Here is a 260467-nt window from a genome sequence, read left to right as displayed (position 1 = left end):
ACTGGGCTTGACTGGGACTGGAGGATCCATTTCTAAGTTATCTTGCAAAACATTGTGGAATTCTTGCTGGTTTGTTGTTAGGAGGTCTCAATACCTTGCCACATGGATCTCTCCACAGAACTTCTCAAGTATCCTCATAACAATACAGCTGGCTCCTTCCCAGAGCAAATGATCTTAGAGCAGGGATGAAGTCACACTCTCTTTTATGACCTAATCCCACCTCATCACTCCTGCCACATTCTATACTCTAGAAGTGAGTCACTAAATCCAATCCATCACTCAAGGGGAAGGGGTATATCTTCATCTTTAGAAGGGAGGGTTGTCAAACAATTTGTGTCGTATTTTAAAGTCACCACAATTAAACCATTATATAACAGTTAATGGATAGAAGATATTGTAAGCACCAAAAATTATTAGGAACATTTCCACACAATCATTAATAGAATGATATGGATTAAAATTTTTATCTTGTTCCTTAGTAAATAGATATGAAAGATTAGTTTTGGGGAAAAGAATCATATGATAGAAATATTTATAATCATGAAATAGTATAGATATTTTTGAGTCCAATCATTATTCACTTAGATTTGAGTCAAAATACAAGTGAAGATTAGCAGACTATTTTGACGGTTTTCAAGAGTTGGCACAGAATGATGTGACCTGCTAAACAAAAGTACAGAACAAGCAGGTCATTCATTTATATTAATATTTTACTTAGAAATTCTGACACTGAATAAATTCAGCTCACAGGATAAAATAAAAATCATCTACATTTCTATTCAAGAATTCACCCAGCACTACGTATTAAGTATGTACTATGTTTAAGTCACTGTATTAGGTACTGTGATGCAGCTACCATTTTCGAGGATGGAATCTGAAGGTATTTTAAATATTTTATTTCTAGAGCATATATGTGGGCCAATAAACAGTTTTCACAGTAAGTTTTAATATGTAGTAAGCCAAGCTAAGCCCTCCTGTGCTTGCTTCTTTTTCGTAATTTGTTTCGGCTAACCTGCCATTTATTTTTTTCAGATGAACTTTAAAATCATTTCATTTTTCACTCTCACTCTCCTAAAACACACACACATACACACACTTTGAGATTTGAAGTGTACTTGCATAAAATTTATATGGTAACCCTAAGAGGTTTTTTTAATTCTGTGAAATATTTCCATCAAGGATTCATGGTTTTCTATTTGCTGAGGGCTATATTTATGCCACTAAGTGTTTTCTTCCAAAAACATGATATATATTTCTATTTATTGAAATCAATCATTTACTGTGAGTTGAGGATATAACTGAGTTCCCCCAGCCTACAGCAGTGGAACATCTTTATTTTACACTCCTTTGTGAAAATTGAGAAATACCTTACTGCTTCTCACACTTCATTATTTTAACTTGAATTATAAAAACTATAACCACATCATCTTGTTGGAAAATTTTTTTGTCATTTCATTTTGTGGCCAAGAAAAAATTACCTTGTTTAGGTACATCTTGTTTTAGGGCTCAATATAAATTCTTTCCAACTTTTACATTTTTTATTTCTTAATTTTGATTAATGTCTAAGTGATTTGTCCTTTGGTTTACTTTGAGTGGTTTAATCTTAAAGTATAAGAAAAATAGGGGACGAATTGGTGAATTCTTTCTTATATAATCAAGTTCTTTAGTTATCTTCCCCATAGAATTCATGGATAACTACTTTTTTCTCTAAATGCTTAGTAGAATCAACTGATTTTTATATTATGATGAAGAATTTTTTAACTAACCTGCTTTTTATCCCTTTGAGAGTAACCTGTTTAACAGTTTGCTTTTTTTATGCTTTTAACATTTTTCCTAAATCTCTTGGAAGAAAAAAAACAAAAAAAAATCCCACCAAGCTATTTTTAAGTGCAGCAGTCTTTACACATTCATTTTATTTGAAATATAGTAGGAACTCTTGATTTGCTACCTCAAGTCTTTTTTTTTTTTGGATTAAAGAAGTTCCCCCCCTACTAATTCTTTAATATTATTTATATTTTCTCTCTTTTTGAAACATGTTCTATGTGAGTTAGCACTCTAGGATCTGCTTTCTAAGAAATATCTTTATAGTCTCTCTCAATTTCACTTTTGTTCTTACCCTCAACTTACTGCTCAATTAGGAGGATGTGTTTCAGAGAAGCCTGGGATCAGCTACTGTAATTTATGTTTTTTTAAAAACTCTTATTTGAAAATAATTAATTTATTTTTGAAGTCTTTATTATTACTAGTTTTAGAGCATTTCTAGGTTCACAGCAAAATTAAGAGGGTAGAGTGATTTCCCATTTACACCCACCCCTTCCCCCAGTGGATTGCCTCCCCCATTGAACATCCCCAATCAGAGTGGTAATTTGTTACAACTGATGAACTTATATTGCCACATCATAATCACCCAAAGTCTATGGTTTATATTAGAATTCACTCTTGGTACATTCTGTGGATTTGGACCAATAATTTTTGTTTTAAATATCAAAATGTAGTTTAAAAAAACCAGAAGACTTATTTGGTGCCTATTATGAACAGAAATAATTCAGGACTGATGTATTTCATCAGGATTAGTTAAATTCTCTTTTGAAGTTCTTAATTTTTTTAAGGCAATTTATTTCACCAGGACAATCCCCACGCCTTAGCTTTGAATTGAATCACAATTGCTGTTAGTAAAACCCTTGTGAACATTAGTAGAATATTTGAAGTTGTTCGCCTGTTAATAGACATAGACGTTTTGTAAGAATTTAAATTGGATAATTTTTTGGTATACTACCTTTAAAATTAGGCATTCCTTTGTGTTTGAATTCGCCCCCCTGTGGTTAGTACATATAGAACACACTGGAAGCTTGGTTTATCCAGTTCCCTCATTGAGAAAGACACTGGCAGGTCTGGAGTTCTATGTAAAAGGGGCTCACGAACAGCAATTTGATTAAAAGACATGGCTACCTTTGTATAGCATGCATACTGTTTTTATTTTTATTTTTTAACTTAGATTTTTTTTCCCCCCCGTGGAGGAGAGGCGAGGCTTTGGAGGAGGCATTTAGACTTTGAGGAGACACTAAACCACCGCCAAGGCACTTCTTGCCGCAGCTCCTGGCCGGATAGCCAACGTATGCACAGTATTTAAAACGAATCATTACCATGTGCTTTATGATTGTATTTTAAAGCTAATAAAGGTCTTTCACACATCATTGCATCTAGTCGTTCGAAAGCGAATACAGCTGTGGTGAGGGCGGGGAGGGGAAGGTGGAATTGCACTAACAGGTCCTGATTGGCTAAGCCCTGGTCAGGAGACTCTAAAAAGGGCAACCTTCCGTGCTTCCCTGGTGGCGCAGTGGTTGAGAGTCCGCCTGCCGATGTAGGAGACGGGGGTTCGTGTCTCGGTCCGGGAGGATCCCACATGCCGCGGAGCGGCTGGGCCCGTGAGCCATGGCCGCTGAGCCTGCGCGTCCGGAGCCTGTGCTCCGCAACGGGAGAGGCCACAGCAGTGAGAAGCCCGCGTACCACAACAAAAAAAAAAAAAAAAAAAAAGAAAAGGCAACCTTCCAACTCTGAGAGCGACTCTCACAGCGTCCTTAGCAACCACTCTTAGTCCCCAGCGACCCCGAGCACCAATGTGAGTGACTACTACTACGTTCAGCTTCTGATGACTTGAGAGCTAAGGTTATTGCCGTATTCACCATCCCGGGGCAACAGGGTAGACCCACAGAGGCCCACAAATGGGAGCACCGAGCCTTGTTTCTTAGCGTCCTGTAGCGCTGGTTGTTGGAAGAAACCTTTGCTACTCACGCTCCTGGCCCAAGCCCGCCGTCCAGGCCCCTCCTACGAATCTAGGCGAGCTGGTGGAGACACCCCAGCGGGTGCTTGAGGGAGAAAGTGGGGGATCAGCCTCCAGTTTCGCTTATTTGATAGTCTCCGCAGCAGAAAGCTATTTCCCTAAAAGAGGTGGGTGAACTTTCTCATTGCTATCGGTTGGGAAATTCTTCTAATTTCCTCTGGACTCGGGCTTGCTTGTCCTCCGGGTACCCTTAACTCATAATCCCGCTTTCTGCGCTGGACGATTTTCAAGTCCTTATATTCTTGGTGAAATGGCAGCCCTCCCCGCAGACTCTTTTGGATTTCAAAAAATTTCAAAAGTTTGGAGAAGTGGGGGTGGGGCGGGGGAGGATCCTTGAGGATGTGAAATACAAGGATTTTTAAAAAGGCAATTCATCTTGAGAAAAGGGCACAAGTTATATATTAGGAAAAATTTCTGGGAGGGGGTAAGGTGATGGTAGGATTCCATTTTTTACCTTATCTCAATGATGTATCTGAATGGATTCCACCTTTTTGGTTGTCTTTGGTCAATTAACCTTTGTTCCTTCCTTCAGGTTATAGTCTACGTCTTGTATTTCCTAGTGCATGTTACCAATCCAAAGGCTTACTATAATTTTAATATTGTCTAGTTCTCAGAAATTATTTTTTTAAAGTGTACCTTTCCAACCTTGTTTCAACTGGAGCTTAAAAATATCCACTAGGGATTAATGTTAAAAACTTAAAAAAAAAAATTCTGGGTCTATGCCAGTTAGGTATAAAACATATCTTATCCATACTTAAATTTGACTATTCTCTAGATCCTGTCATATTTATAGAATGTCATTTTGATCACATAATTTTCTTGGGCATTTTTTGCCCTCTGAAATCACCTGGAGTCCTGTAATGGAATTCAGTATCTTCACCTGTGATAATGTTGATTTAAAGGCCAGTCCTTTTTCTCTAGATTATAATTTCTTAAAGTAAGGGACCGTATTTTAATTGTCTTTGTATCTCTCAAACACAGGGACCTCAAACATCATTAGAACTTTATTTTTGTGAAAACTGAACCAAATTGAATTTCCTAAATGACAACCGCTTAAAATGAACAATGTGGGTACTATTTGGTAGTGCTGAAAATGGTCAAAAACATTCTTTTATTTCTAGTTTATGTGTAAGTGCATGTGTGTCTGTGATACAGTTTTTTAAATTTCGTATTGTATGTTGAGTGTTGCAAATATAAAGCACTGGCATACAACGGAAATCCAAAAAAAGAATTCATGGACAGTTATATCCATTTTTGCAGTTCTTTCACAAACCATTCATCACATGAGTAGTTTGCATCAAAGCCAAATGGCTTCCTATGGTGGGTATCAACCTAAATAAAGAGGTAAATTGAGGCAAGCTGGAATTACCAGACATTGAGTTTATTCGGGAATAGCAGAGGAATTTTAATTCGGGAAATAAAAACCATAACAAGCTACAGATGAGTCCATTGAGGATTTTCGGTGGGCTGTATTTTTTGCGGAGGGAGTCCAAAGAGTGGGAAATCCCGCCAGAGTCTGATCAGTAAATCCATTGGCTTAAGGATGGGGAAAGATTCTTGGTGAATATTCTTTGGTCAGGAGATAAGTTCTGGTTTTCTGTAAGCTGGGCATTTATGGGAAATCAATAGCTTTATTTTTCTGAGGGCGCATGTGTGAGAGTCTCTGGTTCCATTTTAGATCGAAATCCTTTCAGTAAGTAAATGAGATTTAAGATATTTAACCAAGTCAGAACAAGACTATCATTTAAGTATCAGCTCATTGCAATTTTCCTGAATAAGTGAGTAAATAAGTGACTCATGAGAAATGAATGGAAACAGTTCATGTTTAAACTTTAATGGTACCTTTCAGTTCATTTTCATCATTGTCCAGGGCTTTCTTAGTCAAACCTGAATAATTTAACCACTTCAGTTTTCAGTGTTTTGAATATTGCTCTTTCACATTGATTATGGATTATATTTATATTTATTTCTGGAAAAGTGTCAATTTATTTAATAGTACAAAGATGAAAAGACATGAAGTACTTATGAATCATAGTTGGACTTATGTGTGCAAGAAATATTTCTGTACTTTCTTTAAATTGACTATGTACCCTCCAAGCCTCTGTTCTGCTTAGCTGGTTGGATATTCAGTCTTAGTTTTTACTAAGCCTGCCTCTGCCCTGGGGTTATACAAAAGTCCTGGGAGCTTATGTATCAACAAAGCACTGGAGGGGCACCAGGGGACATTGGGCCAAATGTCGCATCCATGTGGTCCCCTTTGTTTTGGCATTCCTCTTTGGGACCACAACTAGGCCAGGGGAAGATTTTATGCCTCTGCTATGCTATGGGGTCCAATCTCTCAATATTCAGTGCCCAGACATTTCTTCTGTGACACTGTCACCTCCTGGGGGTGCTGCTACAACAGAGGAGTTGGCTCTGAGTGACCTCTGTTATCTCCATTCAAATCTCAGGAAAATCTGTCTCTCTGTTATTGACCCTCTCAGATCAGATGGGCCCCAACTAGGACTTTTCCTTGCCTAGTGCCATTCATGCCAATTGAAGGAGACCAGGTTTGGCAAAGCAGAGCGGAAACTTTATTCATTGATCAAGGAATGGGGAAAGGAGAGACCATGCTCTGAAGACCTCTTCTCCTCCAAGGGAGGAAAGCAGGAAGCTTTTAAGAGGTCACAGGTGGGTGCGCCATCAGAACTCAGGGAAAGGGGCGGTGATTTTTAGAAACAGCCCGAGCATGCGCAGGCCTTTGGGTTCCTGTGCGCACGGCACTAGTCGTGCCTAGCAGTGCGAGTGCCCCTTTGGGCGGAGGTCTTAGCATGATAATAGGCAAAGGCGACTTTCCCACACTTCGGGTCTCATCTGTGCAGGCGCTGCCCTCGTGGTCAGGCTGGAACCCATTCAGGTCAGTTGACTGTCGCTATCTTGGGCTTTTCTAGCTCAGGCTAGTTCTGTGGTTTATGCAGACGTCTGCTTTAGTTTCTGTTAAGTAAGCACAGCTGTGAGCATTGATGAACCAATTGTGGTGTGGAAAAAGCAAGAAAGTAGGTTAGCCTCGGTACAAGTATGGGTCGTGGTGACATCTCCACAATTCTAGGAGCTTTTTCCCTCCCTACAGGACACCCAGTGTCATCTCTACAATAAAGTTAATTTTTTATTTTTGTGGGGTTTTTTTCCCACCGGTACGCAGCCTCTCACTGTTGTGGCCTCTCCCGTTTTGGAAAACAGGCTCCGGACGCACAGGCTCAGCGGCCATGGCTCACGGGCCCAGCCGCTCCGCGGCATGTGGGGTCTTCCCGGACCGGGGAATGAACCCACATCTCTTGCATCGGCAGGCGGATTCTCAACCATTGCACCACCAGGGAAGCCCTATTTTTGTGTTTTTAAGTCAGGAAAAAGCCAGTGACTTCAGGCAGTTTCACCTTTCTGCCTTGGAGAAATTCAGGCAAGAAAGAAAGGGAAAAAAATTATCTGTCTTCTCAGAATAGAGAAGTACAAATCAAATGGGAGAGGAGTTCTTTAAAAAAAAAAAAAAAAGTTTCATACTTAAGAGGTATCAGTGATACCCCATCACCCAAACTTCTCTTTTACAAGCTAAACATCTTTAGTTTTTTTTAACTATTTGCAAAAGGGACATGGTTTATATTTCCTTTTTTCCATCATGCTGAAACCAAGCAGGACCCTGTAGGACTTTCCTGGGTACAAAAGCCTTCCCATGTCCTGTTTCTTGTTTGTAGGAAAAAGGTTTTCAGCCTCCCAGACCTTCCCTGAGTTCTAAAGTGTAGATTCAAACAGTTACTAATTAGGGGAGTTTGGGCTTTTTGAGCATGAGCTGCTCGTTCTCCTTGCTTGGACCTGCAGTAAACCTTTCTGTGCTCCAAACTGAGCGTTTTGGTTTGTTTGGCCTCACTGTGCATAGGGCACACGAACTTGGGTTTGACAGCAGTGGGGATGGAAGAAGAGTGAAATGATCAGGAAATTTATGTTTGGAATAGTTACTCTAGCAGTCATGTAAAAGATGAGCCTAGAGGAAGAGAGATCAGAAGGAGACTGGAAGATAAGAAGTCACTGTATTTATCTAGAACAAAGATAATGGCATCCTGATTGAGGAGAATGGAAGGAGGGATGAAAAGGAGACTGAATTAACAGAGCTCCCTTGAAGAAAGGAATATAGTGACCAATAGTGCCTCCCCAATGATTTGATGCTACGTGAGCCGGGGAGCAACCTGAAGCCAGGTGAGGCTAGATAATAACCATGAAAGGACGATTTACATGGAGCCTTGGTTTCTTATGACAGTGAAGCTGGTGCATAGACCCTAAATTGTCTAGCTTTAGACTTAATTTTTTTTTTTAACATCAGGGAGAAATACACCTCTATCTTGTCTGAGGTATTGTCATTTTTACTTCTGTTATATGTCACTAAACCTAATTCTAATATATGTTCTCTTATAATCTTATTTTTATTGAGGTAAAATTTGCATATAGTGAAATGCACACATGTTCATTGTACGGTTCAGTGAGTATTCTGGGTACCTGTTGCTGGTAGCAATCACTAAAACTTAGTGGCTTAAATAATTTTTTATCAACTCTCATGGTTCTGGAGTTGATTGTTCACAGCTGGGGAATTCATACTTGGGCTCTGACTTGTGATTGCAATTAGATGTCAGCTGAGGCTCTAGTCTTCTAAAGCCTTGACTGTGTTGGGCATCCAAAATGGCTCACTTACATGCCCGGCCATTGCTGCTTGCTGTCACCAGGAAGCCTGGTGGGGTACTCAGGTAGAGGTATCAACCAGAGTGCTCACACATGGCTTTCCATGTGGTGTTGGTCTCTTAGCATGGTGGCTGGACTCTGAGAGAACATCTCAAGAGACCTAGGAGGAACCTGCAAGGCTTTTTTTTTTTTTATGGTCTAGCTTTCTATGTCCCAGGGAATTATTTCTGCCGTACTCTGTCAGTCAAACAAGTCACTAAGTTAAGCCCAGATTCATGGGGAGAGTGAGTTAGATTCCATCTCTTGTGGGATAGTGACAAGGCCGCATTGCAGAACAATGCACAGTATGGGAGGTATTGTTGTGCCATTCTGAAAAATGGAATCTGCTACTCTGAGTTTTGCTACATATATACACCCATGTTACCCCCAATATAAAACATTTCTATTCAGTCCCTACTCCAGTACTACTTCCCATCCTCTTGTGGATCATCACCATGTAATAGTTGTTGAACTTCATGTATATGGAATCATGCAGTATGTACACTTTTGTGTTTTGCTTCTTTCATTCAGTGTAATATTTTTCACTCAATGTTTTTTTGTTGCATGTAGCAGTAATTTTTTTTTTTTTTTTTTTTTTTAATACTGGGAAGAATCCTATCACATAAACATATCACAAATTTGTTTATACGTTCTCTTACTGATGGATGTTTGAGGTGTTTCTAGTTTGAGACTATTATGAATAATATTCCTATAAACATTCTTGTACATGTCTTTTTGTAACATTGTTTTCATTTCTTTTGGAATGAAATTTCTGGGTCAGAGGTTAGGTATGTGATTAACTTTCTAAGGTGGAAATAGATTTCCAAGGTGGTTATGGCTTATTTTCACTCCTATCAGCAACGTATGAGAGTTCCATTGTTCTACACCTCACAAAACCTGGTACTGTCAGTTTTCAAAAGAAATTTAGCCATTCTATTTGAAGTGAAGCAGAATTTAACTGTGGGTCTAATTTGAATTTTCTTGAAGATTACTGATTTTGAGCATACTGACTGTTGATTTTCTCTCTCAGATTTTGTTCTGATATCATTAATTTCTGATTTTAAGAATTCCACTTTTGGGGAGTATATCTTGCGGTTATTTTTCCTGTATCTTTTGTTAGCTAATGAATTTTTAACCTTTCTTTGTTGTTAGAGATAAGTGTTTAACATTTCCTCTGAAGTGCCAGTTTTGTTGCACTTCACAAGTATTTATATGTAACATTTTTATTATCGTTTAGTTTTAAGTGTTTTTGAAATTCTGTTTTTCTTGTTTTGATCCACAGGTGACTAAGAATTGTTTTTTATTTCCAATATATGACTTAGAATTGTTTTTTATTATATATTATTATATTTATTTATATATGGAGGGTTAATGTATCTTTTTATTACAATTTTCTAATTTAACTGTGTTTTGATATCAGGATTATAATCTACTCATGTAGATTACCTACTCTTTGTAATTTAAGACTTGCTTTAGACTAGAATTTTTAGATAATTGTACTTGTGTGCTTGGGAAAAATGATATTCTCTAATGACTGAATGCAGAATTCTGTGCCCATCATATTAATTATACTATTTAAATCTTCTATACCTTTGCTGATTTTTTTTTGTTGCCTACTGGACTTACAAATAGTTAGGAAAGCATAGCTCACACTACATTTTACTAATTTATTTTCTCAGAGCCACACTAGCTAACTATCAATACTTCTTTCTCTAGCCATATACAACCAATTCCTAATAGCCTTTCATTTCCCCCTGTACATTAGCTCAGGGTTTTTTCCCTTATAATTTCTTGGATTTTAAGATTCCTTCTTAGTCCTACGAAGTTGTTTTTAAAGACAGGATCCAAAGCCTATGTTAATCGGTCATCTTTTCTGGAACTGAAACCCATGTCACTAATTTTTCTATATTAATTGTTTATTCATACATCTTTTAATTGAATGTAATCTATATTTTGTATGTGCAGATTCTTCTGAGATTTTTATGCAAGTATTTTTCAAGTGAATATACTGTTCCTCTTTTCCCATGTTTATGCCTCTTTTTTCCTTATATTTTTGTTGGCTCGGACTACCTATAAAATGTTGAAGAGTGGCAATAATAATGGATATTCTTGTGTTCTTGGCTTTTTAGATAAAGCTTCTAAAGTTTTCTTGTTAATTAGCATGATTTTTTTAGTTTTTCCTAGATACCTTTAATTAAATTGAGTGAAACTCCTAATCCTAACTTGTAGAGTTTTTGTTTGTTTTTATAATCATGAGTGGAAACTGGATTTAATTGAATTATTCTTTGGCATATATAAAAATATTTTCTACTTTTTTGCCTTAAATTCATCAATGTTATAGTCTACAACAATAGATTTTATAGTATTAAGTTATCTTCACTCTTCTGAGACTAACCTTCCTCAGTTATAAAGAACTATTTTTTATTGGTATTGCTGGATTTGGTTTCCTTATGTTTCGTTAAGTATTTTTGCATCTATATTAATAGGTAAGATTTCCCTATGAATTTATTTTCCCATACTGACCCAGGTCCTGTAACCTTGGATGATCTAAAAATTTATTTCTTTTTGTATAAGATCTGATAATATTGTTGAAACTCTAAAAAGGCATGAAAATAGTAACATTATGAAAAACCTTAGAAAGTTATTCTGGAGAGAAAGAATGAGCATAAGAGGAAAAGAAAATGACAAACTAAATAATTGTATTAGCAGTTTTAAAGTAGTTTTTGTTCAAGTGTTCTGGTTATTCTTTTGGTGTTAATGTTAGATATTATGTCTTTTTTTTGGTTTATTTAGAGTAAATTTGATATATATCATATACTGTATCTATATATAAATATGGTAGCCTTGTGATTTTTAGTTAAATGCTGAGAAAAATTGATTAAATCTATGTAATTGTGAACCAGTACTTTAAAATATTTTATTATAGGGAATTCCCTGGCGGTCCAGTGGTTAGGACTTGGTGCTTTCACCGCCAAGGGCCAGGGTTCAGTCCCTGGTCGGGGAATTAAGATCCTGCAAGCCTCATGGTGTGACCAAAAAAAAAAAAAAAAAATATATATATATATATATATGTGTGTGTGTGTGTGTGTGTGTGTGTATATATATATATACATACATACACACACATATATATATGATTATAAAAGCTTAAAATCATGCAGAAAAGAAAAGTTGGGAGACTAGTAGATGAATCCCCATTTACTTTTAACCCAGATTTAAAAATTATCAATTCTATCCATACTTTGTATTAATTATGTAATAATTTTGTCTAAAGTGTTTATTACTTAACACATTTATATGATTAGTTAGAAGAGTATTACACAAAGAACAAATAGTAATGAGTTGTACTCTCCAGTTGGATAATAAGGACAGAAGACACTTTTATATTCATATTTATGTTTTTTTTTGTTTTTTTTTTTTGCGTTATGCGGGCCTCTCACCGCTGTGGCCTCTCCCGCTGCGGAGCAGAGACTCCGGACGCGCAGGCTCAGTGGCCATGGCTCATGGGCCCAGCCGCTCCGCAGCATGTGGGATCCTCCTGGACCAGGGCACGAACCCATGTCCCCTGCATCAGCAGGCAGACTCCCAACCACTGCGCCACCAGGGAAGCCCCAATATTTATGTTTATATTTATATTACAGATGAGGAAACTGAGGCATCTGAAAGTTAAGTAATTTGCACAGTAACAGACATAATCTGTGCTGGAAACAGAATTTAAAGTAAGCTGTTGATCCCTGCACTTGCACACTTATCTATTACTGATAAGGACACTTCACAGAGGCAGGGAGACAAGCCAAGGGAGGAATGTCATAATAAATGATAATGACATTTATTTCTAGAAGGGATGGTAGACAGAGTAACTATAGAAGGATCAATGAGATCAGTACTGAAAACTCATAATTGAATTGTCCACCTGGAGATCATTGTCAGCCTTGGAAAGATTATCTCAGCATTGGGATAACAGAAACTAGATTCCAGACGTGTGCACTGGAATAAATATAAGGGTAAATATCATTTAATATAAAAATAGCGTCTGATGTAAGTAAAAGGTAAAACAAGCTGTTTATTTGCCCACTTCAGATAAATATGCAAGGTAAATATTCACAATCTATTTAAATTATTGAAAATCATCTCTGGAAGGTGGTAGAGAAAACATGAGTCACTGCAAGATCATACTCTTTAGTGGAACGCTGTATATGCTAAGAAATTAGAGCAAGAGAAGAGGCAGGTCTTAGAATAGTTGATGTCAAAAATGATGATTTTTTTAAAATTAATTTATTTATATTTGGCTGCGTTGGGTCTCCGTTGCTGCCCGCGGGCTTTCTCTAGTTGCGGTGTGCGGGCTTCTTATTGCTGTGGCTTCTCTCGTTGCGCAGCACAGGCTCTAGGCACGCGGGCTTCAGTAGTTGTGGCTCGCGGGCTCGAGAGCTCTAGAGTGCAGGCTCAGTAATTGTGGAATATGGGCTTAGTGGCTCCACAGCACGTGGGATCTTCCTGGACCAGGGCTCGAACCCGTGTCCCCTGCATTGGCAGGCGGATTCTTAACCACTGTGGCACCGGGAAAGTCCCTGATTTTTTTTTTTTTTTAACCTTTCTTTTCAGAGTTTGAGGGAAGACTTTATCTAAAAAGATCAATTTTAAGATCTTTTGATCCAGTCTTTAAGATTTTGTTTCCATTTCAATCCACAAACTCGGTCAGTACCCTGCATTTTTGGGTACCATAGAGAATAAAAGGATATTTAAATTGTAAAGATCTATTTAACTTATAAAAAAGCTCATTTTTACATTTACATCACATTTTGCTGATTCAGGAAACATGGTTATTTCTTGACAGTGATCTACATGTGAAATAATCCAATTTAACAAGTCTGTTTTAATCTCTTTACATTTAATTGTGATTTCCCAGCAGTATAAATGAAATGAGTTTTTGTATTGATAGCATAAACTAAAAATAATTTGGCCTCACTTTAATTTTCTATTCCTGTTTTAAGGTGATCTGGGTGTTACTGGCTCTGGTCCTTGGACTCTTAAATCAATAGAAATTGATGAGGCCAGATGAAGAATTCAGGCAGCACAAGGGAGTGAAAACAAAAACAGGCGCCTTTGCTCACTCTCCCAGAAGAGGGCGGGCAGGTTCCTTAAGTGGGGTGAGGGCTAAGGGTGGGTCCGTGGGTGGGGCTGCAGGGGTGGCTTAGGTGGTCTGCCCACCCCCTTGGTGGTGCTGTGTGCAGGGATCATGCACGGTACCCTGCTTTTCCTCTTGGCACCTCAGAGATGACAGTTGATTTGTGGCCTTTTTGTATGTAATTGTTCATAATTTGCCCCAAGTGTGTGCGCATGCAGTTATTTTTAGTCCCTTATAGTTTCTTTGTATTCTTTCGCTGGAGATGTTTGTCCAGGTGCAAGCCCTGCAGTGAAGGGTACCAGGTCCCACACTGTCTCATAAGATTACTAAAGAGCATGAGATAGGCAACTGTGTTTGTCTCTTTCTATACAATTCGGAAGTCAACATCACTACATATAACTGTCCTGGGGAGGCATAAAAATGGTACAGATGATCTCCCCTGTAGGCTTTAATAAATGGTTCAAAAAACCATTTTATCAAATAGTGTATTAGAAGTTGAATGTTTTAGCTTGACTAATGATTAATATGTGTGACTCTGGTTTTATTAATACAGTGCAAAAAAGCCCAGCTGCACATACAATAATAGTAACAATAACAATTCCTTGTTGATGACTTAAGGTTTTGGAAGGTACTGAGAATTTGAAGAATATTCTTATGGAAAAACTAAAACTTTTGTGAAAGTTGATAACATTTTTATGTTCTATTTTTTGAGGGTTTTTTTTGGCGGGCGGAGAAGGGAAGTCATTTTAAATCTTATTTTCTTTGTTTAGTTACCTGACTGAGCATTTAATTCCAACATCTGTGTGGGAGACATTTCTGAAGACTTGGATCTTTTCGGAAATTTGAGATTATTTGGTTACTGTTTCTTTTACTCTTAGCCAAAAGCAATCATAACTAATAAAATATATTAGGGAGTCTTATTATCTCTCTCATATATCACAGTACTATTCAAATAGTGGTTCATAAACTAGTGTTCGTTAAGCACTTTTACTCCCAAGGTAGGTACTCCTAAGATACGCCAGAAATCGAAAGTAAGCATGTCTTTTACAGCAATTTGACACTTTCTACCCATCCAGTCTGGGGAAGTCTCATCAACAGGATGTCGTGGAATTGCATGTTGAGTAGATGGTGCGAATACCCATCACTTTTACCCACAGATGTGAGGACTCTTTGGATAGTAGGTTCAGTGATCAAGGGAGAATTTCTAAAATAATTAGTCCCTAACTTTCGCAATTTCGAAAAGTATGACTAATCTTAGTCAGTCCTCTGAAATGTATCAGGAGACAGCTAAAAGCTCTAGGTCAATATGCCTAACACAAGCACATAAAGACCCATTTGCCTTCAATTCACTTTCTCATCAATTATTTTTCTCTGGGTGGCCTGGCCTGTACTTTTTATTTTCTATTCATTTGGCATTAAATGTTTTAAATTTATCTAAGAGTATGTCTGACTGACGTTTGTATTTCTAAGCTCTATTTCTGAAATATGTAATGTTTTATGAGTGCTGGGGTTCCTTTGTCGTCTTTTGCAGACTTTGTCTACCTAGTCTGCTTAAACATCTATCTTCATAATTTTATATGATTCATAATGAATACTTATGTACTTATGTAATTTGTAACATTTATTACTAGATTTATCAAGTCGTTTCTACAGCTTTATTCTGTGCTTACATGTATTTTATCATGAATTCATTAATAATTGTTTGCAGTTATTTTCCTAAGTGCCTTTTAAGATGGAAATACTCCATGTGATGTTAACTGTTAAAAGAAGAAACTCCTGAATATATCAATCCTACTTGAAAATAACTTGTATTTTATATTAAAGTTAGGCCAACTCTGAATGACATTCCTGTAATAGCTCAGTGCAGCTGCTGACTTAAAAATGCATTTGCTCTATTCTAATGGATATAGATTATAAGAAGCAGACCTTGCTGTAAGCAATAGCAATAGATAATGATGTTTTATGTTTATAATCTGCTTTGCTGGATATTTTCCCATTGCCCCTCCAGATCTACCTTCCATCCTTCTCCACTTTGCCTTGAACTTTCTGGCTTCTAGTTTGGTTTAGCAAATGGGAAGCACAGGTAGATGACTGGAGTGGAGTGCAGGAAGGCTCCTTCTTAGCAGGCAGCCTCAGATCGGTTGCATCTCTCCACCAAAGGCCAAAGATTTTTATTAAGCACCACTCTCCTACAGCTATTCTTTCTGGGTCTCTGTTCCCCTTAGTCCCGAGAGTAGTGACAGTTCACCCTCTTCTTGCCTACGCCTGAGGATGGCACCATCTTGGGTTTTTTTTAACTATATTTTTTTTCTTGAATAACTGCCCACATCTTTGGAAAGTCTCTTTATGCAGTTACCCCATTTGAGGGTGCTGTTTCCTGCCAGAACCTTGACTCATCAGTTTTAAAAATTAGCTATCTTAAAAAATGAAATGAAAAATAATTCAATGTAAGTCTGACTATCCAGTTACTTCATTACGTGTTTGACTACTCTGCTAAACACAGGTAGTATGTCCTAGTTTTGGTCATACACTCATAAATGTGCTCAGATATACTTCAAGAGGGAAAGAAATCTGGATGTGAGAGCAAGCAGAGGAAGCGTAATCTAAATGACAAAAAACAGACATAAAAAGAACTTTACCATGCTTTCTGTTTTTTTTTTAAAGTTACTTGTAATCTAATGATTATCACAAGCACTTAGGTAAAGCTTCCCATATGCCAGGTTCTTTTCTAACCGATCTACATACATTGAGCTATTTATTTCTTCCCACAACTCTCTAAGGAGGTACTATTCCCATTGTACAAGTGAGGAGACAGTCACAGTTAAGTAAATCAGTTAGTCTGGTTGTATTCTCTTAACTACTATGCTGTGCTGTTCTTTCAGTGGTTTTGATGATAAAACTGTTAAGTATAATAAAGACTGAATATTATATGAAAGGATAAGTTTATAATAGTAATATCATAGAAATAACATGGACTTTCAGTTCAAAGTTGGGTTTGACTCCTAGGTCTGACAGTTTAAATTCTTCCTTAATATAATTTTGCCTTTAAGCCTGATTTTTTTTGTTGCCACCCTTTTCCCCATAAATCATGAATTTGCGTGATGTGCATTATTTGGTACTGTGAGTGCATTTGTCTTCCAATATAAAATTTAATATTTCTCTTTAGGTTTACGATCCGTGAACATGCCTGCTAACAAATCATCTGTGATTAATAAATATGGAGTAGTATGTTCCTCTTATGAAAAATCAAAGTAAGTTTGAAAAAAATTTCATATTGTTAAAGTAGTAGACCCATATATATTGTAGAATTTAGAAGGTTACAGAAAATTGAACCGTAAAAAATAATCACTCATAGTTCAATATCTAAGAATAAAAATGTTAAGGTTTACTATTTTATAAATAAATAGCTTTGGAATGATTTTTTGTAATGATTATTTGTAAAGATCATATATTTATAAAATTTTGAATTCTATACTTTTTAAACTAAGCATTTTTTCTATAATCAGTCTTAATTCATTTTTAATTAATTTTTGGCTGCATTGGGTCTTCGTTGCTGTGCGCGGGCTTTCCCTAGTTGCGGCAAGCGGGGGCTACTCTTTGTTGCAGTGCGTGAGCATCTCTTGCAGTGGCTTCTCTTGTTGTGGAGCATGGGCTCTAGGTGTGCGGACTTCAGTAGTTGTGGTGCGTGGGCTTAGTTGTTCCAAGGCATGTGGGATCTTCCCAGATCAGGGCTCAAACCCGTGTCCCCTGCATTGGCAGGTGGATTCTTAACCACTGCGCCACCAGGGAGGTCCCTATAATCATAGTCTTTATTTAAAATCAATTAATTTATTTTTAACATTTTTATTGGAGTATAATTGCTTTACCATGGTGTGTTAGTTTCTGCTTTATAACAAAGTGAATCAGTTATACATATACATATGTTCCCATATCTCTTCCCTCTTGCATCTCCCTCCCTCCCACCCTCCCTATCCCACCCCTCTAGGTGGTCACAAAGCACCGAGCTGATCTCCCTGTGCTATGCGGCTGCTTCCCACTAGCTATCTATTTTACGTTTGGTAGTGTATATATGTCCATGCCACTCTCTCACTTTGTCACAGCTTACCCTTCCCCCTCCCCATATCCTCAAGTCCATTCTCTAGTAGGCCTGTGTCTTTATTCCTGTCTTACCCCTAGGTTCTTCATGACATTTTTTGTTTTTCTTAGATTCCATATATATGTGTTAGCATATAGTATTTGTCTTTCTCTTTCTGACTTACTTCACTCTGTATGACAGACTCTAGGTCCATCCACCTCACTACAAATAACTCAATTTCGTTTCTTTTTATGGCTGAGTAATATTCCATTGTATATATGTGCCACATCTTCTTTATCCATTCATCCGATGATGGACACTTAGGTTGCTTCCATCTCCTGGCTATTGTAAATAGAGCTGCAATGAACATTGTGGTACATGAGTCTTTTTGAATTATGGTTTTCTCAGGGCATATGCCCAGTACTGGGATTGCTGGGTCATATGGTAGCTCTATTTGTAGTTTTTTAAGGAACCTCCATACTGTTCTCCATAGTGGCTGTACCAATTCACATTCACACCAGCAGTGCAAGAGTGTTCCCTTTTCTCCACACCCTCTCCAGCATTTATTGTTTGTAGATTTTAAATCATAGTCTTTTAATTTGCCATAATAATCCATGAAATGCATAAGAGAAAGTATTCAATAACTACTGAATTGTGAAGCATCTTAGTTATTTCTAAGTGCTTGTCTATTTCAAATTAAACCACGATAGAATATTTTTCTGCATTTCAAATTATTTCCTTGGGATAAAGTTTCTGAAATTAAGTTACTAGATCAAAGTTTGTTGATAATTTAAAAATTGTTTGTGATTTTAAGAAATTTTTACAAACTTAAAGAACATGATAGAGTACATAATAAAACTTATGTGTTGACATATTGTTATGTTTGATTCAAATATTTTTCTTTAATAAAGAATAGATCAACAGATAAACTTGAAGCTCTTTGACCACATGTCCTTCCAATTATAATAATTGTGGCATATATTATTTCCATTCATTTTTGTACTTTAACATACAAGAATGTAAAATTGCATTTTCCTGGGCTTCCCTGGTGGTGCAGTGGTTAAGAATCCGCCTACCAGTGCAGGTGACATGGGTTTGAGACCTGGTCCGGGAAGATCCCACATGGCGCAGAGCAGCTAAGCCCATGCGCCACAACTACTGAGCCTGCGCTCTAGAGCCGGCAAGCCACAACTACTGAAGCCCACGTGCCTAGAGACCGTGCTCCGCAACAAGAGAAGCCACCGCAATGAGAAGCCTGCGCACCGCAACAAAGAGTAGCCCCTGCTCGCCGCAACTAGAGAAAGCCTGTGCACAGCAACGAAGACCCAACGCAGCCAAAAAATAATAATAATAACAACAAAAAATTGTATTTTCCAGTCTATTTCCTAAAGTACATAACTAGGAATGGAATTGTTGGATATACCATTTAGTAAACAGAACTTATTAATTCTGTCTAATGATTAGTCATTTTTGTATTTTGGTTATAAAATCTGTCTCTACCACAAGATCATGTAGATATTGTTATACATTATTTTTTAAAAAATCTTACTGTTTTATCTTTAATACATATGGAAATGATTTTTGTTAGTGGTGTTAAGCGCAGGTCCAGTTTCCCTTTTTTTAATGTACATACCAGCTTGATCAACACCATGTATCGAAAAGAACATCCTTCTTCACTATTTCTCTAGTACAATGATTATGTAAATCAAGTGTCCACATATAGTGGGTATATTTCTGGGCTCTCTTTTCTGTTTCACTGGCCTCTTTGTCCCTTTTTAATATTACCACACTGCTTTAATGACTGTCACTTAGTGATAACATTTAATAGTCAACATGATAGATTTTTCCAAGTTTCTTCTTCTTCAGTGATATCCTGCATATTCTATTTAAAAATTTAAAAAAATTTTATTCAGGTGTAGTTTGCTACAATATTAGTTTCAGGTGTAGAACATAGTGATTCAAAATTTTTAGAGATTATACTGCTTTAAAAGTTATAATATTTATATTCCCTGTGGTGTACAATATATCCTGGTAGCTTATTTATTTTATACATAGTAGTTTGTATGTCTTAATCCCCTACCTCTATCTTGCCCATACCTCCTTTCTTCTCCCCACTAGTAATCTATAGTTTGTTCTCTATATCTGTGAGTCTGTTTCTGTTTTGTTATGTTTATGTTTGTTTTATTTTTTATTCTCCAAATATAAGTGATAACATACAGTATTTGTCTTTCTCTGACTTATTTCACTAAGCATAATAACCTCCAGGTTCATCCATGTTGCAAACAGCAATGTTCCATTAATTTTTATGAATGAGTAGTAGTCCATTATATGTATATACCACATATTCTTTATCCATTCATCTATTGATGAACACTTAGGTCGCTTTCATATCTTGGTTGTTGTAAATGCTGCCAGTGAATATTGAGGTGAATGTATGTTTTCAAATTAGTGTTTTTGGAGAATTCCCTGGTGGTCCAGTGGTTAGGACTCTGCGCTTTCATTGCCAAGGGTGCTGTTCTGTCCCTAGTTGGGGAACTAAGATCCCACAAGCCGCGTGGGGTGGCTAAAAAAAAAAAACAAAAACAAAAGAAAAACCAAACAATGCCAGAACAAGTCAGTGTTTTCATTTTCTTTAGATGTATACCTGGAAGTGGAATTGCTGGATCATGTGGTAGTTCTTCTTTTAGTTTTTTGAGGAACTTCCATATAGTTTTTTACAGTGGCTGCACCAATTTACATTCCTACCAACATTGTACAAGTGTTCCCTTTTCTCCACATCCTCACCAACATTTGTTATTTGTGGTCTTTTTGATGACAGACATTCTGACAAGTGTGAGGTGATACCTCATTGTAGTTTTGATATGCATTTCTCTGATTAGGGATATTAAGCATCTTTTCATGTGCCTGTTGACCATCTGTATGTCTTCTTTGGAAAAACGTCTATTCAGGTCTTCTGCATATTTTTTAATCAAGGTGTTTGGTTTTTTTGATATTGAGTTATATGAGCTGTTTATGTATTTTGGATATTAACCCTTTATCAGTCATATCATTTGCAAATATTTTCTCCTATTCGGTAGGTTGTTGTTTCTTTTTGTTAATGGTTTCCTTTGTTGGGCAAAAGCTTTTAAGTTTAATTAGGTTCCATTTGTTTATTTTTGCTTTTTCCTTTGCCTTAGGAGAAATATCCAAAAATATATTGCAACAATTTATGTTAAAGAGTTTTCTGCTTATGTTTTCTTCTAGGAGTTTCACAGTTTCCACTCTTACATTTAGGTCTTTAATCCATTTTGAATTAATTTTGTTTATGGTGTGAGAAAATGTTTAATTTCATTCTTTTATATGTGGCTGTCCAATTTTCCCAGCACCACTTATTAAAGAGACTGTCTTTTCCCCATTGTGTATTCTTGTCTCCTTTGTCATAGATTAGTTGGCCATAAGTGCATGGGATTATTTCTGGGTTCTCTATTCTTTTCCATTGATCTATGTGTCTGTTTTTGTGCCAATACCATGCTATTTTGATTACTGTAGCTTTGTAGTTTTGTCTGTGAAGTCAGGCAGTGTGACACCTCCAGCTCTATTCTTTCTCAAGATTGTTTTGGCTATTCAGGGTCTCTTGTGTTTCCATACAAATTTTAAAATTATTTGTTCTAATATTGTGAAAAGTGCCATTGGTATTTTGATATGGATTGCATGGAATCTGTAGATTGCCTTGGGTATTTTGGTCATTTTCACAATATTAATTCTTCTAATCCATAAACACAGTATATCTTTCTATCTGTGTCATCTTTAATTTCTTTCATCAGTGTCTTAGTTTTCCCAGTACAGGTCTTTTACCTTCTTAGTTAGATGTAAATTTTTATAGAGGTACTGTCTATCTTTTCTTAGATTTCTTCCTATGTATTTGGTATTTGTGATCCTGCTGTAAGTTTTATGCACATATTGAAAAAAATATGTCTTCTGTAGCTGCTGCCAGAAGAAAGACAATTGATTTTTGTGTATTGATTTTACATATGGAAATACTGCTAAATTCTCTCATTAATTCTAAACATGTTTATCTCAGTCTCAATTTAAAAAGAATACTCTAAACATTTCATGATTAAGCATGATCTTTTTTGAAACTTTATCTGACACTTAAATTGTATTTTGTGGTGTTTTTTTTAAATTTAAATCTCATTAGACTTCATTACTATTTTAAGCAGTTAATTTTCCTTTATATTTTATTTATTGTTCATCACTTTCCTTGCTTTTCATTCTTTGTTACTTCCTAGATCTGGTTTTTCTTTTGCCTGATGTACAATTTTTTTTTGGCCACGCTGCACAGCATGTGGGGATCCTAGTTCCCCAACCAGGGATCGAACCTGTGCCCCCTGCAGTGGAAGCATGGAGTCTTAACCACTGGACTGCCAGGGAAGCCCCAGATGTACAACTTTTTGAACTTTGCTTAGTGAGATTTCGTTGTTGAGAAAAATCTTAGTTTTTGTTAGTCTGAATATACCTTTATTTTATTCTTATTTTTGGAAGAAATTTAAAACTGAACATGGAATTGTCTTTGGTCTGTTATAACTTTTACTGTTTTTCCCCCCAGAACATTGATGATATCGTTCCACTAACAGCTTCCATTAGTGCTGTTGGGAAGTTAGCTGAAATTTTGATGCTATTTCTTTAAAGTTTAATCTGTTTTCCCCAACTTTGGGTGCTTTAAAAAATTTCTTATTCTCTTGTATCCTGCAATTTTACTATGATGTGTTAGAATGTAATTTTAAAAATATTCTACTTAGATTTCTTGTGCCTTTTGTATCTGTGGACTGTGTCTCTCTTTTGTCATTCCTGAAAAAATATCAGATATTGTTCCTTTAGATATTACCTTGACAACCCATTCTCTCTTTTTCTGAGACTGTTGATTGAATGTATATTAGACCATCTCATTTTATATTTCATATCTTTTATTTTGTCTCCATTTTCTATATTTTCATCTCTTTCTACTGTATTTTGAATAATTCTGATATGTGCTCTGTTTTCCCATGACTAACTCTCTCTTGTTACCAATTTATACATTGAATTTTAAAAACTCTATCTTACATTTCTAGCAATTCATTTATTTTTCTTCAAATCTTCTATGTAGACTTATAGTTTCTGGTTGCCTGTACATACTTTTGAGCATATTGTGGAAATAAGTATGATGGTTTTATAATTTGTGTTGATCCAATGAATAGGGTATAAATCTATGTTGAGACTAATCTTCTCAGATATATGTGTATTATTTTTTCTTTCTCTTTTCTTCTCTGTTGAGCAGCAAGGCGGCCTTTTCTACAGCTCCCTGAGGTTGGGAGAAGGGATAGTGATTAGTTCTGATTGCTCTTACCTCGGATATTTAGTCAATGTGGAGGGAGTCTTCTATAACTTTTCCCCACCTTGAAAATCCTGGATTTTTTTTTCTTACTGTGCAGTCATTTAGAAAACACACTTTGTTTTGTATCAGTGGCCTCTTGTATCAAGGTAAACCAGATTCTGCGCCTGGCATCAGCTGTTTGAGATGAAGCAGAGATCTTGGTACCTTGCATGAAAAGACATTACGTTTGGTTTTTTTATGTATTGCCTGAATTGTCATAGACCTCGTACTGTATTTGCTTCACTTATTCTTCTTAGAAACAAGAGCTTTGCGTGCTTAGTGTGGGTTCTGTTGGAGATGCATGTAGGGCTCCATGTAAATCCTTCAAGTGAGGTACTGAAGTCCACCCATTTCTGGACCAAAGGTTATTTTATATCTTTCTCACAGAAGCTGCTCTTGAGGGTTTCTTAATTTTTTTAATATCTGGAGACTGTAGTCTTCAAAGCTTCCTGAGATATCAAAGCCTGAAATTTTTCCTTTTTATTAATGTTTTTGACTTTTATATTTAGTAAAATGTGCTCTACAAATGTGCTCTAAATAGTTAAAATATTACGTATTTATAGTATATATGTATATAATAGTATTGATTTTGATATGTATACATTTATAATACCATATAGCTCTATAGTGTGGGCTCTAAATTTGTGCTGTCAGAAGCAGGAAGAAACTTTTCTACACTCATATTTATATTCTTGTCATTTGTTTATTTGATCTGTGATCTGTAGTCTTTGTTTTTCATTTATCTGAATTACTATAATCTTTTAAGTGATTCTAATGGTTGAGACCTTGTAATTAAGTCTGTTAATTTTAACCTAGGACATCTGTACTTGTAGCATTTGGGTTGGCTACAAATGATTTAGCCCAATATATGGTAATTTAGGAGCTGGGAGGCCGTAAAGAGCATGAACACATTCAGTATATATATTGCAGTGTAATTTCCTTAGGATGAATTGCCCCAAATGCGATATCAGCAGCTACTTATGAGATTATCTGTATAAAGTAAGTAGGATCTTGCAAGATCTTAGAAACCACAGTCCTCTTATACTTGGGCGTACACCACTGTCTTGGCTCAGATCTCTAGATGGCAGGATATGAGAAGAGGATTAATATTTTAATACTAGATTTGCGGTATACAAATTCAATTCAGTGAAGCTGAAAAAAAAATAGGAAAGTGAGGCAAAAAGGCTCGATGTATTACCACCCTGATCACTAAATCACAACTTGCCTTAAAGAGACACAGCAGAGCCTTGTCTATACTTGACATTTGGAATTTATCAAGACAGATTTCAAGAAAAAAAATCTCAAAATGGACCATAAAATGGAGACTCAAGGAGGGGTATTGATCTCTGCTCCCTCCTGTTCACCCCAGAGGTGCTCACTCATCCATACTTCCAAGTTGTGTCACCCAGCCCTTGCTACTCCAAATGTGGAAGGGGAGGGGCAGCTCAGTGTTTGGGGGCATGAAGGTTATGCAGGCATCAAGTCAGTCTGAGACTCTGCACAATGTGTATGTCCAGTACAGCCACTAATCATGAAGGCCTTCATTTGGGGGAATGTTTTCAGACATCAGATTTTTCTTACCTCTAAACTCAACTCAGTGTCAGTTATTCATAGCTTAATCTAGAGGAAAAAGTAGAGTCATTGCCCAAGTGTCCTATAATAGTTATTCAGTCTTTAGTCTTCCATTGTCCTGGGAACCATGTTTTCCTACAATTATCCTTTTATGTTTTAAAAACTCTTTAGATCTGGGATGTTTTCAAGTCTGTTTCTCACCGTGCTGCACCCCCAACACATTCACCAAAGCACTAAACTTTTCATTAGCCATGGAAGGAGGCACATCGTATCCCAAATGTTGTCCATTACCCCCTTTATCCTCATAGAAAGCTGATGTCAGGATCACAAAAAAGTGATGCGCTAATGAAATGAGTCTTTCCTCCATGGCCTGCCATTTGCTTCAAAAAGGATATCATTGAAAGTTAGTCCCATAGAGCGCCAGTGACGATGATCTGAGGAACTATCAGTCAGTACTTCATGAGTGGCAGTTTGTGCCAGTATTTCAGTCTATTTATGATAAACTATGATCACCAATGCAAAGACTGCTAATTGTCCCTCCTCCCATACCAATTTTCTCCTTCTTTTGTATTAATAGAAGTTGTATTTGGACACATGAGCAACCATTAAAGAATACAATTCTCAGCTTCCGTTGTTTCTAGATGTGGTCATGGGTATAATCCTGGCCAATGATGGATTAGCAGAAGGGATATGTACCACTGGCATTTTGTGCCCTTTTAAAAGGAGTAGTATGTTTTCCTGTTCCTCTCCGTGTCTCTTCCTTTTAGTTGGAATGAGGATGTGATTGCAACAGCTGGAGCAGACATCTTAGACCATGAAATGAAAGTTGTATGTTGAGAATAGCAGAGTAACCAGGTATAAAATGACAGATACCAATGTCCTGGAGCTGCCATATCAAGCCTGGATTGCTTATCTTGGTCTGCCGCATGAAAGAGAAATGAAGGTCTATCTTGATTAATTTATCATAATCTTGTCCTTTTAATAGCAGTTAAACTGGTTTCCTCACCCTTGAAATAAATGTTTCTGGGTGTTTTTTGAGGTGAATTTTCTAGAACGAAGCCTCCAAGCAGTGCTCCATAGCTTTGGTTATCACATCAGCTTTATTCTATCGCCAGATGACTCATTTACTATGCAACTGAATAGGAATTAATTTGTTTTTAAGCCTTGATCCAGTTGGCTGAGTAGGGAAGGGTTGGCTATAATGGCCTACATCCTAGGGGATTGTTCCAAAACATAGTGAAAGGATGATCATTCCCTTGCTCATGTACAGTACTGAAATTATTGTTGTTATTAATATTCCTCCACTGACCCTGCTGTGTTCACTCAGACTTGCTGACCCCACTTCCTAACATCTCTATCTCCACCTGAGCCAGCTGATTCTTAGGGTTCTCTGGCAGACACCCAAGTTACAGAAGGAGAACAAGTGTTGCCAGGTTCTACTCCATTTCCTTCTTGGAGATGCTGCTACCCTTACAATTTTGGTGAGATCTTCCCCAAGAAGGAGTGTCCTTGATTTCATCAAACCATTCTTTGGGACATTAGAGGAAGATGAACCCATTTTCAACTCCTCTTTGAAGAGACAAAGTTCGAAATTCTTCTCTAAGCAAAAGAATGCAGGCAGAGGTTGTCTATCTTTAGTAGTTAAATATGTCACCTTGGGTACTGTTACCCATGCCAGCCAATCAGTCCTTTCTGGTATTAATAATTACATTTAAAAAGAGATGACATTGAACTTTAGAAGTCTAGATGTTTCTTACAGACAACCTTGAAAGGACCGTTGACTGTTAAATGCAGAATAGAATGATTCCAAATAGAAGAGAATTCATTTAGAAAAGGGACTAGGTTTTTATTCTTGTAAATATTTTTTTTAGCCTTCAGTTTCTTCCAAATGGTTTTCTGTTCAAAATTCAGTCTGTATTAACAGCCCCCTTGCCCCTTATCTGTTTAGAGTTCTCTTTATTCGTAACTACCAAGAAGGAGGGTTTGCGTTTTCAGGGCTTAAGACAGTATTCCATTTGCTAAGACTGAATCAAAATTTAAGATCTAAAGAAAAACAAGGACCTAATAAAAGAATATATCAAACCATAGATATGATGTTTTCAGAAATGAATCTGAATGGCAATTTCTGGCCTCATACCATAAAACCTGTTGGATATCCACAATATGAAAATGCTGTAATCAATTACACAGGTATCAGGAACAACGAAATATATTTTCAGTGTCTGACTTCAAAAGCCCATACCCAAGATCAGTGTATCACGGCTGCTAAATTTAGGGGAGGCATTTATAGAGTAAATTTATATATATGGCCATTATCACCGACTCTTTTTGTTTTCTTTTTGGCCGCACCGAGCGGCATGTGTGATCTTAATTCCCCCACCAGCGATTGAACCCATGTCCGCTGCAGTGGAAATGCAGAGCCCTAACCACTGGACTGTCAGGAAATTCCCACCAACTCTTTATTTATGCCTTTCAGATTAATAAATCTGTTCCTGAATTCCTTACACATTCAGCTGTATCATATACATACCTGAAAGGGCTAGACCATTCTTTAATTGTGCTGGTACTTCTGGTTTTTAGGAAGTACCAGCCAAGTTTGTTGTTAGTCAAAATTTCTATCTGTTTCAGTTCCATTTTTTCACCTTCCCATAATACCAAACTTACCAAAGGTATAGCCAGATTAATTTTTTAATTCATCTATTTATTAGCACTATCAAATCTGGATTCTGTTTTTATTTATCTAGTAAAAGTACTCTCTTAATGATCTCTACTGACTTCCTAAACATTAACTCTAATGGTATTTTCATTGTCCTTAGTCTTTATCTCTGCAAGATGTACGTTTTTGATCATGGTCTGCATCTTCAATCTATTCTTGCTTAGTATCTCAGTCTAGGATTGTTTGTTTGCATGGAACAGGCACACATTCAGCTTAACTGAAGCAAAAGAAAAATGTAATGGAAGGATGTAGGGCTGTCTTGTGGAACCTGAGAGTGGAAGGTATAGCCAGGTCTCATTTATTCATTCAGTGTCTCTAAGAGACAATGGAGATAAAATGATCAACAGGTATAGTCTGTATCTATACTAGACTACAAACTCTGGCTGTACATCAGTAAATCATCCAACAAACATGGGTCAGGGCTACGATGGTGATCATATCGCTATAAAACTACATACCCATAAAGAAGAGGCATATAACATTAACTAGTAGTACGTGACAGTTGCATTGCATAATACATGCTGAAAGACCATCATCTGTAAATCACGCTTATAAATTAATACGTAAAATATTCTCCATTTTTCCGACAGCCTACAAATAGCAACCCCTACCTATGCAGTAGTACCCTTATTATCTAGTTAAATGGTGCCAAAATATATGGAATTAACAGTGAGCACGTTCTATGTTCATTAAGTGGGATCAGAGAAAAAATTGCAAAGGAAAAGCAAACAAGATATAATGCAGACAAAGGCATATCGTGAAAAACATGACAGAATACTAACATATCTTTTTCTAAAGCTCTGTGCTTTGGGGTATTTTGTTGTCTTGAACAACATTTCAACAAAAGCCATCTCTTGACTCTACATAAACTATCAGCTCTGACATCAACTAATTAAAAATATTAGCTAATTATTTAAAATCCCTGAAAGAGAGGATTGGATTGGCCTGGAGTGAGCCAGATGTCTACTGTGACCCTATCAGCTATGGCCAGGGTAGGGGAGGATGGAGCCAAATGGTGCTAATGTAGAAGTTAGACCCACTGGCCCAGCAGGGACTATGAGTGATGAACAATTCTCAGAGAAAGTTTACACCCCAAATTGTACAAATATTTGAATTCCATTGTAGTATTTCCCTGAATCGCCTATCATATTTACCATTCTTTTCCTCTTGCCTCCTACCTGTAGGATTTGTCCAAAGATCTCCCTTGATTCTTTTTTCTCAATACTCTTCCTCTTGAGATTTCATAGCTTTGAGTATGTAGGTGAATCTTAAGTCTTTATTTCCAGATCTTATCCACTTAATGTCTGCCTCACAAGTTCACTTGGATTATAGGCCTCTCCACTTGGTTGTCTCACAGGTAAATCACAGTCAGTACATCCAGAATGGCACAGATCATCTGCCCAGAGTTTTCCGTCTAATTGTCTTGATGCCAACTCTCTACTACTAATCATGTTGGCCCAAAACCATAAGATTATCTCTATGTCCACCCTCACAGTTTCTTTTCTCACATCCTGGTAGTCATCGAGCCCTATTGATTTAACTTCCAACTAATCTCTCACATTCATTTACTTTTCGTCATTATTATTGCCCAAACTGTAGTTCAGACCTTTATTACTTCTTACCTAAATTGTACAAATAATTGTCCAACAGTTTACCAGTAGTCACTCCTCACTCCAAACCATTCAACATCGGACTTTTAAGTTTAGTCATCCTGAAGCACAGCTGTGATCTCATCACTCTTCTGCTGAATAATTCTCTTATTTATCAAATAAAACTCAAAAGTCTATGTGTAATATAGAATTGGTGCCCACTGTAACTAAGAGAATCTAAAATAGCAATGATACTTAAAAATAGTTTATTTCTCTGAATATAGTCAGTCCAGAGCTGGTATGGTGATCCAGGACTTAGATTCCTTATAACTAGCTGGTCTGCTGCACATGACTTACTCTTAAGGGCATTTCATGTTCTATTATGGCTGCTGAAAATCCAGACATCACAGTTGTGCTTCATGCAGCAGAATAGAGGAAGGACAGAAGAAGGGTTTATACACTTTTTCAGGAGACTTCCCAGAACTCTCTGAATTTTACTTATGTTTTACTGGCTGAAACCTTAGACATCTGTGCATACCTAACTGCAAGCAAGAATCTTTTAGTAAGAAAGGGAGGAGAATAGATACTGATGTAGGTAGCTTTAAGTCTACCACAGACTACCATTCAGTGCCATTTGTATGTGTCTCAACCTAACATTTCCATCTTCATTTCCTGTCTTGATTTTAAGCATTCTGTCTCTCTATGCTACATTAAGACTGTTCTTTATTTTTTCTTTCTTTGTTTCTACTTGTGTTAGGGTAAATATGAAGCAACTATAAAAAGAGGTCTCTAATTTCAGAGGCTTAAGTAAGATAGAAGTATATTTATCTGACATATGAATCCAGTGGGTCTAGGCTGACAGGATAGCTCTGCTTTTGGGGTCAGTGAGAAACTCACAACCCTCATTATCTCATAGTTGTACTGATCTGCCTAATCAAAGCCAATTCAGCATCATTTTTGTGTTCCAGTCAACTGGAAGGAAAAAAAGGTTTTATTCTAGGGAAAGTGGCCTGTCTTTAAGTTAAAGGTGACCTGAAATTTGCATATATTGTATCTCCTCACAACCTGCCAGAAAGACTGGGAAATATAGGCACTAGCTGTGTGATCATGTGACCAGGAAGAAACAGAGAAAAGATTTTGAAAGGATAATTGCCAATCTGTCACATTCTAGTTCCTGTCTTCATATCAAGGTACAGCTCAAGTGCCACTTCTGCAAAGAAGCTTTTTTGAATCTTTAACCAAAAACAGTAATTCTTATAACTAACAGTTATCCAGTGCTGAATCTATGTAAGGAACTAGACAGCGTGTTCCAGTTCATTGTTTTTCAAAATTCTGCAAATTTTGTCCTCATTTCCACAGATGGACAATTATAGCTCACACAGACTAAATGATTAAGCAAAGATTATAGCATCAGGAAGTGTTGGAATCATGACCTTCTAAACTCGACACAGGATTTTATTTCCTTTCTTTTTTTTCTTCAGTGTGTCTCCTTTATGTTACATCATTTGTGATTTGTCTCACTTCCCTCCTAGAATGTGAATTTACTGAGGCCAGGCCTGATTCCTCTCTTAGCCCACATTATATCTAGTGAAATATCTTGTATGTGGGAGGCTTTCACTAAATGTTTATTGAACAAATGAATTGTCAGCTAAAAAAAAGTTCTGAATTCACAGATAACATAAAGTCATTTGGATTGATATCCGTGCAGTCAGAAGACTTTAGTATATTTCCCTTATATGAAATTGGCATGATGACCTTAATTCATTACCTTTCCACAGGACTGTACTTATATACTTACAGTAGATTACATTTATCTTTGTGAAATCTTTTGATAGTTTGAAGAAATTAGAATGTGTGAAGTTAAGATATTTTCCTTTCAAATGCCTATATTTACTTTTTCAAGTTTCCTTTTGCTTCTTATCATGGGTTATGTTTATCATTAAATAAGTATTAATTTGTATAACCCCTATTTGTGATGGGCATGAAATAGTTAAAAAAGCTATATTTATTTCCTGTTAAATATTTATTGACATGAGCTGAGGGAGTCCAGTTAAGGTACTCAATCTCTGTACAGGAAGCTGGAAAGCATTAGCTTTCCATAATTTTAATGATTCACTACAGGCCTCAACTGTACTGAAAGATAGTTGACAAAACTAAAATTATTTATAAAATATATTCTAAGCGTAGAAATTGTATTAGATATTATTTTTACCCTGAGGCTTTACTCTACTTTAAAAATAAAGTGATACAAATGCATTTTTCTCTATATCCATTTTCCCTTGGATATAGTGTGTGTATTTGTGTGTTTGGAGTGTGTATAGGTGTGTGTATTTGTGTGTGTGTGTGTGTGGCTGTGTCTTTGTGTGTTTGGAGGGGTTTCTGTGGTCGGTGGTAGGGAAATCTGCTTAAACGAGATGGTTTTAATTTGATTTTCCCTATTTATGATGTTAATCATTGTTTCACATAGTTATTGGCCACATGGATTTCTTCTTTTGTCAATTACCTGTTTAAGCCTCTTCTCTATGTTTCTATTGTTTGGGAGTTCTTCATATATTCTGGTTATATTATGGATATGAGCCCTTTGTCAGTTACATGTGTTGAAAATATGTTCTTCCATTTGAAGTTTTGCCTTTTAATTCTCTTAGGATGTCTTTATATAGATATATTTACAAACAGAGGTGGTAATCAAAATGTTTAACTATTGATATAGTGTGGAGATTGATAAATCAGAATAGTGCGCACCTACTAAATATCAGGCCTATGTACAAGGATTTTAAAAAATTACAGAATCAGTTAGCATGGCCAAAATTATACTGGAAGTGATGGGAAGTGTCAGTCAATAAAGACATTGTTGCGTTTGTTGGGTACATCCATACTACTGCATGTTAGGATCAGTTGAACTTTAATGTCTGGTAAATTTAATGAAGAAAGCATGCTACAGTGTTGCATACATGGTTCTATTTACTAAAAACAGTACACATAGGTTGGTTTATATTTGTGAGCATTGAGGATACACACTGACCCATTAATCTTGGCTATTTCTAATGGGTAGAATTGGAGACGGTAGGGTTGGGATGCATCCCTGAATGTTTGGTTTGTTATAAACAGCACTGTTATGTTAATACTTTTGAAGAATCTAATTTCTAATGAAAATTAGAAAAATTTAAATGGATAAAGGGACTATCTTATTCCCATAATACTCTGTACAAATGGGAAGACTGAAGCTATTTTGGACTCTTCGCGAGGAGTAGGTCCATGTCGATCAAAGATATGTCATCCCAGATGACTGTTGAGAAAGAGTTTTCAGCCAACCTTTACCATATACATCTAACCTCATATCTCCAAGAGCAAGATAACAGGTAGTCAAGAATGAAGTTATTCATTTCAAATGCCCAGTTCTAGCAGACTTTGTGAGTTCTAACACCTCAACTCTTCTGCTATTTTACTATACACTGCTTGAGGGCAAGGTTGTTGGTTTCACCGTTGTATCCCAGTTCCAAGGTTGGTAGCACCTGATACATAGAGATAGTCAATAAATGCTTACTGATTGAATGATTGAATAAATGCCTACTTTAGGGTGACAGTTAAAGAGCTGGTCATTTCATTAATTGTTCTTCACTGGGATATATATTTGGCTCTAGTTTACAGAGCATCATGGTTTTATCTCTGCTTATCCTGTGATCTTGTGGCACTGTGATTAATTTTACATACATCTGTCTTCCCAGTTGGACTATGAGTCACTCAGAGGCAAAATTTGATTTTTATTCGTGTTTTTTTCCTATATGCCACAGAGCAACTAATTCAGTAAGTTGTTGAAAGATGTTTTATTTTCTCAGATAACTCCTTTAAATCGTATGACTCCAACAGTTATTTTATCACATAAACAACTCATTGACTCTACTACCCATTTTCTATTCCACTGATATCACTTTTGATTCCATGCCATTTTAAACGCTGTGGTACATCATTATAATCACTTTACTCATTCTCTTGCATACAGCCTCAACTTTTCTCACTTCTCTTTGAAATACTTGTCTACCTTCTCTACACTTTGCCCATGGGATCCTTTCCATTCACAAGGCTTTAAATGCCATATGTGTGCTAATGACTCAAAAATTGATATATTTAGCCTGAACCTTTCCCCCAAATTCAGACTCATATCTAACTGATTACTCTGCGTCTCCATTTGGATGGCCATGGTCATCTCAAACATAACATGTCCAATACTGAACTTATTCTCTACCCTCACCTCAAATCTGCTCCTCTAGCAACCTTTCCCATCTTGGTAAACAGCAATTCTATCCTTTCCGTTACTCAGTTAATCATGACTCCTTTTTTTTTTTTTTTTTTTTTCTCTCATGCCTATTTCTAATTCATTGGGCAGTCTGGTTGGAGCTAATGTCAAAATATATCCATTATCCAAACTCTTTGCTTTAATTACTTTGCTATAATTCTGATCCAAGCCAAATTACCTCTCAGCTAAGTGTATATGTGCTCTCTCCCTTGCTACCTCCCCACCCTCCAGCTCTCAACACAGCATCGGAATGATCCTGTTAAAATATAAGTTGAATTATGCCACTCATCTTATCAAAACCCGGCAATAGATTCCCATCTCATCCAAAGTTAGTATGGCTTCTTGTCACCTCTCTGACCTTACTACATACATCTTTTCTGTCTTGCCTACTTTACTTCAGCCACAGTTCGACTGATTCCACTTGCACGGAGGGAATAATGCTTTAGCTTAAATTGAACCAACACTGAAATATGTGAGGAGATAAATCAGTCTTCAACGTAATGAAGCTATGCTGGATTTTTTTCAAAGGCTACAGAGTTCTTCAATATCATGAAAATTATATTTCTCAATCCAAGAGTATGATAAGATCAATCTAGGAGACCTGTGTATGTATGTATGTGTGTGTGTGTGTGTGTGTATATATATATATATATATATATATATACACACACACACACATACACACACATATATATACATAAATATTTTACTGATTTTTGTGTGTGTGAAACTTTCTCATTAAGGTAAAGTGCTTTTTCAGAAAATAGATACACTTAACCACTGGATGTTTGATTAATTATTTGGAAGTGATAGCTATAATTATTGATTTTTTTTTTTCTTTTTTGGTTTAGGCCACCATTTTCAATCACAAAAGAATTCATCTTGAGACCCAACCAAACAAAAAATCCAAAAGAGGAGGAAGAACTGTTGGACATAGCTAGAAAAAACCTTATCAAATGTAAGGTAATGGCACACTATTGATTACTTTAGTATGTGAACTTTCTCTTCCAGTTGGTGGATGATTACCTGTTCTAAAATATTGAAAGAAAAAGATAAGAATACACCTTTCTTTAATCATAAGTAGGCATAGTTAAAAATACTAATGCAAATTAAAGTTAAAACTTATGACCAAATTATTCAATGTCAAATGGCTTTTTGGATGAAGATTCTTCATAAATTATTGGAGAATATAGTTGTTGGCACTAATCCAAGAGCTCACAGCAAAATATCAACGGCTGGTAAATAAATTTTTGTTTATGAAAATTACACTTTTTACTAAAAAAATGTTAACTGATATATGATGTTTCCTAAAGAGGAAAGAAAGGTCTCCTAAACATTCACTATATATGCACAGAGTACTCTGTTCTTTCTCTGTAACAAATTATTCACCTAACTTGTAGAAAATACATTCTTTAAGAATATGTCATTAATTCACAAAATTTCAAACACATATAAAAACAGAACAGAAAGTAAAATAAGTCCTTCTTTTACCTTTTCTTCATTAAATCCAGTTTAAGTTTTGGCAGAGAAATAATATACATATGATTTTGCTTTAACACTAGATAACTGGTGAAATAAAAGCTGCACAAAACTGAAGCATAAATTAAGTCAACAATTTTTTTGTGGCTGTTGTTTCCCAGCATTTTGGCTCATGATTGACCATATTTAAAATTTTTTTAAAAATCCATGAAAAAAGTTGATTAGAAAAAAGAATATATTAGCTTTGCATGCAGATAGTTGCCAGCAGGTACATTCATCAGTGAGTTTCTCTTCAGTTGGCCAACTGGGGCAGCCCCAGGAATGGTCACATTAATATAAGAAGGGAAATCTTCATATCTCTTTTATGTTCACTAACCAGTCCATCCACAGTGAAGTAGCTGGAGTGCTCCAGAAAATTGGCATCAAGCTATTTTTTTCAATATGGTTACCCTTTTAAAATCAGAGATGCATTCTCTTGGTGAGGAAATGAGACAGAAATAATCCCTAGAAAGAAAGAGTGAAAATTATTTTCAGCAGACACTGATATTACTCAGAATATTAACATTCTATACATTTTAACACTAATACAGTTTACATAAAATGTCAAAAAATAAATATAATAAACGTAAAAATATACAGCTTTAAGAGCATCAGCCTCATAGAATGACTTTCAGAATAAAGAGATAATACAAATAAATAAGTGAATAAATAAAAAATGAAAATAAATGATAAAATAGTAATAAATAAAATACAAATGATAGAATTAATAATAAAATATAAATAATAATATATCCATCATATATATATAAATAAATATATAGATAGATCAATAAAACAAAGAGCTGGGCTCTTGAAAGGGTAAACAAAATCAACAAACCTTTAGCCAGACTCACCAAGAGGAAAGAGAGAGGACCCAAATAAACAAATTGAGAAATGAAAGAGGAGAAATAACAACTGATACCACAGAAATACAAGAAATTCACAAGAAAATACTATGAACAGTTATATGCCAACAAAATGGACTACCTAGAAGAAATGGACAAGTTTCTAGAAACATACAGCCTACTAAAACTGAGTCAAGAAGAAACATAATTTGAAGAGACTGATCACTAGATCTGAAATATGTAATAAAAAAACTCCCTGCAAACAAAAGTCCAGGACTGGAAGGCTTCACTGGGGAATTCTGCCAAACCTACAAAGAACTTATACCTATGCTTCTCAAACTCTTCCAAAAAACTGAAGAGGAAGGAACATTCCCAAAGTCATTCTCTGAAGCCACCATCACCCTGATGCCAAAACCAGACAAAGACACTACCAAAAAAAAAAAAAAAAAAAACAAGAAAATCACAGGCCAATATCTTTGAATATAGATACAAAAATCCTCAGCAAAATATTAGCAAACTGAATCCAACAACACATAAAAGGATTGTACACTATGATAAAGTTGGAGTCATCCCATAGTCACAAGGATGGTTCAGCATATGCAAATCAATCAATGTTTTAAACCACATCAACAAAAGAGAAGATAAAACAACAACATGGTCATTGCAGAAAAGCATTTGATAAAATTCAACATCCATTCCTGATAAAAAACTCTCACCGAAGTGGGTATAGAGGGAGCATATCTCAGCATAATAAAAAGCCACTTATGACAAACCCACAGTCAACATAATACTCATTGGTGAAAAGCTGAAAGCCTTCTTGCTAAATTCTGGAACAAGACAAGGATGCCCACTCTTACCAATTCTATTTAACATAGTGTTGGAAGTCCTAGGCACAACAATCAGACAAGAAAAAGTATCCAAATTGGAAAGGAAGAGATAAAATTGTCATTGTATGTAGATGATATGATACTCTATATAGAAAACCCTAAAGACTCCACACAAAAACGATTAGAACTGATAAATGAATTCAGCAAGGTAGCAGGATACAAGATTAACATACAGAAATCTGTTCCATTTCTTTACAGTAACAAGGAAATATCAGAAAGAGAAAGTAAAAAAAAAAAAATCCCATTTAACATCATGTCAAAAAAAATACCTAGGAATAAACCTGACCTAGGAGGTGAAAGGCTTACATGCTGAGAACTATAAAACATTGATAAAGGAAATTGAAGATGATTCAAAGAAATAGAAAGATATCCAATGCTTTGGATTGGAAGAATTAATATTGTTAAAATGGCCATACTGCCCAAAGCAATCTACAGAATTAATGCTATCCCTATCAAATTACCCATGAGATTCTTCACAGAGCTAGAACTAAGAATCCTAGAATTTACATGGAACCACAAAAGACCAGAATTGCCAAAGCAATCCTGAGGAAAAAGAATAAAGCTGGAGGCATAACCCTCCCAGACTTCAGATAACACTACAAAGCTACAGTAATCAAAACAGTGTGGTATTGGCACAACAGACATATGGATCAGTGGAACAGAATAGAGAGCCCAGAAGTAAATCCACACACCTAGAGTCAATTAATCTTCAATGAAGGAGGCAATAATATGCCATGGGCAGTCTGTTCAACAAGTGGTATTGGGAAAACTGTATAGCCACATGTAAATCAATGAAGTTACCCTCACACCATAAACAAATATAAACTCAAAATGACTTAAAGACTTAAATATAAGACATGACACCATAAAACTCCTAGAAGAGAACATTGGCAAAACATTCTCTGACATAAATTATACCAGTATTTTCTTAGGTTAGTCTCCCAAGACAATAGAAATAAAAGCAAAAATAAACAAATGGCACCTAATCAAACTTATAAGCTTTTGCACAGCAAAGCAAGCCATACACAAAATGAAAAGATAACTTGTGGACTGGGAGAAAGTATTTGCAAGTGATGCAACTGACAAGGTCTTAGTTTCCAAAATATACAAAACAGCTCATACAGCTCAATATCAAAGAAACCCCAAACAACCCAATCAAAAAATGGGCAAAAGACCTAACTAGATGTTTCTCCAAAGAAGACATACAGATGGCCAACAGGCACATGAAAAGATGCTCAACATCACTAATTGTTAGAGAAATGCAAATCCATACCATAGTGAGGTATCACCTCACACTGATCAGAATGGCCATTATCAAAAAGTCTACAAATAACAGATGCTGGAGAGGACATGGAGGAAAATGAGCCCTCCTACATTGTTGGTGGGAATGTAAATTGGTGCGGCCACTATGGAAAACAGTATGGAGGTTCCTTAAAAAACTTAAAATAGAGTTACCATATGATCCAGCAATTCTACTCCTGGGCATATATCTGGAAAAGATGAAAAGTCTAATTCAAAAAGATACATGTACCCCAATGTTCATAGCAGCACTATTTACAATAGCCCAAACACGGAAGCAACCTAAGTGTCCATTGACAGGTGAATGGATAAAGATGTGAGATATACATAGATATATATATATATATATAAAAGAATATTACTCATCTGTAAAAAAGAATGAAGTATTGCCATTTGCAGCAATATGGATGGATTTGGAGATTATCATACTAGGTGAAGTAAGTTAGAGAAAAATATCATATAATATCACTTACATGTGGAATCTAAAAGAATAATACAAATTAACTTATTTACAAAACAGAATCAGACACACAGACATAGAAAACAAACTTATGATTACCAAAGGGGAAAGTGTCAGGGAGGGATAAATTAGGAGTATGGGTTTAACAGATACACACTACTATATATAAAATAGATAAACAACAAGGACTTACTGTACAGCACAGGAAACTGTATTCACTGTCGTGTTATAACCTATAATGGTAAAGAATCTGAAAAAGAATATATATTTATTGATGTATATGTATAACTGAATCACTTTGCTGTATACCTGAAACTAAAACAATACTGTAAATCAACTATATTCAATAAAAACAAGTAAAATATTAATAAATTATAAATAATAAAATAAATAATAGAATAAATAAAATATAGATAATAAAAATAAATAAATATTAAATTTAAAAGCTGTTCATTTTTGTTTGCCTCTTTTATCTTCCCCATAACAGAGGAAATTGGGTCTCAAAACCTTAGGTACTGGGAGGCATGTACATCTTCCTATGACATGGACTGAAGTAGTATATCTGGCTCAGTGCAAAGGAGAAATCCAAGATGGTATGTCCTCTAACTGAGCTCTTCTTAGTTACCCTAAGTGTTTTCTAGATTAGAAGTGAAGGCATAATTTGAGAACTTTAATATTTAGAAATTGTGCAGGAGCCAAGGAAAATCTGCCTTTCTCTATTGAAATACCTGACAATGTTTTATTATGAAAGGTCCTTTTGTAATTTTGAATTTATGAATTTGGCTGCTCAACTTTTTAATTGCAAAATTGTTTTAAAAACTTTTGCTCAGCAGAGTCTTTATTGCTTTTTTCTAAAATTAGTAACTAATTAAAAAGTAATATAAAATGTCATTTAGTGATTTTCAATAACACTAGGCACTATACAGAAATTCGTTTCTGCATTTTATAATTCTTACTCATAAAACATTAACCAAATGGCCATTTGTTTTTCACTTGTTTTAAACAGCCATTTTACTCATTACCTTTTCATTTGTCACGTATTTATGTCTCCTTTTAAACCACTCTCCAACCAATCTAAAAAAGAAATTAAAAAACATTATTTTTAAGGAAATAAAGTTTCTTCTATATTATTCTAAATTTTATGTGTATGCCTTTTAAAATGAGTTTTAGAATGTTGACCATATGAGGTCAGAGAGTATTTTCCCTTATAAATTGGGTTTTGTAGTGCTATCTGGGAGCTTTCAAGCAACAGGAAGAATAAGAATGATTTTGTATTTAACTTGCCTTTATGGCACTTCATCACAGTGCTATCCACAGCCTGACCCTATTAAATGTTTAAATGATATTGAAGTAAACAATCTCGGCTTTCCAGCAACCAGCAGCCCCTTGCTCTTCTTTGTCAATTAAACCTCAGTTTTGTTCATGAAAGCGCTTCAAAATCTTTGTACAGGCACATTCTTGGAGATATTGTGAGTCTGGTTCCAGATCACCATAATAAAGTGAATATTGTAATAAAGCAAGTCACATTAATTTTTTTGTTTCACAGTGCATGTAAAAGTTATGTTTACACTATACTGTAGTCTGTCAAATGTGCAATAGCATTATGTCTGAAAATGTACATACATTAATTAAAAAATAATGCTGTTGGAAAAGTAGCACTGATAGACTTGCTAGATGCAGGGTTGCCACAAACCCTCAATCTGTAAAAAATACAATATCTGCAAAGCATAATAAATCAAAGTGAATAAGATGAGTTATGCCTGTAATGACATGAGGTGCAGTGTTCTGTAGGGCCTTAGCGCTATATTCTTCCTTGTTCAGCTCCATTGGGCCTTATTTCCTCTGCTTTGATTTTCTAGTCTTCTGCTTTTCTCTTTTATAGCACTTATCTTGAGCACTGTCTTTTGTCATCCAGTTCTGTCCTATTTCCCCACCATTATATATGTGGCCTAGTGATCTATTTTGTGTGAGGTGGAGCTCCTAGGGCATTTCTCTCTCTCCTTGCCTCTTCCCCCTCCCTGCCCTCCCCCACCTCTGTAGTCTCTCCGGCTTAGTGACTTCTGAGTAGTTGAATGTCCTACATGGCAGCTTAGAATTCCAAAGGTAGTATCTTGACAAAGAGGTAGAGGGGGCAACTGTATTGCCTTTTCTGATCTAGACTTGGAAGTCATACAGTGTCACTTCTGCCACATTCTATTAGTTAAAGCAGTCACAAGGCCTGCTCAGGTTCAAGGGGAAGGGGGCATAGACTTCACCTCTTGATGGGAGGGATGTCAAAGATATTAAAACCACAGTGTGGTCTTGGTGACTGAGCAAAATAGTTAATTAGAAGACTTAATTGTAGTATGTAGAAAAGCAGCATAATTTATAAATTATACTTTTTAATATTTCAGAAGCTTCAAATATGCTTTATGCTTCCCTGGACCATGCTACCTTTGATTACGATCTGCCTGCCTTAATTTTGTTGCGGAATCAGTTTTGTATAGACTCTGTTGTGATGCATTCCTAAAGACGTACTTATACTCAGTTGAATAAAGCTGGCAAAGGTAAGTTTTAAAATAATTTTAATGTGTTTTAATTGCTACATGTAGTACGTCTAACCACATGATATCTGTTTCAGGAGCTAAACAGGCCATTTGGTTTTATTACAGAATATTCTCGTTTGGTAGCTTATTTTAATCTCCTCTAAATGTGGACATTACATTATTGCTTGATATGCAGATGGAGGTAGTTGAGAAAATACAGCTTCACCAACTATGTAAGAAAATAGCATTTAATTAAAAATCAAGTTTGCACTTATTTCTGAGTATATATAGCTTTTCTCCTCTCTCTATTTTTTTTAACATCTTTATTGGAGTATAATTGCTTTACAATGGTGTTTTAGTTTCTGCTTTATAACAAAGTGAATCAGCTATACATATATCCCCATATCCCCTCCCTCTTGCATCTCCCTCCCACCCTCCCTATCCCACCCCTCTAGGTGGTCACAAAGCACCGAGCTGATCTCCCTGTGCTATGTGGCTGCTTTCCACTAGCTATCTATTTTACATTTGGCAGTGTATATATGTCAATGCCATGCTCTCACTTCATCCCAGCTTACCCTTCCCCCTCCCTGTGTTGTCAAGTCCATTCTCTACACCTGCGTCTTTATTCCTGTCCTGCCCCTAGGTTCTTCAGAACTTTTTTTTTTTTTTGATTCCATATATATGTGTTAGCATACGGTATTTGTTTTTCTCTTTCTGACTTACTTCACTCTGTATGACAGACTCTAGGTCCATCCACCTCACTACAAATTGTTTCTTTTTAAGGCTGAGTAATATTCCATTGTATATATGTGCTACATCTTCTTTATCCATTCATCTGTCGATGGACACTTAGGTTGCTTCCATGTCCTGACTATTGTAAATACAGCTGCAATGAACATTGTGGTACATGACTCTTTTTGAATTATGGTTTTCTCAGGGTATATGCCCAGTAGTGGGAATGCTGGGTCGTATGGTAGTTCTATTTTTAGTTTTTTTAAGGAACCTCCATACTGTTCTCCATAGTGGCTGTATCAATTTACATTCCCACTAACAGTGCAAGAGGGTTCCCTTTTCTCCACACCCTCTCCAGCATTTATTGTTTGTAGATTTTTTGATGATGGCCATTCTGACCGGTGTGAGGTGATACCTCATTGTAGTTTTGATTTGCATTTCTCTAATGATTAGTGATGTTGAGCATCCTTTCATGTGTTTGTTGGCAATTTGTATATCTTCTTTGGAGAAATGTTCTCCTCTCTATTTTAAGGATTGCTAAATGCCACTTTTCCATTTAAAAATGCTGACTGATAATTCTTACATTGTTGCCCGATTTGAGAAGATGAGTTGTTCTCTCAGTATTCTATGTCATTTTAGAGCCATAAGGTGGGAAACCATGTTTATGTAGCTCATGTTTCATAAGGTCCTAGAAGACATATGGTTCTACTTCCTGTGATGATCAAGGTTGCCTGCTGCAAAATTTATTATTAGTCAAAGAAATTTAGCTTAACTAATAGTTTTATTGCAAAGAAAAGCAAGAAGAATAATTTTAAGAATAAAGAAATATATACATATGTATATATCTCAGTTGACATACGTGTATATATATCATTTGAAATTAAGTATGGTATTATTTGCAAAAATATATTTTCTCCTTATTTAATTTTGTTTATGAACTGTTAGAAAATGAGCATGAAGATATTCATGAGTCAGCCACGGCATTTTTGGAAGATATGTATTTCAGACCTTATAAATTAGGTCTAGATCTTCTCTGATATGTTTGGGGGTAAAAGACTTATGGACACCAGGCAGGATACAGAGAACACATAACAGAAATTGAACATGCAAAGAACTGATGCTTTGCTAGAAGAACAGGAGGCAAAGAGACAAGTAAAATTATAATGTCTTTTTCTTCTTTCCTCTTTATTTCCCAAACTGTTCATTATGGCGATATTTAAGAGCTTGTATTTATATAATTATTTGGGGATTTCAAATTTATATATAATACAAAAAGATGGGTATATTAGTTTATGATGGAAAAAGAGTGGAGTGGAAAAACAGAGAGAAAGTGGCTTTTCTTTCCTTTCCTTCTCAGCCCCTTTACTGACCTTTTTCCATTTCTTGCCTTTTATATTTCTGCCAGCGAAAAAAATGGCTATAAAATAAAGTTTTTGCCATTGCACATATTGCTTATAATTTACGTATACCATGGATTCATTGAATTTTAAAAAGATGCCTGTATCCTCTCATCTGGATGTTTAGACTATTTGCATTGCACAGTGATCAGTGCTTTAGCTATATTAGACATAATAACTTATTTAATTTTTGCAAAAGTCCTAAAAGGTAGGTGCTATTATTATCCACCATTCCACAGACTAGTAGGCATTGAGAGTCTAAGTGAATTACCCAAGATCTCAGCAGAGAAGATTTTGAAACCCACAGTCCAGTGGACTCTCAGCTATGATTCTACTCACTTACCTTGGCTCTCAGATTTACTAATTTTAATGCTTACTTTTTATTGTTCTAGATAATATAAATTAGCTAGTAGAAATCAGCATGCTTTATAAGTGCCTTTGATTTCAGGCAAGAAGCCATTTCAATTATCCTGCTTGTCTTTGTAGGAATTTCATTATATATCTAACCGTCAGTTGGAAACTTCCCTTTTGATCTTTTCTTGTTGAGAGAATGGTGTATTTAATGGTATTGCCATAAAGGCATTACTCATCTTAATACACACCATTTTGTTTCTCTTTTCACAAAGAAGTATGTAGCTCAGGGTTGGGAAGAGCCAGAAATACCTGATTCCCTAATATTACTTACTTTCCAATTTTGTGTGCATTCTTTCCTCATTGTTTTCCTCTGAGTGTAGAATCTTAACTACTGATGTCTACTTATTAAAGTATAGGAATAATATATAAGCAACAGTAGTTTTAATATATTTTATTTTATTTTTTATTAATTAATTTATTTTTGGCTGCATTGGGTCTTCGTTGCTGTGCGCGGGCTTTCTCTAGTGGTGAGCGGGGGCTACTCTTCGTTGCAGCGTGTGTGGGTTTCTCATTGCAGTGGCTTCTCTTGTTGTGGAGCATGGGCTCTAGGCACGCGGGCTTCGGTAATTGTGGCACGCATCCTCTAGAGCACAGGCTCAGTTGTTGTGGCGCACGGGCTTAGTTGCTCCACAGCATGTGGGATTCTCCCGGACCAGTGCTCGAACCCGCGTCCCCTGCATTGGCAGGTGGACTCCTGACCACTGCGCCACCAGGGAAGCCCAGTTTAATATATTTTAGATAGGAATATAAACAGTGTTCTTCAATCTTCTATAAAGAACATAAAACACATCACTAACTATTACAATGTAATACATAATAAATATTATTCAGCATTTCTATTTCACGGTTAGATAACAGAGAAATGAAGATAAGAAAAGATGAAAAGAGAAGGAAAGAAGGGGGTGAAAGAATAAAGGAAGAAAAGACAGGGTAGCAGGGAAATAAACTGACAAGCAGAAATTTACTCTAGGAGGCAAAGCTTAAGTTGTCAACCTACAGAGAGAGTATGTACACAAATGAAACATGAGGACAGATGCATAGAAAGTTCCAGAATTCCTCAGAGATAAAGACTGGCAGACTTTTCAACAAAAATCTGGTTTTTCAGAATATTACAGATGAAAGCTTTTAAAACCATTTTTCCAAGCATAGTTGTATAGAGTTTCACTTCTGGATAAAGTGAAACTCATGACCAAATTGGTGTATAATACAGCAGTTTCGCAAACTGATATGTTGATTATGTATTTTTCTCTTCAGACCCACTTTAAAATTTTAAAGTATTGCTTTCAATATCCTTCTCTGATCCCTTGCAAAATCTTAAATTATTCTTCCTCTGATGAATTTATTATTTCCAACTTTAATATTCTCTCTTAGAGTATTGCAATATTCTTTTAAATGATCTGTTGATCTCCACTTCCTGCTCATCTAACTTCAGTCTCTTGGAGAAGCATAGTACTATATCAAAGTGCTTTATACAAAGAGATCCCTTGGCATGACATAAACATTTTATTTTTATTTATTTTTAAAAGTCGATAAATGGTACATGTTTATAATTTATGGATGTATTTACAAATATTCATGGTGCATTCTTAGAATTTATTTTAATGATAGAAGTTTTTGAGAAAAATATTTGGAAATCACTGCTGTAATAGAAAGTTCATGTCTTTTGATACAAAACACACAGTCCTGGGTTTGAATTCCAGTAATGCTACTTATTTGCTTAATAGTCTTGGGTGAAGCACTGAGACTTGGTAGAATCATCTTTTGAATTTAATTTTATTTTTTTACATGTAGCTCTAACAATACCCTGCACTATTGTTAAGATGTTAAGAGGATTTGCATATATGTATATCTTGATAGTGATATAATGGTAGTTATTATTATTATTTGGTCCTTTTCCGTAATCTTATGATTTAGCAATTTAGGCATTTACATTCCATTTATTTCTATAGTGTGTGGTTTTTTTCTCATTTTCTGTGAAATCTTATATATTTTTGCAGATATTTAATTTTCTGTTGTCTATGTAAAACAGTTTTAACTATACATGTATTTTAAACTTCACAGAAGTACGATATGAAAGTGTGTATTTAGTAATGACATTGTGTGTGTGTGTGTGTGTGTGTGTGTGTGTGTGTGTGTGTGTTTTCATGAGGGAATGGGGACTTCAGTACAACATACTATGCACAGGCAGAATATTTCTCAAAACTATTGCAATCCACATTCATCTATATACTGAGACAAGGCACTGTGCAATGTACTATGATACTCTTTTATTTTACTTAAAAATCCCCTTTCTATTGATTTCATGACTCACTTAAGGGGCATGATTTGCAATTTGAAAAATACTGTTCTAAAGGACATAGAACAAAATAGTATTCAGTATTGGTCATTATATGTAATGGAGAGAAGATTTATGAATTTTTTTTTTCTGAACCAGTATTTTAACCTTGATACAAATGTTTTAAAGTTATTTCAAAAGCATAAATCACAAATGAATTTGAAATTGTTTCATCAAAAGCAAATGTAATGATAAAATGGTTTATTTTCCTTATGGTTTTTAAACATTTATTGATGCAACACAAAAATGCTTTTTTCTTTCTTTTTTGACAGATTGGCTATTTGGTCTTCTTACGACTTTTTATATATTTCCTTCATGGTCACCTGAAAAGTTTTAAACAACATTTACTTAGGCTTCAACCATATTTATACGGTAGACTGTCTTTTATTTTCTACATTTATAAATATTTTATGTTATTTTGAGAAGCTCAGACTATCACTGTAAAGAGTATAGGCTGTATTTTATTTTTCGTGAAAGATAATGGGTGCAGTACTGAAGAGCACAGCTTCTGGGTGAGACTGCTTGGGTTTTACTTTTAAATTTCCTACTTAACTAAGCATATGAACTTGTCCGTGGCTCAGTTTTCTTATCTGTAATATCTAACTCACTGGATTTCAAGAGAGTTAAATTCATATTTTAGTAAGGTAACCCTAGTGGTGATGTAGTTGCTGGACTGGAGTAAGGAGAGAGTGGACTCAGGGGGTCCATTAGCTATGACGTTCGTACAGGCAAGAGATGTTAAAGGTATGAACTTCTAAAATGGGGATGGATAGAGTAAAATAGTTTTGAAAAGTGTTTAGGAGATAAGAAACACTGAACTTGGTGATCCCTTGGATCTAAGCTATATATAAGGGAAAGTGACAAATTCAGGATGAATCTTAAATTTTACATATTGACTAATAAGGTCAAGATAATGGTGCTCTAAACTGAGAAAATTTTGGAGAAACATTTGGACATACTGAATTTGAAGGTCACTCAGGTGTATATACCCAGTTGGAAACAGAGGTTTGGAACTAGGGAAATAAGTGAAGCCTGGGAATCACTTATTTCATGGGTATCAACATGGATCATTTGACAGTCATCACTGTTAATGTGGATGAGATAACCTGGGAATGAGAGGTGGTGGTGGGGAGAAATTTATTCTAGTAGTAGAGTCTTGGGGGACATAAGCATTTAACAGATTATTGGAGTAACAGACATCAACCAGTAGAGAAGAATTAGTAGAAAAAAGAGGGAGTGATGATATAGAAAGCCAAAGAGGGGAGAGGCAAGAAGATCAACATTATCAAGAGCTGTAAAATCATTAAACAATAGGAGGTCTGAGACGGGTGATGGGTTTCTGAAGTCAGAGAGTCATTGTTCTTGGGAGCATTAGCGAGTAGAAGCAAAGTTCAGATTGGAGGTAAACAAAGAGTGAAGGGAAAGTTTAAGCATAAGACAAAGGTGGTGAACTGTTTTAAAAAGCTTAGCTATGAAAGGAAGGGGAAATATGTCAATAGTTTGGATGAAAAAACGAGGTCAAAAGAGGAGAAGTTTAATACGTTGTAGGATAAGAAATCAAGAGACTCAAGATGCAAGAAAGGGAGTAATATTTGGTGGGAAAAGCCATAGAGGAGGGGAGTAGAAGGTAATAGTGCAAATGTTTTGGATACAAGTTTTGGTAGGGTCTGAAACCAAGGCATGGCTGTAGATTGACAGTATAGGAGTTTGTGTCTACCGTATCACTTGTTTTGCTTTCTTCATTACATTATAAATCTCTTTTAACTCCTCACAGTGTTCAACATAGTGATTCATCAAATATTCAGGTAGTGGTGGCAAATATGTTTTGAAAGATTATTTGTATAAAACTTCAAGTTCTTACACTGGCTTGTTATTGTTGATATATCACAAGAACACCAACATTTTGTTTCATGTAAGGATAAAATCCTAGATATTGCCCTCTTATCACATGCTGTTAAGTGGAGCCCTACTGAGGCTACATGTTCAGCAACAGGTGGATTCCTACCTGAGGCTATTAGTTACTGCTACTACCTACCCATACAGCCATCCAATAGATGAGTGTTTATTACTAATTTTTCCATTGTGTCGGTGGACTAAAACTCAAAGATTGTTTAAAAGTTTGTAAAAAGAACAGCACAGAGATGGTTCTGTTAAATACCACATAGTCTTATGTTAAATGACATAACTGTTGCTGTTGTTAAACTATATATTTTTAAAAATCAACAACAATGACATCTTGAAAAGAATTAAATTGGAGAATGTTGGTTTAAAAGCAATGACATTGATTACAATATCAGATTATCCATTATGAATAGTATCTATTCTGACTCGATTTATTTTCAGCTGGAAGTTTCCAGGGATTGTTGTGTAGTAACTATACTTAATTGGGCATTCAACCATTATGGAATTGCTGTTCTGAATTACATAAACTCTTATGCATGAATTATTTACCTTGTAGTTTTCTATTATACCACCAGGGGTCATACATAACATTATTAATCTTCAATAGATGGGGAAATATACAGCAGTTTCAGCCTCTTGAGTACTGAATTTAATTATATTTTAATAACTAAAAGACAAATGAAATGCAGTGTGAGATGTTAATGAAATATTTCTCACAAATTATTTTTCTTACAATAACACTTTCTTTCTCTGGAGAATTATATTGCAAGTATCCAAACATCTTTTCAAATGTGCAGTGTATTCTGAAAATCATGGAAATTGTATGTAAAAGAGAACTCCTTTCTCAATCAATTTTTAGCCCTGTGGAAGACAAGAATGTAGATTCTGAGATGGTGAGTATATCCTAGCGCATGACAAATCAGATCAGATTACTATGCTTAAATAATCATGCTTGCTAATTCGGTAACATGGCTGAAGATGAATTTAGCTGCAGGGGAGAAGTGAACAGCACAGACATTAAAGTCATGTGCACATTTCCTGGACAGTAGTTAGTAGGATCAGTAGTGGGGCATCAGTATCCACCACTACTACTTTAAATGGAGTAATGCCATAATACCTTCTTCCTTATCGATTCCATCTCAGCTGATTAATTAAAAATTGCAACATAATTTAGATTGACTTTTAAATGAACATTTTAACATATTACATTTTTATTAAAGGGAGAGTGTGTAAAGTACAGGCTGTTATTGAGAGCAAGTGTAATATTTTTATGCTTCCATGATTCATATGTAATAACATTTAATATACTATTAAAATCAACTGAAATTTTTTTAATGGTTCAAAATTGAGAAAGTAATACCTGGTATATGACAAATCTCCTTTTAATTTCTAACTTAGATATTAATGATCAACATTAGAGAAAACTATCTGTCCCAATTATATGTAATTCCTTGGTATGTAATAAGCTATTATTATACAAACAGAACTCCAGTGTTCATATACCTGATAGCCTGATGTACATCAAAAGTCAAACTTCAATCTTTGGGGCTTGTAATGCCTTTATTTCCTTTTCTCACATATATTCCAAAAGAAAGCAGTGAACACTTCAAAACCTTGATTCTTTTATTATTTTATTTTTTGTTATATATACTTATTATTTTATAATTTATAAATAGAAATGTTTTTATAATAATTTCTTAAAAAGGAGAAAAATGCATTTAATATGATGCTAGTTGGAACAACTAAGTAAATTTAAGGAAAATTCTTTTTTAAAATAATTTTGCCTGTGAGCTGCCTCACAGTTTCCCTGTGCTTCCCTTGGGCCCTTTCCACAACTATCTGAAATTTAAGTCTATAAGGAGGAACATTTAACCACATCTATTTGTGTTCTTTCTAGGAGTTAGTGTTTTCTTTTTGGCTCATAACTTGGTAAGCCATTTATATAAAGAGTGACGTATACTAAGCCATTTGAACCATTTGGTTACGCTTACTAATGAACACACATTGCTTCATGCATAAAAAGGATCTTGTTTTAAAGTTTCAAAAATGTTTTGACAATAAATATATAACCTAAGATACTGAGCAATAGAAAAAGCACTGACTTTCAAGAGGGAGGGCCTGTTCACCAATTGACTTTGTGATCCAGAGTAGGTCCATTAAGCTCTCCAAATCCCCATTTGCTTATCTTTAAAAAGATACCATTGGGTACTTCCCTGGTGGTCCAGTGGTTAAGAATCCACGCTTCCACTGCAGAGGGCACAGGTTTGATCCCTGGTTGGGGAACTAAGATTCTGCATGCTGCGTGGTGCAGCCTATATATATATATATATATATATATATGAAGTGAAGGAATAACTTCAAAAAATAAAAAGACACGACCATAATCATTATCATCATCCTCGTCATATTTGCCCTAACTAATCTACAGAGTTGTTGTGAAGATTGCAAAAAAGCATGTGCCTTATAAATTATTAAGAGCCATGCAAACATAAATAATTATTATTGAAAAATATACTTAGGAACTCACTTTAACTTAGGCAGTTAAATGTAATAATTTTTAAGGACATGCTTATGCTGACTAATTGTGCTTAACTGTGTGTAGTTAATTGTGTTTAACTTAATATAGTGATGATTTGAGTGTTTTTCCTTTAAACAAATAAGATCCTGTGAAATCTTGACAACATGAGTGTTTCACCTTTGAGGCCGGCAACTTTCAGTGTTAATTCTGCTTCTCCTTGAATCAATCTGTTTTTGTCACTCTTGGTGCACATATACAGCAAGGAAATGGAAGTTCACTGCTTCTATACAGTTAAGATCTACCTTGGTTTGAAGTGAAAGAGGCAAGAATGTCAACACATGAAAAGAATATATCTGCTTATAATGGGACAAGTCACTAAGTCTCTGTGCTTTTTTCCACTTTTTAGAACAAAGGGGCATAGTTTCAGTCTTTTTAAGTTCTATTTCACCTCCATACATGAGATTCTATGAAGTGATTATAACAGAATTTAGCCTCTCAGACTTATTGCCCTCCTTTGTCTACTCCCATTACCCCATAATATAAAGAATATAAAAGGTAGTGTAGCCACAGTGCTGCTGAAAATGGCTGGTTCAGCTGATTCAGTGGTGGATGGCATATTTTACTGTTGTCCTCCAGTTTCAGCCCATTTTCTCCAGTACAGTTTAATCTAAGCCAGGCTCCCTAGTTCAGCCGAGTATTTACCCATTCAGTACCCATCTGTCTCAACTTCTGGGAGAAGTAAGGGTGAAGAAGAGAGAAAACTGGGACTATAAAAGATATACCTGTATTCATCCTCTCTCCCTTTATTATTCATATGCTACAGTAGAGGATTTGTGGGTTTATTCCTACAGTTCGTATCCTTCAGTAATGCTAAAGGGTACATGACAGCATATTTTGGCCACTGTAAAATACTTTATTTTTAATATATTATAAGCATTGAAGTAGAAACATAATTTGTTTTCAAAGTGCTATTATAAAATTGCTTTTATAGAAGGAATTCTGTACGATATAGGCATTAGGATACACACAATATGGGTGTTGGTTCTGTATAAGAATAGGAAATCTCCTTTCCCTGCTGCTGGGACCCATTTCTCCTTTTAATGTTCTTTCAAGCTGATCCAGACACAGGGTTTCCATTGACTTTGACAAATGGTACACTTTAACTGGCTCTGTGAATTGCAGAGCCTGAACACTGGATTGGGTTTTCCACTCTGTCCTTTGCTCACTAGCAAAGCTGAATTTGTTAAGCACACTTGTCACATTATAATAATAACATGGTTCTTTGGAGTAGGTAGACTCAAATTCAACAAAAATGCAGTAGACCGTTTACTAAATAGTTGCATCCATCCTAAAGTATTGTACAAATAGTTTTCTGAAAACTAGGAAACATAAAGGATTTACATTCAAATGTATTAACAGTCTCATCCTTTAGTGCTTTAAGTACAGTACTCAGTAAGCTAAAGGCACTATCTAAATTTGGGACATTTTATGCTGTACTGTAATTATAGATGGTTACTAGGAATTGGGTTAGACTGAGACACAGGCTCTTTAAAATTAGGAGCATTATCCTATGATTCATGCCCTGTTATTCAGGTAATATATTTGTATTGAGGGGTGCTATCATGGCAATGTCAGCTATCCCCCAAATAACTGAAAACAAGGATGAAACTCAAAAAGCTGTCTTCGAGCAGCCACAATAGAGCCCATGCTTCAGTGTTCAGTTTTGTTATCAAAGAGAGCCTGGTCAGACACTCAGAGCTTCTCAGATTTGCACAGAATTCAAGCTGATAGGATTATCTGAGTTCTCAGCCAACAGCAGATTGGCAACACTTTGGTAGGTGGGCTTTCTGTCTTTAGAATGTACGCTCTGCCCACTGTTTCCACAGTGGGAGCTGGTTCCAAGGATGCAGCCTTGAGACCGTAATGTGTTGCTGAGACCATTTGGATGGTATAGGTGATTGAACCTAGTTAAAGCATCCACATAAACCTTAAGATTCTGGAGGGCAGGTGTGGAGATCTTCTCTCTTGCAGCTGCCGAAGAGAAACCTCCTGTGTAAGTTTCCTTGCTTGTTGAACTGCCACCTGCCAATCTGGAGTGGCCTGCCTCTTTCTCAGGTCTCCCCCAACCTTGTTCTCCATGTATGGGGGCCAGTTTGCAAACCAGCATAGCCCAAAGCTGGGCAGCAAGTGGGGGAGATGAAAGAACTATAGGAAGTGGTCATAAAGCACCCCCACACACACACCAAAAAGATGGAAGGGGAAAAATAAGTTCTAGTTCTCTGGGAGTCATTTAATGCAGTGCTCAGTGCTTTTCAAACTGTGTAGAGGGTAAAAATCCCTCTACAATTTTTTAAGGAATTTTCCAGACCGTCACAGACTGATACTTTTAAAACTACAATAATAGTAAATTATTAAAAAGAAATAAATATATAGGCATTAATTTTTTTACTAGACTGAAAAGAAAATTAACTGTCAAATTTTGTAAAAGTTTCTAAATATATGTTCTTTATTTCTGTACTCTAGTTAACAGTTTGCAGAGGGGATGTATCTGCCAACCACACCTTGGGTGGGACTGATTTAGTGTAAAGGCAAAGAACTCTACACCACCTAATAGTTCTCAGAGCATTGCTTCCTCTTGGTCTGCTACACTGATGATGTATGTGATGATTGTATTAAATCACGTCATCATCATTATTATATTAATTCATTCTAGTTAGGCAAATACATTTTTTCTTTTGAAAACAGTAAAAAGCAGGGAAGAAACTTCAGCAGAATTTCCATGCAAATACTTGAAATATACAAGGATATAATGCATAAGGATAAGAGAGAAGCCTCACTTATTTGGAAAATTCCCATGTGTGGCGGGTTCAAAGACCCTTCAGGAGCACACACGCAGTTGGGAAAACTGGTTTTATTATTTGTTGCAGAGAGAGAACACACACCCAGAGGACTATGTGATGTCTCAGTTAGAGGGTGCTAGCATAAATCTATTATAGGATTTGGACTTTGGTTGGGTGATTTGGGGGAGGCTCTAAAGAAGCAGGGATTCTCTTTAGATTTGATGCTGCCAGAAAGTAGGGGCAATTCTGATTCGGTATTTTGTGGGTGGCACCGTGACTTTTTGTCTGTGCTTAGAAACAAAAATATCAAGTGGCTTTGTGTATTTATCAGAGCAATATTGTCTGAGGTTGATATTCCGTGAGTTTATATCCAGCAGGAGAACAAAATGACCTGTGAGCGCCAGACCAGCTTGTAGTAATATTGATGTCAAATCAGTTCCGGAAGTCAGAGGCTTCTTTTTTCTTTTTCAGTGATAAGTAAAAATGGTATCATATAAAATTAAAAATCAAGCTTAAATATTCTTCATTATCTAAATCCTGATCATTTCTTTACCAAAGGCTTTTGGGAATTTTCTCTGGTGATGGTGTATAAGTTTGTTAACGAGAATTTTTGACCTCACTGAATGGTCTCTAGCCATGCAATGCACAACACATGATTTAAAAAAAAACCAAAGTATTGATTGTTTTAAATTAATTAGTCAAGCCATCCACAAGTTTCAAAACATATCTACCTATATATATATTCAGAATGTTTGCAACATGAGGGATGTCAGGCATCCAGGCTCAGCCTGCTAGAGCAATTTGAGAAAAGAATTTCATTTATATGGGTTCCACTTTTGGGGGAGACTCTACCACAAAGCAGAAAACTGAGTTATTTAGATGAAATATGTACATATACTGAAGTCTGCACGTCTCAGTCTGATGTCTTACATTATTTTAGAATAAAGTTTTTTTTTGGAAATTATAACATTCTAAACACTGACTGGTTTCCATTTGCTTTTGTGGATGATTTTTCCCCTGAGTCGGTAGCCTTGTGCAGAGACTTTATCTTACTCCTGCCTTTATTGCCAGCGTCTGTGTTCCTGACATAATGTAAATCAATACACATCTGTGAGACTTAAATAAGCAGTTGACTAGAAACTTAAAACTAAGTTTAAAATTTTAAACTTAGTTTAAAATTTATATATGAACTTCTGGCTTTCTCTCTTAAGAGTACTCAACATGAAAACTTTCTTTAAGTATAGTCTTGATGTTATTTTGTATAGTAAATGAGAATTGTAAAATCCTTTGGAATCTCTTAGTGTTTCTTTTGAGCATAAAAGAATAATATATCAGCTAAATTAGTAATTTGAGTACATATCACAGGATGTGTATTTGAATCTTTACTGTTGACAAAAATTCAATGGGAGTGCTGTGTCAAAAAATAAAATCAAGTTTCTTTGTACCAGTTACTTTAGCAGATCAGTTAAGTCTATGAAACTGTTAGGAAACACTCTAAGAAAAAAACAAATAGCCCATTTGTTTTCTGATTTTGTAGCCTTTTAAAATAGTTACTTTGCAGACATTGACCACATCCAGCTAGGCAATATTTTGGTCCTTAAAGTGAAAATCCACATTTTAAAACCCAATTTGCTGTTTGATCATTGTTCAAACTTTCCCCTCTTCCCTCCCCCAGGTATCAGGGAGAACTAAGTCATATAGGTTTTAAGAAGCACAATTGTGTCTAATAGTTGTCCCTTAGCAGATACAGGATTTTTGTCACATTGTGGAACTGATGTCATTGAACACAAGGGCTCCATGTGAGAATATATTAAGAATTAAGTTCAGATTAACTATATATACTTACAAAAATGTATTTAAGTAAATATACTTACAAAAAGTATTTATGTAAATGTATTTAAGTAAATATATACTGGGACTTCCCTGGTGGCCCAGTGGGTAAGACTCTGCACTCCCAATGCTGGGGGTCCGGGTTTGATCCCTGGTAAGGGAACTAGATCCCACATGCCTCAACTAAGTCTGCATGCTGCAACTAAAAATCCTGCAAAGACCAGCGCAGCCAAAATAAATAAATAGATAAAATATATATATATATATATATATATATACTTACAAAAATGTATTTAAGTATATTAACTATATATACTTACAAAAATGTATGTAAGTAATATATTTTGTAAGTAATACAAAAATGTATTTAAGTAAAAATGTATTTAAGTAAAATTTCATTGAACACAAGGGATCCATGTGAGAATATATTAAGAATTAAGTTCAGATTAACTATATATACTTACAAAAATGTATTTAAATTGCTCTACTTGGTGTAGCATGGTGTAGAAAAAATATGCATTTAAAATTTATTTTCATGTTTATTCAAGTCAAAGAACTCTTTCTCAGATATATTTTATTTACAGGAACATTTGCAACTTAATCAGGAAGGATATGAAATTAACCACCTGCTCTGGCACTGTGTTGCTGCCTGGACTTGTGTTCAGAAGAATAGTCCCCAGTTGAATAAGGTGCTTGAACATCTCATCTTTCATAAAACACAGCTTCAAGAGAAACAGTGGTAAGAGGGATCCTATAAATCCAAAGTAACTCATGGGGAAACCTTTGTGTTTAAATGTTAAATAACCTTTGTGCTTAAATGTTAATCACACCTTAGTTGACTATGAAAAAAATTTATAATCTCAGTTCCAAAGGCAAGGGCAATTTATATATTTTGCATTAGTTCATTTCATCAATAAATTTTTCTTATCGTTTTTTTTTTTTTGGCTAGATGAGCATGCTTGTATTGCGTTGTTTGTCTTTATTAAAGGAAATTTGCTATTGAAACTTCATTCCCACATTTAAAACATCTTTTATTTTCCAAGTTGTTAAACAACAATGAAGTACAGCTTATTATCCTTGGAGGAAATATACTAAGATTCTGTTTCTTTATGCCTTATTTGTAAAGTAGAAGAGAAATGACTGATAAGTGTTAATTTCCTCCTATACATATGTTAATTTGAAAAGGGAAAAAGAAGTCTTAAATTACTACAAAAGAGGGCATGGGTTAATGGAGGAAAGAAGAATTTTAAAGGAGTATTTCTGAGGAAATTGATCAGAGGATATCCCTTTGCAATATTTGAGGATGATCAGAGATTTGAATTCCTTTTCCACTACTAACAATAACAATAATATGTTGTGCCATAGCAAGTTGAAAATTCATATGTTTTTCTTAAAATTACTTCCAGTTTTTAAGCCTCTGGCAAGCCCACTCTGCACAACCAATTTGTATATGTAAATTCTAAGAATCTGGTATATTTCTTCTGGACAAAAGCTGTTTTCCAGTTTCATTTGGATATTTTGGGGATTCTAGATCAAGTAAAGATTTCTGGAGAATGGTTTAGAGCATGTCTAATTCCCTTGAAATAGCCTATTTTAGAGTCTTGGAAGACTCTAACTTGATTTAAAAATAGCAAATTATATTTCAACATATAAAAGTAAATATTGCATGACTTTGTCAGTTTATTTTCAAGGTATTCTAATAATTACCAAATAAACATGTTTAGATAACTGCTGAGATAGTAAAAGTGACTGATTAAGAATATCTAATTCTGAAAGTCAAGAAATTGTTTCTTTAACCAATTTTCATTTTTACTGTGTTGCATCAAACTTGATTTAATTTAATTTTTCAATTATTTCTCTTTGATAGGTTTTTTTTTTAAACTTAGTATTTAATAGATTTAGGGGTTTTAGGGATAATACAAGATTATTCTTACTTTACAAATGAAGAAACTGAGGCCAAGTTTATTAGGCTTACTGGTGACTGGAACCAGATTTCAAGGTCCAGCGTACCATTCTTTTTGGTTCATCATCCCGCTTTCATTCTGGCTTCATTATTAAGGAGGTAACTGCTTAAAGGCATCTTGTCACTGAATCCTGACTTCTTTTTCTGGGAGGACATTGTGGAAATCAAGCATGGGAGGGAAAGTCAGTGTTTAGACAATGCTGAATGAACAGAGGAGTAAATGGAAAAAAATGGTGAAACACAGTGACTGTTCATAATAGACTGGAAAAGGTAATTGTTTAAAAGAGCACTGCCAAATAGTTTTGATTGTATTTCTTATATTTACTATTTTTTTCTCTTTTTTAAAGTTTTATTTACTGTTTTTTAAGAAAAGAATTTGACTTTTTTTTAAAAGATGACTCTAGTAAACAAAAATAACCTGTTGACATTAAAAATTTATCTTTTTAAGTTAGCAATTTGACTAACTTCTCTATTAGTCAAATTTTCTGTTAGTTATAATGACATATCAAATATTAAAAAATTAATTTTTCTTTTTAAAAGTATTTAATTTATGTGACAGCCTATACAGTTTTCAAGAAGTCATTATTCCAGGCAAAACCAAACAAACTGTGATGTAATTATCAAAATCAAACCAGAAATACTTTTACATTTATGGGAAAACTTTAATATTGGTCTTGTGTGCTCCTAAGATTAGGTACATGTGAGAAATTTTAAAAATGAACTGAACATATTTAGAATTAAATAGAAAAATTGAGGCTTCAGGCCCTGATAGTAAATTAAGACTTTGTTAGGATTTGCTAGACCAGATAGCCTTAAAATTGTGGTAGTTGGTGGAAGATATCTTTGGTTTAGGACCTGAAATTCAATGCCAAGTGACTATTAATAGGAGTAATGTAAGCAGTTTCATTTTCCATGCATATCAGTAAATTACCACATGATAGAAAAATGATCAGAGATTTAAAATGCAGAGGGAGACCATTCAACTAATTGAGCAAAAGAAATTTCATTAATAGTGGCAAAAAGTGCTTGGGCCAATACTAGTGAGTGGTTTTCATCTGCCCTTCTCCGATGCTATCCATCAGCAGATAATTCATCATGTGTGTACCTGCCTGACTCCTTATAACCCCCTTTATAAAGATCATACAGCACAAAAGGAAAGAAACAGAAGCCAGTGGTTTCAAAAGAATAGGCCCAGGATCCATGAAAAGACTCCAGGAAAGACTCACAGGATTAGAGCAACCTCTGCTCGATGAGAGACAGGGAATAAACTGAGGAAAGGAAATGTACTAATTACAATAAATTATAAAATAGGGTGAAGAAGTAGAGAAAATGAGAATACACGAGCCGCTCCCAGTGTCACGCACCAGCCTTTATCTTGGAAGTTTAGCTGCCTTGTGCCGCAGATAAGCAGCTTGTGTAAGGCAGATTTCCATTTAATATGGTTAAATTTTATATGATGCTTCATACTCTCAATGCTCCACCCTGTGGTTTGGCCTTTTACGAACTGCCCCATTTGCTCTGGGGAGATAGGTCAAGCCACCGCAAAAGGCTTTCTAATTGAACATGAAAATAATGAATTGTGTTAATAATTGAATTATTAGCCAATGCGACTGCTGAGAAATGCAGCATGGCACTTCAGGAGAGCAGTATAACATATAAAATTATATCTCCCAAAGCAAATAGCTGATTTAATCGCTCCATGAATGTATTCCAAAAAAGACTGACAGTTTAAAATTATACCGACATTGCAAGTGTTTTCCAGACATACAGTGTTTGTGTTTGCATCGAAATAAATTGAACAAAGAATCTGCTGCTTTGTATGGGCAGCAAGGCCTTTACTTCTGGACACATCACTGCCTTCTGCAATATCTATCTCCCTGAACCCCAGTAATTATAATGTTGTGTGATAGTCTAACCAAAACCCTTCAGACCAAAGTTTTCATCAATAATTCCTCTTCATGAGCTGAGATGTCAGTGAAGGTCCTCAGTCTTCTGATTCATTTCCGAGATTTCTTATTGACCCTTCAATCCTCTGAGCTAAATGTAAACATTTAGTCTGTATCAAGGGTAAATATATAATTTATGCTTTGCTACCTTACGGTGCAGTGAAAAAAGCATTCAACTTCAAATCAGAAGGCCTGAGTTTTAGTCTTATCTCTTGCTACCTGTCTAATTTTGATTGAGTCGCATGACCCCTATGAACAGGGTCTGCTCAGCAGTTAAACAGAGGTAATAGCCATCTCAAAGAGCTTTTGGGAGATTTAAATAAGGTAAGTAATATGAAAACACCTTTTAAACTCTGGATCTCCCCTAATACTTCATTTCCTGCTAGTTCAGATCTGAATGATTGTTTTTCGTAAACTCCTACCTACTGAATTTCTGTGTCAGTACCTGACACATGTCCTCTCCTTAAGTTAACCAACTTGGGCACCTTGACTACATTTCAGAGCAGTTCCCCTGCTCTCCACTCCCACTGTCCCCACCTTGGGTTGGGACCTTATTGTCTCATGACTTTTGTAGCTTATTAACTGGTCTCTTGGCCTTATGTTTTCTCTTCAGTAATCTGTCATACTCTGCTGCCAGGGTTACAACATAAACGTGATTATACCATTATCCATCTTAAAATTATTTAATAAGACCTGTTTTTACATGACACAGGGGTTGCAACTCCAATCAGGGTCTCTTAAATTGCCATGATTAAAAACAAACAAACAAACAAAAATCAAGAGCAAAAACAAAGACTGAAAGAAGGATCCTGTTACTGGGATTAATTACCACCAACTAGCCACACAGCCAGACCAAGTGCCTGGAAGAAGGCAATCAGTGAGCACCTAGGCCTTCTGAACAGCCATCATGGCCTGTCGACACTCCATCCTTTCATTCTCCCCCACTACCTTCCCTGGTGCGCCAGGAATGTTCTGTGTGTAGGAGAAAGAACCCTTTTAGCAGACAGGTTAAAGACTAGATTTTCACGTAGCCCATCTCTTCTGAATGTCAGAAATCAGGAAATGGCAAGAGGAACATATTCTTTAAACTAGTTTTCCTAAATGGTCAAAATCAGTAAAGAAATTCTGTCTGCTTTCTTCTCCATGTGCGGTGAAGATTGAGACTAATTTATTTGTACTAATTCTCCCCTCCCTAGCCTGTTAATGTAATCTTGAGTTTCTGATAACATTATAGTTAAATCATTACTTAAAATGTTCATTCTTCTCCTTAAAGAGTGGTTTATGTATTTATTTAATTTGGGGATCATATTTATAAAATAATTTTGACTTATTAAAATGTATCTATTTTTCCCGCTCACTGTCATCCATTTAACACTAGGATTTTCCATTCTTAAGCTGTTAAATACTATTCCTTTCTTGGCTGGCTTGAGTAAATTTCTAAGCATGGACATAGGTGACCTATTTCATTAGGCAGGCCCTTGATTACATATGACCCTTGGCTGAATATAACATTTGTCACCATTTTTCCCCCTAAAAAGTTTAAGTACACTTTGTCTGGAAATAGACTTCTATGCTCACAGATTTTTAATTCCCCTCTTTCAATCTCTAAATGTTGCTATGCTGTTTCCTACCTTTTAGTTATTATGAGATGTTCAAAGCCAGTCTGCCCCCTTTTTATCTGTTTTATTTTCAATCCAGAATTTTTTAGAAACACCTTTGTGATTTGGTAGCCAGGAGATAGATGCTTCCTCTTATGTCTCACTGACAGTCTTAGGAAGCTGCTGGGGCAAATCCTCTGCTTTACTTAGAGAGAAGCCCCCAGTGTGTGAAGCTGTGCACAGATGCTGTGGCTACTGGGCTACATTTCATGGAGGATTTCCATTGATTGTTCGTGGTTCACATGTGTTCCCAACTCCTGCCTCTCTGTGCTTAGGGTTTTTCTTACATGGTGGTGGAAAATCCATATATGCCTGCATTACATTTTAAATCAAACTTTGGGCTTCTTGGCATTGGAAAGGTTTGCCTTCATTTAGATTACATTTTCTTCATAGTTTTAAAACCCTTAAAATTTCTTTCTTTTTTTGGTGGTACTGTGGGTTTATTTTTCTTTATTTTATGTTTGGTTGTTTCAATAGGAATTAGATAGTAATGGATCTCAGTTTGCCAGTGGTTGTCTTCCTCTAAATTATTGAAGAATTGTTCAAGTTTGTTCCCTTCCAAGTGTCATTTTTTGTAGCCACTTCCTTCGTTATGAATTTGAATTATATTTCTGTAATTTTAATTTCCTGCACCCTCTTGTTTTCTTATTATACCACCTTTCATCTCAGTATCAAGGCTTTTCTTTGTTGTTTGTTCTTCCTGGGCTTTATTAAAGATGCTTAAGAGTCTTGTAAAAATGTCTTCTGGCTCCTGGAAGAAATTACTTTCAGAGTTATGATCTTCTCTTAGTATTCAGACTGATATTCTCTTCAGTCCTTGCTATAATATATATATATATATATATATATATATATATATAAATATATATATATATATAATACACAGGCCTTTCACTGCTGTGAGAGGTACACAGGCCTCTCACTGCTGTGGCCTCTCCCGTTGCGGAGCACAGGCTCCGGACGCACAGGCTCAGCAGCCATGGCTCACGGGCCCAGCCGCTCCGCAGCACGTGGGATCTTCCCAGACCGGGGCACGAACCCGTGTCCCCTGCATCGTCAGGCGGACTGTCAATCACTGCACCACCAGGGAGGCCCCTATAATATATTTTTAAATCATCTCATGTAGGGCCCTCTCCTCCATTTTCTATTTTACTTATCTCAGAACTAGGGAAAATTTATATAAACTTGTCATTTTTAAAATAAGAGGTTTGTGTTCATAGCATACATTACAGAGGTTAAAAGCTACAACACTCCACATGCAGTATCATAGAGAACTTCCTGCATTCTCCCTATTCTTTTCTATTTAACTTGTGAGGAGAAAATGCACTCCAGCATTCCCATTACAGCACTCCTCCTCCCCACCCCGTGGCCCCTTTTCCTACACACATATCCCCACAAGCACTGTTTTCCATCCTTTTGTCATCTGGAAGTTGCTATCTCTGAATAAGTATGGAGAGATGAGGATAAAAAGCATAGAGATAATACTCTGGCTCCTTAAAAATTCAGTACCTCAAAGTTAAGGATTGGCTTTACTTATTTCTATGAAAAACATGGTAGACAGTAGAGATAATTTTTTCTTTACTTTTTTTCTTTTAACCTTCTTTTGGGAAACAAGGCTGCTGTGTTTCTTGAAGTGGCATGTGGCTACTCCTTCTTGCTGTTCTTAATCCAGCTCTATCAATTCTATGCTTTATATCTTACAGGACATTCCCTGTAAGATAGTGACATCTGTTTCATTCTCAGTCTCCAGGATTGTGTGGATTTTTGACATTGTCAGTGTTTTCCGAAATATCTATTGAAAGTTTCAAGTAACCCTATGTAAGAGTTGCAACTTGGAGACATTTTAATTCTATCTTTTAAAATAATAATTTGGTCATAGAGGAAACATATATAGAGGAGTAAGGAGAACCTAGGAAAACTGTTCTGAATGCTGATGTTTCTAACCTTTTTATAAGGTGGTGTGCAGACAGATATCTTTTTATGAAGCCCCTGGTTATTATATGTTAGTTCATTTATATAAGTAGAGAAGGAACGCTGGACCACAGTCAGGATAGCTGAAGTCCAGTCCAGGTCTGGTACTGTTTAGCTGTGTGCAGTGATTCACATTAATTTTAAAAGCTAACCCAACATTGTTTCCTTTTCTCCACACCCTCTCCAGCATTTATTGTTTGTACATATTTTGATGATGGCCATTCTGACTGGTGTGAGGTGATGCCTCATTGTAGTTTTGATTTGCATTTCTCTAACAATTAGTGATGTTGAGCATCTTTTCATGTGTTTGTCAGCAATCTGTATGTCTTCTTTGGAGAAATGTCTATTTAGGTCTTCTGCCCATTTTTGGATTGGGTTGTTTAGTTTTTTTGATGTTGAGCTGTATTAGCTCCTAGTATATTTTGGAGGTTAATCCTTAGTTGCTTCATTTGCAATATTTTCTCCCATTCTGAGGGTTGTCTTTCATCTTGTTTATGGCTTCCTTTGCTGTGCAAAAGCTTTTAAGTTTCATTAGGTTCCATTTGTTTATTTTTGTTTTTATTTTCATTACTCTAGGAGGTGGCTCAAAAAAGATTGTGCTGTGCTTTATGTCAGAGTGTTCTGCCTATGTTTTCCTCTAAGAGTTTTATAGTGTCTGGTCTTACACTCAGGTCTTTAATCCATTTTGAGTTTATTTTTTGTGTGTGGTGTTAGGGAGTGTTCTAATTTCATTCTTTTACATGAAGCTGTACAGTTTTCCCAGACCACTTATTGAAGAGGCTGTCTTTTCTCCATTATATATTTTTGCCTCCTTTGTCATAGATTAGTTGACCATAGGAGCGTAGGTTTTATCTCTGGGCTTTCTATCCTGTTCCATTGATCTATATTTCTGTTTTTGTGCCAGTACCATACTGCCTTGATTACTGTAGCTTTGTAGTATAGTCTGAAGTCAGGGAGGCTGATTCCTCCAGCTCCGTTTTTCTTTCTCAAGATTGCTTTGGCTGTTGGGGATCTTTTCTGTCTCCATCCAAATTTTAAGATTTTTTGTTCTAGGTCTGTAAAAAATGCCATTGGTAATTTGATAGGGATGGCATTGAATCTGTAGATTGCTTTGGGTAGTATAGTCATTTTCACAATATTGATTCTTCCAATCCAAGAACATGGTATATCGCTCCATCCATTTTTTGTCATCTTTGATTTCTTTCATCAGTGTCTTATAGTTTTCTGAGTACAGGTCTTTTACCTCCTTATGTAGGTTTATTCCTAGGTATTTTATTCTTTTTGTTGCAATGGTAAGTGGGATTGTTTCCTTAATTTCTCTTTCTGCCCTTTTGTTGTTAGTGTATAAGAATACAATTGATATATTGTTCATAGGAATGTAAATTGATACAGCCACTATGGAAAACAGTGTGGAGGTTCTAAAAAAAGTACAAGTAGAACTACCATATGATCCAACAGTCCCACTCCTGGGCATATACCCAGAGAAGACCATAATTCAAAAAAACACATGCACCTCAATGTTCATAGCAGCACTATTTACAGTAGCCAGGACATGGAAGCAACCTAAATGTCCATTGACAGAGGAATAGATTAAGAAGTTGTGGTACATATATACAATGGAATATTACTCAGCCATAAAAGGAATGAAATTGGGTCATTTGTAGAGACATGGATGGACCTAGAGAGTGTCATACAGAGTGAAGTAAGTCAGAAAGAGAAAAGCGAATATCATATAATAATGCATATATGTGGAATCAAGAAAAATGGTATAGATTATCTTGTTTGCAAAGCAGAAATAGAGATACAGATGTGGAGAACAAACGTATGGATACCAAGGGGGAAAGGGGTGGGGTGGGAGGAATTAGGTGACTGGGGTTTGCACATTATACATTATTGATACTATGTATAAAATAGACAACTGATGGGAACATACTGTATAGCACAGGGAACTCTACCCAATGCACTGTGGTAACCTAAATGGGAGGGAAGTCTAGGGAGGGGATATCTGTATGTGGAGGGCTGATTCATTTTGTTGTGCAGTGGAGGCTAACACAACATTGTAAAGCAACCATACTCCAATAAAAATTAATAAAAATAAATAAAAGCTAACACAACATTGTACGTCAGCTATACTCCAATAAAAATTTTAAAGAGGAAAAGAATTAAAAAAGCAAAGCTACAAAGTAAAATAAATCAAGTAACTGTGTTATTTTAGACAAGCCAGTAAACCTCTGCCTCAGTTTATTTACATAATTAGGGGGACATCTATAATATATATAAATTACTCTATATGTACATGTTTAATTTCATGGCATTGTAAAAGTAAGTCAATGTACTGGTAATTGAGACTTGGTGTCCTGCAATGAGTTCACAAAGAAGCTAACACTGTATTTAAATTACTAACCTAATTCAATTTGAAAACTTCTTTTTACATGCATTGATTTTCAGTTTTTATTTTTAACAAACTTCAATTTATAAGTATTGGTGCTTTTAGTCTATTTTTGTCAAAGGCATTTTCCCTTATAGAAAATTTTGCAGTCAGCAGCATTGGTTGAAACAGTGTTTCTGGTGAAGAATTTTTCTACCATAGGTGGCTGACACTGATGGAAATTCTTCAATCTGTATTTTAGTGAAAGTGCCCTAGGTTAGCTACAGTTTTCCAGACTTAAAGGGGAACAGAAGAAACAAAACCTTATGACTATGAGGTATATTCATGGTAAAGAAGTTTTGTGAACTCTGAGACTGTCCTCTCCTTTACCTTATCATGAAACCTCTGCGATGAATATTCTGGGGAAGGACTCACCTTTGTTCGTCTTGGAAATCATCTAGACCTTTTCCTTCAGTCATCATAGATTAAAAAAAAAAAAAGTTACTGAACTCATATCCATTGACTTTGAAATAATAGTATTTTTGTAATTCAGTTCAGTTCAGCCTTTTGAACCCCGTCATTTTATATAGAGTATTTCATTTAAATCTCATAGTCTCTGAAAAGTAGGTTTTGCTATATTTACTTTATAGATGAGTAGATTAAGATTCAGCTAAGGTATGAACATTGCCCTTTGCCATATATCTAGTTAGTGGCAGAGCTAAGATTCCATCTCTGAGTTTTCAACTCTAAATTTCATGCTTGTAAATATGTTCAAATGTATCAGCTAGGCTTTAGTTCTTCTGAATGTAACAGTGACCTGACTGCAATTGCATACCAAATAGGGCTTTATTTATTGCACATAACAAGCAGTGCATTACTGATGCAGATGCTTAAGGGAATCCTCAAGATCCAGCCTTCTTCTAGCTTCCTTTTATTCCATTCTTTTTTTTTTTTTTTTTTGCGGTACGCGGGCCTCTCACTGTTGTGGCCTCTCCCGTTGCGGAGCACAGGCTCCGGTCGCGCAGGCTTTTAAGTGCCCATGGCTCACGGGCCCAGCTGCTCCGCCGCATGTGGGATCTTCCCGGACCAGGGCACGAACCCGTGTCCCCTGCATCGACAGGTGGACTCTCAACCACTGCGCCACCAGGGAAGCCCTGGGGAGTCATATTTCAAAATTAAGTTTCTTGTGTTATAATTTACATATAATAAAATTCAAACATTTTATGTATACAGATCTATGACCTTTGACAAATGTGTACACCTGTGTAATCACTATCCCAGTCCAGATGTAGAATGTTTCCATCTTGAGCAAGCAACATTAACTGAGCACTTTGCCATTTTGAACAAAATTGAGGTTTAGTTTCAAAGGAAGGAGACAAATGATATTAGGTGGAAACTAGGCAACATTGTAATACTAAGGTTAAATATTAATGTACTTAGATAATGGCTTAGAAAAGCAAAATTGAAAAACAGGAAATACCCATAGGTGGGAGAAGACTTCAGTTATTAGTTAACCTAGCTTAAAACATGAACTTGGACAAATCTCCCAGATCTATTTAAGTCTCAATTTTCTAATATTAAAAAAAAAAGATTTTAAAAAGTTCTTGAATGTGTCAAAAATTGTGGTTCAGATCAGAGGAAGTATTTGTGTAAAAGCACATTGAGATCTGTAAAGCTCCATTCAAGTATAAAGAATTGTCTTTATTTCCGTGGTTAGAGGTGTTTCCTTTTGAAATGATCATGAACTTGACTCACCTGAAATATCACAGTTGTGAAATTCAAATATAATTGTAGAATATATTACCTTTTTAACTGATTAATGGCTTATAAATCAAGGCAATATGTAGCTCTAGGCAGAGGCAATTTTATATTTGCATTATTATTAGCTCCCTTTCAAACTATGTCTCTTTCAATTGGGTAACAACAGCATTAAATGTATAATTTCCTGAAACTGTTAGAATATATGGCTAACATATATAGCTAACAAATTCTTTGTTATGGCTAACAAATTCTTATATGATTTCCCAGTTATATGATATTTTGAATCTTGACAGTTTTCCATTTAATATGCAATATAAATTCTGAGAAATTGCACTTTTTGTAAAAATCAAATAACACTGCACTTTTAGAGTATTTAGGAAGACCATTTTTTTATTCTCTCTTTTGCGAAGAAAACACTCTCTTGAAATTCACCCCTTGGAATCAGTTGTAAAAGGTTAAAAATCAAAACCTATTGTGAGATTTGGGGGACACTATAGAACCAGAGGCCTTGATTGCTTGTTATACAGGATCTGTGAAGAAATGTGATCATTTGTAATATTTATTACTCTCAGAGTTTTGTCAGAACACTGCTGTGAACTCAACATCTTGCCCGATGTGGCCCTTTTCTATAAGCTTTTATCATAACTAGTGGCAAACAATACTAGTCTTTGTTGAAAATAAATGTATCTAGAAATCCAGGATAGTCATTTCTTCTGGCCTATTACCTTTTTCATCAAAAAATTATTTATTATTATTTAAAACGAAAGTCTTTGTTGTTTTGTTCATAAAATTTCCAGGTTGGATTCAGCACTGGCTTTGTTGGTCCTTGGGGAGGCTGCCAAATTACACATAGCCTGTTTGAAAGCTTTCATGGACCTAATGAGAGATTTTCTTTTAAGCATTATGTCTGTTCAGAATCAGGTAATAGTATATTGTTAATTTAGGTGTGCAAAAAGACCTAAATTGAAACAAGTTTTACTTTTGTCACTATTTTAACTGTATATCATTTAGGATTTATAATGAACATGACTTTGTAATAATAATTTTAATTAAATGTAAAGGTAAATGCATATTTACCGTATATCCCAGTATAAATAGATATAGATGTAGACAGAGATCCAGAAATCGGTTATACTCACATGCAGACATGCACTCACACAAGAGGGATTTTTAATTTTATTAACAAACTTCAGATCATATAGTCATATATGGTTTAGTTTCCTATTTAAAAATTTTTTTGTTGTCATTACATATTATTAAGATTTACATTTTAGTGAGGATGAGATAACCATTTCTGTGTTGTTGAGCTTTGAGCTTATTTCTAATTCACAGTTAATTACATTATTCACACTTAATTACAAATAATGTTGAACTGGTATTCTCATCCAAAAATCTTTATCTGCATTTATGACTATTTCTTTAGAATAGATTTATAAAACTAAATTACTGAGTGATAGACTATGAACTTTCTTTTAATGTTCTCAGGATGGTTGTCCAGATTCCTCTCCAGAAGACATAACTTTCTTGCTTTCCTATGAAAAAATGTGTAAGAGTGCACACACAAGAATTGAGCTATATAAAAAAAAGATTCTTTTACAATATAAAATGGAAAATAGTATCTCATTGGGTTAATTTATGTTCCATTGACTACTAAGGACATTGAAAAGTTGATGTTCTGTATATACTTTTTAGCTATTTTTATTTTTTATTCCTTGAACTTGGTTTTATGCAATCTACCCATGGAAAGCTTGTTTTTAATGAGTACATTTTAGAAATATTAGTTGATTATGATCTTTTAACAACTCTATAAAATTTGGAGACATTTCTTATAAGTACGGTATATAGTTCTTCATTATGGCAGAGCGTACTTTGATTGTCTAATAGCTATTTTCTCATTTTAGGAAGAAAGCTGCAAGGTCGATGATTTTTCCTGGGCCTGGAATGTAGTCTACATATACATAACAATTCTTGCAGAAATCTGCTTGTATGCGGCCAATTCTGATCTGCGAAAAACTGCTTTAATTGGTTTCTGCGACTGTAATAGTTCACAAAAAGATATTTTACCCACGGACAAATCAGAAGAAATGCCAGAATTGAGGGAAACAAGTATTTTAGGTCTTTTGGAATATTTCTCTTCAAAAATGTCAGATAATTGTAAGTAAATTATTTTTCAACTTGATGAGAAATATTTTTAAGATGTCCCTGTCTGTATATAATAAGCATTTTATAAAAAGTTAACATTTTGAAGTGGGAGGTAATTTTAAATTCACTAGGACTTCCTACAAATTTGGGAAGTCTGTTTTATAACATGGAAATTTTTGATCAATAATTTAAAAACAACTGAAATGTAAACTAGAGTTGGTTGATATATGATTCAGATTATATTCTTTGGAAACAAGAGATAACCTTAGGAAAACTTATGGAATGTATATAAAGTTTGTTTTATCCTTTTCCCCATAAGGCCTTCTCATCCATCGTCTCCATTTTCATCTACTGTTTCTCTTGTTCTCCCCACAACCCAAGAGCATTTCTCTTTAATCACTCAGATATTATAGTATATTGTGTCTCAAGACTAAAGGTCATTTTCCTACTATTGTTTATGGGGGGACTATTAGAATAAAATACTTTTGTTCTGAAAAGGGCACTATAGGGACAATATTAATTCAAGCGTGTCCTTTAAGGTTAACTAGAACTCTTCTTTATGAATATCACGTAGTCTATTTTGTTATTATAGTCTCTTATGTATATGACTCTCACTTCCATTAAGTTATGAGATAATTGAGATTGGAGAATCATGTCTGAATTATATTTGTATTAACCCAGTATCTACCATATTATTTAGCACACAGTAGGTGGACGATAATGATAGTGGAGTTATTATGTAGTTAAACAATTCACTGAATTTCAAACATGATAGCAAGATTATTTGAAAGTGTGGAAGGAAGCAAGATATTGCCTTTCCTTAGAACTGTAATTCACTGATTTGGGATAAATTATGCTTGAATATAATTTTAAATAGTAAGACTTTAGTAGCAGATATTAATTTCATTCTCAAAAACTTGCTTGCTATTTTAAAATTACTTTCAATATAGTTTTGGTTTAAACAATAGATTGGAACTTATTTCGAAGTGAAATTTGCTTGACCTTTGCCCACTTTTCAAGAAGATTATGTTTATTTTTTATTAGTGCCAATTTTAAACAGATTTTTAGTCATTAGATAGATTGTATTTCTCCCATGTTTATAGTATTGATAAAGTGAAGAAGTATTTGCTTCTCTTTTCACACTTTTTAAAGTATGGTCAGAAGTCTTCCTGTATAGCAGCTCAACATATGATTTTTAACCTGCCACTAAACAGATTCATGTAAAAATTAGGGGCCTTCAGTTTTTTTGCCTAGCTATGTAGAATTAGTTCTTTCTGAAAGAAGACAGAAAGAAGACTGCTTTCTTCAGTGATGGGTCCAGAAGATTATCCTCCATGTGGAGGATCTTTCCTCCTAGAAGCCTCTTGGCCTCCCTCTGGCCATGACCCCTGAGCTCCGGTAAAACCTCACAATGATAGGGTTTCGTGTTTCTGTGGACACTCGAATATTTATTCCTTCTCAACAGTCTGATTTTTTTTTTCCAGCCAGTTGATTTCAGTGCATTTATTTGCTCATTGTTGATCTTTCTTTGAAGTTTCTTATCTTCTCCTGAAGACTTTATTTATTTTTTAATATCTTTACTGGAGTATAATTGCTTTACAATGTTGTGTTAGTTTCTGCTGTATAACAAAGTGAATCAGCTATATGTATACATATATCTCCATATCCCCTCCCTCTTGCGTCTCCCTCCCACCCTCCCTATCCCATGGATGCTTTCCCTGATGTTTTTCTTATACTTATACTTGAACTTAGCAATGAAATAGTTAAACAGTATTTTATGAATGTTTTCTCAACCCAAGTGGGAAAATTGATGTTTCTAGCTGTGGAATACCTTTAAAGATTTGATCTGCAGTAAAGAGGAGAGACGTATCAAAGTTGTTTCCCCTACAGTGAAAAGTCAATACATTTTCTTTGACATTAGCTTCTTGTACAAGCCATAAATAATGCTGGTGGCATTTGCCTCATTAATATTTCTGAGTATTTTGAAACTCTCAATACGTAAAGCATCATTGTGATTTCTTATGGGGAATGTTTAAAGTAAGTTGATTATCCGATGATTGTTTTGCTAAAGATGTCTCAAGAGTGTGAGAAAATTCTGCAATTTTCTTCATCTCTGTCAGAATCAGAGAAGGTACCTCTACTGGACATAAGCTTTTGGTCTCTTCTTCACATTCATACAGGATTTTTGGCCTTCCTGTATCAGTCACTACCATGAAAAGCCATTACTTTACATGACTATACACATGCATAGTCAAATATTTCACCAATTTTTACAATTTTTGTTGATGTGATTCATTATAACTTGATTCTTTTTTTGCGATACACAGGCCTCTCACTGTTGTGGCCTCTCCCATTGTGGAGCACAGGCTCCAGATGCGCAGGCTCAGTGGCCATGGATCACGGGCCCAGCCGCTCCGCGGCATGTGGGATCTTCCCAGACCGGGGCACGAACCCGTGTCCCCTGCATGTGGGATATTCCCAGACCGGGGCACGAACCTGTGTCCCCTGCATCGGCAGGCGGACTCTCAACCACTGCGCCACCAGGGAAGCCCTAACTTGATTCTTTGTAGCATCACTGGTTGATTTTCCCACACACAGAAAATGACTTTGTCTGGGTTGTCCTGTATGCCTGATCATTGATAATGATCACCACTTCTATCAGACCACTGAAAATAGATGGCTTCAAAAGTAGTGTCATCTGTGCAGGCCTTGTCAACGTGATTGCTGGAGAGGATAGGTCCGTCTTTTTGGGAAGTGACACAAAGAAACTGGAGTGCTTCTTTATTTAATTGAAAATAATTTTTTTTCCTCATAATTTTACCCTTCAAGTAAGTAAATTTTTCGTTTAGACTGAAAGAACCAGTTCTGGAGTCACACAGATTTGTATTTTGTATCTCAAAATCCTAGGTCAAATTATTTAACCTTGCTGACTTGATTTCTTTACCTGATAATTAAGATAAAAATACTATGCATATCATGGGACTTTTTGTGAGAAAAAACTATGGAAACATACACACTTGACATAGTGCCTCATGAATAGTAAAGGTCCAATAAATATTAATAGATGTTATGGTTGCTAATGTAATTAATATTGTTATAATGAGAGAGACCTCAGTGAGGAAGGGTTTTTATCTAGCACTTAGACCTATGTACACTTTGTATCCTGGGGAATCCTATTTTATTTACGTATAAAGATATAAATGAAAAACTGAAAAACACTTAAGAATGGTAACAATAGCCTTTACATGAATGAATCAAGCAGTGTTCTTATAGACCATTTTTATATAAAGCCCTTAATATAAAGAAACTCTTAAATCATAGTTTTGTGAAGGCAATGTTATAGGAAACTGAAGTAATAACTTCCATGAAGATAATTTCCTGGCGATCTTATTTGATGTAGGAGCAGAACCTGAAGCATTTAAATGAATAGATGGCTACTTAGCATGTACCTTTTTCATTTTAAGGTTTTTTGTCAGACACACTTTTCATAGAGTCAGATGTCTGTTAATTCTAGAGTGAGGGCTCTGGCCACTGATGGAAGTGTTGAGTTTTGGTGTTTTGGGTTGAATAGGAATTTCTGTATATGCTTATAAATACCAACTATGCATTTAAGATCTGGTTGAAACTCCAAGTGTCTGACCTGTAGCATTGCCTTCGTGGAGGACCATCCTATGCACCTTACTGCTATGGACTGAACTCTACCCCTCAAGCCTCAAAATTCATATGTTTAGGGCTTCCCTGGTGGCGCAGTGGTTGAGAGTCTGCCTGCCGATGCAGGGGACATGGGTTCGTGCCCTGGCCCGGGAGGATCCCACATGCCGCGGAGCGGCTGGGCTCATGAGCCATGGCCACTGAGCCTGCACGTCCGGAGGCTGTGCTCCGCAGCGGGAGAGGCCACAACAGTGAGAGGCCCGCGTACCGCAAAAAAAAAAAAAAAAAAAAAAATTCATATGTTTGAAACCATAACCCCCAAATGTAACTGTATTTGGAGGCAGAGCCTACAAGGAGGTAATTAAATAAGGTCATGACGGTGGGGCTCTGATATGATGGAATTAGTGTCCTTGTAAGAAAGACATCGGAGAGCTCACTCTCCACTGTGTAGGGCACAGTGAGAAGCAGCCATCCCAAAGCCAGGAAGAGAGCCCTCACCATATACACAATCAGACGGCACCTTAATCTTAGACATCCCAGCCTCCAAAACAGTGAGAAAATAAATTTCTGTTGTTTAAGACCTCCAGTCTATGGTACTTTGTTATGGCAGCCCGAGCTGACTAATACACCTCTCAGTGGTGCTGAGCTGTAGGCAGGTTTGAATGTACTCAGGTGCCTAAGTAAATTGTTATCGGAAAAAAGGCTTTGCAGCATATACCTAGAAAAGACAATTTTGAACTGGAAAACTATGAGGGAAGGTGATAAAAATGAATTAAACACACAGAATTTTTGCCTGATCCCTGTTGAAATTATGATTTTGAGACACATTTTATCCTGATGGGTAACAGGATAATAATAATTAATATTAACACTTACTATGTGTCAGGCACTATTCTAGGCATGTAACATGCATCACCTAACTTATTAATCGTTACAACAAGACTACATTGTGGATGTTCGTATTATCCCCATTTGACAGATGAGAAAACTAAGCATTTATTTGTCCAAGGAAATTGAGTTAGTAAATGGTACGTCAGACTTAACATAGGCAGTTTGGCTTCAGAGTCTGCACTAATAACTACCTCATTGTGCTAACTAGGTTATTTGACCTTTTGAGTGAAATTTAAAAAATGCTGTCCATTTGCATGTTGAAGAATATGAAAAAAGATGACTGAGAAATTCCCTCTGACAGTCTGTCCTACAGCGATTCTTATAAAAGCATTTTAGACTTTGTATTACGTGGGTCTTTATTTCCAACATAAATTCCTGGGACTTGTTCTAGAACTTTGGATCGAAAATCCTAAAAGTGGAGTCCAGGAATCTGTATTATTAAACCACTTCTGACACTATGTTTTGAGAAAACATAGCCTATAAATTTCGCTGTAAACAAGGTGGTAAAATGTTGTCCTCATCAGAGGAGAAGGCTTTTCCTACTTGTTACAGACCTTTATGCATCCAGCCAGTTAGTCCTTACAGCAGATGAGATATATATATATATATATATATATATATATATATCTCATTACAAAGAGGGAAACCCAGCTTTGTGTTGTACACTATATTTGAAGTGCTATCTTCTATGTTCCTACTTTGGTTTTCATAGTGATAAAACAATAGTTTTTAACAAGACTTAACTATCTGAAATCTGTGCTGTGAAAATAAAACTTGAAAATGGTCTATTTGGTGAGAAACCAGCAGACACTGATTTAGTGTGTCTTGTATAAGAAATAGACAATGAATGGCAGAACCCAAAATATCACAGAATAGTAAAAATCTTGTCAGTCACGTAGTTCTCATCCAGTGCACAAATCTCTTCTAGACTATTTGCAAATAGCGCACAGCCAGCAGAGATATGGAACTCCCTATTTCCCAAAGCAGGTCGTTCCACTTTTGAACACTGTGAAAGATTCTTCCTTATATTATAATGAAATCTGTCTTCCACATTTTGCAAACTTTTGCTTGAATTTTGCCTCCCAGAAGCAATCACAAAAAGTCTATTCCATTTCCCACATGCAAACCCTTCAGATATTTGAAGATAATTGCTTTGGTTCTTTTTCTTCACCTCTTCACTCTACCATCATCGCCCATCTCTTTGCTTACTGCCAAGTTCCTATGGTAACTTTTTGTGATGAATGAAAAACATATTTTCAATATGGTTTATAGTTAAGTTTGCTAGAAGGTTGTAGTGTTGTTAAATTTGTCTGAATTTGTAGTAATTTATCCCAGTGTTACAGTATGATGTGAAGACAGGTGGGAGCCAAGTATTTTTCCATTCACTGTTGTCTATGAATGGAAAAAGTAAATATGACATTTTTCCTATCATTTTGTTGAGAATTATTTTCTTAAGCGGGTTCTACAATGACGGTAGTGAATGAAATACATGTCATGGTTGTAAAATAACCTTGTATGTTTCATTTTGATTCATTTTAACTTAGGAAAAAACATTAGCACAGAGTAATATTTCCTTTTTAAAAAGTAAATGAAAGTTAATTGGAATCTTAGAACCAATTGAAACTTTTAATGATACTCTATTAAATCTTCAGTATACCTCTTACCTTGGTGAAGGTTATTCATAAAAATAATCAGTAATAAGGTTTTGTTTTTATACATGGGAAGTATTTAACTCCTTTAATAATCCATGTACACGTTAGCTGTAGAATTCAGGCAATCCTTATGATTCACAATTCTGTGTGCTGATAAATCTAAAAGTATAGTACTGATTATATTATATATACGTAAGGCCGTTAAACAAATGTATCTTATCTATTTGTCTTTTTCTTCTTTTTAAATTTATTTTATTGTGGGGAAAGCACTTAACATGAGACCTATCTTCTTAAAATTTTATGTGTACAATGTGTTATTGTTGACTATAGGTACAGTGCTGTACACCAGATCTCTGGAGCTTATTCACCTTGCTTGACTGAAACTTTATGCCTGTTGATTGGTAACTCCCCATTTCTCCTTTCCCTTGCCTCCTGGAAACCACAATTTCACTCTTTGATTTTATGAATATGACTGTTTTAGGTACCTCATGTAAGTGAAATCATGCAGTATTTGTCTTTCTGTGACTGACCTACTTTGCTTCGCATAATGTCCCCAAGCTTCATATGCATTGTTACATATGGCAAAACTTCCATCACTTTTAAGGCTGAATAGTATTCCATTGCAGGAATATACCACATTTTCTTTGTTCACTCACCTCTTGATGGACATTTAGGTTGTTTCTATCTCTTGGTTATTGTGAGCAGTGCTGCACTGAACATAAGAGCTAATATTGCTTTGAAATCCGTCCCTTTGGATATATAGTCACAAGTGGGATTGCTGGATCACATGGTACTTCTATCTTTATCTTTTTGAGGAACTTTCAAACTGTTTTACATAGTACCTGCACCATGTTGCATTTCCACCAGCAATGTGCAAGGGTTCCAGTTTCTCACCATCTTAGTGAATACTTGCTGTATTTATTTTTTTGGATAATGGCCATCCTGACAGGTGTGAGGTAATATCTCATTGTGGTTTTGATTTGCATTTCCTTGATGATTCCTGACATTGAACATTTTTTTTCATTTACCCGTTAACCGTTTGTACATCTATTCAAGTCCTTCGTTCATGCATTGTTTTCCTGACCTTGGTGAGGATCTTTATGAAAGTTATTCTCAGTTCTCTGTCAGGTAAATCATATAGTGCTGTCTCATTAGTGTTTGTTTCTGGAGATTTTACGTGATCTTTTGTTTGGAACATCTTTGCCTGATTGTTCAGTGAAGAGATATATTACCAAGAATTCCTGTTTTCCTTTGACTCTTAATGCAGTTTTGACTGTATGTGATCAACATAGTTATTAATTTCATTATCATGTAAAAATTATCAGAAATTCTGCAAGTCTTTCAAGTGAAATTATATTTTCCTAAAATGTAATGGTGTTCAGGCACTTAAGAAAGGTTGTTATGCAACTTAATGAGAATATCCAATAAATGTAGCTTTGATATCAATTCATTTGGTAAAGATTTGTATTTTTAGGAAGGTTTAGGCTGCAAGTCACAGAAGACCCAAATCAAGATGGCTTTTAAATATCTTTGTTTTATTCTTCTGGAGAGTTGTAAATGTTACATAACTTCCTCCAGGGTGCCATGCCTCATCAATCTATAGATTTCAGGTTTATTTATTTATTTATTTATTATTATTTGTTTTTGCGGTACATGGGCCTCTCACTGTTGTGGCCTCTTCCGTTGCGGAGCACAGGCTTCGGACGCGCAGGCTCAGCAGCCATGGGTCATGGGCCCAGCCGCTCCGTGGCATGTGGGATCTTCCCGGACCAGGGCACGAACCCGTGTCCCCTGCATTGGCAGGTGGACTCTCAACCACTGCGCCACCAGGGAAGCCCTCAGGTTTTTTTATAGTAATCCTTTAGCCAGGGCTGTCCTAAGAGCACTCTAGATAAAGTCTCTTCCTCCTAGTAAATGTAACTAGTCTATTTATCTGAAGATCCCATTGACAAAGAGATTAACCTGGGTCACATGCCTTATTTTTTCTCCCAAAGATGCCTTCCAGTAAAGGGGGTGAGTGGATCATAAGCTACCTGTTCAACTCATACTTCCTTACAAGGGATACAGGATTTAGGGTTGGTTAATTTAGTGGCTCAAAAACAACACTGAAGGCCCAGGTTCTTTCCAACTTTCTTTTTTACCTCTCTAATTTACCAAATTGTAGCTTGTATTTTTAATAATAGTTATATAGTTTTTTGTTAGGAGTAGATTTGGCTACATGTAATAAAAAATACATTAGATAAAACAAAATAAAATTTTACTTCTCTCCTACATAAAATAAATCCAGAAATAGGCAGTCTAAGGATGATTTGAGGGTTTAAGAAGTTCTCAGGCAGGCTCACTTTTTTCTGCTGAGTGTGTAGAAGAGAAGAATAATAATATCCATTTTCTACTAAGTCTTCTTAATACAAGATATCATGTAGCTTTCCTGCTGTAAACTTATTGGCTATAATCAAATGGCCACACAAGGGGGAGTTTTTGTTTGTTTTTAGCTAAGTGTCAGTGAGCCAAGCTCAAAATAGTGATTCATATTACTAAGGAAGAAGGAGAGAGTGGATAGTGTGAAGAAACTTGCAATCTGAGCAAAGCTTATTTTACCAAATTTCATTCTCTTTAGGTCACGGAATATACGTATTTTAGTCCTTAGTGTGTCATTCCATTACCTAAGACATTGCCCTGCTCAGAGTAAGCACTCAGTAAGCAAGTGCTGAATACATGAATGGATGAAGGAAAGGAAATGGACACTCTAATAAGATTTTATTCAGAGATGACATTTTCAATTCAAAATTGTTATTAAATACCATTGTTATACATTGTATATGTAAGTGCTTCATTTATTCTCATTATTTAAAAAGACGTATTTAACACCAGTTCTTTTCACTCCAGAAGAGAGATGTTGTCCATTTGTTTACTCATTATAATGGGAGTATGAACATTCTTTATGTGCATCATTCTATATTAATGACTCATGGAACACCACAGATATTTGAAAACAACTTTGGATAAACATGGGTACGATTTGGTTAGGGAAAGTAGGACTCAATCTATACTTTGAAGTATCTATTTTGCTTAAGTCAGAATTTGGAGAAAGGAAGAAGATGGAGGTGGGAAGTAAGGATAGTGGTGCTAAATAAACATCACAAGTTAATAGGCGATTATGGAACCCAGCCTATCTGATGGATCTTTGGTTCTGAAATCTAAAGTTTGATATATGCAATACGAAATACCTTGGATTTCAGGATGAATCTGTATTTCTTTTTAAACGTTGGAAGCTTTAATAACACTTCACAAAACTTTCATATGGGGAAAATTCACTTGGACATCAGACTAGCCTAGCTAAGTACACATATTCTACTCTTATTTTGGACTTTTGGAATTCTCTTAGTTAACTGGAGGCAGGGCTTGTGATGATTATAGATTCCTACCTCAAAAATGTCTTCTACATCTGTGACTCTATTTCTGTTTTGTAAATAAGTTCATTGGCACCATTTTTTAAGATTCCACGTATAAGCAATATCATAGGATATTTGTCTTTCTCTGTCTGACTTGCTTCACTCAGTATGACAATCTCTAGGTCCTTCCATGTTGCTGCAAATGACATTATTTCATTATTTTTTATGGCTGAGTAATAATCCATCATATATATGTACCACATCTTCTTTATTAATTCCTCTGTCGATGGACATTTAAGTTACTTCCATGTCCTGGCTATTGTAAATAGTGCTGCAGTGAACATTGGGGTACATGTATCTTTTTGAATTACGGTTTTCTCCAAATATATGCCCAGGAATGGGATTGCAGGATATATGGTAGCTCTATTTTTAGTTTTTTAGGGAACCTCCATACTGTTCTCCGTAATGGTTGTACCAATTTACATTTCCACCAACAGTGTAAGAGGGTTTATTTTTCTCCACACCCTCTCCAGCATTTATTTTTAGTAGATTTTTTTTGATGGTGGCCATTCTGACTGGTGTGAGGTGATATTTCATTGTAGTTTTATTCGCATTTCTCCAACAATTAGTGACCGTGAGCATCTTTTCATGGGCCTCTGGGCCATCTGTCTGTCTTCTTTGGAGAACTGTCTGTTTAGATCTTCTGCCCATTTTTTGATTGGGTTGTTTGTTTTTTTGATAATGAGCTGCATATGCTGTTTGTATATCTTGGAGATTAATCCCTTGTCAGTCACTTCATTTGCAAATATTTTCTCATATTCTGTAGGTTGTCTTTTCATTTTGTTTATGGTTTCCTTTGCTGTGCAAAAGCTTTCACATTCAATTAGATCCAATTTGTTTATTTTTGCTTTTATTTTCATTACTCAACATTTTAAATCAACTTTACTCCAATAAAAATTTTAAAAAAGAAAGAGATTTTTCAGGAGTTTGGCAGGTATGTTACTAATTAAAGGGATGAAATATGTATTTTTAAAGCATTGTTGGTTGTGGAAAAACAATATATACTCATTGTAAGAAAATTTTTAAACAAAGAAATGTATCCCCCCAAAAAAAGCTATAAAATAAAATTATGCAACAAAGAGCTATAAAAAAAAAAGTCATCAACTTATCTGTAGAAAAATATTCTTTAATTTCCCTATGAGCAGAGGTTTATTTAGAGAGAAACCAATGACATTTAATTTGCAGGGCCTTTCACCACATAAGACCCTTCTAAAATCTTAGGAAGGGCAGTAGAAATATCTTCTCATGGAAAAAATGTCTTTTTAACCTGAGAAAATAAGACTTTTTAATAGTTTTTGTAAAAGAAGGCTTCATAATTATATAAGCTTTAGCTCTTATAAAATCTAATTCTGCCCCACCCACAGGTTGAACTACCTTAGAAACTAGCAACTTATAACCCCGTACATATTAACATTGTTCTTTATATCCAGTAAGCATTCTAAGAAGTTTATGTTATTGAATTAAATTAAATATCTGACAGCCTTTCAGCTAACTGAGAAAAAACTTTCAATGTGCTGAGGATAATTATAGTTAGCCAGAACAGTTGTAACTAGAGTTGAGGAGTAATTTAATAAAGTTATTATTGAAATTATTTCTGAATCATAATGAATATATGTTTCCCTAGGAGGGTATTAATGTGGTTGCTGAACCCAAACCTTGTCATTAAAAATGATTTATTCTGGATACCCTCACAAGAGCTTTCAGGGGAAAGTAATAAAATATTAATGCAAAATATTAATTAAAATACTAATACAAGGAATATTTACTTTTTATACAACTTTTACTTACAGTGATAAATATGAAAGGACTCTTGTCCTGTTGCCACAGTTCAGTGTTCTCTTTACCCACCTGAATGCACATACACACTCAAAACATATCTAGCATTAGGTATATGATTAGAGTGTGCTGGACAAATTAAACTCACAATACTATATTTAGGAAAATTTTGGGGAGTAGTTTCTATAATTCAAAATGTTTTTACTCCCAATTCCCAGACTTGGTGATGAGAGTATTAAAAATAGGCCACTCTATCTTATGAATGAAGGTACATGTATGAATCCTAAATAAAATAGTAATAGATGAAATTCAGCAGTGTGTTAAAAGAATAATATACCATATTAGTAGTGTTTATTCTAGGAATCCAAGGATAGTACAATATTGGGAAATCTAAATCTCTCATAATTGACTAAGGAAAAAGGAGTTATTCTGAACAGATACCAAAATGGAACTGATTAAACTAAAAACTCATGCCTGATTTTTAAAAAAAATGATAAAGCAAAACAGAACTATAAGGGCACTTTCTTAAATTGGTAGGTATTTATTAAACCAAAATCATCCCTTTAGGTTTTCATTCTTAAGAAACTAAAGGTGATCCTATTTAAGGTAAGTAAAAGGCCACAATTTCTACATTATTTGCTGATAGTTTACCACATTCTGGATGTCCTATCCAATATGAAAAGACAAGAAAAAGGAAAAAAAAGCCAGGTATAATATTGGAATAGCATTTGTGGGTGATCTGAATGTCTATTTTGAATATCCAAGAGTATGAAAATCATATTAGCACTAATTAAAGTGGTTAGTTACAAGAAACATATTACTGTCAATAACTTTCCTACATAACAGCAGTAACTAAATAGAAAAAATAATGCACAAAGAACAACTCACTGGCAACAGCATTAAAACAGCAAAATTCCAAGGAATGTGTGCTATATAAAGAACAAAACTCATAAAACTTTATAAAGACATACTTGTAAAACTTTCAGGTCTTCAAAGAGGACTTGAAATAAGTGAGTATGAACCTTGGTATTGTAAAGATGTAGATTCTCCCTAAATTAATCTATAAATTAAATGTAATTCCAATAAAATTTCAAAAGAATAGAAGTGGCCAGTTAATTCTATAGACAATCTGGAAGAAAATAGTCAAGAAAACAGAAAAAATAATGGGCAGTTTCTTAACCATAAAATAACAATTCTATCTGTATTATACTAATAAAGTAATCTATTAGCCTATCAGGAGTAATAGGTTTTCATAACAGAGTATAAAATATCTATATATCTGTATTTGCATCTATGAATATGGTGATCACATTTTGCCATATTTTTTGATGTATAAAATGCAGTAGTGTACAAGATGTCTTAATTTTATGAGTTTTTGAAAATATTAAGTAGTTTTGTCATAGAAGCATATACTAAAAATGATTTTAAAGTGTCCCTTTATAATTAAGCCTATTATTTTATATATTTAATTAGATTGTATTATATGCTGGAATCAATAGGAAATCATAAAAACTGGAGATGTAGTCATATTCTGCTGGAAATTATGACGTACATTAAAAACAAATAATGGTTCTGCAATTTAGTGAACACTGAAAACTAACAAGCAAACCAAAAAATTCTTAAAAAGATGAATAAATTCTTGAATAACAAACCACAGGACAAAGTATACAGCAAAATGGTCCTTTCAAATGAATTTCAATATCATTCTTATTCTTTGGGAAAAGTATCGTGTTGAATGTTAGTACGCAGCCAAATTCAGGGGTAAAAGAGATTCTATTAGGAAGTTGCATTTCAAAAACTTCATATTGACAAAATGGTTTGCAGCCTATGGTACTTATAATGATTTTAGTTTTTATCCTCAAATCCCAGAGGATCATTATTTTCAGAGTTAGATAAATCATAATTCCAAAATTGGAAAACCCTTCATCCCTGCAACAATTCCAATTGTCATTGCTGACATTCACTGTTTCAGGACCTGGATCACCATAGTCACCACATTGTCCTGGTATTATTAAGGACATCTCTAATTCCATTTTAAAAATGATTCTATAACTCTTTTTTGTTTTACTCAACTCTGACATTTAACACACTCCAACTTTAGTAGTATTTTAGGTCTCATCCTTTATAACTCTCACTTTAAAATATGGAGGTAGAATTTATTTTTCTCACTCATCCTCCTTCAAATGCGTTATTGATTGACATATCTAAGTGTAGAAGTTTGCTCGTGAGTTTGGTGGGTAGTAATTCTCTTCTTAACAATTTCTATCATATGATGCCAGGTTTCTTTAATAGCCGGATGCTTGGACAACACTTGTGTCATCATAATTTCATTCCTTCCTCATTCATCCAATGTTTGCATTAGACTTGGGTAAACAGATATCACTTATCAGGATGTAAACTGTTTATGGTTTTATCATCTTGCTTAATGAGGAGCAGAGAGATGTTTATTGCTCAAAGATGTCATCAAGATCCTGTCTCTTTGCATCTTTATATTCTGACAGCTCAGGATGTTGGATTTTCATTCCTGTGCTTGTTGCCTCATTATTAAAAGATGACTTTTGGGCTCCAGACATCACAGACCCATATAGAATTGCAAAGCAAGAAGAAAGAGAAGGGGTGATACTGACTCTCTTCTAGAGCCTATCTGCCTTATAAACAATTTCCCAGAAGGACTTCAGAAGACTAGCCCGTGTGTGAAATTGTCAGGACTGGATACACTGGTCACCACTAGCTACAAGGAAGGCTGGAGAAGTAAATGTCTGGTGGAGAGGGAAGCATTTATGATAGCCCATGAGAATTCATTCCTAGGATCTGTGTACAAAATAGGATTGTATTTTCAAGGAAGGGGCAGGGTATGGCAGGTAGGTAGGCAACTATCTAATGTCTTTCTTTTAGGAAATAGAAAAGGTGGAGAGTTTGTGCCATCAGCACGGCATACTAACACAACTTAGTAATGCATTTTATCATCTGTAAGTTTTAATAGTCACAGTGTTAGCAATTCGAATAGTCATGGTATCTACTCACTTTAAGTTTACCATCTTGTTTGATAACATATCCAATGTCAGAAGGACTTTGTATTTGCTTGATATGTATGAAAGTTGAAGATTAGTTTGTTTCACATCATTGGTCAAAAACATGTAAAATATATTATTTTCATATTCACCTGGTATCTTTCATGCTAGTTTTGTTTTGACCTAAATATGTAGTACATATATTCTTAATAAATATGAAACCCCTTTCTTTATGTTGATTCTCTAAAATGACTGATAACTTCTGTCCTTGTTATCGTTTAAGACTGGAGAGTTGTCTCTTTTTTTTGTGGGGGGGGTACTGCATTACTTTAGTTACATGTCTCTAATACCATATTTTCAATTTCTCTTTTTATGTTAACTTGACAATTTTACCATTGAGCTTGTTTTGCTTTTTCATTTGCTCCAAATTCTTATTTTCTTGGCTGATTTTTGGAAAAAATATCACTCAGAAGCTCAATAACTGCATCCTTTGGGAGAATGGTATAACGTTAGACTTGATCCTAATGCTTCTGAGCCTTGGACAATAGTAGTGATAAATCTAAATCTAAAAACTTATGAGGAGTAAATAAATTCTACTTCTACGTATGTGGCTTATGACATTATTTTTGCTAACCAGGTCTACCAATAAGATGTGAAAGTCTTTCCTTGTTGGACAGTTTTGTGCTGCTGTGCTCTATCTTTAATGGAATCATTGCTAAGCATCTCTGGCTTTTGGCTATCTGTGTCCGATTCATATCAAGAATGTTTTGGATGTAAAAAAATCTTGGTATACATTTGGGTAAGTGTGTGTGTGTGTGTGTGTGTGTGTGTGTGTAAATATGATGTCTATGCTGACATTTTTTTACCATTTTCAATGCCATATTTTATTTTGCTGTTTTAATTGTTTTTAAAACTTATTTTATATTGAAGGATAGTTGGTTAACAATGTTGTGATAGTTTCAGGTGTATAGCAAAGTGATTCAGTTATATAAAACTTTTTAATGGCTGAGTAATATTCCATTGTATACATGTACCACATCTTTATCCATTCACCTGTTGATGGACATTTAGGTTGCTTCCATATCTTGGCTATTATAAACAAAGCTGCAGTGAATATTGGGGTGCATGTAACCTTTTGAACCATGTTTTTCCTCTGGATATATGCCCAGGAGTGGGATTGCTGGATCATATGATAGCTCTATTTTTAGTTTCTTAAGGAACCTCCATACTGTTCTCCATAGTGGCTGTACCATGCTGACATTTGCTAAGGTGGGAAAGAATGGATTATCAACAAATTATGTTTTGATAAATAATTTACAGTTGGCTTCTTAAAAATTAGTTAAGTACGACACACCATAACAACACATAAGTTCAAAAAATAATTTTCACATGAATTAAAACCTTTAAAATAACTAGGAGAAAATATAGCATAGTCCTTCTATAACTAAAGCAGGAAAACGTTACATAAACAACAGAAAAATCATAAAAGTCATGATTGGAAGATAACTACATAAAAATGTACAACATATGTGCAGAAAAATGCGGAAAAGTTAAAAATCCAAGTAAAAGTTTGGAAACATATATATACATATATGAAATAGAGATAATAAAAAGAGATATCACTTGTTATTATTGTTGCCATCCTCGGTTTTCAGTGGTTTCAGAACTTGTTAGATGGCCACATTTGGACCAACACTAAATCTGAACTTGACTGTATTTCTTTCTCTTCACTGACCACCTTCCCTTGTGATTAGCCTGTAAATCCATAGTCTGGACCATCAAACATAGTTTCCTAAAGCTAGAAAAATTCTCTGAGCAAATGTCTGTACCGTCCAGTCTGAAATCACTTGGCCAAATCTCTAGGATGCAGCAGGATACTTTCCTCTTTCTTTTTTTACATTAGTACTTCATGGTGGGAGTGAGTAGGGTTTAGAACTGGACATGCTGCCAGGAAATTGGCCCTGAGCCTGGGACCTCAGAGACTGAACAGAATGGGGTGAGGAACTGCTGTGGGCACTCTTTCCTCCTCTCCATTTACTACAGCCATTGGCCGAGCTGCTGCAGGAGAAGAAATAGTTTCTGCCCCAAATGTGTGAGAAGAACTGGAAGTTTGAAATATGAGGTACAGGACGAAGGGTCCCTGTGGTCAAATATTCCGAGGCTGCCCACTTGTACTTCCATTTTGCAAACCTCAGATAGGAGCTATAATTTTTGATTACACCCAATAAACATGGAGAAAGCTAACCATTTTCTTCCTCATCAACACTGCCTCCTACAATCAAAGCTTAATCTGTAGGGACCATAGAAAATAGTTATTAATTGTGGAGGTGAGACCTCAACCTCTAAATTTACATGAGAATCTTCATAAAACCCCAAATAAACAGGATAAAGCATTATCATAATTTTTGAAAGTTAAAAAGTATTGCTACTCTTCTCAGGAAGTTTTGCTTTCATTGCTACAAATGAATCTTCATTTAGTTCTGTATATGTTTAAACTAAAAGATTCCTACTATCACATTCTCTTTATTCCCTGGTATAGTTGCTGCTGTTCCTTTTGATTGTGACAGGTTAAAACACAAGATAGACTTTTCAGTCAAAAGCTTTTGACCATGTAGAAGTCTTTTCCTATCCAAATAAAGGTGCTAAGAAGCTCATGGAAACATCCTTCACATTTTTTAATCATAAATACAAAGATGTATCCATTTTGATCCAGTGGTCTAAAATCCATCTGTAGCTGAACATAGTGGCAAAAGACGCATGAGCTACAAATCCTGCAGTATTTCCAAAAGTGTTCATGGTGCTGAAGTATATTCTAAAGCGGCGTCTTAAAAATCAGTTTTTGAAATAATATATCTTAGCAGAGGAGAAAGAAATAAGATTTTGGCTCCCTTTCCAAATTAATTAAGAAGCAAATGTGCATACATTCACAAAAATAACTTACTAGGTACTCGTAACTTCCTTTGTTATACAAGTCAGAATTACATTAAGATCCTCTAGGCTGCTTCAGATTGTTTTTTTTTCTGTCATTTAATCTGGTCCAGAAATGAATACTAATTCTCTAGAGTCACTTTCTTCTTCACCTCTCACATCCATCAAGTGTAACCTGATAATATGTTCATGGGTACAGAAATCTCTGATTTAGTCTGACACATTATTTCTGTGTTTGGTCCAGGTGTTTCTTAAGGTTTTGGGTGAATAGTTATTTCATTAAAGATATCTGAAGTAGCTACTTACTGGAAGGAATAATAGAAGGTCCCCATATGGGGTGAAGGGTGAGAGATTTAGGTAAGAAGAGGAGGGAAAACAGCACCAAAATTGTTCAGTTGTAGATGAATAAATGTTCACTGGACTGGACTTGGTGTCAGAAATTTGGGGTGACTCAGCTTAGTTGTCAAGTTCTGGATGACGTTAGGCAACTTGATTTATGTCTCAGAATTTTAGTTTCCTCAAGATTATGGATTCTAAAAGAGTTTTTGCATGTAATATGCTTATAAACATTGTCTTTATTGCTTTCTTAATTTCCAAAAAGATCTTTGTTATTTTCTTTTTCTTGTTTTGTTTTCTTCAGATACAAAAATCTATGAGGATTAACTACTTCCATAGAGATAGTCTATATATCTCGGTGGTATTAATGTAGTTTAATGACATTTAAAATGATTCCAAGAATCAGAAATCTGATATTTCTTTATTTATATGAATAATTGATGTTCTTGGAAAGCAGATAAATTACTTTCTCCTTTGGTTCCCAGTTGTAACTCCAGCAGATAATTATTTTTAATTAAAAGATTTCCATAATTGACTATGGAAAAATATCATAAAATTTAAGCAAGACAGGTTCTAATAAGTTCCTTAAATATTTGTCGACATTATGGCATCCTACTTGCCATTACATTTCAATTAACTGTCATACGTTAATAAAAGAATCAGCTGACTTTTGCTTTTGCTTTATGTTTTCTGTCATACCTGCAACAGAAAAGGGCATATTAGTAATACTTCGGTTCTCTTTGCTTTATTCTGGTGGATACTGGTTTAAAATGTATAATGATCAAATATGATTATACAAAGTAACTCTCTGATCAATATTTATTATAAACTGGTTTTCCCATTTATTACTTGAGGGACTTGTGGTAGATGTGCTGCAGAACATGCACAATTAAATACATCCTGACTTTCTATTATTCCATGTTGTATTACAGCCTCCGTGCTTATAGGTCACTTATACATTTTTTTAAATTTTTATTTTATATTGGAGTATAGTTGATTAAAATTGTTGTATTACTTTCAGGTGTACAGCAAAGTGATTCAATTATACATATACATTTATCTATTCTTTTTAAAGTTCTTTTCCCATTTAGGTTATTACAGAATACTGAGCAGAGTTCCCTGTGCTATACAGTAGATCTTTGTTGATTATCTGTTTAAATATAGCAGTGTGTACATGTCAGTTCCAAACTCCCAATCTATCCCTCCACCCTGCTCTTCCCCCCAGTAACCATAAGTTCATTCTGTGAGTCTGTTTCTGTTTTGTAAATAAGTTCATTTGTATCATTTTTTTTAGATTCCACACATAAGTCATATCATATGATATTTGTCTTTCTCTGTCTTACTTCACTTAGTATGATAATCTCCAGGTCTATCCATGTTGCTGCAAATGGCATGATATCATTCTTTTTAATAGCTGAGTAATATTCCATTGTATATATGTACCACATCTTCTTTATCCATTCATCTGTTGATGGACATTTAGGGTGCTTCCATGTCTTGGCTATTGTAAACAGTTCTGTAATGAACATTGGGGTGCATGTATCCTTTCAAACCATGTTTTTCTCCAGCTATGTGCCCAGGAATGGGATTGCAGGATCATATGGTAGCTCTATTTTTATTTTTAGTTTTTTAGATTACATGAGCTGTTTATATATTTTGGAGATTAATCCCTTGTCAGTTGCATCATTTGAAAATATTTTCTCCCATTCTGTGGGTTGTCTTGTCATTTTGTTTATGGTTTCTTTTGCTGTGCAAATGCTTTTGAGTTTAATCAGGTCCCATTTGTTTATGTTTCTTTTTATTTCCATTAGTCTGGGAGACGGATTGAAAAAGATACTGCTGCAATTTATGTCAAAGAGTGTTCTGCCTATATTTTCCTCTAAGAGTTTTAAAGTATGTGATCTTACATTTAGGTCTTTAACCATTTTGAGCTTATTTTTGTATATGGTGTTAAAGGATGTTTTAATTTTACTTTTTTTAAATGTAGCTGTCCAGTTTTCCCAGCACCATTTATTGAAGAGACTCTCTTTACTACATTTTATATTTTTGCCTCCTTTATTGTAGATTAATTGACCATAGGTGCATGAGTTTATTTCTGGGCTTTCTGTCCTGTTCCATTGATCTATATTTCTGTTTTTGTTCCAGTACCATACTGTTTTGATGACTGTAGCTTTGTAGTATAGTCCAAAGTCAGGGAGCCTAATTCCTCCAGCTCCATTTTTCTTTCTCGAGATTGCTTTGGCTATTCAGCGTTTTTTTAATCTCCATACAAATTAAAAATTTTTTTGTTCTACTTCTGTGAAAAATGCCATTGGTAATTTGATAGGGATTGTATTGAATCTGTAGATTGCCTTTGGTAGTATAGTCATTTTGACAGCATTGATTCTTCTAATCCAAGAACATGATATACCTTTTCATCTGTATTATCTTCAGTTTCTTTTATCAGTGTCTTATAGTTTTCGGAGTACAGGTCTTTTGTCTCCTTAGGTAGGTTTATTCCTAGGTATTTTATTTTTTCTGATGTGACTGTTTCTCTAATTTCTAAATGGGATTGTTTAATTTTGCCTTCTGATTTCATTGTTAGTGTATAGAAATGTACTGTGTATTAATTTTGTGTATTAATATTGTATCCTGCAACTTTACTGAATTCATCAATAAGCTCTAGTATCAATAGATTACTGACAGCATCTTTAGGATTTTCTTTATATAGTATCATGTCATTTGAAGACAGTTTTACTTCTTCTTTTCCAATTTGGATCCCTCTTATTTTTCTTCTCTGATTGCTGTGGATAGGACTTCCAACTGTGTTACATAAAAATGTTGAGAGTGGGCATCCTTGTATTGTTCCTGATCTTAGAGAGAAAGCTTTCAGCTTTTCACCATTGAAGATGATATTAGCTGTGGGTTTGTCATATATGGCCTTTATTACATTGAGGTAAGTTCCTTTTATGCCTACTTTCTGGAGAGTTTTTATTGTAAATGGGTGTTGAATTTTATCAAAAGCATCTTCTGCATCTATTGAGATCATATGGTTTTTATTTAATTTGTTGATGTGGTGTATCACATTGATTGATTTGCACATATTGGAGAATCCTTGCATCCCTGGGATAAATCCCACTTGATCATGTTATATGATCCTTTTTATGTATTGTTGGAGTTGGATTGCTTGTATTTTGCTGAGGATTTTTGCATCTTACGTTCATTAGTGATACTGGCCTGTAATTTTCTTTTTTTGTGTGTGGTATCTTTGTCTGGTTTTGGTATCAGGGTGATGGTGGCCTCATAGAATGAGTTTGGGAGTATTCCTTCCTCTGGAATTTTTTAGAAGAGTTTCAGAAGGATAGATATTAATTCTTTTCTAAATGTTTGATACAATTCACCTGTGAACCCATCTGTTTGTAAACTTTTGTTTGTTGGGAGTTTTTAATCACTGTTTCATTTTCAGTACTTGTGATTTGTCTGTTCATTTCTTCCTGGCTCAGCCTTGGAAGGTTATACCTTTCTAGTAATTTCTTCGTGGCTCAGCCTTGGAAGGTTACACCTTTCTAGGAATTTGTCCATTTCTTCTAGGTTGTCCATTTTCTTGGCATATTGTTGCTTGTAGTAGGATCTCTCATGATCCTTTGTATTTTTGTGGTGTCTGTTGTAACTTCTCCTTTTTCATTTCTAATTTTATTAATTTGAGTCCTCTCCCTTTTTTTCTTGATGAGTCTGGTTAAAGGTTTATCCATTTTGTTTATCTTTTCCAAGAACCAGCTTTTAGTTTCATTGATCTATTGTTTTCTTTATCTCGATTTCATTTATTTTTCCTCTGATCTTTATGATTTCTTTCCTTCTACTAACTTTGGGTTTTGTTTGTTCTTCTTTCTCTAGTTGCTTTAGGTGTAAGGTTAGGTTGTTTATTTGAGATTTTTCCTGTTTCCTGAGGTAAGATTTTATTGTTATAAAATTCCCTCTTAGAACTGCTCTTGCTGCGTCCCATAGGTTTTGGATCATCGTGCTTTTGTTTTCCCTTGTCTCTAGGTATTTTCTGATTTCCTCTTTCATTTCATCAGTGATCAATTGGTTGTTTAGTAACATATTGTTTAACCTCCATATGTTTATGTTTTTTACAGTTTTTTTTTTTCTTGTAGTTGATTTCTAATCTCATAGCATTGTGGTTGGAAAAGGTGCTTGATATGATTTCAATTTTCTTAAATTTACCAAGGCTCGATTTGTGGCCCAGCATGTGATCACTCCTGGAGAATGTTCCATGTGCCCTTGAAAAGAATATGTATTCTGCTGCTTTGGGATGGAAGGCTTGGCTCCATAAATATCAATTAGGTCCATTTGGTCTAATGTGTCATTTAAGGCCTGTATTTCCTTACTGATTTTCTGTCTGTATGATCTGTCAATTGACAAAAGTGAGGTGTTAAAGTCCCCCACTATTATAGTGTTACTGTCAATTTCTCCTTTTATGGCTGTTAGTATTTGCCTTATATATTGAGGTGCTCTTATGTCGGGTGCGTATATATTTACAATTGTTATATCTTCTTGGATTGATCATTATGCAGTGTCCTTCTTTGTTCTTGTAACAGTCATATTCTTGAAGTCTATTTTTTCTGATACGAGTATTTCTACTCTAGCTTTCTTTTGATTTCCATTTGCATGGAATACCTTTCTCCATCCCCTGACTCTCAGTCTGTATGTGTCTCTAGATCTGAAGTCGGTCTCTTGTAAACAGCATATATATAGGTCTTGTTTTTGTATCCATTCAGCTAGTCTATGTCTTTTGGTTGGAGAATTTAATCCGTTTAAGTTTATTATCAATATATATGTTCTTATTGCCATTTTGTTAGTTGTTTTAGATTTGTTTTTGTAGGTCTTTTTTTCTTCCCTTCCTCCTTTGTTCTCTTGTCTTCTGATTTCATGACTAACTTTATTGGTGTGTGTATCTATTGTAGATTTTTGGTTCACTCTTACCATGAGGTTTTGATACAGCAATCTATATATAAACAAGATCATTCTAAGTTTCTGGTCTGTTAATTTCTAATGCATTTCCAGTATCCTACATTGGTACTCTCCTCACAATTCCTGGTTTTGATATTATATTTGTGTGTAGATGATTTCCTACCTTTACTGTATGTTTGCCTTTACCAGTGAGCTTTTTCATTCGTAATTTTCTTCTTTCTAGTTGTGGCTTTTTCTTTTCTGCCTAGAGAAGTTTCTTTAGCATTTGTTGCAAAGCTGGTTGGGTGGTACTGAATTCTTTTAGCTTTTGCTTGTCTGTAAAGTTTTGATTTCTCCATTGAATCTGAATGAGAGCCTTTCTGGGTAGAGTATTCTTGGTTGTAGGTTTTCCCCTTTCATCATTCCAAATACATCATGCTACTCCCTTCTGTCCTGCAGAGGTTCTGTTGAGAAATTAGCTGGTAACCTTATGGGAATTCCCTAGTATGTTATTTGTTTCTTTGCCCTTGCTGCTTTTAATATTTTTTCTTTGTCTTTAATTTTTGCCAGTTTGATTATAATGTGTCTCATAATGTTCCTCCTTGGGTTTATCCTGCCTGGGACTCTCTGCACTTCCTGGACTTGGGTGATTGTTTCCTTTCCCATGATAGGGAAATTTTCAGCTATTATCTCTTCAAATATTTTCTCAGGGTTTTTTTTCTCTCTCTTCTTCTGAGACCCCTGTAATGCAAATGTTGGTGCATTTAATGTTGTCCCAGAGGTCTCTTATGCTGTCCTCATTTCTTTTCATTCTTTTTTCTTTGTTCTGTGGCAGTGATTTCCACCATTCTGTCTTCCAGCACACATATCTGTTCTTCTGCCTCAGTTATTCTGCTATTGATTCTTTCTAGTGTATTTTTCATTTCATTTAGTGTATTGTTTATCTCTGTTTGCTTGTTCTTTAGCGCTTCTAGGTTTTTGTTAAACATTTCTTGCATCCTCTCAATCTTTGCCTCCATTCTTTTTCCGAGGTCCTGGATCATCTTCACTATTACTACTCTGAATTCTTTCTTCAGTAGATTGCCTATCTCCCCTTCACTTAGTTGTTCTTGTGGCATTTTATCTTATTCCTTCATCTGGGACATATTCCTCTGCCATCTCATTTTGTCTGACTTTGTGATCGCAGTTTCCATTCAGCAGGCTAAAGGGTTTTAGTTCTTCTTGCTTCTGCTGTCTGCCTCTTGGTGGATGAGTCTGTCTAAGAGGCTTGTGCAGCCTTCCTGGTGGGAGAGGCTGGTCCCTGCCCACTGGTGGGTGGAGCTGGGTCCCTCTGGTGGGCATGGCTGTGTTAAGGGTTGTGTTTACTGGACAGCTGTGTTCTCAGGAAGACTGTAAGTAGCCTGTCTCCTGATGAGTGGGCTGTGTTCCTGCCATGTTGGCTGTTTGTCCTGAGGTGTCCCAGCACTGGAGCCTACAGCTGTTGGGTGAGCCCAGGTCTTGATGATAAAATGATGACCTCCAGGAGGGCTCACACCAATGTGTACTCCCCAGAACTACTGCCACCAGTGTCTTTTTCCCCACAATGAGCCACAGCTGCCCCCCACCTCTGCAGGAGACCCTCCAATACTAGTAGGTAGGTCTGTCCCAGACTCTTATGAGGTCACTGCTTCTTTCCCTGGCTCCTGGTGCACATGAGACCTTGTGTGTGCCCTCCAAGAGTAGATTTTCTGTTTCCCACAGTCCTGTGGAATTCCTGAGATCAAACCCTTCTGGCCTTCAAAGTCAGATTCTCTGAAGGCTCCTTTTCCTCCCATACCAGACCCCCAGGCTGGGGAGCGTGATGTGAGGCTAAGAACTTTCACTCCTGTGGGAGAACTTCTGTGGTATAATTATTTTCCAGTTAGTGGGTTGCCCACCTAATGGTATGGGGTTTAATTTTATTGTTATTGCACTCCTCCTATCAAGTTGTTGTGGCTTCTTCTTTGTCTTTGGATGTAGGATATCTGTTTTTTGGTAGGTTCCAGCATTTTTTCTTTTTTTTTTTTTTTTGTCGATGTTTGTTCAGCAGTTAGTTGTGGTTTTGATGTTTTTGTAAGATGAGCTCATGTCCTTCTACTTTGCCTTCTTGTCTCTGTCCTTACTTATGATCGGTATTTAAATATTATGTGTGTATTTGTGTGTATAGTGATAGATATATCATTATAATTATTATAGTAAAACGTTCTGAAAACAAAGAGTACCCTCGAATTCCTATTTATTCTACTATACATCCAAAATATATCCCCAAATTTTCTACATATCTCTATCTCTATTTTTGACTCCTGTGAAGTTCAGGAGTCCCCAAGACCACCCTCACTTCTGAAACTACTTGCGAGTTTCGGGACCCCCAGGACAACCCTCATGTTTCATAATTTGTGGAAGAATTCACAGAACTCAGCAAAGCCATTTTACTCGTGAGTATGGTTTCTTACAGTGAAAGGATTAAAATCAGCCAAGAAGAGGTGCACAGGGCAGAGTTCAGGAGAGTTCCAAACAGAGAGCTATCCACTGTCCTCTCCCAGTGGAGTTGTGTGGAAAGCATTTACTTCTCCAAGAAACAATGTATGACAATTTGCATAGAGTATTGTCACCTATGGAAAGTCACTAAGCTTTGGTATCCAGAATTTTTATTGGGCTTCAGTCACATACATATGCCTGACCCCAGTCTCTGGCCCTTTCAAAGGCAAATTGGTAATCACAACCCATGGCTCCCAGGTTAATAAGAACATTCTTATCTGACAGGACATTCCAAGGCATTAGAGGTGACCTCCCAGAAGCCAGGGGTATAGACCATTGTACAAGTTTACTGTACAAATCTGAAGTCTATGCAATCATCACTCTTCTTATAGATTAACTGCAAAAAACTAAAAATCTTCCTGTCTTCCTTATAGTCCCCCTCTCCATGAAGAAGCCAAAAAGATTTTTTTAAAACATAAAACGGGTCAGTTCCCTTCTGTATTTAAATGCTCTGTTAGCTTTTTATTACACTAAGAATAAAATCCAAACTCCTTTCCATGGCTTACAAATTGGCCATGATCATTGAGAGTTTGCCTCTGCAAAGGGCATGCCTACCTGATCTCATCTTGTCCCAAGGACACCCTGGTGTCTTGTACTCCATCCATTCTATCCTTTCTTCTGTTTCTGTAAACTTTCAAGCTATTCTAGGTTCATAGCCTTTGCATTTTCCATCTCTTCTGCTGAGAACACTTCTCCCCAGCTCCTTACATGTTTAGCTTTTTTTTTTTTTTAATCCATCAGATTTTAGCTTGAATACAATGTCCTCATGGAGGTCTTTCTTTCACTCTGTCTGTAGTGGTTTTCTTTTCCTAGTCATTGTTGGTCACATTATCATTTTCTATTATTTTTGTAATGATATTTTCAAGTTCACTTTCTTAATATCTGTCTTTCTCCCCTAGAATTAAGTGTCCATAGAGCAGTAACATTGTCTTTTTCTTTGGTACATAGAACAGTGGTTGGCACATAGCATTGACTCAGTAAATATTTATTAAACAAATGGCTGGCTTACTGAATAGTTCTCTTGATTTCTTGACATTGAGCTAGTTCCTCCACACTACATGGCATTTCATAAAGATAATGTTTTAAACTACACCTTGCATTCAGGTTACCTTTCAGTGATACATTCGATTCTGTGGTGCCAAGTTATATTTGTCAAAATTGTAAAAGCTGTGTTCATTTATAATCATCCATATAAGTAGAAATATTCATATTTTTTGTTCATTGAATATGTGAAATATAAGTATCTAGGCTGTCAATTAACGGCTTCCAAATAGTTCAAACGCTAAAATAAAACATTTCTACAGAGAAAGGATCATAAAGTATTTGTTTTCAAATGGTATAATTTAATAAATTTTTAAGGTTTATTAGGAATTCTGTTTTGCTTCAGTTTTGTTATTTCTTAGCTGCAGACGGAGACACATTTTTTCTCAGTACATTTAAAGTAACATCTTTGATAGCTGCCACAGGGTCACTCAAAGCAGAACAGAAAAGTGCCTTATGTTACAGTCTGGTCCTTGGATGAGAAGTTTCAGAGCGGACATGCTTCTCAGCAAGTGTGTTGACATGCATATGAGAGCACATTCTACTTTTTATGACAGTTGTAACACATCCAATCTGTCTTTATAAGAATTTTTTTCTTCATTAACTGTCAGTCAATTGGATGTAATAGATTCTCCCTACAAATATCTATAAGCAACACTTCACTGTAGTTTAAATCAACAGGTGAACAGCTTTCTTTTAAAGTCATCAATGGCATTTAAAAATTGAGTTTTGAGAGCACAGTTATCGGAATATATTTTATGGTTTCATGACTGGTCTACTGGTCTTGTGTATTCTAAAAACAAACCATATTCAGTTCGGTGATTGTAGGGTTCTAAAATATTGTTCCTCAAAAAACAATAATTTAAAATACATGAAGGAAGGTAATTTGTATGTACTTTTGTCAATCATTCTTTTTAATGTAAAGAGTTGGGAGTTTAGAAATAAGAAATAAATTTATAAATGGGTTAAAATCCACAGTATGTTTTATTTATCATACTGTTCAAAAACTGCTTTTGTATTTCTGAGGTTTGCAATTCCAGAATTATTCATTAAAAACTCATAGTTGTTTCTCTACTCATATTGAGTTCAGGCCTTATTTTTCTGCTAATGACTCACAAATCCATAATTTCAATTCTGCTATTTTACTTGAATTATAGCTCTGTTTTTACAAAAAGCTGAATATCAGATTCCCCTTACCCATCATCATACCATATTTATTTATCTCCTTTCTCCCCAAACTGGCTTTTCTATATAATCTCATTTCTGCAAGTGATTTCATTATTGTTTCAGTTTCCTGAGCTTGAACGTGCACTTGTCCTTATCACTTCACTCCATCTTCCTCCTCCATAGCAAAGAAGTCTTGTGAGATCTGCTCAGCAATGTCTTAGCTTTGTCCTTTACTCTCCAATCTCCTGCTGCTCATCACAGTAAAGCCCTGGCTTACCTCATAAAACTTCCATATTGGTTTCCCAGTTTTTTACTTGAATAGACATAACATTTCATTGAGCAGATATAGCATTACTCTTTTGCTCAAATATCTACCAGTTAATCTGACCTAATTTATCTTTAGTTATTTTACCTTATACCTTTCTAATATGAACTCTCCACCTTAGCTCCATTTGAGATCCTCCCTATCCTCCTGTCTTCTTATAGCTCCCTCTCTGCTGGGGGTAAGTGGGCCTGTTACCGGGGAGCCTGAGTGGGGATGGTTCCTGTGGGTCCCTGAGCAGATGGGAGCACCTCTGGGACAGTGGTGGAGCAGGGCTGGAGCCTGGTCACAGGACCACTGCTGTGTCTGCAGGTCTCAGGGCTTACCAGGGGTACAAATGCATTTGGCTCCCCCCAGCGTCCTGAGCATTCTCCTGCTAGGTCCATGGGTGGGTTCCTCGGTGTGCAGAACTGCCTCTGGACCATGGTAGAGTGAGGCTGGAACCAGGTCACAGTGCTTCAGGGTCCACAGTCAGGTCCTCAGTCAGTGGATCTGTTACTCAGGGCACAACTGGCATGGGTCCTCCTGAGTCCTTTGGTGGATGAGACTGGTGGCAGGACCATGGACAAGCAGAGAAGAAGCTAAGTTCATGGGGGGACAGGGGTGCTACTAGGTCCACAGCTGGACCACTGTTGAAAGGCCAGCCACCTGAGTCCAGCCTGCCTTCTTGAAGTGGCCCTCCTGAGTCTTGGGTTCCATCGGTGTTTTACAACCTATTAACCTGGGTTCCAAGGTCTCCCAAAAGGCAGTTTTGTTCATGGATGTCTGCCAAGTTGTTGTTACTGTGAGAGGATGAAGCCTGGGGACTTCCTAGTCCACCGTCTTGCTGACATCACTTCCTATATATAATTTCAACTATTGCAATACACCGAATTTTACTGGTAAAATTTTTATGAGGGGAAAATTATATTTTCAAAAGAATTTGCTGTTTAACTGTAGCCTCATATTTGCAGCTTTTACTTTATCAACTTTAGATAGAAAGAGTGGAAGCTGGACACACGCGTTCCTCCTCCCATTTCTAAGCTGTGTACATTCTCTCCTGCATCCTCCTTCCACCTTCTAGTCTATCTTCCTTTCCTATGAATGGAATAGAGGGCAGGATTGGAAGGAAAAGTACTTGTCTGAATTGGAGAGGCTGTGCTTCATGGGATAAGATTATCCCAACCTTCACCTGCCTCTCTCACTCATCAGCGGTGTGTTGCTAGGGAAATTTCTAACCAAGTTGAAGCTCTTATGTTCCCTTCTATTATTCTAAGTATGATATAGTCTTCATAGCAGGATTGCAGTGAGGAGTAACTAGAATATGGCACATCGTAGGTACTCCCAACTATTCTAGTTATCGTAACAATGATAATTATTATTAGCCTGGATTACTAAATCCAGATTGAATTAGGAAAAGTTGAAGACTGTGACTTTTCAGATTGTGCTTATAACTTTATTCAAGAGGGGCATTGATGAATTCAGTGTCACACTAGCTCTCACCAGGATACCCTCCATCTTCCTTTCTGAAACTTCTCTTCCTCTTGCTCCTCTTACTTGCTTCACATATACTCAGTACCCTCATGTTGCTCTTTAGCTAACTTAAGCTCATATACCCTTTGAGACCTGCATTAATTTATTTATCCCATCACTAACTAAATGAGAATTCTTGTTTCTTGAATAGTATTGCATAGCAATATGTCATCTAGTGAGAAATAATTAAGATAAAGAGTAAAGAGAAACTTCTTCTCTTTTCTGTAGGGGAAATGAATATTTTGAAAGTGGAACTTGATAACTTATTTAAATTGCTAATTGGTATATAATTTTTAGAAGGACAAGTATATTAAACTTAAAGAAATACTCCGAATTCATTACTCCCTTTCCCCTATTTCATTCGACTTATTTCTCTATTATTTAAAAAAACTTCCAGCTTATAATTATATCAGTAATTTCTGTCTGCTTTTTACATTATTTTCAAAGCTTTCTTCTTGGTTCAAATGCCATATTTCATAGAGCTTGATCATTTTTATAACAGCCAGTGATTTTTCTCCTGTTTCTCTGATTTATTGTAAAAATTCACCATGGTGGTCTAACTGTTCATACTTCCTTGAATAAATTCCTCTTTACTTGAATTCCAAAAATGTGTTTATAGGGCTTCCCTGGTGGCACAGTGGTTAAGAGTCCACCTGCCGATGCAGGGGACATGGGTTCGTGCCCTGGTCCGGGAAGATCCCACATGCCGTGGAGCGGCTGGACCCATGAGCCATGGCCACTGAGCCTGCGCGTCTGGAGCCTGTGCTCCACAACGGGAGAGGCCACAACAGTGAGAGGCCCGCGTACTGCCAAAAAAAAAAAAATGTGTTTATAGTACATAGTTCACAGTTTACCTTTTTAACTTTTAAATTTATTAGGTATAATATTAGGTGCAGTTCATCTTTTCATAGCATTAGAAGTTTTTTTTTGTTTTTTTTAAAAAAATATTTATTCAGCGTCATGATCAGACTATTACATTTAGCAATCAACAGCATGGGTGCAAAGAAAAAAAAACTACATTAAAACCCTTTGTTGGAATGCTTTACACTTTCCACAGAACAGAAACTAAAATAACTTGTTATACAATTAGTCACAAATACAGTCCTTGAGTTTTTTTGCCCATACACATGAGTATTGTCTAAAACATGTCTTCTTTGTAGCAGCTAGGCCCTGCCACCACTGTGCTTGGTTGAGTTCACAAATCTGTTGTAACCTGTAGCTTCCCTGTCACTTCTCTGGCTCTCCTCTCCTGCTAAGCTTTGTTTCCTGGCAGTAATCAAAACCTTCTGCAACTGCCATAGCTACTGCTGCTGCTGGAACCACCATAGCCACCTTGGTTTCGGGGTTTGGCAAAGTATTGGCCTCCACCACCATAGGGGCCAGAACTTCTGCCTCCAAAGATGCCTCCTTTCATGGGTCCAAAATTTGAAGAAGAGGTGATTATTGTAACTGCCAAAATCATTGTAGCTTCCACCACCTCCAAAATTGCTTCCATCATTACCAAATCCATTATAGCCATCCCCACTGCCACTATATCCACCACCACCGTGGCTGCCACCAAAGCCACCTCGACCACTGAAGTTTGCTCCACGACCAAAGTTGTCATTCCCACCAAAACCACCTCCATGACCACCACCAAAGTTTCCAGAACCACTTTGACCTCTTTGGCTGGATGAGGCACTAGCCATCTCTTGCTTAGATAGGGCTTTCCTTACTTCACAGTTGTGGCCATTCACAGTGTGGTATTTCTGAATGACAATCTTGTCTACAGAGTCATGGTCATCAAAGGTTACAAAAGCAAAGCTTCTCTTTTGCCACTGCCTCGATCAGTAATGATTTCAATCACTTCAATTTTCCCATACTGTTCAAAATAATCTCTTAGATGATGTTTTTCAGTGTCTTCTTTAATGCCACCAACAAAAATCTTTTTCACAGTTAAGTGGGCACCAGGTCTTTGAGAATCTTCTCTTGAGATGGCCCTCTTTGGTTCTACAACTCTTCCATTCACTTTGTGTGGCCTTGCCTTCATGGCTGCATCCACCTCCTCCACAGTGGCATATGTGACAAACCCGAAGCCTCTGGAGCATTTGGTGTTTGGATCCCTCATTACCACACAATCTGTGAGCGTTCCCCACTGCTCAAAATGGCTCCTCAGACTCTCATTGTTTGTTTCAAAGCTCAAACCTCCGATGAAGAGCTTCCGCAGCTGTTTGGGCTCTTCAGGTGACTCTGACTTATACATGACGGCAGTGGAGGCGGGAGGTGGGGGGTGGGGGGAGACGTCAACGATGCTTACTCGATGGCATCCACGAGCAGAAAGGAGAAATCTACCGAACGTATCTCTGTTAGAAGTTTTTAAACGATCTGTGAGATCTTTTAAAATTAAAGGAGTAAAAGTAGTGAATGGTAAAAAGAAAATTCCAGAGGTCAGAATTTCAAACTTTAAAACATTAATAAAATCAAATTTCTTCTTTTTCACACAACCATACATTAATAAGATGAATAAAATATCTTCCTAAAGAACCTTTCTTTCTAAACAGGTGATCAAGTTAAATGGACTGCATACTATGGCTTAGTGTATAACCTGCTGAAAATGTCTTGGGAACTTCGAGGAGATAAGGAGCAGGATGGACTTAGAAACACAATATGGCAAATGTTACAGAAAACAAAGGATCATGAGAAAGATGGGCGAATCTGTAATGCAGTAAATATTGCCCAGGTAAGATAAAACACTGGCCATCAACTGGTACATCTGTCACCAGGAAATATTTGTCCTTTGTCTCTAAGGAAAAAGGAATATTCATATTCAGTGAATATCAGTGATTCACTGTTGAGAACGTGATTTTTAAAAGTTAATACCGACCTATTTTTTAGTTAAAGATAAGAGGGGATAATAAATTATTTAGTGAACTTATTTAGAAGTTTTTCTTTCCAGCATTAGACAATATAAATTGCAAATCTGGACTCAGTAAATCTAATGTCTTTTTCTTTAAAGTTAAAAATGTATTTTACAAATTCTTGGTTTTTCTAGCTCTGTTTGAATATATATATATATTCACATTCAAAGGAAATCATTATGAAATTAGCTATCCATTCTTCATAAAATGCAAATATTATTTTCCAGTGATTATCCATGTGGTATCCTATGATATTTCAAAACTCCATCAAATATATTTTTTTTCTCTGTGTCTTATTTTGAGCCCGGTTAATTTGTTATTCTAAAGTACACTTTTTTCTGTCCCTGAAAGTTTCTGGTTCTTTCTAGCTTGCACAGATGCAGTTATCCTAACGTTCTTTTTTTTTTTAATGTTTATTTCTTTTATTTATTTATTTTATTTTATCTTTTGGGCTGCATCCAGATCTTAGTTGCAGCACATGGGCTCTTTGGTTGCAGCACACAGGCTCTTCAGGTGGTGCGCAGGCTTCTCTCTAGTTGTGGCACGTGGGCTCCAGAGCATGTGGGCTCTGTAGTTTGCAGCATGTGGGCTCTCTAGTTGCGGTGCGTGGGCTCAGTAGTTGTGGCGTGTGTGCTTAGTTGCCCCGCAGCATGTGGGATCTTAGTTTCCCGACCAGAGGTCAAACGCTCATCCTCTGCTTTGGAAGGCAGATTCTTAACGACTGGACCACCAGGGAAGTCCCCTAACACTCTTAATATACTGTTTTCCAATAATAATTACAGATATGAATTAATGTTAACAAGAAAAGCAAAAATGATTCACTCTGCTTAATTGATTGTCCAAGCTTATGGGTGGGCCATTATTGCAACACAGAATATCTACACTCTAGATCCTTAGTAGAAAACAAAATCTTAAGCTCTTTGTTTTTGAACCTAAGTCTGATTTGGAGTAACGATCTTTATGGAGGACTATCTGAAAATATGCAGTCCATCCTTTTCTCTAGATTTCTAATATTTTTTTCATGGAAAAAGACAATCAGATTGCTGCCCACTTCAGTGTTTTGGATTTCATGGACTTGCTTTCATGCAACTTGCTTCATCTTTGTCCTTGGTTTTGGTGAGAAGCACAGGAAAAAAAAAAAGAAAAACAAAGAAAATTATTGTACGTATTATAGTGGTGACCACTATATCACCCAGTATCCTCTTTACTGGGTTTTAGGAAATAAATCCTTCTTAGTTTCATGTGCTCTCTGAACATTATTATTGATTTTGTGTAAATGGCTTGCTGGAGCTTAAAAAATGAGAGTCAAATTTTTGACCAGTTTCTGAGAGAAATAGAGGATGATTACTTCATCTCACCCAGTCTTACTTTTTTTTCTGTTTCCATGATTCTTTCCATTATTTGTTATTATTTATGTTATTATCTGCTTTTGTATCTATTTTTATATTCCATTTCGTATCTCAAACGGATTAGACTGCAACTAAATAAATAAGCTAACTCAAATTTGTCATTTCTATAATTAGAATTCTATTTATATGCCTGTTTTCAAGGCCAGTCATTAGGTATAAGATAGCTTCTTTCTTCAAAATTTTAGTAAATATCTGTAGATAATTACATTTGAAATTCATAAGTCAGTTAATCAGACATAGTAAATATTTTTTAGATGCTAGATCCAAGTGAAGACCTTATTACTCAAGCAGTCAGCACTGAGAATAAAGGAATAAACAAAAGCTTAACCACTAGATGTGCTAATTAGTTTTCAGTGCTTAGTGAGGCTTCTGAGAGATGCTTTCATTCATTTTAAATAGTAAATGTGTGGGGAGGACAAGTTATCCTCAGAGAAAAATCTAAATTAGAAATTTCTAAAAGCAGTTATATTAATTTATGCATAGTACATAGTTAACATAAAAATAAGTTTAATTTGCATTAGGTAGATTAAAAGATATAACTTATTATAAATGTGGTTTATATAAAGTTTAGCTAGAGAGAGACATATTTGGATTATTAAACAATATAAATAATATAATATAAATGTAAATAAATGATAAATTATAAAGTATCTAGTTGGTAAAATATCACTTAATTTAGTTTGATTCTCTTATTTAATATTAAGATACTATGAGTATGTAAAGTGAGAAATTATATAAAATTTTCACGAAAAACAGTAAAAAATATGAAACAAATGTGAGTACTTACTAAATCTTTTTTGCCATAGTGAATTCTATGGAGGAAGCGAGGATGTCCAAAAAATAACCTTTACACAATAAATTTTACTGTTTCATCCAGAAGACCTATTTTTCAGAAAGATAGGGAACAACACAAATGGAATATTATATATGTAGCTGGCCCCATGAAAGTTCATAGCACAAAATGGGAGTTCAGATAAATGTTTGCTCTCTAACTTTTTTCTAATATTAATGAGGAATAAATTACTATTATCTTTAAGTAGTATTTGAGCTGGAAACTTAAATGATGAGTTACATGAAATGATTCAAAGAGGGAGGGTCAAGGAAAGCATCTTTCAGATAAGGAAATGGCATGAGCCAAACATAAATAAGAATGCTTTAAGAGAAAGTGATTGGTTGACCTTGCCTTGTTGGGTAAAAAGGTTTGGATTGGGCAGTATTAGGCATCAAATTTGAAAGCTATGTTTTGGTTACCAAGCTAAGGTCTTAGAGACTTAGGGATGGTTTGATAAAACTGGAGATGCTAAGTAAAGGAAACAGTTTGGGGAAAAAATTGTTTGTTCTTATTGGATTTTAATGGTTTGGTAATTTATGTTGGATAAAAATCATGTATACAATTTCCTATATATTTTTTTAATGAATTACTGCTTTGGAACTTGTGGTACACTGTTAGAGTAATTTTCCCCAATTTATTCAAGGCTCCCTATATCCCATCCTTCCTTCCCCACTCAAATTCTAGGCTTGACCATGTGACTTAATTTAAACAATTCTAATGCTATACAAGTAGAGATTTGAAAAATGCTTACACATTGGTGCCTGCCCTCTCTTGTTCTCTTGGCACCCTGTAACTGATATGTAAATAAGTCCGAGTTAACCAGGTGGAAGATGAGAGACAACATGGTAGAGAGACAAGCCATCCTAGTTGTTCCATGGACACCTCCCAAAACTAGCCGGTCCCTACCTGACCTAAGAGTTGATCATAGACACATGAATGAGAGCAGAAGGCACATTCTCCTGTGCCCAGCTCAGATTGCTGACCTTGGCACTGTGGACTAAATAAATGGTTGTGTTAAGCCTCTTAAGTTCTGGGTTTTTTGTTTTGTTTTTTTTTTTTACATAGTAGGAGTTTTCTGATTGAGTGCTACCTAAATGAGATTTTAATCTGCTACATTGTTCAGTATAAATGTTACTTCTTTCATACTTATCATTTTTTAAAAGACACTAATAATAATAGCTAAGATTTGTTGGGCATTTACTGTGTGCCATGTGCTAAACACTTTACATGCATTAATTATTTAATCCCCAAAAAAACCCCGTATGATACATGAGTTGTTATAGTCTTGATTTTACTGATGAGGAAATTGAAATTTTAAATAAGGACAGTTAAACTTTTTGAAAGGTAAAGTAACTTGCCCATGGATACTGTGGTAGATTACATTGTTTGATTTTCTTATGTTTAATATTGCATTCCTAGAAGAGAAACACTTGTTGATGATGTAGTAATCTTTTTAATATGGCTGTATTTACTTTGATATTATTTTGTTTAAGATATTGCACCCATAATTTTTTTTTACTCTTCAGTAAGATTTATTTATGCTTTTAAAATCATCTTTGAAATATATAGGACTTAAGTAATAATTCTTCTTAAGGTGTTCCTTTATTTTCTTTTTTTGTATTTTATTTTTTTATACAGCAGGTTCTTATTAGTTATCTATTTTATATATATATTAGTGTATATATGTCAATCCCAATCTCCCAATTCATTCTACCACTACCACCCCGCCATAATGTTTTTCTTATAATGTTTTCTTATAAAGTAAGGGTTTATGTCAAAGTTATGCTGAACTACTAAAATGAATTTGGAAGTGATTATCTCGCTCTTTTTTTTTCTATTCTCTGGAAGAATTTTATAGTATTGTCATGATTTCTTCCTTAATAATTTTAATTCATTCCTTGAATTCCCAAGTGAAGCCATTTGGTCATGGATACTTACAGAAAGGTTTTTAATTTGTGGAAGAATTTTTCAGTTATATGCCTGCCTAGACTTTATTTTTCTTTGCATCAGTTTTGGTTGTTTTGTCTCCCTAAGAATGTATTTATTTCATTTGCATTTTTAAAGATATTTTATAAAGTTGCTCACAGTATCCTTCTGTGATATTTTAACATCTTTAGAATCTGTCATGATACTCTTTCTTTTGTTCTCCTTTTAGTGTGTCGTGCCAAGGGTTTATGAACTTTGTTTTTGAAAAACAAGTTTTGATTCTCTTGATACTGATACTTATTACTTCTATTTTGAACCATTGGTTATGGAAGTTTCTTAATGGCTACATATATGGAGATTTTGTTGTTATAGTTATGATTTTTGATTTCTAGTTTAATTCTACTGTGTTCAGGGACAATAGTCTCATCATTATGAAATGTTCTTCTTTATAAAAAGTGTATCTTTTCTATTATGAGTATACCACTGTACCTTTATTTTATTAGGGTTCTTTTGGTTAGTATTTGCATGGAGCATCTATTTCCTTTTATAAAATTCCAAGCTCTCTGAATTCTTACATGTATATATCTTTAGAGAAGCAATATATTTTAACCTGAAAATTATTGACTTTATATTTGAATGCTCATTCTATTTACACTTAATGCCATTAGAATATATTTGTGTTTATTACTACATCTTTCTATTTACTATTCTGTTTGTACTTCCTGTTCCTGGCTCTCCTTTTGTGTTTGTCTTTTTTTTTCTTTTTTCTTTTCAATTCCATTCTTTTTTATTGAAGTATGGTTGATTTACAGTGTTACATTAACTTCAGGTGCACAACATAGTGACTCGATATTTTTATAGATTGTATTCCTTAAAGTTATTACAAACTATTGGCCATATTCCTTGTGCTGTGCATTATATCCTTGTATCTTATTTGTTTTATACCTAGTAGTTTATACCTCTTAATCCCCTTCCCCTGTCTTGCCCCTCCCCACCCCTCCTCCTCACTGGTAACCACTAATTTATTCTCTGTGTCTGTGAGTCTGTTTCTGTTTTGCTTGTCATTCATTTGGTTTAATTTTTAGATTCCATATGTAAGTGAAAATATACAGTATTTGTCTTTGTCTGACTTACTTCCCTAAGCATAATACCCTCCAGGTCCATCCATGTTGTTGCAGATGGCAAATTTCATTCTTTTCTATGGCTGAGTAATATATATATATATATTATCACATCTTCTTTATCCATCCATCTATTGATGGACACCTAGGTTGCTTCCAGTTCTTGGCTATTGTAAATAATGTTGCCATGAACATTGGAATACATGTATCATTTTGAATCAGTTTTTTTGTTTTCTTGGGATATATACTTAAGAATGGAATTGCTGGATCACATGGTAGTTCTTCTTTAAATATTTTGAGGAACCTCCATACTGTTTTCCATAGTAGCTGTACCAATTTACATTCCCACCAACAGTGTGCTAGGTTTCCCTTTTCTCCACATCTTCAGCAACATTTATAATGTGTTGTCTTTTTGATCATGGCCATTCTGACCTGTGTGAGGTGATATCTCATTGTGGTTTCAGTTTGTATTTCCCTGATTAGTGATGTTGAATATCTTTTCATGTGCCTATTGGCCATCTGTATTTTTTTTTTTTGGAAAAATGTCTAATCAGGTCTTCTGCCCATTTTTTAATTGTTTGTTTTTTTGATATTGAGTTGTATGAGCTCTTTGTATGTTTTGGATATTAACTCCTTATCAGACATATTGTTTGCCAATATCTTCTCCCATTCAGTAGGTTGTCTTTTTGTTTTGTTGATGGTTTTCTTCACTGTGCAAAAGCACTTAAGTTTATTTCAGTCAATTTGTTTATTTTTTCTTTTGTTTCTCTTGTTTGAGGAGACAAATCCAAAAATATATTGCCAAGACTTACATCAAAGAATGTACTGCCTACGTTTTCTTCTAAGAGTTTTATGGTTTCCAGTCTTACATTTTAGGTCTTTAGTTCATTTTGAGTTTATTTTGTATATGGTATAAGAAAATGTTCTAATTTCATTCTTTTTTATGTACCTGTCCAGTTTTCCCAATACCACTTCTTTAACAGACTGTCTTTTCTCCATTGTATAGTTTTGCTTGCTTTGTTGTAAACTAATTGACCATATGTGCATAGATTTCTTTCTGAGCTCTATATTCTGTTCCATTGATCAACATGTCTGGTTTTTTTTGCCATTAGCACACTCTTTTGATTATTGTAGCTTTGTAGTATAGACTGAAGTCAGGGAGCATGATACCTCCAGCTTTGTTCTTTTTTCTTAATATTGCTTTGGCCATTTGGGCGTCTTTTGTGGTTTCATACAAATTTTAGAATTATTTGTTGTAGTTCTAAGAAAAATATCGTTGGTATTTTGATAGGTATTGCATTAAATCTGTAGATTGCTTTGGGTAATATGCACATTTTAACAGTATTAATTCTTCCAATCCATGAACACAGGCTATCTTTCCATTTATTCATATCATCTTCCAGTTCCTTCATCAGTGTCTTATAGTTTTCAGAGTATAGGTCTTTCACCTCCTGGATTAAGTTTATTCCTGGGTATTTTGTTCTTTTGAATGCAGTTTTAAATGGGGTTGTTTTTGACTCATGGACATAGAGAACAGACTTGTGGTTGCCAAGGGGGAGGCAGGGAGGGAGAGGGATGGACTGGGAGTTTGGGGTTAGTAGACGTAAACTATTATATATAGGATGGATAAACAACAAGGTCCTACTGTGTAGCAAAGGGAACTATATCCAGTCTCCTGGGATAAACCATAATGGAAAAGAATATAAAAAGAATGTATATATGTGTGTAACTGAGTCACTTTGCTGTACAGCAGAAATTAGCACAACATTGGAACTAAACTATACTTCAATAAAAAAAATTTTTTTAAATGCAGGATGTACCCCAAAAAAAGGGATTGTTTTCTTGCTTTCTCTTTCTCGTAGTTCATTATTAGTGTATAGAAAAGCAACAGATTTCTGTATATTATTCTTGTAGCCTGTAACTTTACTGAATTCATTTATTAGTTTTAACTTTTTTGGTGTAGACTTCAAGGTTTTCTACGTATTTTGTCATCTACAAATAGTGACAGTTTTACTTCTTCCCTTCCAACTTGGATGCTTTTTATTTTTCTTGTCTGATTGCTGTGGCTAGGACTTACAATACTGTGTTAAATAGAAATGGTGAGAGTGGGCATCCTTGTCCTGTTACTAATTTTAGAGAAAAAACTTTCATTTTTTTAACCATTGAGTATGATGTTAGCTATGGATTTTTCATAAATGGGTTCTATTATGTTGAGATATTTTCCCTCTGTGCCAAATTTGTTGAGAGCTTTTTTTTTTTTATCATGAATGGTATTGAATTGTGTCAAATGTTTTTCCCACATCTACTGAGTTGATCATGTGATTTTTATCCTTCATTTTGTGAATTTGGAATATCACATTGGTTGATTTGCATAAGTTGAACCATCCTTAAATCCCTGGAATACAACCTACTTGTTCATGGTATATGATCTTTTTTATATATTGTTGAATTCAGTTTGCTAATATTTTGTTGAGGATTTTTGCATCCATGTTCATCAAAGATACTGGCTTTTAATTTTCTTTTTTGTAGTGTCTGTCTGGTTTTGATATCAGGGTAATGGTAGCCTTGTTGAATGAATTTGGGAGTGTTCCCTCCTCTTTAGTGTTTTGGAATAGTTTGAGGATAGGTATTAACTCTCCTTTTTATGTTTGGTAGAATTCTTCTGTGAGGCCCTCTGATCCTGGACTTTTTGATACCAGATTCAATTTCATTTCTACTGATCAATCTGTTCAGACTGTGTATTTCTTCCTGATTTAATCTTGAAAGATTATATGTTTCTAGGAGTTCGTCCATTTGTTCTTGGTTATGCAATTTGTTGGCAGATAACTATATGAAGTATTCTCTCATTATTGTTTTTCTGTGATATCATTTGTAATTTCTCCTCTTTCATTTCTTATTTTGTTTGTGTCCTGTCTTTTTTTCTTGATGAGCCTAGCTAAAGGCTTATCAAATTTGTTTATTTTTCAAAAAAATCATCTCTTGGTTTCATTGATCTTTTCTATTGTCTTATTGGTCTCTATTTTATTTATTTCCTTATTACCTTTTTCATTCCTTCTGCTGCCTTTGGGCTTTGTTCTTCTTTTTGTAATTCCTTTAGATGGTTGTTTAGGTTGTTTATTTGAGATTTTTGTTGTTTCATGTGGTAGGCCTCTATTGCTATAAACGTCCCTCTTAGAACTGCTTTTGCTGTGTCCCATAGATTTTGGAAAGTTTTGTTTTTATTTTCACTTGTCTCAAGGTATTTTCTGATTTCGTCTTTGATTTCTTTGTTGAACCATCGTTTTTGTTAGTAGCACACTGCTTAGTCTTCATGCTTTTCCCATTTTTCTTCTTATAATGGATTTCCAGTTTCATACTGGAAAAGATACTTGATACAATTTTTATCTAAAATTTGTTGAGACTTGTTTTGTGGCCTAGTATGTGATCTATCCTGGAGAACTTGTCATATGTACTTGAATCCAATATGTATTCTGCTGTTTTTGGATGGAATGTCCTGAGATATCTATTAAGTTCAACTGATCTAATATGTCACTTAAGGCAAATGTTTTCTTATTGATTTTTTGCCTGATGATCTGTCCATTTGTGTAAGTGAGTTGTTAAAGTTTCTTACTACTACTGTATTGTTTTCAACGTCTCCCTTTATGTCTGTTGCTATTTGCTTTATATATTTATGTGCTCCTATATTAGGTGCATACATGTTTATGAATGTTATATCTTCTTGTATTGATCCGTTTATCATTATACAATGCGCTTTTTTGTCTTTTATTGTAGAATTTGACTTTAATATTTACTTTGTCTGATATGAGTATTGCTATCCCAGCTTTTTTTTCATTTCTATTTGCATGGAATATATTTTTCTATCCCCTCACTTTTAGTCTGCATGTGTCTTTAGCTCGAAAGTGAGTCTCTTATAGGCAACATGTAGATAGGTCTTGTTTTTTAATCCAATCAGCCACCTTATGTCCTGTGATTGGAGAATTTTGTCCATTGACATTTAAAGTGATTATTGATAGTTACGTACTTGTTGCCATTTTGTTACTTGTTTTCTGGTTGTTCTGTCTCCTTTTTTTAAAACTCATTTTGTGCCCTTTCAGGAAGATTTTTCATTATACTGTTTCATCCCACCCCCTTTGTTTTTTACTTGGTGGTCACACATTCCTTTAGTTGTTACCCTGATATTACAAAATGAATCCCTTATTATTGAATTCTAATGTAGGGAGATTTATATTTTCCTGGACCATAAAATCGTCTTATAATATTTTAACTCCTTTTCTTTCTCTTAAACAATTTTCCTGTTGAGCATTTAAACTGTGTGTGTTTCTCTGGGTGTGTTTCTGTGTGTGTGTGCATGGCTACGTGTGTGTGTTTACAGATACCAACATATTAATATTGTTTTATACACTCAGTATTCTTTAGATTTACTTATATATTTACATGTTTCTCTCCTTACTTTTCCTTCTTGAATTGCTGACCTTCCATATGGGATTATTTTTCTTTTGCTCAAAGAAAATCCTTTCATATTCTTTTCATGAGCATCTGCTGGTGGCTAATTCTGTCAGTTTTTACTGACAAAAGGCTTGTATTCAATCTGATTTTGAAGGATAGTTTTATTGGCCAAGAATTCTATATTGGTACAGGTATGACAAAGTTAAGTGTCTGACTGCAGTGTTTGTTCTTTTCCTAGCTAATGGTTTTCCTTGCATCATTTTTATGATTTTGGTCATAAAGCATTTTTTTCCAAATTATTTTTAGCTAATATATTTTTAATGTAAATTGCATAATAAAATGTCTATACTAGGTTTCAGGAATAATAATGTCTAAACTAATGCCTTTAAATTCTCCACAGCTAATTATTGAAAAGACCAAAGTGATTAGCATCTATGCAGTTTTCAGTTTTTCTCTTCTAAGGCTGAAACTCCCTTTTATGCTTAATTTCTTTGAGGAAAATGATACTTATATTTATTTCATGTTTTAAAAAGCTGCCTTCCTAAACGAGTTAATAATGGTACTGTAGAATAACTTGAACAACTAAATCACATATATGAATCAGACAAAGCAAGATGATTTCAAAAGAATGAGTACATTTGGTCTATAGGTGTAATGTGTTAGAGCAAATATTTTGAAATTATTAAAGTTGTACTATCTTGACTGGAATAGTCTGAACACTTTCTATATAATTTATCTTTATAGGTGTGTTTAATTTTACAGTACAACATGAACAAGATATAATCAAATTTCCTTTCTTTTTCTTTCTTTTCTTTCTTTTCTTTTCGGCACTATCATGGCAACACTTATTTACAGTAATAGAATACAAAGGTTAGTTACTTGTTTTTAAACATGCTTAGTTTTTAAAAATTACTTAATAATTCCCACATACTGTTAAACCACTTATATTATTGTCCTGTGATACCTCTTTGGGGAACAAATTCTATGGCATAAAATAGTTAGAAACTTTCTTTTACAAGTGGTAAAAACCTTGTTAGTCCTTAGAAGCTGCCTCACTGCTCAATGTGAATAGAGAACATCTTAAAAAAAAAAAAAAAAAGCCCTATACAGTGCATACAGTGAAGGCTTGTGCCTCAGATGCTTTGATCTGAAATAAAATATTTATTCCACTTTTATTTCAGTTAATGCAAATGACTATGCTTATAGCAAAACCTTTGTTTATTCTTTCCTTCCTAACACCTTGCTCCCAGAACCTTTCCTTGTGTAAGGTAATCATCATATTACCTACACAGAGTGAAACATAGCCTTAATTATAAACGACTCTACATTAGAATGGAAGGATTTATTTCACTAGGATTGATGATACTTGTATGTTTATGGAATTAAGAGAGATTTTCTCTCTTTATACTTTAAAAATAAATATGCAATTCATATGATAAACTACTGATTTTAATAAATTAAAATTTATACTTAATACCTCAATTTATCTACATCACTGGTAAATCCTTCACTAACTGTATTATGTACTTTAATGCCTTGTATGTTTTTTTATCCATAGTAGCATTCTATCATCTACAATTCTTTTTATATCTGTTCATAAAATTTGATACTTAATGGAGGTTAGATGAGAGGTGAGATATTTAATAGCAAATTTGAAATGAAAAACATTTCTAAATATCCCTAAACATGAACCTTCATCTGACAAATTCAATATAAACCCAACTGTTGCCTGAGTATTTGGGAAAGAAATAAAAAACTGTCATATAGTCACAATGGCATAATGAACAAATGTTAATTGATGTGCTTTGTTTGAAATACTTCCATGGAGACTTGCAATGAGCAAGGCTCTTCTGTATAGGCAATTCAGCAGCATATGTTGGCATATCTAGGAAAAGTCATCATGTATAAATGCTTTCCGCCATCTGGTATATGACCTAAAATATCAAAATGAAATATGTACAACTAAAATGAATATGTGACTTTATTCAGGGTACCTTTGACTCATTAGGTAAAGCCCTTGCTGGTTAACATTTCATGGTGATATCTTTAAAATAAAATTTGTTTTTATTCTTAATGATATTTCCATACTCCTAATGTATTTTTTCTATTTATTGGAGTATAATTGCTTTACAATGTTGTGTTAGTTTCTGCTGTACAATGAAGTGAATCAGCTGTATGTATACATATATCCCCTCCCTCTTGGACTTCCCCACCACCACCATCCCACCCATCTAGGTTGTCACAGAGCACCAAGCTGAGCTCCCTGTGCTATATAGCAGGCTCCCACTACCTATCTGTTTTACACATGGTAGTGTATTTATGCCAAACCTAATCTCCCAATTCGTTCCATCCTCCCTTTCCCCACCGTGTCCACATGTCGGTTCTCTACTCTACGTCTATGTCTCTATTCCTGCCTGCAGATAGGTGCATCTGTACCATTTTTCTAGATTCCACATATATGTGGTAATATATTTGTTTTTCTCTTTCTGACTTACTTCACTCTGTATGGCAGACTCTAGGTCCATCCACAACTCTAAACCTGACCCAATTTCTTTCCGTTTTATGGCTGAGTAATATTCTATTGTATATATGTACCACATCTTCTTTATCCATTTATCTGTCATCGGACATTTAGACTGTTTCCATGTCCTGGGTATTGTAAATAGAGCTGCAATGAACATTGGGGTGCATGTGTCTCTCTTTTGTTTTTTTTTTGCGTTACGCTGGCCTCTCACTGTCATGGCCTCTCCCGTTGCAGAGCACAGGCTCCAGACGTGCAGGCTCAGCGGCCATGGCTCATGGGCCCAGCCACTCCGTGGCATGTGGGATCTTCCCGGACTGGGGCACAAACCCGTGTCCCCTGCATTGGCAGGCGGACTCTCAACCACTGCGCCACCAGGGAAGCCCCATGTGTCTCTTTGAATTATGGTTTTCTCAGGATATATACCCAGTAGTGGGACTGCTGGGTCATATGGTAGTTCTATTTTTAGTTTTTTTAAGGAACTTACATGCTGTTCTCCATAGTGGCTGTATCAATTTACATTCCCAACAACAGTGCAATAGGGTTCCTTTTTCTCCACACCCTCTCCAGCATTTATTGTTTCTAGATTTTTTGATGATGGCCATTCTGACCAGTGTGAGGTGATATCTAATTGCAGTTTTGCCTTGCTCTAATAATTAGTGATGTTGAGCAGCCTTTCATATGCCTCTTGGCCATCTGTATGTCTTCTTTGGTGAAATGTCTGTTTAGGATTTCTGCCCATTTTTTGATTCGGTTGTTTGTTTTTTTGATACGGAGCTCCAAGACATGTTTGTATATTTTGGAGGTTAATCCTTTGTCAGTTGCTTCATTTGCAAATATTTTTTCCCATTCTAAGGGTTGTCTTTTTGCCTTGTTTATAGTTTCCTTTGCTGTGCAAAAGCTTTTAAGTTTCATTAGCTCCCATTTGTTTATTTTTGTTTTTATTTTCATTACTCTAGGAGGTGGGTCAAAAAGGATCTTGCTGTGATCTCTTATGTCAAAGAGAGTTTATCCTGTGTTTTCCTCTAAGAGTTTTATAGTTTTTTTACATTTAGATCTTTAATCCATTTTGAGTTTATTTTTGTGTATGGTGTTAGGGAGTATTCTAATTTCATTCTTTTACATATAGCAGTCCAGTTTTTCCAGCACCACTTATTGAAGAATCTGCATTTTCTCCATTGTATGTTCTTGAATCCTTTGTCATAAATTAGGTGACCATATGTGCATGGGTTTATCTCTGGGCTTTCTATCCTGTACCATTGATCTATATTTCTGTTTTGGTGCCAGTACCATACTGTGTTGATTACTGTAGCTTTGTAGTACAGTTTGAAGTCTGGGAGCCAGATTCCGCCAGCTCTGTTTTTCTTTCTCAAGATTGCTTTGGTTATTCAGCGTCTTTTGTGTTTCCATACAAATTGTAAAAATCTTTGTTCTAATTCTGTAAAGAATGCCATTGGTATTGTGATAGGGATTGCATTGGATCTGTAGATTGCTTTGGGTACTATAGTTATTTTCACAATGTTGATTCTTCCAATCCAAGAGCATGGTATATTTCTTCATCTGTTTATGTCATCTTTGATTTCTTTCACCAGTGTTCTATTGTTTTCTGAGTACACGTCTTTTGTCTCCTTAGGTAGGTTTATTCCTAGCTATTTTATTCTTTTTATTGCAGTGGTGAATGGGATTGTTGCCATAATTACTATTTCTGATCTTTCATTGTTAGTGTATAAGAATGCAAGTGATTTCTGTGCATTAATTTTGTATCCAGCAACCTTAACAAATTCATTGATTAGTTCTAGTAGTTTTATTGTGGCATCTTTAGGATTTTCCGTGTATAGTAACATGTCATCTGCAAACAGTGACAGTTTTACTACTTCTTTTCCAGTTTGTATTTCTTTTTTTAATTTTTACTTTTATATAATTTAATCTTTATTTTTAATATTTTGAATTTTATTTATTTTTTGTACAGAGGTTCTTATTAGTTATATATTTTATACATAATAGTGTATATATGTCAATCCCAATCTCCCAATTCATCCCACCACCACCACCCCCCTCCCCTGCTTTCCCCCCTTGGTGTCCATATGTGTGTTCTCTACATCTGTGTTTCTATTTCTGCCTTTCAAACAGTTCATCTGTACCATTTTTGTAGATTCCACATATATGTGTTAATATACGATACTTGTTTTTCTATTTCTGACTTACTTCACTCTGTATGACAGTCTCTAGGTCCATCCATGTCTCTACAAATGAACCAATTTTGTTATTTTTTATGCCTGAGTAATATTCCATTGTGTATGTGTACCACATCTTCTTTATCCTTTCATCTGTCAATGGGAATTTAGATTGCTTAAATGATCTGGCTATTGTAAGTAGTGCTGCAATGAACATTGGGGTGCATGTGGTTTTTCTTTTTTTTTACATCTGTATTGGAGTATAATTGCTTTAAAATGGTGTGTTAGTTTGTGCTTTATAAAAAGTGAATCAGTTATACATATACATATGTTCCCATATCTCTTCCCTCTTGTGTCGCCCTCCCTCCCACCTTGCCTATCCCACCCCTCCAGGTGGTCACAAAGCACCGAGCTGATCTCCCTGTGCTATGTGGCTGCTTCCCACTAGCTATCTACCTTACGTTTGGTAGTGTATATATGTCCATGCCTCTGTCTCGCTTTGTCACAGCTTACCCTTCCCCCTCCCCATATCCTCAAGTCCATTCTCTAGTAGGTCTGTGTCTTTATTCCTGTCTTACCCCTAGGTTCTTTATGACATTTCTTTTTCTTAAATTCCATATATATGTGTTAGCAATTCCATATATATGTGTTAGCATATTTGTCTTTCTCTTTCTGACTTACTTCACTCTGTATGACAGACTCTAGGTCTATCCACCTCATTACAAATAGCTCAATTTTGTTTCTTTTTATGGCTGAGTAATATTCCACTGTATATATGTGCCACATCTTCTTTATCCATTCATCCAATGATGGACACTTAGGTTGTTTCCATCTCCAGGCTATTGTAAATAGAGCTGCAATGAACATTTTGGTACATGACTCTTCTTGAATTATGGTTTTCTCAGGGTATATGCCCAGTAGTGGGATTGCTGGGTCATATGGTAGTTCTATTTTTTGTTTTTTAAGGAACCTCCATACTGTTCTCCACAGTGGCTGTATCAATTTACATTCCCACCAACAGTGCAAGAGGGATCCCTTTTCTCCACATCCTGTCCAGCATTTATTGTCTCTAGATTTTTTGATGATGGCCATTCTGACTGGTGTGAGATGATATCTCATTGTAGTTTTGATTTGCATTTCTCTAATGATTAATGAAGTTGAGCATTCTTTCATGTGTTTGTTGGCAGTCTGTATATCTTCTTTGGAGAAATGTCTATTTAGGTCTTCTGCCCATTTTTGGATTGGGTTGTTTTTTTTGTTGTTGTTATTGAGCTGCATGAGCTGCTTATTAATTTTGGAGATTAATCCTTTGTCAGTTGCTTCATTTGCTGGGTCATATGGTAATTCTATTTTTAGTTTTTTAAGGAACCTCCATATTGTTCTCCACAGTGGCTGTATCAATTTGTATTCCCACCAACAGTGCAAGACGGTTCCCTTCTCTCCACACCCTCTCCAGCATTTGTTGTTTGTAGATTTTCTGATGATGCCCATTCTAACTGGTGTGAGGTGATACCTCATTGTAGTTTTGATTTGAATTTCTCTAATAATTAGTGATGTTGAACAGCCTTTCCTGTGCCTCTTGGCCATCTGTATATCTTCTTTGGAGAAATGTCTATTTAGGTCTTCTGCCTCTTTTTTGATTCGGTTGTTTTTTTTAATATGGAGCTGCATGTGCTGTTTGGAGATTAATCCTTTGTTGATTTGTTTGCAGATATTTTCTCCCATTCTGAGGGTTGTCTTTTCATCTTGTTTATAGTTTCCTTTGCTGTGAAAAAGCTTTTAAGTTTCATTAGGTCCCATTTGTTTATTTATGTTTTTATTTCGATTACTCTGGGAGGTGGGTCATGAAGGATCTTGCTGTGACTTATGTCAAAGAGTGTTCTTCCTATGTTTTCTTCTAATACTTTTATAGTGTCCAGTCTTAGATTTAGGTCTCTAATCCATTTTGAGTTTATTTTAGTGTATGGTGTTAGGGAGTGTTCTAATTTCATTCTTTAACATGTAGCTGTCCAGTTTTCCCAGCACCAGTTATTGAAGACCCTGTCTTTTCTCCATTGTATATCCTTGCCTCCTTTGTCATAGATTAGTTAACCACAGGTGCATTAGTTTATCTCTGGCTTTCTATCTGGTTCCATTGATCTGTATTTCTGTTTTTATGCCAGTACCATATTGTCTTGATTACTGTAGCTTTGTAGTATAGTCTGAAGTCAGGGAGTCCAGTTCCTCCAGCTCCACTTTTTTCCCTCAAGATTGCTTTGTTTATTCAGGGTCTTTTGTATCTCCACACAAATTTTAAGATTTTTCATTCTAGCTCTGTAAAAAATTCCATTGGTAATTTGATAGGGATTGCATTGAATCTGTAGATTGCTTTGTGTAGTATAGTCATTTTCACAATATTGATTCTTCCAATCCATGAACATTGTATATCTCTCCATGTTTATGTCATCTTTGATTTGTTTCATCAGTGTCTTGTATTTTTCTGAGTACAGGTGTTTTGGCTCCGTAGGTACGTTTATTCCTAGGTATTTTATTCTTTTTCTTCCAATGGTGAATGTGATTGTTTCCTTAATTTCTCTTTCTGATCTTTCATTGTTAGTGTATAGGAATGCAAGAGATTTCTGTACATTTATTTTGTATACTAAAACTTTCCCAAATTCATTGATTAGCTCTAGTTGTTCTGGTGGCATCTTTAGGATTTTCTGTGTATAGTATCATGTCATCTGCAAATAGTAACAGTTTTACTTCTTTACCAATTTGTGTTTCTTTCTCTTCTCTGATTGCTGTGGCTAGGACTTCAACAACTATGTTGACTTCAGCAACTATGTTAATCAGGAAAAAGACAAGACATCCTTGTCTTTTTCCTGATCTTAGAGGAAATGCTTTCACTTTTTCACCATTGTGAATGCTGTTTGCTGTGGGTTTGGCATATATGGCCTTTATTATGTTCAGGTAGGTTCCCTCTGTGACCACTTTCTGAAGAGTTTTTATCATAAATTGTTGTTGAATTTTGTCAAAAGCTTTTTCTGCATCTGTTGAGATATCATATGGTTTTTATTCTTCAGTTTGTTAATAGGGTGTATCACATTGATTGATTTTCATATGCTGAAGAATCCTTGTATCCCTGGGATAAATCCCACTTGATCATGGTATATGATCCTTTTAATGTGCTGTTGGATTCTGTTTGCTAGTATTTTGTTGAGGATTTTTGCATCTATGATCATCAGTGATATTGGTCTGTAAATTTCTTTTTTTTTTTTGTGATATCTTTGTCTGTGGTATCCAGGTGTTGGTGGCCTTGTAGAATGAGTTTGGGAGTGTTCCTTCCTCTGCAGTTTTTTGGATGAGTTTCAGAACGATGGGTGTCAACTCTTCTCTAAATGTTTGATAGAATTCACCTGTGAAGCCATCTTGTCCTGGACTTTTGTTTGTTGGAAGATTTTTAATTAAAGTTTCAATTTCATTACTTGTGATAAGTCTGGTTATATTTTCTAATTCTTGCAGGTTCAGTCTTAGAAAATTGTCCCTTTCCAAGAATTTGTCCATTTTTTTGTGGTTGTCCATTTTATTGGCATATAGTTGTTTGTAGTATTCTCTTACAATACTTTGTATTTCTGTGGTGTCAGTTGTGATTTCTTCTTTTTCATTTTTAATTTTATTGATTTGCATCCTGTACCTTTTTTTCTTGATGAGTTTGGCTAAAGGTTTATCAATTTTTTTATCTCCTCAAAGAACGAAATTTTAGTTTTATTGATCTTTCCTATTTTTTCTTCATTTCTATTTCACTTATTTCTGCTTTGATTTTTATGATTTCTTTCCTTGTAATAATTTTGGATTTTCTTTGTTCTTCTTTCTCTAGTTGCTTTCGGTGTGGGTCTTTTGTGTTTCCTGCCTAGAAAAATTTCTTTAGCTTTTGTTGTAAAGCTGGCTTGGTGGTGCTGAATTCTTTAGCTTTTGCTTGCCTGAAAAGCTTTTGATTTCTCCATCGAATTTGAATGAAATCCTTGCTGGGTAGAGTAATCTTGGTTGTAGGTTTTTCTCTTTTATCACTTTAAGTATGTCCTGCCTCTGCCTTCTGGCCTGCAGAGTTTCTGCTGAAAAATTAGCTGTTAACCTTATGGGGATTCCTTTGTATGTTATTTTTTGCTTTTCCCTTGCTGCTTTTAATATTTTTTCTTGGAATTTAATGTTAGTTAGTTTGATTAATATGTGTCTTGGTGTGTTTCTCCTAGGGTTTAACCTGTGTGGGACACTGCACTTCCTGAACTTGCGTGACTATTTCCTTGCCCATGTTAGGGAAGTTTTCCACTATAATCTCTCTGAATATTTTCTCAGACCCTTTCCTTTTCTCTTCTTCTTCTGGGACCCCTATAATTCGAATGTTGGTGTGTTTAGTATTGTACAAGAGGTCTCTGAGATTGTCTTCAATTCTTTTCATTGTTTTATCTTCACTCTGCTCCTCATCAGTTATTTCCAACATTCTCTCTTCCAGCTCACTTATTTGTTCTTCTCCCTCAGTTGTTTTGTTATTGATTCCTTCTTGTGTATTTTTCATTTTAGTTATTGTGTTGTTTATCTCTGTTCTTTAGTTCTTCTAGGTCTTTGTTAAACATTTCTTGTATTTTCTCTATCTGTGCCTCCATTCTGTTTCTGAGATTCTGGTTTATTTTTACTATCATTACTCTGAATTCTTTTTCAGAAAGGTTGCCTATTTCCTCTTCATTTATTGGTCTTGTAATTTTTTACCTTGCTCCTTCATCAGTGACATATTTTCTTGTCATCTCAGTTTTTTTTTATTTTTATTTTTATTTTTATGGGTGGGATTGTGTTCCTGTCTTACTGGTTGTTTGGCCTGAGGCTTCCACCACTTGAGTTTGTGGGCTGCTGGGTACAGCTGGGTCTTGGTGTCAAGATGAGGACCTGTGGGAGACCTCACTGTGATGAATATTCCCTGGGGTCTGAGGTTTTCTGATAGTCCAGTTGTTTGGATTCAGAACCCCCATTCCAGGAGCTCAGGCCTGACCCCCAAGTCATGAACCAAGATTCCACAAGCCACGCAGGTCTGCAAAACAAAGAAAAGAAAAAAAAAGGAGCAGAACAATTACAGAGTAAAAAATAAAATAAAATTAGAAAACTAACAGATATGTTAGAAAAAATAAATTAATATATAGATGAAACAACAACCAGAAGGTAAAAGAGAACCAAAATAGAAAAAGACAGGAGGGAAAAAAAAGCCAGAAAATGCCTTGGCTGTGTGTCGCAGGACTTAGGTAGGGGTGGGGTTTAGGCGGGACCCCAGCAGGCTTCCCAGGGCCCGAATGGGTGGGGGGAACTCACTCCACACCTCTGCTGATTTTCCAGTCCTGGAGGGTCCCACTGTCCGCCTCTCCTCCTCTTTCCCTCCTCCCTCCCATGCCCCTAGGACCCACAAGGTCAGAGGGGGCTCTGGAGAATTGAGGACCAGGCCTGGTAGCCTAGCAGGCTTCCTAGGGCCCAAGTGAGTGGGGGAAATGCCCTCCACGCCTCCCCTGACCCTCCAGTCCCGGAGGGCCCCACCCCATCCGCCTCTCCTATTCTCCCCCCACCTCCCTCCTACGCTCCTAGGACCCACGTGGCCCAGAGGGGGCCCCGGAGAACAGAGGACCAGGTCTGGGAGCCCAGCAGGCCTCCCAGGACCCAATTGGGCAGGGGAAATGCTAGGTGCACTCCCCCCGATCCTCCAAGCTCCCAAGGGTCCCGCCAGGCGTGGGAACCCCTCCCCTCTCCCAGCCACCCCTCAGGGGCACTGGTCCTGTCTGGCCTCCACTTCTCCTCCCCCTCACTCCCCTCCACATTCTACCCGGTTGCTTGGGGTTCCTCCCATTTCCTTGGGTATTGAGGTCCCCCACCAGCATCCAGCAGGTGCCTTAGTTGTAGGGAGACTTGAAATCCGCATCCTCCCATGCTGCCATCTTCCTAATGTACTCTTTAAGCAGCAAAATAGAATAAACAGCACTATTAGTCTCTATTCTCTCAATAACGATCTCTCTCATCCCCCACATATGGCTCTTCTTTTGACATAAATGGAAACTCTTAAACATAGAAAGGGAGATGTTTTTTTGAAAGAGTGTGGTTTCTTTAAATACTTATGAATAGAATTCCAGTATAACAGATACGTTGTTTTAGGAAAACAAAAATATTTGTAGAGTTTTTACAATGCACCAGCCACTGTGCTAAGTATCTTACCTTTATTAACTCATCTAAGCCTTATAACTCTCCCACCACCATCATCACCCATATAGATAGAGGATCTGAGTCTAAACAAGATTAAAAGAAGTAGCTGGTGGTGAATGCACCTATGAGTGAGTTTAACCCAAAGGCTTTGTCATTTCCATGTCATCCTGCTTCCAAAATTAGATATAAACAAGGAACTAACATTTATTGAAGAACTTTTGTGTGCCAGACACTATGCTAGAAAATATATTCACATTTTGTGTTTAATTTTTACAGTAACCTAGAAAGGACAGTATTATTATTATTCTATTTTAGGAATGAAGAAACATGCTTAGAGAGGTTAAGTAACTTGTGCAAGATCACACAACTTGTAAAGTGGGAAAATGGATATTCCCATCTAGTCCTTTTCTTAATCTACTACATCAGTCCTTTTTAAACTTTAATATATTCAGGAGTAGGGCCTGGAATTCTCTATTTAGAACATGCTCCTAGGTAATGGCAATAATAATTGTCTAAGGACCACAATTTTAGTAACAAGGAGTTACTCATGCTGTCCTCCTTTGTGAGATTTTATAACTCCTGTAGGAAATAACCTTTTGAGACCACCAGTAAGTCACTTATATTTAAATTTTGAAGTTTGAAAAAAAAATTATAATTTTTTTCACAAATAAGTTAAATGTTCCCAGGTCTGAGACTACTTAAGGACAGGTGGAGACCAAAAACAGAGACATAGTAAGAGATGGAGACAAAGTTTAATGCAAACTATGCCACAGTGGCTTAATATCCTATTTCTTTCTCTTTTATTCCATCATGTCGAGGGTAGTGTGAGTTAGCTTAAATTTCGGTACTACATTTCCCTAATTATTGATGGAAAATTCAGAACTCTGGACAGGCTTTTATTTTCTTTTGTATTGCTACTACATCATAATTCCCTGCATAATTTCACCTGCTCTGACATCCATCTTCTCGCCAACCTAAATGAATCCTGGTTTTTACCATCATTATGCCCAATATAAAGACAGAAGTGTGGGTATCTGACCTTGCATGTTGCTACAATCTATGTGAGAGAGAAATATTCTTCAGGAATATCACTTTTTCAATTTTAATACCATATCAGTAAAATTATCATAGATAATAAAAATTGCCATTTGTTTCTCAATAAAAAATGTCGTTTCAACAATGGAATAAGAAAAATCCTGAATTTTAAAGCTTGCATGGCATTGCTAAGAAAATAGGCACACATGATAAAAATGTAAATGTATAAATAATGTATAAAGATTGGAGTTTGGGGTAGTATTCATTGGCAGTCAATAGTAGTAAATTCATGAGTTTGGAATCTAAATAATGGTCATTCATATTTTGGGTAAGTTTACTTCCAAAAAGTATAGATTTATACTTATGCACCATTAGCATAAATAAATTCATAGTCTCTGAATTTTAAAATGAGAATAATATCTTTAAGAGAAGGAAGACTCTTTAGAATAGAGATGACTATGGAAGTATAATTATAATCCTGTTTGATAGATTTGTTAATATAAAAGTTGCTATGTAACAAATTTGTTTTCAGCATGAAGAGGTTAGTTCAAGTGTTCTCAAGATTGGTGGTGGAAGGATCTTATAAAAGCCAGAGCATCAGTGTCTGTCTTAGGGTAGCCCTGAAACAACTGATGCCTATTGAGCTTCTCACTACTGGCTAGACAGATCATCCTTTGTCGTCTAAGTGAATCCTCACAAAACTCTGAGGTGGTAATTATTATCTCCACATCACAAATGAAAAACAAAATGGAACCAAACTAAACACAAAATATAGACCTGGAGAGGTTAACTAAATTCCCCAAGTTTGCATTTTAAATTAGTATGTGGGGGCTTCCCTGGTGGCGCAGTGGTTAAGAATCTGCCTGCCAATGCAGGGGACATGGGTTCGAGCCCTAGTCGGGGAAGATCCCACATGCTGCGGAGCAGCTAAGCCCGTGTACCACAGCTACCGAGCCTTTGCTCTAAGAGAGCCCACGAGCCACAACTACTGAGCCCACGTGCCTCATCACTGAAGCCCCCGTGCTCTAGAGCCCATGCTTTGCAGCAAGAGAAGCCACCAGAATGAGAAGCCTGCGCAACACAAAGAAGACCCAACACAACCAAAAATAATAAATTAATTGAAATAAATTAAAAAATAATAGTAAATAAATAAATAAATTTGTAAGTGGGATAGCCAGACCTGATTTCAGATCTTTCTAAGTGCAAAGCCCCATATTCTTTCCTGGCTTTTTCCTGCAGGAAAACAAACAAAACCTTTTATTGATAAGGCAAATATGCCTTTGACCGATATTTGAAGCTACATTTCCGTAAGTTGAATGCCTTGGACGTCATTGAGGGCAGAAAATTAACCTGGGCTTTCAACCAGGGAACCATCGTGAAAGATGTGGCAATGCCTTCATTTTGCTATTTGAGAGAGCTGGCATCTGGATCTATATAACCTATCCAGTCTGGGAGGGAAGAAAGCAAAGCGTAGCCAAATGAGACAAAACGAAAAGAGCATTAACATTCTATAATGCAGGGTAATGCTCTCCTGGAAACAATGTATTTTACCAGAAATCATGTGATGTTGGTCCATTCACTTACACATTTATTAATTCATCATTCTCTTAGCAATGGAAGAGCTCATAGTAGTATGTTTGTGCAACTATATGTTGTTATTGATTTTGAAGTACCTTTTCTTATGAAAAAATTAATCCAGAGAAACTAAGCAGAATAAACAGCCCAGGTATTGTGATTACCATTTTACAGATGAACATTCAGACTTTGAGACATTAAATAATGTCCTGAAAATCACAACAGCTACTGAGTGTTCTTGGCACAATTTAATTTCTTCTTTGAAATTGAATGCTCTTTCCATGATTTTGACCTAGTTAATAAGCAAGATACACAACTGGGAATAGTATAAACATAATTGTATACTGATTTCAACATCCAGAGATAATTGAAATCAAAAATATTTAAGAATAGATATATTTCAATGAGGGCTAGTGATAAAGTTCCTTTTCTGAAATAGTGAAAATACAGCTCTCTTTTTTAAATGTCAGTATTAATTTTCTAGCACTTTGAGCCTATTTTGAGCACTCATTTCATTTTTTTTGATGCTTACCTATTTGCATGATTTTCACTGTATTTTTTTACACATGTTTTTTGCATGTTATTCTTTCTCATCATTTCACAGTATTCCATATGTATTTACTTTGTCTTTTGCTATTTTCCTTATTGCTTTAATAAAATAAAGGTATTTTTTCAATCTTTATCATAAGATTGTTCTCATTTTTTCCACTGTAATTTTGTCTAGATAATGCAGTAGTCAGTCTTTAAATATTAATTTCATTGAGCTAATCCTGATCTTGGAATCCTAAAGAGGTTAGTTATTCATATGCAGAAAAACGTTTTTCATTCCTTTGTTTTCTACCATAGGATCTATAGACATTTAAAATGAATCCTGAGTGACTGGTAATGAGCTGCCCAAAGATGGATAATATTAAATAAAACTGAAAGAACTTAAATAATAGGAGGCAGCACCTAACTTAGTTATGAGAGAGTTTTTAATATTAACATATTCTAAACACTAAAAAAAAGTATAATACATGACATTTTGAAACTTACATCTTCATTTATTATTACTGATGCCAGCCAAGGAAAACATGCCTCTAGCTGTCTCAAAAGAAGATATAATTAAAAATCAGTCATGGACATTATTGAATATAAATAGGAAAATTCAGAAAATTGCTCTTTCCTGAATAAAAATTGCTTAAATATTGTGGAATTTTTGTGTTAGGTTTTTTCCTGTATTAGGACATATTCAATTTAATATAAATCTAAATTCTAGAACGTCTCCAATGAAACCTAAATATAAAGCCCTTTTTGTTTTTTTACTTTACTCAAGTTTTGTGCTATAGAAATTTTCTGTTGACTTCAAAGAAAGTTTAGATTATGCACAGAGAAATGAAATTCTGACTTAATAAAACATTTGTATTACTTCAACTGATTGCTTAATTTCTTATTAAATAAATATTACCAACGCTTATGAAATTCTTGTGTGGGAAGTACACAAATTTAAAATAGAAATTATATCATTACATTTTTGAAATTTCAAGACTGATCTCCTTCATGCTTAACTGTTTATTTCATTGAAAATTCTTGTTATGATTTTTAAAATCTTTTGGGGAACTGCATTTCTTTTTAAAGCTTATTTTAATAGGAAGAAAGCAACATTAGTCAAAGAAAATAAACATACATTTTAACTTTAATAATAATACATCATTTTTTCTCATTTAATTCTATGTCAACTGGTTCTTTTTTCTTTTCTTTCAACAGGCTGAGATAAATGACCCAACTGATCCTTTCACAAGTTATAGTACAAAAGTTTCATCAAATGTAGGGGATGAAAATTTCTCCAAATATATAGGATGGAGAATTGCCAACATACTTTCCAAACTATTCTTCCCTTCCACTGATACCTGTGTTCTTCCTTTGAAAAAAACCATTGACAAAATGGCACCAAATGAAATATTTGAACAAAAAGCAGGATTCCATGAAGAAGAGAGTTCTACAATTTACTGTAAGGTAAAGTGAAGCACTATTCAAAATAGTTCACTTATTCTAACATATTACATTTTGGAGTTATATAAATTATATATAATCATGTGCCACATTAGTTAACTCAGTTTCTCTTTTTTTTAATTCAAATCTTGGCTCCACCACCTCCTAGATATTTTATCATAAGCAAGTATTCCTTTCTCAGAAAGTATTTCCTCATGCTTAAAATAGGTATTACTATGTAATATAAATCAATGTTTTAATAAAGTGAAAGCCTCTCTTCCATAGTGACCTACATTTGCCTAGTTTACCCCCATCTCTCACTATCATTAAATTCTGTGTATCCTTCCAGCGTCTATAAAATGTCAATATAATAAATTATAAGTATATTTAAAATTTTCTCTCCATTTTCCACTATGGTTTATGGATTTTTAAAAGTCTTTTTAGGAAAGTTCTTTTCATTTTAAGATTAAAGTGTTATCACATTTCTCCTAGTACTTTTAAGGATTCATTTTGAACACTTTAATCATTGGTCCATTTGAAATTTTTTCTGGTATGTAGTGTGATGTATAGATCCATGTGGCTACTCAATTGTCCCAGCAATATTTATTGAGTGATCTACCTCCCTTCAATATTTTTCCCTGATTTTAAATATCTTTATCAAATACGAAATGCCCATTTATTTTCTTTTTCTATGTTCTAAAATTTCAATAATTTGGAATTGTCTACTCTTTTAAGCTTCGGTAGAATTTCCTCTTAAACCATTAGTACCTTATAGCTCTTCTAAGGGTAGCTCTTTGTCAAATTCTTCTGTTTTATGTGGCTCTTGGCAGGGCTTATATTCAGCCATAACGTGCAGGTACAGCTGGATTCCGTTCTTACCGTTTGAGGCCCCTGCCATAAAAGTATCTGGAGTATCAGTCCTGAATATCGGTCTCTTTAGATCTTTCTCCTTATTTTTAAGTCAATTTTAGCAAATTATGCTTTCTTTAAATATTACATGTTTTATTCCATTTCTCTGAATTTTTTGGCCATAATTGAACAAAATAGCGTCTTAAGATTCCTTCTATTTTCTCTGTTTCTGTGGTTATCCCCTTCCCCTTAACTAATTCTCATTTTGTGTATTTGCATTTTGTCCTTTTTACCCTTCTTAAGTAGTTTGTTTGGTATTTTATCTATTTTATATTATTTTTTCAATGAACCAGCTTTTGGATTCTAACTCATGTATTTTTGTTCTTATGTTTATGAGTCTCTTCCTACTTCTTTGATCTATTTTGTGGCTTACTTTCTGATTTCTTGAAGAAGATGCTAAATTATTTGGGAAGTTTTCTTCCTCAGCATTTGCCTAAATCATTATCTGAGTTCCAAAATCATGGGACTGTTGCTGCCCAAAGGTGGACTTTAGTGCAGGGGTAATAACTGGGCAAAACAAGGCGAGGAGGCAAGTTTTCCTTTTGTGCACACAAGCAGTCAAGAGAAAAATAGACACATGCTTGAGAAGAGTTTTGACATAGGTTTAAGCATTTTTTCAAGAATTCTAAAGCCAGTGAGGAATATATGTAGAGCTGAGATTAAGGATCACACAGCCTGCACTTTAGTAGTCTCATGTGTGGTGCAGGAATAAATAGTATAAAAATGTTCTTCAGCGTGTGTTATAAATATCTATAAAATTGCAGTATGTTCAAGGTGTAATGGAAAGGCCAGCTTTAAATGTTATGAGTATTGAGATTTACTTTTGAATCCCCAAATGTCTTCTGTACATTTTCAAGGACCGCAGATACGGAAGAAAAATCAGTCTGGGACCAGAGAGGACACTGTACTTTGGTATCTCATCATGGTCAGTTAAAGGAAAAGATAGAAAGAAAGAAACTAGAAAAATAAAAGAAACGGGGTATTGACCAAAGGAGATTAAAGAAACAGTGGGGGAAAGGGTGAATAGACAGTAAAAAGGCAGCTGGAGATGAATGATGCCTACTGGGACACAGAAAGGAAGGACCTAGAGAGACAGAGATAAGGCGACATATTGGGAATGCTTAAAATAGCAGAACAGAGAAATAAATGTTAGGAGCAGAAAGAAAGATGAAAGAGATCAAAAGGAAAGGGAGAAGATATAAGTAAGGGGAGAGACATACTGAGAATGGAAAGTACAATGGAGACATATGCACAGGGTTTGGGGACAAGGGTAGATAGAGAACATGCAGGGTCAGAGAAGGAGGCATGAGAGGCAAGGGGTGGGGTTAAGACCCAGAGTCCTGTAGGATTTGAAGGATTAGTATATGAGATTTCTCCTCAGCCTACAGTTCATTACATAAATGAGAATCATCCATCACTGATCTTTAAAAAGTGTTATCTTCTTATCCATTTTTTCACAGCTCATTACAGCCTCTAGCAATTAAACTTAGGGTCTCTGGCTTGAATGAGAGCCACAGCAACACAGCAGCCTGAGCTTCCCTCTAGCCAAAGTCTCTCGGGGCGGCACAGGGTGACTTTCACATTGCACCCTTCACACTGTAGAGCATGGGAACTGTGCCCCCTGGAGTTGTGCATATTGCCAGCTCCAGTCAGGGATGAACTGATCCCTGGCTACACCAGATGTGAGTGGAATAGGGCTAGAGCTCAGTGATATCAAGACAAAGACTAGGTCACTCCTGGTTGAACAGTCTCTACTGTCTGTTTAGGGTAAGGGATAGACCTGCTTTTTAAAAAGTTGTTGAAAAGCATGTTTAAGACTTAACTTTTTTTTTTTTTAGAAGATGTTGGGGGTAGGAGTTTTAGTAATTTATTTATTTATTTTTGCTGTGTTGGGTCTTCGTTTCTGTGCGAGGGCTTTCTCTAGTTGTGGCAAGCGGGGGCCACTCTTCATCGTGGTGCGCGGGCCTCTCACTATCGCGGCTTCTCTTGTTGCGGAGCACAGGCTCCAGACGCGCAGGGTCAGTAGTTGTGGCTCATGGGCCCAGTTGCTCCGCGCCATGTGGGATCCTCCCAGACCAGGGCTCGAACCCGTGTCCCCTGCATTAGCAGGCAGATTCTCAACCACTGCACCACCAGGGAAGCCCTAACTTTAACTTTTAATGCATTGAAAAAATGGCTCTGGCTCACTAAACGTTAACTGTGGGAAATGTTGTTTCTTCCATTTGCTTGATTCTCCATCTAGTGAACAGTTCCGTAGCTATAGCTCCTTTTGTCATTTCTCCACCTCCTCCCACGTCCAGGTCCACCGACTGGAATTAATGCAGTTAATGAACTTCTGAGCATGGTGGAATCCTATAGATAAAGCACAAAGACATAATTTAAAGCCCACTGTATGCTTAGCTCTTTTTCACCTTTTAAAGGTCTTCTTGCATAGGGTCATATCACCAATTCCTTATCACATATTCCTAGAAAGCTCTATTTTGTGTTTTCATCAAAAAGCAATGTGTAAGATAGCAAGAAGGCCAACATTTAAGGACTCCTACAGAAGATGGGGCACATTTAAGAGGTAGGAAGACAGGAAATTTAAGATAATATGTTTCTCTATTGCCATGGAGCACTAAAGTGTACCTATTTCAGTGCGAAAATGTGAACATTTACCAGTAAGGAGAAAATAGGATCTTCCTTATTGCTGAAGCATCCACTATATCTGATGACCTATCACTTTTTCCCCCAAATATTTTTCTTCACTTGTGTTTTTAGCCTATAAAATTCTCTCAAAATGGGAATTCTTTCTTTATATGTTTATAAATATATATATTTTGCTTTGAATGACTTGCAGATCTGACCTCTTTCCTTTACAAAATTTTTCAAAAGAAAATTCATTGTTTTGCTTCTGTACATTGCATTTTGGGGGTTTTGCTTTTTAGTGGGACATGCTGTTGGATGCATGCTCTTCTTGCCCCTCAGCATTTTTTAAAAAAATGAAAAAAATCATTATGTTTCTTTACTATATCATAAAAACTGCAGCCAAAAGCCGAGGCATAGTATACTTCTACTTCAAAGCATAGTTTTTTCCTTTTCTCTCTTTGTCAGTAAAACTATCTTAAATTTACCTTAAGGCTGAGAATTCAGAACTCTGAAGATCAAATTTTCAAAAACCAGTTTCTACATCTATACTTTTTGGCTTCTGAGGTTTCTTGTAAGTGTATTTTCTAAGCTTATGCCTTGAAACCCTAAAAACTCACAAACAACTAATTATTCGCACACAAGTAAAGACTAGGAGAATATTAACTTAAAACTTTATCTCTGATTAGGCTTAGTTTGCTCACAAATTTTATACCAGAAGACTTCATTCATAAGACCAGCACCTGGAAAAGAGCCCAGCTGAAACAAGCAAGAACTGACTGAGAACATCTGTAGTCATTCAGGCAGGACATTTTACATAGCTGGCTTCATAACAGGGTGGTCGTGCCAAAGGCTACTGTGTATCCTATGAATCCTCCTTTATAAAAGGAGCCAATTCCAAGGTAGTGGAGCTAGGAGTAGCTAACATTTGCTGAATGGAGATGAGGTGGGGAAAGGTGGATACCGCAGTGTCCCGGGAGATAGGTTTTACTGGAAAGACCAACAGTGAGCAGCAAAAAGAGGCACATGGTCCCCATTTCTCATTGTTTCAGTGGAAGGGATGCTGGAGTCTGGGCAAGCAACTGGACATTACACTAGATTTGCGTTTTGAGGGGAGAGACACTGCATGACTGCTATTCTACATTCTTCTAATGGAAGGGTGAAACTGCCTTCTCAAGGAAGAAATAAACATTTTGGGCCCAGTTGCCAAGTCACCTGAGGTAGGTGGGCATCAGCTGGATAGGGATGCTAGAAATGCCAGATGCTCAGGACTTGGAGCCCTTGGGAAGTGGTCTTAATGGTTGTAATAGGAAGCCACTGGGCTCCCTGGTGAGTTGGGTTTACAACATGGGAGATGCTTAGGACCCCTAATTCTAGCTTCCAAGTTGCCGGGCAATTCAAGATGAATCTCTGGTGTTATAGTCAAACAATTCTGTTTGCCACCCTACGTGAGTGCATTTTATAAACAAGGCACTATGCTAAGCACTACCCTTAGATGTAGATTGATTATTTTATCCATTTTATAGATTTTATGTATCTATAAAATCTCCATTTTGTAGATATGAATACTGAGAGGTTAAGTAATTTGCCCAAGAATTTATAATCATTAAGTGCTAGAGTTTGAATTTAAACAAGCGCATTCTGACTCCTGAGTCTACTATGCTGTCTTTCCCCTCATGTGGGACTTCATGGGATGGTAAAGCCTTGAGCAGTTGTTAAAAAAACTTATCTTCAAGTCATAAGAAAAGACTTTTGGGCTTCCCTGGTGGCGCAGTGGTTGAGAGTCCACCTGCCGATGCAGGAGACACGGGTTCGTGCCCCGGTCCGGGAAGACCCCACATGCCGCAGAGCGGCTGGGCCCGTGAGCCATGACCGCTGAGCTTGCGTATCCGGAGCCTGTGCTCCGCAGTGGGAGAGGCCACAGCAGTGAGAGGCCTGAGCACTGCAAAAAAAAAAAAGAAAGAAAAAGAAAAGACTTTTTATAAGTGTTTTTTTCAATTTCTGTATCTTGATTTTCAGAACTTGACTTTTTTCTGGGCTCTGCATCCCTCTAGCTAATATTAGGGAATCTGTATCAGAGGAGGCACTTTCCATTAAGTAGTATGATTTTTAGCTAAAGTCAATGGAGGAAAAAAATATATAAATATATCTATTTGGAGAGAGAGGTTTAAAAAAGGAGAGCCCCAAAAGATTCTTAAATAAAATGCTTTAAACATATCTGTCTAGTTCTATTTCATGCAGAAGAAAAAAGTCTATGCCTCCTTTACAGAATATCAAGAATGTTTATCTTATAGCTTTTTTTATGATTGATTTAGAGTAAGTTACTTAACTTCTTTGAGCCTTAGGCTTCTATAAAAATGTAAAAGTTGTACATTCCTCTTAGGTTTGTCCTGAGGATAGAAGGAAAGAATGTATGTAAAGAGTCTGGACATGTTAGTTTCTTATCCTTTTGTTCTATAATTGAGTAGATTTTCTAAAATATTTATTTTCTTCATAATATAATATTTATTAATACAATTGTGATAAATAATATGTGGAAAATTTACATAAGTTATGAATTACTGCTAGAAACCTTTAAAAAAGAACATACAGTTTCCCGATGATTTCATTTTTGGTTATGTTTTGCTTCCCTTCTTGTTTCTAGTTTTTGAATTAAAACACAATTCAGATCTGGTTCCAAGTCATACATGCATCTTGAGGGTACAGTATCAAGACCCATTATGGAAGAGTAAAGTTTGGAATCTTGATAGTTCACATGGCTGATTATAATTTTCAGCTGAAGAGAAATAGAGAACATGAATGGGTCTTCAGAGATGGGCCCCTATGTTTTGAACTTTTGTGAAATATTTTATTATTAAAATGCTGGTTAGATGATCAGCTCAGATCAGTCATTTAAAGTGTTAAAATTTCTAGAGTGAAGTAGTATTGGAAGTGAAGTCCAGTTGCCAGCGACAGGACTGTGCAAAATACATCCATTTCCAATACATGACTCTGTTTACCTCCGGTCTTCCCTAGGAGATAGGTCAGTCCCCATCTATCTTAGGTTGTCTCCTCTCCTTTCCTGCCTTTCCAGTGGAGCCTTGGTCTGAACAGGAATTCTAGGTATTATCAGTGGGGCCATAGCTTTAGCTGCCACTTTCACTGCAGTGGCTTTGTGCTTATAAGACAGCTGTCCAGCTTCAATACGATCATCAACCCCAGGAGTTCTCCATTCACAGTAACATGATGTAATGCAGAATCTTAAAAATGGCACAGGTATTAACATGAATTGGATGAGATGTAAAAACATTCTATTGATATGTTTCAAATACAGATCAATTAGATTCAAATGACAGCCCTATGAGAAGACAAAAGTTGTGCAACAGAAAACAAAAACAAAATCTGTTTTTTTGGGTTTTGTTTTTTATGTGCACTTTGCTCTTTCAAAGAAAAGGGCGGGCTTCCCTGGTGGCGCAGTGGTTGAGAGTCCACCTGCCGATGTAGGGGACACGGGTTCGTGCCCCGGTCTGGGAAGATCCCACATGCCGCGGAGCGGCTGGGCCCGTGAGCCATGGCCGCTGAGCTTGCGCGTCTGGAGCCTGTGCTCCGCAATGGGAGAGGCCACAACAGTGAGAGGCCCACGTACCGCAAAAAAAAAAAAAAAAAGAAAAGGGCAATGTTGTTTAGCTTGTGATGAAATGCTTTTGCAGTGGTTGACAAGTGTTTATTACCTGCTTTAATTAGAATTTAAACTTGGATATGACGTTAATCAAATTGGAGTAGTCTTCCCACTCTCTAGAATCTCAGAAAATATGAAGTCATATTTAATGAACCTTAATCTTCCCCAGTTTCTAAATGTCTCCTTGATAGGATTAAGTACTTGATCGGGCATATGAATCTTTGAAAACCTTAGTACCCAGGGCAGGTGCTTTCTGTCCACATGTCAGAGCAAATGTCACTCCCCAACTAACCCAGTCTTTCCTGGGCTCTCGGTACGGATTTAAATGGTAGGGAGAAAACAGAACTCCTGATACAGGTTGCATATTCCTTCAGTAAGCATTAACTATACATCTCTGTGTGCAGGCACTGTGTTAGGGACTAGGAAGACAAAGACAAACTATGCTTAGAGTGTAATTGATGGTTTCTTGTTCAGAATGACTGATTGTGTCTCTAGCATATTGGTTTTCCACCATAAAGACATTTGGGACTTTGCACCCACAATTTTCTATTTTTTTTTTTTTTTGTATTTTCAGTTATTCAATACAATTTAGTAGTACCTGACCTATATTAGACATTTAATAATTATTGAATAACAAATACTAAGCAGAAGGGCACAGGAAGTGCAAAGCCCCCCCCCCCCCCCCCCCGGTGAAATTGATCATGGAGCATTTAAGGAACTAAAAGAACAGTTCTGTAGCTGGGTCACTGAGACCACAGGAGGATGCAGCTGAAGAGTTGGTCATGGTTTTCAGCTTTATCTTAGAAGCCATAAGAAGGCACTGAATGTGTGTTATATGGTAGAGTAAGGAGTGAGGAGTGGGGTGTGTGTGTGCATGTGTTTGAGGTTGTGACATGACCGTAGGTGTGATGTACCTTGGGCAAGTCACTTAACTTCTCTAAATCTGAATGTTTTTGTCTATAAAATGGGGTAATGATAGCACCTTTCTTGTTGGTACTTATGAGAAATCAATGAGGTAGTCAACTAAAAGTGCTTACTATAGTATCTGGCACAGAGCAAGCACAAAAATGTTTATTATTATTGTATTAATAAATATATGGTGGCATAATTATAAATGTAATATAATAAATATACTGATATGTTATTGATCAGTATAATAAATATATTAGTTTTATTACTATGTATCATAGTCATTTTCATTGTTGGCTTTGTTACGTTGGGAAAGTGCATAGGATGCTATTGTAATACAGCGTGCACTAGGTTGGTGGCAATACAGATGGAAAGGAGGCTGATGGATTTGCATAAGATTTGGAAGAAAAAGCAATAGAATTTGATGATGATTAGATAGAATGACAGGAGGTGCGGAGAGGAAAATGTCTTTTCCAGATTGAGCAACTAGTCCAATAGTGGTGCGATTCACTGAGACAAGGGGTGATGGGGGAGAGTAGAGTGTGGTTGGGGTTAGGGAAAGATGCTGAATTTGAAGTAGTGCTTTTGAGAGTTTCAAGTGGAGAAGTCAAATAGAAAGTGAGTTTCACAGTACTGTTATTCAGGGACACAGTCTGGGCTGAGTCACTGAATGAAGGTGGTGACTAATGTCATGGGCACAAGCAACACTGCCTTGGTAAAGAACATCAAGTGAGATGAGAGGCAGACCTGGGGTGGAATTTTGAGGAACACCACTGTTTAATATCTGGAAGGAAGAGAATGATAGCAAAATAAACAACAAACCAAACCTTAGATATAGCCAGAGAGGTTGGAGAAAATCTACAATTTATAACAACTTGAGAAAAATTCATGGATGGTTCTGATAACTAATTAGTATATAGTAATGCTTTAAAAATTTTTTAAGTCTATGGAGATGTTGATTTCAAGGATGGACAAGGGAGAAGTTCCAAAATAATCTACCTAGACAGTGATAGAATATCCCTCTTTGAGTATCTCTGAGCAGCACTTTCTGCTCACTACACAAAAAATATAAATGCAGATGACAAAAGGATTGCAGTTTTTTATATATGATGCATACTTCCAAAGACCTTGCAGTATCTACCTAACAACAACAACAAAAAGTTAAGTGCCAAACCAATGCATGAAGCTTTGTAAGTTTGTAGACAAGATCCATTGGTCAGGAAGGGCAGTAATACTGTATACTGTATATAATATATGTATATCTATGTACACATGACAGAAATGAATTTCTAACCTCTAATGAAATATATGCATGTATCAAAATACCAAGAAATTATGAAGTTAGATTATCACTTAGAAACATATCTTAATGGTCTTTCTGGTTATTTCATAGGCTTATAGGCCTTTTTAAAATTTCACCACTCTTTCCATTCTTTTTAAAAGATAAGATTTGTTAATGCTGTATTTATATCATTAGCAATGGCACAGTGTGTCTCTTCTATGAGTTTATCCAACAAACAAAGGACAAAGATAAACATTTAGGAGATTAATTTCTTCCCATAACATCTTTAGGTCCAGTACTTCATGTCCTCCAATTTTATTTGAGAAAGTAAAACTCAGACCAAACAAGTTAACCTGACTATGTGAAAATGTTCATGCCAAGGACTGCGGTGAAATCAGAGGCCACAGAGCAGGTTCAAAATGTCCTCCAAACAAGCCCTGGATGTTCTATAGTATGGAACCTGGTGGAGGATAGCAGTGACCAGAGGAGGGCATGAGGAAAGACCCAGTCAGGAGAATGAGAGATGGTGCCATGAATGTATGAGAATTGTGTGATAAATCTGTTTCATGCATGTCTTCATTAACTCCAAACTACATTGCTGCTACATTTCTAGAATTTCTGCATTTGTTTATAAATTCGGTGTGTGCTGCCTATTTTTTTTCTTCCCCAAACTTTTCACATTATAAATTTCCTTTTCACTTGTTTTTTTTCTTTCCTTCATCTTCCATCTCCTTCTTAAAAGGGTGCATCTATATCCAACACTAATCACGCCTTATATCTTGAATAAATTGTCATATCCATTTATCATTCTGAACGGCTTCCACCTTCACCGCCAACTCTCACTGCAATATAAGATCAGTAATTGCTGAGCATCCATCATAGCTGAAGTGATGTGTCACTAAAGTCTTGGCTCTTCACAATAGTTCACTAACCTGAGTCTTGTCGAGTTAGAACTAATGTTGATTGGTCCTCTTTCTGTTTTATGTTTTCCTACATCAAGCTATTCAAAGGAAAAAGCCTATCTTTAACCTTGTAATTTTACTAAACCATTGATCCAAGCAAACCAGTATTGTCACACAGAAGTCTAAGCACAGCTGGCTGACAAATCTACCACCTATCAGCATACTGATATCTAGCGAGGAAAGCTTGTAATAAGTGAATTATAGCAAAAAAAAAAAAAAAAAAAAAAAGTCACATATAATACTTTCTCTAGCTTCTTTTCCTGCTGGGGTATAAAAAGCATGTGTTGCAGCCAGTGGTGATTTTTCAGAAGTCCCTCTCTAAAGGCCAAGCATTTAAACAAAAGTTGACATACTCATCCTCACGAATTCTCAGATGCCTATGGGTCTTATTCCTGTAATGTTCACCTTCTTCTGTCCATAGATAAAATATAGGAAGAAGGACAATAAACAGTGAATTCCATTTGGCACTCAGACAACTTACCTGACAGAACCGTATCTGGTTGTGAGAGAGGATTCTGGGAAGTGATACAGCCCATGGGCTTAGGCAGGGTCATTAACCCCTGCCGGGAACCTGGGCCAGCACCTCTCTGTTAATATCTGCATGTTGACCTCTGAGGCATTTTAGTCAAGTGTGAGTTGAGTACTTTCAGGTTTATTTTCAGCCTATCACTGTATCACAGCAGTGGTGATAGAGGCGGTAGGGAGCGGTGGAAGTGGCAGCAGGAGCAGCTGGCAAAAACCAAAACAACTGAGAAGGCCCAGCCTTCTTAAATCTACCGGCAAGAGCCTCTGCTTCATTTTAGAAAAGCTACCAACATTTCTATATTCATCTAGCTGTCCGCAGTCATCACAGAGCACTTTGCTGTCACACACAGTTCTAAACACAGCTGGCCAAAGAATCAACCACATGGTAAACATCCTGATATCCAGCAGGGAGAGGATGTGACAAGTGCATGCATATAAAAGAAAACCTCGAATAAAGTAATGCACAAGTTCCCTTCCCCCTCTCCTGTTCCATTCCATATACTACTCTATTAATAATCCCCATGTTACGAAAATCTCTAAATTCTTGATGCTAGAATACCCATCGATATTACACATGAGTCCAGACAGGACTGGTGAGTAGTACTATTACTGTCAATTCTTTCACTCCTGGCTCAAGAAGCAGTCACTTTAGCCTTGTATTTCAGAGCTGTATTGCCACTAGGTCAGATATGTTCAGGAGTATGATAAAGTGATAGGCCCCAAGTCATGGTAATTTGGCTGGAAGATATGAGAAAGAAGCATATAATTGTTTTGGGGGAGGATATGTAGACAGAACACTCTGTATGTAGGAAAGAATATACTTAAATAAACAGAAGCACTAAAAGAGTTCTCAAGAAGGCATTTTCTTTCTTTCTATAGTTAGGGATGCATCTAATCTAACTGAGTCAATAGGGTTTACAGTCATCAGAAACAGAAATTATTCAGTATTCGTACGCTCTGTTGCCAAGCAAACCTCACTGTCAGAAAGCCGTTCCCCTTTCATGTGGCTATATGGTACCGCATGAATGGGAATTGGACAAGAGGGCAGTAAATTTGATTGATGTAGACCGTCAATGTGGGCAATTCAGACGCCTGAAATTCCCTTTAGGACTTGAATGATCCTATTTGCCTGTTTTGGTGATTTACAACAGTGGGATAACAGGCATATTTTCCCTCCAGTGTGTGGATGGCCACCTTCAGTACTCTTTTCTCAGCCCACTTGCATTTAGATTCAATTGGAGACTAAAATGAGGAGAGGTAAGATTAATCATAAAATATATTATTATTTTCAAGTTCAAGTAGATTTTTAAAATAACTAGACAACAATCTGAGGGAGAACGGGCAGGCACCAAAAACGAAACAAAACAAAAAACCATTACTGCCACCACAGCAGTATCAGGTTGGTGGAAAAAAAATAGTTTAACACCCACTGGTGTCTGTAATGTGTGATAGAAAGTGCACTTCTAGTCTTTTTGTATAACTGGGACCACAAACGATTACTATGGCTGGCACTGTCTTGGTAGAAAACGGGTTACTATTAGGGAGTCACTGAGGATGAAACTAGCCCAGAGCAATAAACGTTTTCTATGTTTTAATGGTAAGGAAACTCAAGTCTGATTTGGTCAGGGAAGTAGGTAGCATTGTCGCACCAGCCAGATCCCTTCATCTCTCATTTTTCCTTTCCTCCTTATCGCTCCCCCCTCCCCCTGCTTAAATTCTGGTAGACATGTGAGTGGACTAACAAAAGGAGAATGGTTTAATTTTCTATAATTATGTGGATCTCAGCGTGCCTGTTTGAGAACATCTGGGGGTACTGCAGACCTATTGTTTCTTCCATATTTGAAAAACTCCTATAATTTCGTAGAGAGGTAGCAACATTCTAATAGTTGAAATAGACTCCCTTTTAAGGGTACATGGACAGGATGTGACTAAAATTTGTAACTTTCTAGAGCTAAATCTTTAGGAATTATTGAATGAAAATGAATGCCTAGTCATATTTATGTGGCAATTTTCTGATTATCTTCGATGATACAGCTAGGCTTTGCCCTACCCCAGCATCAGCATCTGTCTTTGAAAGTCCAGCATTTTAAGTTTACAAGGAACCACTTTCCCTGCGCAAGAAGCTATATTAAAATGTGTCCTCCATATTTATTTTTTCTGATTGGTCTTCTATAGCTCTGTATCTCAAAGGAGAATTTTAATAGAGGATAGTAGAATGTCCACATTATAAGATGAAAACTAGTGCAAAAAATCTACAATTATTTTAGATAAAAAAATTTTTTTTTAATTTAGATGATTAAAATAGCATTATCTAAAGTACCTATTCTATCTAAAGACAGACAAATAGCTATTTTCATTTATAGCTGAACACATGCACCCTGTTTCAGGCTTACAAATTGCCTGGTAGATTTAGGCTTGTAAACTGGCAAGATATTCCAAGGAATGCAGTGTATGACTTGGAAACAACAAATAGGGAGAAGAAAGGAACAATAGACACGTATAAAGGATCAATTATCCCATGTTCTTATACAATTTTAAGGGTTAATTCCTTGCATACTCAGGAGTTAAGTGTATCGTCTTCCTCTTTAAAAAGTTGTACAACTCCATTTAATAGTCAGTAGTTTGACAGTCACACAGATTAGTATTTTTAAAGCAGAAGATAAGGTGAAAGAGAAACATTTGCTGTGCATTCAGCAGCAAATTTTGGGGCCTGTGTGTATTTTTGAAATGCAGAGCTAGAAGAATGGGCTTACGGAGAAGAACAAATATCTTGGCCAAATTTATCCCATAGAATTTCAACCTAGTCAAACCTGAGTAAACTAGGCATATAGCTGAAGCATATGGATAAAAAGTGAAATAAATCATTCAATTAATTTAAGTTACTGAGGTTCATAATGATAAACATTTTTATGTTGGTCTCTTGGTCCCTTCGGAGCCTAATTTTTCCCTTGCATTCTGTACTCAGGTGTACAGCCATCTACACTGTGTTTTCATTTAGATGGGCTGATAAGCTCCTCAATTTTAACATATCCAAAATTGAACTGATCTCCCTCTGACCCCAAACTGCTCATTCCATTATTTTCTCAGTGAATAGAAAATTTATCCTTCTATTGAGTCAGACCTTGAAATCATCTCTATCTCTATTTCAGTCACATTCCATGCTTAATCTATCAGACAAGATAGTCTTTACCTTCAAAATATTTCCAAAATCTTTCACTAGTGTTCCCACCTGATTCAAAAAAGAAGAAAAAAAATTGACATTTGGGACAAGGACAGTCTAGCTGTGGAATCGGCTTTTGTAAAGCTTTGCAATAATGGTAAAAATAGTGGAAAGCGAAACGGCTGAAATCTGTCTGTAGGCCAAGCACTGTGCTAAGCCCTGGAGACATAGTGGAGAACCAGATAAATATGCTGCCCACCTTCATAGAGTGTATCATCCAAAACAGAGAACAGATAAATCAGTAAGCAAACGAGGTAATTACAGACTGTTTTAAATCCCGTGGGTGAAATTAACTGGGTGATAAAATTGAAAGGAATTGGAGGATTCCACTTTAGGTAGCCAGGAAGGATCCCTTTGAAGGAGTGATTTTGGGTGGAGACCTCTTGGGGAAGGAGTGTGTAGGGTGAAAGGGTGTGTAGACAGAGGGGACAGTGAGAGCAAAGCCCAGGGAAAGTAAAGGACTCACCAGGTGTGGTAACTAAAGGTGGTCAGTGTGGCTCACTGTTAGAGGACAGTGGGAAGAGGTGAAGTTGTCTCTGAGGCCAGATCTTACAGGGCTGTAAGTCCAGATAAGGAATTTTAGTTTTATTCTGGCAGAAAAAGAAGTCCCTGGAAAGTTTTAACCAGAGGAATAGTAAAGCCAATTTACTTTTTAAAGGGAACAGATTATGGTCTGAAGGTGACAACTGAATTAAACTGACATTTCTTCGACTCCTTTTATCTCCTTTTCAAGATTTAAAACTGGTCTTGAAAATGATGTAGGTTTATACCCAATGCCTGTTGAACATTTCATCGCTGGGACCTAGGCTTCCCAATCACTGACTGGAATTTCAGTTTGCGTCTACAGCTGTATTATTTGGCCATAGTTTCAGCCCCTGGCAAGTGCAGAAATTTGCTGGTAAACCATTTCTTGCCTGATGAGGGCAACATTTGATCAATTCATTCAGCAGGATTGGAATAACAATAAGGATAGTATTTATGAAACGATCTGATATTTTTGAATTCTTATAATTCTAAAAGGTGAGACTGTTGAAATTGGTCTTTAATTTTAGGTATTTTGCTTTAATGTAGATATTTGCATGTATTTAATTTGTTTAAAAATCATACATGTGCACACTCCATAGGGAGTTTATAGTAAAAACAAAATAAAACACACATACACACAGACACAGACAAAAATATTAGAAATAATTTACATCCTAGCACCTGTTTATGTGTTTATACTTATGATGTTTGCCATCCCAGCAGTAACGGTAACATTGTGCACTTCTGTGGTAGTCACCTCTTTTCAATTATCATACAATTTCAAGCTATAAGCAAGGTAAATTCCTATTTTGGTAGTGATTTCAATTCTAAAGTTCACTTTATATTGCATACACTCTTTATACTTTAGGCTCCCAGATTAATCTACTAGCTGTAGAATGATTCAGTACAGCTCTTTTAAAAACAAAACTGAATTAAACAACACTTTAGGGCTTCCCTGGTGGCGCAGTGGTTGAGAGTCCGCCTGCCGATGCAGGGGACACGGGTTCGTGCCCCGGTCTGGGAAGATCCCACATGCCGCGGAGCTGCTGGGCCCGTGAGCCATGGCCGCCGAGCCTGCGCTCCGCAACGGGAGGGGCCACAACAGTGAGAGGCCTGCGAACCGCAAAAAAAAAAAACAAAAAAAAAAAACAGAAACAAAAGAAAACCCAACACTTTACTTCCCTCCGACAGTCTCCATGCAGATTGAGCAAATTGGTTAAATGTGGTAGTGTTCTTTCCTACTTCTGATGGTGCTCATTTTTCACAACCACCTCTTGTATACTTTTGCTGGCTCCAACCAGCGAGTTTTGAGATGTTAGTTTACAATGTCTTACAGGGTTTTCTTCCAACAGTTACTGAAAATTTCATGGAGGTCTCTTGAAGGCCCCAAAGCTATTGACCCTACAGAATGAATTTTTAAAGGAGGAAATTCCAGGAACATAGCCAAGTCACGTGGGGCTATTTGGGATCTGGAAAGTCTTTCTTTCCTTAAATTGCGTCCACCATGAGAACTCTTATGCTGCATTCATCCTAAGGCTACACCTGCCTGAAATAAATTTCTCTCATGATAAGTTATCCTATAACTTTGTAATGTAGGCACTCAAAAGTTTTTATCCTTGATTATACTTCAAATGTCCTCATAATTCCCTCTTAAGGGTTATATAACATTATCACAAGGATAAAGAAGTACAATGATAATTATAACAAGACTAATTAGTATTTACATTCTACTTTTCTCTTGCAATACCTTTACAAACAGAAGCTAATTAATAGATTAGATGTCAATATTTTGCCTTGTCAAAGAGTTTAATGCTTTAGATAATGATTTATTTTTAGCTCAAGTGCTTCTTTAGCATTTTTATTTGAGGCAGCATAGTACAACAGAAGGCAGATATTTTTCTCTTCTGTTCCATTGTAAGCAAGTAAAGGGTGTTTGAATCACTTATTACGACTATTTGTGCATACGACACCCTAGAAACTATGGGAAGAATGTCACTTTGTCTGGAGGAAACTAAGTGGGATATAATAAGTAAATTTATTCCGGAAATAAAATGTATATCCCTGTGAAACAGGTGAAGGAAGATTTGTAAACAGATCACACCATTCCATATCTTGTGTTTTGACCAACTTATAAGGATTTAGAAAAGTGGTCAAAGTTCTCTGCACAGTGGAAGAACTATTTATATGTGTAGAAATCCTTGCATTTTCACAGCACCATTTATCTGGAGGTTTCAGCTCCCCAAGTGGCCTTTTCAGCGCCATGATGGGGCAGTGAGTCTGCTATCTCCAAGTTTAAATAGAGATTGTACCCTAGCCAACCCTTTATCTTTCAAAGTACTTATTGTGACTATTTGGTTTCATAATCCCTTAGTTGTTGGGTTTTTTGTTTGTTTTTCTTAGATTATTATCTATTTTCTCTTTTATTTTTCTTCCCTTTTATTTACTTTGTCTCCTTTTTTTTTTTAAGCTTTTTTAGGTGGAAACTCCAAACATTGATTTTACAACTCATTTTTTTCCAAGATATGTCTTGGAAAATATGTAGATATGTAGAAAATCTACATTGTTGGATATTAATATTTCCACATCATTTTTTACTGCTTGGCTTTTTCATGATATATATATTTCTGTATTTTTCCTACTCTTTTCCTGTCACCTTCCTGTTTTTCAATGTAAAACATATCTTTTGTATACAACATACGGTTAGGTCATTTAAAAAAATTCTAGTTCAACATTCTTTGTCTTTTAATTGGAATCTTTCATCCCTTTAAATTTAATGTAAAAATTGTTATAGTTGCATTTAGAGCTACTACTTTTCTATTTGTTTCTTACATGTTGCATCTTGCCCTCCCCCTCTGTACTTCCTTTCCTGTCTTATTTTGGGCTAATGAAATATGTTTTATTATTCCGTTTTATATCATCTATTGGCCTTTTTTGGCTCACGCTTTTATATGATTTGGTGGTTGTTTAAGGTATTATAATATGCCTTTTCAACATAGCAAAGTCTCCTTAGTATCATATCACTTCATGTAAAATGGAAGACCACTGAAGAGAGTCTGGATTCTGGAAACTTCCTGTGAAGAGTCTTTATTTTTGTTATTGCTAGCAATTTAGTTGTTGACTGATCACCTTGAGCTTGTGGAGGTTTTGTTTTCACTATTAGGAGGGACTGTTTCAGTTTAGCCTGTAGTCTTAAGGGAAAATTCTTTAGTCCTGGAACGTATTCTTCACTACTAATGTGCGTCTTTTGGAATTTAATGGCCAGCTAACAGTTTTGGCCAAGCTCCTCAGACTTAGCAGTATGTAAATTCTAAACTCTCTTTCCTGCAGTGGTCACCAGCTTATATTTCTGCTTAGCTCTTCAGCCTTGCAGCCCTCTGCTCATTAGAGTCTCTTCCACATGAATACAGTTCACAGACCATCCAAGGAGTGGAGGGAGGTTTATGCACAGATTTTCTGGCTTCCTTTATGGTACCCAGATTCCTGAGATTTTCTGTTATTTTCCAGTCACTCTGGAGCCTCAAACACCATCCTCTGACACCTAAAACACCTAAAGGCTTGTGCCTGAGTATTAGCCATTCTGAATCTGGGAAAACTGGAGTATGCCCTCAAGAGAAGTCACATAATGTTTCTGTCACCCTCTTGCATTCCTTTTCTTTCAAGAGTTGAGCTCTCTTCAGTTTGCCCACTGTTGGTTGCTCTCTAGTGCCTTTAAATAGTTGTCCAGAGTTTATGATTGTCACCTTTGGGAGGGGAGTTAACTAACTCCATTATTCCCAGAACTGGAATTGGAAAAATGATTTTTTTTTTTTTGCTGTACGCGGGCCTCTCACTGTTGTGGCCTCTCCCGCTGCGGAGCACAGGCTCCAGATGCGCAGGCTCAGCGGCCATGGCTCACAGGCCCAGCCGCTCTGCAGCATGTGGGATCCTCCCAGACCGGGGCATGAACCCGTGTCCTCTGCATCGGCAGGCGGACTCCCAACCACTGCGCCACCAGGGAAGCCTGATTTTTTTTTTTTTTAATATCAAGCCTCCCTTATGAAAACGGCTGAGGTAGATTCTGAGCCACACATGGCTTAGCAAGTCATATGATCTAGATATATCATGCACAAACTCTGTGCACTGAGATGATCAGCCTATTTTTTTAAAATCAGTTTCATTATTGGCTTCTTTATTCTCACGTTGAATCAAATGATGTGGCTACAGGGACATAGTTTATTGAGTAAAGCAGACATTATTTTCTTCTTGCTTTAATATGAAATTCATTTTATAAGATTAGGGAGTATAAAAGCTTCCAGATTTGGGGATACCTTATTTTGTATATACCCTACATAATTTCCCATGCTTATTTCAAGAGTCTTTAACTTAGGTTTCATAAAATAGTTAGTTACATTTAAATTGTTATTAAACACCGAAAGTACCCACTCTTCACTTATTTCCTAATTGTCCTTTGTTCTTATTCCCTTCACTGTGGCTTATATGACTCTATATCCAGGAGCTGCAAACTCAACAAATTAATGCCTACAGGCCTAGAAAAATAACATAAACCTGTAAAGCAGGCCAGCATGGGGAAACATTAGAGAATTCTAGAGAATGAGGTAGATTGGGGAAGGCATGCATTATCTAGAAGGTCAGACTTACCAGCTTTTGTGATGTAGGGAATCCTTAGAGCAGTGTTGACAGAACTTCTGCTTCTAAGAGAAACTGAAAATATGAATTTCTATGTGAAATTTCCTGATTATTAAAATACCCTTCAGGTCAAATCAAACATGTTTGATTAGAATATTAGTTTGGGCTGCTGTAACAATGCCATAAAGACTGAGTAGCTTAAACAACAAACATTTATTTCTCATAATTCTGGAAGCTAGGAAGTCCAAGATCAAGCTGCGGGCAGATTCAGTGTCTTGTGAGGGCCTGCTTCCTGGCTCATAGCCAACTGGGTTCTCACTGTGTTTTTACATGGCAGAAAGCACAAGGTTGCTCTGTGTAGTCTCTTTTATAAAAGAATACATCCCATTCAGGAGGGCTCTGCCCTTATGACCTAACTACCTCTCATAGGTCCCATCTCCAAATTCTATCCCATTGGGGATTTCAACATATGAAATTTGGGAGGGCACAAACTTTCAGTCCAAAGCAATTAGTGTGCGGAGTCTTTGTCTCTTTAATTGCTTACTAGTTTCCATTGTTGGCTCTTCTTCCATTTGTATATTTCCCCTCACTCCCTTGGAATGCTCCCCCAGGCAAATCTACCCAGATCCCATTTTTCCTATGTGCAATTCAAGTTTCATATCCCCATAAAGCTGCTGAGAGTCTTCCAGTCTTTGTTGTTCATCTTCCCCTTATGTGAAATCTATATATTTATAGTCTTAGAAAACATTCTATGACTTAATTTTACTGCCTTTTTACACCGGGAGTTGTGCTTCACCCCAGTGTCTTGTTTTTATTTCTCCCATAGGTTTTCAATTTTCTTTTATTAGTTTATGGTTGGTGTTGATACATAAGGTATTTTTTCTTGTTCTTTTATTTTTTATACAATTTTAAAATGTTACTTTCCATTTACAGTTATTACAAAATATTGGCTATGTTCCCTGTGTTGTACAATACATCCTTGAGCCTATCTTAACACCCAATAGTTTGTACCTCCTACTCTCCCACCCCTATATTGCCCCCTCCGCACTGGTAACCACTAGTTTGTTCTCTGTATCTGTGAGTCTGCTCCTTTTTTGTTATATTCACCAGTTTGTTGTATTTTTTAGATTTCACATACAAGTGATATCATACAGTACTTGTCTTTATCTGTCTGACTTATTTCACTTAGCATAATGCCTTCCAAGTCCATCCATGTTGTTGCAAATAGCAAAGTTTTGTTATTTTTTATGGCTGAATAGTATCCCATTGTATGTGTATATATACACTACATCTTCTTTATGCATTCATCTATTGATAAGACACATAGGTTACTTCCATATCTTGGCAACGATACATAAGCTTTTTAAAAGTGTGAGGGAAGGTGAAACTTAGGAGGATTATTGATTTGGAGATCATTGATATATCCAATCCAAATCCTTTATTTGACAGAGGAAACTAAGGCCCAGTTAGTTAAAAGTGATCAATGGGAAAGTTAATGGCCAGATCTCAGGAACCTAAACCCCTTGTATGTTTCTCTTTCCACCAAAGACACATCACTCAATAGATTTAGGAAAAGGTACTTTTCCATTCAATATCAAAAGGTGTATTTTTTTGTTTCTTTATGTTCTTTCTTCTTCTTAGACTTGGCTGAGTGACATAGAATCAGATTCTTTAGCTCCAAAGAGATAAAAATATCTTTCCCCTGAAATTGGGACTATCTGATAGCCTCATCCCATCACTTAAATTTGGAAATGGGGAATATTATTAGTCTGCTGAACTCTGTTGTTTATAGTACCCTTTTCCCCTTATGAGCCTGACAGACAAGGAGGTATCCTGGTGGTGAAAGAACAGAATTTGTCCTAAAATCTGAACATTCTATTCTCTCATAAATTCTTAAGCAGAATCAAATTTTATTAAGAAACCTGTAGCAATGCTATAATAGATATATAGTTTAGTATGCAGTTGCCTTTTGAACATAGTCATTATACCACAGGATGGCACCCTAAATCAATTTCTGTAACTCTAACACTGAAGTAAAAACATAAGGCTTTGCACATATGAAACGTATGCTTGTCTAATCCAAAAACCAAGAGGAATAACATTATTATGAGCTTCAATTCACTAAAATTATTTGCACCTTCTTTGTTCAGAGCCTGATATGAAAAAAGTAGCAATTGTTTTTATGAAATAAAACTGCATTCATTTTAAATAATTAAAGAGTTTAAATATTTACACAAGTAAATTTAATATATTCACCTAATTTTTAGCACATGAAGAATGAAAATCTTGGGGAATTTCCTGGTGGTTCAGTGGTTAGAACTCTGTGCTCTCACTGCTGCGGCCCTGGGTTCGATTCCTGGTTGGGGAACTAATATCCCACAACCATGTGGCTTGGCCAAAAAACAAACAAAAAAAAAGAATGAAAATCTTCTTATAATTAACTACAAAATAAAACGATCAAGATGATTAAAATTTTTTAAGAAAACCTCTAAGTTTCCAATAGCAATTTGTGGTTTCAATGCAGTATTACTAAGAAATCACAGGATTAAATTACAAATAACCATATCTAACTTGAAAAATAATGCCAAAAGGATAGCCCCCACTGTGCTTGAAATATTTAAGTTCCCTTATATCTTTGTTGACATTGTATTGATACTTATAATTCACTGTTTCTTTACTAGCAAAGAGAACATACATTTGTCCTTTTTAAAAAATTGAATAAATATTTACTTCCTTCAATTGTTACTTAATAATAGAGTCATCACTTTTTCAAAAAGACCAGACCACTTTTATTTTGGTGCTAGTAAATATAATGGTTACAAATGTGGCATTAAATTAATGATGTTCATTTTGTTTATTCCCATAGTAGCTCAGCAATGTCTGTATTGATTTCTTGGAGCTCAGTATTTTATTCAATTTTATATTGCGTTTATTACTATAATAGTTATAGTAATATATGTTTTGGCCTCATCTAAATTTTTGAATTAGAAATTGTAATTTTCATATCTGCAAAGTCATGTTTTTATTTCAACATTTCCTTCATACAAAGTAGGATATTTGGGCTTAATGTAATTTTTATTTAATCAATATGTGCATTTTCATATTGTTCTTTCAACCAAATGAGATAGTCTCTGTGGCATTATCATTTCATCTATCTCAGAATATATCAGCAGTTTTTATACTTTATTGCACATAGAATTAAATTTTTAAAATCCTATGTCAAGGCCATATTCCAGTCCAGGTAATCAAACTCTAGAGGTTGAATCCAGATGTCACCATTTTTAAAAACCCTTTGGTGATTCCAGTATGCATCCAAATTTGAGAACCAGTGGAATAGATGATAGAAGGTTTTTTACATTACATAGGATAAGCCTGATCTAGTTTAAACTATAGATCTCTTTTACTTTTGTTATAGTCTTTGAAATTGCTTAACTTTTCTAAGCTTCAATTTTTTATGTAAAATTTAATACATGAAAATATATGCAATGTAAATGTAGGTTATGAAGTTTAATGGGCCTAGTATATAGCTTCAGAAATAAAAATTATAATGTGTGCTTCTTATTCACAATCCTATGTAACTGCCCAACCTCACAAATAACGACTGTCCTGAATTTTGCATTGCATTGGCCAAAAAGTTCGTTCGCTTTTTCCCATAAGATCTATGGGAAAACCCGAATGAACTTTTTGGCCAACCCAATATTTATCTTTCACTTGTTTTTGTGAAAATATTTACAACATGCATATGTTTCCAATATCTATAATAGTTTAGCTTGATTTTATGCTTTACAAAAAAAATTCCTTACAATATATAATATGTTAAGACTGGTTATTCTTTTTTTTGGTTTTTGGCTGTGCCCTCAGCAGTGAAAGCATGGCCTCCTAACCACTGAGCGACCAGGGAATTAACTGGTTATTTTTCTTGTTCAATCAATATTAAGCAATCCTCTCATGTTTTTTTTGTAATTATAGTAAGTCATTTATTTTCACAGAAGTATAGTATTTCTTTGTGGGAATATGCCATCATGTATTTTTCAATGCCTCTGTCAATAAGCATTCAAGATTTCTTCTTTTTAATTTTTGTTATTGCAAACAAAGCCACTACAAACATTTTTGTACTGTCTCCTGGTGCACATGTGGTACTATTTTTCTAGGATATACCTAGGAGTGGGTCACAGGATAATGTGCATGTCTAATTTTAAAGATAATGCTGTTTCTCTCCCTGCTCCCCAAATGGTTGTATTGATTTGTCCTCTCACCAGCAGTTATTACACTTCTCACTGCTTCACATTCTCACCAACACTTACTACTCTCAGACTTCTTTATTTTGAGCAATCTAATGTATGAACAATAGTTCACTGTAGTAAATTTTAATGGGTTTAATTTTATTTTTGTGTATTTATCTATTGGATAACTTCTTCTGAAATGGCTGTTCTTATCATTTACTCATTTTTCTTTTGGTGTATACATTTTGTTGGCTGAATTGTAGTTTGCTTTTTCATACTTATGATGCTATTTAATGATTAATGTAAGTTCTTCATTTTAATGAGTTTGAATTTATTGCTTATAATAAAGCATCCTTCCCCACACCTGTGTCATAAAAAATATGCTGCTATATTTTCTCCCAAAAGTTTAAAAAGTTTGCCTCTCATACTTAAGTCATTAAAGAATTTGTGGTAATGGTGTGGGGTGGGAATCTAGAGGGTTTTTGCCCATATGGATAGCCAATATTCATACACCATTTATTGAAAACTCTGTTCACACTGATCAGCTATGCTATATGTTTTATATATATATAAATTTTCCATATAGATGATGCAATTTATGTGGGCCTTTTGACATATTCTGTCTGTGAATTTACCCCTTTGTTAATATGTCATGTTAGTTATTTACTACAAGTTCATAGTCAGTGTTTACATTTTGTGAGCCAGTTCCTTCTATTTTATTCTTCTTCAGCAATGTTTTTGCTTTTGCTGTAGTCTTCTGTATAAATTTTAGAATTAGACTGGTATGTTTCTTGAAAAAGTTTCTAAGGATTTTGCTTTAAATTGTACTGTTTATCAATCAGTTTGGGGAATTTTACTCCTTTATGATACTAAATTTACTCTCTATGACTATACTATAGCTTTTCATTTAATCAGGGATTTCAAAATAAGTTTCAAAAAGTTTTGAAATTTCCAGCATAAATATTACTTCATCTTTTGTTGGGTTTAATTCTAGAATTTTTACTATTATGAATGTTCTTTTTATAAACTTTTATTATGGAAAATTTTTTAAATACAGAAAAGTAGAGAGAATAACATAATTAATCCCCTTTTACACAACCTCTAACCTCAACGACTATCAATTATGGTAATCTTGTTTTATGTATCCTACCATCTATTCTCTCTCACCAACCCCATATTATTTTGAGGCAAAACCGTAATCATATTATTTCATTTATAACTAATAAATGGTGGCTTTAAACTTTTTTTAAGGAAAAGTATGTCTCCTAATAGTCATAAATGTAGAGGAATAAATATGTTTTGCTATAACTATCTTATACATAGCAAATTTTCTAAAACCTCTCAATAAAACTTTGCCTAGAGTGTTTTCTGTGCAATTTGTGACTGAGATTTTTTTAAATCTTCCTTTCAGATTTTTATAGCTTTAATTTGTTTCTCTTGACTCACTGCACTTTTTAGTGCTACATTAAATTTTGAATAGAAGCAGTATTAGTGTTTTGTTTCCAAATTTAATGGAAATATTTTGAAACTTTCACCATTAGAATGATATTTGCTGTAGGTTTTGGTAAACATGATTTATCAGAGTACAAAGAAATCTTTAATTCATAGTTAACTGTGACTTATCATGAATAATTAATTATTTAATTTTATCAAACTATTTTCTCCATTATTGATATATCATAATTTTTTCTTTTTTGATTTGTTATATATATATATATATATATATATAAAATGGTTCTAACATTCCTGGCATAATTCCAACCTGGTCATTATGTTTTATTTTTCTAAATGCATGCATATTCAGTTTATTTATGTTTTGCTGAATTTGGTCTGCTAGTATTTTGATTAGGAATTTTGTGTCTATATTAACTAGAGATATTGTTTTCTCATGTTCTTTTCTTGTAATTTCTTTGGTTTTGGCATCATGATAATATCGACCTCAGCGAATAGTGTCCCCTTCCATTTTTTGGAAGAGTTTATGAAATATTGATGCTAACTCTTCTTTAAACACTTCATAGAATTCACCAGTAAAGCCATCTGGTGCTGGGCTTTTGTTTATAAGATTTTGTTGTTTTTTTTTATTAATTCAGTCTCTACTTGTTATGTAGGTCTATTCAGGTTTTCTCTTCTTCTTGAGTCATTTTCAGAAGTTTGTAGTTTCTAGGTCCATTTCAACTAGGTTGTCTGTTTTGTCGGCATACGACTGTTCAAGGGAATATAAAGTATTCCCTTGTAAATTTTTTGATTTCTCTAAGGTCAGTAGTAATGTCTCCTCTTTCATCTTGATTTTGGAACTTTGCATCTTCTCTTTTTTACTCAGTCAATATGGCTAAAGTTTTGTCATTTTTGTTGAATCTTTCAAAGAACCAACTTTTGGTTCTGCTTATTTTCTCTGTTGTTTTTCTATTCAATATTTTATTTATTTCCATTCTAACTTTGTTTCCTTCCTTCTGCTGGCTTTATGTTTAGTTTGCTCTACTTTTTCAAGATTCATACAAGGTGGAGGTTGGGTTATTGAATTGAGATTTTTCGTCTTTAAAAAAATCTTTATGTTGTGTTTTATTTTTAATTCATTGCCAAATATTTTCCAGTTTCCTTGGTTATTTGTTCTTGTCCCAGTTGCTTATTTATGAATGTATTGTTTAATTCTACATACATGTGAATTTCCCAAATTTTCTCCTTACTGATTTCTAATTTCGTTCCATTGTGTGTAAGGAAGATATTTTATACAATTTCAGTCCTTTTTAATGTATTGAGACCTGTTTTATGGCCAACGATGATTTATCATGAAGAACATTCCATGTACACTTGAGAAAAATGTTCTCCTATTCTTGACATTATTATGTGTGTTTAGTTTATAGTACTTTCAAAGTCTTCTATTCCTGTCTAGTTACTTTATACATTATAGAAACTGGGGTATTGAAGTCTCCTCTATTATTGCTGAATTGCTCCCTTCAATTCTATCAGTTTTTGTTTCATGTATTTTAGGGTCTCTTATTTGGTGTAAACATATTCATAATTGTTATATCTTTTGGATGGGTTGACCTTTTTATGATTATTAAATGTCCTTTTCTCTTCTAGCTGCATTTTTGAAAATGTCTTAAAAATCTATTAGCTTCATATTAGTGTATTTTTTTTTTTTTTTGTGGTACACGGGCCTCTCACTGTTGTGGCCTCTCCTATTGTGGAGCACAGGCTCCAGACGCGCAGGCTCAGCGGCCATGGCTCACAGGCCCAGCCGCTCTGCGGCATGTGGGATCTTCCCGGACCGGGGCATGAACCCGTGTCCCCTGCATCGGCAGGTGGACTCTCAACCACTGCACCACCAGGGAAGCCCCATATTAGTGTATTTTGACTAGTATTTGCATGGTATATCTTTTTCATCTTTTTACTTTAAATTTACATGTCTTTGATTCTAAATTGTGTCTCTTATTGATAGCAGATCAATGTTTTAAAAAATATTCTCCCAACCTTCAGTTTTGGTTGCAATGTTTGACTCATTTATATTTAATACAATTACTTATCAGGTAGGACTTTTATCTGCCATTTTTCAATTTGTTCTATATGTCTTGTCTTTTTCTGTTCTTCTATTCCTCTATTACTGTCTTCTTTTGTGTTAAGTAGATATTTTTCCAATGCACTATTTTAATTCCCTTTGAATTTCTTTTACTATTTTGTTAATATTATTTTCTCTGTGGTTGCCCTGGGAGTTATAATTAATATCATAACTTATAAAAATTTAGTTCATGTTTAGTTCCCAACTTAATTTCAACAGAATACAAAAGTTTCTCTTCTATAGCTCCAGTCTTTCCTCCATTTTGTGCTATTATTGTCATGTACCTGGATATAGAAGACCAAGATCATTCAAATGATTTTTTCAAAGTCCACTCTTCATATACACTAGCACCAGGTGCTAGTTCCATCTTTTGAAAAAAGTACACTCCCATAATTTAGGGCTTTGGCTTTCTGCTTCAGTCTGTTAATGTCCACTTTTCACAGTTCACAGACTTATCAGAATGCACCCCCTTTTGTTTTCCAGATCTAATATTACATATTTATTTTGTGTATATGTGTGTTGGGTGGGGCATTATATATTTTCATGGATTTGGCAAGAAAGAGGGAGGAGAGAGACTGTTGCCAATCTTATCACCATAAGCCAGTGGTCAGTGTCTTCATTTTAATTATAAAATCTATAGCCCAAAGACAAGATTTTTTTTTTTTTTTTTTTTTTTTTTTTTTTGGTACGCGGGCCTCTCACTGTTGTGGCCTCTCCCGTTGAGGAGCACAGGCTCTGGACGCGCATTCTCAGCAGCCATGGCTCACGGGCCCAGCCGCTCCGCATCATGTGGGATCTTCCTGGACCGGGGCACGAACCCATGTCCCTGCATCAGCAGGTGGACTCTCAACAACTACGCCACCAGGGAAGCCCAAAGACAAGTTTTTTGTCTAAAAATATTCAGCTTTTTTGGTAAGAGGTCTAAGAAAGGAAATTTGATTTTTCTGATTTCTGTTGCTTTTCCCTATATCATATTGGTCTTTTCAATGAAACAATAATCTATAAAGTTGTTTTATCATCCATATATAAAGCAGTGAGATTTAACATTGGAAAGCTTATGTCATAAGCAAAATAGACAGTCCTAATGAATTTCTAGAAACAGATATCAGTATTATACTTTAAAGCCACAGTTGAAATCACATGAAGGGTATAATTTTGCATACAAACACAAGATCTGAGATTCACTATTAACATTACTTAAGTTGATTCCCATGTGCCAATTTAGAACGGATGTATTTATCAAATAACTATGAGTTATTTGTTAGTAATTAAAGATAACAGATATCAAATGCATATTAATTAGTTATACAAGACAAAATGATATATAGTAACCTTCTAATTTCAAGTATAAAACAAGTATAAATCAAAGAAGCAGGTATTTGAATTCAAAATAAACTGTTAATTAACTTGCCAATACTGACCAGTCTTCAATGTTAGAGAAAAGATACTTCTTAGTGTACATGCTACTGTGAAATAGGTTGATATTTATTTTCATTTTACAAATACAAGTAGGAAATGGGATATTTTAGTTCAAGAGGCACTCATTTTAGATGATGACCGGAAAAGTTGATCCTCTTTACTCTCACTGTCTACATCTCCTTCTTATGCTATAAAATAGGAACCTCTGTTAAGGCTGTCTGCCATTTTTTTTCATCTTGCAACGTACTCCAGAGAACCAGTTAAAGCAGAGCCCATAAGTACCAAAGAAAATGAATGAGAGACAACTCCCATTGCAATAAGAGTATTATAGTCCTCCTCCATATAGGAAAAAGTGGGAATCTGGAAAAATCTCTTCCCGTGCACTCTCTTAAAAAACAAGTGAACAAAACAAAACTCGAACCTTCTGCTTAGGTGTGGTCAGTAGCTTCATATGAATTCTCTAACTGTTCATCATTTTCATTATCTCGCTCTAACTTCTTTGGAGGAGAAATATCTTTAAGTTCTTCTTCACACTAGTAGGATGAGTTACTCAGAGCCTTGTATCTGGTTGTAAATAAAGGATGACAAAATATATTGGTAGAATATTCCAGTAAGAAATGAGTATAAAATAAAGGAACTAGTGATTCATTTCTTTATCTCTGGGATGATTTCTTTCATGGAGAATATAGAGGTTTTCCTTTCCTTCCATTGCTGTTTATTTAAGGAATGCTGAAGTAGACTGCTCTTTACTTTAACTTCCAGTTTTTGTTTTTATAGGATGTAAAACAAGCTATACATGTCTTGAGGATTAAAAGAAACAGAATACAAAAAAAAAATAGCCATTTCAAGGATGAATGTTTAAAGTAATATATGAAAAGGAACTAGTATTAATACAATTAATTGAACAGATTTAGGGAAGAAAAATTAGGATTATATATTTTTCCTCTCAGCTGAAAACAATTATATATTTAAAAAATTATTTTGAATTTAAGTATGTGTATAATACACACCTAATACATGTGGGTATAAATTTAAGTGAATCCTTTATTAAAAAAAAGTAATGGATTTTGGAATAGGGCACTTAACTATACTCAGAAAGTAAGTTGTATTCAGTTGTGCCTTAGCAGATACTGACAGAACAACTATATTTTGAAATTCATGTATTTAATGGACAACCACCACAAAACAGATACTATTAAGTAAAAACTAGTGAACAACTGGAAAAATCCAAAATACTCACTGAGAGTAGATAAGACAAATATGTTATGGTATAGTCAATAGTCACCAAATGTTATATAATGAAAAAAATGAAAGGAATATAATTACATGCAAAATAGTGTTGAGCTAAAGAACTGAGACATGAAAGCTTATGTACTTTAAAATGCCAGTTATATGAAGTTCAAAAAGAGTCACAACTTATCTATAGTGTTATAATGTAGGATAAATGTTATATTTGGGAAGGGATTACTGACTGGAAAGGGGGCATGAAAGGCCTTCTGTTATTTTGATAATGTTTTATTTCTTGATACAGGTATTATTTAATAGAATGCATTCACTTAGTGATAATTCATCAAGTTGTGTAATTATGGAATGCAGTAATTTCTGTATATTCATGTTATAATTTAATTGGTTCTACATGGTAAAAAATAGAGTATATGGCTAAAAGAAAATATTTTCCTACCTCTATTATAGGTTATATCTAAATGTATTTTGACAGGATCAGGTAGACATAAAGTTTTTTAATTAAAAAAATAAATCAGTTAAATGAATAACTTAGGCTTTAAAGAATTGCTGTGACTCATGAGTTTTGGATATTTTAGGGGAAAAGGGAAGTCACAAAGCCATGTAGATTGGCCATGGTATACTGGAGCCAGTCAACAATTTTTTTCAGAATTTCTAGTTCTAGCATGGTCTTACAGACCTAACCCATAGACTCATTAGCACTTAAAGTCTCAACCAAGGAATCAATCTATGGCTTTTTACTACATTTTTCGTAAACCACAAAGAGAAAAAAAATCGGTGTCTTCATCTGCTCTTAATCAAAACACTTCTATACCAGTGCATAGACAAAACAGTGTTTAGCATTTCATTAGCTAGCTGAAATGTAGTTACAGCAGTGGTCTAACACAAACAAGGCAACTTTGGTACCTTTAAATCTCAATAAATTCAAAACATTGCCTTATGATAGTAACATCTTGAAAACTGTGGTAACTAGCTTTGCTATGTTTACAGGCTTTTAGCATCGAGGCCCGCAAATGAATTTTCAATAGGTCTTATTCTGTCTTCTACTTCACATTTAACACTGAATCTTACTATCTGAATCTGCTTTTATATATACACATGCAAAACGTGGTAGAGAATCGAAGTCATTTTCTGGATAATCCAAACCAAAATAGTGGCCTCAGTTACTTAGATATTTCAGATGAAGTTGTGTTTCTCTTAGTTTGAGTTATAAGGATAATTATTGTAGTTCTGTATTTTATGTGCATAGGCAATCCTTAGAATTCAGAGTGTGGAAAAGTGCTGAGGGCAGAGATTTCAAAGTGAAAGGAAGGAATCTATTTTAAAGTGGAGTAAGTATTTGAATTTATGGTTATTATTTTGGCTTAAAGTTAGAAAACTTTTTCTTTTTAATATTTCATTAACATTTTAGTGATCAGATTGATTTCCATAGTATGTAAATTAAAGTAGACACCATATAGCAGCGAAGTTGGGTCGATGTTGATGATTAACACAGGAACAATTCATGGCATGGAATTCAGTCAGCTTTGCTTTGAACACATAAGAATAAAAGATGCGATGCTTGCCAAGAGATTCTTATGGCTGAGACTTGTCACATGGTAATGCTATTCAGAATATAATAATGAATGCCTTTCCACTATAATAATACCTATTCTAATCCTCTCATTTTAAACTGAACATAAATGTAAAGGATATTAAGAATATATTTGAGATGTCAGTGAAATAAAATGTTGTCACAGGATAATGGTCTCCTGCTGCTTCATAAAATACCAAGCCAAAGGCAAGACTTACATTTTCAGAGTAGAAGACATTAATCCCATGACAGTGTTTTATTGCAGTGATTGTATTTCTGTTATACAAAATGAGCGTGTAGATTTAATCAATTCATTTGATGTATGTTGAGGTAGTAAATTGACAGTGGTTTATCATCATTATGAAATTGTTCTTGAAGGCAGTTTATCAAAGAAAATACAGACGTTTTAGGAAATTTAACTTTCAGGTCGAGGGGAAATAGAGGTTTCTGACTAGCTGGAGGTTGGTTTTCCTTAAGACATTAATAGTTAATATAACAAGAGAAGGACAGTATGATAGACATACTCAAAAAGGTTTGTGTAATAGGCTTGTTAATATTATAGTTCCACACTTCAATATGCTGACAGGCAAAACATAATAATTAAATATAATTATTTGAGCAAAAAACCACAGTGACATAACAGAAGTTGAACTCCTCAGAATGCTTTACTTAAGTCATTTACAAAACTAGCTTTGTTACTTTGAATAATGATGACTGAAAAACAGTTGATGTCATTAGATGATAGCATCATCCCATATTTCTAAGCACTGCTATAATACAACAAAGACCCATTGTGCAAGATAGCATAAGGCTTCTTATGGAAGCTCAACCATCTAAGCCAAACCAAGCATTATTCCCAGTGGAAAATGAAAACTCATTGCTTGTTTTCTTCTTAGAAAATACATTAATGCCAAAATAGTTGGATGTATTCCATTGAATGTGTTTAGAATATTGTGTTTCATTTTGAAATACCTGTTCCTTAATATCTGAAATAGGCCTCAGGCTTGCTTTGAGAACCTTTTCCAATTTTTTAAATGAAGTCAAACTACTATAGTTAATTTATTCTCAAAGGTAGATCTGATTTCACTTACCTTTTTGTTCTGTTTGTCGACTATTTTAAAATAAGTGAATTTTGTATTTCTAAGGCCATCTATGTTATCATCCTCTGTCTCCTGGTGCTTATACAAGGCCCACAAATCTGAAAATTAAAAGCTTCCTCTTCAAAATATAACAAGTAAGGTAACTGAAAAAGCTATTATTTTTTATAAAAATGCAAATCATCAAGCACATATGTCCCTCAGGCCATTAAGGAAAAAAATCAGGATGGCCAAAAGTGCAGTAAGAGTGACATCTGGAAAATGCTCGTGGAGTTGAGATACTCTTTCATTACTCTTGTCATACTCTTATCATTAGGTTGTTCATTACATCATAGGCTATCCACTGTCAATTCCTTGTATGAGAAGTAGATCTGGAATCATTACAACAATATTTCTTCTATATTAATCACAAATCCATTTTATGGTAATTTTATTATGAACTCTAGTTTTTATGATCACATACTGCATAGGGCTGCCATCACAAAAGACCACAGACTGGGGGGCAGATCCAGAGGCTACAGGTTCGTGATTAAGATGTCAGCAAAGTAAGGTTTCTCCTAAAGAGTCTCTCCATGGCTTGCAGGTGGTTGTCTTCTTACTGTGACTTCATATGGACTTCTATGTCTGATGTCTCTTTGTGTGTTCGAATTTTCTCTTCTTATAAGGACACCAGTCAGATTGGATTAGGGCCCACTGTGTGACCTCTTTTAACCTTATTTACCTCTGCAAAGGCTCTATCTGTAAATTTAGTCACATTGTGAGGTACTTTGGGTTAGGGCTTCAATATATGAATTTTGGGAGACACAATTCAGTTCATAACACATACTAATAAGATTTCCTTTGAATTTTAGTATTATACAGAAAAAGAAAACTGAAGCATTGAGTGGTGAAATGGTTGCCCAACACTAGCCGTAATAATATATGATCTTTTAAAAAACATGAAAAAAATGATTTTGTGTTGAAAGAACTCTGTCATTTTATTCCTCTAAATCTTTGACCACAACCCCAAGTATATCATTCTGCTATAATCTTACATAGGTGATGTACTGCTAGGTGTATAGAATTCCTTCTCTCCTAGGTCTTATCTTTCCTACAAGGAATAAGTTCCTTGAGAAAAGATTATTATACAACAAACCTACCACAGGGCCTAGGCACTCTATAAATATTAGGGAAATAAATGATGGATGGATGGATGAAATAATTTGCAAGTCAGTTATAGATTTAGAGCTGTGATTTAGATATTTTATACCTGAGATTATTGCTAATGAGAAAAACTCTCGATTATGACAAAAGACACCTTAGTAATATCATTCTTTAGTGTACATAAAACTAGCTCTTAAAATATGACTGCCAAACAGATTTAAGAAAGATTTTATTACATGGCTACCAGCCAAAACCATTGAGCAGAAAATAGAAAGGAAATAAAATTATACTGTCTTGAAATCCAGGTGGGGTTTTTTACATTCTTTCTCATTAAACATCTATCTTGTTGCCTATCTGAGTTTCAGAGGCAAAGGAAGAGCTATGAACATTTGACATATACTTAGTTCCAAGTAGACTGTAGATACTCAGTAGTTTGGGTGCTCAAGCCAGGAGATGTGTTTATTTTATTCACTTTCTGCACCATAGTTCTCTGAGCATAAATTTGCCCTCAGTCTTTAGGACTGTTTTACCCATCACCAAGAAACACCTATATCCTAAGTTTAACATGAAAAATTTAAAATATCCAAGCAACAGTCACTATAATTCTACTTCCTAGTGATAACTGCTGATAACATTTGTTAATAAAACATCCCAACATTCAGGTATACTTAAATATGTGTGTGTATTAAATCCATATACATGTGAAGGTGAGTCTGTTTCAGATTCAGCAAGGCTCCAAAAGGATGTATATGCTAAAGTGAACTCTGTGCAGGACTTCTTGAGAAATAGCTAAAGGAAAGGTTTGATTACCATTAGCCAACAATCATTACTAAGCACACATTACTGAGCATTCCTTCTTGAAGAGTTTAAGGGAGAGATTTCCTTTGGAGAGGGCTGGGCTCCGTGCTCTGCGTCTGCCCTCTCAGGAGAGAGTTTACTTTACCTCTTGCCATGTAAGAAGCTACGCATAGAAATCTGGGTGGTGTGCTGTGGTGTCATAGTGAGGGGAAGTGGCTCATTTGAAATAGTCAGCAATTTTTGAAATGTGTCGGGCCGGAAGAACATCTGAGTGTTTTTCATGGTCAAGGTGTGGGCCGTCCAGGAGTGAGAGACATTGGTAGCAAACAGAATGGAGGACTTGAAGTCAATAGCTGAGGGGAGAAGTAAGTGGTCAGCTATAGGATACATGTTTCATATTAATGTTGCTGCCCTTTGGGAATCTCCAGGAAACATATTTAAGACATGCCAGGCTCAGAAGGCAGAAGTGTCACATCATGACAGTGCTAGGCAACAGAAGTCATTTCTGACCTTCACCTCTTCTCCCCACTTCAGCAACTTCCTTCCCTTCTACCCTGGGAAGATCAGAAGTCAGGGATAGCAGGCAGAAGAGCTTTAGGAGAAAAAAGAAGTCATTCATGTCCTCTGTCATTAGTACTGTTACCAAGCTAAAGGACGGTAGAAACATTAATCTAAAATGAAGTTTGTCCATTACACATGACTGGATATTTTAATAATTGAAACTAAATTATAACCAAAGTGACTGAAGAAATATTTTTCTGAAGTGATCATAAACTAGATCTGGTCTGACCTAGATTTCACCCAGGATATAGGAAAGAACTAGATCCAACCGAAAACTACCTGGAAAGGAGAGCCCAGAGGGGATTAAAGTGTTATCTTGCTTATACACTGTACAATTCTGTTCTTTCAACATTGTGTATACAAATACCCACAAACAAACAAAATATGACACACTGTTAAATATACACAATGAATTACACATACCATAAGTCTATACACATATAAAATGGGACTCTATTTGACACACTGCTTAAGAGTTTTACAGCTTGCCTTTTTCTCTTAATAATCAAATTTTATTTTCTGCAGCATCATTTGTAATTACTTCAAAATAACCCTTGAGTAGTTACTCATATTATTTAACTATTTCCCTGTTGTTGGCCATTTATATTATCTTAAGTTTATGCATGTTTAAATTAGTGCTTGCTGAAGTTAATATTCTTATAGTGAAGAAGTAGTGAACGTCTTTCCTTATTACTTAGAATAAGAATGTGTAAGCATAGATTTGTAATCAGAGGGATGCACAATTAAGAAAAATTTGGGGGGAACTTCCCTGGTGGCGCAGCGCTTAAGAATCTGCCTGCCAATGCAGGGGACACAGGTTCATGTCCTGGTTTGGGAAGATCCTACGTGCTCCCAGACAACTAAGTCCATGCACCACAACTACTGAGCCTGTGCTCTAGAACCCATGAGCCACAACTACTGAAGCCCGTGTGCCTAGAGCCCATGCTCTGCAACAAGAGAAGCCACCGCAATGAGAAGCCCACATGCTGCAATGAAGAGTAGCCCCTGCTGGCTACAACTAGAGAAAGCCTGCACAGCAGTGAAGACCCAAGGTGGCCAAAAATAAATAAATAAGTTAATTAATTAATTAAATAAAAAAATTTTTAATTGAAGTATAGTTGATTTACAGTTTTTCAGGTATATAGCAAAGTGATTCAGTTATATATATACTTTTTCAGATTCTTTTCCATTATAGGTTATTACAAGATATTGAATATAGTTTTCTGTGCTATACAGTAAATCCTTGTTGTTTATTTTATTTATATATAGTAGTGTGTATCTGTTAATTCCAAATTCCCAGTTTTCTCTCCCCCCCTTTCTCCTTTGGTAACCATAAGTTTGTTTTCTATGTCTGAGTCTGTTTCTGTTTTGTAAATCACTTCATTTGGATCATATTTTAGGTTCCACATATAAATTATATCATATGATACTTGTCTTTGACTTACTTCACTTAGTATGATAATTTCTAGGTCCATCCATGTTGCTGCAAATGGCATTATTTCATTCCTTTTTATGGCTGAGTAATATTCCATTATATATATGTACCACATCTTTTTTTATCCATTCATCTGTTGATGGCCATTTAGGTTGCTTCCATGTCTTGGCTATTGTGAATAGTGCTTCTATGACCACTGGGGTGCATGTGTCTTTTCAAATAAGAGTTTTTGTCTTTTGTGGACATATGCCCAGGAGTGGGATTGCTGGATCATATGGTAACTCTATTTTAATTTTTTTAAGAAACCTCCATAGTCGTTGCACCAGTTTACATTCCCACCAACAGTGTGGGAGGGTTCCGAGAGGGACATATATTTTAATAGTTGTTAAGTACTTCCAAACCACCATTCAGAAGCCTTTACCAATTTATCCTTCCCACCAGTAGTAAATCACAGCCACTTCCCACACTCTCTGCATTATTAACTTTTAATGCACAGCATTATTAACTTTTTTTACTAGATATTTCCAATATTAAAGTGAAAAATGCTGCATAATGATTGATATAATTTGCATATCTCTGGTTACTATTGAGTTGCAGGTGCCTTGATTTTGCTAATTGATTTGCCACAATGTTTTTATTTTCTAATTTTATTGGCCACAGCTTCCTGTCTTTTTTTGGCCATTTTTAAAAAAGATAGTCTATATCTTTTCCCAATTGATTCACAATTCTTTCGATATGTGAAGAATTTTAACACTTTGTCCCATATGTTGATATTATATTCCCCTGCTAATCATTTACATCTGACCCTTGAACAGTGTGGGGGTAGGGGCACTCACCCTCCTTGAAGTCAAAAATCCTGTATAACTTATAGTCAGCCCTCCCTATACGTGGTTCCTCTGTATCCTTGGTTCTGTAGCTGAGGACTCAACCAACTGCGGAAGCATGTAGTATTGTAGTGTTTACTACTGAAAAAAATCTGTGTATAAGTGGATCCATGCAGTTCAAACCTGTGTTGTTCAAGGGTCAACTGTATATTTAAATTTCTTTCTTCTTGTGTTAGCCATACAAACATTTAATTTTCAATTTTTCTATGGTCAAATGAGTCACCATTATCCTGTATTTTTTTCTCTCTTTGGTATCAAAATTAGAATGGCCTTCTTACTTTTATATGGTTATATTTAAGTCTTAAGTCTAAATATAATTAAAAATATAACAATAAGGCCCTACTGAATAGCACAGGGAACTATATTCAATATCCTGAGATAAACCATAATGGAAAGAATATAAAAATGTATATATATGTATAACTGAATCACTTTGCTTTACAGCAGAAATTAATACAACATTGTAAATCAACTATACTTCAATTAAAAAAAGTAAAATTGATTTAATAAAGTAGGCTATTAAAAGAGTAAAAAATATATATGTATAAAAAATTGCCAAATATGAACCAAATATCAAAAATAATAGAATATGCACCCCCATGTACTCAGATTGAAGAGATGTGAGCTCGTTCTGCATTTTATTCTCTTTGTTTATATTCTTATTTTCTCTTTGTCTCTTTTAACATTCTTACACCTCCATCCATTTACCTTCTCTCTTTAGAACTAATGACTATTCTAAATATTTCAGAGTATTAGTCATGTCCAAGTGTCTATACTTATTCTAGATATCAATAAGCAATCTGCTTCCTTTGTTTAGGGTTTTTTAATTTTTATTAAAAATTTTCTAATATATCTGTGTATTTGCAATATGCTATTTTACTCAACATTGTTTCTGAAATTCAGTAATGTGGGAATTTTTTCCCAACATTATATATTTTAGAACTACCTATGTTGTTGGTTATAGATCTAATTCATTCATTTTAACTGCTGTCTAGTATACAAATATATGACTAAACCTTAGATCATCTCTTCTGTTACAAATAAACAATTAGGTAATTACAACTTTTTTATTTTTCAATTCCAACCAATGTTAGAATGAATTTTCTAGCTCATGTTTCCTCAGGAACATGAGTAAGAGCTTCCCAGAGTAAGAGCTTACCTAGAAAAGGAATTGTTGAGTCATACAAGTGTGAATTTTTAAGCTTTACTAGCTATTGCCAAACTGTTATACAAAGTGATTGTATAATTTATAGAATGATGTGTAAGAATTCATGCTAATCCAAATTTTTGCCAAAACTTAGGGAAAAGAGATTTAATTTTCTTTACCAGTATATGAAATGGTGTCCCAGTGTTGCTATGATTTGCATTCTCCTACTGTTCCTTCAGTTGTGCAACTCTGAATAGGTTGATCGGCTACTTAGAGTCCTCTTCAGTGAAATACCTGACCATAGCCTGGGTCATTTTTTTCTACTGTTGTTTGAATTTTTTTCATTAATTCGATTTTTTAATTTAAATTCAAAAGTTGCTCAGATATTTCCCCAAAATATAAGTTCTGTCATAATTTTTTAGAATAGCTTTTGATGTATTAAAGTTTTTAAGTTCAGTGTATTCAATTTATACTTTTCTTTAACTATTCTGCATTTTTGTATCTTATTCAGAAAATCCTTCCCTATCTCGATATCCTAAGAATATTCTCCCATATCTTCTTGAGAAATTTTCACAGTTTTGTTTTTCACATTTTGGTCTTTAACCCATCTAGAATATTTTATTTTTGTGCTCAGTATAATGGATCTATTTTTATCATTTTTCCTTAGGGAATGCAAATCGTCTTGGCAGCATTTTATTGGATATTCTTTTGCAACAGGTTTGTAATGCTATGTCTGTCATATAGCATACACATATAGTCTGTTTATCTATTCAGTCCTTTGATTTCTGTTTCTTTCCCAGATACTCACTGCTTTAATGATATAGCTTTATAATGAGTCTTTGAGTGTGTAGGGCAAATCCCCTTCTCTAGTTTTTCATGTACAACGTTTTATCTGTTCTTGATTCTTCACTTCTTTTATGGATCTTAGGATCAATTTGTCCAATCCTACAAATAGTCTTGGTGGAAATTTTACTTGAATTGTAATGGGTTTATCAATCAATTGAGAATATTTGTGATCTCCATGATAAGTCTCCATTTTATTTAGATCTTTCATCCTGCAATGAAATTATATAAATTTCTTAAAACACTCCTTGTTGGATACTGCATAAACTATTGATCACTCTACATTAATATTGTTTGCTAGAAAACATTTAAAGTCTCTTAATAGTCTTGATAGACTGTGGAATCTCCTGTTATGTCTAGGTATACATCATATACCCTGTAAATGACAATATTATTTATATGCTTATTTCTTTACTTATATCTAGGCTAGGAAGTCTAGGTAATCTTGGAAAAAAGTGGTGATTATGAGATCTTTACCTTTTTCTTGAATCAAAAAGAGATTCTTCTAAAGTCTCACTGTTATGTGTATCTTTTGATGCAGTTTTGGACTGGTATAGTTTCCTAAGTTAAAGAAGTCCCCCTCAAAAAAAAAAAAAAAAAAAAAAAAAAAAGAAGTCCCCCTCAATTCACAGTTTGATTAGAGTTTTAAAATGCATTTATCTTGGGACTACATAACTTGACCTTTTTAATATATGGAGATGATCATTTTTTTCTCTAACCTATTAGTGTTATGTTATATTGATAATTTAAAATTTTTTTTATTGAATTATAGTTGATGAACAATATTATATAAGTTACAGGTGTACAACATAGTGCTTATAATTTTTCAAGGTTATATTCCATACATAGTTATTATAAAATATTGGCTATATTCCCTGTGTTGTCCAGTATATCCTGTAGCTTATGTATTTTATACATAATAATTTGTAACTCTTAAGTCCCTACCCCTATCTTGCCTCTCCCCCCTTCTCCCTCCCCACTGTTAACCACTAGTTTCTTTTCTGTATCTGTGAGTCTATTTCCTTTTTGTTATATTCATTAGTTTATTTTTTGATTCCACATATAAGTGAAATCATAAAGTATTTGTCTGTCTGACTTATTTCACTTAGCATAATACCTGCCAAGTCCAACCATGTTGTTGCAAATGGCAAAAATTTGTTCCTTTTTGTGGCTGAGTAGTATTCCATTTTGTATATATGTATATATGTATGTATGGGTGTATATGTATATACACACACACATACCACATTTTCTTTTCCATTCCTCTGTTGATGGACACCTAGGTTGCTTCTGTATCTTGGCAATTGTAAATAATGGTGCTTTGAACATTGACATCATTTCAAATTAGTGTTTTTGTTTTTTTTAGATATATACCTGGAGTGGCATTGCTGGGTGATATGGTAGTTCTATTTTTAGTTTTTTGAGAAAGCTCCATAATGTTTTCCACAATAGCTACACCAATGGACATTGTCACCAACAGTGTATGAGGGTTTCCTTTCCTCTACATCCTCACCAGCATTTGTTATTTGTGGTCTTTTTGATGATAGCCATTCTGATGGGTGTGGGGTGATATCTCATTGTGGTTTTAATTTGCATTTTTCTGATGATTAATGATATTGAGTTTCTCTTCAAGTGCCTGTTGGCCATATGAATGTTGTCATTGGATAAATGTCTATTCAGTTCTTCTGCCCATTTTTCAATTGGGTTATTTGTTTTTCTGATGTTGAGTTGTATGAGCTGTTTATATATTTTGGATATTGACTTGTTATGGGTCATATCATTTGCAAATATTTTCTCCCATTCAGTAAGTTGTCTTTTCATTTTGTTGGTCATTTCCTTTGCTATGCAAAAGCTTTTAAGTTTAATTAGGCCCCTTTGTTTATTTTTGCTTTTATTTCTTTTCCTTTAGGTGACAGAGCCAGAAAATTGCTACGATTTACATCGAAGAGTGTTCTGCCTATGTTTTGCTCTAAGGTATTTATGGTTTCCAGTCTTAAGTCTTTAATTCATTTTGATCTTTAATTCATTTTGAGTTTATTTTTGTGTATAGTGTTAGAGAATGTTCTAATTTAATTATTTTACATGTAGCTGTCCATTTATCCCAGCACCAATTATTGAAGACTCTCTTTTCTCCATTGTATATTCTTGTCTCTTTTGTTATGTAATAATTGAACATAAGTGTATGGGTTTATTTCTTGGCTCTCTATTCTGTTCCATTGATCTCTGTATCTGTTCTTGTGCTGGTAGCATACTGTTTTGATTACTGAAGCTTTGGAGTATAGTCTGAAGTCAGGGAGCATGATTCCTCTCTGTTCTTCTTTCTCAAGATGATTTTGACAATTCAGGGTCTTTTGTGTTTCCATAAAAATTTTTAAATTATTCTAGTTCTGGGAAAAATGCCCTTGGTATTTTGATCAGGATTACATTGAATCTGTAGAGTGCCTTGGGGAGTGTGGTCATTTTAACAATATTAATTCTTCCAGTCCACCTGTTTATGACATTTTCAATTTCTTTCACCAGTGTCTTATAGTTTTCCGAGTATATGGGTCTTTTACCTCCTTAGGTAGGTTTATTCCTAGGTATTTTATTCTTTTTATGTGATGGTAAATGGGATTGTTTCCTTAATTTCTTTTTCTGATAGTTTATAAAAATGCAGCAGATTTCTGTATGTTAATTTTGTGTCCTGCAACTTTACTGAATTCATTGATGAGCTCTAGCAGTTTTCTGGTGGCATCTTTAGGATTTTCTATGTATAGTATCATGTCATCTGCACAGTGACAGTTTTACTTCTTCCTTTCCACTTTGGATTCCTTTTATTTCTTTTTCTTCTTGCATTCCTGTGGCTAGGACTTCCAAAATTATGTTGAATAAAAGTGGCAAGAGTGGACATCCTTGTCTTATTCCTGATCTTAGAGGAAATACTTTCAGGTTTTCACCATTGAGAATGATGTTAGCTGTACGTTTGTCATATATGGGCTTTAATATGTTGAGGTATGTTCCCTCTGTGCCCACTTTTGGAAGAGTTTTTATCGAAATCAATGTCTAATTTTGTTGAAAGCTTTTTCTGCATCTACTGAGATGATCATATGGTTTTTATACTTCCTTTTCTTAATGTGGTGTATCACATTGATTGATTTGCAAATATTAAAAAATCCTCATATACCTGGGATAAATCCCACTTGATCATCCTATATAATCCTTTTAATGTGTTGTTGGATTCAGTTTGCTAATATTTTGTTGGGGATATTTGTTTCTGTGTTCATCAGTGATATTGGCCTATAATTTTCTTTTTTATGATAACTTTGATTTTGGTATCAGGGTGATTCTGGCCGCATAGAATGCGTTTGGAAGCATTCCTTCTTCTGCAGTTTTTTAAATAGTTTGAGAAAGATAGGTGTTAACTCTTCTCTAAGTGTTTGGTAGAATTCATCTGTGAAGCCATCTGGTCCTAACATTTGTTTGTTGGGAGTTTTTTATTACTGATTCAATTTCATTACTGGTAATTGATCTGTTCGTATTTTGTATTTCACCTGGTTCAGTCTTGGGAGAGTGTACATTTCTAAGAATTTGTCCAGTTCTTCTAGGTTGTCCATTTTATTGACATATATATATAGTTTTTCATAGTAGGCTCAGCATCTTTTGTATTTTTGCGGTGTTGGTTGTATATTTTCCTTTTTCATTTCTGATTTTATTGATTTGGGCCCTGTCCCTTCTTTTCTTGATGAGTCTGGCTAAAGGTTTATCAACTTTGCTTATCTTTTCACAGAATCAGCTTTTAGCTTCATTGAGCTTCTCTATTGTTTTTTTAATCTCTATTTCATTTATTTCTGCTCTGATCTTTATGATATCTTTCCTTCTACTACTTTGGGTTTTGTTTGTTCTTCTTCTCTAGTTCCTTTAGGTGGAAAGTAAAGCTGTTTATTTGAGATTTTTCTAGTTTCCTGATGCAAGATTGTGTCATAAACCTTCTTAGAATTGCTTTTGTTGCGTCCCATAGTTTTTGGATAGTCATGTTTTCGTTTTCATTTGTCTCTAGGTGTTTGCTGAGTTCCTCTTTGATTTCTTCTTTGATCCATTGGTTGTCTAGTAGCATATTGTTTAGCCTCCATGTGTTTGTCTTTTTTACAGTTTTTTTCTTGTAGTTAATTTCTAGTCTGATAGTGTTGTGGTCAGAAAAGATGCTTGATATGATTTTAATATTTTAAATTTACTGAGGCTTCATTTGTGGCCCAGCATATGATCTGTCCTGGAGAATGTTCCATGTGCACTTGAATAGAATGTGTATTCTGCTGCTTTCAGATGGAATGATCTATCTATCTATCTATCTATATCAATTAAGTCCATATGGTCTAATGTTTTCTTTATGGCCTGTGTTTCCTTATTGATTTCATGTCCAGATGATCTGTCCATTGATGTAAGTGGGGTGTCACAGTCCCCTACTGGTGTTACTGTTAATTTCTCCCTTTATGTCCGTAATATTTCTTTATGTATTTAGGTGCTTGTATGTTGGGGTGCATATTTACAATTGTTACATCTTCTTCTTGGATTGATCCCTTGATCATAATGTAGTGTCTTTCTTTGTCTCTTGTAATGACTGTACTTTAAAGTCTATTTTGTCTGCTATAAGTACTGCTTCCCCAGCTTTCTTCTGATTTCCATTTGGATGGAATACCTTTTTCCATCCCCTCACTTTTAGTCTGTGTGTGTCTTTAGATCTGAAGTGAGTCTCTTGTCTACAGCATATGTATGGGTCTTATTTTTGTATCTACTCAGCCACTCTGTGTCTTGATTGGAGCATTTAGTCTGTTTACATTTAAGGTGATTATTGATAGATATGTCCTTATTGCCATTTTTTAAATTGTTTTGGGGTTGTTTTCTTAAGTCTTTTTTGTTTCTTCTTTTGTTCTCTTCCCTTGTGATTTGGTGACTAGTGTTACACTTGGATTCCTTTTTCTTTTTTGTGCATATATCTAATATAGGTTTTTGGTTTGTGGTTACCATGATGTGTTTATATAGCAATCGATATACATGACTGATTGTTTTTAAGTTGCTGATCTCTTACTTTCAAATGCATTTTAAAACCCCTGCATTTTATTCTGCTTCCCTCACAAATACTGTTTTTGATATCATATTTTACATCTAATGGTTTTGTGTATCCCTTAACTGCTTATTGTGGTTATAGATGATTTTACTACTTTTGTCTTCTAACCTTCCTACTAGGTGTGTGCATGGGTGATTTCCTACATTTACTATATGTTTGCCATTGCCAATGAGCTTTCTTTTTTTTTGTAATTTTCTTGTTTCTAGTTGTGGTCTTTTCTTTTTCACCTAGAGAAGTTACTTTTACATTTGTTGTAAAGATGGTCTGGTGGTGCTGAACCCTTTTAGGTTTTACTTGTCTATAAAGCTTTTGATCTCTCCATCAAATCTGAATGAGAGCCTTGCTGGGTAAAGTATTCTTGGTTGTAGTTTTTTCCCCTTTCATCACTTTAAGTATATTGTCCCACTGCCTTTTGGCCTGCAGAGTTTCTGCTGAAAAATCATCTGATAGCTTTATGGGAGTTCCCTTTTATGTTATTTGTTGCCTTTTCCTTGCTGTTTCTAATATTCTCTCTTTATTTTTAATTTGTGTCATTTCAATTACTGTGTGTCTTGGTGTGTTCTTCTTTGGGTTAATCCTATATGGTCCTCTTTAGGCCTCCTGGACTTGGATTTCTCTTTCCTTTCCCAGGTTAGGGACATTTTCAGCTATTATGTCTTCCAAAATGTTCTCAGCCCCTTTCTCTGTCTCTCTTCTCCTACTGGGACCCCTCTAATGTGAATATTATTGTGCTTGATGTTGTCCCAGAGGTCTCTTAAACTATCCTCATTTCTTTTCCGTCTTTTTTCTGTTCAGCAGCAGTGATTTCCACTACATTGTCTTCTAGCTAACTGATCCGTTCCTCTGTAGCATTTACTCTACTATTGAGTCCTTCTAGTGCATTTTTCATTTCATTTATTGTATTCTTCATCTCTGTTTTGTTGTTCTTTATATTTTCTAACTCTTTGTTAAAAACTTCTAAGTTCTCACTCTGTGCATCCATTCTTCTCCCAAGTTCTTTGATCATCTTTACGATCACTACCCTGAACTCTATCTTGGGTAGATTGACTACCTCCAGTTTCCTTAGCTCTTCTGGGGTTTTATATTGTTTCTTCATTAGGAACACGTTCCCGTGTCACCTCATTTTGCCTAAGTTGCTGTTTTTATTTTTATGTATATGGTAGGTTGTTTACATTTCCTGACCTTGGAGGAGTGAACTTTTGTAGGAGATGTCCTGTGCATCCCAGTAGCACATTCCCCTTTCATCACCTGAACTATATGCCCTAGTGGTTCCCCCTTTGAGGGCTGCTCAGGTCTTTATTTTGTGGCAGACCAGCTGTGCGGAAGGTCTGGTAGGTTGGTTGGTCCCCAGTCCATTTAGTTGCTAGGTCCTGCTTCATGCAGAGGCTGCTGGATGCTGATTGGTGGGACTGGGTCACAAGGTGGCTGACTGCAGAACCCCAGGACACCCCAGGGCTAGTACTGGCTCACTGGTGGGCAGAGTCAGGGTCCACAAGAGTTCAGTGCTGTTGCCCACTCACTGGTGGTGCCTCCTAGTAAGCAGGGCTGGTGCCCAGGTGGTCCCAGGGCAGGCTCTGGCTTGCTGGTGGGCTTCCTGGGTCTGCAGGCTGCAGGTTTGTAGCTTTCTTGCCTCTGGTGTCTGACCCCTGGTACTTGAAGTTGGTCAGTAAGCTAGAGCAGGCTCCCTGGAGGGCAGAACCAAGGCCCAAGGGATTCTAGGACTGGTTTCTGCCTAGTGGTTGGTGGAGCTGGTTTCTGGGCCCTCTGGTGGGCATGGCTGTGTCCAGAGGTGGCTGTGGGCTCAGGGAGTCTTAATGCAGCCTGTCTGCTGATGGGTGAGGCAGGTCCCCACACAGTTAATTGCTTGGCCTGAGGTGGCCCAGCACTGGCACCTACAGGCTGTTGAGTGGAGCCAGTTATTGATGCTAATGAGCTAGAGGGAGGGTTCCACAATAGCGTCCACCAGCACCAGTGTCCATGTGGTAGAGAACACTCCCCAAAATGGCTGCCACCTGTGTCTATGTCCCCAGGGTGAGCTGCAGTTGCCTTCTGCCTCTCCAGGAGACTGTCCAGGTTCAGCAGGTAGGTCTCACCCAGGATCCTATCAAAATACTGCTTCTGTCCTGGGTTCTGTAGCATGGGTGATTTTGTTGCACCTGTAACAATGAAGTCTCTATTTTCCCAGCCCCATGGCTCTACCAAAATTAAGCCCCTTGGCCTCCAAAGCCAAATGTTCTGGGTGCTCATCTTCTCAGCGCAGGACTCCCAGGATGGGGGGTCTGATGTGGGGCTCAGAACTCTCACTCCTGTGGGAGAGCGTCTACAATGTAATTATTCTCCAGTTTGTGGGTCTCCCCCTCGGGGGTATGGGACTTGACTATATTACAGGTCTTCCCCTCCAACCTGTCTCATTGTGGTTCCTTCTTTGTGTCTTTAGTTGTAGAAGATCTTTTCTTGTAGGTTCCAGTTTTTTTCATTGGTGGTTATTCTGCAAATGGTTGTGACTTTAGTGTGCCCATTAGAGGAGGTGAGTGTTTTTGATTTCAGAGTGTTTTTGATTTCTGCTCTTTCTTAGGAAATAACCAGCTCAAAATAATATTTCAAAGAGACACGTTTTGGGGTGGCAGATTCTGCTCCCTTAAGTCCTACCTTTAAAATTTTCAGAGCCTAAGGATCTAATGTGATAGATTACTCCCTATCTCTTTGAATGAGTTACTTAGTTCAGTTAAATGTGTTTTATTTCAGGAGGTGGTAATGGGGCTGCACTCTCAAAGTTAGTTCTATATTGTGTGAGAAATCAGGTATTTAATAAGGCATTTCTAAGAAAACAAAAGAGAAACAAAAGTTAATGGCTGGAACAAATTATAAACCCAGTGTCTGAGTCCTGAGAGCTGCCATTTAAAAATATTTCTAAATTTCAGGGTCAGAGCATCTTGTAGAGTTTGAAATATCTCTGGTGATGTCATTGGGTGTGCAGGTAAGCTTTCTGAGTGGCTCATAGAGCAACAGGAATGAAGATTATCTAATGATGGGCTATTGTGATCTCTCTTAAGTTTATATCAAGTTGTTCAGCTTCAGTTTGCAGGATTCCATAGACAGGGCAGATTTATTCTCAATGATTCCACGTCAGAAGTGGGAGAAAAGCTGGAAATGTTAATTTCAAGAGCTATAGCCAAATATTTGAGGAGACTTGAAGAATTCAGGATCCAGTCCAGTTTGCAGAAAAACAGAACCTCAAAGACAATTAACAGAACTACAATCTGATATCCATAATTGTGTATTAAGTTTCTACTGAAACAGTTTCTTCTCTCTAAAATCACCCTCATTTCTAACAAAGGTAGCCAAATTGAGACTAATATGTTTGCAAAATAAGGTTAGTTTCATTAAACTTGGCCTGAAATTTTGCAGAAGTTCAGCAAGATAGCAAATGACCATTTAGGCCCTTTCGAATCTGCTTTGCTGCCACTTTTTATAAGGAATCTCCAGATTGAACTTTTAAATGCCTCTTGAGGCCAGGAAGCCACACCAAGAACTTGCTATCAGACTCCCCTGTAATACCTAGAGATTTGGGTGAATTCCTCTCTTCTTGAGGTCTCCAAAATATCCTGAGGTTTCTGCACCTGCCAGGAAGTGACTTCCCTTCCTCACCTGTAAGGCTGCTGGTAACCCCATGAGCAAGGTACCAGGCTGTATTTTCAAGGGGCTCTATGGCTCTTTCATAAAGTTAATCTTTGTTTCTTAAAGGTGTCTGGTCGTATCTGAGTCTATGCACATTCTCAAATACAACATTCCAGTCAAAGCTTTGGTAATATAACCTGTGTTTCTAGTTGTTTCCTCTAACAAGGAGATCAGATTTTTAGTGAAATTATGTAAATAACTACTGCCATGAAAATGAGAATATTCATGAAGAGCTTCCAAATTCTGGAGGGATCAGGTAGAGAGAAAAAGATAAATGTTTCCATTCTGCTTACAAATGTATAATTTACCAAATTTCTGTAAATCATAGTTAGCTTAAGAGGAAAGGTTTCCTTATATCTGGAACACAAAGATTAAAAGCCAGTAATATTACAGACAAAAATTCATAAAAATTATAATCATATTCATCAGCTCATTCAGTCCTATGTAACTAATTCTTGTTGATCTTGATCTTCTGTTAGCAGTTTTATGAAGCCATCATGTTCTCCACTGGGGTTCTGTAATTTCTTACCCAGTTCAGTGGTATGATCTAAAAATTATCAGAGGCCTGTATTTCAAAAAGTCCTATGAATCTTCTTGAAGAGGAAGCATTTTTGCAAAACCATTAGAGCAAAATAATAGCTCTCTGTAAATGACAAAAGACTTAAGATGACATGGTTAAAGATCTGAATACAAAGCAGTTGACAGGAAATTTGGTTATTTCTGTGGCACACATTTTAAGAAAATAACTAGAATTATGACTGAAAACATTATACCAGAACATATCTGAATTTTAGGAATTTCCTATAATTTCTAGAAGTTTATATTAGTAACATTTACCCATACAATATAACTAAAGAAATTTATCATTACCCATTTGACAATGCTTCCCATGTAATTTAACATACATATTAAACCTAATTAGTTAACATATCTTTAATAAGGAGAGAAAATAAATCTCTTGAAGTGTTTCGGGGACCTTCTAGAAAACACCAAAATTATTTCCACATCAGTAATACTTCATTTAGTATTTGTTTTGGGGGAAGTTTGTCAAATATATCAAGGTTTTAAAACACTTGGTCAAGGAGGATCATAGGTCACTGTGAATCAACACTTAGTTATCCACCCAACCAAAGTGACAAAAGATTTCAAAAGCAAATATAGAAAGTTACAACAGATTACTTAAAAGGTAAAGAAACTTATACACTCTGTTATCAAAGGCAAATCAGTAGTTCAAGAAAACTTGGTCCTCTCAACAGAGAAAACCAAATTCTGGCTTCTCACTGCCTTGCTTTTGCTATTAAAATTCATTCACTCAATTAAATTCATTCCAATCTTTGCCAGCTTGACCATGCATAACTCTTTTCTCAATGTTCCTTTTCCACAAACCTTTTATCGCTCCCTTTTTTAAAACTCATTTTAGGACAAAAGTATTTTCTTTTAACAAAATGCATTTCCATTCTTTATTTTTAATATTAATTTTGGTAATTTTAATTACATACATCAATTAGAATTCTTAATCCTTAGAAACATTAATTTCTAGTGAAAACTAAGGCATAAGCAATTGTAAACTATTACACCAGTATTTTTTGACTGACAAACTTTATGAATACATATCATAATTTCTAAAAACATACATTTCCTCATAGCACATTTTTTTTCAATGTGGTAAAAGACATATTTCTAATAAACCTAAATATCTTTAGTTTTTCTGTAACAGGAAGACAAAAGTAGGTAAACTTAGACTTGTTTAGCAATTAGTGTTTCAGTATTTTATCTTACTTGGAAATGATCTAGACATTCAATGAATTCCCATCATTTAACTTAACTTAGCAAAACTGTAAAGGTTTAAATTAACAAAATATTTTGGAAGGTATTTTTAAGTCTTAGCCCACTTACATCTATCTAAATCATTTGTTACCGAAAAGTATGTTTAGATTACCCATGAAAACTTCATGAGACATTAGACAAACTGAGCCATCATCCCAAGCTATTTTTCTTGCTGAAAAATTTTGTTACTGAGATAACATGAACTTATTTGACTCTCAGTAAACCTAGTGATGCCAAAAACTTGGCCTCTGTGCACTGGTGCCAAATCAAATCTCGGAGACAGAGTTTTGGGTGAAGTAGAAAAGAATAGCTTTATTGCTTTGCCAGGCAAAGAGGGACACAGCAGGCTCATGCCCTCAAAAACTGTGTGTCCCAACCCTGTGGGATTTGGTGAGGAGTTTTCTAGCAATGGTTCAAGTGTGGGGTTGCTGATAAGGATCAGGATGTGTGCAGGGCCTGCATTCCTCTAATCTGGCCTCGGACAGTCTCCTGATGAGCTTCTGTGGTTCTCAGGGTTATCAAACTGTGACCTTATCTCTGGAATGAAGAATGCTTCCTCAAGTGGTTAACATCTTCCATTTGTTGGGGGTTTTATTTCTGCAGAAAAGCTCAAAGATATTGTTATGGTATGCCTTGAGGCAGAACCAGGACCCTGCCCCAAGGCTGCACTATTGTTTCTTGACTGCTCCTCCTTTGTCTCTTCATCCCCTCCCTTCCCTGATCAGCACATGTTTGAATCTGCCCTTTGGAACTCAGGAAAGGTCATGGAGGCTACAAACAAGAAATGGGGGACACAGTCTGTGCCCAGGAGCCCCACAGGGTCCCGCTCAGTTTCACTAGGTACAATAAAGGAATTTTACTTAATGTTGATAACTCTAAAGACATATCTATATTAATTAAGCCAATAAACATAAACTAGCTTTAATACTGAATATTTTCCCAGATCAAGAATTTCAAGCTACAGATTGCCAACAAACACATGAAAGAATGCTCAACATCATTAATCATTAGAGAAATGCAAATCAAAACTACAATGAGATATCATCTCACACTGGTCAGAATGGCCATCATCAAAAAATCTAGAAACAATAAATGCTGGAGAGGGTGTGGAGAAAAGGGAACACTCTTGCACTGCTGGTGGGAATGTGAATTGGTACAGCCACTATGGAGAACAGTATGGAGGTTCCTTAAAAAACTACAAATTAAACTACCATATGACCCAGGAATCCCACCACTGGGCATATACCCTGAGAAAACCATAATTCAAGAAGAGTCATGTACCAAAATGTTCATTTCAGCTCTATTTACAATAGCCAGGACATGGAAGCAACCTAAGTGTCCATCATCGGATGAATGAATAAAGAAGATGTGGCACATATATACAATGGAATATTACTCAGCCATAAAAAGAAACAAAATTGAGTTATTTGTAGTGAGGTGGATGGACCTAGAGTCTGTCATACAGAATGAAGTAAGTCAGAAAGAGAAAGACAAATACCGGATGCTAACACATATATATGGAATCTAAGAAAAAAAAAGTCGTGAAGAACCTAGGGGTAAGACGGGAATAAAGACGCAGTCCTACTAGAGAATGGACTTGAGGATATGGGGAGGGGGAAGGGTAAGCTGTGACAAAGTGAGAGAGTGGCATGGACATATATACACTACCAAATGTAAAATAGATAGCTAGTGGGAAGCAGCTGCATAGCACAGGGAGATCAGCTCGGTGCTCTGTGACCACCTAGAGGTGTGGGATACGGAGGGTGGGAGGGAGGGAGACACAAGAGGGAAGAGATATGGGAACATATGTATGTGTATAACTGTATAACTGATTCACTTTGTTATAAAGCAGAAACTAACACACCATTGTAAAGCAATTATACTCCAATAAAGATGTAAAAAAAATAAAAATGAGAGAACACTGCACTCCTATCAGAATGGCTAAAAATAAAAAGACTGACGATATCAAAAAAAAAAAAAAAGGGCTTCCCTGGTGGCACAGTGGTTGAGAGTCCACCTGCCAATTCAGGGGACATGGGTTCATGCCCCGGTCCGGGAAGATCCCACATGCCGCAGAGCAGCTAGGCCCATGAGCCATGGCCACTAAGCCTGCACATCCGGAGCCTGCGCTCCACAACGGGAGGGGCCACAACAGTGAGAGGCCCGTGTACCGCAAAAAAAAAAAAGAAAAGAATTTCAAGCTGAAAATTATTTGGTTTAGTTTCTATTATATATTTCTGAGTATTTATATATGTGCTTAATTTTCTTTAAGCTAACTAAATAGAGCTCTTTTACAAATTAATTTTGGCAATACCACTTAAAGGTAGAAAATACCACATATCTATAACACATATATTTATAGACACATACAAATACAAACAGAAACCTCATAGCTCCCATTCTAAAATTTAAGCCATGGATCAGGTATGATCATTTAAAACCCACCAGTCACAAAAGAAGTTGGATTCAAACTGGGTTCCCAGCAGATAAAATAAATCAAGGTCAGCTGTTCAGATGGCCAAACCCTTTTTACTAATATTTGTGGAGAAGACACTTAAGATTTATATTTGTCCTTAACAAGTCGAGTTTCAATGACCTTTTCCCCTTTTGTTTTTTCTTTTAAATAAGAGGAAACTCCTGAAATGTGCATTTTAAAGTGATGGCCTAGATAAGAGTTCCTGGAGTAGACCCTGTAGAATATTTGCATCTCAAAGGCAAAGGGAGGGGAATACAAGTTCCTTCTAAAAGGATTTTTGTTCCCTTATAGCCAGATTTTTCTTCTTAATACAAGACTTTTAAGATAAATATGGGAGACTTGGGGAGTGGTTAAAAAAAAAAAAAAAAATTGGTGGGCTTTGAATTGTTTCTGGAGCCACCAATCTGGTCCTGTAAGACAATTTGTAAAGACAAAGAAAGCCTGTTTTTAATTCCCCAAAGATTAGGTTGCCACCTAAATGAAATCAAAGGATTGCCAAACTCATCTACCTATGCTCTGTGGTTTTCTTTCCCTCTTGATACATTTAGCTTGGGGAAAAAGGCCTTAAAAAATTCCTAGCAGACTCCTAATACCAGCTATGTTCATAAGTTCAGTCAGATCATATGGCATCTCAATTTATTTTCATATCTATCTACTGTCTCAGCAGGACATCCATTTACAAAAACATTTGAGGATCCTCCCTGAGTTTAAGAAATTATTTTTTTTAATTTAATTTAGACTAATTTAAAATTTTTAAATTTGTATTTTATATCAGAGCATAGTTGATTAACAATGTTGTGTTAGTTTCAGGTGTACAACAGGGTGATTCAGTTATACATGTATCTATTCTTTTTCACATTCTTTTCCCATTTAGGTACAGAATGTTGAGCAGCATTCCCTGTGCTATACAGTAGGTTCTTATCTAGCAGTATGTACTTGTCAGTCCCAAACTCCCAATGTAGCCCTACCCTGAACTCTTCCCCCCACTAACCATAAATTCATTCTCTAAGTCTGTGAGTTTGTTTTGTAAATAAGCTCATTTGTATCATTTTTTCTTTTTATTAGATTCCACATATAAGCAGTATCGCATAATATTTGTCTTTCTCTGACTCTTCTGTTAGTATGATAATCTCCAGGTCCATCCATGTTGCTACAAATGGCATTATTTCATTCCTTTTAATGGCTGAGTAATATTCCATTGTATATGTGTACCATATCTTCTTTATCCATTCATCTGTTGATGGGCATTTAGGTTGCTTCCATGTCTTGGCTATTGTAAACAGTGCTTCAGTGAACATTGGGGTGGGGGCCTGTATCCTTTCAAACCATGGTTTTCTCTGGTTATATGCCCAGGAGTGGGATTGTTGGATCATCTGGTAGCTCTAGTTTTAGTTTCCTAAGGAACCTTCATACAGTTCGCCATAGTGGCTGTACCAATTTACATTCCCACCAACAGTGTAGGATGGTTTCTTTTTCTCCACACCCTTTCCAGCATTTATTTTTAGTAGATTTTTTTGATGATGGCCATTCTGACTGGTGTAAGGTGATATCTAATTGTAGTTTTGATTGGCATTTCTCTAATAATTAGTGATGTTGAGCATCTTTTCATGTGCCTCTTGGCCATCTGTATGTCTGCTTTGAAGAAATGTCTATTTAGATCTTCTGCCCATTTTTTGATTAGGTGGTTTGTTTTTTTGATATTGAGCTGCATGTGTTATTTGTAAATTCTGGAGGCTAATCCCTTGGTCAGTCACATCGTTTGCAAATATTTTTTTCCCATTCTCTGGCTTGTCTTTTCATTTTGTTTATGATTTCCTTTGCTGTTCAAAAGCTTTTGAGTTCAATTAGGTCCCATTTGTTTATTTTTGTTTTTATTTTCATTACTCTAGGAGACAGCTTGGAAAAGATATTGCTGCGATTAATGTCAAAGAGTGTTCTGCCTATGTTTTCCTCTAAGAGTTTTATAGTATCTGGTCTTACATTTAGGTCTTTAATCCATTTTGTGTTTATTTTTATGTATGGTGTTAAGAAATGTTCTAATTTCATTTTTTTACATGTAGCTGTCCAGTTTTCTAAGGACCATTTATTGAACAGACCGTTTTTCCCCCATTGCATAGTCTTGCCTCCTTTGTCATAGATTAGGTGACCACAGGTGCATGGTTTTATCTCTGGGCTTTCTATCCTGTTCCATTGATCTATATTTCTGTTTTTGTGCCGGTACCATACTGTTTTGATGACTGTAGCTTTGTAGTATAGTCTGAAGCCCAGGGGCCCGATTCCTCCAGCTTTGTTTTTCTTTCTCAAGATTACTTTGGCTATTCTGGGTCTTTTGTGTTTCCATACAAATTATAATTTTTTTGTTCTAGTTCTGTGAAAAATGCCATTGGTAATTTGACAGGGATTGCATTGAATCTGTAGATTGCCTTGGAAAGCATAGTCTTTTGGAAAATACTGATTCTTTCAATCCAAGAACATGGTATATCCCTCCATCCATTTGTGTCATCTCCAATTTCTTCCATCAGCTTCTTATAGTTTTCAGAGTAGAGGTCTTTTGTCTCCCTAGGTAGGTTTATTCCTAGGTATTCTTTTGGGTAGTATAGTCATTTTCTCAATATTGATTTTTCTAATCCAAGAACATGGTATATCTCTCCATCTATTTTTGTCATCTTTTATTTCTTTCATCAATATCTTATAGTTTTCTGAGTGCACGTCTTTTGCCTCCTTAGGTAGGTTTATTTTTAGGCATTTTATTCTTTTTGATGCAGTGGTAAATGGGATTGTTTCCTTAATTTCTATTTCTGATCCTTCATTGTTAGTGTATAGGAATGCAAGGGATTTCTGTGTATTAATTTTGTGTCCATAAACTTTACCATATTCATTGATGAGCTCTAGTAGTTTTCTGGTAGCATCTTTAGGATTTTCTATGTACAGTATCGTCATATCTGCAAACATTGACAGTTTTACTCTTCTTTTCCAATTTGAATTTCATTTTCTTTTCTTTTTCTTCTCTGATTGCCAAGGCTAGGACTTCGAAAACTATGTTGAATAAAAGTGGTGAAAGTGGACATCCTTGTCTTATTCCTGATCTTAGAGGGAATGCTTTCAGCTTTACACCATTGAGTATGATTTTAGCTGTAGGTTTGTCATATATGGCCTTTATTATGTTGAGGTATGTTCCCTCTATTGCCACTTGCTGGAGAGTTCTTATCATAAATCAGTGTTGAATTTTGTCAAAAGCCTTTTCTGCTTCTATTGTGATAATCATATGGCTTTTATTCTTCAATTTGTTGATGTGGTGTATTGCACTGATTGATTTGTGTATATTGAAGAATACTTGCATCCCTGGGATAAATCCCACTTGATCATGGTATATGATCCTTTTAAGTATTGCTGGATTCAGATTGCTAGTATTTTGTTGAGGATTTTTGCATCTATGTTCCTCAGTGATATTGGCCTATAATTTTCTTTTTTTGTGGTATCTTTGTCTGTTTTTGGTATCAGGATGATGGTGGCCTCATAGAATGAGTTTGGGAGTATCCCTTTCTCTGCAATTTTTTGGAATAGGTTCAGCAGTATAGGTGTTAACTCTTCTCTAAGTGTTTGATAGAATTTGCCTGTGAAGCCATCTAGTCCTGCACATTTGTTTGTTGGTAGTTTTTTAATCACAGTTTCACTTTTAGTACTTTGATCTGTTCATTTTTCTATTTCTTTTTGGTTCCCTCTTGGGAGATTGTACCTTTCTAGAATTTGTCCAGTTCTTCCAGGTTTGTCCATTTTATTGCATATAGTTGCTTGTAATAGTCTCTTAGGATCTTCTATACTTCTGTGTTGTATATTGTAACTTCTCCTTTATTTCTAATTTTATCGATTTGATCCCTGTCCCTTTTATTCTTGATGAGTCTGGCTAAAGTTTTATCAATTTTGTTTATCTTTTCCATGAAACAGCTTTTAGTTTCATTGATTTTTTCTATCTTTTAATTTGTTTCTATTTCATTTATTTTTCCTCTGATCTTTATGATTTCTTTCCTTTTACTAACTTTGGGTTTTGTTTGTTCTTTTCCTCTAACTGCTTTAGGTGTAAGGTTAAGTTGTTTATTTGTGATTCTTGTTTCCTGTGATAAGATTGTATTGTTATAAACTTCCCTCTTAGAGCTGCTTTTGCTGCATCCCATAGGTTTTGGGTCATCATGCTTTCATTTTCATTTGTCTCTAGGTATTTATTGATCGCCTCTTTGATTTCTTAAGAAATCTGTTGGTTGTTAGTACCATATTGTTTAGCCTCCATGTGTTTGTGTTTTTTTGCAGTTTTTTTTCTTGTAGTTGATTTCTAATCTCATAGTGTTGTGGTTGGAAAAGATGCTTGATATGATTTCAATTTTCTTAAATTTACTGAGGGTTGCTATGTGGTCAGTCTTGGAGAATGTTCCATGTTCACTTGAGAAGAATGTGTATTCTGCTGCTTTTGGAAGGAATGCTCATAAATATCAATTAAGTCCATCTGGTCAAATGTGTTATTTAAGGCCTGTATTTCCTTATTGATCTTCTATCTGGATGATCTGTCCATTGATGAAAGTGGGGTGTTAAAGTTCCCCACTATTATTCAATTGCTGTTGATTTCTCCTTTTATGGCTGTTAGTATTTGCTTTATATATTAGGGTGCTCCAGTGTTCAGTGCATATATATTTACAATTGTTATATCTTTTTCTTGGATTGTTCCCTTGATCCTTATGTAGTGTCCCTCTTTGTTCTTGTAACATTCTTTATTTTAAAATCTATTTTCTCTGATGTGAGTATTGCTATTCCAGTTTTCTTTTGATTTCCATTTGCATGGAATACCTTTTTCCATCCCCTCACTTTCAGTCTGTATGTATCCCTACATCTGAAGTGGGTCTCTTCTAGACAGTATGTATAGGTGTCTTATTTTTGTATCCATTCAGCCAGTCACTGTGTTTTTTTGGAGCATTTAATCCATTTACATTTAAGGTAGTTATCAATATGTATGTTCCCATTGTCATTTTCTTAATTGCGTTTTATTTGCTTATGAAGGTCTTTTTTTCTTCCCTTCCTCTTTTGTTCTTTTCCCTTGCAAGTTGATGACTAATTTTAGTGTTGTGTTTGTATTCCATTTTCTTTTTTGTGTTTGTATGTATTGTAAATTTCCAGTTTGCAGTTACCATGAGGTTTTGATATATCATTCTATATATAAAAAGTTGTTTTAATTGCTGATCTTTTAATTTCAAGTGCATTTCCAATAACCTGCATTTGTACTCTCCTCTTCTCACAGTTGCTGGTTTTGATATCATATTTGTGTGCAGATGATTTCCTACCTTTATGTTTGCCTTTACAGGTGAGCTTTTCCATTTGTAATTTTCTTGTTTCTAGTAGTGGCCTTTTCTTTTCCTCCTAGAGAAGTTCCTTTAGCATTTGTTGTAAAACTGGTCTGGTGGTGCTGAATTCTCTTAGCTTTTGCTTGTCTGTAAAGCTTTTGACTTCTCTGTCGAATTTCAGTGAGAGCCTTGCTGCATAGAGTATTCTTGGTTGTAGTTTCTTCCCTTTCATCACTTTAAATATATTGTGCCACTCCCTTCTGGCCTGCAGAGTTTCTGCTGAAAAATCAGCTGATAACCTTATGGGAATTCCCTTGCATATCATTTGTTGCTTTCCCCTTGTTGCTTTTAACATTTTTTCTTTGTCTTTAATTTTTGTCAGTTTGATTACTATGTGTCTCAGCATGTTCCTCCTTGGGTTTATTCTTACTGGGACTCTGCACTTCCTGGAGTTGGGTGACTGTTTTCCTTTCCCACGTTAGGGAAGTTTTCAGCTATTAGCTTTTGAAATATTTTCTCAGGTCCTTTCTCTCACTCTCTTCTCCTTCTGGAAGTCCTATTATGCAAATGTTGGTGCATTTAATGTTGTTCCCAAAGTCTCTTAGACTGTCTTCATTATTTTTTCATTCTTTTTTTCATTATTCTGTTTCTCAGCAGTGATTTCCACCATTCTGTGTTCCAGCTCACTTATCCATTCCTCTGCCTCAGTTACTCTGCTATTGATTCCTTCTAGTGTATTTTTTATTTCAGTTATTTATTGTTCATCTCTGTTTGTTCTTTAAAGCTTCTACGTCTTTGTTTAACATTTCTTTCATCTTCTCGATCTGTGCCTTCATTCTTTATAAATTTATTATTTTATTTTTGGCTGTGTTGGGTCTTCATTGCTGTGTGCAGGCTTTCTCTAGTTGCAGCGAGCAGGGCCTACTCTTCATTGTGGTACACAGGCTTCTCATTGCAGTGGCTTCTCTTGTTGCAGAGCATGGGCTCTAGGCATGGCGGCTAGGCATTGTGGCATGCAGGCATGGGCTCTAGGCATGGCGGCTAGGCATTGTGGCATGCAGGCTCAGTAGTGGTGGCGCAGGGGCTTAGGTGCTCCGTGGCATGTGGGATCTTCCCGGACCAGAGCTTGAGCCTGTGTCCCCTGCACTGGCCGGCGGATTCTTAACCACTGCACCACAAGGGAAGCCCTGTGCCTTCATTCTTTTTCCAAGATCTTGGATCATCTTTACTATCATTACTCTGAATTCATTTTTTCAGTAGGTTGCCTATCTCCACCTCACTTAGTTGTTCTTCTGGGGTTTTATCTATTTCCTTCATCTCAGACATATTCCTCTGCTATCTCATTCTGTCTGACTTTCTGTGGGTGTGTTTTCCATTCTTCAGGCTGCAGAGTTGTAGTTGTTCTTGCTTCTGCTCTCTGCCCTCTCATGGATGAGGCTAAGAGGCTTGTGCAGGCTTACTGGTAGGAGGGTCTGGTTCCTGCCCAGTGGTGGGTGGAGCTGGGTCTTGTGCCTCTGGTTGGCAGGGCCATGCTTAGGAAGACTTTATACAGCCTGTCTGCTGATGGTAGGGGCTGTGTTCCTGTCCTGTTGGTTGTTTGGCCTGAGGTGTCTCAGCACTGGAACCCACAGGCTGTTGGGTGGAGCTGGGTCTTGGGGAGGAAATATCAGCCTTCAGGAAGGCTCACATCAATGAGTAATTACCAGAACTGCTGCTGCCAGTGTCTTTGTCCCTGCAGTGAGCCACAGGTGCACCCCACCTCCACAGGAGACCCTCCAGTACTAGCAGGTATGTCTGTCCCAGGCCCTTATGATGTCACTGCTTTTTTCCCTGGGTCCTGTTATACACAAGACCTTGTGTGCACCCTTCAAAAGTGGAGTTTCTGTTTCCCCCAGTCCTGTGGAGTTCCTGCAATCAAACCCTGCTGGTCTTCAAAGCCAGATTCTCTGGGGGCTCCTCCTCCATTTCCAGGCCCCCAGTCTGAGAAGCTTGACGTGGAGCTCAGGACTTTCACTCCTGTGGGAGTACTTCTGTGGTGTAATTATTTTCCAGTTTGTGTGTCGCCCACCTGGCAGGTATGGGATTTGGTTTTATCAGAATTGTGCCCCTCCTACCATCTCATTTTGGCTTCTTCTTTGTCTTTGGATGTAGGATATCTTTCTTGGTGGGTTCTAGCATTTTTTGTGTTGTTGTTGTTGATGGTTGTTCATCAGTTAGCTGTGTTTTTGTAAGGAGGGGTGAGCTCACATCCTTCTACTCTGCTATCTTGCTGGCAAAATCCAAGAAAAATTTTAATTATCATGGTTGATTTGGCCTTCAACCTGAATAGGATTGGTTATAGCCTCAGGTGATCCCATTTCCAAAGGCAATGGTTTAATAATCTCTTCAGAATGGAAAGGCAATTCAGACAGAGGATTACTAGAATGGGTACCCAAATGAAGGAGGATAGAGTAGAGCAGTAGGAGTTACATTAGTCTTACAGTGTTTTGTCTTAGGTACCTTTTATATTTTTAATTCTTCATAAGCTTTCCCAACAGATCCTTCAGTGAAGCTATTTTGGAAGTTAAAAGCTGTTTGGTGCTTCTGCCTACCAATTAAAATAGGTGCAATTGTTTAGGATGAGAGTTCTCTCAAAATTTGCCAATTTAGACATTTGTCCAATTCAAAGGATCCATCATCTGGGTATTGACAAATAGGATCTTATAGCACTCAAATGAGTAAGGTGCCAGAAGGCAAGAGAGTGGAAAGGATGCAGCCCTCACAAGATCCAGAAAGTTCACTCCTAGTGATAGTCTAAGAAAGTAAAGGCCTTCATTGAATGGGCAGAAGCAATGAAGGTTGAGATAAAAAAGTCCCTTAAGGACTGGGCCCCTTATGACAAACTGCCCTGAGTTTGGGTTTCTTGCAGCCAAACTAAGACCTAAGGGGGATGTGCTGTGAGGATGGGGCTTGTGTGTTGCTTTACAGAGTACCTTATTGCATGGAAATTTTCTTGAGGTTGGTGGGTGATCTAGTGTGATCTAACCTGTTCTGTGACCAAGTTATCCTTTCATGGGTGCCTTTTTGAGGTGGCAAGTGCCCTAATGGCCGTTAAATGCTATATCTATGCCCACCAATAGTGCTACTGTGGCTTCCAACATATCCCTTAGGAATAGCTTTTACCTCATGTTGTATTAACCCACAGCAAACTGGTCTGCTAAGGCCCACAAACTCACCAGTCTGTGGGGCTGGCTCAGACACAGCAGGCTTTTAAGACCTGTGCCTGAATCTTAACCTATGGAATTTCCTTCTATGACAAATGACGCAATAGACAGAGACAAGGAAAAATAATAACCATCTCTGGGAGGTAAAGGATCAACAAACCAAGAGCACTCTACTGAATTTCCCAAGAGTTGCTTAGTCCAGGAGCTAGCCCTACAAATATTTTCTCCTGCCAATCTAAATTTAGAAAAGGGAAAAAGGACTCTTACTCGTTTCCAACATACCTTGCAGGCACAGATCCCAGAGACAGACATGGTAAGAATTCTCACCTTCCGCTTTTGTCAGATGTCCCTGGATCTCTTAACTGCAGCAGCCTTGGGGCAAGTAGTGTCCAGCCAGTAAAGTTGCATCCCGTTTTCATCACCAGTTGTAGGGGAGGAAGCAATTTTCCTCTATCCTTCTATGTTCTCCTAGCTGGTCTAAGGATTAAATGACATGAGACAGGAGAAAATCAAATAAAATTTAATAACGTGTACATGAGAGAGACATAGAAAAACTAAGTAACCAACATCTTTTTTTTATTTTTTAGGAGAATCAAATATGTTACCTTTCTTATTATTTTGTTTACTTTTTAAACCAAATTGTTTAAGTGATTTTTTTCTTTAGTTTTTTTAGTATTTAAAATATTTTTCTTTAAATTTTTGAAGAACATATTTAAAACAGGTTATTACTTAAGAGGGTTAAGTGTTTAGAATAGTTCCTGCCAAATAATAAATGCTCAATAAATGATAGCTATTTTAACTACCTATTACCTATTCTATTTGCAACTTATACAATTAAAAAATTAAATTGTTTTAATTCTTTTCCTCTCCCAACACTCCCTCCATTTTTTTTTTTTTTTTTTTAGGAATAACCTGGCTGTTCAGATTCTGGTCACGTTATTAATTTTTTTTGAAATACACTTTTAGAGCAGTTTTAGATTCACAGCAAAATTGAGCAGAAATGGCATTAATTTTTACATAATTTTAATTTTTTCTAAATACTTATTTTAACATTTCTATATTGGTTTTTGCAAGTACATTAAAATTATTTAAAATTAACTTTAGGTTTTATGAATTTTATTTTTTCACATAGTTCAGTCTGAAGATGGATTGCTGATCCTGAGTCTTTTCTCCTTTTTTATTTTCCACTTTTCAAGTATAGTCCAAATCCTGACTTTTGTGTTCTATAGCTTTCTTAGCTGTAAGATATTTAAAACGTTGTCTCTGGTCTTAACTACTAATAGTAATTAACAGTCTTCTTTACTTGTAAATCAAATGGAAGGAGAAAAATGAAGAACAAACAAAGGAAGGTCTTTGCTATTTGAAGAAGGAAACTTGCATTTCTCAAATAATACAACTAAATAATATATGTTGGTTTTCCTCTCCACGTCTTCTCCTCAGCAGTATATTCAATTCAGTAGCACTTTTGTGAGCTCTGTGTAAAAGATATACTAGAATACATCCATATTTGTCCATCTCCACTGTTATTCCCAAGTCCAAGTCATCATCATCTTTCATTTTGATAATCAAACCAGACTGTGCTTTACTGTTAACCGAGTATTTTACCTCACTGAGTGAATAATTTACCTATGAGGACACCCTTTATTCTGAGTAGAGAAGTAGAGGGCATCTTGATGTATTATGGATCTCTACAATGATAATAAGCATGTTTCCATCCAAGGGAGATATTCTAATATACCTGTCACCTGTGTAATGTCCATCTGAATAGTAATTTTTAGAGTTCATGATGGTTCCTGGAACTCCTAGCCTGCATAATTTTCCCAACTCAGAAACCTTATAGCACTTAGATGATGTTCTATAGTTTAGATCTAGAATATGTTTTTTAAAAAAAATATGGTTTGTATACCAATAATTTTATTACTTTTATTTATTATTACTCCTCATTGTTCAAAGTTCATTTTTCTTCATTATCTCCTTACCCCCTTTTTTTTTTTTTGCGGTACGCGGGCCCCTCACTCTCATGGCCTCTCCCGTTGCGGAGCACAAGCTCCGGACGCGCAGGCTCAGCGGCCATGGCTCACGGACCCAGCCGCTCTGTGGCATGTGGGATCTTCCCGGACCGGGGCACGAACCCGTGTCCCCTGCATCGGTAGGCAGACTCTCAACCACTGCGCCACCAGGGAAGCCCTCTCCTTACCCTTTTAAGCCAATGTTTCCCCTTATGTTATATCCAACTCTAGATTGTCAACCTGTTGAGAACTAGGATAATAATATATTTTATTCCTATATTTTATGGGTTAACCTGAAAATAAATGTTCAACAAGCCTTCTAATTGACTTATTAATAGGGCTAAAATGGAACTCCTGGGAAAAATGGTTCCTTTAAGGATACAAGTAATTATAATTTGAAGTATTTTATATTATTTTGAAAAAGTAGGAGACATATCACACTGGAGCAAATATGTTTGAAAGAGTAAGCGATTAAATCATGATTTCAGTCTTTACAAGGATGAAAAATATTTTCCCAGTGCTTTTGATTAAACTTAATGGGTGGCAACTCATTTAGGTTAACTTGTCTGGAAAACTAAAATAGTCAATTTGATAGTTAAATATATAGACCCTTGTTCTGACATTAATCAATACTGAATAAGCCAGCATTTTCCTCATTACTCTCCTTCAAATTTAAAGAGATTATAATTTTTAAAATAATTTTCACTTTAAGGTCAATTGTTCAGGTTAAATTCATTAGCAATATATATCATGAGGTAGCTGTAATATAGCACTAATGATACTTTGTTATTGAAAAACTTTAGTTCCAGTTATAGTTCAGTCACTTACTAGGTATGTGCATTTAAGTAGTGGACCTATTTACTCAGAGCCTCAGTTTCTTAATATGAAATTGGAATAATTCTGTCTGCCTTATGGATTCCATACAATAATTAAATGCAATAGTGCCTATGATGAAAGCATTTATACACTCAACAACATTTCTAGAAAAAAATAATTCTCTATATCAAGAGCCAATTTCATTTTAATAATTCCAAATTCTTATTTAGGCTATAAAATAAAAGGTTATTTCCTGAAATGTATTTTCTAAATAAAAACACCTTTCTTCTAACTAAGAAACTTGCTTTCATGTATCCTTTGATGTGCTAGCTAGGTCTTCTGACAATCAACAAGATAAAGTAATTTACTTACAACAAAAGCTATAACAATAGCCTCTTTCTCTGTTCCAGGTAAGGTTGTTGAAAGAGAGCATGTTAGATTTTATAGACAGGTAATAACTTGGTAAAATGTTGGCATCCTATTATATTTGGATAATTGTTTTACATAGAGTGGATTGGGTGCAGCCAGACTAGATGTGGCCATGGAGACAATGACCTCTTGAACCTCTGTTCTGAGCCTCCTGCCCCATCAGTGGTGAATACTCTTTATAAACAATAGCCTAAATATAACATTTGTTATAACAAAAGATAAAAACACAATCACTGCTTGCTGCAGTTCTAGCCACAAAAAGTGGAGTAATGAAAAGGAGAGAAAGAATGTGGTTGATGGGCTCACATCTGTCACATCTTTCATCTCACACTGGCTTTTGTCTAGATGTTAGGATTACTTATGATCATTGTAACCAGGCCATAAGCAGCCTTTCCATGGTTTTTCCCACATATGGCCATTAATATAGCCACTCCTGCATTCTTTTGATTAATGTGGCTTATATAATTAGTGTTAACATGGTATATGGTTTTCTGTCCTACTTTTAACCTATTTGTGATTAGGAGTGAGTTTCTTGTAAACAGCTTGTACCTGAGTCTTTCTTTTTTAGCCAGTCTGTCAATCTTTACCATTGAATTGGGGTGTTCAGACCATGTACATTGAATATAGTTGCTGATATTATTTGGTTTAATTACACAATCTTTCTGTTTGTTTTCTATTTATCCTGTCTGTTCTTTGCTCTCTTTTTTTGTTCTTTTTGTGCTTACTTTTGAATTAATTAAACATTTCTATGATTGGTTTTATGTCCTTTGTTGGCTTATTAGCTATTGCTCTTTGTTGTGTTATTTATGTAGTTGCTACATGAATCATAGTATACATCTTTAGCTTAACAGTCAACTTTTCAGTGCTGTTATAACACTTCACATTAGTATGAGAACAATGTACTTCTATTTATCCTGGCTTCTGTGTTATTTTTGTCATGAATTTTACTTCTATATTGGCTGTAAATCACACACAACACATTATAATTTTTACTGTAAATACTGAATTTACAGTAAAAGAAACAATCACTGTTTGCTGCAGTTCCAGCCATACAGGTGGGATAATGAAAAGAAGCAGAGAATGTGCTAGTGATTTAAATAATATGACAACAAGATTTAACATTTACCCATGCAGCTACAATTTCTGGTACTCTGCATTCCCTTGTATAATCCAGAATTCTCTCTGGCATCCTTTACCTTTTACCTGAAAAACTTCCTTTTACATTTCTTGTGATGCAAAATATTCAAGCCTGCTGGTAATGAATTCTTTAAAGTGTTTAAAGTTTGAAAAAGTATTTATTTTGCCTTAAATTTTGAAAGATATTTTCTGTGGGTAAAGAAATCTTTATTGGTAGGGTTTTGTTTTGGTTTTGTTTTTTGTTTCAATACTTTAAAAATGTTGCTCCACTGTCTTCTGTCTTCTACTATTTTCTGTTTTGCTAATGCTATATAATTATAGGTAAAATTGCTGTCATCGTTATCTGTTTCTCTGTACATACTGCATATTTTTTCTTTGCTTTTAATATTTGTCTCTTTGTCACTGCTCTTCAGTAATTTTATTATTATATGCCTTGGTGAAATTTTATGTTTCTTTGCTTAGGATTTCTTGAGCTTATTGGATCTCTGGATTTGTAGTTTTCAGCAATTTTGGAAAAAATCTAGCCATTATTTCTTTATTTTTTTGTTTCTCCCCTAGTTCCCCTTTTCTCCAGAGACTCCAACAATATGCATATTCAGCCATCTGAAAATTTTCCACAGTGTACTGATGCTGTGTTCATTTTATTTTGTCTTTTTTTCCCTCTGGGTTTCAATTTTAAATTTCTATTGACATATCTTTAAGTTTACTAATCTTTTCTTTCGAAATGTGTATTCTCCCACTAATCCCAGAAAATGACTTTTTCAAATCATTTTACTTTTTACCTCTAGAAGCTTGATTTTGTTGCCAAAAAACCAGGCCTCTGTTCATTGGGGCCAAATAGAAACACAGAGACAGAGATCTGGAGGAGTAGAAAGGAGTAGCTTTATTACTTTGCCAGGCAAAGGGGCCACAGCAGGCTAACGCTCTCCAGACTGTGCCCCCGTTCCTGGGAAATAGGAAGGGGTCTTATAGTTTTAGAGTGGAAAAGGATCAGGGCTGACGTAGTCTTGCATTCTTCTTTCCTCCTGGAGACACTGAGATCATTAGGGCTGGATCAGGTAGTTCTGGAACAGGTTCTGGTGGTCCTAGATCTAGGTTATCACTCCGTGACCTTCTTTCTGGAATGAAGGATGCTCACAAAGGAAAGGAGTGTTAAGGACTGTTGTCTTGGAGAAGTAAACATCAGGTGCATAGTACAACTTTCGCTAGACGACAGTCATTTTCAGAGTGCAATTAAGCAAGAAAGAGAGGGGGAAAAAAACATCTGTAGGAGACCGATTGAATGGGCGGAAAGAATAAGGGTTGAATAAGTGCTAGCATAATGGAGGTGTCTCATCTAGGTCCTGCTACAGCAAATTGGGTCTTTTTTATACCTTTCAGGTTTCTCTGCAGCAGTTCAGTCTTTCCTGCAGCATCTTGAATGTATGGAATATAATTATAATAACTTTCAATGTGCTTGTCTACTAATTCTGTAATCTATGTCATTATTGGATCAGCTTTGATTGATTTTTCTCCTTATAATGGGATATATTTTCCTGCTTGTTTATATGCCTCATAATTTTTTTTTTTATTTGATGCCAGAAATTGTAAATTTTACCTTGTTGTTAAGTTTTGTTCTGGTACATTGTTAAGTTACTTGGAGTTTGATCCTTTTGGGTCTCAGGTTTCTTTTGTTTTTGGTTTCTGGTTTTTTTTTGCGGTACGTGGGCCTCTCACTGTTGTGGCCTCTCCCGTTGTGGAGCACAGGCTCCGGACGCACAGGCTCAGCAGCCATGGCTCATGGGCCCAGCCACTCTGCGGCATGTGGGATCTTTCCGGACCGGGGCACGAACCCGTGTCCCCTGCATCAGCAGGCAGACTCTCAACCACTGCACCACCAGGGAAGCCCCTGGGTCTCAGTTTTAAGCTTTATTAGGCAAGACAAGGGCTGCATTTAACCTGGGGTTAATTTTGTCCCACTACTGAGGCAAGATTCTTCTAAGTGCTCTATCTGATGCTCATGAAATATGAGAGTTTTCCATTTCTGTCCAGTATGAGCACCAAGGATTGTTTTCTCTAATTTTTTTCCAGTAGTTCTTTTTCCAGTCCCTGATGATACCCTCAAATGTGTGTGCTGCTCAGTACTTACCTAAATGGGGCCTCTGGAGATTTCCAGAGTTTTCTCTCTATTAAGCTCTCTCCTCTCTGGTATCTTGCCCTGCAGACCCTAACAGCTTTGGCCTTCATGGACATCTAGCTCCATCTCCTCAGTTCAGCAAACCACTAAGTCATGTCTGGATTCTCACTCCCTAACCACACGTTGATGATTTTCTCTGGGCAGCAAGTTATGACAGTTGGACCTCATCTGTTTCCTATCTTTGGAGGTGACTGTCCATCATAGTTTGATGTGCATGTTTTAAAAATATCTATCTATCTATCTATAGATATAGATATACTTTTTTTCCTGTTTTAAAAAACAATTTTTCAGACAGGAGCATAGTGAAGGCCCGTTACTTCACCTTGCCTAGAAGCTGTCGTTCTTATTAAAAACTACAGTCTATAAAGAGTGGAAGTTTGTGAATGATGCCATGAGTATCAAAATTTTTCTTCTCTATGGATATCAATGGATCCAACCCAGTTATTGAAAAAAGAAGAAAAAAGATAGCTTTTCTTCACTGCACTGTGTGGTCACCTTTGTCGTAAATCAAATAACTGATTATAGGTGGGTCTTCTTCTGGACTGTGTTTTGTTCCGTTGGTCTACTTCAATATCTTTAACTGATCCTCTTAATTTCTGTAACTGTATAATAAATCTTCATTAAAAGATTTATTCTTCTACTTCAGGATTGCCTTAAAGCTCTTCAGGTCCTTTTAATTTTCATACAAACCTTAGCATCAGTTTAGGAATGTTGAATATAGGAATTAATTTGAGAATGAGCATAGTATATTCCCGAATTTACTGAGATGTTCCTTAATTTCTGATAATATTCAGTATAGAAGCCTTAAATATTTTTTATTGGCATTACTGCTAGACATTTGATTTTTTTGATGTTTGTAAATGGTATTTTTTCAAAGTTTCATTTGCTATTTATTTGCTGTTATTATAAAGAAATGGCAGTGCTTTTGTACATTAACTGTGTATACAGTAGCCTAGTTAAATATAGATATTAAGTCTAAACATTAATCTGTGAATATCTTTATCTTCTATGTATAAAAGCCACTGAGGAGTTCCTTGGTGGCCCAGTGGTTAGGACTCGGCGCTTTCACTACTGTGGGCCCAGGTTCAGTTCCTGGTAGGGGAACTAAGATCCCTCAAGCTGTGAAGTGCAGCCAAAAAAATAAAAAGTCATTAAGGATAATACTGCTTTTTTCCTTTCCTCTGTCCCAGCACTTATGGTTTTTATGTACTTGTCTCTTCTCATTACACTGGCTAGGACCTCCAGTTTATAGTTGAATAGAAGTGATGATAGTGTGCATTTCCTGAATCATTCTCAGTTCCATGGATAAAAGGTTTCAATACATCACCATTAAGTGTAATACTGGCTGCAGGTTTAAAAAAATCATCTTTATCAAGTTAAGAAGTAACTCCTATTCCTAATTTACTAAGATTTTTTTTACTGTGATAGGATCTTGGGTTTTATCAAATATGTTAATGCATGTATCAAAAGAATCATATGGTTTTCTTTTTTCTGTTAAATTGGAAAATTATTCAATACATTGCTTGACTTCTGACCAATCAAACTTGTATATTCCTGATATTATACCCATATGACCATGATATATTATGGTTCTTATATATCACTCAAATAGGTTTGCTAATGTTTCACTGGCATTATTACATCCTTGTTCATAAGGAATATTTTAAATTTTTAGTCTTTATTTTTTACATTAATATTTAAAGCTACATATTTATTTAAGGCAATAATTTGTTACAGGTTCAGTTGTATCTCCCCAAAATTAATATGTTGAAGTCCTAACCCTTAGTACCTCAGAATGTGACCTTATTTAACAATAGGGATATTGCAGATGGAATTAGGATGAGTTCATACTGGAGTAGAGTGGGCCCCTAATCCAGTATAGCTAATGTTCTTAGAAAAAGGGAGAATTTGGACACAGGTATGCACACATGGAGAATGCCATGTGAAGATAAAGGCAACTATCAGGGTGATGTAGCCAAATCCAAGGAATGCCAAAGATTGCCAGAAAACCACTAGAAGCTTGGAAAGAAGCATGGAACGTATTTCTCCCCCGTACCCCTCAGAAGAAAGCAATCCCACTGACACCTTAATCTTGCCTTCTAACCTCCCAAACTGTGAGACAATAAACTTATATCATTGAAACCACTCAGATGGCTTTTTACAGCAACCCTAGCAAACGAATAGAGATCTTATTTGAAGATTTTTATCTTTTGTTTTCACCAGTTTTAATAAGATATGCCTGTGTATTGCTTTCTTTGCAGTTGTCTTATTTTTTGTTTGCAAGCTTTTTGAAATATTTCATGAGGTTTGGAACTGAGGCCTTTCATAGTTTTGAAACCAGGCTGCAAATGCTGCTTTGATTTTCTGGGCTGTTAGTGCATTAGCTTCCCAGGCTACATAGCTTTGGAATTTGGCAATACCTCTGGAGAAAAACTGGCTGGATTTTGAAGATTTCGGTTTTATCTCTCCAGCCTTAGAAGACCACCAAAAGTTCTCCTAGTTTTTCTGCCCTCCACCAGTAGGCTTCTACCCAGGCAAAACCTAGATTTTTAGTCTCTACATCTGTGCTCAGATGCCAAATTACCTGAAGAAATAGTATATAGGAAACATCAGGCTGCCTCCCTACTTTCCTCTTCTTTCTTATCCAGTCTTCATTGTTTTAGCAGCACTATGATACCTTTAGCTAGGTGAATGAATTAAGCTTGTTTTCTCCATTTTCATGGTGGGAATATTGTTCTGTCACCCACCTTCTTTAACTGTTTTTCTAGTTATAAACATAATACATATTTTTCATAAAAATTGGGAAAAAGAAATATGCCATCAATTATCCCTATTCCCATCAACTTTAGATAATCATTATTAGTGCTTTAGTATGTTCCCTTCCAGAGCTATTTTTTGGAGGTAGTTTATCTAGTACAGACAGACACACATACCATACTTTTGTCAACTAAGTTATCACTGTTGCCCTACAAACTTCAAAACCTAGAAATAAGTACATATTAATGGATAAGGAGAGAGATTATACATACCTAAATAACCCCATTCAATCAAGTTATTTAAGTCTACTGAGTGAATAAACTCATCTAAAGTAAGAATGTGTACCTCTTAATCCCCTATCCCTATATTGAGAGGTACAAACTATTAAGTATAAAATAAGCTACAAGGATATATTATACAACATGGGGATTATAGCCAATATTTTATAATAACTATAAATGGAGTATAATCTTTAAAAATTGTGAATCACTGTATTGTGCACCTATAACATATAATATTGTAAATCAACTATACTTCAATTAAAAAAAAAAGAATGTGTAAATTCAGGAGGCCAATCAGCAGTGGAAGCAGAGAAAAGTGAGCACTGAAGAAATCAACTGCCATCTAGTTTCCTTTGCTCTGATCTTTTGCTCATATACATACTTAAAAAAACTGATACTCTGTGGAATTGCCAAAAGGAGAGATTATGTTGCTAAATTAGTTCTATTTCTAAATCAATATCTTGGCATTCTGTTTTTGCCAAGATATTGGCAAAATTCAGTTTATATGAGTCTATCTGAGAGAGTGATCTGCTTTCCTGCGTTGTTGTAACTTGCTCTGTCTCAGAAGTACTGAGGTAATAAAATTGTGGGAATCCACCAGGGGAGCTATTGGCTTTTCTCAGGCAACACCCAATCTCTCCACAAATGGCTTTCTATTCAAATAGCAGTATTCACTTAGCAAATAAATATTTTTACTCTACATAATTGAGATTATTTTGTATATATAATTTTGTAATCTGCTTTTTTCAGTTATTTCTATAATGTGAAGTTTTTTCCAACTCATCAGATCCCTCTAGAATGAAAATGTCATGAGAGGAGGGATTTTTCTCTCTTGTTCTTTGCTGCATTGCATTACTAGAGCAGAAGCTGATGCATGGTAGATACTCAGTAAATATTGGGGAAATATGTCAATAAGTGAACTATTACTTTTGTAACCAGTAAGTAGTATTGTGTACCATATTGCGTATAGGAGTCATAGCTCATTTAATCAATTCTCTGTTATTGGTCATTTAGTTAATTTCCAAATGTTTTACTTTTATTAATAGTGCAGTAATGAGTGAATTTGTAGATACATAGTTGGGCACATTTTATTATTTATTTAGTTCAAGTTCCTAAATTAATGGTTGTGTATATGTGTTAAATCTTTGGAATTGTCAGATTGCTAAAGCAAAATTTTAAATGTTTGTTTATATACCAAAATACTGAGATGATAGCATTAATAGCAAATTAAAATTGAAGTCTTCATTAAATAAATGGTACACTAGGGAGGATAAGAAAATAATATTCTGGTACATTCAGACCCCTATACTGAAACGGAACCCATCTAAAATATTAGGCACCCTGATTTCAGTGCTGGTAAAGGGACTGGGCTCCAGACTACCCTTTCATGGATTCTGCCTTATCATATGATGTTAACCACCAATCTTAGACGACACTGATGGAATGGCTTAAAAAGTTGAATGCGACAGCTTTGTCAGGTGGAGGTCCCAGTGACAAATAGAAAGCTGGACATGACCACAGCTCTGAGGAACTTCCAGTTTGATGCCTCACTGATATATTTTATTAAGACAGCTTCCCAAGCAAGCTGATCTTCTTGACCTGGTTTTTCCTGTCTTTGTTTATTAGCATATTCATTTGACAGTGTGCTAAATGCAGTCGCAGAAAGAAAAGACAGCCTTTCACTCTGTATCTACATGAAAATCTTTGGCTTTTGGTAGTGCTTTTCTTGTGTGATTTGTTAGATAGCCTCTATTTTCTTCAGGAAAATTGTCTGTTTGTAAGGATGTACTGACTTAGGGAAGCCCGTCCCAGGCTTTCCAGCGCTTCCTGTGTGAGCATTACCAGGACAGGCGTTAGCATGCTCCGCTTTTGATTTATTGTCTCAAGGTCCTTGGCAAACATTTGGAATTTAGTTATCTTGGAAGCAAGGAATTTTACAGTAGGTTCATGATATATAAGATACAGTTAGTTCATGGCATATGTAAGTTTGACTCCCAGGTATTTCCAAATGCTATGGTGATTCGGGTGATCTGTTATTTCTTTTGTTCAGTTATTTTTTATATGCAGTGATTTCTCTTGTTATATAAAAATGATGGGTTTTTTTTTGATGTTTTTAAATATGAGAATTGTATATTCTCTGACTGATGCTTTGTGGTACACCTGAATACATTTGAGCTTAAAGGTCATCCCATATACTAATAGGGCTAGACTCCCAGGCATCCATTTACACTTGTGGCATCCTTCCATTTGCAACCACCTACCAATTAATGGCATTTTGAGCAAACTGGCAGCGGATGTCCTGATCTCAGACTTGTCTGGTCACTTGATGGCTCACCCAGCCTTGCAGTTTTTCGCTTGCTCTCCTCTGCCTGGCTCCTTTATTCTTCAGCCAGCATTGACATAGTCCCAAGTTGCTGACTCAAGCGATGAGTAGTGAGACAGCTTGTTTAGTAGAAACAACATTACAAGGCTATATTTCTTGTGTAGCTTTTGTTCATTTTTCACTTGTTTGATAAATACTTATTGAGCATCTACAATTCATCAGGCCCTGTACACTGCTGAGAGTGATTGAACAGACAAGTCCCTCCTCTATGGCTCTTTTAATGGGGGAATAAAAATATCCATATTATCATAAGTCAATGTGTGGTAAGTTCTAGGAAGGAAGTTCAAATAATGTCCTGAAAAATTAGGCATACTGTGGCTTCCTTCCTTATGTAGGGTGGTCAGGAAAGGCTTCTCAGAGGAGGTAACATTTGAGCTAAGGCCTGGATGATGAAAAGAGACAGCCATGTGAGTCCCTGGAGAATGACTGTTTCTGAAAGCAAGCACACAGGGCCTCAGATGAGGACTGATCAGCCTGGGCTGTGTAGGGGCAGAAGCAAGGCCAGAGTGACTGGAGAACACAGAGGCAGGGAGATCAGGTGGGAGGGAAGGACTGTAGAGCAGGTGAAATGCAGCAGTGGAGTAGGGAAGGAGTAGTGGAGTTAGAGAGTTTTGAAGGTAGGACTAACAGTACACACTAATGAACTGGGGATGCAGAAAAGGTGGGGAAGAAAGGTCATAGGAATAAGCTGCATGTGTTTGACCCCAGCAACAGGAAGAATTTTGTCATTTAACTAAAATAAGAATGGTTTGGAATGAGATCAAGGGAAAAGATAGGACTAAATGGGCAGAAAATAATATACTCGTGACATACAAGGTTTAAGATATCTAATAAACATTCAATTATGATATGCAGAGTAGTGTGTTTGTGTGTGTGTATGTGTGTGTGTGTGTGTGTGTGAAGTGGCAAAGTAACCTTAAAGATAAAATTTTAAAGTATTTAAAAAATGGTTTGAGCAAAAGTAATGATTTATTTGTAACATTTTTGGAATAAATATTTAGCATCCTAATGCAAGTATTTTGGGGGTTAACTTTTTGTTTTGATACAATTTCAAATATAAGAAAATCTGCAAGAGTAGTACAAAGGGCACCCATATACCCTTTTCCCAGAATCACAAATTATTAGCATTTTGCTGTGTTTACTTTATCATTCAGTCCCTATCTATTTATTTACCTATCCATCAATCTATTCACATACATGAGCACTCATATTATGTGTGTATGTTGCACATACATTTTTACTAAACTAAATGCATTTGAGAGTGCACTTCTGACATCATGCCCCTTTATCCCTAAATGCTTCAGTGTATTTCCTGAAACAAGAACATTCTCTTATATAAACATAGAACAATTATCAAAATCAGGAAATTAAAACTGATATAACCCTATTTCATAATTTGTAGTTCATATTCAAATTTTTCCAATTGTCCTGATAATTCTTTTATAGCTATTTTTCCTCTAGGTCCAGGATCCAGTCCAGGATCACATGCTGCATTTTGATTGTCATGTCTCTTTTGTCTCATTTAGTCTGGAACCATTCTTTGTTTCTTTATCTTAACTTTTTTACAGACTACAGGAAATTACATTGTGGAAAAACCAAACTCAACCTAAGTTTAATTTTTACTCATGATTAGCTTCAGGTTATTTATCTTCAGCAAGAATAGCACAGAAGTGATGTGTCCTTCTCACTGTATCACATCAAGGATGATATTAATTTATTCAATTATTGGTGATTTTAATTTTCATCTCCTGGTTAAGGGAGTGTCTAATAGATTTCTCTACCAGAGAGTTACTCTACATTCCATTAGTAATTATTTAATTTATGGGAAAACATTTTGATACTATGTAAATGTCTTGTTTCCTATGAAACCTTTACCCACTAGTTTTAGTATCCATTGATATTTCTTGCCTAACTACCATGGTTGCAAAATTGTGATTTTCTACCTCTATCATTTCTACTGCATTTATGAGTCAGCATTCCTCCAAAAATGTCTTCCCTCCAACCTTGTTTACTTATTTATTTATTTAATTTTTCATTTACTTATTTGTATTACTATGGTTTCATTTATTATATTTTTTCAAAAATTTTTTATTCAGTTTTAATCTGTTATTCTCATTACTTGGTCCCACGTATTGCCAATGGGAGCCCTTTCAGTTAGGCTCCTATATCATTTTGATACATCCCAATTTTTAAAAAATGGTTCCATACTTTCTGGAACAAAATGCTCTCATCTTAGATCTTTCCTGCCCCAATTCTGAATTCAGCTATTTATTCAAGGAAACTTGGTTTCTTTTAGTGGAAAATTGTCTTTAGAAACCATTAAGAAAACAAGGGCTCTTGGTATCTTACCAAGGCAAGTACTTTGGAAAATACTTGGGAGTCCAATTTCATAGCTACTTATTTTTAATATCAATGGCCAGTAGGTATGAGCTGGTAATATTTTTAATTCACTAACATTAGATAAAAAGCAGGACTTATTCCTAAGATTTTAAAATCCTTTGATTTTGTATTTTTAAGATCAAACTCAGTGCTATGTATTTCGAAGTTTTTTGCACCTTTTGACCTTAAGAGACGTCAACCTGCTAATGGATCAGAGAATAAAAAGCTTTAGTGCCAATAAGAGTTGGCTATGTAGTCTAAAGAGAGTTCTACTTTGCCTAGCATCAGGAGGCAAGAAATGCTACTGATACACTTGAGAGTAGGAGAAAGTTGATATTTCCAAGGCCATAGCGTAAAGCGTGGTCTTTAATATCTATGTTTGCTACAGGGAAGTATGTAAACAAAATAACAAGACTGGAAAAGAAACGTGCCTAGATCAATTTCTGCAAATGCCATCAAGTGGTTCTGTCTACTCAAAGATGCCTGAAGATCATCCCCCAAATTAATTCTTATTACTCTCACAGAGAGATTCATTTTGATTTGTTGCAAAACATAAGACTGAAAGTAAGGGGGAAAAATAACTCAGTAGAATATAACTGTACTGTTTCACATTACATGTAACTTTATGCAAGTCAGTTTAGCAAATGTTTATTTAGAATCTTTTATGTACAAGACTTCTAACCAAGCCAGTACAATAAGGTTATGTTTTAAGATCCAGAGCATGCCATCTCTCCTAACTGCTCCAAACATATAGGAGGGATATAAAAATAGTTTTCAAAATTTATAGTCATACAAAAAAATCAAGAAAAGCATATTCATAAATCAAAACCACAAAAGAAATGAACAGAAGTGAGTGAGGCTCAGCATGGTAGAGACTTCCATGGGTTCGGTGGCACTGGGGGTGTCAGGAAATAAAAGCATCCCACATAAGTTGGGGGGTCATATCCAGGCTCACTGCCACAACATTGTAATATGAATTGCGAAATGTTACTTTCATGAAGAGTTTCTATAGAACTGGCATTATTTCTTCCTTAAAGGTTTGGGAGAATTAATTATCAAATTCATTGGGCTTGGTATTTTCTTTCTTGGAAGAAATTTAGCTGTGAATTCAATTCCTTTATATTGATTAGAGTAGTCATATTATACTTATTTCTTTTTGAGTGAACTTTGATAGTTTTTACCTTCAGAGAATTTGCCTGTTGCATCTAACCTGTTGGATTTATGGTCATTACATTGTTTGTAATACTTTATTATTATCTATTTAATGTTGTAGGATCCATAATGATGTTTCCCTTTTCATTCTGATGTTACCAGTTTGTATCTTCCATTTTTTTGTTTTAGTTTTTGTTTGGTGAGTCTGATTAGAGGTTTATCATTTTTATTGATCTTTGCAAAGAACACGCATTTGGTTTCCATTTACTCATGTTATTTACAGTTTCAATTTCATTGATTATTGTGCCTATACTTATTATACTTTCTTTTACCTCTTAATTTGCTTTTAATTTGGGTTTAATTTGCTTTTCTTTTATCAGTTTCTTAAAGTGAAAGCTTAGCTCATCAATTTGAGACACTTTTTGCTTTCTGATGTATACATTTAATGTTATACATTTCCCTTTAAGCACTGCTTTAACTGCATTCTACACATTTTTTTGTTTTGTTTTGTTTTCAATTTAAAATATTTTCTATTTTCCCATGTGACTTCCTCTTTGACTCATGGGTTATTTAGAAGTGTATAGTTTAATTCCAAGTATTTGGAGATTTTCCAGGTATCTTTGTTACTGTTTTCTAATTTAAGGGTGTTTTTTGAATAGTCTTAGAATAAATTTTTTATGATTTTTATTATCTTAAATATGTTAATTATATAAAGTTGGTTGATAGTGCTGTTGCAGGCTTTGATATCCTTATTGATTTTCTGTCTACCTGTTATAACAATTGCTGAAAGAGAATTGTTGAAGTATCCAAGTATTATGGATACTTCAAGTCCAAATTATGGATTTGTCTATTTCTCTTTTCAGTTCCATTATTTTTTGCTACATGTATTTTCAAGTACAGTTTTTAGCTCCACACACATTCAGGATTGTTTTTTATTCTTAGTGAATCGATTTTTTTCATCATTTTGTAATGTTATTTTTAACCCTGGTAATATTCCTTGTTCTGAAGTCTATGTCACACTGCCTAAGGTGTTTATGTTTTATAACATTGGCCTTTATTTCTTGGCTTATGGAATTAAAACTGAGCCTTGGTTGTTATAAAGTGAAATGATAAAAGAATTGAGCAGGCTGACTATGCTGAATAGCTCAGATAAGGAAACCAAGGCTTAGTGAGTTCAGACAAGGAAATAGAGGCTCAGATGAGAGGCTCAGATGAGGAAACTGAAGCCCCAAGAGGCTGTATGACATTCAGCTAGTTAGTGGCAAAGCCAGGGCTAATATCCTTACTCTGGGTAATCTTTAGTCCCACCCAAACTGAAAGCATTCTGCCAATGAATTTGCCCTGAATGAACTCCTTACAATCTAATAGTTCTAAAGTTATACAGTAGAGATACAAAGTCAGGTACCTTATTCCTGAGGTCCTCAGAATGGGGAATCCACTTCTCTTTGGTAAGAAATTATAGGGAACACCTCACTGTGCTGCAGGAAACTGGATCAAAAGAAGTTGTAAAGTTATTTTCCACATTCTCTTTCTAAGATGAAATTGTTGATAAGGCATAGCATTTTCTCATGACGTCAATGAAGCAATCACTTTGTGATAGCAATGCGACCCTCAAACTCAGCTCCAGTTTTTGGCACAGTGGCTTCATGGATTAGCTATTACTTTTTGGTTTTCCAGGTGTTTCACTAAAAAACTGTCTATTAAGCACCTCACACATTGAAAAGAGTATATGAATGAATTCAGGTACAATACTTTCCATTCTGTTTGAAAATGATCACTGCCCTTTATCACTTTTGCAGGAGAGATTATGGTTGACAAGTGTAGTTGGCATAAAGTCATTAGTAGATTGCTTTTTAATTTGTTCTTCCACTGTTGTCTTTCCTCCAAAACTGATTAATACAGAAAATAAAAACACTACGCTATATATTAGGAAATTCCTTTGTTGAAATAGCATTTTATCTCCTGCCCTTTCTTCCATTTCCTCTTACTCAAAATACTACAGGAATCTTGAGATTTTTATAGCTGTCCCTTTTAAGATACAGTTTCAGAATCTTCTCAGAGAAGATTTGATGGAATCTATTTTCAGTCTCAGTAGGAGAATCCTAATTTACATCTCGTGGGCTGTCATGGCCTAAATTGATCTACACTGACCTGGTTTATTTTAAATCAATTCAAGGATTTTTTCTGTGTGCACACAGAACCAACGACTACCTGTGCTTCAGATACTGCAAAATCAATACTAAGGAAATTTAAGCAATCTGGATGGGTTCTTCAAATAAAAGTGTACTCTGTGTTGTACTGTTCAAAATTGAGAGGGGCACTGAGGTGAAACTGTGAAGCTGGAAGAGTTTAACCAACCAACTAGTCAAAAATTGCATCAGTTGTCTGTGATGCAAAATACATTTTGTCCCATCTAATGTCTAATAATTACTCTTTTTTTACCATCTGAAGTGATTGCCAAAAATCAATTCATTTTATTGTATTTGTACATACAATAAAATGTAACATTTCATTGTATTTCTTTTGATTATATGAAATATTTTTGTGGCAAGATGGACAATTGTTATTTTACTACAATTGTAAAGGTCGTAGCAGGTTATTTCTTAAAGCCAAGATTCTGTAGCCAGCTTTACTTTAGAAGTGAGATGTGAAAAAAAAGCAATCTAAACTGAAATAAGGGTCTGTGGTAGCTAGCTGGGCGGGAGTCCGGGAAAAAGTCTGGACCTAAGAGGCAAGAAAACCATTGTTTCAGGGTGCGTGAGGAGAGGAGATTCAGAGCACCGTCTAAATGAGCTCCAGAGATGGGCACGAGCCGCGGCTATCAGTGCGGACCCCAGAGACGGCATGAAACCTTAAGCCTGCTGCTGAAGCCACCAGGAAGCCTGTGTCAAGCACAGGTCACTATCCACACCTCCCCTCCTGGGAGCCTATGCAGCCCGCCGCTAGTCCAGGGTCCCGTGATCCAGGGACAACTTCCCTGGGAGAACACATGGCGCGCCTCAGGCTGCTGCAATGTCATGCCGGCCTCTGCCACCGCAGGCTCGCCCCACATCCGTACCCCTCCCTCCCCTGGCCTGAGTGAGCCAGAGCCCCCTAATCAGCCGCTCCTTTAACCCCATCCTGTCTGAGCGAAGAACAGATGCACTCAGGCGACCTACACGTAGAGGCGGGGTCAAATCCAAAGCTGAACCCCAGGAGCTGTGTGAACAAAGAAGAGAAAGGGAAATCTCTCCCAGCAGCCTCAGGAGCAGCGGATTAAATCTCCACAATCAACTTGATGTACCCTGCATCTGTGGAATACCTGAATAGACAATGAATCATCCCAAAATTGAGGTGGTGGACTTTGGAAGCAATGATATATATATATTTTTCCTTTTTCTCTTTTTGTGAGTGTGTATGTGTATGCTTCTTTGTGTGATTTTGTCTGTATAGCTTTGTTTTTAACATCTGTCCTAGGGTTCTGTCTGTCCGTCTTTTTTTTTGTTGTTGTTTTAGTATAGCTTTTAGCGCTTGTTATCATTGGTGGATTTGGTTTTGGTTGGTCTTTTCTTTCTTTTTTTTTCTTATTTTTATTACTTTAAAATTTTTTTATTTTTAATAATTATTTTTTATTTTAATAACTTTATTTTTTTCTTTCATCTTTTCTCCCTTTTCTTCTGAGCCATTTGGATGGCAGGGTCTTGGTGCTCCAGCTGGGTATCAGGCCTGTGCCTCTGAGGTGGGAGAGCTAAGTTCAGGACATTGGTCCACCAGAGACCTCCTGGCTCCACATAATATCAAGCGGCAAAGGATCTCGCCCAGAGATCTCCATCTCAATGCTAAGACCCAGCTCCACTCAACGACCAGCAAGCTACAGTGCTGGACACCCTATGCCAAACAACTAGCAAGACAGGAGCACAACCCCACCCATTAGCACAGAGGTGGCCTAAAAATCATAATAAGGTCACAGATACCCCAAAACACACCACCAGATGTGGTCCTGCCCACCAGAAAGACAAGATCCAGCCTCATCCACCAGAACACAGGCACCAGTCCCCTCCACCAGGAAGCCTACACAACCCACTGAACCAGCCTTAGCCACTGGGGGCAGACACCAAAAACAACAGGAACTACGAACCTGCAGCCTGAGAAAAGGAGACCCCAAACACAGTAAGTTAAGAAAAATGAGAAGACAGAGAAACACACAGTAATGAAGGAGCAAGATAAAAACCAACCAGACCAAACAAATGAAGAGGAAATAGGCAGTCTACCTGAAAAAGAACTCAGAGTAATGATAGTAAAGATGATCCAAAATCTTGTGAATAGCATGGAGAAAATACAAGAAACGTTTAACAAGGACCTAGAAGAACTAAAGAGCTAACAAACAATGATGAACGACACAATAAATGAAATTTAAAATTCTCTAGAAGGAATCAATAGCAGAATAACTGAAGCAGAACGGATAAGTGACCTGGAAGATAAAACAGTGGAAATAACTACTGCAGAGCAGAATAAAGAAGAAAGAATGAAAAGAATTGAGGACCATTGAAGAGTCCTCTGGGACAACATTAAACACACTAACATTCGAATTATAGGGGTCCCAGAAGAAGAAAAGGAAAAGAAAGGGACTGAGAAAATATTTGAAGAGATTAGAGTTGAAAACTTTCCTAATATGGGAAAGGAAATAGTCAATCAAGTCCAGGAAGTGCAGAGAGTCTCATACAGGATAAATCCAAGGAGAAACATGCCAAGACACATATTAATCAAACTATCAAAAATTAAATGCAAAGAAAAAATGTTAAAAGCAGCAAGGGAAAAACAACAAATAACATACAAGGGAATCCCCATAAGGTTAACAGCTGATCTTTCAGCAGAAACTCTGCAAGCCAGAAGGGAGTGGCAAGACATATTTAAAGTGATGAAAGAGAAAAACCTACAACCAATATTACTCTACCCAGTAAGGATCTCATTGAGATTCAAAAGAGAAATTAAAACCTTTACAGACAAGCAAAAGCTAAGAGAATTCAGCACCACCAAACCAGCTTTACAACAAATGCTAAACGTCTCTAGGCAGGAAACACAAGAGAAGGAAAAGGGTCTGTGGTACTTTAATTTGCTAGAACATGCTGTGCTATTTAGCCAGATTCAACAAAAATAGCAGTTGGAACTTCTCTCAGTATTTTAGCACTTACTTGTAAACAAATTTTCTCTTAAGTAGACTGCTGAACTATAGATAATGATTATATATCTCATTGTATTTCAAAAAAGATCTCATACTTGGAAATATATTACATTATTGGGCTTTTAAAATACCAAATGTGCAATAAATGCTGTTCATAAATACTTATTAAATATTAATAATAAACACTATAAGGAATGTAAAGGGATATAAGAGTTCCTAGAAGGGAAAGAAACTTCATGCTGGAAAAAATTAGGAGATGTTTAATTGATAGGAAGTCACTTAAGTTAGGCCTTAAGGAGGAAATAGATTTTGAACATGGGAAAAAAATTCTATGTGAAAAGAACAGTATAAACAAATCATAGAAGCAGAGAATTATGGGAATGTTTGAAAATAGTGATTAGAAGATTTAGGCACTGAATGAGGAAAAAGTGAAAGATGAGGTAAAATATGATTGCTATGGCCAGATAATGGTCACCCTTGCAACCCCCCGAGCTTTCCTTTTTAAACTATGAGGAACCATCAAAGTTTTAGGGCTATTGAAACACATCATAAAATAACAGGATTTATTAATAAAAGCAACATCTAAAAGGCATATTTTCAGGGTGTATTTAGCTTCAGGAAAATATGCTGTGTTCTGGAGATAAAATAAAGGGGAGTATTCCTTGCTCTCAAGGAATTTTGAGTTTAAAGGAAGAGGTAGATGCACAAACAAAAAACATGAATTATAGGTTGACAGATACAGGGTACTAAGGAAGCAGAGGAGAAAATGATATCATAGGGCAACTCTAGTTCCAAAAACAGATAAATCTAGAATTATCAGTGGCTTAACACAGCAAGTATTTATTTCTTGTTCCATCAGAGCCAGATATAGTGGTCCTTTTCCGATGGCCTACTGTGTGGTCATTCAGGACCTACCTAGGTTCTTTCATTTTGTAATTTTACCTTCCTCTAGGTCTTCCAAGTCATTTGTACTAGTGAGGATAATCAAGAGAGAGGCACAGTTACCTAACTAGGCTCCAAAGCTTCATATTTACTCCACTGATGAGAACTAATAGAACTGGAAATGTGGTCTAGCTGTGTGTCTGAGACAATACAGTGGGTTTTGGTGAATACAGTGGAGTCTCTGACTGAGAACAAAGCTGACTATGGGGTAGAAATGGGGAGGCCCAGGAATGATAGAAATCACTGGCATAGTTGTATTTGGTTGCTTACATCTGGCATTTGTTCTGATCAGTTAGAATGTATCAGTCACCTGCTCTGAGTGGCTAGTGCTCATGTCATTCAGCTGTTAAATATTTTGATTAATTTCCACAATTTACCTACACTTGTGAGGGTAAACAGTGAGGGTGAATCCACGAGATCTACTTTATCAAGGCTGAACAAGCAATAGGTTATAAGATGGACCAAAAGTTCAGAGATTTGGAGGTAATAATTTAGGAGGCTGTTTCAAAGGTACAGGTGCGTGTGTGAAACATGACCAGAGATTATACAGTAAAGATGAAGACCAGGCAGAAAACCGAACATAGCTTCAGGAAGCTATTTGGATGTGAAAAGCAAGAGAGGGAGAAGAGTAAACTAACTAACTAACTAAAGCAAGCCAGGGATGTTGAGTCTAGATAGTTGAGAGGTTGACAGTGCTTTTACCAAAATAGGGAACAAGGAAAAGGGATAAATTTTAGAAGGATTCATTAGATTATTTCCATTTTGAAGGCAAGAATCTGCTTTATAGTCCCAGAATCTGACACAGAGTTGAGCACATGGTAGGTGCTCTGGAGATATTCATTTAATTGATGATAAATGAAAAAAATTACTTCAGTTTTAGATATACTGCGCTTTTGGTGTCACTTAGATGTTCAGGTAGAGATGACCACCCAGTAGTTGCAAAGGTGTAAGCAGAGTAAGGAGGTGATGAAAATCTCCTGGGGAAAGGTAGTAATTAAATCTACATGATTACAGTGAATGGAGTGACAGCAAATAGAGAAAACTTTGGAACAACACCTATAGCTACAGGGGAAGAAAATTCAGGGAAGGCACAACCACAGGTGGAAGAGGAGAGATGGAAAGAAAAAATGTCTCAGAACAGAATTTTAAAACGGGGTAGTTAGGCATATTCTGTGACATGGACTTGTTAAGAACAAAGAACAATCATTTCACTTCACAATTCGAGGTTAAAAATCAGTTATATATTTTATTAATTTTGTAAATGGTTTTCTTTCTTTCATTACTTTTTTCTCTTTTTAAATTTTTTGGACCTGAAAACACAACAGTATGTATCATGAAATTACAAATTGTGTATGATCACATCTCCTTGAAATTATTGCTCTTAAACTTGGCATATTTTCTTCAGGTCACTTTAAATATATGGAACTAGTCAGTGGAAAATGCATCAGTTGTCAAATGCACCATTTGGCAATATAAAATTACCTTCGTTGAACTGTTTAATGATTTTTGCCTTAAATTCTACTTTGTCTGAAAATAGGATTGCAACTCCTGATATGTTAATGTTTGGATTTCCCTAACAGATCATTTTTATTCCTTTTCTCTTTTAATTTTAATATCATTTGGTTTCAACAGTCTCTTGTCAGCTACATTAGTTTAATTTTTCCTTTAGCTTCTATAGAACTAGTGGCATTTACTTTTATTGTTACAATTTGTGTCTTCTACCTTTTTGTTTTATATGCTATGTTTTGAATGACTGTTTTCATTTTCTATTTAGAATTTGGTGTTCCTATTTTGATTTACTGCAGTGATTAGGAAGGCATGTATTGTTTTTAATTTTTCTCATGATTACATTCACAGTTCTTAAAAAATGCTATATGTCAAAGACTATCAAAGGCAATAATAAAATATATATTTTGCATCATATCCTCCTTTTGATCATTTCCCCACTCCATATGAGAGAGGGAATGTAACACATTTTTACTTCTTTTTGCTCCATTTTCTCATATTTTAAAACTATAATGTGTATTTTAAGATCCATATAATACTATTTAAATTTAGTAAATATTTTCTCTTTAAGCAACATTCTAATTTTATCCAACTTTAAAAAAAAATTTATTGGAGTATAGTTGTTTTACAATGTCGTGTCAGTTTCTGAAGTCAGGGAGCCTGATTCCTTCAGGTCCTCTTTTTTCCCCCCAGGGTTGCCTTGGCTATTTGGCGTCTTTTGTGTTTCCATACATATTGTAAAATATTTTACTCTAGTTCTGTGAAAAATGCCGTTGGTAATTTGATAGGGATTGCATTGAATCTGTAGATTGCCTTGGGAAGTATAGGCATTTTGACAGTATTGATTCTTCCAATCCAAGAACACGGTATATCTCTCCATCTGTTCGTGTCATCTTTGATTCATCAGCATGTTATGGTTTTCAGAGTACAGGGCTTTTGCCTCCTTAGGTAGGTTTATTTTTAGGCATTTTATTCTTTTTGACGCAGTGGTAAATGGGATTGTTTCCTTAATTTCTGTTTCTGATCTTTTCATTGTTAGTGTATAGGAATGTAAGAGATTTCTGTGTATTAATTTTGTATCCTGTAACTTTACCAAATTCATGGATGAGCTCTAGTAGTTTTCTGGTAGCTTCTTTAATACTTTATATAATATCATGTCATCCAAAAACAGTGACAGTTTTACTTCTTTTCCAATTTGGATTCCTTTTATTTCTTTTTCTTCTCTGATTGCTGTAGCTAGGACATCCAAAACTATGTTGCATAGAAATGGTGAAAGTTGATATCCTTGTCTTGTTCCTGATCTTAGAGAAAAAGTTTTCAGCTTTTCACCATTGAGAATGATGTTAGCTGTGGGTTTGTCATATGTGACCTTTATTATGTTGAGGTAAGTTCCCTCTATGTCTACTTTCTGGAGAGTTTTTATTGTAACTGGGTGTTGAATTTTATCAAAAGCATTTTCTGCATCTATTGAGGTGATCATATGGTTTTTATTCTTCAGTTTGTTAATGTGGCATACCACACTGATTGATTTGTAGATACTGAAGAATCCTTGCATCCCTGAGATAAATTCCACTTGATCATGGTGTATGATTTTTTTTAATGTGCTGCTGGATTCAGTTTGCTAGTATCTTGTTGAGTATTTTTTGCGTCTATGTTCATCAGTGATATTGGACTGTAATTTTCTTTCTTTGTGTGGTATCTTTGTCTGTTTTTGGTGTGAGGGTGATGGTGGCCTCATAGAATGAGCTTGGGAGTGTTCCTTCCTCTGCAATCTTTCGGAAGAGTTTCAGAAGGACAGGTGTTAGCTCTTCTCTAAATGTTTCATAGAATTCATCTCTGAAGACATCTGGTCCTGGACTTTTGTTTGTTGGAAGTCTTAAGTCACTGTTTGAATTTCAGTACTTCTGATCGGTCTGTTCATATTTTTAAATTTCTTCCTGATTCAGACTTGGAAGGTTATACCTTTCTAAGAATTTGTCCATTTCTAGGTTGTCCATTCTTTTGGCATATAGTTGCTTGTAGTAGTCTCTTATGATCCCTTGTATTTCTGTGGTGTCCATTGTAATGTCTTCTTTTTCAGTTCTAATCATTTTATTGATTTGAGCCCTCTCCCTTTTTTTCTTGATGAGTCTGGCTAGAGGTTTATCAGTTTTGTTTATCTTTTTCAAGAACCAGCTTTTAGTTACATTGATCTATTCTATTGTTTTCTTCATCTATATTTCATTTATTTATGCTCTGAAATTTATGATTACTTTCTACTAACTTTGGGTTTTGTTTGTATTCTTTCTCTAGTTGCTTTAGGTGTAAGGATAGGTTGTTTATTTGAGATTTTTCTTGTTTCCTGAGGTAAGATTGTATTGCTATAAACTTCCCTCTTAGAACTGCTTTTGCTGCATCCCATAGGTTTTGGATCATTGTGTTTTTGTTGTCTTTTGTCTCTAGGTATTTTTTAATTTCATATTTTATTTCTTTAGTGATCCATTGGTTGTCTAGTAACATATTGTTTAGCTTCCATGTGTTTGTTTTTTACAGTTTTTTTCTTGTAGTTGATTTCTAATATCATAGCATTATGGTTGGAAAAGATGCTTGATATCATTTCAATTTTCTTAAATTTACTGAGGCTTGTTTTTTGGCCCAGGATGTTATCTATCCTGGAGAATGTTCCATGTACACCTGAGAAGTAAGTGTATTCTGCTGGTTTCAGATGGAATGTTTCAAAATATCAAATAAATCCATTTGGTATAATGTGTCATTTAAGGCTTATGTTTCCTTATTGATTTTCTGTCTGGATGATCTGCCATTGATATAAGCGGGTTGTTAAAGTCTCCCACTATTATTGTCTTACTGTTGATTTATTCTTTTATAACTGTTAGCATTTGCCTTATATATTGAGGTGCTCCTGTGTTGGGTGCATGTATATTTATAATTGTTATATTTTTTCTTAAATTGATCCCTTGATCATTATATAGTATCCTTCTTTGTCTCTTATAACATTCTTCATTTTAAAGTTGTTTTGACTGATATGAGTATTGCTACTCCAGCTTTCTTTTGATTTCCATTTCCATGGAATACCTTTTTCCATTCCCTCACTTTCAATCTGTATGTGTCCCTAGATCTGAAGTGGATCTCTTGAAGAAAGCATTATATGGGTCTTGTTTCTGTATCCTTTCAGCCAGTGTATTTCTTTTGGTTGGAGGATTTAATCCATTTACATTTAAGGTAATTATCGATATGTATGTTCTTGTTGCAATTTTGTTAATTGTTTTGGATTTGTTTTTGTAGGTCTTTTCTCTTCCTTTCCTCTTTTGTTCACTTGTGACTTGATGACTATATTTAGTACTGTGTTTGGATTGTTTTTTTCTTTTTTCTGTCTGTATCTGTTTTAGATTTTTGGTTTGCCGTTCCCATGAGGTTTTGATATAGCAGTCTATATAAATACAAGATTAAGTTGCTCTTCTCTTAATTCCCGATGCATTTCCAATATCCTGCATTTGTAAATCATAATTTCTGGTTTTGACATCATATTTGTGTGTGGATGATTTCCTACCTTTATGTTTGACTTTGCTGGTGAGCTTTCCCATTTGTAATTTTCTTGTTTCTAGTTGTGGCCTTTTTTTTTCTGCCTAGAGAAGTTCCTTTAGGATTTGTTGTAGAGCTGGTTGGATGGTGCTGAATTCTCTTAGCTTTTGTTGTCTGTAAAGCTTTTGATACCTCCACCAAATCTGAATGAGTGCCTTGCTGGGTAAGAGAATTCTTGGTTGTAGGTTTTTCCCTTTCATCACTTGAAATGTATTGTGCCACTCCCTTCTGGCCTGCAGAGTTTCTGCTAAAAAATCAGCTGATAACCTTATGGGGATTCCCTTGTATGTTATGTGTTGCTTTGCCCTTGTTGCTTTTTTTTTTTTTTTTTTTTTTTGTGGTACACAGGCCTCTCACTGTTGTGGCCTCTCCTGTTGTGGAGCACAGGCTCCGGACACGCAGGCTCAGCGACCATGGCTCACGGGCCCAGCCGCTCCGCGGCATGTGGGATCTTCCCAGACCAGGGCACAAACCCATGTCCCCTGCATCGGCAGGCGGACTCTCAACCACTGTGCCACCAGGGAAGCCCTGCCCTTGTTGCTTTTAATATTTTTTCTTTGTCTTTAATTTTTGTCAGTTTGATTAATATGTGTCTTGGAGTGTTCCTCCTTCCGTTTATCCTGTGTGGGACTCTCTGTGCTTCCTGGACTTGAATGAGTGTTTCCTTTTCCATGTTAGGGAAGTTTTCAGCATATATCTCTTCAAGTATTTTCTCAGGTCCTCTTCTTTTTCTGGGACCCCTATAATTTGAATGTTGGTGTGTTTAATGTTGTCCCAGAGGTCTCCAAGACTGTCCTCATTTCTTTTCATTGTTTTTTCTTTTTTCTGTTTCATAGCAGTGATTTCAGCACTCTGTCTTCCAGCTCACTTATTCATTCTTCTGCGTCATTTATTCTGCTTTTGATTCCTTCTAGTGTATTTTTCATTTCAGTTATTGTACTGTTTATCTCTGTTCTTTATAGCTTATAGGTCTTTGTTAAACAATTCTTGTATCTTCTCAGTCTGTGCCTCCATTTTTTTCTGAGATCTTGGATTATCTTTACTATCATTACTCTAAATTCTTTTCAGGTAGGTTGCCTATCTCCACTTCACTTAGTTGTTTTTCTGGGGTTTTATCTTTTTCCTTCATCTGGAACATATTTTTATGCTGTCATTTTGTCTACCTTTCTGTGTTTGTGGTCTCCCTTCCACAGTCTGCAGGATTGTAGCTCCTGTTGCTTCTGGTGTTTGCCCCCTTGTGGGTAAGGTTGGTCCTGGGGCTAGTGCTGGCTTCCTGGTGGGAGGGACTGGTGCCTGCCCACTGGTTGGTGGAGTTGCATCTTGTCCCTCTGTGTGGCAGGGCCATGTCAAGTGGTGTTTTTATAGGTGGCTGTGGGGTCAGAATGACTTTAGGCAGCCTGTCTGCTGATGGGTGGGGCTGTGTTTCCACCCTGTTGATTCTTTGCCCTGAGGCATCTCAGCATTGGAGCCTTCAGGCTGTTGGGTAGGGCCAGGTCTTGGTGCCAAATGGTGACCTCCAGGAGAGCTCATGCTGATCAATATTACCTGGGGCCTCTTACACCAGTGTCCTTGCTCCTCCAATGAGCCACAGCCAAGCCTTGCCTCCCAGCAGACCCTCCAAGACCCGCAGGTAGGTCCAGCCCCGGCTCCTATGGAGTTGCTGATTTGCCCTGGGTCCCAATATATGTGAAACCTTGTGTGCACTCTCCAAGAGTGGAGTCTCTGTTTTCCCCAGTCCTGTGGAGCTCCTGCACTCAAGACCTGCTGGTCTTCAAAGCCAAATGCTCTAATGGGGGCAGGGGTCCTCTTCCCAATGCTAGACCCTCAGGCTGGGGAGCCTGACATGGGGTTCAAAACTCTCACTCTTGTGGGAGAATCTCTGTGATAAAATTATTTTCCAGTTTGTGGATCAACCACCCAGTGGATATGGGATTTGATTATGTTGCAAAAGCAACCCTCCTAACGTCTCATTATGGTTTCTTCTTTGTCTTTAAATATACCATCTTTTTGTTAGGTCCAGTCTTTTTTTTCAATGGTTGTTCAGCAGTTAGTTGTGATTTTGGTGTTTTCATGTGAGATGGTGAGCTTAAGTCCCTCTGCCATCTTGTCCAGAATCCAGGGGCTGCTTTTAGTTTGAATGCTTTCTGCCTCTTTCCTCAGTTTGTGCTGGCCATTATCCCCTTGACATGGGGTGTGCAGGTGTGACGGCCCTTGTGTGCTCCTGGGATGGCAGGGGCAGCGCTTGGCACCTGCTTGCAGGTCTTGTAGCAGTGACTGCAGCCAGTGCACTCCTGGAATAGTGGGGGCAGAGCTTAGCACCTGCTCTCGGATCTCCTAGGGTGGCTGCAGCCTGCACCCCTCTGGGACAGTGGGGGTAGTGCTTGGTGCCTGCTCATGAGTTTTGTAGCATTGGCAGCAGCTGCAGAGACTTGTATTTGCCCCCGCAGCTCCTTTAGGCAGTGTCCTGTTGCATGAGAGCACTCACACAGAAATTAGCTCTTATGATGCTCCCACCCCTCTTTTCCTGTGCCCCCCAATAATAGCACCTTGCCTCTCTGGTGGGCCTAGACTTCTTCCGAGTACACCCTCAGTTGCCAGAATCCAACCTCTTCAGCCTGTCTCTATGCAGCCAACCCCGGTCTTCTCCCCAGGTCTGACCTCTGAAGCCTGAGCTTCAGCACCCAGCCTGAACTTGCACCAGTGGAGGAACGTCTCAGGCTGGTGAGCACAGGGGGGCAGTGCCAACCTTCTGTGAAGGTTACTCTCCATTTTGCCTTCTACAAACCAGTTGCTGCCCCCTCCTCCTAGGCTCCAAAGCTCCCCCTCCATCCAGGCTGATCTCCCCACTGGTGAGGGGGCTTCCTTGGATGTGGGAGCCTTTCCTCCTTTACCGTTCCCTCCCTGGGGCATGGGACCCATCCTGATTCCTTTCTTTTTCTTTTTCCTTTTGTCCTACCCAGTTACGTGGAGGTTTCCTTGCCCTTTCAGAAGTCTTCTGCCGGCATTCAGTAGAAGTTCTGTGTGAATTGTTCCACTTTTAAATGTATTTTTAATGTTTTTGTGAGAGAAGGTGAGCTCCATGTCCTACTCCTGCACTATATTGAACTGTTAACTCTCCAACTTTTAAATAAACTTTAAAACAATTATTTAGACTGAAATTTGTGTTTGATTTGATTCAATGTTCACTGCTAGTCCTTGACTAGATGTTAGTTTCTGGAACTACATAACAGATCATTTTCCTCAAAGAGTTTAGAGTCTAATGGCTTCTTCTCAATACTATTACTCATTATTTTTTTTAATTAATTTCTATTGGAGTATAGTTGTTTTACAATGTTGTGTTCGTTTCTACTGTACAGCAAAGTGAATCAGCTATATGTATACTTATATCCCCTCTTTTTTTGGATTTCCTTCCCATTTAGGTCACCACAGAGCATTGAGTAGAGTTTCTTGAGCTATACAGTAGGTTCTTATTAGCTATCTATTTTATACATAGTATCAAGAGTGTATATATGTCAATCCCAATATCCCAATTCATCCTACCCACCTCTTTCCCCCCTTGGTGTCCATACGTTTGTTCTATTTCTCCTTTCCAGATAAGATCATCTGTACCATTTTTCTAGATCCCACATATATACATTAATATACGATATTTGTTTTTCTCTTTCTGACTTCAGTCTGTATGACAGTCTCTAGGTTCATCATATCTCTACAAATGACCCAATTTCATTCCTTTTTATGGCTGAGTAATATTCCATTGTATATATGTACCACATCTTCTTTATCCATTCATCTGTTGATGAACAATTTATGTTGCTTCCATGTCCTAGCTATTGTAAATAGTGCTGTAATGAACATTGGGGTGCATGTGTCTTTTTTACTTATGGTTTTCTCTGGGTATATGCCCAGGCGTAGGATTTCTGGGTCATATGGTAGTTCTATTTTTAGTTTTTTAAAGAACCTCCATACTGTTCTCCATAGTGGCTGTATCAATTTACATTCCCACCCACAGTGCAAGAGGGTTCCCTTTTCTGCACACCCTCTCTAGCATTTATTGTTTGTAGATTTTTTAATGATGGCCATTCTGATTGGTGTGGGGTGATACCTCATTGTAGTTTTGATTTGCATTTCTCTAATAATTAGTGATGTTGAGCATCTTTTCATGTGCCTCTTGGCCACCTGTATGTCTTCTTTGGAGAAATGTCTGTTTAGGTCCTCTGCCCTTTTTTTTTTTCTTTTTTTGTGGTACACGGGCCTCTCACTGTTGTGGCCTCTCCCGTCGTGGAGCACAGGCTCCTGACGCGCAGGCTCAGCGACCATGGCTCATGGGCCCAGCCGCTCTGCAGCATGTGGGATCTTCCCGGACCAGGGTACGAACCCGTGTCCCCTGCATTGGCAGGTGGACTCTCAACCACTGCGCCACCAGTGAAGCCCTATTCCATTTTTTTAAACTGCTTTTACCATGTATTGATCTCTTACAATGGCACTTCATATTTTCATACCATTCTTCCTCATCTCACATTTTTTTCTGACTTTCCTTATGATTTTCAGCTCCTATTTTATAGATATTAGATCTTACATCCTATTGAGTGCCAAGTAGTTTTCTGTATCTTCTTTCAGATTCCTGCAGGAAATAATTTAAGTCTATTTTCTTCTGGATATATGGGATATTCTTCTGGATATATGGGATGATCATTCTTCTTGCCTTTCAGTAGTTTAGAGATTCTTTTGGAAGTTCTTTTCTACTTGCCATGTATTAAAGAGAGTTCTGTATAGGACTGGTGTTTCCCAACAGACAAGATTTACAGATTGTCCTTGTGTCCCTCTTTATACATTTGCATGCAAGTGGAAGCCCTTACTAAGATCTGTAGCTTGGTGGCACACTGATAACCAGAGTGCCTAGCATGGTTCCCAGTCTCCAATAGGCTTTGATCTAATGTGGCTATGCTGGAATGTGAGGAAATTATTTTCCTATCCATTCTACCTGGATCTCAGATCTCTAAATAGTGCTATTATCCTCAGTCTGTTTGGGAAACAGGGCCCTTCCTAAATCTGCAAGATTCTTCTCCCCCTGCCCCCAACAGAATTTTATTTGTGGTGAGTAACCTTTGTAGAATACAATATAATCCTGCCCATCAATTTTTAAATTACTTTTTAGGACCTACAGGAGCTAACTGTGTGTATGGAAGAGCTGATGAGGGTAGGGGGAAAGTGGCTCTCTAAGTGCTGCAAAAATCAGTACTTGTATTGATGGCTGGTAAAGACCTTGGGAGCAAATCATTATAGAATGACGACTGTCTACTTTCATGAGAGCATTTTCCCCATTTCTGTTTGAAGAGTACTGGTGGGTCCTCCATTCTATTTTGAAATCCAGTTCCAGTGACTTCTGTGTCACTAAAGATTGCCTCATAGTAAATATAGATTCTGGGTTATGCTCCACTTTTCAGCATGCTCCCCTGATCAAATCCCAATCAAGAACATATTATAATGGATAAGAGTGGGAGCGTTATTATATGGATACTGCAAACCTAGCATTAGTGTATTTTAAAAATATGACTAATTTCCAGAATTTGGTCCTTAGCTATTATTAATAACAAATTTCTTGTAATATACCTCACAGTTATGGAAACATGCCTGCATGTTAAGAAATCATATTTGAGAAGTACTGGAAAAACACTGGTGGAATCTTAGTATTTAGGCATTCTCAGTAGTTTAGCCTCAAGCCTAAAGTCCTATATTATTATGTTCTCTGACCAGAAACAGTTGAGTCATTCAGGAGCAGAAAAGACAGGAAAAAATATGACATCTTATATTTCTCCTTAGCCCACCCCAGATCTGTATAGTTGCTATGGCAATCAGTTGCTCCTCTGGTAAGACAACTCTTCCAATCGTTCATATTCTCTGCCACTGTTCTGTTTCAATACCTCTTGAAATGGTCCCACATCATTAAGTATTTCTTGTTCAATCTGCACAACTGTCAGAGTAATGCTTTTGAAACAGAATTTTGATCATACTATTTCACTGCTTAAAAGCCTTCAAAGACTGCAAGGATGTTATAATGAATGAAGGTAATGTCTTCATATAGAACAGTCAAATTCGGAGCCCCTATTTTCCATCTCTGTTGTTTCCACTTTCCCTGTTTCCTTCCTCTTCCTGAGAGCCAGAGTGACACACCTCAGGTACGAGATTGGACAATGTCCCTGTCTAGTATTAAAGAAAAAGCCTATAGATACTGATACTTGGGGGGTCCCCAAGAAAATGGCTTCATTTCTGTGCTAGGCAACCCCTAAAAAGGCCTCCAATTATCCCTGCTTCTTGATATTTACACCCTTGCATACTCCCTTTTTTGTTTTTAATTTAGTTTTTATTTTATTTTGTAGTTGACTTACAATGTTGTGTCAGTTTCAGGTGTACAGCAAAGTGATTCAGTTATACATATACACATATCCATTCTTTTTCAGATTCTTTTCCCATCTAGGTTACTACAGAGTATTGAGTAGAATTCCCTGAACTATACAGTAGCTATACAGTAGGTCCTTGTTGACTATCTATTTTATATATAATAAATTATATATGTTAATCCCAACCTCCTAATTTATCCCTCCCTACCAAATTTCCCTTTTTGTAACCATAAGTTTGTTTTTTAAGTCTTTGAGTCTGTTTCTCTTTTGTAAATAAGTTGATATGTATCATTTTTTTAGATTCCACATATAAGTGATATCATAGGATATTTGTCCTTTTCTGACTTCACTTAGTATGATAATCTCTAGGTCCAACCATGTTGCTACAAATGGCATTATTTCATTAATTTTTTGGCTAAGTAATATTCCATTGTGTGTGTGTGTGTGTGTGTGTGTGTGTGTACCACATCTTCTTTATCCACTCATCTGTTGATGCACATTTAGGTGGCTTCCATGTCTTGGCTATTCTAAGTAGTGATGCAATGAACATTGGGGTGCATGTATCTTTTCAAATTCTGGTTTTCTCCAGATATATGCCCAGGAGTAGGATTGCTCGATCACATGGTAGTTCTATTTTTAGTTCTTTAAGGAACCTCCATACTATTCTCCATAGTATCAATTTACATTCCCACCAACAGTGTAGGAGGGATCCTTTTCTCCACACCCTCTCCAGCATTTATTGTTTGTAGACATTTTCATGGTGGCCATTCTGACCAGGGTAATGTGATACCTTATTGTAGTTTTGATTTGCATTTCTCTAATAATTAGTGATGTTGAGCATCTTTTCATGTGCCTCTTGGCCATCTGTATATCTTCTTTGAAGAAATGTCTGTGTAGATCTTCTGCCCATTTTTTGATTGGGTTGTTTTTTTGGTTGGTTGTTTGTTTTGATACAGAGCTGCATGAGCTGTTTGTATATTTTGGAGATTAATCCCTTGTCGGTTGCTTCATTTGCAAATATTTTCTCCAATTCTGTGTGTTGTCTTTTCATTTTTACAGTTTCCTTTGTGGTACAAAAGCTTTTAAGTCTAATTAGGTCCATTTGTTTATTTTTGTTTTTATTTTCATTACTCTACAACGTGGATTCAAAAATATGTTGCTGTGATTTACATCAAAGTGTGTTCTGCATATGTTTTCCTCTAAGAGTTTTATGGTATCTGGCCTTACATTTAGGTCTTTAATCCATTTTTATTTTCTTTTTTGTATAGTGTTAGAGAATGTTTTAATATAGCTGTCCAATTTAACATGTAGCTGTCCAATTTTCCCAGCAGCATTTATTGAAGAGACTGTCTTTTCTCCATTGTATATTCTGGCTTCCTTTGTTGTAGATTAATTGACCATAGGTGTGTGACCTTATTTCTGGGTTTTCTTTCCTGTTCCATTGATCTATATTTATTTTTTTGTGCCTGTACCATGTTGTCTTGATTACTGTAGCTTTGTATTATAGTCTGAAGTCAGGGAGCCTGATTCTTCCTGCTCTATTTTACTTTCTCAGGATTACTTTGGCTATTCAGGGTCTTTTGTGTTTGCACAGAAATTTAAAATTATTTTATTCTAGTTCTATGAAAAATGCCATTGGTAATTTGATAGGGATTGCATTGAATCTGTAGATTGCCTTGGGAAGTATATACATTTTAACAATATTGATTCTTCTAATCCAAGAACATGGTATATCGTTCCATCTGTTTTTGTCATCTTTGACTTCTTTCATCCGCATCTTTTAGTATTCAGAGCACAGGTCTTTTGCCTCCTTAGGTAGGTTTATTCCTAGGTATTTTATTCTTTTTGATGAGATGGCAAATGAGATTGTTTCCTTAATTTCTCTTTCTGATATTTCATTATGTATATAGGAATGCAAGAAATTTCTGTGTATTAATTTTGTATCCTACAACTTTACCGATTTCATTGATGAGCTATAGTAGTTTTCTGGTAGCTTTTTTATTGTTTTCTATGTATATTATCATATAATCTGCAAACAGTAACAGTTTTACTTCTTTTCCAATTTAGATTGCTATTATTTCTTTTTCTTCTGTGATTGGCATGACTAGGACTTCCAAAATTTGTTGAATGAAAGTGCAACAGTGGACATCCTTGTCTTGTTCCTGATCTTGGAGGAAATACTTCATCTTTCACTGTTGAGTATAATGTTAGTTGTGGGTTTGTCATATATGGCCTTTATTATGTTGAGGTAGGTTCCCTCTATGCCTACTTTCTATAGAGTTTTTATCATAAATGGGTGTTGAATTTTGTCAAAAGCTTTTTCTGCATCTGTTGAGATGATCATATGGTTTTTATTCAGTTTGTTAATGTGGTGTATCACGCTGATTTATATGCAGCTATTGAAAAATCCTTGCATCCCTGAGATATATCCCACTTGATCATGGTGTATGATCCTTTTAATGTGTTGTTGGACTCAGTTTGCTGAGGATTTTTGTGTCCATGTTAATCGGTGACATTGGCCTGTAATTTTCTCTTTTGTGATGTCTTTGGTTTTGGTATCAGGGTGATGGTGGCCTCATAGAATGAGTTTGGGATTGTTCCTTCCAATGTAATTTTTTGGAATGGTTTCAGAAGGATAGGGATTAACTCTTCTCTAAATGTTTGATAGAATTCACCTGTGAAGCCATCTGATCCTGGACTTTTGTTTGTTGGAAATTTTTTTATCACAGTTGCAACTTCAGTACTTGTGATTGGTCTGCTCATATTTTATATTTTTTCCTCAATCTGTCTTGGAAGCTTGTACATGTCTAAGAATTTGTCCATTTCCTCTAGGTTATCCCTTTTATTGGCATATAGTTGCTTTTAGTAGTGTCTTACAATCCTTTCTATTTCTGTGGTGTCCATTGTAACTTTTCCTTTTTCATTTCTAATTTTATTGATTTGAGGCCTCTCCCCCCCTTTTTTTGATGAGTCTGGCTAAAGGTTTATCAATTTTGCTTATCTTTTCAAAGAACCAACTTTTATTTTCATTGATCTGTTGTTTTCTTTATCTCTATTTCATTTACTTCTGCTGTGACCTTTATGATTGCTTTCCTTCTAACTTTGGTTTTGTTTGTTCTTGCATCTCTAGTTGCTTTATGTGTAAGTTTAGGTTGTTTATTTGAAATTTTTCTCATTTCATGAGGTAAGATTGTATTGCTATAAGCTTCCCTCTTAGAACTGCTTTTGCTGCATCCCATAGGTTTTGGATCATTGTGTTTTTGTTGTCATTTGTCGCTAGGTATTTTCTGATTTCCTCTTTGATTTCTTCAGTGACCCATTGGTTGTTTAGTAACATATTGTTTAGCTTCCACGTGTTTGTGTTTTTTACAACTTTTTTTCTCGTAGTTTATTTCTAATCTCATGGCGTTGTGGTTGAAGAAGATGATTGATATCATTTCAGTTTTCTTAAATCTACCAAGGCTTGCTTTGTGGCCCAAGATGTGATCTGTCCTGGAGAATGTTCCATGTACACCTGAGAAGAAAGTGTATTCTGCTGCTTTCAGATGGAATGTTTTATAAATCTCAAATAAGTCCATTGGTCTAATGTGTCATTTAAGGGCTGTGTTTCCTTATTGATTTTCTGTCCGGATGATCTGTTCATTGATGTAAGTGGGTTATTAAAGTCCTCCACTATTATTGTCTTACTGTTGACTTCTTCCTTTATGGCTGTTAGCATTTGCCTTATATTTTGAGGTGCTCCAATGTTGGATGCATATATATTTACAAATGTTATATCTTCTTCTCAGATTGATCCCTTGATCATTATGTAGTGTCCTTCTTGGTCTCTTGTAACATGCTTTATTTTAAAGTCTGTTTTGTCTGATATGAGTATTGCTACTTCAGCTTTCTTTTGATTTCCACTTTCATGGAATAACTTTTTCCATCCTCTCACTTTCAATCTGTTTGTGTCCCTACATCTGAAGTGGGTGTCTTCTAGATAGCATATATAGGGGACTTGTTTTTGTATCCATGCAGCCAGTCAGTGTCATTTGGTTGGAGCATTTAATCCTTTCACATTTTAGGTGATCATCAATATCTATGTTCTTCTTGCCATTTTGTTAATTGTTTTGAATTTGTTTTTTGCAGGTCTTTTTTCTTCCCTTCCTCTTTTTTTCTCTTCTCATGTTTTGATGACTGTAGTGTTGTGTTTGGATTGCTTTTTCTTTTTTGTGAGTGTACCTGTTGTAGAGTTTTCATTTGCAGTTCCCATAAGGTTTTGATATAGCAGTTATATATATATATATATGTGTGTGTGTGTGTGTGTATATATATATATGTGTGTGTGTGTACATATATAATGTTTTAAGCTGTTCATCTCTTAATTTCCAATACATTTCCAATATCCTGCATTTGTATTCTCCTCTTCTCACAATTGCAGGTTTTGATATCATATTTGTGTGTGGATGACTTCCTACCTTTACTTTATGTTTGCCTTTACCATTCATAATTTTCTTGTTTCTAGTTGTGTCTTTTCCCCTTCTGCCTAGGCAAGTTCCTTTAGCATTTATTGTAAAGTTCCTTTAGTGTTTATTGTATTGGATGATGCTGAATTCTCTTAGCTTTTGCTTGTCTGGAAAGCTTTTGATTTCTCCATCAAATGTGAATGAGAGCCTTGCTTGGTAAGAGTATTCTTTTTTTTTTTTTTTTTCAGTACACGGGCCTCTCACTGCTGTGGCCTCTCCCACTGCGGAGCACAGGCTCTGGACGCACAGGCCCAGTGGCCATGGCTCACAGGCCCAGCTGCTCCACAGCATGTGGGATCCTCCCGGACCGGGGCACGAACCTGTATCCCCTGCATTGGCAGGACTCTCAACCATTGCCTCACCAGGGAAGCCCGGTAAGAGTATTCTTGATTGTAGTTTTTCCCCATTCCTCACTTGAAATATATTGTGCCACTCCTTTCTGGCCTGCAGAGTTTTGCTGAAAAATCGGCTGATAACCTTATGGCAATTCCCTTGTATGTTACCTGTTGCTGTGCCATTGTTGCTTTTAATATTTTTTCTTTGTATTTGTCAGTTTGATTAATATGTGTCTCGGTGTGTTCCTCCTTGGTTTTATCCTTTATGGAACTCTTGCATGTCCTGGGCTTGAATGTGTGTTTCCTTTCCCATGTTAGGGAACTTTTTCATCTATTATCTCTTCAAATATTTTCTTAGGCTCTTTCTATCTCTCATCTCTTTCTGGGACCCCTATAATGCAAATGTTGTTGAGTTTAATGTTGTCCCAGAGACCATCCTCATTCTTTGTTCTTTATTCTGTCCCACAGCAGTGATTTCCATCAATCTATTTTCCAGCTAACTTATTTGTTCTTCTGCCTCATTTATTCTGCTATTGATTCCTTCTAGTGTATTTTTCATTTCTGTTATTGTATTGTTCATCTCTGTTTGTTCTTTAAAGCTTCTAGGTCTTTGTTAAACATTTCTTGTAACCTCTTGGTCTTTGCCTCCATTCTTTTTCTGAGATCTTGGATCATCTTTACTATCATTACTCTGAATTCTTTTTCATGTAGATTGCCTATCTCCACTTCACTTAGTTGTTGTTCTGGGGTTTTATCTTTTTCCTTCATCTGGAACATATTTCTCTGCCTTCTCACTTTGTCTAACTTTCTGTGTTTGTGGTCTCCTTTCTCCAGGCTGCAGGATTGTAGTTCTTCTTGCTTCTGGTGTCTACCCCCTGGTACATGAGGTTGCTCCAGAGGTTTGTGCAGGCTTCCTGGTGGGAAGGACTGGTGCCTGCCTCTGGTTGGTGGAGTAGCATCTTGTTCCTCTGTTGGGCAGGGCTGTGTCAAGTGGTGTGTTTTTAAGTGGCTGTGAGGTCAGGATGACTTTAGGCAACCTGTATGCTGATGGGTGGGGCTGTGTTTTCACTATGTTGGTTGTTTGGCCTGAGGCATCCCAGCACGGGAGCTTTAAAGCTTTTGGTTGGGGCCAGGTCCTGGTGCCAAAATGGTGACCTCCAGGAGAACTTACACTGGTGAATATTTCCTGGGGCTTCTGCCACTATTATCCTTGCCTCCACAGTGAGTCACAGCTGACTTCTGCATCCCCAGGAGACCCTCCAAGACCCTCAGGTCAGTTCAGCCCAGCCTCCTTAGAGTCACTGCTTTGCCCTGGGTCCCAGTGTATGTGAAACATTTTGTGCACTCTCCAAGAGTGGAGTTTTTGTTTCACCCAGTCCTGTGGAGCTCTTGCACTCCAGGTCCGCTGGCCTTCAAAGCCAAATGTCCTGGCAGCATCTCTTCCCAATGCTAGATCACCAGGCTGGGGAGCCTGATGTGGAGCTCAGAATTCTCCACCTCATTGCTGCTTCTTTTTTTGGGTGTAGAATATCTTTTTTGTAGTTTCAAGTCTTTTTTGCCAATGATTCTTCAGAAGTTAGTTGTGATTTTGGTGTTTTCCTGAGAGGAGGTTAGCTCAAGTCCTTCTGTGCATCTTGTCTCCTGCCTCTTGGTATTTCTCCTTATACTGACTTTAATCCAAAGTCACCCAGTGTGATTGATAGGCAGAATAGTAGCCCTTCAAAGATATCACATTCATGTGCCTGGAATCTGAAAATTTACCTTTGGCTTCCCACCTGGCCGTTGAGGGGCAGACACAACTTCCACAATTCTGGGCAGCTGCAGAGGCAACCAGCTCTCTATATGGAGATGCAGAAGCCACGATTAGAGCCCATGAGTGTGCCTACTTTTTTTTTTTTTTTTTTTTTTTGAGTATGGACTGGACTTTTGATTCACTTCTAAAGAATAGAATATGACAGAAGTGAGGAGATGCCATTTCCAAGATTGGGCTACAAAAGACAGTGGCTTCTGTCTTAGAGACTCTCAGTCAATAACTCTGAGGGAAATCATCTGTCATGTTGTCCCAATAAGAGTTTTGAGTAGCAAGAAACCATCAGCAGCAAGGAATGAGGCTCACCAACCATCACATGAATAAGCTTGAAAGTGGATCCTCCGCCATTTGAGCTTTGAGATATTTGCAGCCTCTGCCAACATCCTGATCATCAGCCTTTTGAGAGACCCTGATCCAAAGACCAGGCCCAAATTCCTGACCTAGAAAAACTGAAATGATGAATATTTGTTGTTTTAAGTTGCTTATTTATGGGTAATTTGTTATTCAGTAACAGATAATTAATATAACCACTACCTAATCACTCCATGATGAGGGCCATTAATCAATAAGCCCCAACAATCCACCATAGCTTCCCTTTGCCATTTTACTATTTTTTTTTAACATCTTTATTGGGGTATAATTGCTTTACAATGGTGTGTTAGTTTCTGCTTTATAACAGTGAATCAGTCATACATAAACATATGTTCCCATATGTCTTCCCTCTTGAGTCTCCCTCCCTCCCACCCTCCCTATCCCACACCTCCAGGCTGTCACAAAGCACCGAGCCAATATCCCTGTGCCATGTGGCTGCTTCCCACTAGCTATCTACCTTACTACGTTTGTTAGTGTGTATATGTCCATGACTCTCTCTCGCCCTGTCACAGCTCACCATTCCCCCCTCCCCATAACCTCAAGTCCATTCTCTAGTAGGTCTGCGTCTTTATTCCTGCCTTACCCCTAGGTTCTTCATGACATTTTTTTTTCTTAAATTCCATATATATGTGTTAGCATACGGTATTTGTCTTTTTCTTTCTGACTTACTTCACTCTGTATGACAGACTCTAGGTCTATCCACCTCATTACAAATAGCTCAATTTCGTTTCTTTTTATGGGTGAGTAATATTCCATTGTATAGATGTGCCACATCTTCTTTATCCATTCATCCGATGATGGGCACTTAGGTTGTTTCCATCTCCGGGCTATTGTAAATAGAGCTGCAATGAACATTTTGGTACATGACTCTTTTTGAATTTTGGTTTTCTCAGGGTATATGCCCAGTAGTGGGATTGCTGGGTCATATGGTAGTTCTATTTGTAGTTTTTTAAGGAACCTCCATACTGTTCTCCATAGTGGCTGAACCAATTCACATTCCCACCAGCAATGCAAGAGTGTTCCCTTTTCTCCACACCCTCTCCAGCATTTATTGTTTCTAGATTTTTTGATGATGGCCATTCTGACCGGTGTGAGATGATATCTCATTGTAGTTTTGATTTGCATTTCTCTAATGATTAATGATGTTGAGCATTCTTTCATGTGTTTGTTGGCAGTCTGTATATCTTCTTTGGAGAAATGTCTATTTAGGTCTTCTGCCCATTTTTGGATTGGGTTGTTTGTTTTTTTGTTATTGAGCTGCATGAGCTGCTTGTAAATTTTGGAGATTAATCCTTTGTCAGTTGCTTCATTTGCAAATATTTTCTCCCATTCTGAGGGTTGTCTTTTGGTCTTGTTTATGGTTTCCTTTGCTGTGCAAAAGCTTTGAAGCTTCATTAGGTCCCATTTGTTTATTTTTGTTTTTATTTCCATTACTCTAGGAGGTGGGTCAGAAAGGATCTTGCTGTGATTTATGTCATAGAGTGTTCTGCCTATGTTTTCCTCTAAAAGTTTGATAGTTTCTGGCCTTACATTTAGGTCTTTAATCCATTTTGAGCTTATTTTTGTGTATGGTGTTAGGGAGTGATCTAATCTCATACTTTTACATGTACCTGTCCAGTTTTCCCAGCACCACTTATTGAAGAGGCTGTCCTTTCTCCACTGTACATTCCTGCCACCTTTATCAAAGATAAGGTGTCCATATGTGCGTGGGTTTATCTCTGGGCTTTCTATCCTGTTCCATTGATCTATCTTTCTGTTTTTGTGCCAGTACCATACTGTCTTGATTACTGTAGCTTTGTAGTATAGTCTGAAGTCAAGGAGCCTGATTCCTCCAGTTCCTTTTTTCGTTCTCAAGATTGCTTTGGCTATTCGGGGTCTTTTGTGTTTCCATACAAATTATAAAATTTTTTGTTCTAGTTCTGTGAAAAATGCCAGTGGTAGTTTGATAGGGATTGCATTGAATCTATAGATTGCTTTTGGTAGTAGAGTCATTTTCACAATGTTGATTCTTCCAATCCAAGAACATGGTATATCTCTCCATCTATTTGTATCATCTTTAATTTCTTTCATGAGTGTCTTGTAATTTTCTGCATACAGGTCTTTTGTCTCCTTAGGTAGGTTTATTCCTAGATATTTTATTCTTTTTGTTGTAATGGTAAATGGGAGTGTTTTCTTGATTTCACTTTCAGATTTTTCATCATTAGTATATAAGAATGCCAGAGATTTCTGTGCATTAATTTTTTATCCTGCCACTTTACCAAATTCATTGATTAGCTCTAGTAGTTTTCTGGTAGCATCTTTAGGATTCTGTATGTATAGGATCATGTCATCTGCAAACAGTGACAGCTTTACTTCTTCTTTTCCGATTTGGATTCCTTTTATTTCCTTTTCTTCTCTGATTGTTGTGGCTAAAACTTCCAAAACTATGTTGAATAAGAGTGGTGAGAGTGGGCAACCTTGTCTTGTTCCTGATCTTAGTGGAAATGCTTTCAGTTTTTCACCATTGAGGATGATGTTTGCTGTGGGCTTGTCATATATGGCTTTTATTATGTTGAGGAAAGTTCCCTCTATGCCTGCTTTCTGCAGGGTTTTTATCATAAATGGGTGTTGAATTTTGTCAAAAGCTTTCTCTGCATCTATTGAGATGATCATATGGTTTTTCTCCTTCAATTTGTTAATATGGTTTATCACATTGATAGATTTGCATATACTGAAGAATCCTTGCATTCCTGGAATAAACCCCACTTGATCATAGTGTATGATCCTTTTAATGTGCTGTTGGATTCTGTTTGCTAGTATTTTGTTGAGGATTTTTGAATCTATGTTCATCAGTGATATTGGCCTGTAGTTTTCTTTCTTTGTGACATCCTTGTCTGGTTTTGATATCAAGGTGATGGTGGCCTCATAGAAGGAATTTGGGAGTGTTCCTCCCTCTGCTATATTTTGGAAGAGTTTGAGAAGGATAGGTGTTAGCTCTTCTCTAAAAGTTTGATAGAATTTGCCTGTGAAGCCATCTGGTCCTGGGCTTTTGTTTGTTGGAAGATTTTTAATCACAGTTTCAATTTCAGTGCTTGTGATTGGTCTGTTCATATTTTCTATTTCTTCCTGATTCAGTCTTGGCAGGTTGTGCCTTTCTAAGAATTTGTCCATTTCTTCCAGATTGTCCGTTTTATTGGCATAGAGTTGCTTGTAGTAATCTCTCATGATCTTTTATTTCTGCAGTGTCAGTTGTTACCTCTCCTTTTTCATTTCTAGTTCTATTGATTTGAGTCTTCTCCCTTTTTTTCTTGATGAGTCTGGCTAGTGGTTTATCTATCTTGTTTATCTTCTCAAAGAACCAGCTTTTAGTTTTATTGATCTTTGCTATTGTTTCCTTCATTTCTTTTTCATTTATTTCTGATCTGATTTTTATGATTTCTTTCCTTCTGCTAGCTTTGGGGTTTTTTTGTTCTTCTTTCTCTAATTGCTTGAGGTGCAAGGTTAGGTTGTTTATTCAAGATGTTTCCTGCTTCTTAAGGTGGGCTTGTATTGCTATAAACTTCCCCCTTAGAACTGCTTTTGCTGCATCCCATAGGTTTTGGGTCGTTGTGTCTCCATTGTCATTTGTTTCTAGGTATTTTTTGATTTCCTCTTTGATTTCTTCAGTGATCACTTCATTATTAAGTAGTTTATTGTTTAGCCTCCATGTGTTTGTATTTTTTACAGATCTTTTCCTGTAATTGATATCTAGTCTCATGGCATTGTGGTCAGAAAAGATACTTGATACAATTTCAATTTTCTTAAATTTACCAAGGCTTGATTTGTGACCCAAGATATGATCTATCCTGGAGAATATTCCATGAGCACTTGAGAAAAATGTGTATTCTGTTGTTTTTGGATGGAGTGTCCTATAAATATCAATTAAGTCCATGTTGTTTAATGTATCATTTAAAGCTTGTGTTTCCTTATTTTCATTTTGGATGATCTGTCCATGGGTGAAAGTGAGGTGTTTTAAGTCCCCTACTATGAGTGTGTTACTGTCGATTTCCCCTTTTATGGCTGTTAGTATTTGCCTTATGTATTGAGGTGCTCCTATGTTGGGTGCATAAATAATTACAATTGTTATATCTTCTTCTTGGATCGATCCCTTGATCATTATGTAGTGTCCTTCTTTGTCTCCTTTAATAGTCTTTATTTTAAAGTCCATTTTGTCTGATATGAGAATTGCTACTCTAGCTTCCTTTCGGTTTCCATTTGCATGGAATATCTTTTTCCATCCCCTTACTTTCGGTCTGTATGTGTCCCTAGGTCTGAAGTGGGTCTCTTGTAGACAGCATATATAAGGGTCTTGTTTTTGTATCCATTCAGCCAATCTGTGTCTTTTGGTGGGAGCATTTAGTCCATTTACATTTAAGGTAATTATCGATATGTATGTTCCTATTCCCATTTTCTAAATTGTTTTGGGTTCGTTATTGTAGGTTTTTTCCTTCTCTTGTGTTTCTTGCCTAGAGAAGATCCTTTAGCATTTGTTGTAAAGCTGGTTTGGTGGTGCTGAACTCTCTCAGCTTTTGCTTGTCTGTAAAGGTTTTAATTTCTCCATCAAATTTGAATGAGATCCTTGCTGGGTAGAGTAGTCTTGGCTGCAGGTTTTTCTCCTTCATCACTTTCAGTATGTCCTGCCACTCCCTTCTGGCTTGTAGGGTTTCTGCTGAGAGATCAGCTGTTAACCTTATGGGGATTCCCTTATGTGTTGTTTTTCCCTTGCTGCTTTTAATATGCTTTCTTTGTATTTAATTTTTGACAGTTTGATTAATATGTGTCTTGGCGTATTTCTCCTTGTATTTATCCTGTATGGGACTCTCTGTGCTTCCTGGACTTGATTAACTATTTCCTTTCCCATATTAGGGAAGTTTTCCACTATAATCTCTTCAAATATTTTCTCAGTCCCTTTCTTTTTCTCTTCTTCCTCTGGAACCCCTATAATTCGAATGTTGGTGCGTTTAATGTTGTCCCAGAGGTCTCTGAGACTGTCCTCAGTTCTTTTCATTCTTTTTTCTTTATTCTGCTCTGCAGTAGTTATTTCCACTATTTTATCTTCCAGGTCACTTATCCATTCTTCTGCCTCAGTTATTCTGCTATTGATCCCATCTAGAGTACTTTTAATTTCATTTATTGTGTTGTTCATCGTTGCTTGTTTCATCTTTATTTCTTCTAGGTCCTTGTCAACTGTTTCTTGCATTTTGTCCATTCTATTTCCAAGATTTCGGATCATCCTTACTATCATTATTCTGAATTCTTTTTCAGGTAGACTGGCTATTTCCTCTTCATTTGTTAGGTCTGGTGCATTTTTATCTTGCTCCTTTATCTGCTGTGTGTTTTTCTGTCTTCTCATTTTGCTTAACTTACTGTGTTTGGGGTCTCCTTTTTGCAGACTGCAGGTTCGTAGTTCCCGCTGTTTTTGATGTCTGTCTCCAGTGGCTAAGGTTGGTTCAGTGGGTTGTGTAGGCTTCCTGGTGGAGGGGACTAGTGCCTGTGTTGTGGTGGATGAGGCTGGATCTTGTCTCTCTAGTGGGCAGGTTCACGTCTGGTGGTGTGTTTTGGGGTGTCTGTGGCCTTATTATGATTTTAGGCAGCCTCTCTGCTAATGGGTGGGGTTGTGTTCCTGTTTTGCTAGTTGTTTGGCATAGGTTGTCCAGCACTGTGGCTTGCTGGTCGTTGAGTGAAGCTGGGTGCTGGTGTTAAGATAGAGGTCTCTGGGAGATTTTCGCCATTTGATATTATGTGGAGCTGGGAGGTCTCTTGTTGACCAGTGTCCTGAAGTTGGCTCTCCTACCTCAGAGGCAGAGCCCTGACTCCTGGCTGGAGCACCAAGAGCCTTTCATCCACACGGCTCAGAATAAAAGGGAGAAAAAGTAGAGGGAATTAGTAGAAGTATGAGGAAAGAAAGAAGGAAAGGAGGGAAGGAAGGAAGGAAGGAAGAAAGAAAGAAGGAAAGAAGGCAAGAAGGGAAGAAAGGGAGGGAGGGAGGAAGGAAGGAAGGAGGGAAAGAAGGAAAAAAGACAGAAAGAAAGAAGATACAGTAAAAATAAAATAAAGTATAATAAAGTTATTGAATTAAAAAATTCTTATTTAGAAAAAAAAAAGGGACAGATAGAACCTTAGGACAAATGTTGGAAGCAAAGCTATACAGACAAAATCTTACACAGAAGCATACACATACACCCTCACTAAAAGAGGTAAAGGGGGAAAAATCATAAATCTTGCTGTCAGAGACCACCTCCTCAATTTGGGATGATTCGTTGTCTAAAGGAGGGAAGGAAGGAAGGAAGGAAAGAAAGAAAAAGAACGAAGGTAAAGTATAATAACATTATTAAAATTAAAATTGATTATTAAGAAAAAATTTTTTTAAAAAAACCATGGACGGATAGAACCCTAGGACAAATGGTGGAAGCAAGACTATACAGACAAGATCTCACACAGAAGCATACACATACACATTCACAAAAAGAGGAAAAGGGAAAAAATCATAGATCTTGCTCCTAAAGTCCACTTCCTTAATTTGGGATGATTGGTTGTCTATTCAGGTATTCCACAGATGCAGGGTATATCAAGTTGATTGTGGAGCTTTAATCCGCTGCTTCTGAGGCTGCTGGGAGAGATTTCCCTTTCTCTTCTTTGTTCTCACAGCTCACAGGGGTTCAGCTTTGGATTTGGCCCTGCCTCTGCGTGTAGGTCGCTGGAGGGCGTTTGTTTTTTGCTCAGACAGGACGGGGTTAAAGGAGCCGCTGATTCGGGGGCTCTGGCGCACTCAGGCCGGCGGGGAGGGAGGGGCACGGAGTGCGGGGCGGGCCTGCGGCGGCAAAGTCCGGCGTGACTTTGCACCAGCCTGAGGCTCGCCGTGCGTTCTCCCGGGGAAGTTGTCCCTGGATCCCGGGAACCTGGCAGTGGCGGGCTGCACAGGCTCCGCGGAAGAGGGGTGTGGAGAGTGACCTGTGCTCGCACACAGGCCCCTTGGTGGCGGCAGCAGCAGCCTTAGCGTCTCCCGCCCGTCTCTGGGGTCCGCGCTTTTAGCCACGGCTCACGCCCGTCTCTGGGGTCCGCGCTTTTAGCCGCGGCTCGCGCCCGTCTCTGGAGTTCCTTTAAGCAGCGTTCTTAAACCCCTCTCCTCACGCACCAGGAAACAAAGAGGGAAGAAAAAGTCTCTTGCCTCTTCGGCAGGTGCAGACTTTTCCCCGGACTCCCTCCCAGCTAGCCGTGGTGCACCAACCCCTTCAGGCTATGTTCAAGCCGCCAACCCCAGTCCTCTCCCTGCGCTCTGTCAGAAACCGAAACCCGAGCCTCAGAGCCTCAGCTCGCAGCCCCGCCCGCCCTGGCGGGTGAGCAGACAAGCCTCTCGGGCTGGTGAGTGCCGGTCGGCACCGATCCTCTGTGCGGGAATCTCCCCGCTTTGCCCTCTGCACCCATTGCTGTGCACTTCTCCGCGGCTTCGAAGCTCCCCCCTCCGCCTCCCGCAGTCTCCGCCCGCGAAGGGGCTTCCTAGTGTGTGGAAACTTTTCCTCCTTCACAGCTCCCTCCCACTGGTGCAGGTGCCGTCCCTATTCTTTTGTCTCTGTTTTTTTTTTTTTTTTTTCCTTTTGCCCTACCCAGGTACGTGGGGAGTTTCTTGCCTTTTGGGAGGTCTGAGGTCTTCTGCCAGCCTTCAGTAGGTGTTCTGTAGGAGTTGTTCCACGTGTAGATGTATTTCTGGTGTATCTGTGCGGAGGAAGGTGATCTCCGCGTCTTACTCTTCCGCCATCTTCGCAACTGCCTTCCATTTTACTATTTTGCTTTTCATCATGGATAACTGAGAAAAGGGGCATGAGGAAAATTTGGGAAATTATGGTTATGTTAATTTTCTTGAAAATAATGGTATTTCCATGGGCATAATATATATGTCATAGTGTATCAAATTATTTATTTTAAACATATGCAGCTTATTATTTGCTAATTATACTTCAATAAAGTTATTGAAATATGAATAGAGATATAAGATAAACCAAATATTTGAAAAAAGACTGATATAATAGGGACTTAAATAAATAAAATGTAAAGTCATTCAAAGAATACTGAAACAGGGCAGAAGGTTAGAAGAAAAGTTAAAAAAAAAACCTATAATAATTATCTTGAGAAATAAATGAAAATTTTTTCATCTGTGAAAAAGGGAAACTATAGAAGAGAATAATATGAGAAAGAGTTCTCAGAAATTAAAAACATAATAATGGAAGCTAAAAACTCAAAAGAAGGTTTTGAAGTTAAAGTTTAAGGGATCTCTGGTAAGTAAAGTATAATAAAGCAAAGAGAAGAAAAATGGGAACAAGAAGATAAAATTAGAGACACAGTTCTGGAGGTCTAACATTTGAATATAGGGAATTCTGAGCGTGAAGGGGATAAAAAGAAGACAAAGGGGGAGTTATTTAATTTGAAGAATTAAACACACATTTACACATTTAAGGGGCCCAAGTAGTGCTAAAAAAAATAAATTTGAGGGCTTCCTTGGTGGCGCAGTGGTTGAGAGTCTGCCTGCCGATGCAGGGGACACAGGTTCGTGCCCCGGTCCGGGAAGATCCCACATGCTGCAGAGTGGTTGGGCCCGTGAGCCATGGCCACTGAGCCTGCACGTCCGGAGCCTGTGCTCCGCAACGGGAGAGGCCACAACAGTGAGAGGCCCGCGTACCGCAAAAAAAAAATAAAAAAATAAATAAAATTGAAAACATCTACCATAAGGCATTTTGTATTAGTTATCCATTGCACTGTAATAAGTGACTAAAAAATATAGCAACTAAAAAAAAAAAACCCATATATTTATTATCTCATAGTTTCATTGAGTCTGGAATCCAGGCATAACTTAGCTGGGCTCACTGCTTCAGAGTCTCTCACAGGCTTCAATCAAAGTGTTAGCCAAGACTAATGTCTCATGTGAAGGCAAACCAGGGAAGACTCTGCTTCCAAAATTACTCACAAATTAGACAGGATTTAATTCCTTGTGGGTTATTAGACTATAATCTCAACAACTTGCAGGCTTTTGGACATAGAGCATCCTTAGTCATTTGCCTTGTACACTTCTCCAATATGGCAACATGATTTGTCAAAGCATAAATGCCAAAAAGGCAAAAGAGAGTTAGTTTGCCAACAAGGCAGAAGTCATATCTAATCATGGAAGTGATATCCCATTACCTTTGTCATATTCTGTTGGTTAGAAGCAAGTCACTGGGCCAGCACATACTCAAGAATAGAGAAATACACAGGGCATGAGTACTAGGAGGTGGAGACTACTGGGGGCCATTTTGGAAATGTCTACCACACACTTCTTTGTGAAAATTGAAAAGCTAAGGAAAAAGGAAGCTTAAAACTTCCTGTGAAGAAAACTGTTAGCAATCCTAAAACATTTCATGTGGTTTTTTTTTTCCAGAAGACTTTCTTGCAGTTAGATGAGTAGTGGTTTTAACCAGGACTGATTTTGCCTCCCAGGAGACCCTGGCAATGTTAACAGCAAAGTAATATCTAGTCCAAATGTCAATATGGCCAAAGTTTAGAAACCCTGGGTTAGAATCATGGATGTTTTTTTGGTAAGTACCATGAGCAGAAGTGACATGACACTTCTGAGACAAAGCAATTAAAAACTAGAGTCTTGGGCTTCCCTGGTGGCACAGTGGTTGGGGGTCCACCTGCCGATGCAGGGGACACGGGTTCGTGCCCCAGTCCAGGAAGATCCCACATGCTGCAGAGTGGTTGGGCCTGTGCGCCATGGCCGCCGAGCCTGCACGTCCAGAGCCTGTGCTCTGCAACAGGAGAGGCCACAACAGTGAGAGGCTTGTGTACCGCAAAAACAAACAAACAAAAACTAGAGTCTTTCCTCCCAAGTTTTTCTTCCTCTGTCAAAGTGAACTTGAAAGACACATGTTGAGATGGTGGCACTACAATATGGAAAGAGCCTGAATTCCTGGGTCACCAGATGGAGAACTCCTAATGAACTATATCAGATTTTATGTAAGCAAGAAATAAGCATTTGTTTTGTTAATTGTGATTTCAGCATTTGTCTACTGAGAGAATTAGCAATAAACAAATAATACAGTTCCAGAGAGAATAAACAGGCTACACAAATGCCTGGGAATCTGGATGGCATCAGCTGCCACAAATCCAGCATCAGAAACAAGAAGGCAGTGGAGCAATTGCCTCAGTGCACTGAGGTACAATAATACGCACTCTAGAATAATAAGTATCTATTGGTATCTAAATTTATATGGTTTATAACTTTTGGAAAATAGATGAGTTCATATAAAACTTTATCTAACTAACTCTATGCTTTTATTCAATTTGGGTAGAGTTCAGATAACAATAACATATGAATATATCCCTGCCTCAATTTATTAAATGTGAGGGTAGAATAAAGACATTTTCATATTATTTACCTTCTATTCATCATGTCTTCTTAAGAGTCTTCCCCAAATTAAGGAATAAATCAAGAAAAAGAAACAACAGTGAGTTCAGAAAACACTGGCCCCAGCAGAGAACAGTGACCAGGAGTGACAGTGATGCAGCACCTCTAGCAGTTTCCAATTGGTGTAAGAAAACACTTAACTTCAGTTTTGAACATGTTATCACTTGCTCTCCATCCAACCTGTGTCCCTGAAAGGGCTCTTTGATATATGCACTCAGTTAAGTTTTAGGAACCCTTATTCTCACTAACACAACACTAACTCATACTCATCCTTCCAGGTTTGTTTTAAAGGCTTTTCTGAAACCATACCTCTGCTTTGGGGTATGTTATGTTTTCTCCTGTCTTGTGTAACCATCTCCATAAGTTTCAATAAGCTGTCCTTAAAGAAACTTAACCTTCTTTTACTATGTCTTTTGGCATCTTTCAGTCAATCACATCACAATCCTATTGTGATAGCCACACAGATTAAGTGTCTAAAATTAGATTAATGAAAGGACTCCAGACTTTAGTGACTAAATTGATTTAGGAGATTATAGACAAATTGAAATAGAAGATGAATCCACAATGCTAGGGTAGCAGAGGACCATCCTTGGCTCCGGGCTGCAAAATATTGTATCTGGAAATGCAGGAAGAATTGTTTCAGTAAACATGTCCATTTTAACTCAATGGACTGCAAAGAAATTAAAATTCAAAAATCCGTGACTTTGAGCTCCTTAGTTGCTCTGTAAGCTCTATTCAATGTGAAAGTGACATGTGAAACTTTCCAGCATGCACTGTATATGGGAACCACTCGATCAATAGTCTGGCTGACAAGGAAAAATGAGACTGAAACTGAAGAAGCTGGCGTCTGAGACACATGGGATCATTGGGAATGGCAGAAGCCTAAGGACCCTGGAGACTTCCTTGACTGGCAGTTCTTCGTGCCTGGAAGAAATGGGATCACTGCCCAGGCTGAAGATGTTGGAGGGGTGAGAGCAGAACAATTTTTTAACTGTCCCTGAGTGGACAGTATCCATAGGATATTTAAAAATGCAGGAACTACAATACAATAGCAATTAAATAGGTTCCAGATACTTTTTATGTGGGACCAAGTAATGGAAATAGTCAAGTTGAGAACAAACTATTTCTCTACTAACCTACTTTTTAAAAGTAGCCAAGGAGATTTATTTGATGTTAGCTTTTTTTTTTTAACTTTGGACAACTTTCTTGTAAATATCTGTGTTTTAAATCTTATCCCTTATAGGAAGCTGTGATCTTGAGGTTCTGTTATTTGGGCAAACTAATTATGGTTAAAGAAAATAAAAATAATGATCTAAGCATACTCAGATATAATTTGCTTCCTGAATAAATCACCCTTCCCAAATGGACAATTAACATTATTTAATTGAGATAAAAATTTTCCATTCATGTGCCCAGAAAATTATTTTTAAACCTCCTGTTTTAAAGATGTATGACATTAAATATGACCAGGTGGGGTTCTGAGTGTGAAAGTTATGATTAAATGTCATTCTAAGGATATGATATGTTTAGTTTCCAGAATGAACCATGTTTCCTAAGAATACTGGATTAAAATGGAATGGGGAAAATTGCTACCAAAGTATTAATGGATAGATCTAATAGATCTAATGCAATCAAATGCATAGATCTAATGCAATCAAAGTTAGGTTATCAACTTAACTAAGCTGTTATATTAATGATACGTTTTATACAAGCATCATGATAACAACAAAGCAAAAACCTACAGTAGATACCCAAAATATAAAGAGAAGTGAAGCAAAGCATACCAATACAGAATAGCATCAGTTCACAAAGGAAGACAGCAAGAGAGGAGGAAAAGAACAAAGGAAGTATAAAACAGCCAAGAACAACAAAAGATGGAATTAGTACATACCTACCTAACAATACTTGCTTTAAATGTAAAAATGTACTAAATTCTCCTATCAAAAGATTAGAGTAGTTGAGTGGACTAAAAAAAAGACCCAACTATATGCTGCCTAGAAGAGACTGACTTCAGTTCTAAAGGCATATAGAAACTCAAAGGGAGAGAAAAAGATATTCCATGGAAATGAAATATAAAAGAGAACAAGAGTAGCTATATTTACATTTGAAAAAATAGATTTTAAGTCAAAAACTAACAAGAGTCAAAAAAGGTCATTATATAACAACAAAGGGGTCAATACATTAAGAGGATAAAACTATTGTAAATATATATGCATCCAACACTGGAGCACCAAAATATATTAAGCAAATACTAAAAGATCTGAAGGAAAAAAATGACAACACAATAATAATAGGAAATTTCAATACCTCACTTTCAACAATGGATAGAACATTCTGGCAGAAACATAAAAAGAAACATTGAACTTATTATAATTTATACCAAATGGACTTAATGGATATATATATATATATATATATATATATATATATATATATATATATATATATATATATATATATATAAAACATTCCACCCAATAGCAGCAGAATACACATTTTTCTCAAGTGCACATAGAACCTTCTCCAGGATGGATCATATGTTAGGCCACAAAAAAAAAAAAAAACTTAGCAAATTTAAGAGGACTGAAATCATACAGTGTAACTTTTCCAAACACTATGTTATAAAACTAGAAGAAGCTATAACAATTGTAAATATATATGCACCCCAACATAGGAGCACCTAAATACATAAAGCAAAAATTAATGGACATAAAGGGAATAATCACACAATAATGGTAGGAGACTGTGACACCCCACTTACATTAATGGATAGATCATCCAGACAGAAAATCAATAAGGAAACACGGGCCTTAAAGGACACATTAGTCCATATGGACTTCTTAACTGATATATATAGATCATTCCATCTGAAAACTGAAGAATACACATTCTTTTCAAGTGCACAAAGAACATTCTCCAGGATAGATCACATGCTGGGCCACAAAAGAAGCCTTGGTAAATTTAGAAAAATTGAAATAATATCAAGCAAGCATCTTCTTCTATCACAATGGTATGAGACTAAAATCAACTACAAGGAATCTGAGGCTGTGGAACCCACAGATTTGGAAGCCAGATTAAGGAACTTGAGCATCCTAGGATTTTGGTATTCTCGGGATCCCTGGAAACAACCCCCATGGATACCAAGTGTCAACTGTATACCCAGAGGCAGAAACCACCCCACACAGCTTGCAGGATCTTGGTTCATGAGCAGGGGGTCAGGCTGAAGCTCCTGCGGTGGGAGCTCCAAGTCTGAACCACTGGACTAACAGAGAAATGCAGACTCCAGGGAATATTCATCAAAGTGAGGTCTCATGGAGGTCCTCTTCTCAGCACCAAGACCCAGCTCTGCCCCACAGCCTACAAACTACAATGTTGGAAGCCTCAGACCAAACAACCAGGAAGACAGGAACACAGTCCCACTCAAAAAAAAAAAAAAAGAGACAGCAAAAAAATATGTCACAGATGAAGGAGCAAGGTAAAAACCTACAAGAATAAGTGAAGAGGAAATAGGCAATCTACCTGAAAAAGAATTCAGAGTAATGATAGTAAATATGATCCAGAATCTTGGAAATAGAAGGGAGGCACAGATTGAGAAAATACAAGAAATGTTTAACAAAGATCTAGAAGAACTAAAGAACAAACAGACATGAACAACACAAAAACTGAAATGAAAAATACACTAGAAGGAATCAATAACAGAATAACTGAGGCAGAAAAACAAATAAGTGAGCTGGAAAACAAAATGGTGGAAATAACTGCCGAGGAGCAGAATAAAGAAAAGAGAATGAAAAGAATTGAAGGCAATCTCAGAGACCTCTGGAACAACACTAAACACACCAACATTCTAATTATAGGGGTCCCAGAAGAAGAAGAGAAAAAGAACAGGTTTGAGAAAATATTTGAAGAAATTATACTCAAAAACTTCCCTAACATGGGAAAGGAAATAGTCACCCAATTCAAGGAAGCACAGAGAGTCCCAAACAGGATAAACCCTAGGAAAGACACACCAAGTCACATATTAATCAAACTAACAAAAATTAAATTCAAAGAAAAAATATTAAAAGCAGCAAGGAAAAAACAAAAAAATGACCTTATGGGGATTCCTTTGTATGTTATCAGCTGATTTTTCAGCAGAAACTCTGCAGGCTAGGAGGGAGTGGCAGGATACTTAAAATGATGAAACAGAAAAACCTACAACCAAGGTTACTCTACCCAGCAAGGATCTCATTCAGGTTCAAGAGAGAAATCAAAAGCTTTGCAGACAAGCAAAAGATAAGAGAATTCAACACCACAAAACCAGCTTTACAACAAACGCTAAAGAAACTTCTCTAGGGGGGAAACACAAGAGAAGGAAAAGACCCACAAAACCAAATCCAAAACAATTAGCAAAATGGTAATAGGAACATACATATTGATAGTAACCTTGAATGTAAATGGATTAAATGCCCCAACCAAAAGACACAGACTGGCTGACTGGATACAAAAACAAGACCCATATATACACTGTCTACAAGAGACCCACTTCAGACCTGGGGACACATACAGACTGAAAGTGAGGCGATGGAAAAAGATATTCCATGCAAATGGAAATCAAAAGAAAGCTGGAGTAGCAATACTCGTATCAGATAAAATAGACTTTAAAATAAAAACTGTTACAAGAGATAAGGAGGGACACTACATAATGATCAAGGGATCAATCCAAGAAGAAGATATAACAATTGTAAATATTTATGCACCCAACATAGGAGCACCTCAATACATGAGGCAAATGCTAATAACCGTGAAAGGAGAAATCGACAGCAACACAATAATAGTAGGGGACTTAAACAGCCCACTTACACCAATGGACAGATCATCCAAACAAAATAAATAAGGAAACACAAGCTTTAAATGATACAATAGACCAGATAGATTTAATTGATATTTATAGAACATTCCATCCCAAAGTGGCAGTATACACTTTCTTCTTAAGTGCACATGGAACACTCTCCAGGATAGATCACATCTTGGGTCACAAATCAAGCCTTGGAAATTTTAAGACAATTGAAATCATATCAAGCATCTTTTCTGACCACAATGCTATGAGATTGGAAATCAATTACAGGAAAAAAACTGTAAAAAACACAAATACATGGAGGGTAAACAGTGCGCTACTAAATAACCAAGAGATCACTGAAGAAATCAAAGAAGAAATTTAAAAATACATAAAAACAAATGACAATGAAAACATGGTGACCCAAAACCTATGGGATGCAGCAAAAGCAGTTCTAAGAGGGAAATTTATAGCAATTGAATCTCACCTCAAGAAACAAGAAAAATCTCAAACAAACTAACCCTACACTTAAAACAACTAGAGAAAGAAGAAAATAAAACCCCAAAGTCAGTAGAAGGAAAGACATCATAAAGATCAGAGCAGAAATAAATCAAATAGAAACAAAGAAAACAATAGAAAACACCAATAAATCTAAAAGCTGGTTCTTTGAGAAGATAAACAAAATTGATAAACCCTTAGCCAGACTCATGAAGAAAAAAGGTAGAGGATGCAAATCAATAAAATTAGAAATGAAAAAGGAGAAACCAACCACAACTGACACTGCAGAAATACAAAGGAGTATAAGAGACTACTACAAATAATTATATGCCAAAAAAATGGACAGCCACGCACAAATTCTTGGAATGGTACAATTTTCCAAGACTGAACCAGGAAGAATTAGAAAATATAAACAGACCTATCACAAGTAATGAAATTGAAACTGTAATTAAAAATCTTCCAACAAATGAAAGTCTGGGACCAGATGGCTTCACAGGCGAATTCTATCAAACATTTAGAGAAGAGCTAACACTGATCCTTCTCAAACTCTTCCCAAAAATTGCAGAGGAAGGAACACTCCCAAATTCATTCTACAAAGCCACCATCACCCTGATACCAAAACAAGACAAACATATCAGAAAAAAGAAAATTATAGACCAATATCACTGATGAACATAGATGCAAAAATCCTAAACAAAATGCTAGCAAACAGAATCCAACAACATATTAAAAGGATCATACACCATGATCAAGTGGGATTTATGCAAGGATTCTTCAGTATATGCAAATGAATCAGTGTGATACACCACATTAACAAATTAAGGAATAAAAAACATGATCATCTTAATTAATGCAGAAAAAGCTTTTGACAGAATTCAAAACCAATTTGTGATAAAAACTCTCCTGGAAATGGGCATAGAGTGAACCTACCTCAATATAATAAAGGCCATATATGACAAACCCACAGCAAACATCATTCTCAATGGTGAAAAACAAAGTATTTCCACTAAGATCACTAACAAGACAAGGATGTCTACTCTTGCCACTCTTATAGTTTTGGAAGTCCTACCCATGGCAATCAGAGAAGAAAAAGAAAAAAAAAGGATACAAATTGGAAAAAGAGAAGTAAAACTGTCACTGTTTGCAGATAACATGATACTATGCATAGTAAATTCTAAACATGCCACAAGTAAACTACTAGAACGAATCAATGAATTTGGTAAGGTTGCAGGATACAAAATTAATGCACAGAAATCTCTGGCATCCCTACATACCAACAACAAAAGGTCAGAAAGAGAAATTAAGGAAACACTCCCATTTACCACTGCAACAAAAAGAATAAAATACCTAGGAATAAACCTGCCTAAGGAGGCGAAAGACTTGTACGCAGAAAAGTATAAAACACTGATGAAAGAAATCAAAGATGACATAAACAGATGGAGAGATATACCATGTTCTTGGGTTGGAAGAATCAACATTGTGAAAATGACTATACTACCCAAAGCAACCTACAGACTCAATGCAATCCCTATCAAATTACCAATGGCATTCTTCACAGAATTAGAGCAAAAAATTTTGCAACTCATATGGAAACACAAAAGACCCTGAATAGCCAAAGTAATCTTGAGAAGGAAAAATGGAGTTTTCAGGCTCCCTGACTTCAAACTATACCACAAAGCTACAGTATTCAAGACAGTATGGTACTGCCACAGAAACAAATATAGATCAATGGTATAGGATAGAATGCCCAGAGATAAACCCACGCACATAAGGTCACCTAATTTACAAAAAAAGGAGGCAACAACACACAGTGGAGAAAAGGCAGCCTGTTCAATAAGTGGTGCTGGGAAAACTGGACAGCTACGTGTAAAAGAATAAAATTAGAACACTATGTAACACCATACACAAACATAAACTCCAAATGGATTAAAGACCTAAATGTAAGACCAGACACTATACAACTCTTAGAGGAAAACATAGGAAAAACACTCTTTGACATAAACCACAGCAAGATCTTTTTTGACCCACCTCCTAGAATAATGGAAATAAAAACAAAAAGAAACTAATGGGACTTAATGAAACTCCAAAGCTTTTGCACAGCAAAGGAAACCATAGACAAAACAAAAAGACAACCCTCACAATGGGAGAAAATCTTTGCAAATGAAACAACAAAGGATTAATCTCCAAAATATACAGACAGCTCATGGAGCTCAATATCAAAAAACCAAACAATCCAGTTAAAAAATGGGCAGAAGACCTAAATAGACATTTCACCAAGGAAGACATACAGGTGGCCAAGAAGCACATGAAATGATGCTCAACATCACTAATTATTAGAGAAATGCAAATCAAAACTACAGTAAGGTATCACCTCATGCTGGTCAGAATGGCCATTATCAAACAAGCTAGAAACAATAAATGCTGGAAAGGGTGTGGTGAAAATGGAACCCTCCTGCACTGTTGGTGGGAATGTAAATTGATACAACCACTATGGAAAATAGTATGGAGATTCCTTAAAAAAATTAAAAATAGAATTATCATATGACCCAGCAATCCCACTACTGGGCATATACCCTGAAAATACCATGATTCAAAAAGAGACATATACCACAATGTTCACTGCAGCACTATTTACAATAGCCAGGACATGGAACCAACCTAAATATCCATTGACAGATGAATGGATAAAGAAGATGTGGCACATATATACAATGGAATATTTCTCAACCATGAAAAGATATGAAATTGATTTATTTGCAGTGAGGTGGATGGACCTAGAGTCTGTCATAAAAATTGAAGTAAGTCAGAAAGAGAAAAATACCGTATGTTAATGTATATATATGGAATCTAAAAAAATAAAAACATGGTACTTATGCAGGGCAGGAATAAAAATGTAGACATTGAGAATGGACTTGAGGACACAGGGTGGGAGGGGAAAGCTGTGGCAAAGTGAGAGTAGCATTGGCGTATGTACACTACTGAATGTAAAATAGTTAGCTAGTGGAAAGCAGCAGCATAGCACAGGGAGATCAGCTCGGTGCCTTGCAATGACCTAGATGGGTGGGATAGGGAGGATGGGAGGGAGGCTCAAGAGGGAGAGCATATGGGGACCTATGTATGCATATCACTGACTCACTTTGGTGTACAAAAGAAACTAACACAGTATCGTAAAGCAATTATATTCCAATAAAGATCTATTAAAAAAAATCAACTACAAGAAAAAGAAATTGTAAAAAACACAAATACATGGAAGCTAAACAATATGCTACTAAATAAGCAATGGATCACTGAAGAAATCAAAAAGAAAATCAAAAAATACCTAGAGACAAATGAAAATGAAAACATGATGATCAAAAGCCTGTGGCATGCAGCAAAAGCAATTGTAAGAGGAAAGTTTATAGCAAAACAAGCTCACTTAGGAAACAAGAAAAATCTCAAATAAACAACCTAACTTTATACCTATAGGAACTAGAGAAGGAGTACAAAGCCCAAAGTAGTAGAAGGAAAGAAATCATAAAGATTGGAGAAGAAATAAGTGAAATAGAAACTAAAAAAAGAGAATATCAATGAAGCTAAAAACTGGTTCTTTGAAAAGATAAACAAAATTGATAAACCTTTAACCAGGCTCATCAAGAAAAACAGGGAGTGGGCCTAAATCAATAAGATGAGGAAGGAAAAAGAAGTTATAACTGATAGCACAAATTACAAAAGATCATAAGAGATTACTATGAACAGCTATATGCCAATAAAATGGACAACCTAGAAGAAATGGACAAATTCTTAGAAATGTACAATCTCCCAAGATTCAACCAGGAATAAATAGAAAATGTGAACAGACCAATTACCTGTAATGAAATTGAATCAGTAATTTAGAAACTCCAAAAAAACAAAAGTCCAGGACCAGATGTCTTCACAGATGAATTCTACTAAATATTTAGAGAAGAATTAACACCTATCCTCTCAAATTATTCGAAAAATATTTGCAGAGGAAGGAATAATCCCAAGCTTTCTATGAGGCCAATATCACCCTGATACCAAAACTAGATAAAGATGTCACAAAAAAGAAAATTACAGGCCAGTATCACTGACGAATATAGACACAAACCTCCTCAACCAAATATTAGCAAACTGAACAATACATTAAAAGGATCAGGGAGGAACCAAGATGGTGGAGAAGGACGTGCTCTCACTCCCTCTTGCGAGAATACCAGAATCACAACTAGCTGCTGGACAATCATTGACAGGAAGACACTGGAACTCACCAAAAAATATACCTCACATCCAAAGACAAAGGAGAAGCCACAGTGAGATGGTAGGAGGGGCGCAGTCATAGTAAACTCAAATCCCATAACTGTTGGGTGGGTGACTCACAGACTGGAGAACACTTACACCACAGAAGTCCACCCACTGGACTGAAGGTTCTGAGCCCCACGCCAGCCTTCCCAACCTGGGGGTCTGGGAACAGGAGGAGAAATTCCTAGAGAATCAGACTTTGAAGCTTAGTGGGAATTGATTGCAGGACTTCGACAGGACTGGGGGAAACAGACTCCACTCTTGGAGGGTACACACAATGTAGTGTGTGCATGGGGACCCAGGGGAAGGAGCAATGACCCCAGCGGGATGGAACCAGACCTACCTGCTAGTGTTGGGGGGTCTCCTGCAGAGACGGGGGGGGTGGTGCTGTGGCTCACCGTGGGGACAAGGACACTGGCAACAGAAGTTCTGGGGAATACACCTTGGTGTGAACCCTCCCAGAGTCTGTCATTAGCCCCACCAAAGAGCCCAGGTAGGCTCCAGTATTGGGTTGCCTCAGGCCAAACAACCAACAGGGAGGGAACCCAGCCCCACCCATCAGCAGTCAAGCAGATTAAAGTTTTACTGAGCTCTGCCCACCAGAGCAACAGTCAGCTTTACCCACCACCAGTCCCTCCCATCAGGAAACTTACACAAGCCTCTTAGACAGCCTCATCGACCAGAGGGCAGCCAGCAGAAGCAAGAAGAACTACAATCTTGCAGCCTGTGGAACAAAAACCACATTCACAGAAAGAAGACAAGATGAAAAGGCAGAGGGCTATGTACCAGATGAAGGGACAAGATAAAACCCCAGAAAAACAACTAAATGAAGTGGAGATAGGCAACGTTCCAGAAAAAGAATTCAGAATAACGATAGTGAAGATGATCCAGGAACTCAGAAAAAGAATGGAAGCAAAGATCAAGGAGATGCAAGAAATGTTTAACAAAGACCTAGTAGAATTAAAGAACAAACAAACAAAGATGAACAATACAATAACTGAAATGGAAACTACACTAGAAGGAATCAATAGCAGAATAACTGAGGCAGAAGAACGGATAAGTGACCTGGAAGACAGAATGGTGGAATTCACTGCTGCAGAATAGAATAAAGAAAAAAGAATGAAAAGAAATGAAGACAGCCTAAGAGACCTCTGGGACAACATTAAACGCAACAACATTTGCATCACAGGGGTCCCAGAAGGAGAAGAGAGAGAGAAAGGACCCGAGAAAATATTTGAAGAGATTATAGTCGAAAACTTCCCTAACATGGGAAAGGAAATAGCCACCCAAGTCCAGGAAGCTCAGACAGTCCCATACAGTATAAACCCAAGGAGAAACACACCAAGACACATAGTAATCAAATTGGCAAAAATTAAAGACAAAGAAAAATTATTGAAAGCAGCAAGGGAAAAATGACAAATAACATACAAGGGAACTCCCATAAGGTTAACAGCTGATTTCTCAGCAGAAAGTCTACAAGCCAGAAGGGAGTGGCATGATATACTTAAAGTGATGAAAGGGAAGAAGCTACAACCAAGATTACTCTACCTGGCAAGGATCTCATTCAGATTTGATGGAGAAATCAAAAGATTTACAGGCAAGCAAAAGCTAAGAGAATTCAGAACCACCAAACCAGCTCTACAACAAATGCTAAAGGAACTTCTCTAAGTGGGAAACACAAGAGAAGAAAAGGATCTACGAAAAAACCCCAAAACAAGTAAGAAAATGGTCATAGGAACATACATATCGATAATTACCTTAAACGGGAATGTATTAAATGCTCCAGCCAAAGGACACAGGCTTGCTGAATGGATACAAAAACAAGATCCATATATATGCTGTCTACAAGAGACCCACTTCAGACCTAGGGACACATACAGACTGAAAGTGAGGGGATGGAAAAAGATATTCCATGCAAATGGAAATCAAAAGAAAGCTGGAGTAGCTACACTCATATCAGATAAAATAGACTTTAAAATACAGAATGTTACAAGAGACAAGAAAGGACACTACATAATGATCAAGGAATCAATCCAAGAAAAAGATATAACAATTTTAAATATATATGCCCTCAACATAGGAGCACCTCAATACATAAGGCAACTGCTAACAGCTATAAAAGAGGAAATCAACAGTAACACCATAATAGTGGGGGAATTTAACACCTCACTTACACAAATGGACAGATCATCCAAAATGAAAATAATTAACAGAAGCTTTAAATGACACAATAGACCAGATAGATTTAACTGTTATTTATAGGATATTCCATCAAAAACCAGCATATTACACTTTCTCCTCAAGTGCGCATGGAACATTCTCCAGGATAGATCACATCTTGGGTCACAAATCAAGCCTCAGAAAATTGAAATCATATCAAGCATCTTTTCTGACAACAACGCTATGAGATTAGAAATGAATTACAGGGAAAAAAACGTCAAAAACACAAACACATGGTGGCTAAACAATACATTACTAAACAACCAAGAGATCACTGAAGAAATCAAAGAGGAAATCAAAAACTACCTAGAGACAAATGACAATGAAAAAACGATCCAAAACCTATGGGATGCAGCAAAAGCAGTTCTAAGAGGGAAGTTTACAGCTATACAAGCCTACCTCAAGAAACAAAAAAAATCTCAAGTAAACAATCTAAACTTACACCTAGAGGAACTAGAGAAAGAAGAACAAACAAAACCTAAAGGTAGCAGAAGGAAAGAAAGCATAAAGATCGAGAAGAAATAAATGAAATAAAAACAAAGAAAATAGCAAAGATCAATAAAACTAAAAGCTGGTTCTTTGAGAAGATAAACAAAATTGATAAACCATTAGCCAGACTCATCCAGAAAAATAGGGAGAGGACTCAAATCAATAAAATTAGAAATGAAAAAGAAGCTACAACAGATACCGCAGAAATATAAAGCATCCTAAGAGACTATTACAAGCAACTCTATGCCAATAAAATGGACAACCTGGAAGAAATGGACAAATTCTTAGAAAGGTAAAACCTTCCAAGACTGAACCAGGAAGAAACAGAAAATATGAACAGACCAATCAAAAGTAATGAAATTGAAACTGTGATTAAAAATCTTCCAACAAACAAAAGTCCAGGACCAGATGGCTTCACAGGTGAATTCTATCAAACATTTAGAGAAGAATTAACACCCCTGCTTCTCAAACTCTTCCAAAAAATTGCAGAGGAAGGAACACTCCCAAACTCATTCTATGAGGCCACCACCACCCTGATACCAATACCAGACAAAGATACTACAAAAAAAGAGAATTACAGACCAATATCACTGATGAATATAGATGCAAAAATCCTCCACAAAATACTAGCAAATGGAATCCAACAACACATTAAAAGGATCATACACCATGATCAAGTGGGATTTATCCAAGGGATGCAAGGATTCTTCAATATATGCAAATCAATCAATGTGATACACCATATTAACAAATTGAAGAATAAAAACCATATGATCATCTCAATAGATGCAGAAAAAACTTTTGACAAAATTCACCACCCATTTATAATAAAAACTCTCCAGAAAGTGGGCACAGAGGGAACCTACCTCAACATAATAAAGGCCATATATGACAAACCTACAGCAAACATCATTCTTAATGTTGAAAAACTGAAAGCATTTCCTCTAAGACTAGGAACGAGACAAGGTTGTCCACTCATACCACTATTATTCAGCATAGTTTTGGAAGTCCTAGCCACAGCAGTCAGAGAAGGAAAAGAAATAAAAGGAATACAAATTGGAAAAGAAAAAGTAAAACTGTCACTGTTTGCAGATGACATGATACTATACATAGAGAATCCTAAAAATGCCACCAGAAAACTACTAGAGCTAATCAATGAATTTGGTAAAGTTGCAGGATACAAAACTCTTGCATTCCTATACACTAATGATGAAAAATCTGAAAGAGAAATTAAAGAAACACTCCCATTTGCCATTGCAACAAAAAATATTACATACCTAGGAATAAAGCTACCTAGGGAGACAAAAGACGTGTATGCAGAAAACTATAAGACACTGATGAAAGAAATTAAAGATGATACCAACATATGGAGAGATATACCATGTTCTTGGATTGGAATAATCAACATTGTGAAAATGACTATACTACCCAAAGCAATCTACAGATTCAATACAATCCCTATCAAATTACCAATGGCATTTTTTGCAGAACTAGAACAAATCATCTTAAAATTTGTATGGAGACACAAAAGACCCCAAATAGCTAAAGCAGTCTTGAGGGGAAAAAACGGAGCTGGGGAAATCAGACTCCCTGACTTCAGACTATACTACAAAGCTACAGTAGTTAAGACAATATGGTACTGGCACAAAAAGAGAAACAGAGATCAATGGAACAAGATAGAAAGCCCAGAGATAAACCCATGCACCTATGGTCAACTAATCTGTGACAAAGGAGGCAAAGATATACAATGGAGAAAAGTCAGTCTCTTCAGTAAGTGGTGCTGGGAAAACTGGACAGCTACATATAAAAGAATTAAATTAGAACACTCCCTAACACCATACACAAAAATAAACTCAAAATAGTTTCGAGACCTAAATGTTAGACCAGACACTATAAAACTCGTAGAGGAAAACATAGGAAGAACACTCTTTGACATAAATCACAGCAAGGTCTTTTTTGATCCACCTCTTAGAGTAATGGAGATAAAAAGAAAAATAAACAAATGGGACCTAATGAGACTGCAAAGCTTTTGCACAGCAAAGGAAACCATAATCAAGATGAAAAGACATCCCTCAGAATGTGAGAAAATATTTGCAAACAAATTAATGGACAAAGGATTAATCTAAATATATAAATAGCTCATGCAGCTCAATATTAAAGAAATGAACAACCCAATCAAAAAATGGGCAGAAGACCTAAATAGACATTTCTCCAAAGAAGACATACAGATGGGCAAGAAGCACATGAAAAGCTGCTCAACATCACTAATTATTAGAGAAATGCAAATCAAAACTACAACGAGGTATCACCTCACACCAGTTAGAATAGGCATCATCAGAAAATCTACAAACAACAAATGCTGGAGAGGGTGTGGAGAAAAGGGAACCCTCTTCCACTGTTGGTGGGAATGTAAATGGATACAGCCACTATGGGGAACAGTATGGAGGTTCCTAAAAAAACTAAAAATAGAATTACCATATGATCTGGCAATCCCACTACTGGGCATATACTCAGAGAAAACCATAATTCAAAAAGACACATGCACCCCAATGTTCATTGCAGTACTATTTACAATAGCCAGGTCATGGAAGCAACCTAAATGCCCATCGACAGATGAATGGATAAAGAAGTTGTGGTACACATATACAATGGAATATTGCTCAGCCCTAAAAAGGAACGAAATTCAGTCATTTGTTGAGACGTGGATGGACCTAGAGACTGTCATACAGAGTGAAGTAAGTTAGAAAGAGAAAAACATATATTGTATATTAATGCATGTATGTGGAACCTAGAAAAATGGTACAGATGAACCAGTTTGAAGGGCAAAAATTGAGACACAGATGTAGAGAACAAACGTATGGACACCAAGGTGGGAAAAACCGCAGTGGGGCGGGGATTGTGGTGTGTTGAATTCGGTGATTGGGATTGCCATGTATACACTGATGTGCATGAAATTGATGACTAATAAGAACCTGCAGTATAAAAAAACAAAGATAAAAAACAACTAATACTAAACTGTCTTTGCGTTATTTGTATGGAAATATGTTAATATAAATGTTTCAGACATTACATGAAATTTCTAAAAATCTTATATGTTCTGGTATAATGTTATAAGTCATAATTCTGGTTATTACTTTAAAATGTATATCTCAGAAATAACTAAATTTCCTTGTCAATTGCATTATTATGAGCTTTCATAAAATCTTTAACCATGGTCATTTTTAAGTCATTTACAGACAGTTCTGGGTGTACTCTGATGCTTCTGCAAAAGTGTTCCTGTAATAGGGTTTCATCTTCAAGGAATTCATGGAAAAGACTCTGACAAGTACAGGTTTCTGTTAACTGACTATACTGCTGAACTGCATGAATAAGCATTTTCAGAACTCTAATGGAAAACTGATGAATTCATAAAAGTGCTAACAAAAGATGAAGATGAAACAAAAATTAATTACATGGGACTGAGTGAACTGATGAGGATGATTATAAGTTTTGTGACTTTCTGTTTGAATAATAAAAAAAAATCCCACAAGGACTCAGAGGCAAAAATATACAAATCAATTTTCACTGCAAAGTAAAGGAGCTGTTACAGTGGAGGATTACTGGACTGAATGTCAATATTATGACATAGTATGAGTGTGTTTTGTGTTTGGTAATTGCAATCATTGTTGCTTTTGTTGTGGTCGTCCATTTACAATGCTTGGTGTCAGTTTATTTATCTCTTGTAAAAATAAAATACAGTGTGTGTGTGTGTGTGAGAAAAAAAAATAAAATAAAAAGGATCAGACACCATGATCACAAGGGACTTATCCCAGGGATGCAAGAATTTTTTAATATCTGCAAATCAATCAGTGTGGCACACCACATTAACAAACTGAAGAATAGAAACAGTATGATCATCTCAATAAATGCAGGAAAAACTTCTGCCAAATTTCAAAATCCATTTATTTAAAAAATTCTTCAGATAGTGTGCATAAAGGAAGCATACCTCAACATAATAAAGGCCATATATGACAAACCCATAGCTAACATCATACTCAATGGTGAAAAGCTGAAAGCATTTCCTCTAACATCAAGAATAAGACAAGGTTGCCCACTTTTGTTACTTGTATTCAACACAGTATTGGAAGTCCTAGCCACAGTAATCAGAGAATAAAAAAGAAATAAAAGGAATCCACATTGGAAAGCAAAAGTAAAACTGTCACTGTTTGCAGGTGACATGATACTATATATAAAAAATCCTAAAGTTGCCACCAGAAAACTACTAGAGCTCATCAATGAATTTGGTAAAGTTTGCAGGATACAAAATTAATACACAGAAATCTCTTGCATTAATATACACTAACAGACTATCAGAAAGAGAAATTAATGAAACCAACCCATTTACCATCACATCAAAAATCATAAGATACCTAGACATAAATTTACCTAAGGAGGTAAAAGACCTGTACTCAGAAAACTGTAAGACACTGCTGAAAGAAATTGAAGACAACACAAAGAGATGGAAAGATAAACCGTGTTCTTTGATTGTAAGAATTAATATTGTTACAAGGGCCAAACTACCCAAGGCAGTGTACAGATTCAGTTCAATCCCTATCAAAATACCAAGGGCAGTTTTCATAGAACTAGAACAAATAATTTTCAAATGTATACAGAAACACAAAAGACCCTGAATAGGTGAAACAATCTTGAGAAAAGAAGAACAGAGCTGGAAGAATCATGCTCTCTGACTTCAGTCTATACTCCAAAGCTTCAGTAAACAAATCAGTATGGCACTGGCACAAAAGCAGACACATACATTAATGGAACAGAATAGAGAGCCCAGAAATGCTCACACACTTATGGTAAATTAATCTATGACAAAGAGGCATGGATATACAATGGAGAAAAAACAGTCTCTTTAAAAAGTGGTGCTGGGACAAATGGACAGCTACATGTAAAAGAATGAAATTAGAACATTCTCTAACACCATATACATAAATAAACTCAAAATGGATTAAAGACCTAAATGTAAATAAAAGTAAAGACCTAAATGTAAGACCACAACCCATAAAACTCCTAGAGCAATACATAGGCTGACATTTTTGGGGGGATCTTTCTCTTAAAGCACAGGAAATAAACAAATGTGACCTATTTAAACTTGAGCTTTTGCACAAAAAATGGCAACCATCAACAAAACAGAAAGACATCCTACTGAATGGGAGAAAATATCTGTAAATGGTATGACCAATAAGGGGTTAACCTCCAAAATATATAAACACCTCATACAACTCAACATCAAGAAAACAAACAACTCGATTTTTAAAATGGAAAGGAGATCTGAATAGACATTTTTCCAAAAAGGACATGCAGATAGCCAACAGGCACATGAAAAGCTACTCTACATCATTAATCATATGGAAAATGCAAATCAAGATCACAATGAGCTATCACCTCACACTTGTCAGAATGGCTTTCTTCAAAAAGAACACATATAACAAAACATTGGCAAGGATGTAGAGAAAAGGGACCTCTTGTACACTGTTATTGGGAATGTAAACTGGCGCAGCCACTGTGGAAAACAGTATGGAGGTTTCTCAAAAAACTAAAAACAGAACTACCATATGACCTAGCAATTCCACTCCTGGGTGTATATCCAAGAAAACAGAAAACAACAAACAAAAACTCAAAGCACTAATTAAAAAACAAACAAACATGCATCCCAATGTTCACTGCAGCATTATTTACAATTGCCAAGATATGGAAGCAACCTAAGTGTTCATCAGCAGATGAATAGATAAAGGTGTGGTATATATATGTACAATGGACTACTACTCAGTCATGAAAAAGAATGAAAATTTTCCATTTGCTACATGGATTGACTTGAAGGATCTTATGCTAAGTGAAATAAGTCAGACAGAAAAACTTTATGATATCACTTATATGTGAAATCTAAAAAATACAACAAACTAGTCAATATAACAAAGCAGAAAGAGACTCACAGATATAATGAACTAGTGGTTACCAGTAGGAAGAGAGAAGAGGAAGGGGCAAGATAGGGGTAGTAAACAAAGAGGTATAAACTATTATGTATAAAGTAAGCTACAAGGATTCCAAAAGAGGAAATAGAGCCAATATTTACAATAACTATAAATGGAGTATAACCTTTAAAGTTGTAAATCACTGTATTGTACACCTGTTACTTATATAATGTACATGAAATATACTGCAATAAATTTTTTTAAAAAAAAAAATTTTAAAAAACAGACACATTAGAAGGATCATACCCCATGATCATGTGGGATTTACCTCTTGAATGCAAGGATGATTCAACATATTTAAATCAATAAATGTGATATACCACATTGATAGAATGAAAGATAGAAACCATATGATTATCTCACTAGATGCAGAAAAAGCATTTGACAAAATTCAAATTTTCACATTCTCATGATAAAAACTCAACAAATTGGGTATAGAAGGGGTATACTTCAAGATACAAAGGACATAAATGATAAGCCCACAGCTAACATTATACTCAATTACAATTATTTGGAATAAGTTAAGTTTAGAATCAGTGAAAGGTCCTATATCCATGACATTTTTGAGAATCATACATCCATGCTGGACCTCAAAAATGAAAATGAAGTATACTAGAGAAAATGCCAACCAATGAGTCTGTGCGTGTTCAATTTCTCTCATAAAAAAGTGGGATAAGAGATCAAGTCATTCAATTGCTGAACAAGGATATAATTCTGTGGTTTGTTTAAATAATACAGTATCTTCCCCTTATTGGGTAATTCCAAAGATTATTATAGTCTGCCTGAGATAAAAGCAAACAGAGGAACAGAGTGATAAATAATACTAAGTGGCAGGATGAAAATTTGCTTAGAGATCAGAGTCCAGAACCTGCTAAATTGATTAGGTCGGAGTGGGAGATGCAGGATTAAAGAGGCCTGAGACATGGTTATTCATGTGCTCCTGGGGAATACCTTCTAAAGCATGCTCACTCCATATTTTACATCCTCAGAAGAGCTTGGGGACTTGAAAAACCATAACTCTATAAGGAACAGTATTATCCCTTGTTTTGGTTTTTTTGTGTGTGTTGTTTTTTCTTTTTGTAAGTATCTCTGTATATTTCTTATCCTTGATATATTTAAAAAAAAATGAACATGTCCTAAATGTCTTTTCTTCAGTCTGTAATCATCCTACTGGGACAAAACTATGCATAACTCATTCAGGAAATTTTCTCTTACTCTCAGACTAAGTTCAATTATGTCATCTGCGATGTTTGTCCACCAGAGAACCCTGTTTTACAGCAATTTTTCCAGTGTACTATAAATGTCTCTTTACATGTCTCCCTCCCATGTGAACTTTGAATTTCTGGACTGCAATATCTAAGTTAAATTTTTTTCTCTTCTCAGTCCTTATAATAACATTCCTCCTGCAATAAATGTTTCAGCAAATGAATGAATAAAATGTGACCTTATCTGGGTAGCTAAGATAAGGATTTCAAGATGAGATCATCTTGAATTAGGGTGCATCAAAGAGAAACTGCACCAGACAAATTAAACAGGTGAACAAAACTTTACTCAAGTCTTGCAATAGGGGAGAGAGATTGAACTTAACTCCCCTGAAACAAAAGACAGGAGGTTTTTTGATGCTGAGGTGAGCTAGTGGAAAAGTATTGGAAGATGTTAGAGGAGAGGTTGGTCAATGTGATTAGGTCATTGTGTTTGCTAATTGCCACCTAAGTTAGATTCCTACTCTTCCACAAAGACTGGAAGATAGGAACACTATCTTTCTTGATGATTTTAAAGGGATGGCTCCCAGGTCCTTGAGAAAAGTGTTCCTGGATAATAGAACTGGCAAAAGGCTGGGAGAAGAGAAATAATTTACAATTGCAGTTTTCTACAGTAAAAGCTCTAAGACAAGGGAGATCAGGTGCCTAGAGTCGGGAAGAAGCCTGTCTAAGCTTTAGTCAAGCTTTAGCTTTAGGGAAAGTTAAGGCTGTCTTGGTCACATGGGCCTTAAATCCACAGTGTCCTTGTGTCCTTGTAAGAGACAGAAAAGAAGCAGACATAGAGACATGGAAGGAGAAGGCCATTTGAAGACAGAGACAAAGATGGGAGTGATGTATCTACAAGCCAAAGAATGCTAAGGATTTCCAACAGCTACTAGAAGCTAAGAGAAGCCTGGAATGCATTCTTCCCAGAGACTTCAGAGGAACCAACCCTGCCAACACCTTGATTTAGGACTTCTGGCCTCTGGAACTGTGAGAAAATGGATTTCTGGTTATTAAGACTACCAATTTGTGGTAATTTGTTATGGCACACCGAGGATTGTAATATACCATGTTTCTGGGAAGATTTTTCTCTACTTCCCATTTAATTCCAAACATAAGAATTGTACATCTCATTTAAGCCTCATCTTAATTGTTTTGTCTTCCATTACTTTTTCTCTTATTCTCTTCTCTTTTAGTACCACCTAAAAGTCATGCCTTATCCCTCTGAATTTTTTTGATAATGATAATGACAAGGATAGTATAGCTGATACTTGTTTAGTATTTGCTCCATCAAAAGTATTTATGTCTTATCCCTTTTTAATTTTTATAAATACATAACAAGGAAGGTACTATTATTGTTTTGTATTAAAAATGGAGATAGCAAGGAACAGAATGATAAATAATACTAAGTGGCAGGATGAAAATTTGCTTAGAGATCTGAGTCCAGAACCTGTTTCTTAACCATTTTACTACATTTTTCTGTTTATATCATTGAATACTTATCTCTCTTATGTCTCATGTTGTATTATAGTTATTTATACATTTTTCTTTTCCAGTACAAACTATTCAACTGAGATAACTAGAAATCAGGTGCACAAGCATATCCATCTAATCTTCCCATTTTAAAGGCTTTCTATCATTATGTATATTGTTATGCATGTCTTTATCTTAAACTTTTATAATTCAAGAAGGAATTTGAGGCAACTTGCTTGAACACCTTTAACCTTTAACTAATTTAAAAGTTCTGTCTCATTTATCTTTTCACAGCATTTAGCACAATTCTTTGAATATCAGAAGTGCCCAAATTTTGTTGAATGAATATAGTTAACCCAAGTCTCAGCCGCAGATGCCCCCTAACTCCCCAGCATTCTAGAATCATTTTAATATTTCAATAGAATGGCTAGGGCCCCTATTCTACATGCAGTGGGAAGCTTACTGCTCTTCTGCCCCACAATACTTGTGAATCTTATGGGTTAGGAGAGGGCTCCATATATTTTCCCTGGTCACCTGTCACTTGAGTTATTTCCCTTTGAATCCCTCCTATTAGCTCCACTCTAACAACCTACCTCTTGAGATTGTTGTCTTCTTGCTCTACTGGACACTGCTCTGCTGACATAAGAGTGTTGTGTGGTAGACTCTTCTTGATGGCCTGGAATATAAAGGGGATTAAAACATCACAACTTTCATTTATTCATTCAGTAATTTACCAAATATACACACATTCATTCAGTGTCTAGTGGCACCGTGTAGGTCACTGTGGAGTCAATGATAAAAAAAACAAAATCTCCACAATCATGTAGCTCATATTTCTAGTCAGGAAAAAAAAAATTTCATACAGGCTCACAGATAAATGTAAAGTTATGATTAAGTATGATGAAGGAAATGCCCATGGCAGATTGAGAGCTATGGTAGTGGGCTTGAACTGAGAAGCTGAAGAAAAAGTAAGCATTAACCAGCCCTGCAGCAGAGAGAGAGGAGGAGGAGAAGGACATTGGAGAAAGGGGTGGTGACAGCATGTGCAAACAAACAATAGTCAGGTGGAGCAAGGCACATCACAGTAACTGCAAGAAAGCCCATGTATTAGGAACGCATAGACCTGGGCCCAGAAGGGAGAAAAGTAAGTCTGGAGAAGCCACGCAAGCCACTTAAACAAATGCACAGTCTACGTCAGGCTTCCTCAACAAGGAATATAATCTTACTCCTAAAGTTAATGCGGAATTACTGAAGAGTTTGAAGTCAGGGATTGACATGATCCACATTGTATTTTGAAAAAAAAAATTCTGGCTACTGTATAGAGACAAGAATAAAAAGGGTAAGACATGGTGGATGCAGGGATTATAAAAAGGGAGGCCTTAATCCAGGTAAGAGATGATGGTTTAGATTAGGAAAATGATGATGGAGATGACGATAAATGGAAGGATTTGAGAAGTGTTTAGTGCAGCATAAAGCAACCTAGCGATATGAGAGAAGCATGTCAAAAAGGGTATAGACAACAACTTGAAAAAGTGCATATTAGACATTATAGTCTTAAAAACTGATCAGACTTTTTGAATATGGAAATTTTCACCAGCTCTGTCTCTCCTTAGACTCTTTCCTAAGAGCTTTTCTTTTAAACCCACTTTCTCTCCTTCAAAACCATATTCTCTATCACCATTTTGTTGCATCACATATTTCTGAGCTCACAATAATTTCTTCATAATAAATTTAATAATATAATTATGTGGATGGTTTAATACTAAATCTCCACTAGTTTAGGACCCAGCTTGGTACTGCCAACACTTCCATTGAGCTGTTGCTAAATTTTCTGCCACAGTTCCACCCTTATTTGAGAGAAGTATTGAAGTCACATCATTTTTTTTTCTTTTTTAATATATCTTAGATCAAATTCTTAGGCTTAGAATTCCACCAGAACTTCCAGGGTCATGGGGCTGTGTACAGCGACGGGCACTTTCATCTCCCTGTTGGGCATAGTCTATTTCAGGCTCCCTTAAGCCTTTCATACTCTAGCCTCTCATTTGCTACTGACCAGCTGTAGTATTT

At 36.1% G+C, this 260467-nt stretch overlaps 1 protein-coding gene, 1 long non-coding RNA gene and 1 pseudogene across 4 annotated transcripts; 2 read left to right on the top strand and 1 right to left on the bottom strand.

Annotated features, from left to right (window-relative positions):
• Positions 1 to 16874: 16874 nt before the first annotated feature.
• Positions 16875 to 183567, top strand: TMEM232 (transmembrane protein 232). 3 transcript variants are annotated; one of them, XM_073801918.1, is made up of 10 exons: positions 16875 to 16960; positions 34196 to 34307; positions 38841 to 38946; positions 40747 to 40899; positions 55431 to 55585; positions 68415 to 68667; positions 100420 to 100598; positions 125772 to 126020; positions 167068 to 167132; positions 183525 to 183567. In XM_073801918.1, exons 6-10 carry the CDS (start codon positions 68598 to 68600, stop codon positions 183535 to 183537), a joined length of 576 nt encoding a protein of 191 aa, XP_073658019.1. In that variant the 5' UTR covers positions 16875 to 16960; positions 34196 to 34307; positions 38841 to 38946; positions 40747 to 40899; positions 55431 to 55585; positions 68415 to 68597; the 3' UTR covers positions 183538 to 183567. The 3 variants fall into 3 exon arrangements, with proteins under 3 accessions (XP_073658019.1, XP_073658021.1, XP_073658022.1); XM_073801920.1 differs by lacking the exon at positions 38841 to 38946; XM_073801921.1 differs by lacking the exons at positions 16875 to 16960; positions 34196 to 34307; positions 38841 to 38946; positions 40747 to 40899 and adding an exon at positions 46045 to 46128.
• On the bottom strand, positions 98840 to 100121 carry LOC117311592 (heterogeneous nuclear ribonucleoprotein A1-like; annotated as a pseudogene).
• On the top strand, positions 172726 to 176606 carry LOC141278204 (uncharacterized). Its single transcript, XR_012330551.1, has 4 exons — positions 172726 to 172786; positions 173005 to 173060; positions 173181 to 173236; positions 176490 to 176606. It is a non-coding gene; the product is annotated as an uncharacterized lncRNA (long non-coding RNA).
• Positions 183568 to 260467: the final 76900 nt, after the last annotated feature.

Source organism: Tursiops truncatus, chromosome 3 (assembly GCF_011762595.2).
Source record: "Tursiops truncatus isolate mTurTru1 chromosome 3, mTurTru1.mat.Y, whole genome shotgun sequence".
Classification (NCBI taxonomy): Eukaryota; Metazoa; Chordata; class Mammalia; order Artiodactyla; family Delphinidae; genus Tursiops; species Tursiops truncatus.
This window is presented reverse-complemented; position numbering and strand designations above follow the sequence as displayed.

What these genes read in the sequence shown, in the direction of transcription:
- TMEM232 (XM_073801920.1), top strand. Translation starts at nt 68,598, where the DNA reads ATGCCAGAATTGAGGGAAACAAGTATTTTAGGTCTTTTGGAATATTTC. An exon ending in TTCAAAAATGTCAGATAATT is followed by an intron (nt 68,668 to 100,419) that starts GTAAGTAAATTA and finishes CTTTCTAAACAG; the next exon opens with GTGATCAAGTTAAATGGACT. An exon ending in ATGCAGTAAATATTGCCCAG is followed by an intron (nt 100,599 to 125,771) that starts GTAAGATAAAAC and finishes TTCTTTCAACAG; the next exon opens with GCTGAGATAAATGACCCAAC.